At 45.1% G+C, this 219700-nt stretch overlaps 10 protein-coding genes and 1 long non-coding RNA gene across 25 annotated transcripts; 5 read left to right on the top strand and 6 right to left on the bottom strand.

Moving 5' to 3' along the window:
• Positions 1 to 10031: 10031 nt before the first annotated feature.
• Positions 10032 to 32360, top strand: xpo7 (exportin 7). Its single transcript, XM_069700989.1, has 28 exons — positions 10032 to 10094; positions 15385 to 15531; positions 16727 to 16820; positions 17096 to 17262; positions 17770 to 17835; positions 17960 to 18064; positions 18782 to 18947; positions 19795 to 19868; positions 19959 to 20078; positions 20185 to 20331; positions 20640 to 20812; positions 21291 to 21484; positions 21584 to 21689; positions 22015 to 22150; positions 23238 to 23311; positions 23653 to 23733; positions 24563 to 24626; positions 24869 to 24977; positions 25238 to 25344; positions 25504 to 25592; positions 25720 to 25827; positions 25923 to 26005; positions 26155 to 26369; positions 27787 to 27925; positions 28089 to 28246; positions 28359 to 28457; positions 28608 to 28735; positions 29477 to 32360. Exons 1-28 carry the CDS (start codon positions 10062 to 10064, stop codon positions 29568 to 29570), a joined length of 3276 nt encoding a protein of 1091 aa, XP_069557090.1. The 5' UTR covers positions 10032 to 10061; the 3' UTR covers positions 29571 to 32360.
• Positions 32361 to 33352: 992 nt separating this feature from the next.
• Positions 33353 to 37256, bottom strand: pbdc1 (polysaccharide biosynthesis domain containing 1). Its single transcript, XM_069701041.1, has 6 exons — positions 37157 to 37256; positions 36057 to 36122; positions 34929 to 34988; positions 34664 to 34804; positions 33880 to 33991; positions 33353 to 33783 (listed from the first exon to the last, which is right to left on the bottom strand). The coding sequence occupies exons 1-6, from the start codon at positions 37184 to 37186 to the stop codon at positions 33692 to 33694; spliced, it is 501 nt and encodes a 166-aa protein (XP_069557142.1). The 5' UTR covers positions 37187 to 37256; the 3' UTR covers positions 33353 to 33691.
• Positions 37257 to 39088: 1832 nt separating this feature from the next.
• dmtn (dematin actin binding protein) lies at positions 39089 to 55587 on the top strand. Of its 3 annotated transcripts, XM_069701035.1 has the most exons (16): positions 39089 to 39421; positions 44765 to 44813; positions 44985 to 45065; positions 45752 to 45895; positions 47077 to 47121; positions 49431 to 49539; positions 49734 to 49778; positions 49874 to 50008; positions 50089 to 50183; positions 50969 to 51074; positions 51151 to 51200; positions 51417 to 51462; positions 52368 to 52375; positions 53251 to 53316; positions 53973 to 54053; positions 54528 to 55587. In XM_069701035.1, the coding sequence occupies exons 2-16, from the start codon at positions 44805 to 44807 to the stop codon at positions 54639 to 54641; spliced, it is 1134 nt and encodes a 377-aa protein (XP_069557136.1). In that variant the 5' UTR covers positions 39089 to 39421; positions 44765 to 44804; the 3' UTR covers positions 54642 to 55587. The 3 variants fall into 3 exon arrangements, with proteins under 3 accessions (XP_069557136.1, XP_069557135.1, XP_069557134.1); XM_069701034.1 differs by lacking the exons at positions 52368 to 52375; positions 54528 to 55587 and having other exon boundaries at positions 39090 to 39421; XM_069701033.1 differs by lacking the exons at positions 39089 to 39421; positions 52368 to 52375; positions 53251 to 53316; positions 53973 to 54053; positions 54528 to 55587 and adding an exon at positions 39477 to 39897 and having other exon boundaries at positions 51417 to 51694.
• Positions 50479 to 57862, bottom strand: LOC138622324 (uncharacterized). Its single transcript, XR_011311003.1, has 2 exons — positions 57361 to 57862; positions 50479 to 55530 (listed from the first exon to the last, which is right to left on the bottom strand). It is a non-coding gene; the product is annotated as an uncharacterized lncRNA (long non-coding RNA).
• A 333-nt stretch (positions 57863 to 58195) lies between these two features.
• ppp3ccb (protein phosphatase 3, catalytic subunit, gamma isozyme, b) lies at positions 58196 to 80463 on the bottom strand. 4 transcript variants are annotated; one of them, XM_069700998.1, is made up of 14 exons: positions 79759 to 80463; positions 73865 to 74062; positions 73370 to 73494; positions 70977 to 71088; positions 70678 to 70823; positions 69925 to 70064; positions 68090 to 68167; positions 67624 to 67718; positions 67326 to 67451; positions 67041 to 67118; positions 64695 to 64779; positions 63024 to 63121; positions 61914 to 61940; positions 58196 to 60504 (listed from the first exon to the last, which is right to left on the bottom strand). In XM_069700998.1, the coding sequence occupies exons 1-14, from the start codon at positions 79808 to 79810 to the stop codon at positions 60320 to 60322; spliced, it is 1545 nt and encodes a 514-aa protein (XP_069557099.1). In that variant the 5' UTR covers positions 79811 to 80463; the 3' UTR covers positions 58196 to 60319. The 4 variants fall into 4 exon arrangements, with proteins under 4 accessions (XP_069557099.1, XP_069557101.1, XP_069557102.1 ...); XM_069701000.1 differs by having other exon boundaries at positions 58196 to 60495; XM_069701001.1 differs by having other exon boundaries at positions 64695 to 64767.
• A 2006-nt stretch (positions 80464 to 82469) lies between these two features.
• On the top strand, positions 82470 to 83750 carry LOC138622193 (myosin light chain 5-like). Its single transcript, XM_069700776.1, has 6 exons — positions 82470 to 82505; positions 82571 to 82644; positions 82746 to 82852; positions 83140 to 83218; positions 83299 to 83396; positions 83749 to 83750. Coding segments are annotated over exons 1-6 (396 nt in total).
• A 518-nt stretch (positions 83751 to 84268) lies between these two features.
• hpse (heparanase) lies at positions 84269 to 93756 on the bottom strand. 2 transcript variants are annotated; one of them, XM_069701011.1, is made up of 12 exons: positions 93383 to 93756; positions 92459 to 92586; positions 92139 to 92264; positions 91570 to 91743; positions 90993 to 91164; positions 90252 to 90299; positions 89293 to 89386; positions 89101 to 89207; positions 87613 to 87727; positions 86304 to 86428; positions 85393 to 85539; positions 84269 to 84960 (listed from the first exon to the last, which is right to left on the bottom strand). In XM_069701011.1, the coding sequence occupies exons 1-12, from the start codon at positions 93592 to 93594 to the stop codon at positions 84801 to 84803; spliced, it is 1608 nt and encodes a 535-aa protein (XP_069557112.1). In that variant the 5' UTR covers positions 93595 to 93756; the 3' UTR covers positions 84269 to 84800. The 2 variants fall into 2 exon arrangements, with proteins under 2 accessions (XP_069557112.1, XP_069557111.1); XM_069701010.1 differs by lacking the exon at positions 84269 to 84960 and having other exon boundaries at positions 85461 to 85539; positions 86226 to 86428; positions 93383 to 93616.
• A 643-nt stretch (positions 93757 to 94399) lies between these two features.
• Positions 94400 to 103409, bottom strand: helq (helicase, POLQ like). 2 transcript variants are annotated; one of them, XM_069700990.1, is made up of 18 exons: positions 102603 to 103409; positions 101194 to 101860; positions 100454 to 100632; positions 99518 to 99718; positions 99340 to 99412; positions 99158 to 99255; positions 98771 to 98869; positions 98537 to 98682; positions 98186 to 98425; positions 97815 to 97956; positions 97111 to 97215; positions 96358 to 96565; positions 96105 to 96262; positions 95810 to 95908; positions 95455 to 95628; positions 95060 to 95173; positions 94825 to 94959; positions 94400 to 94547 (listed from the first exon to the last, which is right to left on the bottom strand). In XM_069700990.1, exons 1-18 carry the CDS (start codon positions 102774 to 102776, stop codon positions 94464 to 94466), a joined length of 3096 nt encoding a protein of 1031 aa, XP_069557091.1. In that variant the 5' UTR covers positions 102777 to 103409; the 3' UTR covers positions 94400 to 94463. The 2 variants fall into 2 exon arrangements, with proteins under 2 accessions (XP_069557091.1, XP_069557092.1); XM_069700991.1 differs by lacking the exons at positions 94400 to 94547; positions 94825 to 94959 and having other exon boundaries at positions 95085 to 95173; positions 95455 to 95683.
• Positions 103410 to 103787: 378 nt separating this feature from the next.
• mrps18c (mitochondrial ribosomal protein S18C) lies at positions 103788 to 106340 on the top strand. Of its 2 annotated transcripts, none has more exons than XM_069700974.1 (6): positions 103788 to 103892; positions 104067 to 104131; positions 104298 to 104381; positions 105207 to 105264; positions 105379 to 105438; positions 106121 to 106340. In XM_069700974.1, exons 1-6 carry the CDS (start codon positions 103832 to 103834, stop codon positions 106195 to 106197), a joined length of 405 nt encoding a protein of 134 aa, XP_069557075.1. In that variant the 5' UTR covers positions 103788 to 103831; the 3' UTR covers positions 106198 to 106340. The 2 variants fall into 2 exon arrangements, with proteins under 2 accessions (XP_069557075.1, XP_069557076.1); XM_069700975.1 differs by having other exon boundaries at positions 103789 to 103892; positions 104067 to 104119.
• On the bottom strand, positions 106207 to 110791 carry abraxas1 (abraxas 1, BRCA1 A complex subunit). Of its 7 annotated transcripts, XR_011310999.1 has the most exons (10): positions 110698 to 110791; positions 109589 to 109727; positions 109339 to 109375; positions 109107 to 109215; positions 108838 to 109034; positions 108126 to 108245; positions 107947 to 108031; positions 107728 to 107839; positions 107172 to 107256; positions 106632 to 106719 (listed from the first exon to the last, which is right to left on the bottom strand). XR_011310999.1 is itself a non-coding variant. In XM_069700967.1 (9 exons), the coding sequence occupies exons 1-9, from the start codon at positions 110776 to 110778 to the stop codon at positions 106475 to 106477; spliced, it is 1317 nt and encodes a 438-aa protein (XP_069557068.1). In that variant the 5' UTR covers positions 110779 to 110791; the 3' UTR covers positions 106207 to 106474. The 7 variants fall into 7 exon arrangements, 6 of the variants coding, with proteins under 6 accessions (XP_069557068.1, XP_069557072.1, XP_069557069.1 ...); XM_069700967.1 differs by having other exon boundaries at positions 106207 to 106719; positions 107728 to 108031; XM_069700971.1 differs by lacking the exon at positions 107172 to 107256 and having other exon boundaries at positions 106207 to 106719.
• Positions 110792 to 110994: 203 nt separating this feature from the next.
• Positions 110995 to 122610, top strand: gpat3 (glycerol-3-phosphate acyltransferase 3). Its single transcript, XM_069700966.1, has 13 exons — positions 110995 to 111077; positions 112962 to 113151; positions 113307 to 113373; positions 116462 to 116750; positions 117889 to 117963; positions 118066 to 118155; positions 118251 to 118344; positions 118483 to 118598; positions 119774 to 119829; positions 119906 to 119991; positions 120084 to 120212; positions 121233 to 121312; positions 122369 to 122610. The coding sequence occupies exons 2-13, from the start codon at positions 113008 to 113010 to the stop codon at positions 122502 to 122504; spliced, it is 1362 nt and encodes a 453-aa protein (XP_069557067.1). The 5' UTR covers positions 110995 to 111077; positions 112962 to 113007; the 3' UTR covers positions 122505 to 122610.
• The last annotated feature ends 97090 nt before the right edge of the window (positions 122611 to 219700 follow it).

The raw sequence follows: 219700 nt of genomic DNA, 5'->3' as shown, positions 1-219700 counted from the left end.
CGTTAGCGGGCAAACAGGGTCCCCACAAGGACACAAACACTCATGCTGTTCACCAGTGTGCTTTTTTGCGGGTCTTTATCTTCATTTTTTTTTTCTTCTTCTTTTTTTTATTTTTTTTTATTTTATTTTTTTTGTCGACATTCTGTACAAACTTCATTTAATGTGCAAAAAATGTAAAAAAAAAAAAAAAAAAAGGTCGTCCCGGTGGACGAGTGTATATTTCACATGCGTCAGTGTGTAGTTGCGTGAGCGCGGGTGCGAGCGCGTGTCGTCTGCATGGGAGTCTGTGGCCGAAAGTGGACGTTATCTGTGTTGGAAGCGAACGAAGGAGGGAACTTTTATATCGTTGGAATCGGCCGCGCAAACAAAACCGGCGAAACGTAATCACGCTTCTCGAACTTCCCGAACCCCCCCCCCCTCCCCCCCGCCACCCCCCACCGACGTCGATCTGTCGCGGAAATTTAAAGAGATAATAAATACTCGGAAACTGAGAAACGAATCGAAATATCGCGATAACAGTTTTAAAGTCTGTTTGTCGAATTTGTCGCAATCTCTGCGATATTTGCAGGAGCGTGCCAATTTTCCTACCCCCCCCCCCCCCCCCCCCCTCACGCGCGAGTCCAATATTTCCGGGATCTAAATTCACGCCGTGTTTACGTTTCACGGTTGTGTGTTTCGGTTGTATTTAACCCCCTTGAAATAATTGCACCCTTTTTTGTTTCGCTTCCATAAATGTGTTCAACGTATGTGCGCGCGAGTGTGTGTGTGTGTGTGTGTGTGTGTGTGTGTGTGTGTGTGTGTGTGTGTGTGTGTGTGTGTGTGTGTGTGTGTGTGTGTGTGTTTCTCAGTGTGTACTTTACCTCTGGCCACTCTGTGGGGTATTTTTTTTTTTTTTATATGTTTCATAGAAGCTGCCAGGATGTGGAACATGAACCTGTTGTGCTGTAAGATGGCCACCAGGTCGGTCTGGAGCTGGTCGTCACCTCCTGCCCTCCCTCAGCTGGAAGACAAAGAGAGATCAGTTTCTGTGATTACGGCGTGGCCTTACTTTGCTGTTCTTTCTCACGAGCTCGAAAGAGAAGGAGTGATTATTACCGCCTCGCTGGCGGTCAAGGGAGACGGCCTTCGGGTGTCCCGACACTTTTGCCCAAAACACGATTGTCCAAAGTGATCAGACACGCTGTTCAATTTGGTCCAAATATTGGTGATCCCCAGAGGATGAATCCTAATTGTTTTTGTTGGAAGCAATATCGGGGCACATTTTCCTCCGAACCAATTTTCATGGCAGGAAACCTTTAAAGTCGATCAATTCATGGTCCCCAGAAGAGAGGTTGAAACATTTGTAGGTGACCCCGAGGTTTCTCGGGTGCCACGGTCATGCCGAAATGTTCCCGAAAAAAAAACGTGAACATGTCCAACATAGTGAACGTGATTGTCCCAGCTAGCCACACCTGCTTTTACATTTTGGTACGAGTATTCATGATCGCCACAGGATGAATTTATAATATTATGTGGATCCCCTGAGCGCTTAATTAGCACCAATATCAGGGCAAATTTTCCTTTTAACCGGCAACATTTTCACGGCTGGTAAGCTTAAAGTCGATCAATTCATGGTCCCCAGAACAGAAGTTAAAACATTTATGGTGACTCTGAGGTTGCTCTCGTGCCACGATCATGGTATAAAATGGTCAGGAAACGGTAATGAATATATCCAACCCTTCGGTCTAAACAAGCGAGACCTGCTTTTAAATTCGGTATAAATATTCATGATCCCTGGAGGATGAGTCGTGATAATTTTGTGGATCCCTCGAGCCCTGAATTAGCACCAATACCAGGGCAAATTTTCCTTTCAACCAACAAAACTTTCAGGGCAGGAAAACTTCAAAGTCAATTAATTCATTAAAAAATTTAATATTCAGGTCATCGTCAGGCAAACATCAGAAACATCTACGTGTAATAGTTTACAATCATTTATTTGAAAATACCACGAAAGCGTATATATTCAAAAATTACACGTTAGTTTAAAAAGTGTCGGCATTTATAAAATTCTGAATTTGCCTCCAAAATATGAGTTTATTTAAAAAGGAGCAAGACGGTGTCATCAGCGAAAAGTAATAAACAAACGAAGATGCGCAGACGAGAAATATAAAAAAGCTCCAACAACGGGTCCCTGGGGAACACCACCAGCACTCTTAGATTCACATCAACAGCGTCTGATTATCTAAACGACTGGATTACTATTCATGAATCCCAAGCCATAACGGGACGATTTAATAAGCCAAAGCAAAAATCACAAAACAAATCTTATCTGAATCTCTAGCGCCACCCTCAGGACAAACTTTTACAGTTTCTACCCCGACTACTGTCGGTGTGGGGGGGCTCCGAGGAAAAAAAATCCCCCCAATCCCCCCGAAAAATCCTCCGAATAACGACCGCGTGCCGGAGACGACGACGTGAAGGCGGTCGCGTCGTCGAGGTCGCGACGAGTGGGAACGGAGTGACGAGCGGAGGACGAAGGTGACATCGAGGTTGTCAATGTGTGCCGATCTATTTGTAAACTTTTAACAGCGCTACAGCAGTGTAACTGAAATATGTGTCTGGAGATCTAAATAAAAGTAACATCTGTAACAACAGCTGCTGACTTTTTCTCCTTCTTTTGCTTTTTTTTAGCCTCTCGGGGCTTGTCGTGTCGAGTCGGTCTCCACGACTTAGATCACGGCCTCGTCTTCTCCCCCTCGGTGCCTTTTGTATCTCCCCCCCCCCACCGAATCGTTCGCCCCGGGCGGGCTTCTGGACGGACGCCGCGGGCCGTGTTTACGTTTCGCGGTTGCGTGTTCCGGTCGTATTTAACCCCCTGAAATAATTGCACCTTTTTTCTTTTCTTTCCCAGTTCAGCTGAATCACGCCGCTTTGTTTAGCTCTCGGGCGTAAAGCGATCCCCGTCCTTCCCTTAATGCGCTCTGAAGAGGCTTTTTAAAATCCGACCTCTGACCTGACTTTTTTTTTTTCTTTTTTCTTTTTCTTTTTCCCGCCGCCTGTATTTTTAACCGAGCGTCAGCAGAAAGCTGCTTTGACGACGGCGGCGATTAAAACGTCCCCCCCCCCCCTCTCCCCATCACCCTCCGCCCCCTCCGCCCCGACTCGCGCTCAGATTAGCGCGGAGACGTGCGGCGCGGCATGTGTTGACAGGTTGGGACTGTTTCCTGCAATCTGGCAGCAAAGAAGAAAAAAAAAAAGAAGACGAGCGAATGAAAAGGAATAAAAGAATCCGCTGACCGTACACGTGTGTGGGCGATGCGTCTTCATTTCACAGCTCTTATCTCTGCCTTTCACACAGCTCTGTCACACTGTCACTCCTCTACATCTACTTCCTCTCCCCGCTTTCTGTTGTGCCGCCGCCTAATCCCCCGGCGCCGATTTCTCCCTCGGTTTTGATTGGGACGACGCCGACGGCAGGGTTTGCGCGAAGCCGTCCCTCCGGCCGCCCCGTCTCCGTTCCCTCCGTCACGTCGGCTCCGTCTCCCTTTCTACGTCTACCGTCTCTCCGATCCGTCTCTCCGCCGCTCACTTTGTTTCGAAGCCTCCTTCATCCGTCTCTCGAACCGGGAGTTAAAGGTGGCGTCGGCCGGCGCCGATCGTATGTTTCGTCGTCGCGCGTAGCTCCACGCGTGGAAATCTTCTGGAGGGTTTGATTCCGAAACGTCCCAGAAGACGCTCTGACCCGCCGACCGGGCGGCGGCCGGCGGCGACGTCACCCCGCCGGTTTGTAAACGGTTCATGTTTTGGCCGTCGCCATCGTTGCTCGTTCGGCGCTCGGAAGTGACCGTATTTGGGCGGGCTGGGGAAACTTGACTCGATCCGATTGGAAACGCGACGATACTACGTCCCGCCCACCGATAGCTGTAAGGCCTGTCAATCAAACAAGACACACCCCCCCCCAACAAACCCCTGTGTATTAACACAGAGCTTTTTTTAGACGGCATTATTTTCAAGATTGACGGCCAGAAAACTAATAAGAAGGGGCGATTTTAGCTGACAAGACCAAAAATAACTAGTGGAAAAAAATGTATTAACTTTTTGGAGCCAACCTCTAGTGGCACTCAGTGGTACTGCAGTATAAGGCGCAATTTATGTGACCCGGAAACGACACCCAGTTTTATGTTCAGTCTGCGGTCGGGTCTGAGACGCAATCTGATTGGAGTCACGTTTCAAAACCGGTCCAGATGTGGTTTGGATACGATTTTATTTAACGTTTTATTTTTTTATATATATATTTTTTTTATTTGTCCAGATTTCAGACAAACTCTCGATCTTGTTTGCGCGCTGGCGTAAAAACACAGTTTGCAAACACACACACACTGACAGAGAAGAGCAGCGGTCCGAGATGAAACGCCACAAAACCCCCGTGAGGTTATTTCACCTCGAGCGGACGTTCGAACGGCCGTTTGTGTTTGACTTAACCGCCCGCGTGGTACGACCCGTGGACTGCGTTTGTGTGGATTGTGTGGCGTGACTGAAAAAAAAAAAAAAAAAAAAGAATCAAATGAGATTAAGAATCACAAAAAAAGAAAAGAAATGCAGCCAAAGATGCGTGGGAGAGTTCCGATTTATTCAATAGCCTGTTTTTCTTTTCTTTTCTTTTTTCATTTCACAAACTCTGCCATAAATATAAGCGTGTTCCAGGTCTTTGCCCACACACACCTTCATCTGTCAGCGCTGTGTGTTAGATTATCTTAGATGAATATTTATTTAATTACGGTATCTTTCAGTGATTCGTTAGGTAACAGGCTCATCTCTTTTTCTTTCTTTTTTTTTTTTTTTTTTTACAGCCGTGACACTTATTTATCAGATTTACTTTCATTGTATGAGCCTTATAGAGCCTTCGGGTCCTTTTGTGTTTTCTAATTACACCCAGAGTGAAAACGAAAAAAAAAAAAAAACTCCTACGATCCACGTTCTCTGGAACCCGACCTGCCTTTTTAATCTGGTCTTTAATTAAATGTTACTTATTTTATGCATTTATTCATTTTTTTGTCTATTTATACAATTTACCTGGTTTTTACGTCTTATATTCTATTAAATTTTTAAGTGAATTGTATTTATTTTATATAGTTGTGAGCTCTAATAAAAAAAAAAAAAATTAAAGTTTTTACTTTTAAGTAAATTTCATTGATTTTTTTTAATTTTTTTTTCGCTATTTGTAAGTTTTCGTTGGTTTTAGTAGCTGGCATAATTTGCTGCGTTCAAACAGAACCCGTGAGCTCGTGGTTGCAACGCGGGCGGTCGTGTGCGTTCAAGCGGTTAAGTCGTAAATACACCGTTGCCAGGCAACGGCAACCAGGACGAGCGTCTAGAAGCCGCAGAAGCAAACAACTTAGCTAACAGGCAGGTAACGTAATGCGGGAAAAGATGAGGCCGTCAGCCTTTTTCTCAGACGCAGGTTATTTATCTAAGTTATGAAGACGACACGCTACGTGACTAAAATTACAACGTATCAGCCGAACGCCCAACCAAACATGAACTTCCGATGTTTCTGTAAACGTCAGCAAACGCGTCACAACTCGTGAACTCGAGCCCCGAAGAAAACTCGGAGCGCCGACATCGTGAGCACCACAAGAGGGCGCCGTTCCCGCGGACCCTTCACGCGCGCACGGTGAATACGACCCCCGTTTGAACGCAGCGAGCGTCACGTGTTATTGGTGCTTTTCTACTTCGTGCGGCGTGAAAAAAAAAAAAAGGATCAACATGTCACATTATGGAAGCAGGAAGCTGGACGTGTTTTAAAGAAAGGACTAAATCCATCGAGTAAACGGAGCGACGTGCCGAGCCGTGCAGTCGAGTCCTCGGCTCCTCTCCGGCGGCACGGGGCGGGTCGGCGAGCGAGGTAAGAGGCTAACTGGGTCGGACATTTACTGTAATGATTAATGTCAGCCGGGCTCGGAGCAACGGTGTCGCTGCTCCACCTCGTCTCCGTCAGGACGCGGCGGCCGGAGAGGGGACCGGGGAGGGAGCCGTAATCAGCCACCAGATGAGGTCAGGTGAGCGCGGGGGCGAGGCCGCAGGGACCGAGTCCGGGCCGGCGGTTAACGAGAGCTGACGCGCCCGCCGAGCGGCCCCGCCCCCGAACAGAATAATCGAGTTTAAATCGGTGTGAAAAGGGAGTGAAGATCTCTGAGCCTGACTCATGCGGTGACGATCCGGGCCCTGCAGCCCGGCTCGGAGCCGCTTGGCTTTTTACACATTTAATCATGTTTATTTGTGTCTCTGTGTGTGTGTGTGTGTGTGTGTGTGTGTGTGTGTGTGTGTGTGTGTGTGTGTGTGTGTGTGTGTGTGGAGTGGAGACACCGAGCTGAAAGCGAGGAGTCGAGTGTTTCCCGTGAAACATCAAAGAGCAGATTTAGATGCGGCTTTGGCTCAAACGGCCTCTTTTTTTTTTTTTTTTTTTCTGATGATGAAATGCTGAACGCAGCGGAGCAACGCGGCGCATCGGGAGGGCGTCAGCAGACGGTCGGCCTGGAGGACAAAAGGGCAGATATGTAAGGAATCAGGTGGACTGAGCCTTCGACACGAAAGCCGTGATGTGTGTGTGTGTGGGGGGGGGGGGACTCTGCTCGTGAAGCGGCTGATTAAAAAAAGTCCGAGCCGAGTAGACTTCGGCCGGATTCTGCAGAAGAAAACAACCAACAACAACCCTGCAATTCACGAAACCGTCCAAACCTGCCGCCACACGTCCGTCAGACAAGAAAGAGACACGAAACCACCACAAAGAGACACAAAAAGACGCAAAACAATCACAAAGACACACAACGAGACACGAAATAGCTATAAAGAGACTCAAAACAACCAAAAAGAGACACAAGAATGCTGATAAAAAAAAAAATAAAAAAAAAACACAACATGACCTCTAACAGGTTTAGGGTCAAATTTATGATTGATTTAAACATAAATGTCTAATTCCTAATTTTTACTTTTTATGAATCCCAGATATTGAATCCAGATGTTTACAACCAAAACTCTTTATTTATACTTTTATTTGACTCGCAGTGAAGCATTTTTCTACCGCGGTGTTCCTATTTTACTTCAGTAAAAAAAATAGCTTCTTCCTGTTCCCAGCATTGATGTCATGACTGCTGTCTGCTCTGTTTTATTTTGAAAGTCCTTACCGGAAAGTGTTGACACTTCTCAGACTCGTTAGGGCTTGCTGCCCTCCAGTGGCCACAGCAGGAACTACATCGCAGTTCAAGCTCCTGCAGATGTTTCCGAACCCTTATAATAATTTGTTTCTCTTTCAAACTTTATTAAAAGCACGATCATAAATATTTACAGTATCAATAAGACTGTGAAAAAAACCTTAAAGGCACCACACAATAAATAACAATAGAAAGGTAAATCATGTAAATGAATAAATAGATTAGCAAAAAACTATATTTTGGCATTGCAAAACGTAAGATGCTTTCATTTCTGAATCGTGCATTAAAAAAGGAGAATTGATTAAATAAAGAAAAAAAAATGAAGAAATGTTAACAATGTTTGTTTTGTCCAACCTCAATTATTTAAAGAAAATAGAAAAAAAATATTATAATTTTTAAAAGAAAAAGCTGGAAATCTTCATCTTTGAGAAGTTTTCATCAATTATACGCTAATATATTCTAACAAAATGTGCATGTCAGGGCATCCGTTTTTCCGAGGACACCGGAACGCATCACGGCACACAAACCGCTCAGAGTTTAAAATCAAGTGTTTATTTTTCTTCATTTTTACTTAAATTATTATAAGATATTTCACTGTTTGTCCACAGAAACAAACAAGGGCGTTGAAGAGTTTTTACTTCTGCGTCTGGGTTCTGCTCCGAGACGTTTAGTTTGAATGGGAATTTCCTGGTTATCCGCTTTCACTTTTTCTCTTCTTCTGCTTTGAGAAACGCTGTTAGCCGCTGTTGCGTGAAGACCCGCCGTCGCCCTCTGGTGGTCGGTCCCGTCAACTACATTGTCATGGAGTAAAACAAACAAAAATATTTGCTTCAGTATCAGTATAATTTGGTCTTATTGATATTTTAGGTAAAGGTGCAGCAGTGATTCGCAGACACATTTGTACCTAAAGGGGGACTTCAGCAGTGTGAAGGTACATGAAAACATCCAGTTTGATTAAAACAAAATGTGGAGGCCGCCTGAACTTCGTGATCGGGAGCGCACGAAAGGTGACCAAGTGAAGCGAACGGTTAGCCAATAGTTTAAATTGAAATAGACAAACAAATTGTTGGATAAGTGGTTGGGATAAAGTAAAAAATGCTCCTCACGCAAAAAGTTAATAAATCAAAATACAGAGACGAAATCTATAAATGGTTGAAACGGCTCGCAAAATGTAATATTTAAGAACAGTTGAATTAGTTCGATAAAGGTAACGCTGTGAAATGGTGAGTCGGAGCTAAAATGGATAAACAGTTAAAAGTGTTGTAGCCGCTAAACGTGAATAGGTGGCTAACTTTAAAATTAAAGTACGAAAGTGGAAAGTGGCTCTAAATCTGTTGTTTTGTTCAATTGTTGTGTTATTTTAGTTGTGTTGTGCTTTATGTTTTATGTTTTATGTTAGTTATATTGTTGTATGAATGAGGAGCAGCAGTTTAGCAGCTGCCACTGGGGGGCGCTGCTGTTTAGTTGTGTTTTTTTATTATTGTGTTGTATTATTGTATTGTGCTGTGTTATTGAGTTGTGTTGTGTTATTGTGTTGTTTTGTATTGGTTGTGTTGTATTATTGTGTTGTGTAATTGTGTTGTTTCGTATTGGTTGTGATGTATTATTGTGTCGTGTTGTACTATTGTGTTGTTTTGTATTGGTTGTGTTGTATTATTGTGTTGTGTTATTGTGTTGTTTCGTATTGGTTGTGTTGTGTTATTGTGTTGTGTTATTGTGTTGTTTCGTATTGGTTGTGATGTATTATTGTGTCGTGTTGTACTATTGTGTTGTTTTGTATTGGTTGTGTTGTATTATTGTGTTGTGTTATTGTGTTGTTTCGTATTGGTTGTGTTGTGTTATTGTGTTGTTTCGTATTGGTTGTGTTGTATTATTGCGTTGTGTTATTGTGTTGTTTTGTATTGGTTGTGTTGTATTATTGTGTTGTGTTGTACTATTATGTTGTTTTGTATTGGTTGTGTTGTGTTATTGTGTTGTATTATTGTGTTGTTTCGTATTGGTTGTGTTGTGTTATTGTGTTGTTTCGTATTGGTTGTGTTGTATTATTGCGTTGTGTTATTGGGTTGTTTTGTATTGGTTGTGTTGTATTATTGTGTCGTGTTGTACTATTATGTTGTTTTGTATTGGTTGTGTTGTGTTATTGTGTTGTTTCGTATTGGTTGTGTTGTATTATTGCGTTGTGTTATTGGGTTGTTTTGTATTGGTTGTGTTGCATTATTGTGTTGTGTTATTGTGTTGTTTCGTATTGGTTGTGTTGTGTTATTGTGTTGTGTTATTGGGTTGTTTCGTATTGGTTGTGTTGTATTATTGCGTTGTGTTATTGGGTTGTTTTGTATTGGTTGTGTTGTATTATTGTGTCGTGTTGTACTATTGTGTTGTTTTGTATTGGTTGTGTTGTATTATTGTGTCGTGTTGTACTATTGTGTTGTGTTATTGGTTGTGTTGTATTATTGTGTTCTGCTGTGTTATTGTGTTGTGTTACTGTGTTGTGTTATTAGTTGTGTTGTATCATTGTGTTGTTTCGTATTGGTTGTGTTGTATTATTGTGTTGTTTCGTATTGGTTGTGTTGTATTATTGTGTTGTATTATTGTGTTCTGCTGTGTTACTGTGTCGTGTTACTGTGTCGTGTTATTAGTTGTGTTGTGTTGGTTGTGCTGCGTTATGAAAAAGCAGCAGCGGTCAGCTGCCGCTTGGGCCTCTACGTTGTGTTTTGGTCGTGTAGTGCGAGTTGTGTGGTTTTAGGTTCGTCGTATTACAGCGTTGTGTTTTTTTTGTTTTGTTGTGCTATGAATGAGCAGCAGCGTGGAGCAGCTGCCACCGGGGGCGCTGTTGTCCCTCTCCATAGCCATAAGCGGGGGAGTGAGAGGTGCATGAAATGGAGAAAAATGGCGGATCATGTGCAGGTGAGCAGAGGTTTCATGTTTTTGTGACCGATAATTTCTCCCGGAGCGTTGGCGGCGAGGCTGAAGGCGGATCGGGGAGCGGCGTTCGCGGCGCGGAAGCCGGCGTGCGAGCCCCCGGCCCGCGGGCCGGGCGAGCGTCGCGGCTGTCGGCGGTTAAAGAAAGGATGTGGCCGCCTGTGTTGACTTGTGGCCTGCTGTCACTGCTCCCCTTGGCTCGGTGCTCTCTGTTAGCTCCCGTTAGCCGCGACCCCGAGGTTTCGGGCTCCGGAGCGAAAACAGAAGCCGGCGAGGCTCGGGATGCCGCGCCGGGGCGGTCCCGGTGTCGGTGCCGGTCGGGTGCGCGTCGCCGCCGGGACGGCGGCCGGTTCCTTCGACGTGTTTTTAGCGAAGTAAACAATAAAACAAAACGGCTGTGGCCGCGGACGGATAGCCGCGGAGCTAACGCGGACTGCGAGCTGTCATTTGGCGCCAGCGTGCTCCGCGTTCAGGGGGTCGGGAGGAGACGGGCGGACTCCCCCGCCGCCGCCGCGCTTGTTCGTTTGGGCTTTTCGTTTTGTTTATTTATTATTTTTATTTCGCGGTCTCGTTGCGCCGAAGAGACACAGCCGACCCTGTGGCGGGAGGGGGGGGGGGGGGCTAGGCTAGCGTTAGCTTCAGCCGAGACGTCAACTTCTCCCGCCCGAGAGCCCGTTTGAAAACATGACCGGTTGGTGTTTAACTGTTTTGACGGTGAACCGGGCTCCGTGCCCTGCTGCTGCCGGGGGGGGGTGAGGGTTGGGGTAGTGGGGGTGGGGTGGGGGGGACGACATTGTAGTGAGGACACCGGGGGGTGGGAGAGGGGGAGAGAGGGAGGTTTTGCAAACCGGTGCTGCCCGTGTTGGATGTGCGCAGCCCGGCAAGCGAGCGCTGTTTGTGTTTTAGCCTTCCGTGAGCTAGCTCCGGGCTCCGCTCCGCGGTGTCAGGTGTGGACACATGTTCGGTGGAGAGCCGCCGCTCTCGCTCTCTCTCTCTCCGGTTCTGGTGCTTTCGGGTTGTTGTTTTTTTGTTGTTGTTGTTGTTGTTTTTGTTTTGTTTTGTTTTTTTGTCTCCGCTGGTCCACCGTAACGCACCGCGGTTTGTTTTGAAGCTCGCCCGGAGAAGGTCCCGATCAACTCGGGGGATCGCGAGCCGCCGCTCGGCTGTGCAGCGCGCGGAGGAAGGAGCCGCCGCCGCGGCACCGACCCGAGTGTTTTTGAGGCTGATCCGAGCGGGGCTCGCGTCGTCCCGGGGGGTCACATGTTCTCCACGGAAAAGCGCCGTGATCTGATTGGGAGATTTCGTGCTTGAAATAAGGTCACGGTTTGGATGACTTTCAGGTTTCAGAGAGAAAAAACAACAACAACAACAAAATCAACAAAACATCTTTTAAGAAGCCGGAACCGAGTTGTGTTCATTCCTTCTGCCTGAAAAGTGAATTATCAAAGTTTTTAGAGTTAATAAACGAACCGACTGTGCTTTCACTTTGATCCCATGAAGCATCTCTGTAACTGTTCTGTAATGTTTACGCCTGCATCTCCTGATCCTATTTGACCTTTTTATTGCGCTACTTATTCTCTCTATCAATTGACTGAGTGTTTGGTTTATAAAATATGCTTTTATTTTGTTTACAATCATACCTCAGAGGTTTTCTGTTGGGTTTTTTTTGGTGATAAACGGCAGAATGAAATCTTCGAATCAGCACGTTTTTTTGCTTGAAAAATAACGTAATTTGCAATAACAAATAATTGTAGTTTGTTGCAGCCCCGTTGGTCGTACTTTCATGCTTTGGACTGGTTTTAAATAACATTGACTCTGGTGATAAAAAAGGGGATTTAATTCCATTCAGAGAAGTTGTCCATCTTATATTGCACGTGATATGTTTGCATCAGAATCGATTGACCAACTAAATTGACTAAACTTTTCATCTCGGCTTTTCTTTCAAAATACTGAATTTCCGTCGTAGGATGACACAAACTGTCCCGTCATGTTTACGGCTCCAACTAACAGTTCTTTTTTTTTGTTTTTTTTATAATCGATTAATCCTCCATTGATTTTCTCTGTCAGTTTATTGATCCTTTGGTCTTTAAACTGTCAGAACTTAACAGACACGTCTGCTTTTTTTTTTTTTTTTTTTTTTTTAGCCAGCCAACTTTCCAAAGTGACATTTAAGTCCCCCGTTTCGTGCACGTCAGCGTTCATTCACCGAGTCTGTTTTCTTTTCGATTTTATCCAACTTTTACACTCAATTTAAAACATAGAAAATGTTTTATTACAACTCTAGGTTTCCAGTCAGTTTATTGCTGAAGCTCATTCCTGCCTTTTTAAAAGTAGAAATAAAGTTCAGGATAAGTTCAAACTTTGACGCGTGAAATCCAAAATCATGAATTAAAACGTGTTTTCTGAGCTGCAGGCGAAACAATCGATAAACTGTGACATCATTCTGCTGCGAATCGATCAGCTGCCTTTAATTTAACACTTTCAAAATAAATAAAAAAAGCAGCGTTGACGTCTTGAGTTTGACCGTAAGCGGATGAAACGTGAACGTTTACAGGTTGTTGTTTTTTAGCTGCACGCGGCGACCACGTATGCTGTCGAGACGTGATGTGCACACAGCTGTATCCGGGCTGCGGCTGCCGTCAACATCTGGCTGTAAATACTTCGTCCGTTACAGTCCATAACCGTCTGCAGCGTTCGGGGCTTCGTTAATAAATTAGTCAGTGACTCGATTGAAAGAAAATGTATCATCTGTTTTCATTAGTTGTTTCAGTTTATCTAAAAAAAAAATTTTTTTAAAAAGTGCAGCTTCTTTGATGCCGCAGATTCACAAACACTATAAATGTTAGTTTTTGTTGTTGTTGTTTTTTTACAGTTTTAATCAGAAAAAAAAATCGACATGTTTTGCTTTCAGAAACTTTTTACATCCCCACAAACTCTCAGATCTTTCCTCGTACGGATCGCCTGCTGTTTTCACCCGATTATAAAACCGAGTAGCTTCACCGGACTTCTATCACGTCAACAACTTAGTCATGAACGGATGAACTAATAACCGGACCGACGGTGATGGTGGATCCCGTCCAGGGTTGTGTTCACGCTGCGTGAGCCGACTCCGCCCTGATGCTTGCGTCCCGATTGTACTTCTCCGCCGGCCGACGGACGCTTCCGGCTTTTCTGAACTTTAAATCGAATTTTCTATTTGTATTTAGCAGCGTGTGCAGGTGTGTTCTGCTTTCTGGGTTTTAATTGCTCGCTTTTGATTTTGCAGGAAATACACTCGGCCATTAACCACTCGGGCGGTGAAGTCGGCAAATTCACCGATTCTAAATCGGCGACGCTCAATGTAGCGCCGACTCTTTTCGTTGTTGTTATTATTGGCCGTTATAAGCAAGAGATATAAAGTATTGTCGTTGTCGTGATCAGCTGTGTAAATGATCCATCTTCAATCGACTTAATTGCTGTTGAAAATTGAATCCATTAAAGACATATTTAATAAATAAGGCGAGGGTTGTGCGGTCATGAAATATAGATTGCGGTCCGAGTGCAGCAGTCGTGTCGAGGAACTGACGCAGCATGAAGTCTGTCCAGTTAAACTTACTGTCTGACGCTAAACCAGCATCGTGTTGAGCGCAGGCGGGTGAGCTGAGTGTCGATGATGTTCGGGAGCAGCTTTTCTGAAAAGCAAAAAACCAGTCTAACTGTACCGAGTCGTCTCCACGACGACCGGTCAATCGTTCGGTCTGTAAACCGTCAAAAGTCTGAAGCGACGTCTTTGAACGTTTTACCTGAAGAAGCAGAAGAGTTCGGTTTACAGAAAAGCTCTAAAAACCAGCGGGACGTCTTTCAAGCGTCTCATTTAACCCGACCGACGGTCCAAAAGCCGACGAAGCGGCAAATCGATCGACTGGCCGATGGATCCTTCTTCGTTCGAGCTCTGACTTTCCTCCGAACTGAGTTTGGCCCGAACTTTGGATACGCCGTGGTTTTAACAATAATGTCTGCAAATAATAAAATTACTATGAAGTAGATTAAAGAGTTTTAATCATTCCGACATTTTTATTTCCGCTTCGGAATGTTAATTGTCTGTAAAGTATATTTCATTTTTCTTTGAATGTAATTTCACATAACAAAAAAATATTCATTTTTCATAGGAAATAATTTGGGCCCCTCTGATCTGAACACCGAATAAACAACCAAAGACGTCACTTTCTTTGCATAATCTTTGTTATTGTCGATTATTATTATTTATTTTTTTAATTATTTGTTTGTTATTTGATCGAAAAACTTCCCGTAGTTCACCGTGACGTCTCCAAACGTTTTTGCCGACTGATCAAAAATGAGGTGAAACGGTAAAAAAGAAGAATTGGTTTACGTCGTCGTCGTGGTAACCTCTTCCATCCGGCAGATCAGTTTGAGCTTCAGGACGAAGCTGCCGCCTGCTCCCCGACGGGAAGTGGTTTTGGATCACCGAACGGCTCGGGGTCAACAACGCACAATATTACCCCCCCCCCCCCCACGCGTACTGATATGCGAGTTGACGAGTGTAAATGAACGGTGGGAGTTGATGCGGTGCGGCGGGCTTCGGTGCTGAAGCTCGATGACGCACGATGCGACGCGACCCTCCGTTCGCGACCTGCCCGCTCGCCTCGAGAGAGAGAGAATAAAACAACAACGTCCTTACACAGGAGGAGGCCCGCGAACGCACCGCCGAGTCCCGACAAACCTCCTCCCCCCCTCCCTCTCCCCCTCCCCTCAAGCTTTTATCAGCGACAGGCATCTCGCTGTGACTGTGCGTGACTCGGCACTTTTCCCGCCTGCCACATGACTGCAACTCGATACGATTCGAGCGTACGGGGAGTCCTGCGAGGTCAGGCAGGCGTCGGGACCCACCTGCTGCCAAAAGTGCGCGCGTTTGTCCCCGGTGATGGGCAACCTTTTTAATCCGTCTCCTTCACTTCGCAGTCAGGACTCCTCCAAAAGTCGAGCAAGAAACTCGTGTGTGTGTGTGTGTGTGTGTGTGTGTGTGTGTGTGTGTGTGTGTGTGTGTGTGTGTGTGTGCGTGTGTGCGCGCGCACGATTCTGATTGGCTGATCGGGCCTGACTGTAGTACTGTGTTGTGTTGTGTGTTTTGAGTTGAGAACACGGACGCTCTCTCTGTTCTCGTCGCGGAAAAAAAAAATCGTCGGGACGTGTCTGCAGGTTGCTGATAAGCCCCCGCCCCTCCCGTCCCCCACCCCCCGTGTCCCTCTTTTGTCTCTGTGTCCGTCTCCGTGTCCAGGGCCTTGCCCAGCTGGAGATCCTGTGTAAGCAGCTGTACGAGACCACCGACACCGCCGTCCGACACCAGGCAGAGAAAGCTCTGGTGGAGTTCACCAACAGCCCCGACTGTCTCAGCAAATGTCAGCTGCTGCTGGAGCGAGGCAGCGTGAGTAGAAAACACCCACCACCCTCTGGACGATGCACGCACACACCTCTCATTCAAGTTAACCCTGCACAGCCCGGTCAGTTCGTGTCCACGGATACGGTAGAGCCGAATTCCCCGAAAAAAGTCACGAAGCCACGACCCTGTTTCCACAAAATAAAAAATAAAAAGTTCAGCCACTGTGTTAAATGTAAAATACACTTTTTTTTTTTCAAAACACGTAAACCCAATTTTAATTGAAAATAGACCAAGGACAACATACTAAATGTTAAGTCCGAGAAATGTTTTTGCTTCGTGAAAAAGAAATGCTCATTTTGAATTTGATGGCAGTAACATGTTAAAAAAAAAAAAAAAAAAAAAAATGTCAACAAAAGACTTAAAAAGCTGTGAAACGCTAAAAGAAAAATACATTGCGAAACATCTCGCAACTAATTAGGTTAGCTGGCAACGGATCAGTAACATGATCGGGTATACAAAGTCTTTCCGCAGTGAACACTCGGGGACAAACTGTTGGGGAAAATAGTGCAACAATCTTAAGAATAATGACCCTCGACGTAAAATTGCAAAGAATTTGTGGATTTCAAAATCTGCGGTTCATAATATCATGAAATAAAGAGAATCTGTCAAAATATCTGTACGCAAGGGACAAGGCTAAAAAAAACAAAAAACATAATTGGATGGTCGTGCTCTTCGAGCCCTCAGACGGGACTGCATTAAAAAAAAAAAAACAGACGAATGTGTAGTGGAAATCACTGCATGGGCTCAGGAACTATTGTCTTGCATATTATAACTATTGTTTATTTCCCAAATGGGTGGGTGGAGCTAGAGGCGGGGCCTATTTGCACAGTTCATAGTTGCACAGGAACAAACTACGGTAAAGGTGTCGAGTTTTACATCCGAGCCGCTTTAAAGCATCAGTGGATTTTTTTTTTTTTTTTTTTCTTGGAATAAATATCTAATTCTGTAATTTTAATGAAAAGACTGAAGTTTGTTTCATTCCATAACGGGAGACGAACTTTAATCATCAGTCGACACCTCCTGCTGCTGAATACGCAACACTTAAAACACACAGAGCCTCTTCGGCGCCAACATTTCTTTGAGGATGAAGTTTTTAGTTTTGAATTTTTCAGGGAAAAACAAATGACCCCCGCTGAAGATGATAATCCTGCTAACTTCCTGTTTTCTGCTCCCGTCACAGTCTTCGTACTCGCAGCTGCTCGCCGCTACGTGTTTATCTAAACTGGTGTCTCGGACCAGCAACCCTCTGCCTCTCGAGCAACGCATCGACATCCGTGAGTCTCTCAGAAGTTCAAACGGCAAACGCAGAGTTCGGGAAAAAGTCTTCGTCTCGTCACCAGCAAGCTCGAGTGACGACTCGAACATCTTTTCGGCATTTGTTTCTGTTTGGTTTTTCATCAACGGCAACTTTTTTTTCCAGCTCCAAAAAAAAATTAAAAAAAAAAAAAATGCACAAACAATATCGGATTATCTCATTTTACAACCGCAGACGTGTTTTCTTACGGCGTCTGTTCGAGTCTCACGACGTCATTTCTTCTTTTGCCTTTAGGGAACTATGTGCTGAATTATCTGGCAACGCGGCCGAAGTTAGCGGCGTTTGTGACGCAGGCTCTGATCCAGCTGTACGCCAGGATCACCAAGCTGGGCTGGTTCGACTGTCAGAAAGACGACTACGTCTTCAGGAACGTCATCGCCGACGTGACGCGCTTCCTCCAGGTCGGTGTCCCGGCCCGTCTTTTAAAGGACAATTTCGCCAAGTTAAAACCCAAAGTCTGGAGTTCTGGAACATTTTAAAATGACTTTAATGCACTTTCAGAAACGTTTGATTAGACAGAAGCTCACAGTGTGTTCAGCACATTCACTGGCGACAGTGTGGAGACATTATGAAACTCCAACAACATAAGAGCGGGAACACAAATAAGTATATATCCTCATTATTCCGTTGCCCCGATGTATGCTGGGAAGGCAGCGATCAGGTTTAATCGTGGTTAAATTAAACCCAGAGTCATCAGGATTATTTAATCCTGGTTAAATTAGACCTGGAGTCATCACGATTATTTAATCCTGGTTAAATTAAACCTGGAGTCATCACGATTATTTAATCCTGGTTAAATTAAACCTGGAATCATCAGGATTATGTAATCCTGGATCAGTTAAACCAGGTTTGTGTCTGAACATTTTGTCCCCGAGCTGCCGCTGATGCTTTAACCGTCGCGTTTGCAGGACAGCGTTGAACACTGCATTATAGGGGTCACCATTCTGTCCCAGCTGACCAATGAGATCAATCAGGTAAGACGTCCCCCTCACCTCCACCTTTACCTGCACCTCCCTACCTGTCAGAAATCTAACCTGCCATGAAAACTCTCCTAAATATGTTCTTCTTCTTCTTCTTCTTCTTCTTCTTCTTCGTCAGGCGGACACGACGCATCCTCTGACCAAACATAGGAAGATCGCTTCATCGTTCAGAGACTCCTCGCTCTTCGACATCTTCACGCTCTCCTGCAACCTCCTCAAACAGGTTCGTTTCACCGAAGTTTCGGAAGGCGTCGTCAGCGTAGGCTCCGCCCACTGCGGCCGACTCAACGCGCGGGGGGAGGAGTTTTTGACTCGCAACCAAAGAGGTCAAAACTTTTTGTGACGCGGTAAAGAGGCTTCATGAGTCTGGGATGTCCGGGACGATTTGTTCGCAGTCCACATGACATTATTCTGAGTTCACGTGTTTTTACTTACAAACTCGATTTCTGATTGCAGTGCGAGAAATTTGCTCTCGAAGCGGATTACTACGCTGCAAAAAAAAAAAAAGACACAAAATCACCTTCGCGGTAAACATGTCTATTTCTGCCAGAGTCATTTAAATAGTCAATAAAATCGGTCAGCGTACATACGACTATACTTCTTTCTCATTTCCCATATTATTATTTTTTTTTACCGCCGCCTGGTTGTAATGACTTACTCCCGCCAGAAGGCGGCGGTCATTCGCCCCGAAAGCTGTCTGCCAGCCGCCGTCAAGCACCGCGAGCCAGCCGATTAACGGCTGCTGTGACGTTGGGCGCTCGAGTGGAGATTCAACGAAACTGCGGGTTTCAGAGTCCCAACTAAAGAAGAAGGACTCGGTCTCGACGTCCGTTTTAACGACCTCCCTCACACCGACCGACTGATCACGTGACCCGCCGATCAACCTGAGCTGCTTTTAGTTTTCGCTTTTTAAACGTGCGTGCGTTTGCTTTGCTTTCAGGCGTCGGGGAAGAACCTGAACCTGAACGATGAGTCGCAGCACGGCCTCCTGATGCAGCTCCTCAAACTCAGCTACAATTGCCTCAACTACGACTTTATAGGAACTTCCACAGACGAGTCGTCGGACGACCTCTGCACCGTACAGATCCCCACGTCATGGAGATCAGGTAGGCAGCGGGGCGTCTTGTCTTCTTCTTCGGATCGATACCTTGATTCTTATTTTGAGGCTTCTTTTTATCTTTTTTTTTTTTCCTCGTAAATTTTTTTTTAAAAGTTAATAAACCGTTGGTGCGACGAAACGAGACGTTTGACAGCTGCAGCTTCAGTATTTATTTCAGTATACAAGACCGAACAGCGAGACGATTAATCGAGAAAAGAATTGACGGGTTAATCGATCGTAACAACAATCATTAGCTGCAGTTGTCGTGGGGGAAAAAAACTATTAGCGGATTTCAAACGGGAAACGCCTCAGGACTCCCAAGAACAAAACGGCTACCGTGGTTGTCCAAAAAGGATATATATACACACGCATACATGTTGATCTGCGTAATACGGAGAGCTTTCTACAAACAACTCGGGTTAACGGCCGAAAGACGCCTGCTTACGAAAAGGTTAGTCATTGGTCAGTTCTGCATAGTCGGCATATCTGCGGCGGTAACTTGTTGTTTCGTCACGGCTTGCAGGTCTCGCTCTGCTCTTTTAGAAAATCCGAACCGATGTTGTTGCCAACCTTTGACCCCTCACCATCCCAGTCGATCGTCTTTCACACTTTTCCAACATCGTGCAAGTTGTGTGCCCCCCCCACACCCGTTTTGCATCGGCAGCGTCGCCTGCTGCTGCCGCCTGATTGGCCGGTTGAGCAAAAAAAAACCCAAAAAAACCAAAACAGATTCATGTTTCCTAAATCACTCATTGAATTTCTGTCTTACTTAAGATTGTTTCTTTGAAGTGAACATTGACCCACGAGACTCGTTGCGACTGTTTGATCTCTCTCTCTCTCTCTCTCTCCTGCAGCGTTTCTCGATTCCTCCACCCTGCAGCTGTTTTTCAATTTATATCATTCCATCCCGCCGTCCCTCTCCCCGTTGGTAAGTGTTTTCGAGCGTCGCGCGATCGAAGCGTCCGGAGCGGAGCCGAGCTGGAGTCTTGACGTGCGTTTTTTTTGTGCGTGTGTGCAGGTGTTGTCATGTCTAGTTCAGATCGCCTCCGTCAGGAGGTCTCTCTTCAACAACGCCGAGCGAGCAAAGTTCCTGTCCCACCTGGTGGACGGGGTGAAGAGGATACTGGCGAACCCTCAGGTAAACGGCCCTCGCCCGCCCTCTCTCGCCTCACCTTCCTCCACTTCCGGTTTCCGTCCTCGAGCCCGAGACGTTTCTGTTTTTGTGTTGTTGTTGTACCGTGCAGTGTTTGCCGGATCCCAACAACTACCACGAGTTCTGCCGGCTGCTGGCGCGGCTGAAGAGTAACTACCAGCTGGGCGAGCTGGTCAAAGTAGAAAACTACCCGGAGGTCATTCGACTCATCGCCAACTTCACCGTCACCAGTCTGCAGGTGGGTGTTTGGAATGAAATGCTGTGCTCGGGCAGATCACTTCACTGGTGATATCTTCTATCTTATCTCCTGAAATTCACTTGTTTGTTTGTTAGTTTTTGTTTTTTGTTTTTTTTGGCAGTGTAACCTGAGTTTCTGTGTTGCGGATCAGGTATAATTCCTGAACCGGAAAGCCTTAAATATTAGTTTTTCTCAGGACTCGGGAAAATAAAATAAAAAAAAATAGTCCCGTAGATCCTCAGGAGGTCAGAAAATAAATAAATGGAAATAAATAAACACGCCGACCTGTTTCCCCTCCCGTGTTTCAGCACTGGGAGTTCGCCCCCAACAGCGTCCACTACCTGCTGAGTCTATGGCAGCGCCTGGCGGCGTCGGTGCCTTACGTCAAAGCCACCGAGCCTCACCTGCTGGAGACCTACACTCCCGAGGTCACCAAGGCTTACATCACGTCACGGCTGGAGTCGGTCCACGTCATCCTCCGGTGAGTCCTGCTGGAGCGTCACGTTAACGCTGCCGGTTAAAACGATGTTCGGATATGTGCTCGCCCAAGTTCTTTTTTTTTTTTTTTATTACTATTATATATATATATATATATAACCGGACTGAAGAATCTCAAATTTTGTTCCGAGTAAAAATCTGCCCTCCGGTCCTGTGCTGTCTCCCGGCGGGATCAGATTACATGATATATTTGCCGCGTCATCGACCTGCTCGCAGATATCTAGCATATATTTCGTCAAGGCTCCGTGGTTTCCTCCCACAGCCGCTCACTGTCGATTTAATTTATTTATTTTTTTGTTTACATCCGCTGGGACTATTTTCAGCGGCGTATACGTGACCGTGTCTGTCCACGGCGATTTACTCGGGTCTTTACCGAGCACGCGGGGAAATAAATAAATGTCAGCAAAAAAGGGGGGAAGGTTTCAAGTGATCGGAAACCCGAGCGTCTCCGGCTTCCGCAGGGACGGGCTGGAGGACCCTCTGGACGACGCCGGCCTCGTCCAGCAGCAGCTCGACCAGCTGTCCACCATCGGCAGGTGCGAGTACGAGAAGACGTGCGCTCTGCTCGTGCAGCTCTTCGACCAGGCGGCGCAGTCCTACCAGGAGCTGCTGCAGTCCACCAACTCGAGCGCCGCCGACATCACGGTGCAGGAGGGTACGTTCCCCTTTTTTGTTTTTGTTGTTGTTGTTGTTTGTTTTTTTTAATCGGCTGGCGTCGGGAAAGGTCTTAACGGCTCCCTCTGTTTCCGTGCAGGTCGGCTGACGTGGCTGGTTTACATCATCGGGGCGGTGATCGGAGGACGGGTGTCGTTCGCGAGTACGGACGAGCAGGACGCCATGGACGGAGAGTTAGTCTGTCGGTAAGGACCCATCAGACACCCGGAGAGCGAAACCCTCGGATCGGTTTTCGCCGTCGTATCCGGACGGCGTCCGTGATGACGCAAGGATCCGATCCGAGAAACGGAATTCTGACACGCTTGCGAGTTTCAACGGAGCCCCGAGCCGGTTTGGTTTATTGAACATTTTGTGTATGGTTTGTTTTTGTTTTTTTGTTTTTTTATTGGACGAAAACTGAAGAAAAAAAACAAAAAAAAACAAACACGCGATTCTACGCGTCTGGAAGTTGCGCCGCGATTGAAGCCTGACTCCTGCGCTCTGCTGTCGTTGTCTGTGTTGTTGCCTCAGGGTGCTCCAGCTGATGAATCTGACCGACTCCCGGCTCGCTCAGGCCGGGAACGAGCGGCTGGAGCTGGCCATGCTCAGCTTCTTCGAGCAGTTCAGGAAGATCTACATCGGCGACCAGGTGCAGAAATCGTCGAAGGTGAGCGCCGCCGTCACACTTGACGATGCTCGCGGGTGCCGTGACCCCCCGACCCCACCCTCACCCCTCCACCCCCGGCCTCACCCGTTCGCAGCTCTTTTTGTCCTGCTGCTGCCGCCGCTGTTTGTACTGCGCTGCTCCTCTGCATGCTCACTGATGTGTGTTCTCTTTGTCCGGGGCAGAAACTGCAAAATGTGAACGTCGCAGATAAGTGGCGCAAAGTAGAGTCTGTGTTGTTGGTGTTAGACCCCCCCCCCCCCACCACACACACACACACCTCCCACCCCCCGACCCCAGTTCCCCCCCGCCCCGCCGTCCGTCCTCCAGAGTGTCAGTCAAGTGTGTGACTGCAGCACGTGTTGGTTTGTAGAAGTAGAATCAAATCAACATCCCCGTTAACGAGGTTCCGTTTGTCGACCATGTCCTAAAACACACCTGATAATATTACATTAAAAAAAAAAAAAGTTATTGGGGGGGGGGGATCTCCGGAGGCTTCAGCGAACCACAATGAGGAGCTTTAGCGGAGTTAACGTCGGACACGTTTCACTGCGAAGTTGGTTTCACGTCGGGCGTCGGGGACGGGGGCCCCCCACTTCCTGCCAGATTAACCCTTTGTTCCCCTCCCAAGAGCGCGAGGCCTTCCCCCCACCCTCTCCCCGAGCTCGTTATCAGCACAGATCCGTCTCCTCCCTGCGGGGGCCCCCTCAACCGAATGAACACATGAATGAATGAAGTTTCTGTCACGTTGAACCTCACACATTCACAAAACACGAGCCGAAAGTTTTATGGAACCACAACAGAGCTTCAGGTCGATGCCAGCGGCTCATTTACAAACTGACACCAACTTCTGAGGAAGTTGTTTTGAACCGTTTATCTTTATTTAGTTGGAAAAGATATGTAGTTACGTCTTGAATGATGAAGACATGAACACACAATCATTCTCCGAGATGTGAGACTTGCTCCAGAACTGACAAACTGATGGACAGCTGATCAGACAGCCTGTTTGTTAGTCTACAGAGTCATGTGACCCTTCGTGTGTTTTTTACCTGTGTGTGTGTGTGTGTGTGTGTGTGTGTGTGTGTTTCAGCTTTATCGACGACTATCAGAAGTTCTGGGGTTGAATGACGAGACGATGGTCCTCAGTGTCTTTATAGGGAAAATGTGAGTAAATAAAAATAACTTCTGACCTGTCTCCCATCACATGAAATTTTGTTTTATAAATATTTTATTTTTTTATAAATAACAGCTTCAAACAGAAAAATACAGACGCTCATTAGAGTCCAAACTAAACTGGAAAATGTACTTTTATTTACTATTAAGAAAACTTTAAAATGTCACATTGATATTCTGAAATGAAAGTTGATTTGAAATCTTGACAGAGAAAAACGTCTTTTATTACCACGTGTAGATGGATGAGATTTCTTTGTAATATAATAACGTTCTTATTGCTGCATGAGAGCGCCCCCGTGTGTCGTCTTCATGAATGTGTTTTTCTGTTTCAGCATCACAAACTTGAAGTACTGGGGTCAGTGTGAGCCCATCACATCCAAGACACTCCAGCTGCTCAACGACCTCTCCTTAGGATATCCTTGACGTGTGTGTGTGTGTGTAGGTGTGTAGGTGTGTGTGTGTGTGTGCGTGCGTGTGGGTGTGTGTGTGTGTATGTATTTGGTGTTCAGAGTACACATCTGTGTTCGTTTTGGCTCCTTTTGGTCTGAAAATATGTTTTAGTCAAAAATATTTCAGTTGATTTTCCCTGTTACAACCTGAGCTGCCTCCATTTCTGTGTACATTTACCATGGTTACAGCTGGCTCTATCCTTGTGTACCGTTACCATGGTTACAGCTGTCTCCATCTTTGTGTACGGTTACCATGTTGACAGGTGGCTTCATCCTTGTGTATTGGTTACCATGGTTACAGCTGACTCCATCATTGTGTACCGTTACCATGGTTACAGTTGTCTCCATCCTTTGTATTGTTACCATGGCATCAGCTGTCTCCATCTTTGTGTATGGTTACCACGGTGACAGCTGGCTCCATCCTTGTGTACTGTTACCATGGTTACCACTGTCTCCATCTCTGTGTATTGTTACCCAGGTTACAGCTATCTCCATAGCTGTGTACGGTTGCCATGGTCACAGCAGTCTCCATCTTTGTCGTCTCTGCTCACCCGGCATTAGCATTAGCAGCTAGCAGCAGCTCCTTCAGAAGATGATTAAAGTCCTGTTTCCTGTCGGGTTACCGTGGAGAACACAGTTTCAATGTCGCTGATGAAAACCAGACCAGAAGACTTTAATTTTAATAAAATAACGAACCGGGCTGCAGAACGACACGGTTTCAGGTCTGACAGTGAACGTGGTCTCAAATCAGGTCCTGGATCAGTGCGTGTTCTCCTTGACTTCCTCTATCCACGTACAGCAGTGTGAGGAAACTGGTGAAGCTCAGCGCTGTGCAGTTCATGTTGAACAACCACACAGTGAGTTTTATTTTTATTAATTATTTCAACGAAACAGGAAGTGCACGAGATCAAATGTTAATAAAACCCTTTGAGGCTGAAACTAACAAACATTTTCATCATCAATTCATCACCTGGTTATTTTTATTTTTTTTTAAATTTGGGGCTTTTTGCTGTTGTTGTTGTTTACTTTTGTTATCTTTATATTTTGTGTCCTGTGAAACGTTCTGAACGTGCTTCCTGTTGTTCTTCTTCTGTGGTAGAGCGAACACTTCTCCTTCCTGGGAGTGAACAACCAGTCCAACCTGAGCGACATGAGATGTCGGACCACCTTCTACACGGCTCTGGGACGCCTGCTGATGGTGGATCTAGGTGAACACACACACACACACACACACACACACACACACACACACACGCTGGCTAAAGTCTGACCTTTCAGTTTATGGTTTTTCAAAATAAAATCATGCAGCAGCTTTGTTTGCTGATCATATTTTTTGTGCTATTGTTTTGTGTGTGTGTGTGTGTGTGTGTGTGTGTGTGTGTGTGTGTGTGTGTGTGTGTGTGTGTGTGTGTGTGTGTGTGTGTGTGTGTGTGTGTGTGTGTGTGTGTGTCCGCCCGTCCGCCCGCAGGAGAGGACGAGGACCAGTTCGAACAGTTCATGTTGCCTTTGACGGCTGCCTTTGAAACGGTCGCTCAGATGTTGAGTACAAACACCTTCAACGAGCAGGAAGCCAAGGTGACACACACACACACACACACACACACACACACACACACGCACGTTTTTTTCTGTCGTTCTGAAGGCACTTATTAACACAATGCATCCCCCTGCTCTTTACCGTAACCTTAATAACAACCTCGGTGCTCACGCTCCTCCTCCTGTGGTTTCCTGCAGAGGACTCTGGTGGGTTTGGTCCGAGACCTGCGAGGCATCGCGTTCGCCTTCAACGCCAAGACGAGCTTCATGATGCTGTTCGACTGGATGTATCCTCGGAGCCGAGCGGGTTCGACCCGCCGATCGTTGAAACTCAGCCGAGAGAACTTTTTTTGTTTTGTTTGTTTGTTTTTTGAATTTGTATTCATCGTTTACGATCCTTAACGCGCTCCGCAGATATCCGGCCTACATGCCCATCTTACAGCGAGCCATCGAGCTCTGGTACCACGACCCAGCATGCACCACGCCCGTCCTCAAGCTCATGGCGGAGCTCGTTCACAACAGGTGAACGTCGGCCCAAAGAAGAAACGGTTTCTGTTTCCGTGGCGACTTCATGATGATATTTAACCTCCCTGTTGTTGTTGTTTTTTTTCTGTCAGATCCCAGCGGCTTCAGTTCGACGTGTCGTCGCCCAACGGCATCCTGCTGTTCAGAGAAACCAGCAAGATGATCACGACTTACGGTACTCGGACCAGAAACCTCCCGACGCCTCCTTTTTAAAGCGCTCGAGGCGTCCCGATTGACGAGCAGAAATAGTCTGTAGTCCAGTAGAATCGGTGGGAGTCCCGGTCGGGCTGTGACCGCTGAAGCTCCGCCCTCTTCTGCTTTCAGGGAATCGCATCCTGACGCTGGGCGAGGTCCCGAAGGACCAGGTGTACGGCGTGAAGCTGAAGGGCGTCAGCGTCTGCTTCGCCATGCTGAAGGCGGTGCTCAGCGGCAACTACGTCAACTTCGGCGTCTTCCGTCTCTACGGCGACGACGCCCTGGACAACGCCCTGCAGACCTTCATCAAACTGCTGCTGTCCATCCCTCACAGCGACCTGCTGGTACGTTCAGACGCTGCTTCACTTCCTGCCGCTGCTGCAGCTCGAGACGCCGAGTCACGTTTTCATCGAAGACTTATTTAAGGGTCTGCAGGCTGCGGGGGGGGGGGCTTTTCAAAAGTTTAGTTCAGTTTCAGACTCTTGTCACTATTGTTGTTGTGAAGGGTTACCATGGTTACAGCTGCTCCCTTGCTTTATCATCGTGAGAGTTGTTTATTGATCTGTCTGAAACCAGCTGCTCAAAAACATCACAAGTGTCAGATTTTACTCTTTTTACATGTGACCTTGTTGCCCCCCCCCATCTCCCCCTCTTCTTTTTCTTCTTCTGTGGTTAAATGCCACACGAGTGGATCATTGTCGCCACCTACTGTTTAATTTCTATTATTTCACCGACTGCATTTCAATGAGCCCCTGATGGAAAGCCAAACAGCCAATCAGGGACTCCTCTTCTTCATAAGGTGTTTTATTGAACCATGATTAGAATAGATAAATAATAACAATTAATCAAACATTATTTATATATCACTTTTCGTACATGTTAGTGCAATTTAAAAAATTAAAAAAAATTAAAAAAAACTTTAAAAAGGCCAAAAAGAAGACGGACAGGCGTCGACTTTAAAAAAAATAATTAATTAATTAAAACAGATGCAAGAAGATGGAGATGATGGAAATGTAAAAGATATAACAGCTAAAATAATAGTAAGAGTAGTGAAATGGCAAGTGAAGACAGTGAAATGATAAAAACTAATAATAAAAATGAATAACAATCTTAATAGGAGTTAGGATAAAAGATTAGATAGAATAAATAAGAGGAATAGTTGGGAGTTGGTAAGTTATTAAAAGAAAGGTAGAATAAGATTCAAATGTGAATGGAATAAATAGAAAAAAATAATTCAAAACATTTTCCAAACTTCCTCCGTCTTACACGGATTATCTACATGCTTCTGCAGTTCTGAGCGTGCTCAGAAGCGTCCTTCTCAGCAGATTCTGGCCTGTAGATTCTGCTCCAAAATAATTAATACGACTGTTTTACATGTTGCGGATGTTACTGGGTCAAATGCCACAGCAGATACATAAGCATTAGCATTAGTCTGTGAAGCCCTGTTTATGTTGAGAAGAGGAGCTGATTGGTTGATTGACGTTCCTGATCTTAATCGGAACTTATTAAAACGTATTACAACGACTTCACATATTTGTTTGGACGCACGCTTTGGTTCTTGAGCAACTGGAAGCTGTCCAAACAGCAGGGGGCGCTGCTGCACAGGGAGGTCGTGTTTCACCACAGGTGTTTAAAAAACAAAGAAAAGAAAAAAAGTTGTTACTTCATATCTCGTCCTGTGTCCGTGACTCCCGTTCGGTTCCCGGTTTTCCTCATGCTGCCGTGTTGAGGACGAGCCTCTGATGTTCTGGTTCCCCGCAGGACTACCCGAAGCTCAGCCAGTCCTTCTATTCGCTGCTGGAGGTGCTGACTCAGGACCACATGAACTTCATCGCCAGCCTGGAGCCGCACGTCGTCATGTACATCCTGTCCTCCATATCGGAGGGGCTCACGGCGCTCGGTAAGACTCCGCCCCCAACGGCTTAGAATCTCAGGCGTGTGCGTATTGTGTCGCAGTGGTTGCTACACGCGTGTGTGTGTGTGTGTGTGTGTGTGTGTGTGTGTGTGTGTGTGTGTGTGTGTGTGTGTGTGTGTGTGTGTGTGTGTGTGTGTGTGTGTTGCAGATACGATGGTGTGCACCGGCTGCTGCTCCAGTCTGGACCACATTGTGACCTACCTGTTCAAGCAGCTGTCGCGCTCCACTAAGAAACGCCCGACGCCCATGGCAACGGACGACCGCTTCCTGCACATCATGCAGCAGCACCCGGAGATGATCCAGCAGGTCAGAGGTCACACACAAACACACACACACACACACACACACCTGAGACATGTTGTCTCTCTCACACACACATACACACCGTCGAGAGCTGACAGCTGTGCTTGTCGTGCAGATGTTGTCCACCGTTCTGAACATCATCATCTTCGAGGACTGCAGGAACCAGTGGTCGATGTCGCGGCCGCTGCTCGGCCTCATCCTGCTCAACGAGAAGGTAAAAGGTCACGTGGTCACACCTCGCCTCGGACACATACGTGTGTGTGTGTGTGTGTGTGTGTGTGTGTGTGTGTGTGTGTGTGTGTGTGTGTGTGTGTGTGTGTGTGTGTGTGTGTGTGTGTATTAACGTGTGCGTGCTGTCCTGCAGTATTTCGCCGACCTGAGGAACAGCATCGTCAACAGTCAGCCTCCGGAGAAGCAGCAGGCCATGCACTTATGTTTCGAGAACCTGATGGAGGGAATCGAGAGAAATCTACTAACGAAGAACCGCGACAGGTGGGTCACGCTTTTATTTGTTGACTTACTTATTCGGTTTTATTTTCAGCGAGCGAAAAGTCCGACTTCAACTGCCGTCAGATCGACATGAAGGCGACCGCTCCTCCGAGGAGTCTGATGTTCAAGACTCGCTTATCTGTGGTTACCGTGGCAACCTCCGGTTTTTAACTCCAGGTTTTTTTCAGGACCGCGGAGCGGGTCCACCTCTTACCGGGACGAGTCGCCGCGGAGCTAACCTGCTTGACACAGCCGAACGCCGCGACTTTTTCAAATCAAAAGCGCTCCAGTTTCACACAGCGTCCGGACACGGACCGAGTCTTTTACACGCGTGTCCCTTTTTTTTTTTTTTGAAGGAGCGGCAGACGGGTCCCAGTCGAAGGCGAAACACTGGATTTTATTCTCGGTGAACTGCGTCGACACACGTTGGTCGCACGTCGGGCCACAGCCGCCCTGCGCGAGTAAATAGTTTGACGTCAAATTTCTTTTTGTCGAATACGTCGTTCTTTTTTGCCAGCGCACTTGTCCAATGTTTGTGATTTGGTCAGACGCTGCAAGCCCCCCCCCCCCCCCCTTTTTTTTTCTTTTTCGGTTGAATGAAGCCGGATTGAGAAACCCCGAGTTGTGAAGCGGCTTCCGTGCGACTGCTTCGCGCTCGTTAGGTTTAGTCAATCCAGTTAAACGGAGATATCTTGATGAAGTTTCTCTCTCTCTCTCTCTCTCTCTCTCTCTCTCTGTGTGCAGGTTCACTCAGAACTTGTCAGTGTTCCGGCGGGAGGTCAACGACAGCATGAAGAACTCGACGTACGGCGTCAACAGCAACGACATGATGAGCTGACATTCCACTCGGCAGAGTCTCGCCCGGCTGCAGACGGAGCCCCCCCGCCCCCCGCCCGGCCCCGCCCTCACTCCTCCACGGCCCTCCCCGCCTCCCCCCTCCGCCGCCCCTCTCTGCATCCGCCTCCCCCCTCCCCCCCCCGGGCCCGGATGCCTGGGGGATCGTCTCCTCCTCCTCCGCCTCCTCCTCCCCGACACGACGCTGGTTCAGCTCCCCTCCTCCTTTTTGATATAAGCATATATAAATATATACAGATCTATTTTAAAAAGCCGGTCTGCGTTGGTCCGGTTGCTCTAACAGAGGAGGGGGGAGGAGGTAATAGGGGAGGTGGAAGGGGGAGGGGGGGGGTCGCATGTCCTAAGCACTCCGAATCAGTGACGGAGGGAGGAGGGAGTGCAGCGGCCGAAACAGTAGGTCGGGGTTGGGGTGGGGGGGGCGTGAACGTAGTTATCCGCTTCTGCCTGCCTTGTATAGAAAAACCACACAGAAAACCAAGTGTACATTTCTTTTCGTAACATTTTGAACAATGTTTATAACGATGATCGAATTTAAAAAAAAAAAAAAAAAAAAAAAACACAGATGGTGAGTTGAGGAAAAAACAAACAAACGAGGAAAATGAAAAAAAAAAAAAAACAAACACGTGTGATTGAGCTTTTTACAGTGTAGTGAGTTAGTGCAACTGTCTGTCTGCGTGGGGGGGAGGGGGGAGGGATGGATTGGTTGGGGGGGGGGGGGAGCACTCCGGCTGCAGAGCTGTGCACAGGAAGCAGAGGCTAACACGCACACATACACTAAACAGGAAGTCGGAGCGTCCACGTTTGTACATTTTGTCTCGGCCTCTGCTCGACGTGATGTAAATAGTCCTGCAGGCCGCCGCCGCCTTTTAAAGGGACAGTTCGCGCGGTTTCGCTTTTATTCTGAAGAAAAAGCTTTTATTTTGAAGAGATTCGGACGACGTCTAAACACTCGTCGTCGGTGTGAAGAAGCGGGAGCCTCCTGAAGCTTTCCATGTTGTGATGATAATAACAACAACAACCAGAAATAATAATAAATAGAGATCGTCTGGCATTTTATGCAGTTTTAGGCAAAAATGTATTATTTCCTGTTTCCAGGGCCTCCGATTTCTTTGTCAAATAATAAACTCAATCTTTTTTTTATTGATCAAACCGAATTATAAATTGCATTTTCAGATTTCTGCTATTGTTGTTGACAAAACAAAAAGTTAAGATAACAATCTTACAGATTAATCAAAAGAAGTCTCAGTTTATTATTATCAGAGCTGCAGCAGTTAGTTAATTATTAATCAAATGCACAAATTCAAATCGAATCTGGAGAAAATGTATCAATTAAAATATCATTCACTTTAATTTAGTTAATTCACAGAACGATGGAAACGTATAATCCTTCCTTTCCTCTCCGATCGTTTTTGCCGTCAATCATTTATTCACAGTCTGTTTCCATCTATTTCACTTATGAATGACGGTGAAATTATTTTTGCAGTATTGCAAGATTATTTTTTTTCTTCTTCGCTCAGTTAAAAAAGGAATGAAGGAACGGCTCCCCCTCCTGGCGAAGCTGCTGTATTTGCTGAATTTTTTTTGCAGCTGATTTGAGCGAAGTCAAAAGCTTCCTGTAGAAACTTCCGGAGGCTCGCGCGGTTTCGTCCCGCTGACCCGACAAGTCGGAAACCGACTCCCCGTCGTTTAACAAAAAAAATTTAAAAAAAGCCTCGAAACCCCGCCGAACATCCCTTTTTTAAAAGCGCCGCGTCCGGTCTTGCCTCCGGCTCCGCCTTTTTTTTTTTTTTTTTTTTTTTTTTTCTCCACGAAGCGAAGCGACACGCCTGCTGCTTGTTGACGTGGAAGCGACATGGTCACGGCTCCGCCCCCCCCCCCCCTCTGGTAGGCTGGGTGCAGTTTCCACCATTTTGTTTACACTCGGGATCCCTCGGACCAGGTTTCGGGGCTGCCCCCCCCCGACCCCCCACCCCCTCCACCGCCCCTGCCCCCCTTTTAGGTCCTGCAGCGGAAGTCCTTTCGGTGTGTGTGTGTGCGCGTGCGCATGTGTGTGTGCGCATGTGTGTGTGTGTGTGTGTGTGTGTGTGTGTGTGCGCGTGTGTGTGTGTTTGCGTGGAGTGGCTCTCTTGTCGCCTTGGTGCGTACGTGGCGTCTCTTGGTGCTGCGACGGCTCGAACCTTTCCCCACGCGACGGAGCTCGAAACAGCCGAGGTCTGCGACCCCACCCTCCCCCGCCCGCCCGCCCCCTCCCACCCCACCCGTTTGTCGTCCCCCCCCCCCCCGAATACCGAATCATGACGCCGAGAGGAGACCGGCGTGGATCGCGGCTGTCGAGACACCAGAGCTCCTTTGGGGTTTTTTTTTGTTTTTGTTTTTGTTTTTTTCGAAGGAATCCAGTTTAGTTTTAAATATCTGAAGAAGGAGACGAATGAACCGTGGTAGAGTCAGAACAGTGTAAAAAAAAGAAAAGAAAAAAGAGGAGCAGGAGTGGAGTCTATTAGCAACTTGTGTTACTCTCTACGATGTTGCTGCTAACTGTTTGTGACAACTAGCTCATCTCTAACCATGTCAGCACTCACGGATGTTTATTGAGTTCCTAATTATTATTTTTTTTGTATTATTATTTTTTTTTTCTTTTTTTTCTTTTTTTTTTGGTTTGTGTCCCTGATGTGAATGTGTTGGGTCCATAGAGTGAATAGCTGTTTGAGTTGTTTGGATGTCTGCTACATATAGTGTAAGCATTGTGACTGCAAATAAACCTCATTGATTTTTACGGCGCCGCTTCACGCTCTCCCGTTTTGTTTATTTCGGGATCTGCGGGTCCTTTTTAAAAAAGTCCTTCCAACGGAAAAGTCTGGACGTTTCAGAGGAACTGAAATTAAAGCAGAGAAACGTCGAGAGAGCCGGGCGAGGTGTTCTGAGATGTTCGACGTTTCAAGAGGAGGCGGAGCTTCACCGTCCAAGACCTAAGGAGACGCGTCGGGTCGGGAGACACCGGGTGGGTTTTCTTTGACGCCGGTGGTGGTTGTGTCACCGTGGATTCGTGTGTCCCCCCCCCAGGGTCAGACTGTCAACACCGGGTTCCACCGGGACCTTCTGAGGCGTCTGTTCTGGTTCGGACTTCTTTTCTGCTTCGTAGTCTTCAGGTCAGTCTGGGTTTTGTGCGTTTTGACCTCTTGTGTCTTGTTTCTCTTCCTGTCCTTTCGTATGATTGTTGGCCCCCGCCCCCTGATTAGTTTCACCTGTCCTTCGTTGTCCTTCCCTCCCTGCTGTGTCTGTGCTCTTCATCTTCCCTCTTTGTCAGTTTGTTTCAGTTTCCGGTCCGTTACTGCGTCTTTTGAAACCCAGAGAACATTAAAAAAAAAAAAAAAAAAAAAAAAAAACACCTGAACCGTGGCGCCATGGCAACAGGATTCTCCGAAGCCGAAGGGGAGCCAGCATCAACGGGACATCCAGGGAGCTTTCCGAGTGGTGCATCACTCCACAAGGAAACGACGTTGAAGTGGATTTGAGGGTCAGATTTTAATCGGGTACGAGTTGTTCTTTTGGTTGTTATAGACTCAGTCTTGGAACTTTCTGATTGCACCTCGTCAAATGCTAAAAAAAAAAAAATAATAATACCCCAGTACACAACCACTGGACAAGGTACGGCGATACGACCTTCTTAACTTGTTAGGGTGTTTAACTCAAAAGATTTTAGTCTCGGGTGGGGGGGGGGGGGGGGGAGTTTGCTGCTTCAGTCGAACACGCTCAAATGCAGCTGACTTTTTATTTTTTTAATTCGTTTCCTCGTTACAGACAAACAAGTGAAACTTCGCAGATGTTACAAAACAAAGAACCGTTGATGATTGGCACGATTAAAACTTTACAGCGAATACAAAAATATTGAGAAGGCTTCGTAGAGTCCGGAGACGGTTCTGGGACCAGAATCTAATAACGGAGACGGGAAATGAACACGGATGGAGGCTTCCGGGGGGTGGGACGACGACGAACGTGAGCGTTTCACGGACGATGAAGAGCGATTCCTCGGGAGACGCGGCGGTCCAAAGTTTGGTCTGCGGACTCCGCCGGCGACGGAGAGAGTCTTCCCGGTTTCACGACCGGTTAACTCTTCGACGATTTGGACGTGAACACGGCGTCGTTGTGGCCTTCTCTGTTGCGGGCGATCTCGACGGCGAAGAACTGGACCCTGGTGGCTGAAAACGGAGAAGAGATTCATCACTTCTGTCTCGTGGTTGTTGTTGTTGTTGTTTTTTGATTCATAATGATGTGTCTTCTAGTATGAAACTCACCAAATATGGTGTTCTCCTCCGTGTAGTCCTTCTCGCAGTCCAGACGCAGCAGAGTGCCGTAGTTGAAGTCCTCGATGAGTCCATCGAACTGGTTGCAATACGGACGCCACCTCTGCACACGGAGTCGACAGCGTCACTAAAACACCGAGGACCTCCCTTTGTCCCGCTCGTTTAACTCAAAAAGACCAGCTGGAGCTACACGAGAGTCAACGACCGCCGTACGGGTTTCCGATTCTCTCGACCAAAAAACAAAAAAAAGTGAAATTTTGTTACGGAGTTACCTTCGACCCCCAAGAAACGTCCGATCGCGGAGCCTGAACTCGGGTCCCGGGACTCGCTGACGCCGGCGTTCGAGACAGGAGAAACCATCTGAACCGCGAAACGTTCCCCGGGACTCGGCTCGCTTTGCCGGCGTTTATCTTCCCGTTTGTCGGATTTTTGACGTCGCAAACGTCGTTAAAAAAAAAAAAAAGACGAGTTTCTCGCAGTGAGAAACGTCGCGGAACGCGTCGACTCGGGACATTTCCGACTCGACTCGTACCTCGGGATAATACGACGGCGTTGGGACATCGTTATTTTAAATCCCGGGTCCGTTCTGACCGGATTCAGATGCTGTAACGATGCGTTTTTTCTTTAAAGAATTTTCTGTTCTGATGTGACCGTCTGATTGGTTCTGACCGGTCGGGTTATCCGGGAGAGTTCAGAGTTCGCCGACATCGAGGAAAACGGTTAGATGGGAATACAGAACAAGAGCGGGGAGGTGGGGGATGGGGGGGGAACGAACCTCTTTGGACTCGTCGGATTTCAGGTCGTCGGGTTTCAGCAGCTTTATGTCGAGCTCTTTGAAGGTTTCCCTGAAGGTCGCGTAGATGTCGTCGTCCAGCTTCGTCAGCTTCAGGAACTTCGGGTCGACGGACGAGATGAGCTAAAGACGGAACACCGGGTTCAGCGCTCACGAGTTCACACTTTCACCAATACGTCTCGACGTGTCAAATGTGCAGATGATGTTCGCGCGCGATTGCGAATGACTCGAAACGACGACGTCTTACGTTGAAGTAAACCTCGGCGTGGTTGTAGGCCTTCATCGCCCACATGACTTCAAGTCGGGGCTGAAAGAGCACAAAGGTTACGATTTATTCATCAAAACGAATCAACACATTTACACGGGGGAAGAAAAAAAAAAAATCAGACCGTCGGCAACAAAAACTTTCTGCGGGAATATTCTGACTTTTTAAGGGACGCTTTCAATTCTTTACTTCGGGGATGCGAGGAAGTTTGAATTCGAATGTCTCTCCGCGAAATGAATATGAAGGCGGGACACTCGTCCATAAAGACGATGCAGAGTGAACATAAATAGGTCGAAATATAAAAGACACACACACACAAGGATGTTAAAAATGTTTTTAAAATAAGACATTAATTTAAGAAGATCTGTTTTTCTTCAATTCAAAACCTCAAAAAGTTCAGTTGAGCTTTTAAACTACAAAATAATAAATAATAAGCTCAAAGTAATTAATGGCTAATAGTAATGGAATCAATGATTCGATCAAATTAAATAGTAAGTTAGAAGCACCAAATAGCTGAAAATGGTTGTTATAAATAGCTAAAGAAAAAAATGGTTCGCTGAAAGTAATTATTGGTTAATTGTAATTGAATCAATGGTTATAATAGTTAAAGCAAAAAAACAAACAAAAAAAAAATTGCTAAAAACAATATCTTACATGAGTAAATGTTTATCTAATAATGACAAACAGCTGAAAGTTATGCAATGCATTTTTGAAATCTTATTTACATTTGACAAATGGTGATAGCTGGAAAAATAAAGTTATGGAACAATACTTTTAATAAATATAAAATTAGACAATATCTAAAAAAAAAATAGTTTAAATATTTTGGTTTATTGGGACGTGAATCTGAAAAAAACAACCAAAAAACGATTCTGCTTCTAAACGTCGGCAAAACAAAAGTAAACGTCACCGAACTGAAAAACTTATTTTTAATATTTATATAATAACAAAAAATTACAATAATTTTTAATTTGCATTTTAATTTTTTTATTTTTATGAGGCTGTTTTTTTGTTTTCTCTTTATGTTTAATGAGTGGTTTAAAAACTCGATGAGCACACGGTGAACTGACTGATGAAGATGATGATGATGATGACGACAGGAGAACTTACGTCGTTTCCGTAAGCGTCGGCCGGCAGCGACAGAGCGCGTGCAGCCGCTGAGGCTCCCTCCACGCCCTGGGAACCAAACACACTTTTTAAAACACACTTCCGCGGATCCATCGCACATCTACACCGTCGCCGTAGAAACCAACTTTAAATAAAAAATATGGATCGTCGATTCGGCCCGTCGCGAAGTATGACGTCGTCGCTCGATTGCGACGTCATCTTGTTTTTTGCTCCCTTCTTCTGTGGTTTTAACGGCACATGAGCGGTGGAATTGGCGTCTTTTAACGTCTAACATTTGACTGAAAGCATTTCAACGAGCATCTGTTGACATTGTTATTATTATTTAGTTTTGAAACTGAATACTGCAGCTGACGAACGGATCCACGGTTTTAATCGGGTGTATTATTCAACAATAATTAGATTCATACAGTATCAGTGGCATAAAACGATCGAGAAGAAACATTTGAATCTTTAATAGCAATTATTTACATGACAATTAATCGTCAAGGTAAAAGTTACGTGATCGTGGACCTGAGTGACGAAGAACAAACCAATTTAAACCCGGATTTACTAATTTGTTCATTTCAGGTTCCGACGACGTCACTGGGCCGATGACCTTCCTGGTCAGTTGACCGCCGATGACGTCACGTCGTCGGCCTCCAGCTGCGGGGAAACATTTTGCGTCAAGACTCGAAATAAAAACGACTCCGACCACGTGACCGAACGCGCTGGCGAGACGCCGACAAGGCGCGTGTTCGATCGCGGCAATCGTGTCCCGACATCGTGACGTCACACGATATGCCACGTGCCACCAGTACAAACGCGGCGACATGTCGGGAGTTTTTTTTGTTGTTGTTTTTTTTTAAATTTTATTTTTATTTTTTTTCCGACACCGCTCGTTTCCGCACGTGTTTCCATCCTTGGCTAGCTAGCGTTAGCTCTGTTTTGCTAACTGTCACGCGGGCCTCCGGTTGATTTGGTCAGTTTCGGGTTTGCTCGTGTCTCGAGACTCGTTTCGGACTTTCTCTTCTGACGCAGATGACGAACAGAAGAAGCCCGACAAGCAGCGCGCGTAAACGCGCTGGTTCGGTTTCAAATCCTACCAGAGCGGCCAGTCCATCATCCGACGCCATGTCCCCCAAACAAAGATCGTCTCCGTGTGGAGATGTGCCACTGCGAGGGAGGAGGGAGAAGGGGGGGGGGCTGCAACTGTACGCATGCGCGCTTGTCGCCCCCGTTTTATCTGCCAAAGACGTAAGTAATAAATTATTACCGATACATTAATCTTGTTGATATGAGGTGAAGATATTGTACCAATCTGCGTCATTTCTTCTGCAGGATTAACTGACACAAATTCGTTGTGGTCTTTTAAAACTGTAAAGTTGAGGAAACACAGTACAAATATGAACACAGCTCATGTTTGACAGAAAAACGACTAATATTAGTGTGTAAAAACATGTGTAAACCTCTTAAATTTAAAAAAATTAAAAAAACAAAACCTATTTTAGTCATGGGCGTAACCACTGGCCTCAACCTGGACTCTGGAAAAAAAAAAAAAAAAAAAAAACTCCAGTGATTCATTGTATTCAATAAAACAGATATTTTTTTTCATTATTAATGAAATTAATTAATTAATTAAAACGAATATTATGAATTATTAACAGTCTGTGTCTGTTTTTTGGGGTTTTTTTTTTTTTTTGGTTTCTCCTCTCTTCAAACAACATATTATGATATTTTGATATTATTGAACAAGCTGGCCAGAAGCGTAAGCTCCGTCCTGGATCCATAGAGGAGGTGGGTGAGAGGAGGTGGGTGAGAGGAGGTGGGTGAGAGGAGGTGGGTGAGAGGAGGATGCTGGCATCAATCATGGACAACACCTTTCACCCGCCCCTAGAGGACGCTGTCGGAGCTTTAAGCAGCTCCTTTAGCGGAAGACTGACGGTGCAGGAAGGAGCGCTACAGACTGTTTAACACCACTTATACACTTATACACTTATGTCATAGAACCTCACTTTTTTTTTCACCCCAAGGTGTATTTAGTTATTTTTCTATGTACACTATGGAACTTTTTATTCGACTTTTTTGTCACATATTACGCGACATGCTATAATATGACTTTTTTTTAAATCATATTTCAGACGACATAATATAGTATGACTTTTTTTATGATATTTTGGGCGACATGCTATAGTATGACTTTTTTTATCATCACAAGGACAGATACAGGAGATCATTCCTGCCGACCGCAATAAGACTACAATAACTCACCTCTGGAAAAATCCATCACAACAATAACACTGTTGTCTGTGTTCTTGGTTGTTGTATATAATATATATATAGATATATACTGTACTGTATATACTGTGCATTTTATATTTTTACTGCTATTTTACTGCTATTTTATTGCTTTCTATTATTCTATTATTATCTATTGCTTCCTGTATGCTGCTGTAGCGGAAGAAAAAAAAATTCTCTGATTCTCTGAAGCTCTCTGATTGGTCCAGTCTAACCCGCTCTCTGATTGGACTATTCTATCAGCTTTTTTTTTAATTCTACACCATTTCTACTAAACTGACTACAACAACTGATCTTGTTGCCTTTCATTTTCACTTATTTGCATTAATATTATTATAATTCTAACATATATAGCCGCAGATATCAAATGGCCAGTACTTGTATCGCCTTTTATCACCTTGGCGGTGTCAAAGCTTTTACTGTTGTCAATTCATCCACTCATCATGTGTTTTCACCCGGGCCGGTCCACCCCTGTAATCCATCTTTCCTAATTTATTGAAACCACGTCTCAAATTGATGTAGACACGACATAGATTTAGAGGCAGCGCATATAGACAAGGGAAATATAAAATCAAAACAAAGCTTGATTTATATGCCTATAAATGCTTTGTTTTGCATAGTCGTATCCAATTGCTGACTTATGGTTAATAAATATTTTTTTTCCCCACATTAAAAGACCCAGCGATGTCAGAAACCACCGGGAGCAGCAGCCTCCATCGGCCGGAGGTGTGTTCGGTTTTGGCTCCAGCGGCAGGAGGACGCAGTTCCCGCCTCCTTGGAAGACGTGACGCAGCGTCATAACAGCGCAGCGCAGACTGTTTTTGCGCCCCTCCGCGCATCAGAGTGGAGCGGTCCGCTGGAGCAACAGGGAAACAGCTTCCTCCTCCTCCTCCTCCTCCTCCTCCTGGGGTCACAGCAGCCCCCAGCCCGGGCTTTAATATCAGGCAGCGGCCGCCCTCCTCCTCATCTTCCTCCTACTCCTCCTCCTCCTCCTCGGCGCGGTGAGGAAGGAGCGCCCCCCGGCTGATGCGTTCACCCTGAGCTGCGTCTGGTGCATCCCGCGAGGTCTGGAGGTAAGAACGAGCTCCTTTTTCCTCCCGCTGAACCTCCCCGGTGAGCGTCGCGCGCGGTGTTCTGCCCTGTTGTTGTTGTTTTTTGTTGTTGTTGTTTTTTTGTTTTTTGTTTTTTTTAATCGTGTCGCCGCAGGACGCACTTGTCTCCTCGTCCTCCTCATCCTCCTCTTCCTCCGCGTACTGAAGCGCGGATCCTGTAGGCCACATGACCCGCAGCGGCGCCTCCGGATGCTGCCGGAGCGTCGAAGGGACCTGCTCTCCATCCTCTTCATCGTCCTCATCATCAGATCACAATAAGCCCAGCAGACCGCTGCTGCTTTCACAGGACGACCAGTTTTACTGTGAAGGCGCGAACAGATCGGACGCTCTTCATCAAAGAGCCGCTTTCATTCCGGAGACACTTTACTGATCGATTGTTTGATCTTTTGATGAGAGAAAAATCGTGAAAATGTCCGTTACGGTTCCCGGAAGTCAGGGTGAGGTCCTTCATCTTTTATTCATATATTTATTTATTTTATTTTGGTGGACCAAATCCAAAAACATAATGAAAGATTAGCTGCAAGTGGTGTTGTGGTTGTTTTTTTTTAACGGCTGCAACTTAGTTATTTTTTTTATTATTGATTAAATCCATAAAATATTAGAAAATAATGAAAAATAACATTAAAATTTTATTTTATTTTTTTATAAACCAACACTCAAGAACTAAATTATATTCAGTTTAATCATAACTTTACTAAATAACCATGAGATATTCACATTTCAGAAGGTGAAAGCATCAAATATTTCATATTTTAAAGGCTGGAGTCATTTTCATGCTGATTACTTTCTCATTAAGCGGTTTGTTGGTTGATCGGACTCATGTTTCCATGGAAACAGTGAAAACCGTCTGTCACAGTTGGACTTCCTGGGCGACGAACATTTTAAAAACACAAAAATATCCAGTCCGGATGTTAAAATGGAGAGAAAACAGCTAATCTTCATCTTTCAGACGGTTTAACGAGCTCACGTTTGGTATCTTAGAGCCGACAGTTCTTCTTACGATCCGTAATTAATCTGATTAATCTGATTAATCTGCTGAATATTTTTTCGATCTTTGTGATCAATCCGCCGAGAACCTTTGACCCGCTAACAGTCTGAAAAACCTAAAGGTACTCAGACACTGTCCGAACTGAGAGAAAGAATAAAACCGCGTCGACTTTTTAGTTAAATTTGAATATTTTTGCTTAAAGAAACAAAGTAATCAATCTTAAATTACCATAAAAAAGCTGCAGTAGCCAAATCTATTCCCACATCACCTTCAAAATCTTCCTTTCTAAAGATTTAATCACGTGAAATACGTTAATAATCCTTCATATTTACCTATTGACAGGTCTCCCAGGGTTTATCTTCAGAACAACTGCATTACTTAATAGTTTTATTCTCTCTTTTTTTTTTTTTTTAAACAGTAATGATGAATATTTTCTGTTTCCAGCTCCTTCGTGTGAACATTTGATGCTTTTTCTCTCAGATGAGACAGAAAACGGAACATTTTTGTCGTTTTGCAACTTTTGCTTTCGAACAAAACGAGACGCGTAAAGACGTCACACCGGTGGACGTGGTGAATCATAAACAGCACTCGACACCAACGGCAGCCGAAGCAACATGTCGGTGCTCGGTTTTGATGAATCGATGAGTTATCCGAGTTATTTCTCAGTAAAAATACAAAAAAACAACAACAACAAAAAAACACGAGCTGGTTGGAGCCTCTGAAACGTGAAACTGAATCTTTCTGGGGTTTTTTTTTTGGACAAAACAAGTCGTCACATTTCAGATTTTCTGGGGGATTTTGTGACATTTTATAGAACAGCGGTTAAACCATTAATGTAAATAATGTACAGATTCATGATTAATAAATATAATTGTTTGTTGCAGCTCTAAAAATTTACTGGTTCGGATATTATCGGTTGTTGGAGGAAAACAGGCCTTCTGTCTGACATTCAGCCGATCTCTCTCACACACACACACACACACACACACACACACACACACACACACACACACACACACACACACACACACACACACACACACACACACACACACACACACACACAGAGCTCCGTCGATGGCTGTCTGGCAGCTAAAAGCTCTCCGAGATAAGACTATCGGACACGCAGCACTCAGTCTGCAGCCGCTCAGATGGACGATCGCTGTCAGTCCTCGGAGACTCGCACAGCCTGAACGCAAAAGTGACTTTTACGCGCTAGCCGTTCCCCTTCGTTTACAGTCTTTATGCTAAGCTAAGCTAACCAATCTGCTGGCTGTAGCTTCACATTTACAACCCTGTTTTCCCCCCCAAAAAAAATTCACGTAGAATGTAAATACAAAACAGAACGTGGGGATTTACACATCATGTAAACCCATATTTCATTGAAGATAGACCAAAGACAACATATCAAATGTTGACTCAAATATGACAAATATTGGGGAGAGGGTCAACAAAAGACTGGAAAAGTTGTGTAACACTAAAAAAAAAACACCTATCTCAACTAATTTGGTTACCTGGCAACAGATCAGTAAAATGATTGAGTATAAAAAAGATCATTTCAGAGAGGCAGAGTCTCTCAGCACTGAAAATAAGGAGAGGGTCATCACTCTGTGAAAGACCGAGTGGGAAAATAATGCAACAATCTAAAAAGAACATTTCTCAACAGAAAATTACAAAGAATTTGTGGATTTCATCATCTACGGTTCATAACATCATTAAAAGATTCAGAGCATCTGGAGAAATCTTTGTACGCAAGGGACGATGACCAAAACCCGGATCGGATGGTCGTGCTCTTCGGGCCCTCAGGCGGCACTGCATTAAAAACAGACACAAATCTGTAGTGGAAATCACTGCACGGGCTCAGGAACACTTCTGGAAATTGTCGTCTGCGAACACGGTTCATGGCTGCATCCACAAACGCAGGTTAAAACTCTCCAAAGAAGAAACCAGATATAAACGTGATCCAGAAACGCCGCCGCCTTCTCTGGACCCGAGCTCATTCGAGACGGACTGAGGCGAAGTGGAAAACTGTCCTGTGGTCTGACGAATCACGATCTGAGATTCTTTTGGGAAATCATGGACGCAGCATCCTCCGGGTTAAAGAGGAAAGGGACCGTCCAGCTCGTTATCAGCACTCGGTTCAAAAACCGGCGTCCGTGATGGTACGAGGGTCCATTGGTGCCCATTGGCTTGCACATCTGGGAAGGAACCATTAAAGCTGAACGGTACTTACAGGTTTTGGAGCAACATACGCCGCCAGCCGGACGACGTCTCTCTCACCGAAGGCCTCGCTTATTTCAGCAGAACGAAGCCAAACCACGTTCTGCACGGATTACAAGAGCATGGCAGCGGTAGACTACCTGCAGTGCAGACCTGTGACCCACTTACAACATTTGGAGCATCACGAAACAAAAAAATACGACAAAAGAGACCACGGAGCGCGGAGCGGCTTTCAACGTTCGACGTGTTGTCTTTGGTCTATTTTCTGTTTCTATTTACATTTTGCACAACGTCCCGACTTTTCTTTTTCGGAAACGGGGGTGGCACGTTCAGAGGAGCGGACGCGTCGCAGTGTGGAATTATTCCTTTGCCGAGTGGTTTGAAATGCCGGGGCTCGAAATTCATAATGTTAATTGAACAGGAAGCAATTTTCTGATGACGGCAGTCAGATGCAGTTCGTCTTCAGGACGGGCGGCACTCAGGTCCCGTCTCGCTGTTCTGGAGTCGGTGTGTTTGAGCTGGAAGTGATGGAGGGAGGAGGACGGGGGGGAGGGGGAGGGGGAGGGCGGGGAGGAGGAGGCGAGGCTGCGTTCATCTGATTCTCTGGAGGGAGGAGTGTAACCACAGCAATAACTGCTGAGAGCCGGCTGGGCGTTGGCCTGGCTGGGCGAGCTGATAAACAGCAGAGTAGGGGAGGAGGGAAGGGGGGTAGCGCGGGGGGGGGGGGGTGATGGAGGGAGGGAGGGAGGGGGGGGCACAGGAAGTTTCAGTGGAGGATATCCTCTCAGCAGTGTTAGCTCTCATGCTGTTTAGGAACACGGCGTGCTTCCTGTTAGGACTACAGTCGCCCCCACTCTCCGGGTTGTTTTACCTCCAGCCTCCAACACCTGAGGGACGAGCGAGCGCCCGTGTCTGAAACAGGATCGTTTGTTTCCGAAAGCAGCTGAGAATCATAAAGAAGCGTTTAGAAAGCTGCGATTATCACATCTATCAAAATTAATGTACTCTTTCTTTTTTTTTTTAAATGTAAGCGTTTCGGAGTTACTGTAATCTGTCAAATATTTGTCCGCGCGAGAGAGCCAATTAAAACAAATGGAACGGTCAAAGCTGCCGTATCGGTATCCAAGGCGATCGATTCACGACGTCAACTCAGGAGCTTCGTTTTGATCCGCTTCCGTTTTCTCCCCTTAAAGGACGAACGCGGTTCGTAAACCAACAGGAAGTCGAAACAATCACTCCCGATTCAATTCCGTTTTTATTTTTATAGCTCCAAATTCCCGACTTGTGCACCAAACAGAGAATTTAATATCCGTAAAGCACGTTTTTGATTGGATCTCGTTATTGTCTTCCACAGACGGGGTTAGCGCTCGCAGCGCTCGCTCACTACAGCTACACAAAGCTCAAAAAAAGGTCGTCGACACTAAAACGGTTTTTTTTTATCAAAATCCAAGACGGGACGGATTCGCGAATTTGCGACGAAAACCGAGGTCACTTCCCGGAGGTCCTCGCAGGATGCGACTGACAGTTTATCGGACCGATGGAAAATAAAGGGGAAACCTGAAACATTCGTCCATTCACTTTACGATCAAAAAAGTTGAAAGGTGCAAAGGAAAAGAAATGGGAATCGGAAACAAACATTTGAAAGACCCTTAAAATATATATATATATATATATATAAGCTAAAAATAAGAAATGGAAACCACAGAAAAAGAAAAACTACCTAAACACTTTTATCACAATAAAAAAAAAAAAAAAAAAAAAAAAAAAAGCAAATTAATTGCAAACTTAAAAACAGCAATAAAAAAAAAAAAATTGTCTTTCAGCTTTCTGAGCTTTTCCTGCTGTGGAAAAGTCAAAAGTACAAGTTTGTATTTAATCAACCGTCAAATATGGATTAATCACCAAAAATAGTCCCCAACGAATGTACCGATCCTGCGGTGATCTCATCTTTCTTTCTTTTTTTTTTTTTAATCGCCCAGCAGGAATCAGATTTCCCTCGTCTGCTTTTTCCTCAGACTCCAGATGAGTCATCCTCCAACTCACTCGCAGTAAAATCTCCGAGATGCATTAACTGATCGACTCTCTCTTCTCTGCAGCTGGTTGAACACCCGACAGGAGTACGGTTTCTCTCCAGACATGCAAAAGGTAATCAATCACTGTTTGAGCTTCATGGATGACAGTTGGAGGAAAATCTTTTAAATTATACATCTCCCCCTCCTCCCCCCTCCAAAAAAAAAAAATAGCTACGGAGCTAACTTCAGCTTGTCATAAATAAACTAGAAAGATTTCACCTTCCTAATGTTTTGGGTGTTTCAGGTGGAGGGACGGGTAACCCCGATCAACCTGCCTTCTTCCAGGGTCCCCAGCACCCCGGGGTCTCCTGCCACCGGCATCACGGTAAACCCGCACTGCCGTTGCCGTTATTGTACTTTTACTTCACCGACAATTTACTTCCATTTTTAACTTCACCGCATTTTTCTGACCGCTTTTCGGAAACCAAAAACATACGAAGGGCAGCAGTTAATAAACGTAGAGGCTGAAATGATCAGTCGGTTAACTGACTAACAAACGATGAACTATTTTATAATTATTCAAGTCGAGATACAGAAATATTTCGTGATTCTAACTTTTCAAATATGATGTGTTTTTTTTTTTACTTTCCCCTTTAAATATTTTAACGATTTATCTTAATTTCAATACGTTTTCGACTAATTGTAGCACAAAACAAACACTGTCGGGGTGTCGCGTTGAGCTCCAGCCAGTCTTTACAAACCAAATAAATCAATCGATTAAACCCCCCCCAAAAAAAAAAATTACAGTTCTATAGCAAAAATTGAACTTGCACCAAACACTCAAGTCCTGCTTCCATTTTAATACTCGAGGAATAATATTTAATAGATCACGATATCCGAGAGGGAGAATTTTTGTATCGACTATTTAAAAATTCTTAAAGTACAATTTTCATGGCTTTTACTTCCATACTGTGCAGTAATATTTCAAGGCAGGAGTATTTTTTTTTTACAGTACTTTTACTTAAGTAAAGGATACTTTCTGAGGCGTCGTGTACGTGTGGTGGTCCTCAGGCCCGAGTGAACGACCAGGTGGTGGGCTACAGAGACCTGGCGGCGCTGCCGAAAGACAAAGCCATCCTGCAGGTGGAGAGACCCGACCTGATGACCTACCAACCCCACTTGACCTTCTCCCCGCTCGACCTGCCGCGCAGAGAGGTACACCAACGCACTACGACCTTCGGGTGTCATAAATACACCACGCCCGATCACCGTACATATTTACATATTTATGCAAAAAAAGGGACCAAAAAAAAAAAGGTGGAACAGGAATTTTTGGGGCTGGTGATGTATTGAAAAATAAATCAGGCAGGCTACTCGTTAGTTGAGTGTTGACCAGAATACCCACAAATCAATAAAACATCACAATTTGTTTTAATGTACAAATGAAGCACAGTTACGAATAAATAAATATTATTTCAACCCTCCATATATGCTGAAATAATTGCGTCGCTGTAGAAAAATAAGCCAAAAGTTGCTGGTCAAGAGAATGTTCCTCTGAATATTTATGTCTTAAAAACGATCGCATTTTAGAGACATTACTTTTTTTTTTCCCCCAACATGTTCTTTAAGAACTTATACTGTCCACAGACAGTTTACGCAAGCCAGTGAAGCGGCTACGGCTAGCTTCAGTTACGCCAAGTCTAGATTTACTCGTTGATTTTTTTTTTTCCCCCAGCTGTTGTTTATAATTAGAAATATGATTCAATATCTGTAATTTTCTTTTTAATTTCAGGTATTGACTTGCTTCTTGTTATTGGGGACTCCCTCTCTTACGTAGATGCGTTTTCTTATTTGTTGCTGACCTTTTGTGTTTTTTCCAATTTTTAAGGAACCAACGTCTTTGTAATTTAGTTTTCACACGACTAACTTAAGTATGATCTAAATCTAGTTATGACGGCGAAAAACAAAAACAAAACAGCTAAACTGGCGCTGCTGACAGCTAACGTAACCAGTGTAGCATCAGCAGTTAGCACAATGGACTTGGTGGGATTTAATAAGGTTACGTCTAACTCGTGTAACGTATTAAATTGTAGATTAATTTAGACAGCAAAATGGAGATTATATTACTACATATGCAAATTAAACTGTGTACTGTGAATGATCAAAATAAAGTTCACTTTCTCAACCAAACTACCTAAAAAAAAAGACCAACAAAACTGAATTGATTACACAACTTTAGAGTGCACCATCTGTATTTTTATGCTGGCGAAACAGATAATGAATAAATGGTCATATAATAAGCCTAAATGATCTAAAGTTACAGCATCACAGCCTCTTTTTTTTTTTACTGCAGACTAATTTCATGATTTTGAGTTAATAACAGTGTTTCTCTGCAGCGCTCGTTGTCTCCTCCCTCCACATCTCCCACCATGTCTCCTGAGGTAAGACCTTCAAAATTACAAATTACAAACTGCTTCACTTATTCTGTACAACAATTAACAATTAAGGAGTAAAAAAATGAAAATATTTGTTATAATGTTAGCATTTTTTTTTTTTTAATCTTTTTGCTCCTATTCATTTGGCGGTTCTTAATTTTTTCACATATTTTTTTTTTTGGTAAACGACTGTTTCCCTCACAACCAACTCTGAGGGTCTTTTTATTTACACGTTTTATTACAACAGTTATTATTGGGCCACTGTTAGCAATAAGTGATTTAATTTTTTAAGAACGTGATTGCAGTGTTGTCAAATTAAACTTGTATTTTCTAGAATGAATGCAGAGGATTACAAGAAAAAAAAATAATGATGTAAAAAAAAATTATAATTTGGAAAATGATATAAAAAAAAAATTCCTGCAAAAAAATGTCAAAATTTGCTAGCTTTATTTTTCAGTTCCGGCTTCAGTTTTTAATGTTTGTCGGTATTATTTGTCGTCTACATAGTAAATTAAATATCTTTGGTATTTAAGACTGTAATGGAAACTATTTATTATTTTCTGAATCTTTTATAGCAAAAAGATTGAAAAATAATCAGCGTGATGAAAATAATAAGCTGCGTCCCTAATTTAATTAGTGTGAAGATTCACACAGTGCAACGCAAACTAAGTTTTGTCTTCTATGAATTGAAATTCATTCTCAAAAATCTCACATTTTTCTTCCAGTGGTTTAAATTGTGCTTTTACAAATTGTATTTAACTGAATATATATATATATTTATATATTCATTATACATAATCCTGATGAATTGACAGTAAAAGGAACGTTTAAATCAGTGGTCAGTTCCCCCACAGCACATGAACCACCGCTGACCCGTCAAGACATCTTCCACGCGTCTCCGGCGGGTCACGACTTCAACATTTTGAAAAAAACATCGGTTTGACTGATGTCTTTATATTCTCGTGTAGTTCTTCGGCTTCAATCGCTGCTTTGTTCCCCACAGTGTTCAACATGTGGCATTTGATGGCTGATGTTCGCCTGCAGCCTCGGCGAAACAGAGAGAGTCTCTGTGGAGTTGACCGAAAGAGTTTCGCATCAGTGCAGCGTGTACTTCACTTCACTGCTGTGGTGGCTGAAATGTACAAGACAGGAAGATGCTAAAACACCAGTTTAAGTTTTATCAAAAGAACATCTGCAGCGGGGGCGAAGTCAGCTGTGAATATTTAATTTCATTTGATATGTTATTTATTAAAAAGTTGTTATAAATTAAAAAAAATTTAAAAAAAAAATGCAGTTACAGGTACAGTAAACTTTACGAATAAGTGTAAATCCCGCTGATATCCCGGATCTCATCTCTGACCTGCCAAACAAGAGTCCAGAAGTTAAAAACACAATGCAGAGTTTCCAGTTGTTTTCTTTTGAATTAATGCTGCAGACCTGAACGCGTGCACAGAACTCATATCGTAACCAGCAGCGATAATCTGAGCTACGAAGGAAGTGAGCGAAAGACAGATCTGTAAACGTACAACTCATAACGATGAGGCCAAATCATACAGGAAACGGAGGGCTGAATAAACATACCCACCTGTCACTAAAAGAAGCCCCGCCCCCTAATTCTACAGAACTTTAAAGCTTAACATAATTTGAACGGAGACTTCTCCAAAAATTTGTACAGTTGTCGTTAACAGGGAAATTTAGCTACAGAAGGTTTTTTTTTTTTCACCAGGCTGTAAACGTGTTTATTTTTGCTGTAAACATGTTTATTTCTACAGTAAACTTGTTTATTGCTGCTATAAAATTTTAACATGTGGGGACCGACTCACTGCTGGTGCCTCTAGGGGCCACTGGAGGAACTGCAGCTTCTAGCTTCGTGTTACAGTTCACACATTGATATAATGATATTCAATAATGATAATAATAATAATAATAATGATGTTATCCTCGACCTTAAATCAAGTCTAAAATTGAATGATCATACACAAGTGTCGTCAGCCATGCTATCAGCTCTGTGACCCCTTCAGCTAAATGCTAACACTGCTATTAAGTAAGTACGTATGTTTAGCGGGCTAACATTAGCGAAGCAGTGGCAACCACATTATTCAGCTGTGGGAACAGTCAGAGGATCACCAGAGGGATTACAGCGCATCCTTAGAGGAACATGAAAGTCTGAAACATATTTGAGTCTCAGGAGTGGTCAGATATTTCAGTCTTGACCAAAGTGATGGATCAGCTGACCAATAAAGACCTCACAGTCTGTTTTTGGACCTATCCAGTCAGGTCACCGCAGGTTAACGGGTTAACGTGACTCTCTGCAGGTGAAGGCCCGCAGAGCAGAGAGTGAGAGTGGCTCCCCCGGAGGATCCACGCTGCAACTGCAGGCTGAGCGCAAGATCAGCACCAGCCTGCAGCACTTCCACCGGCCAGGTAAGACAGACAGACAGACAGACACACACACACACACACACACACACACACACACACACACACACACACACACACACACACACACACACACACACACACACCATACTGAAAACAGGTAGCTGAAACTTCTTCTCTGAAGTTAGACGTGAATAAAAGCGAAAATGAACAAACATCAACTGTATTTTTTTTTCCAGACAACGGCACCAACATCTACAGCAAGCCTCCCATCTACAAACAGGGTGAGCTGTCGTTCTGTCGCCGCCGTTTCTCCGTGTTTTTTTTTTTTCCCCCCTCCGAAAGCAGCTTCGCGCTCTGACGCTCGCTGTCTCTCCAGATGTGAACAAACACGTGGAGGGAAGAGGAGTCGTTGAGTCGGCAAAGTTTCCCGCAGCTCAGCCGCCGGACCCCAACCAGCCCTCCAAGATCGAGACCGAGTACTGGCCCTGCCCCCCCTCGCTGGCCAGCATGGGTAACACTAACACACACACACACACACACACACACGAAACGCACATTAAACACACTAACTGCGGGTCTGAACTCTGGCAGAAATCGAGTGGAATAAGAAGAAGCTGCAGGAGGAAGACGAGTTTGAAGACCTGACGGAGGAAGCGAAGACGCTGCAGGAGCAGGAGCTGGAGAAGGTTCGTGACTAAAGAGGGGCGGGGCCAAACTGCTGAGGGGGCGGGGGGGCACAAAAATGTGTCGTGGACCCCCCCCCCCGTTATAGACGTGTCGTTATTTCCGCCGGCTCCGAGGAACCGACGCTAGAAGTGAAACCGATAAAGTGATTAGTTTGTTAATTGATTTATAATTTGTGGAGCAAAAATGTACTTAATCCAGCCTCATCCAAAAAAAAAATTACGATAGTACTGTTGGTCCGACAAAACCAGACATTAGAACACCTTTAACATCCACTTCTTTTTTTTCCCCTTTAGATTCAGGTAATCGACCATGACATTTTAAACACTGCACGGAATAAATTGATCTTTAAATATCTGTCAGACGGAGCTGCAGGAAGGGGAAAAAAAAAATCAACAGCAGATTTTAAGAGCCAATAACGGAGAAAGATAAAAGACTTTCAATGACCGACTGCTGGAAGTTACATTAAATAGATCTCGGACACTTAAAGAGTTCAGTTTAGCTCACGCCGAGGTTCAGACTACGTGATATCAGGACGTCCCGGTCAGAATGTTTTACTCTCTCTCTCTCTCTCTCGGAGACTGTATCCACGACGACGGTGAAGACGGGCTGAACGACAGTCCTCTCGGTGCGACACTTCCAGCAGAGGACAGACGGCGTCCTGTCAGCGTTCATGTCGCGGTCCGTCGGGTTCACCCGGGTCCAAACAGCGGCACCACCAGCAGCTCTGAGGTTCCTGCTTGTTTGTTTGTTTGTTTGTTCATTTGTTTGTTTGTCGTCGCTGCAGATCAAGTCCAACCTGGGCCGTCTGATCCTGAAGGAGGAGAAGGAGAAGGCCGTTCAATTCCGGAGGAAGACGCAGTCGCTGCCCGACAGAACGCACATGCACGGCAGTAAGACACGAGTCCGAGTGTCGTCTCCGCTTTCGGGTCGAGTCTCTTCCTCATGCAGCTTTCCCTCTTTTCTCAGGTTTGTCAGCGAGCGCGTCCAAGTCTCCGTCCCGCTCGGGCCTGACCAGAGTAAGTCGTGAACAACTCCGACGTCTCGTCAGCTGTTCTGTTCACGTGGACTCGCGTTTGTTGTCTCTTTTATCTGCAGCAGAAACTCTTATGAATAAAAAAACAAAAACAAAAAAACCACCATCTTTAACAGTCAAAAATTAAAACGGTTAAATCTGGATTTTAGTACAAAAAAAAAAAAAACTAACCTTGAAATGATGTGTTGTTGTGTTTCAGATGCAGTCAGCTGAGTTCTCCACAGATGTAGATAAAGGACAACCAGGTACGAGTCTTTTCTTTACAAAGAAAAAAACATGGCCGACTTCCTGTGGCTTTCCACTGTGTTTATCTGCAGTTGAAATGTGTTCAAGGCCAAACCCCCTTTGAATGTCACTCAGCCCACCTGCCAGCTTGCTCTGGTGACGTCGTCATTTACAACCAGAGCGTGCGCGGTAGTGACAGTGGGAGGAGCTTCATATAGATACCCCGCCCACATACGAGGCCACACCCCCTTTAACTTCACATAGCATCAAAAAAACTGATCAATAACAAACTGATCACAAACATGAGGAGACATCAGCGTGATCAGAAGAACTTCAAAAAAAAAAAAAGATTAAGGTTAACTTTGATCGCATGAAGGGGCGGGGCTTATAACCTGTACTGCATAAAGCCACCAGGGGGCAATGGAGACGTTTGGGCTTCACTTCATGTTTATAAACAGTCTCTCTGCTGCGCCCTCCTGGACGCAGGAGGGCTTACTGCAGGCGAATTCAGCTCCTCTCATGAAGAGCTCCAAGTTTGATTTTGTTTTATCTCTGTGAAGGTGATCGACTCATAACTTTAGCAAGAAATGTGGTGGATACTGTAGATTTTAATAAATTAATGTGCTTTTTTATTTTTTCTGCCTTTAAATTCTGCCAGGCAGAAAAACAATTTGAAATTTAATTCTCAGCAGAAAAAAACTGCACAATAATCACAATAACTTCTGCTGTTGAAAATGATATATTTTTTTTTCATTCAAAGGTAAGTAAATTATTTGTAATATTTATTATTTATGGATTATTTACACTCAGATTAACACGGTGTACTGTCACTACATTTGAACCAGACGTGTACTGACCTGTTTTCTCTGACGTTAACTCGCCTCCTCTGAACTGAACTTCTCCGCCTGATCTTCCCCTCGTGCAGCAGCTCAGGTGAGTCGGCGACCACTTTAACCTGCCGTCTGACCGGCTGCACTGACTTTTCCTGTGAATCGCTTATCGAAACCTTTTTTTCCCACACGCTTCGTTCAAGAGACGGAGATTCGTGACTTTTTAATGCAAAAACCACGAAACAGTTTGAAGAGTAAATTTCTGGCCCTGAAATCAAAAATCGAATTTGTAAGTAAAAACATTTGGAACTGACAATAAAATAACGTGGATTACAAACAAAATTTTACTTAAATGTTTTGTTGGTTTAAAGTTTTGCTCACGAAGCCTCTTTAACGCGTCACAGAAACTTTTTAATTGTCAATCAGAACTCTTTGGTTGCGAGTTGAACAGAAAGAGTTTCTTCTTTTATTTGTTTTTTTGCATTAAAAGGACACAAAAATAACTCCGCAAAAGTGCTGAAGATTGAACTATATATTCTTCTAATCTCGTCAATAACACATTTAGCGCTTTAAACCGTGAATTAATGGTGGGAGACCAATCAGCAGGCAGCACGCTGTGTTTGCGCGCATGTTCATGTCATCATTTCCAATAAGAGATTCACAGGCTGCAGAGATTAAAGGGTCATTCTGGTGTATTCCCCAAACCGGCGGATGAACAATGAAGAATCCTCTGATTTAGATCGATAACAGTCAGTAAAATGTCTCATTTCTGTGTTGGAAACGCAGCCGGAGGGAATAAAAGCGGAATGATCCTTTAAGGACTCTGAAGTCAGTAATTCTGCATCTTCACAGCTTCATAAATCACCTTCGGTGCCTCGGCTTCGTGCTCGGCGTGTTTTCGATGTGTTTGCGTGGAACAGAGTGTGTATTTAAATGTGTTTTAGCAGAACAAAATTCGTTTTCAATGTGCTTGCGTAGAACGGAGAGGCTCGGAGGGACCGCATGGACCGAGGGAACTCTCTGCCGAGTATCCTGGAGCAGAAGGTGAGACTCGTTCAACCAACTCGAACTTCAGCTTGAACTCTTCCTCTCCGTGCAGGAGGAGGAGGCTCAGATCAGTTTCATGTGGGTTCAGACTTTAGGTCCAAACTGAAAGCTGTTTGAGATCCACGGGTTTTAGTTACCGCGTCAAAACTTTCTGCATAAAAACAAATACCAAGTTCTCAGAATTGGAGAACTTATTGATCACTCCTGTCTAACACTGATACTAATGATCTTAGTTAAACTCCACAGGACGTAGAAGAACTGACAGAAAATCATTTACAAACTATGTTGTTGCAAAAATACGGAATATTTTGCATCACCAGCTCCTCAAATGTGAGGATTTGTTGCTTTTCCCTCTTAATTATATGAATCGATTGTTTCAGTTTGATTTAAAACAAAAAATAAATAAAAAAAATAACCATTGCGTCACTTTGGGTAACCGTGACGACAACAATCAGCCATTTGATCAAGAAATTAATAATCCGATTGATGCATGACATCATCGGAAATATGAATTAAATAATAATAAAAAATATACTAATGTGCATACTCGGATACTTTTGACACTTGTATCCGAGTACTTGTCCTGTGCGGTTTCAGTACTTTTACTGCAGTGAACCGAGTTAGTTACTGACGTGTCCTGTTTGTGTCCTCAGGTCTTTCCGTATGAAGCGCTGATTGTGACCCACAGAGGGCGCAGTAAGCTGCCTCCAGGAGTCGACCGCACTCGGCTGGAGGTGAGTGTCACAGGAAGTGAAGCCGTGTCGGATCGCGTCGAAACGGGCCGGTGAAGTGAAGCGGGAGACGGAACATTTTGAGAAAATGACTCCTGTGAGTCCGAGCTGATGTTTCAGAGGAATCCAGACCCGAGAGACAATCTGCAGGAAGGAGGAACCCCGTGTCACAGAAACCTTACGTTGATGTCAATCAAATGTTTATCAATGGCACTGGTGGCATTTATTGATATTTACCGTATTGGCCCTAAATTAAACCTAAATTATGTTAGTCACAGTGTAACTTTCTCCTTTGGACCGGTTTAGTCCCAGTTTGGACTAGTTTTAGTCCCAGTTTATCTTTCTCTGAGGTGGAACTGGTTTTAATCCCAGTTTGGACTCATTTCAGTCCCAGGTTGGATCGGTTTGAGTCCCAGCTAAACACGTTTGATAAATAACTGATCTGGATCTTCGTCTTCTTCCTCTTCTTCCTCACAGAGGCATTTGTCCCCGGAGGTGTTCGAGCAGATCTTCGGTATGCCGATAGCCGAGTTCGACCGCATGTCGCTGTGGAGACGAAATGAACTGAAGAAGAAGGCCTCACTTTTCTAACAGGAAGTGACCTCATCCTGCCCTCCCCCTCCCCCTCTCCCTCCCCCAGACCCACCCAAATAATACTTGATGAAGCACCTCCTTTGAAAGGAAAGGAGAAATAAAACGGGCCATAACATCCGATATCCAATCAGGAAAACACTCAAGAGCGATTCAACTCGGTAGTCGAACGTGCCGTCCGCCTAACTAACCAATCACGTTGCAGGATACGCGGCGCCCAGCCACCCACCACCCACCCACCACCCACCCACCCACCTCCCCCCGTGGATCAGACTAGAGAGTTTAATGACGGCTGGTCCTGTTAACCTTTTACTCTGACTAACCTTAACAGATGCATCGACACTCATGCATTAAAAACCTGTGCTGCACTTATAATCACTACTGCTTGCAATTCAGCGTCACGTGTCCACTCATCATCATCATCATCATCGTCGTCACCACCACGTGACTTTTAGTTTCACAGAGTTGAACACCAGTCGTCAGGATGAAGATGGACTCTTCTCTTCCTGGTTCGGTTCTCCGACGCGTTTCGACTCTTAACTTGAATGACAGCTGTCAGTCATAGCTGATTGTAATATTTATTAAGTGGAGCTTTATATTTATTGGATGATCGTGTTCTTGCTGCACTCGTTTGCTTCTGTGAAATGTTTCATTTGGAAATCATTTGTTGTATTTTTTTATTTTTTTTATTTACGAGCACCCATGACGATTCTTCCTCGCTTTAACTCGCCGTCACCGCTCTCAGAGTTTCGACCACATACCTGAAGTTTTCAATAGATGCAGTTCGTACTGATCACCATGGTAGCACCTGTACTGGACGTGGGGTAGAAGCTGTCTGCGCTGTCTGTCCCATCTTCATGCCGTCCTCTGTCTCACCCTCCCAGTGTTTCTATTGTACGATGTAAAGGAGGCAAATAAATGGCAGAAAAAACGCCCCGTCGTCTGTTGCATCATTTAACATGTCAAATACATGTATGGATCCCGCAGAGGACACGGAGTCAGACTTCATACGGAGAGCTGAAGCATTCACGGTCATGATGGCCGAGGAGCCAGAGAGGACGATCGGAGACATGAAAACAAGCGCAAAAAGACGCAAAGCAAAACAAGCGCAAAAGGACACAAAGCAAAACAAGCGCAAAAAGACACAAAGCAAAACAAGCGCAAAAGGACACAAAGCAAAACAAGCGCAAAAGGACACAAAACAAAACAAGCGCAAAAAGACACAAAGCAAAACAAGCGCAAAAAGACAAAACAAAACAAGCGCAAAAGGACACAAAACAAAACAAGCGCAAAAGGACACAAAGCAAAACAAGCGCAAAAGGACACAAAGCAAAACAAGCGCAAAAGGACACAAAGCAAAACAAGCGCAAAAAGACACAAAGCAAAACAAGCAAAACAAAACAAAACAAGAAAAGCGCAAAAAAAGGACACAAAGCAAAACAAGCGCAAAAGGACACAAAACAAAACAAGCGCAAAAAGACACAAAGCAAAACAAGGACACAAAACAAAACAAGCGCAAAAGGACACAAAGCAAAACGAGCGCAAAAGGACACAAAGCAAAACCAGCGCAAAAGGACAAAGCAAAACAAACGCAAAAGGACACAAAGCAAAACAAGCGCAAAAGGACACAAAGCAAAACAAGCGCAAAAAGACAAAGCAAAACAAGCGCAAAAGGACACAAAACAAAACAAGCGCAAAAAGACACAAAGCAAAACAAGCGCAAAAAGACACAAAGCAAAACAAGCGCAAAAAGACACAAAGCAAAACAAGCGCAAAAGGACACAAAACAAAACAAGCGCAAAAGGACACAAAACAAAACAAGCGCAAAAGGACACAAAACAAAACAAGCGCAAAAGGACACAAAACAAAACAAGCGCAAAAGGACACAAAACAAAACAAGCGCAAAAAGACACAAAGCAAAACAAGCGCAAAAAGACACAAAGCAAAACAAGCGCAAAAGGACACAAAGCAAAACAAGCGCAAAAGGACACAAAGCAAAACAAGCGCAAAAGGACACAAAGCAAAACAAGCGCAAAAGGACACAAAACAAAACAAGCGCAAAAAGGACACAAAGCAAAACAAGCGCAAAAAGACACAAAGCAAAACAAGCGCAAAAAGACACAAAGCAAAACAAGCGCAAAAAGACACAAAGCAAAACAAGCGCAAAAAGACACAAAGCAAAACAAGCGCAAAAAGACACAAAGCAAAACAAAAAAAGACAAAAGCAAAACAAAGCAAAAAGACAAAAGCAAAACAAGCGCAAAAAGACACAAAGCAAAACAAGCGCAAAAAGACACAAAGCAAAACAAGCGCAAAAAGACACAAAGCAAAACAAGCGCAAAAAGACACAAAACAAAACAAGCGCAAAAAGACACAAAAAAGCAAAACAAGCGCAAAAAGGACACAAAACAAAACAAGCGCAAAAAGACACAAAACAAAACAAGCGCAAAAAGACACAAAACAAAACAAGCGCAAAAAGACACAAAACAAAACAAGCGCAAAAAGACACAAAGCAAAACAAGCGCAAAAAGACACAAAGCAAAACAAGCACAAAAAGACACAAGCGTAAAGACACAAAACCAAACAAGCGCAGACATGAAACCAAACAACTGCAAAAACACAAAACAACTGTAAAGATCTTCTTTACTCTCTTTTGTTGTCATTTTTACTCCCAGTCTCCAACTTTTTTTTTTTCTTAAGTCAATCATGATATCGTTACCTTGTTTATTAATTTTTTTTCCAGTGTTTTACTGCCACCCGTTTCTCTTCTCCATCTCCATGGCTACATCTCCATCCTCCTCCATCTCTTTCCGTTTGTCTGCCTCCAATCGACTTCTCTCCATCGTTGCCTTCATCCGTTTCATTCTTTCTCGTCTCTCTCCTGCTGTATCCTGACGCAGCTTCTCCTTTTCTACCCCTTTATAGCTCCATCTCATCTTTATCCTCTTCGTTATCTCTCTTTGAATCTCATTCAGTCGTCTTTGACTGAAACAAACACTTTTCAAAACGGCTTTTAGTTTCCCTTCCCTCTGAAATCTGATATAACCTCGAGATCAAACTCGTCTGATAAGAGATATTAGGATATCGATTGAGCGACAGACTGCCCAACTCTCAGCCAATCAGAGAGCTTGATTTCTTAGGTTTTTAATTTATTTATTTTTTTTCCTGAAGAGCTCTGCAGAGGAAACTCTTCAGATGTCGAAAGAAGACGTGGAACTCTCGGCTCACCGCGAGTCGCTCCGGCTCGTCTCGTCGCCTCCGTGCCGATTGTTTTCCGCTCGCTTTGCGTTCGAACGCCCTCGCAAGCTCCACATTTCTTTTTAATCATCGTTGACCTTTTCTGCGTGGAGACGCGGAGCTACTTCATCCCGAGTGAGCCGCAGGTAATAATGCGGAGGGCTCCGTTGCTAGGAGACGCCGCGGGCCTCCGCATTGAAAAGCGACGTTTCAATGCCGCTCGCACAAAAGCGGCGGCTCCCACGCCGGCCTCTGATTGGCAGCCGCTCGGCGTCCTTGAAAAGCAGCAGCATTCAAACAGACACACAAGGCAGCCGATCTTTTCTGTTTTTTATTTGAATGGAGTGAAACATCTACATAAATGAGAGGCCTCGCAATACATGAACTCCACAAAAGTTGTATTTCTTTTTTTTCTTTTTTTTTTTTTTCAAATTCAGCTGTAAAGAAGAAAAAAAAAAAAGGTTTCGATTTTTTTCTCTTTTAAACCTTCTCTGTACATTCTGAGATATGTTCTGAGAAATGAGGCCCAAGCGCACTCCACCCGCCCCCCCACCGAAATAAATCAACAGACCAGCAAATCAAACCCACCCAGGTCCTCATCACACCTGAAACACACCCGAAACACACCTGCTCTCCCGCCACACGTCACATACATATTTTTTTATATATATATTAAAGGATTATTCCACTTTATTTTAACTTTGGTTTCAGTTCCGTTGGTTTTTAATCAGCGACGCTAATAAGACGTCGACTGCCGGTTCCCAACGTGCAGGTCGAGGCCCCCCGCGAGAGGTCGTGTGATCATTTTAATGCGGTCGCTGATTTTACCCGTGAAATAATTAAAGCTGAAACGAGCTCCTACTTTTTCTCCGGCAGCTTCAAACTGTCGCAGCCTCGTCCTCTAACTTTTAAAGTGAATTTTCCTTCTTAAGCTTTCAATCAACTGCTATGTAAATATAATTTATTTGATAAATTTACCAGCGATTTTTAACAAATTTTATTTGAACATTTAATTTAGGATTTTCTTCAGATATTTTTCAGGCATATTTTTGGACACTTCATTTACACGTTTTGACATCTTTTGCTGCTCATCTTATTTTCAGGTTGGAGCTGCAGGGTTGTAATAAACATTTATTTGACTAAAAAAAAAAAAAAAAACGGCGCATCTGAACTAATTCACCACTTCTAATTACTAACAAATATTAAGATTTATTAAACTAATATTATGACTTTCTCTGAATAGTATTATATTTATTAAATATATTCGGGGGAAGAGACTCACACTTTGCGACACGCCGGCCGTCGAGAATCTTTAACTGAAACTCTGCGAACAAAAACCCGCCGCCGTCGCGTGACCGTCGGGGTGCAGATGTTTGTCGGTTTGTTTCCAGTCTCGACTCGCCGTTTTTGCCCTATTGAACCGATAAAGAAAACAATTTGGTGAGAAGAAGATTCATAATAAAATCTTGATTTAAAAGCGCCACTTAATGGGACTTTTCAGGAGCTTTCAACCACCGAGTTGCTGAACGTAGAGAGAAAAAGAAAACACGCAAGTGGACCTTGAGTTATGGTTTTTTTTTGTTTGTTTTTTTTGTATTTTTTCATTTTTAAATGATAACTATAATAATGTTCCGCGTCAAAGATTTGAAGCTGAATAAAGCAGAATAACCCTTTAATGTTCCTGTCTCTGCAGCCCCACCCACCACCCCCACCCCAGATACTTAAGCCTAAAGTCTATGTGTTGTAAAAAAACGGAAACAAAAAAAACCAAAAACCAAAATAAACATCACATTGAAAAGAGGGAACAATTAAAATATACATATATAATATAAATGTCAATACTCGCTCCGCGGAGCTCACTCACACTATCGTTGGCATAAGAAAGGATGGATGTCTTGATTTCTCTCTCTGTGTGTGTGTGTGTGTGTGTGTGTGTGTGTGTGTGTGTGTGTGTGTGTGTGTGTGTGTGTGTGTGTGTGTGTGTGCGTGTGTTGGGGCATGTGTGTGCGAGTGTGCGTGTGTGTGTGTGCGTGTGTGTGTGTGTGTGGGCACGAACACAGCGTTTGAATGAGCGTCACTTCCTCCCGCGACCAAAACAATAAGAAAAAACAAACAAACAAACAAACAAAAAAGAAATAACGCTGACACAACGGTGTGGTCTCGAGTACCGGCAGCCTCCTCTCTTGGGAAAAAACAAACAAACAAAAAAAACAAACGAAAAAAAAAAAAGAAAAAAAAAAACCCCGACTTGACTCGACTCGTCAGCCGAGTCAGAGTCGCGGGTCGCGTGAGATTTTCTCCCGTTCAGTCTGAAACTATGATATTTAATAGATGATAAAATAAATTAAGCGCGGTGAGAGTCGCTCGGACTGAACTGCCTCGACCTCCTGCTCTTAAAAGGAGGACTAAGGGGGGAGGGAGAGGGAAGGGAGGGGGGTTGTCTAGGCCTGAGCGTTGGTGCCGTTCTTGTCGGGCGGTCCGGTGCTGGCTGGCAGGTTGTTGAGGGAGGGGGCGGCCTCCTGCTGCTTGCTGTCGCGGCGGGGGGGCATCCTCTCGTTGATGCGGTCCAGACCTCGCGCCTCCTCGAAGCTCTGGATCTTGTGCTGCGGGTTGAAGCCTTGAATGGCTGCGGGAGGGGCGTAGGGGGAGAGGGGGGGGGAGAGACAGAGTGTTACAGAGCAGAAGAAAAAACAACAACAACAACAACAACAACAACAAGAAAAAAAGATCACCCGAGAGAACACCTGAAACACCTGAGAGACCTGAAACACCTGAGAGAGCTGAAACACCTGAGACAGCTGAAACACCTGAAACATCTGAAACACTGAAACACCTGAAACATCTGAAACACCTGAGAGAGCTGAAACACCTGAAACACCTGAAACACCTGAGACCTGAAACACCCGAGAGAGCTGAAACACCTGAAACATCTGAAACACCTGAGACCTGAAACACCTGAGAGACCTGAAACACCGGAGACCTGAAACACCCGAGAGAGCTGAAACACCTGAAACATCTGAAACACCTGAGAGACCTGAAACACCTGAGAGAGCTGAAACACCTGAAACATCTGAAACACCTGAAACATCTGAAACACCTGAAACATCTGAAACACCTGAAACACCTGAGAGACCTGACAGATACAGTTCTATGAACAGGTGCTTCTCGACGGGACTTTGATCTACAGGATCAGGCGGTTTTGATATTTCCTGCTCTGCTCTGGTTCCTAATCCAGAAATAATCACCGTCACAACAAACCGTGTCTATTTTACACCGGACTTAAAGAACTGCTCCTGAACCTTAAACTCCTGTCTGATCTTATTTCTGATGTATTCCTTAAAGTTTAAGGCACAAACATAAAAAAAAAAAAAAAAAAAAAAGTAAAGTTCTGATCCCGTTAAAGACAGAAATCAGCAGGAGGAGAACTTGGGAGAGAAAACTTACTTGCAAACAGGACAAGGACGGCATGAAGACAAGGAAACAGACTTTCATTAAAGGGGCATTTCACTGTTATCACTGTCAAACATTTTTTTTTTTTTTAAATATTACAAACATAAAAAGCGATGCAGACAGACGGGCAGCGGTACTCTGTGCAGCTCTTAACCGCTCTGCTGGACTTTACCATGTCCGAGAGTTTTTAACCGACAGGAAGCAGAATTCTAAACATGAATTTTTTTTTTTTTTTTTTTTTCAAAATAAAAGACCAAAACAAATGTTTAATGCACATCTTTGGCCGACTGTGCTGCACTGAAGACGAACCGACCGTAACTGTTGCACCCCAGACTAGAAATACAAAACATAACATGGGAATGATGGAAATATTGATATGAAAAAAAATAAAAAATAAAAATAATTATTCAGACTCTGGAGGACCTGAAACTGTCCTTTAACCATCACGGCCTCAGTTTCAACGTGCACAGAGAAGCTTCCAGACACACACACACACACACGCGCACGCACACACACAGAGACAGACAGACAGACAGACAGACAGACAGACGGACAGACGGAGATGAGATAGGAACGGTTGCGTACCTCGTGCCTCTTCTGCCTCTACGGTGGCTGTGTAAGCGTGAGTAGAAGTGCCATGCCCAAAACCAATGGAGAGAGAGTGGGAACGTTATATATCAACGCATTCAGTCAGTCACGTTATCTCTGCAATCAGTCAGTCCTGTTAACATGAAGGCAATCATCATACAACACCCCCCCCCCACCCCACCCTCCCACATACATTCCCCTCCCACCCTCCACCCTGACATCAGAGTCCGAGGTCACAGCTATAATCGTCATCGGGAATAACGAGGGGCCGTCGAGAGCAACTCAAAACAGGAGAGCGGCGGCGACGGGAACTCCCGCAAGAGCTCTGGGAGGATTTTTTTTTTTTGTTGTTGTTTTTTTTTTGTTGCAGGAACTCTCACAAAAATTCCGGTAAAAACAACCGTAGGAATTCCCGCAAAAATTCCCGCAAGGACTCGTTTGAAATTTCTGCAGGAACTCCCACGCGAACTCCTGCAGGAACTCCTGAAAGAAGTCTGGTAGGAATTCCTGCGAGTACTCCAAGAGGAACTCCCGCAGGAACTGCCACAAAGGCTCCCGCAGGAAGTGCAGCATAAAGACTGGAAGCAGAAAAATATACACCAACCAACGGTTTTAAAACGCTCGCTCATTAACGACCCGACCCGGTTTTACTCAAAACACGCTTGAAACCTGGAAGGACTTTGTTCGCAGGAAAATAGCTCGCGGCACAAATTTACAAAAAATAAAAAAAATAAAATAAAAAATCCAGATGTGTTTATTGGGAGATTGGAAATTATTGCAAAACTCGCTTTCCGATTCGGTTTTCCGTTTCGGAATTTACCGTAGCGCCATAAATAAAAATGCGTTCCGTTACGAGTCTTTCCTCCAACTTCCACCAAAAAAAAAAACCCAAAAAAACAATAAGAATCTGTCCCGTAAACGGCGGACATGAAAGCTGTTGTGACAGCGTCGGTGAGGTCTGGAGAAAGTATTTCAGCACGTACGGTAAGATCCCGGGAATGGGTCCAGATTTGAGTGGAACGGTTAGTGTGTGTGTGTGTGTGTGTTGGTTTTTTTCCCGTTTTTTTTTTAGCTGGACTCTGGTGGATTGGGATTTTACACACTCACCGCTTTGCAGAGTTCGCCGACCTCCGGACAAAACTCCCACGGGCAGCGTCCCGGTCGGGGTCAGACCCTTCAGCTGCAGCACGCTCTCGTTCTCCTCTCTGTCAACACACACACACACACACACACACACACACACACACACACACACACACACACACACACACACACAACCAATCAGAGGGATTTAAAAAAAAAAAAAAGTTTGGAAATTCACCAGATGGAACAAATAACACTTTTCCTGAAGAATCCAACAAAAAGAAATATTTAATAAAAGATGGAGCCCTGCCACTTTTATACAAACACAACGGAGATGTGTGAATTATTCCCGCATCACTGTCTTCTGAACTCTCACACTCGGGAGGGGATGGAGTGATGGGGGGGGGGGGGGGGTCATATTTCCCCTCTTTTGTTTTGTTGTTGTTTGTTTTACATTTGGATTCTCGTTTGTAATCGTTCTCCGAGTTTGATCTTTTTTCTATTCCAAGTACCAATATTGAAGGCGGAGAGAAATTTCGTTTTCCGTTTGCTTTAATTATATTTTGTTGAATTGTCTATGAATATATCTAGACAGCTGTAAAAATTGAAGAAAAAAGAAAGAAGAAAAAACGGTTGGAAATTTTTTTTTTTGAATTTGACTGTATAAGTTGCAGGAAAAAGAAAAGAAAAAAAAAGAACATGTTTATGTATGTAAAAAAAACAACAACAACACCGTTTTCTCTCGGTTTTTTAGCCGTCGGTCCGGATTCAAATTAAAAGAGAGCTTTTCGAAAAAGACCTCGAGACAGTTTCAAACCTAAAAATGTTGTCTCGGCGTGGGACCTGTGCTGCGTTTAATCGTTTCCTAGAACTAAATCTGCAGGAAGAAGAAGAAACGACGAAAAGAAAACGCCGCTTCCCTTGTGGTGATGTAATAAGCAGGTGTACTCCGGTTACAGGTGTTGAGACCACACCCCCAACAACGGAGGACAAAAGGGGAAAAAACCCACTGCTGGTGTTCCTTAAAAAAAAAAAAAAAAAAAAGAAGAAGAAGCGGGAGGCGTATATGGCTTTTAATTTGAAAGTCACGGTTGGAGAACTTTTTTTTTTTTTTTTTTAAATCTCTTAAGAAAAACATTTCTGATGTTTGACTGAAGCCGATTCTAAAAACACGCGCGTGTCGTCAGGCTGATAATTAGATCCTGAACGCACGTCTGTGTTTTTTGTTTTATCTTTGATCCTGGATGTGCGCTGCTGCTGCTTCCCCCCCATTTCAGACTAGGATCGCCCTTCAAAATAAAAGCTATAAAGGTGAAAGAAGCGACGCGTTTGTGAAGGTGTAAATGACTGCGGATTAACGTGATGCTTTTCTGGGCCTTAAAAGTAACTCAAAGACGGTTTTGTGAAAGGGAACATTCAGCATTTTGGGACAAATTCTTCTGACACACTTCCACACGATTAAAAGGAGGACATGTAAATCAAGACAAAAAAAAAAAAGTCATTAGCCTTAAACCAAAGTGGAGCAAAGGCTGGAAAAAAAAAAAAAAAGGATGGAAGCGTCTGAAACACGCCGATAACCTCGTTTATTCGACGCGTGTTTTAGTACGATTATGAATCGTTCCGCAAACCTGAAGGAACCAAACGGTTTAAAACCAGAGCGTCGGGAGACATAAAAAAAAAAAAAAGAAAACCCACCTGAGCACGGAGAAGACGCGCGCCATCTTTCCAATGGCTCGGATCTTATTCCGGATCACCTCCTTTCTGACAGCTGGAGTTCCACCTCAGGAGCAAAAACAAAAAGACGGGAAGTGAAGAACAGCTGTTCGGTTCATCGACGTCAGCGGAGGCTCTCGCTCCGTTTCACACATCTGAAGTTACAAAACAAATAACCTCTGGATGCCATTTAGCTACGCGTGCATTACAAATGAGCACGTCTGGTACATTTCATCCTAATTTCCACGTATAAATGGGACATTGGAGCTCAGGAAATGATCAACTTTTGCAAACAAATTCATGTTTTGTGTGTAAAAAATGTCTTCATTGTGGGACACGAATCAATAATGTGCACAAATGAGTAACAAGCAGACAAATAGAAAGAGAAATTGTGGATCTAAATGAATAAATCTGCACAAACAAATGGAGTAAAACATCAATAAATGCCAACATGTCAGTGATTTGTGCCTAAGAATGAAATTATTAAAAAAAAATGAACAGGACAGATGTGATTAATTTGTGTTTTAGTAATTTGGGACACAAATGCAATTTCCAACTCTAATCTGGAAATATAATTTTAAACTTCATTTTTGAGAGCAAAAATTGTTTTTTTTATATTTTTGTCTTAATGTGGCCCCGATACGTTATAGCGGTCTTTTACGCCCAGTGTGATGTCATCAGGTGGGAGGAGCCAAGGTCGACCTCCAGAAACAAAAACTTAAACAAAACAACCTCGTCTGATATCGTCTGTCAAAACACACAGAGACGGCGGTCGCACCGAGAGGACAGCCAGGGGTCGTCTTGTCCTGTAGCTTAGTTTTGCCGTCGCCACGGTTACAGTACCTGCCCTCCCCTTGGCCAATATCACAAACATGTTGTGGCAGTCTTTGACGCGCTTTCAAAACGGACGTTAAAAAGGTCCGTCGGCGCACGAGTGCAGATTATTGTCCGAATTAAATCCGCTAGCTCGGCAGAATCACGAGCTGGACGGCTCAAAACAAATCAGTTGTGTGTTTGAGTCTCCGATCTGAGAGCTTCAGAGGTGTTTTCACCCGACCGCCTCCGAATCATTGAACCGATCATCTGCTTCAATTTAACGACCAGAACGAACAGCAGGTGAGAAGGCGTTTTCGTGAGGCTGTTACTAACACACACACACAGTGTTGAACACCCACTGCAGGTCACCATGGCAACACGTCATTCTTCGTTTGTGGTTTTTCCTTTTTTTTTCTTTGACTGAGTGACGGAGGTATTTGGACGAACATCTGTCCAGAAACACATCTTTCTGGGACGTGTGATGGAGACTACAGCGAGCGGCTGGTTTATTCAGAATAAAACGACATAACTGAGACACAGATTTAACTTTTAAAAGTGTCGTCTTCACTTCTTAAAGTCAAAGATTATGCCAACATGATGTGTTTAAAACATTTTTTTTTTTGTATTATTGAAAGGACATAAGGCATGTCGATCTGTGTTTGACAGCAAGTGTGTGTGTGTGGGGGGGGTCTATCTGTTTGACAGCAGCTAGGGGGCGTGTCTACCTGTGTTTGACTGACAGTTGTTTTGGGGGTGTGTCTGTGTTTGACTCACAGCAGTTAGGGGGTGTGTCTGTGTGTTTGACTGACAGCAGCTAGAAGGGCGTTTCTATCCATGTCTGACAGCGAGTGGGCAGGGTAGGAAGGAGGGGGAGGGAGGGGGTGTCTATCTGTGTTTGACCGATAGTAGTTTGGGGGGTGTCTATCTGTGTTTGACTGATAGTAGTTTGGGGGCGTGTCTATGTGTTTGACTGATAGTAGTTTGGGGGCGTGTCTATCTGTGTTTGATAGTAGTTTGGGGGCTGACTGATAGTAGTTTGGGGGCGTGTCTATCTGTGTTTGACTGATAGTAGTTTGGGGGCGTGTCTATCTGTGTTTGACTGATAGGAGTTTGGGGGCGTGTCTATCTGTGTTTGACTGATAGGAGTTTGGGGGCGTGTCTATCTGTGTTTGACAGGAGTTTGGGGGCGTGTCTATCTGTGTTTGACAGATAGTAGTTTGGGGGCGTGTCTATCTGTGTTTGACTGATAGTAGTTTGGGGGCGTGTCTATCTGTTTGACAGGAGTTTGGGGTGTGCGCGTCTGTGTTTGACTGACAGCAGTTAGGGGGCGTGTCTATCCGGAGGATTGATTTCCATTCATTTCATTACAGAAGGATTATCACTATCAGCAGGGGGGGGGGGGCCGGTCTCTGAAACTCTCGGCGATGTGTTCAGGAACAGTCTGACATTTAGAGTGAGAGTTGCGAACGCACCCGCGAACGAAAATGAGGTAGTAATGAGAGACCCTCCTACCCTCACACGTGTCGTCCCCTTCGGACATCAGCTCGTCGTCGGAGCAGATGTTCAACACGTTCACCAGCATCTCCGTCACTATGGAAACACGTGTGCAGAGCAGCGGGTATCGGGTCATGTGACACAAACTCAAGACACGCGACTTTAGCAGTAAACTCGGATCCGGCGGCTCTGGTCGTGCAGCAGTTACATTATTTTGACAATTACATGCTGTAAGCTCCAGTAGAGGCGTGTTTGTACGCGCACACACACACACACACACACACACACACACACACGTCTGACCTTTCTCTCCAACGAAGGGCAGCGACCAGGTGAAGACGTCCATGAAGTTGGGCAGCCAGTAGGGGTGAGGGGAGCAGTTAAACTGCCGGATGTTCATCACGTTATTCTCATATTTCAGCACCGCGGCTGAGGACGAGAGAGAGAGAGAGAGAGAGAGAGAGAGAGACACACACACACACACACACAATCAACATCTGTACTTCGTGAAGCGCTTTTTTTTTTTTTGTCTCCTGTTGCCAAGGACTCAAGGCTTCCAACCTGTTGCCATGGTTTCCACCCTTGCCTTCCCTTCTCTTACCTTTGTTATTGTACACGTCCAGGTAGTTGGGAGCAGAGAAGATGGTGATTAAAGAAGGGAAGCCCGTCGTCTGACTTTTCCTGTACATTCGATACCTGACGGGCAGAAAGGAGGGAAGAGTCGGACACGTATCTCTCCCGTACGGGAACGCGGTCGAAACGTCGGCCGTTTAAAACGAACGAGCAACGTTTCCTTTAACTGGCAGCGTTTGAACGCAGCGTGAAAGTTTTGCGAATCCTTGAAAAGTTTCCAATATTTCTGCGTGAAATGCGACCAAAAAAAACCATCATCAGTAGATAAAGAGAAACTTAATTACAGAAATTAGACGATAATATTCCACTTGGCTGTTAATTTATCGACGAAGCGGTAAAATATAACATAATACAATATCATATTTTCATGGAAATGCTGGAAGCGCGAGCGTCTCTCGGAGCCGCTGGGAGAGAATCGGATCGACGTGACTCACCCTGCATCCTGGGCTTCGTGTGCTCGTATTACAGACAACAGGTTATTGTTCATCAGGAAGTCGCACACCGCCGGGTAGCTGAAAAAGAACCAACAACAACAAAAAAATACAAACACGTGCGTTAGCGCCGAAAGGATCGGGACGACGGTTTGGTGAACAAACACAGACGAGCAGTCGGCGTTGACGCTCCTTCGCAGCGGTTGCCATGACAGTTAAGAAGGCCACTTAAAGTCGAAAATGACAAAAGATGCTAATGGTGCTAAAATTAGGGATTAATTAAGGTCGGGTCTTTAAGGCGGGAGGTGTGTGTGTGTGTGTGTGTGTGTGGGGCTGCTTTCTCTTCCTCGCAGAAAATGCCAACTCACTTCAGATTTTTTTTCTTTTTAATAAACAATAGAAAACAAGAGCAGCAGCGACTCGCAGCCGCAAACACGGGCAGGACAAAAAAAACAACCTCATTTGAAATTAAAAAAAACTGCCAAAGATTTATTGTTCTCTCTCTCTCTTTTTTTTTTTTCCTTTGTCCCACATGGCGGTAAAGGGAATCTGCGGACCGCGGTTCAGATGGTCTGTGGGATATTGCAGCAGATTTGTGTAATTGTTTATTCATTTCTTTTTTTTTTTTTTATATCGAAGAAGAAACAATTCATCCAAAAAAACAAAAACAAACATCTGAGTAATCACTTGGAAAAATAAATTGTTGAATAAACTGGACTGTTTTTGGTTGGGGTTTTTTTTTTGCATCTGAAGAGGCTTTATTGGCTTCTGATTTTTTTTTTGAGCAGCGCAAACCTGAAACCGCTCCGGAGTCTTTTCATTTGAAAGTACACCCAGGTTTCTTTCTCAAACAGTTATCCAAAGACTTTCAGGGTTTCCGGAGGATGAATCCCGGGAGGAGTTCAAAATCTATATGTGAATTCGCTTCCTGTCAAAAGAGTCTCAGAAGGAACTGAAACTCTGCAGGACGGTTTTCAGTCAAAGCACCAGCTGCTGTTTCTTAGCTGCAGCGTCCCGGCCTGTTAGCGTGTTAGCCTTTAAAGCTGTGGCCTCGTGCGTTGTCGTTGTTGTTGTCGTTTGCCCGACGGATCGACAAAAGGTTATTCAAAGCAGACGGAAACACAGAATTTTGTCTTCAATTAAAACCTTAAGACTTTTTTTTTTTTCCCCCTCCAGCGCCACCGTGAGGTCAGGTGTTGCAACATTTTCTTCAGATGGCGGCGGACCATCGACCGTAAATGTCTTTTGGTCAAACGGGGCCGGGCATTCGTTTCCTGTCACGTTCTCTGCTGCTGAAAATAATCTGTAATCTAATCTCTGGAGACCTGAGAAGTAGAAGCTACGCGGACGACCTCCCGTTGCCGCTGCAGACTCGGAAACGAGTTCGAATAAAACGACAGCAGCTGCTTTGTAACGAGCAGCACATCTGACCAATTTAAAAACATGAAAAACAAACCGACGGCAGATTAAAAAAAACAAACAAAAAAAAAGCGGCTTTGGAGCCGCTGCAGCTTTTTTTTTTCTTTTTTTTCTGACCTCCATGTGGCGTCAACACGGCGAGTTCAGTTCAAATATTAAGACGGAGGCAGAGAACACTAATATTTATTTTGACTTGTGTGTGTGTGTGTGTGTGTGTGTGTGTGTGTGTGTGTGTGTGTGCGCGCGCGCGCGCGCGCGAAAGCGGATTTAAACCGGCGGTCACTTATCCAGAGATAAGCCATTGTTTAGAAAAGCTTTAATCAGCTCAGATTAACAGACCCGCCTGCTTTTTGTCTTTTTTTTTTTTCTTCTTTTTTTGTATTTTTAAAATAGTATAAACAGTTCCCGCTGCAGCGTACCTGTAGAAGTACGAGCAGCCTCTGACGCTGTTGTGGGAGAAGTGTTCCTGGGTGTTCTCGGAGCCGTAGTCCTCCCCCGGGTCCGACCACAGCAGGTCGCACATCGGCCCGAACGCTGGCGGCTCCTTAAACCGGTCCAGCTGCGCACACACACGCACAACACACACGCACGACACACACACAACACAGTTTAAAACACTATATAATTTTTTTTTTTAAACTCAAACAGTTTAAACTCGCACTTTTGTTTTCATTCTGAAAAAGAAACATTCCGCGAGGTCAGTCATTTAAGAGACCAACATGAAACCGGCTTCGTGTTTTTCACGCAACTTCGAAGGTTTGGAAACAGTTTTGTATTTTTAGAAGCTGATAATCAGACGACCTCATCACATGTTGTTGTTATTGTTTTGCCCGTCGGCAACTTTTTTTTTTTTTTTGATCCGGGAGTGCCCATAATTGGACGAGCCGGGGGAGGAGCCAGCGGTGGATCCGACTCGATCGGATTGGAAACCCGACGGTACTACGTCCCGCCTACCGATAGTCGTAACCCGACTGCACCACAGGGCTGTCAATCAAACAGACACTTTGTATTTCATGAGACCAGTTGAATGGGGAGTCTACGGAGGCTTTTTGGAGCCGACCTGTAAGTGGCTCTCGCAGCTCATAGCGCTTCGGCCTCATTTTTCAGACACTGAAGCGACGTCCACTTCCATTGACAGCCGGTGCTTTGGACTCTGGATTCTGCACTCTCACCTTCCGGATGTCGTCCAGGCAGGTGATTTCAGGGCTCAGGCCTCCGTGGACACACAGGAACTGCTGGTTGAGGAGAGCAGCCAGAGGCAGGCAGTCGAACGCCTCCATGCAGGCGTCGTATACACGCTCGGAGTACTTTATTTTACCTGGAGGGCACGCACGCACACACACACACACACAGACAGACACACACAGACACACACCAAGGTCATTTCACTGCACACTTTAAACACTCTGCTGAGCGCCCCCCCCCCGTAGTAAACAGTGATAAGCAGTTGGTCTTCGGCGGCGGCACTTACACTCCTGCTTGAAGGTGAAGTACTCTGTGAGATGTCTGCACTCGTGGTTGCCTCTGAGGAGGAACAGGGTGTTGGGGTGGTTGATCTTCAGAGCCCACAGGTACAGCACGCACTGCCAAGAGACACACACACACACACACACACACACACACACACACACACACACACACACACACACACACACACACACACACACACACACACACACACACACACACACACACACACACACACACACACACACGAGGAGAGAGTGTCAATCCTGCAGCGACAACAAGCACACACATCGAATCCCTCCTCCAGTCTTGTTTTTTGCTCCATTTTTGGTCTCCACCACGTCTCTTCAGCTTCACTTTGTTTAACAGCTGGACGTTTCCACTGCAGGAACTTCAACCTGTCGTTGCTTCATCAGTCGCAATGACCCGATAACACAGTTCAGATCTCGCAGACGTTTTCTGAATGAAAACATTCACAGATACTTTCAGTTTTTTCCTCGACCAGGTGGAAATTTATCGACATTTTTTTTTTTTTTTTTTTTTTTGAAGGTGCTTGAAGATCCGATCACCTCTAAAAGTGTACGTCACGCAACGGATCCAATACAAAGTTGTAATATCGACATTTTAAAGTGGATTAAATGCCGTCGACTCAAAGCCCTCGTTTTGATCCGCTCCCGTTTGCCCCGCTAAAAGACTCTGCATCACAAACTCCCGCGCTTTCTGAACCGTTTCAAATTAAAAGTCCTCCAGCAGCATTTTCAGCTGACAGAGACCCCTTCGTTTCTCAACAGGGCTTTTATTGTGAAAAATTTGCAGTAAACATTTGCGTAGTTGCTATTCATTTACCATATACTAGATTAGGCTGCATTATTGACCGTCGTCGACTGGTCGCACTACAGTACTTCCTGGTTAGAGGTGTGCTGATGTGTTGCTTCATACGTGTGAGACATGAAGGGGACAGTGGGACATTTGTGCGATGGTGAGGCGCGTGAAAGGAAAAATACGGCAGTGCAATAAGCGCAAACCAGGAAGTGTTACAGATGCAAATTTTACAGCCTTACAGACTCGACTCAGGGCGAACCGCACGGACTACTGTGTCTGTTTTCAGGTCAGGGCTGGCAGAAGAATTATTAATTGTGCAGCGATATAATTGACGGGATCATCGATCGGTGACCGGGGCCTGCAGCCGGTCCTCTTCCGTCAGGAGAGCCTCTCTCTCCTTCAACATCGTCGCGTTCACCGTGGACCACTTCAGGATTTAACCGTAGGTAACTGCGAAGGTGACCAGAAGAGCCGACAGATAATGAGGTTTAAAAAAAAAATTAAAAAAAAAATGTGCCAGAACGACAGAATCCGAGCGACGTCCCACTTTAAAACCCACCGTTCAGCTGTCGCGTCCGACCACCTGCTTCACTCGGCGACAACGAGCCAGATCTGACGGACGAGCTGTTCGAGGAGCGGCTCGGCCAATCGCAGACAAGGAGGCGGACGACGAGCGAGAAGGTTTCTGTCGCGCAACGACTTTTCAAAATTCTGTTTAAGACTTTAACATCTTCATGGCCTTTTTTTTTTAAACAAAAATTATTTAAGAAAGTGAAGATTTATAACTCGTCAGAGGCCATGAAGAGTCTTCATCCGACTTATTCGGTCTGTTCCAACTGTCTGAAATGCAGATATTCACTTTACAGCCACATTCAGCAGCATTTTTCTTTGTTATAAACGTTTGAGAAGCTCGAATCGGAGACTTTTTCGGGCATTTTTACTTGAAAAAACCAACTAATAATGAATTAGCTGATAGTTTAAGCCGAGAGTCCGCGGGTCGTCCGAGATGTCTGGAAACCGTCTCTCATCTGAAGATAAATGACCTCCACAGGAGTCGAGCTCGCTGCTGCTGCTTCACACGCTGCCCGACCCGGATCGTGACTTGATAAAACTGGACAAACATCCCCGCGACGCCCAGTCGGAGACGCAAGGGCGGAGCTCCAGGATGCCCGCTAATCCTCGACAGGGAGGCGTGATGGCAGAATGATAAAAAGGTCGCGCGGCCAGGAAACACTGTGTGTGCGTCAGGAGGTGAACAGTACGCCTTTCATTCAATTTGACTATTTAAAGCTGCTCTGTTGACGCCGCGCAGCCGCAGCTCTGGACGTTACGTGAATTCCATTTAAAGAATCTTTAAAAAAAATTCTGTCTGAAAGTCACAGCTCCGTCTAAATTGATCGATTATCAACAAGTGCGTTTTACTGACTCTGGTTTATCGTCAAACGATAAAAAAAAAAAACAAAAAAAACCACCAGTAGAAACAAGAGTCGTCCTGCTGACACCGAGAGTCTTCTGCTGTTCCAGCACACTCCACCTGCCTCGTTACTAACGGCAACAGACGAGCGCCCCGCCTACCTCGATGCTGAAGTAGCCTCGGTCCACGTAGTCTCCCAGGAACAGGTAGCGGGTGCTGCTGGGGGACCCGCCCACCTCGAAGAGCTTCATCAGGTCAAAGAACTGGCCGTGGACGTCTCCGCACACTGAGAACACACAGAGACACACAAAAGAGACACACAGAGGGGTTGTTGGGGTTCAACACAACATGAATACAAAACTGAAACTCAAAGGATTGGAGTCAGAATCTGATCAGGAGGTTGGAGGATGGAAGATAGGAGGGCGGGAAGATGGAGCAGGACAGGAAGATGGAGGAGGACAGGAAGATGGAGGAGGAAGGACAGGAGGGTGGAGGGGGAAGGACAGGAGGGTGGAGGAGGAAGGACAGGAGGGTGGAGGAGGAAGATAGGAGGGTGGGAAGATGGAGCAGGACAGGAAGATGGAGGAGGAAGGACAGGAGGGTGGAGGAGGAAGTACAGGAGGGTGGTGGCGGGTGGAGGGTTATGGGTGTTTTACCTGTGATGGGGGCCTCCACCTCCAGCATGCACTTCTCCTGGCGGAGGATGGCGGCGCCCTCATTGATGATCCGCAGCGCCGTCTCCTCCTCCAGCCGACCCTCCTTCACCAGATGGGCCTTCAGCACCTCCACGCTGGGCCTCCCGTCCACGTACAAGTCTTTGACCGACAGGCGAGTGCCGGGAGGATACGGCACCGCTGCAGACAGGAGGAGACGGGAGGAGGGGTGAGACGGGCAGCGACAGACACACGGATAAGACCCGAGAGGAGCGGCTCCTGATTGGACGCCGAGGCCGTCAGTCAAACTGTGGAGTTTCAGGCCGGTTATCAGAAAACCTCAGAAACATCCACTGCTCGGTATCTGAAGGATCTAAAGCCCGCAGAGGAAAAGAGCAGCTCAACGAAACATGTTTCGGCCTGAACAAGCAGGAGCAGGTTTCACATAATAATCGCAAACTAAAAAAAAAAAAAAAACACACCAACGTCTGATTTAAAGATGAGTTCTGTTACGTTAGCATCAGTGTCGACAGGTTCGACTTCCTCTGTGGCGTCATATTTTCAAACGCGAAAACCTAACGGCTGATCCTGGTTCGGCGTCTGCAGGCCGACGGGTACTCAAGATACTGCAGTAAAAATACCACACGGGGAAAATACTGCAAGTATCACCTCCATAATACTGAATCAGAAGTATCAGAGCTGTGACGTGACTTTTTGAGGGGTCTCAGAGGGACAGGAGTGATTTAACAGTGCTGAATAATCCGAGTTGTATTTGTTTTGGAGCCAGAAGTGAGCATATTTGGGGGGCACTAAGCCCCACCCACCTACAGTAGAAAAATCCGACTGCACCACAGGCCTGTCAATCACACAACACCTTTTCTCCCCCAACTGTACATGTGTTACCAGGGCAACCAAGTCAGTCACACTGAGTCATTTTCCAGTGAAAGACCTGCTTTTTTTTTTTTTCTTTTAACTCTGCAGCCACACGACTAACAGAAACTCTTCTTCAACGACCAGGACGACGTGTCTGGGCCAGACCAGAAGACAAAAGGGGGAGGGAGGGAGAGAGAGAGAGAGAGAGAGAGAGAGAGAGAGAGAGAGAGAGAGAGAGGCTTGGCAGGACAAGGAGGAAATACCAACCAGATTCATTCCTGGAAAAAAACACGAATGTTTTCATGGAGACGTGGAGGATTCGGAGGGCGACGCTGCTCCTTCAGATTCACCCCTCACAAAGATAGTTTAGCAACACGAGACGCACCACTTCTGCACCAGATGTCATGTTTAAGAGAATAAGGAGATGACAATGAATCTTCGTGAAACTTTTTCTGACCCCCTACAGGGTAATTTAACTCCCACTACCTGCAGGCATCACATCCGAACCGATGCTTATTTTGTATTTTTGCCCACCTGTAATTTACATGAATATGAGATATTAGCCGTGACTCCACCCACGAACATCCAACCTCCTCCGTCTGGTGACAGAGCCGATGTCACTCGTGATCGGAGAGTATTTCTGTACGGCACGCTCGCCCCGGCCCGATGGTCTAGTTTACGACTCTGAAACCGAACCAGGTCGCACACGCTCAGCCAATCACGCCAGCTCCTGAACTGGTTCAGCAGCAGCAGGAGGAGGAAGAGGAAGAGGAGGAGGAGGAGGAGGAGGAGGAAGAGCGGCCGGGCTCCAGACACATGTGAGGTTATCTGCTCTACAACTCGGACGCCAGAGTCGAGGAGGAAGTGATGAAGCTGTGGTGTCGCAGAGACGCGAGAGGAAGTGGTGTTTAGATAATCAGAGAAAGGACGCAGCGGAGACACTTCAGGTGTCAAGCTTACGCCCATCCAGTCAACAGTCCAACGATAACACTTAACTGTAACACAAGTTGCCCAAGTTGCGAGACAAAGATCTGGTTCTAGAACCTCTTTTTTTTTTTTGGGTGCCATCTTGAAAAACGACCTGCATTTCCGCCAATCTGCAGCAGAACCGTTGCGTCACCATGACAACAAACTTGTTTGGCTTGGCGAGAAAAACGAGGTTCTGGAACCAGACCTGACCCGGTTCTGGACTGGTGGAATTGCTCAAAGACAGGGCCCAGGACAGAGCTCCATTCGGGGGCCCACAGCAGCACTCAGGACAGAGCTCCATCCTGGGGCCTAAAGCAGGACACTGAATCGGCTCCATCAATCATGAATGAGGACAGAATCATTACACATGCCCAGCAACGCAAACGGCCGGACTGATTCGATTACCATCGGTAACTAAGCCAAAAGGCCGAAGCAGCCAGAGCAGATCCATCGTTGTGTACACACACACACACACACACACACACACACACACACACACACACACACACACACACACACACACACACACACACACACACAGCCCATTGAGCGTCTCCAACAGGAGCTGCAGTCAGTGATAAAAGGGCAGCGATGTTAAGCTGCAGCATCAGACCGAGTTTACACTGAAATAATTATCAGCTGAGCGGATTCAGAGGCGGCAACAGTGAACTATTTCCCCACAATGCAACTCCATGTTTTAGTTGGTTTTTTTTGTCTGTACAACAGTCCAAAACCAAAAGAAAATAAATGTAACCTCAGAAATCAAAATGTTTTTATCTCTTTGATTAAAACGACGAAATTAATAATCTCGTTAGTTCCCGTTTAGGATTTCACTGATGATGTATCAGGTTGATGGGCTCTGTTGTCATCTAATCGCCTGTCAAATTAGAAGCTTTCCTGCGTCTCGTGGCTCACGCGGACACTTCATCGATCAATCTGTTTACGTAACAGATATCAGGGAGATGAAATCGATCGGCCGCAGCTCGACTGAATCACATCAGACAACACGAACTCCAGCAGTTTAATTACACTTCTGCCGTGTCGGAAGCAGGTTTGTCGAGTTTGGGTCGCAGTGTTAGCAGACAGAAGGAGTGAAAGGCCCACGAGGAGAGCCCGGTCGCAGCTCAACCACACAGACCGGGCGCGTTTTCCCACTTCCTGTCGGACCCACAGCCGCGAGAAGGCAGCTTTAACGACGCGGCGCTCTCCTGCATCTTAAGCCTCGCTTAACCCCGCTGAGCCAATCAGACGCGACCGCCACGGATATCCCACCCGAGAGACCGAAACTTCTGACGGAAATCAATTTTATTGACACACAGATATCTTCACAACAGATTCATCTGCAGATTTTTCAATTATTGTGTAATAATCAGTGTAATTATTTTGTCTGTGAGAAGTCAGAAAACTGAAAAATGCTGATTGTGATGTCAGAAATGTTTCACCGAACCGCAACAATATTTAACATTGGGCTTTTATTGAAATAATCATTTTCATTACAAATGAATCTGCAGATGTTTTTTCATCATTAGTTAATTAATTAATGGTCTGCAAAGAGGCAGAAAATGGTCAGAAAATCTGCCGCAGTGTGAAGTGACGTATTTGATTAAATCGTCCGTCTGAGATGCTGCAACAGTTTGGCAGTTTTAGCTCCAAAAAAAATTGGCTATAAATACTTGCCGATTAATTTCCCATCAATCAACGTGTTGACTAAACGTCTGATCGTTGAAGCCGACAACCTGACGAATCAGCATTTCAGCTGGAAATGGTTTTATCATGCACTTTATTTTGGCGGGTTCAGAAACTTAGCTCGCTACGATTGGTCGGATTCAGAACAAAGAATTAAACCGTCAGTGTGAGCCGGTGTCGACCTGCGATCAACAGCCGCATTATCGATTAATCGTCACTAAAATCCACCAAACATTCATTGGTTGTATTTGACACATTAAACTGAATGTGTTTGAACTGTTCGGTCTGTTTTATTTTCCCTCTGCAGGTTGACACACATTTGATTTCGGATGTTTTAGGAACAAATTTGACTAAATTTACGACCGAACATTAACAAAACAAAACAAAAAAAAAAAGAAGAAGTTAGAGGACGTTGGTGGCCTCACACAGTTTAACACCAAGAGATTTAAAGCAGCTCCACCGTCATCCGTTTTTAATTGGACTGATATTAGGAAGTAAAACAAACTGATTCTGATGTGACAGGAGGAAGATATTTCACAGTTTAACATCAGAAACAGTAGACATCACGAAGAATGTAATAATCATTAGGAATGACTATGAAACCGAAACACAAAAAGATCAACATCTTTCTCTGTGAAGAAACAGTTTTAACACAGAAAAAAAACTTGAACTTTGGTTCCAACTGTGACGTTAGTTTGTGGAGCTGAAGTGACAGAAAAAGGGAGTTTTTTTTTTTCTCCCCGTTTTCACAGTCTGTTTAAAGTGCCTGCAGCCAGATCCTCCTTTTATTTGCAAAGAGCTTTTAATTTTGCATCTTTTGCAAACAGAAATCCGTCTGAGTCGTGACTGAAGAGTCAGAAACGCTGCACGCACTTTAAATTCAGTGTTTTTCTCGATTTCCTGATAATAAACCTACATAAATTCAGTTCTGACTGCATAGTCTTCATGTTTTCAGCTCTCCATCATCAGCGATCGATCCGATCAGCTTCATCGGGAACAGGAGCTGCCGACAGACGCTTTAAGCTCCTGTTAAATGATGACAGTCTGACAGATCGGTGAACAATTAAAGGTTGGAAGAAAAAAAAATCCTCCTCCTCGGAGACAAAAGAATCACTTCATCCAAACGGCACAGTCAATATTTACTGGTAAGGATTGTTCAACCAACACAACGTGAAGCGATTCTTTTATTTGAGCGATTTTTTTTTTTTTCCCCCCAAGGAAAACTGAGAAACATTCAGACCGCAGCCGCAGAGCCGAGATCTGTTATTGATCACTGAACATTCAGATTGTAATAAATATGTCAAAATGGATTGAACCCAGCTTCTTAAAAATTTGATCATTTTGTTTTATCTGATGTTTGGGATTTTGGACAACATCTAACAGGCATTGAGAGACATTTTATCTGAGGTTTATTTTTGTGAGACTTTTTTTGGACACCGGATGATCAATTAAACACCTTTTTAAATGATTCCACAATCAATAATAAGACCTGAGTTTATATAAGAGCAGGAATTTATTAACGTTTCTTACCAGTCTGTGTCTGAAATGAAACTACTTAGAGATGTAATTCATCAACTGGTGGATTACACAATGAAAAATAGGGTTTAAAAAAAAAATTATTCTGCATAACAAATATTAAAAGACGTCTGAGATTAAAGCTTTTAGAAAAACAAACAACAACAACAAAAATGTTCTTATGTTTTCAGTCAGATTTAAACCTGCAAGTCTCAGTGGACTGATGAAGAGTTCCTCATCTTCAAAAAGTCATTTTAGACAAACAGCTGTTTGATGGGGGGCGGGGGGGGGCAATATTATTCAGGCCAATTCACTCTCATATACACACACACACACACACACACACACACACACTGCAGCACTCTCACATCCACAACATTTAAAATGTTTTCGTGCCTCCACGTCAGCGGCCACTCGAGGCCACGTCCCGCGGGGCACGGGGCGGTTTTGGTCCGGAAACAGGAGCCCGGTGTCCGGCCGCTCCGGGAACCTGAGCCCCGGACGAGCTGACATCTGGCACTCCTGACAGCTAAGCTAAAACGGCTAGCTGATTAGCCGCCGCCGCCGGATTGATTGATTAACTTGCCGATCGATTAGCCCCGGTTGGCTGATCGGTGAGAGGCGGTAAGCGGCGAGCACGGGCGGCCGGGCTGGACGCACTCACGAGCCCCGGGAGGGGGTGGTGGTGGTGGGGGGGGGAGACAATGAGCCGCGAGCGGGTGCTGCGTGACATCCAGCCGCCCCGCTCACGGTTAGCAGCCAGGCTAGCCCCCCCCCCCCTCCCACCCCGACACCAGCAACGGTCACTTCCTGCCCCGGGAACAAGAGCATTTAGAGAGGGAAACGAGTCGTACCTTTGATGGGTCGTTCCGTGGTGGACATTTTGGTCTGGTCCTTGGCCGACATCCTCCCTCCCTGCGGACTGCGGCCGGAAACGGAAGAGAAATCCCGAACGAAACCGGACAAATTCCGGACCAGCTAGCTAGCTAGCTGCGGCGAGCTAGCAGCGCTAGCTAGTGGAGGAGGGGAAGGGGGGGGAGGAGGAGGAGGAGGAGGAGGAGGGTGGTGGTGATGGTGGTGGCGGGAGCAGCTGCAGGAACAGGGCGACCGAGCCGAGCGGAGCCGGGCTGGAGTCTCACAGCTGATCCGGGGTGGCGGCGGTGGTGGTGGTGGTGGTGGGGGGGGGGGGAGAGGAGAAGGAGGAGGAGGAGGAGGAGGGAAGGGAGCAGGGAGGGAGGGGGTCTCTTGAACCGAGCGGTTTGAGCTTCTCCTTCAGGTGCCCGGCTCCGCGGTGCAGAGGGACGCCGAGCAGCCGTCGCCGTGTGTCCAGGAAGCGGCCCGGGCGGCGCCGATTTCTGCTGCAGCAGCACCGAGCGGCGTCAGATCATAACCCTACTTTATCCCTTTATATTCTCGGACGAGCTGCATCTGTTCCAGGCCGCTGCGCTTTGCTTTTTTTTTTTTTTTTTTTTTTCTCTTCCTGTCGTGATCCGATGTGTCGTCCAGACCCCTTCTGTCGGATTACAATAATCCGCCGCAAGAGGATTTCCTACAACACGGCTCGGCGCGGGGGGTTCTGGGTAATGTAGTTCCGACGGGAACATGAAGGCGGAGCCCCGAGACAAACCGTGTTCAAACCTGTTCGGACCTTTTACACTCGAACCACTTCGTATCTTAAACCCATTAAAAAATATATATATATATATAAAAAAAACTCTTGAGTTTGAACATTGTTGTTTATCAGTTCTGCGTTATTCTGAAGGATTAAACTACAAAAATTCAGAATTTTATTATCAAAAATTCTACAACATGTAAATGCTGCTGACATACATCAGTTCTATCGATTCATCAACTACTGGCAACTATTTTGAAGATTTAGTCACTTGATTCAAATATCTTCTAACTATTTTTTTGGAGTTTGGCACCAGGCTGGTCACAGGATGGGTAGCTCCGTTTACGGATGTTTGAAATGAAACATTAACGCCCCAAACATCCAACCGATAAACGTCGTTAAGCGCCAAACGTGCTGTATTTCTGTGGTGCCCGAACACGGCACGAAGAGCTGAAGAGAAAGTCGACAGCGCCGTCATGTGGACGCTGATCAAACTGCAGGGGGCCTTTGTTTGCGTGTGTCTCAGAAAACCAGGTTTCTCAGAAAACCAGGTTGCTCAGACTTTATCCATCATGCAGACATCCGTCCACCTTCTCTGAGTCTGACAAAGACAAAATGTCCCATCAGACCACAATCCAATGGTCCAATGTGTCCAATGGTCTTGTGTCCACTTGCAAATCATTGCATTCTGTTTTGATTTACATACTTCACAACATCCCAAATGTTTTGGAAACCGGGTTTTAAAAGAACGATGAAAAATCAAAGTAAACCTGCTTTTCCACATTAATTACGCTCAATAAAAGAATAGAAAGAGATGAAGGAGTGTGAGTCTGAGTCTCTGATGTTGGACTGGAAATAGAAACTCTTTAAAAGGGTTTAATCTGCAGCAGCAGTTGTGGTTGGTGCCTCCGGAGAACCCGGACATGCTGCCCACGTAAGGGGACTTTTACAGGACTGGGGTGGTCCCGCTTCGGTCCCCCGTGGGACCCCCGAGGCCCTGCGCTCCATTCGGGCTATCATCAGCTGCCGTGTGCACCCCGGACAGCTGCAGTATTTAAGGTGTCTGCTGCCAAACCTCAGAGCGACGGCGGCGCATCACCGAGAGGAGCAGAGATGGTACGTCTTTGTGTTTTATTTCTCAGATCTGAAAGCTTTAATTCATGTTTTTCTAGTGGAGGAAAGTAACTGAGTACATTTACTCAAGTTCTGTATACAAGTACAATTTAGAGGTAATTTAGTTGAGTAATATAAGCTTTAGTTACTGGTGAGATCAATATTTTATACCTAAAATACACAATCAGTTTCTACACATCCATTAATAGACAATGATTAGAAGCTTTAACAGTATATAGTCTAAAAAAAAGTTGGGACGCTGTGTAAAATGTAACTTAAAACAGTATCTAATGGTTTTCAAATCATTTAAAACACATATCTAAATGGAAATAGACCAAAGACAACATATCAAATGTTGAAACTGAGAAATTCTGTTGTTTTATGAAAAATATATGCTAATTTTAGATTTGATGGTAGCAACACGTTTCTAAAAAAAAAGTTGTGAGAGGGGCATATTTACCACTGTGTTGCATCACTAATTCTTTTTACAACACTGTAAACATTTGGGAACTCAGGAGACCGGTCGCTGGAGTTTTGAAAGTGAACTGTTGTCCCATTCTTGCCTGACCGGTTTGGAATGCAGCGATGAACTGTGTTAACAGACAATAGTTTTCAGAAGTGTTCCTGAGCCCATGCAGCGATTTCCACTGCTGAATTGTTTTCAACGCACTGAGGGCCCGAAGATCATAGGGTTAAAATCATAGATACAACAAAGCGTTCTCTGTCTTTGACCTTACAATTATATAACGTCAGTTTTCACTTCATCAGGACAGCAGGAAGACAAAGAAGAAGGAAGGAGGCGCCAAAAGAGCTCAGAGAGCTTCGTCCAACGTTTTCTTCATGTTCAAACAAACCCAGATCCAAGAGATCAAAGTAGCTTACGAGACTCATCCGCAGCCGTTTCATCTCGTAGTTTCACGCCTCTAACCTTTCTAATGCAGGCTTTCACACTAATCGACCAAAACCGGAACGGATTCATCGACAAAGAGGATCTGAAGGACACGTACGTTGCGATCACACACACACACACACGCACGCACGCACGCACGAGCAGATTTTTCTCCCGTCGGACGCCACGAGGACCTGGCGCGAACACGATGCGTGTCTCCTGCGTTCAGGTAAACTCAACGTGAAGGACAGCGAGCTGGAGGACATGCTGAAGGAAGCCGGCGGCCTCATCAACTTCGCCATGTTCCTCAACCTGTTTGGAGAGAAGCTCCACGGTGAGGCCTTTTAAAGGGTAACGCCACCGGTTTGACACGCGCAGGTCAAAGTTTGGTCACCAGGGGAGAAACGTTTGACGATTTGACACATTTTTTTAACTTCCCTTTCTCCCCCCGACATCGAGTACATGCACCAACGTCTTCCACCAACTTTGAAAAAACACTGAAACTTACATTGATCTTAAATTAAGATTTAACATGAGTTCCAGAGAAACATTTGTCTCAAACTGGCATTTTCTCAGGAACATGAATAATAAAGGGAGCAGCTAAAACTGTTTATTGAACAGGCACAGACCCTGAAGATACCATCCTGAACGCTTTCAAACTGTTCGACCCCGACGACAAAGGCTCCGTTCACAAAGACGAGTGAGTCATTACTGCTCGGAAACGTCGTTTCGTTTCAGCTGTGAAGAGACGTGAAATAAATCCGTCTCCTGTTTCCACAGGTTACAGAAAGTTGTGATGACACAATCAGACAAGTTCACGCCTGAGGGGTATAAAAAAAAAAATCAGCGACTTCAAGTGGCCAAAAATCTGCCAGCATGTCGAGATCATTCGGTTCAGATCAGATTGTTTAGAGAGTTTTATAGAGTCCAGGATTGTTCTTGAATGCAGCTTTCTACCTTTTTCTTATTTAAGAATAGTTCAAATAAGTTGATTTGAATTTTAAACATGACGAAATCGACTTTTAGAAAACCAGTAACTCATAAATCATTCTCAATTAAAACTTCTTTCTTGTAGCGATCATCCTGAAATCATAGAACTGTGGTTCCATTCGTAACTCTTGATTTTTTTTTTTTTTTTCCATATGTGCTTGATTAAAACCACCGGATTGATGTTAATCTGTCCGACCGCAGGTGAAGCAATGTTCCAATCGTCGAACAACGACGCTGCAGGAAACTTGGATTACAAATCACTGTTACATCATCACACACGGGGAGGAGCAGGAAGAAAAAACTCAGTCTCTGAACTGAAAACAGATTCGATTCTGCAGTCGGTGTGTTCACTGTTAGACGTGAAATAAAAGAAGTGATAGAAAATGTGACTTTTGAATCTGATTCCTCACAGCGTCTAATGCTTTTGATTAGATCTGAGGATATGAATCAAAGAAAGACAAACGATCACCTAAATGTAGAATACAACATATAATCCCCTCTGAATGCGTCGGTTTTCTAATTGTTTTATCTGAAAGAAAAAGACACGATTTTTACTGAACAGAATATATTCAGATCCCCAACGTTTTCAACCGTAACTGGAATTTAACTAGATATTTTTCTCACTAACTGTAACAGATTAAAGTTACCGTTATTTGATCTAACTCTGTCACACCAACTTTGTTGAAGACTTAGGTGCGTGTATTTGGTAAATATAAAATCTAATTTTAAGTTTTCTTTAATAAAAAAAAGAAATTTCACATCATTTTTGATAATTTATTACAACACCTGTGAACATTTTTCCAAAACATCTGGAAAAGTCAGAGCAGATAATAAATAAACATCCAAAAACCTTCATGACTAAACTAAAGTTTAGTGCTTATAGTTTCTGGGGAGGAACTCCAGCCATCAGATCAAGAAAAGTCAAGTTTAAAATATTTTTTTTTTTATGTGCATCACGATGATTCATTCAGCTCAGGTGGAGCCTCAAACGTCCTGCACCTAAACATTACAATGGTGGGAAAACTCCCGACATGTACCGGACTCCCCAACATTTTTTTTAGACAGACAGGAAGAGTTTTAATATAGACCTTTATAAATAAGTGCATGACCGTAGTTTAGGTACAGAATTTAGAGTCCCCACCTGAGTCGACTGGAAAAACCCTTTTCATTATAAACAGCAGTATAACTCGGACGCAGCACTGCAGCTCCTTCAGTCTGTCTCAGGTCAGCTCGTGTTGGCGTGACGAGCAGCTGACGATCATAGAACGCCTCCGAGGAGTCCCCCACGGGCGTCAGCCGCAGGCCGCCGCCCGGGCGTCCACGAGGACGAAGAAGGCCAGAGAGAAGGCGGGAAGCTGCAGGTGTTCGGACGGAGGCAGGCGGAGTCCTCCGAGGGCCGGAAGAGTTTTATCGTCCACCATCTTCAACGCGTCTCCGTTCAGCTTCACGGACCTGCAGAGGACACGGAGTGAGGTCATCAACACAGGGTTAGAGACTCACAGTGAAACAACCAATCACAGCGGACACTGAGGTGGGGCTGGACTCTGATTGGCTCTGCAGCTCAGGTTAACAGTAACGTGAAACTGACGTTTCAAACGACGCCTCTTTTTCTGTCATTTATTACCGGACTGAGAAAAAGAACGAGTTCCCACTTCGGTGTTTTGGCTCCACGTTGCAGGAAATCTCTGGTCGAAATCATCTCGAAGGGATAACAACACGGTGAAAACTACGCGAGCGTCCGTCCTTTCACAATAAGAGCGCGTTGGGGCGCAGCGGTTTAAGATGCACGTCAGGTGCTAAAAACGTAACTCTTCCCGTGACACCACTCGTGCACATTTCACAGATAAATGGGCTCATTGAGGAGGGCGAGGGGGTCAACGGCACCTGGAGTACAGCCCCTCCTCCCCCGGCCGATCCGACTGCAGGACAAAGGCCTCCACTGTGCTGCCGGAGACGAGAGCGGGAACCGAGATCCTCGCCGGCTTCTTGCTCAGGTTCATGGAGATCAGAACGACGGCTCCGCCGCTGTAGCTGCAGACACACGCACACCAACGTGATTAAACAGAGAGCAGAGTCTTTAACGAGTTTTTTTTTTTTTTTTTTAGCTCGTTTTAATGTTCTTTTGATCTTTTCTGCGGCGGCTGGATTTTTTTTATCGGTTTTGTTTCAGCTTGAAATTCGTGAATTTTCCTGGTTAACAAAACATTCTTGTTTCTTATTCCAACACGAAGCAGCTGATGTGAAACGGAGAGTTTTTGTTTTGTGGTTTACAACCATTAGAATATGTCAGTAATCGTTTGAATAGTGTGATTAAGGTTCCGTCAAAGTTTAAATACACTCATAAGGGACCATAAACCATTTATTTATTTATGTATTTATCTTACTTCTCTGAGTTCTGGAAATAATGGTAAAGTAAAAGTCTCGCTAAAACCAGATTAAAAATTTTGAAATGAAGTATTGAGAATTGAAGGTAATTAAAAACGTGACCCAAGAAGTTTGATTTCAGCGGTTTAGGAATGAAAAACAGAAATTCTTCAAACGTTCAGTTTCATACGAGCTGCTTCCTGTTAAAATAAGACGTAAACATTGAAAACAATGCAGATTAAAGCTAAAAAGAAATCGGCCACAACAACAAAACACTCAGACTTTAAAACCAGTTTACAGATCGTTTTCTGTCATGAACAGTAAATAAAACCATTAAAGTATTAATTTCTGACCCCGTTTTTGACTGAAATTAGTTACTGTCTCCAGATCACAGGTTCTGTTGTGTTGTCCGTGTTGTAGTTGCAGCGTACCTCCTCTTGTTGGCGCAGTGCAGATACAGCCTCACTCTTTTACTCCGGCCAAAATCGGAAAACGCTTCAACCTTCAGAACCTCCGGTCCGACGAGTCTCTTGTAGAGAACGGACAACCAGTAATCCTGAAAGAAGATCCAGGACAGGCAGGGTGTTCACTTAAAGCTGCGTTAAGCGATTGTTTGTCCACTTGGGGGCAGAAGAGCGAGCTGGAAAAAAAACCCATCTTGCATACAATTAGCTTAGGGACAAATCTAACATCAAGCAGTCACAGATCAAAAATCAAAATGACGATTTGTTTGGAGTCGTGTTTTTTTTTCCGCCTGATGAACATCAGTCTGATATTTACTCTCTTTTAGCTCCGTTTTTGGTCTCCACCAGCTCCTGAAGGAAAATATATTTTGTAAGGCTAAATTGAAAGCCCCCCCAAATATGTTTCTTTTCTTTTAAGCTAACGATGTTAAATGATAATTTTCATATTTGGATGAGCTGGGAATGATGAGCGAGGGGTTGATCTGACTGGCTATGCCCCGCCCACTTATATTGGAACTCTGACTGCACCTCAGCCATGTCAATCAATGCAGATACTTTTTACCAGACTTTGTATTTGAAGAGAGAAGTTGATGCTTTTTGAATGGGAGTCTTTTGGAGCCAGCCCCTAGTGGCCCTCAGTGGCATTGCATATTTAAGGCACTTCTGCATATACAGTCTATATTCAGCATTAAATATGTCAGTTTTTGATTTTCGATAAATCCGCTGCCCCCATGTGGCCAAAAATGAAATAAAATCAAATTATTTTTTTTAGCCCCTCTGTGCAGCAGCGCCCCCTACTGTGGGGTTCTACAGTTTGTTTCCACGTGAAAGAAGTTGGACCAAAACTAAACTGTGTCAAACAAATGTGGCTCTCAGAATTGTTGATGACCAATCAGCAGCAAATATGTGAAGTTAGACATTTATAAGAGCTGCTGCTGTTTTTGTAATCGACAAAAATGTCTTCCAAATCCTTTTCTGTTTTAAAGGACATTTAAAACGGAACAACAAAGGCGTGTGAAGCAATTTATGTTTGAGGAAATGTCTTCTATGAAAGTCATGAACCCTGGAGCTGTGATGTTATTAAGTCATGAACAGAGGAATGTAAAATCAGTCCTGAAACAGCTGCACATCTCAGAATTAAATCACAACGTTACCATCACGTGTAGTTTAACCTCCTGTTAAACGTCTGACGTGTGACAGAAGACGAATATTGCAGTAATATTCAAAGACAAAATCAAGACATAGTGAGCCAATGAAATGAGCGACGCGGTCTCACAGGAAGAGGGTCCAGGTTGTCGTCCACCAGGTGGTAACTCCCAGAGCCGACCAGCACCTGCCTCATCACCACGTCCAGGCCGAGTCGGGCTGCCAGGCCTAATTTATCCAGCCACCTGCACACAGCACAGAGTCGCCACAGTGTTTAACATCCAGTCTGTGGTCCTGACCTGAATCCCGGAGAGCCTCTGCGGGGATCGATGCTCTGCTGTGGGTCGACTGAAAGCTGTAACAGAAGCTGGTTGATTCGACGAATGCTCACGGTAGCAAACTGAATACTTAACAATAGGGGAGCCACAATTAAAACGTTCTCTTTTTTACAATTAAAAACCCAAACAAACTTCTTCTAATGGCTGTTTGGCTTTTAACATATTGCTTTAAATTTGCGCTGACGTCTTTTTATATCGTGAGCTGAAATTCAAACATTCCTGAGAACGTTTTGGAGCCGCTGTGTGTTACTTTTAATGTGAATCGCACAGATGAGCCTTGGTTTGATTAGTTTAGTTTAAGGTTTGTCATGAGACCGCGGGGCTGCTGGGTAATCAGTAAACTCAATCAGCCTCCCGTGTATATTCCTGAGAAACCACAACCCCCGTTGATAATGAGAGTTACAGCCGCTCTGGCTCATTTCCTCATTGCCGTTAATTTTCACTTCTTTCACAGTAAACACACACAGAGGATTTGAGTTCGTCTTTCTCCACATGTTGAAGCACAAAAGATTCAACACAAAAACTAAAAAGAAGGTCTGTCTTCGGTTTTTGCAACTGAAAACACAAAAGCAAAAAAAGTGCACTAAGCTGCCAACGTTAGCATGTCCAGATAACCGACCAGCCAATCTCACACTGAAGGCAAAGTACATGAAGGCTGGAAGAAAAAAACAGAAGCCCTCCTCAATTACATCATGGAGAATGAACACATCACAAAACCACAGTCGAACTTCCTGTCATGTCCGGTGAAATAGTGTCCCAATCCTGCCAGATATAGGATTTGGCTTTTCAACTATGTGCTGATAAGAAGCTGGATGGTCCCGCTCTTCTTTAGCCCAGAGGATGCAGTGTCCATAATTTCCCAAAAGAATTTTGGAAATTTTTTATTTGAACGAGCTCGGGCCCAGAGAAGGCGGCGGTATTTCTGGGTCATGTTTATATTTGGTTCCTTCTTTGTAGAGTTTTAACCTACGTTCACAGAAAATGATTTTCAGAAGTGTTCCTGAGCCCATGCAGTGATTTCCACTACAGAATTGTGTTTATTTCTAACGCAGGGCCGCCTGAAGATCACGGCCATCCAGTATTGGGTTTTCCTCCTTGTCTTTTGCAAACAAGAGATTTCTCCAGATTCTCAGACTCTTTTAACGATACTATGAACCGTAGATGATGAAATCTATTTCCAATTACATCACGTTTCCGTTTTTATATTTCCATCTTACACAGCGTACCAACTTTTTTGGAAACAGGGTTGTTAACTCCGATTTGATCTCGACTCGACTCACATGAATCCTGCGACGAAGGTGTCGGACAGCCCAACAGCTCCTCCTCCGTAGGCCGAGCTCGTCTCTCCGAGCCACACCGGCTTCTCCGGAGACACGAGCTTCACTTTCTAAAACAGAGGACAAAACACAGACCAGCTGTTAACATCTGGACATCACAATCGATCAGTCACTGAGAGTACAGAGTGTCATCACCTCCAGGACTTCATTGGTCTTTAAGGCCAGAGTGTCCAGAACTTCAGGGTCGAGAAAATCCTCCAGGGATGTGTCTCTGCCGTTCACATAATAACTAGGAAACAGGAGAGCGTGCAGTTTACGATCATTAACGTAAGTGTGCACAGCGTTACTATAATAATATAAAGGTTTCCTGCAGATTGTTTTCTCTCTAGAAACAAACTGAGCTGCCCTTAAAACTACTTCAGGTGTACCACAGGGCGCAACTTTAGGCCCATCGTTGTACTTAAATTATATAAAGTACTATTATATAAATTTCTAAAGGTTAATAAAGGTAATAAGCCACTCTATTTGGATTCCTTTGAGTTATTATAGATTATAAATGAAAACTGGAAAGCACATATTTAAATGATTTCCTATTAAAAAAAAAATATATATATATATACAGGCTTTATTTCAGCACAACATCATGCCTTTATCAATCCAATATTTACCAACTTGGGTAAGAGTTTGATCAACTACAGGAAAGATTTCACTTCTATTTTGTAGGATACAGGAAGCACACGAGGCCGAGTGTTTTCCAAGTTAATAAACAGTTTATTGATTTTTTTTTTTTTTTTTAATCCCGCTGGAGTTTAATTCAGCCACGACTTTAACGAAGCTCTGCTTCAGTCCATCACCATTACTTCAGTTTATTCAGCTCCATTTTTACTCATTTTAAACGTCTGATTTCGAGTTTCCTAAAAGGAGAAGTGCACTCTGGAATTTTGTTTACACCTCAAATGATTTAAAAAACAAACAAAAATATATATATATATATATATATATCATCACTGTCAGCTTGTAATACTTCTGTGTCCAGAAAAATCGTGTGGTTTGAACACATCACGAGATAAAGTCTGATTCCCGTTTGACTCCGCAGCTCGTCTCTTATGACTGCATGAATATCCCTGGAGTGACTGGAGAGAAAGGGGACTCACTGGTGCCAGGTGTAGGCGTCGACGGCGTCCGCTCCGCTCTGCAGGAAGCTGCGGCAGCGACACAGAAATGAGCAGCGTTAGCTCTGCAATTCAGTCTGCATGCGTAAACGCACAAACGGCACACATGCCGAGTTAAAACGATCCACGTGTGACTCTGTAACTCAGTTAAGAGAAAGAAGCAGAGCTCAGTCCAGCTTCACCTTCAAGCGCAGATTTAAACTGATGAACACAGTAAAGGAAAAAAAAAAAAAAAAGATGTAAACATCTGCAGTAAAACATCTTCTTTATTTCTAACAGTTTATACTTTTATAATTCATTATATTGTTATAATTTTAACTTTTCTGTTGGTTTCATGTATGAATGTGAGGAAGGTCGCAGTTTCCTTGTTGCCACACACAGTTGACGTCGTATTTTATTTTGTGTTTTCACTGCAGTTCACTTGAGTTTTTTTTTTTATGTACAAATAGAACATGTTAGTTATATTTTTAAGGTGGGAAATACGTACTAAATAAAATGATGGAAGGAGGAAGGAGAGACCGATACAGTATGGATAACCCTCCAAAATAAATCACTGATTCAAACATGCTGAAAGTTATTCATTCCAGGGTTCATTCAGATTTTGACCGTTTTTCAGATCAGATGGAGGAAATGCAGTTTAACTGATTAGTTTCATTATTCAATTAGAGTTTGTTTAAGTGTTTAATTTTCTCAGGCTCTATCAGGGTCACCGTGACCTCTCACCCCTGCAGGATGTCCGTCCGGTGGTCCTTTGGCTGCCCGACGTCCGGCCCGTACAGGCCGGCGCCGCGGTACAGCTTGGACTGCGACATCATCTTTCTGAGGTGGGTGAAGTCCAGTCCGAGCTGATATCCGTCCACTCGGACCCCGGCCTTCTTCTCGTAGCTGTTCGGTTCTAGAGGAGACACAGGCGACACGTTTGGGATCACTTCTTTTTAAAGAAAAGCAACACTTCCTGTTTCTGTGTGAGAGAAAAAGGGAAGCGGAAGCCATAACATGAGATAACTTCTTGTGTGCATGAAAACAGGGAAAATGAAAGTGAAGCATCAGATAAGAGACCACAGAGTTGAAATATTACTTAAACTTCCCTGTGATGATAAACTAAAGGAGAAGAAGAAATAACTTTAATGCAGACCTCCTCGTGATCAGCTGGAACTTATCAGGTTGAAAAGTCTGATTTAGTTTTTATAGTTTTATGCAGTCCATAGAGTTAAAAGCTAATAGACTTGTACAAACAACCCCAACAGAAAAAATAAACAGAAGTTCGGACGAGAATATGAAATAGAAAATGGAGACGTACCGTTGCCGAGCTCCCAGGACATCTGGTACCGTCTGGATTCGCAGTACTTCAGCAGCGAGCCGGCGTTGCTGCTGTTCCAGCTGTTGTCAGCGGTTCTGAGGAGAGCGTTCAGGCCGAAGATCAAATCGAAGCCGGAGCAGTTGGCGAAGGAGTGAAGCAGGTCGATGGTGAGCTCTGAGACAGAGGATGACATCTAGATCTACCTGTAAATACACCGGACACACATCCGGATCTACCTGTAAACACACCTGACACACATCTGGATCTACCTGTAAACATACCCGAGAGACATCTACCTGTAAACACACCTGACACACATCTAGATCTACCTGTAAATACACCTGAATGACATCCGGATCTACATGTAAACACATCGGACACACATCTACCTATAAACACACCTGACACACATCTGGATCTACCTGTAAACACACCTGAGATCTTACTGTAAACACACCTGAGAGACATCTACCTGTAAACACACCTTAGACATCAGAATCTACCTGTAAACACACCTGACACATACCTGGATGTACCTGTAAACACACCAGACAGACACCCAAACCTACCTGTGAACTGGATTCTCCTGAATTTCCTGTGCAGCTCCTCCCTCATCAGGATCTCCTGCTGCTGCGTCCAGTTCTTCTTCAGTCGCTCCTCCAGCCACCAGGGCAGCTCCACTTTATCACAGGACTCTGACATCAGAACACATGATCCAACATAACATGACATTTACATGCATGTAAGATTCACGCTTTCAAAACATGTAAATGTCACGCTTTAGTCAGGCCAAAGCGTGGCTACTTCACGCTTCAGGGACAAAAAAATGTCTGCGTTTTCTTCTCTGCGCTGAAGCTGCTTTGATCGACACAAGAACATCTGGATTTACCTGCTGGGAGTCCTGAATCCAGCTGCCGGGTCTTCTGAGGGTTGAACACCATGAAGTCCTGTCTGGTCCCCCCAAATCTTAAAAAGGCCGGACTCAAAGCTTTCGCCAAAGTCCTCATCTTCGGAGAGCTGCAGAGGACAGAAACTCAGATTTCTTCTGTCGCTGCAGAGCTCTAGACTTTCACGAGGTCAATGGTTCATTTAATAAATAATAAACTGACCCGGGATCAGATTATGAAGCCAAACAAGAATCAATCAGCACATTCATGTTCTCTGAGCTCAGATAAATCTATTTTGATATTTTTTTGTATCTTGTATCTTTTACCTAATTTTTACTTCTTTTTTTTAAATCTGAATTTTAACTAAATAAATAATAAAATAAAAAAATGTTGCTCCTTTTTTTCTTTCTAGAATTGTGACCTGCTAACTTTTATTTTGTACCCAAGTCCAAATTGGGAGTTTATGTCCTGAGAATTTTTTTTTTTAAATCAAAACTTTGAGTTTAATAAGTTAAAATATACTTTTTGTCACATTTGGAGATCTTTACTCTAAATTTCAACTTTTTCACCTACAATTAACATTTGTTTTTATTACTATTGTTATTTGGAGTTACACATGTGACTTTAACACTCAGATTTCTGATTAAAAAAGTAAAACGTGTAACTTTCAGCTCCTATTTTAGTTGTTTTTCTGGCTTCTTTTGACTTGTTACCTGCTGATTCATGACATTTCTGACAGGAAATGGAGCTGAAAACTGTCCTTGCTCTTTTAGACGTTCACCTCGTCGTGTTAATTGTTAACGTAAACGGACTCTGGATCCGATTTTAAAGCCTGGATTGATCCGGTTCTGCGCGGTACCGTGGCAGCACGACACGGACCGGAGAAGTTCGCGGCTGATCATCTGCGGCAACAACAAGACACCCACCTCAGCAGGGACATGAACTTCTCCTTCGAGGCCAGGCTCGCATCGACGGTGACGGACAGAAAGCGTGGGTCCACCCGCCGGAACACCGCCGACAGGCCCAGGTGCAGGTGCAGGTCCGGAGAGCTTCCATTGGAGCAGTAGTCCAATTTGATCTGGAATCCGTCGCTCCGATGGGAGAGGACGGTGAGGAGCAGCAGCAGGACGAGCTTCATGACGGCACACTGAACACATGAGGAAGACACTTCCTGCACCGCTTCCTCCTCTTCACACCGGGGGCAGGAGCTGGAACTATGACCAGGAACCAGGTCCCGCACCGACACGCTTGCAGACGGACTGACGGTCAGGACCAGAGCTGGAACATCAACCAAACTGGACCCCCTCCAAATACCCTAAGTCGCGACCGGATTCACCTCCCGGGAGCCCCCTATTGCCCGCCCCCCCCCGAACATGTCGGTTTTTATCACCGTGATCAATCCATCAGCTGATTTCTGAACATTTAAGAGCATAAAAACTGCCTGAGAAATATTAAAATCCCCTCCCCCCCAAAGAACAATAAATAGCCCCAAAATATCAAATAATCGTTAAAAATAAATACAAATGAAAATGTTTATAGAAGTCCCAACATGTCAACAAAATGAATCAAATTTAAAGAAACTCAAAAAATGCCCCCCTCCAAAAAGAAATAATCCCTAAATCCTGCCAAAATACATAAAAAAGGACTAATACAAAAAAATTACGACTGATTTGTTTTATGACTCTTATGCATTTGTTTGTCATAATTACAGTCCGTCAGGAGAACAGCAGGAACAGTTGTGAAGAAAACGTAAAGAGCAGAAAACATGCATAACCGGAGCAGAAACAGTCGGCAGTGACATCATCATCAGTGACATCATCAGTGACATCCTCCCCTCCAAGCTGTCACAAGCAGACCTCTCTCGGCGTGTGACTACAGACTGCGCCCTTTAAACACGAGTCAGCAGGAAGTTTTCAAAAAATAAAAACTTTTCACAGACAGACTGGAGCTCTTTGTTATTTTAATAAGAATGTGTCGACAGAATTAAAAGCAGATTCGACCGCGCGTTTAAAGCTGCGGCAGGTCGGCGGGCGGCAGCAGCAGCTCGTCCACCTCCTCCTGCAAAGCTGCAGCCTTCTCGTTCACAAGCATCTGGAACACAAGACACAGACGTCAGCTGATGGACACAAACGGGTCGATCGTCACGTGAACACGAGTGACCCGGTTATGTCCTGGCGAACGCTTGAGAAGGTGAATTTAATAAATTCCTCCCGTCTCCGTGTGCGTCACTGTGAACTTGACTGTGGAATCTTAAATCGGCACATTTCCGAATGGAGTTTGGTACTTCGAAGCGCCGAGCTTCATGTGCGGTGGCAGCAGGACTTCCGGGACACTCGGGTCCGTCTGGAGGACCAACAGGAAAACTCACTTTAGCGGAGGCCACGATCAGGTTGGCCTGTTTCCTGTAGAGGTTCTCGATGGTCTTGGAGAGAACGGCGGGGTCGGCGTTGGCCAGGTGAGTCAGCGTCTTGTAGCCGGCGTTGAACAGCTGCTTCGCTCTCGACTGGACAAGACAGACAGAAACCGTTTTACCCGAAATTAACACCAGAACTGAAAAGAGAGAGTGATTCATTTATTGACGTCCACGTGCAGCTGGCTCTGACCTCCATCACTCCGGCCACCTCCATCAGAGGGATAAGCTCCGCCTTCACGCAGTAGCTCAGCCGCCGGGTCATCTCGGTCAGCAGAGCTCTTAACGGCCAGAATTCCTCCAGCTCCTGAACACAGACCAAGACCTCATCACAGAGCAGCCAGCGGTACCATCCTCAACAGAGCTGAGAGCAGCTGCACAGACCAGGACCACCAGAGACCCAGAGACCAGGACCACTGTAGACCAGTCTAACTTGTCTTTATGAGACTCGAGTCCTGGTCTGACACTGTGCACCGGGTCCTGGACTAACATGTCTCGGTCAAAGCTGGTCCTGGTCTGACACGTCTTTGTGGTGCAGGTCCCGGTCTAACACTGTGGACCCGGTCCTGGTCCGGGTTGGAGGGGTACCTCAGTGAAGTGCAGCACACAGGAGCAGAAGGCTGCGGAGGAGCTGAGCAGCGTCTGAACGAAGCCCCGACTCAGCTGGAAACGATCGGCGACGCTCCAGATGTTGGTTTCCTTCAGCAGAGAGATCAGAACCAGAGCCAGGTACATCCTCCGGACCACTTGCAGGTTCACAGTCTGGGACACAGAACACCGAGTCAGAACAGGAACCTCGTTTTAATCCAGCTCCGGCCTGCAGTGCATCATGGGAGTACAGACGACTGTGATACTGAAGGAAAAAAACCAACTTGAAAACAGACAGATTCTCAGGGGACTTCTGAACTGTCCCGTTTCTCTCCGTGTCTGAGCAGATTTTTACCTTCTTCACCGTCTGTCCTGCTGCCTTTCTCGCTACGAAACTCTCCGGCACGCCGACGGCTGCGGACATCTTCTGCTCGGCTGCCGACAGCAGGGTGAACTGGAACAGACCGAGTACACGACCAGGGTTCAACAGAGCTGTGAGCGAGTGACTCTGATGTCTGAGTGTAACTCTGTAACGTCCGACTGTGACTCTGAAGTCCGACTGTGTCTACGTAACGTCCGACTGTGACTCCGTAACCTCTGACTGTGACTCCGTAACCTCTGACTGTGACTCTGTGGCGACTCTGTGCTACCTGTCTGTAGTAGATCATCCAGTCGGGCTGGCTCTGAGGAACCATGTCGTACGGGGTGACCAGGTAGACCAGGTGCAGGCAGCTGTTGAGCAGCAGACCCTCCAGACCTTTGGAGAGGTCTTTGTAGAGAAGGTCGCTGTAGGTCAGATCCACCGATCCTGAAGGACGACACATCACAGAAACCTTCCATTTACTTCACACCCCTCCGAGGCGCGTCCGTTGAACGTTGCGGAGGAGGAACGTTGTTGTCTACCTTTGTAGGTGGCCCGTCCCAGCTGGGTGACCCGCAGAGTCGGGCCGCGACAGTCGTCCGCCGCCGTGACGAGCTGCTTCTCCTTCAGCAGCTCCACGCTCTGGTGCACCGCCTCCTGCAGACTCCTCCGCACGCACAGCTGCTGCTGCTGCACGGACAGCAGCGTGCCGCGCAGGAAGTCCTGCACCTGGTCCAGAGACGAGGTCATCTGCAGCCACGCAGCAGCGTCACAAAGATTTCAAGCAACTATTTGACGACGGCCAGCATCTATTCTGATAATGAAATGACTCTTTGTGGCAAAAAAATAAATAAAATACTGGAAAAACAAAAAGAAAGCTGAATATTTGAATTTTTTTTTTTTTTTTTTTTTGTCCAGTCTCGTTGTGATAAGTGATTGTAAACGAAATATTTTTTGGGGACATTTGAAGACAAAACTTACAGCTCAAATAATATTTGTGGTATTTTTTAAAAATGTTTTACAGACCAAAATCAAATCAAAAATACGTAACTGTCAGATTCCCTGATGGTTAAAATAATGGTTTCATTGTCACACTGATGGCTCCATAAAGCAGGTAATTTGTCTCATTTGTAAACCAGCTGTCACAAAAAAAAAAAAGAAGGGACAATAAAGGATAAAGGACAAAGAGATAAATAAATAATGAATAAAACGGCATCAGATTAACGCCAGCAGCTGCTCGTCAGCTTCAGACTTTAATGGGTTCAGATTTGAAATCTAAATAAAAAGGGATTTACGTTTAATCCAATGAGCGACAGGATGAGACTCAAGAGGCCTTTTCCATCGTCGAGCAGCAGGTTGCTGTAACAGTTCTCCATCGGGGCAGAAACAAGAGTCTGAGCCTGAAATCAAACAAGAACAGATCCAATAAGAGCTGCGACGATTATTGATCAGACATTTTGACAGAAAATTCACCAGTAAAATTGTTTAAAAATGTTCTAATTTCACCGCAAATATGAAGACTTGATGCTTTTTTGTTTCTAAATCATTTGTATATATATTTCCCAATAAGTGTGTCTATATTTATATTTTTAGACTCTTTTTTTTTTAACGATTTATGTCTTTGATGTTAAGCTGCTGTTTTTATTTATTTGATCAAATTAGATTTTACTTTTTTTTTTTTTTGGGCGAACTTTTAGTTTTTAGTCCTTTAACTTTTTGTCCGATTAAACCTCAGAATTACAGGCCGTCTTCCTCCTTTAGTGTCTTTTTGTTTTTTATTATCTGCAAAATTAAACTAAAACTCTGATTAACGACCTGCAGCTCTGTTTAAACTCAAACTTCATCTCTGCTCAGAAATAGTCCCGGAATCCTCAGAAAAAAAACGGACGACACGATTTTCACGCTGCAGCAGAGGCCTTCAGTTTTTTTTTTTTTTAGGTCTCCCAAGATTTTTTGTACCTCTGACTCTTCAATTTGAGATATTTTTCTGTGGACTCACCAGCGTCCTGTCCTTGTCCTGCAGGATGAGGATGCTCTCTCCCACTGAGTCGATCCCGGCTCGACCGGCCCGGCCCACCATCTGCTTGTACTGGCTCCTCTTCAGGAAGTCCGTGGCCAGGTACGGCGAGCGCAGGATTACTCTGCGAAAAAACAAACAGACAGGAAGTGGAGGGAGGGAACGCCGTGTTCGGGGTCAGTTTTAGATGCTGTACCTAATAAACTGACACCGGAGTGTATGTTCTGGGTGGAGGCGAAGATGGATGACTCTTCGGTGACTTCTCTGTTTCTGACTTCTTCTCTTTTGCAGCCGTAAGAATAACCCAGAAAAGGGGCCTTTCAAAATAAAAGCGGGTAACGGGCCCATCTCACCTGCGGGCAGGTAGGTTGATCCCTGCAGCCAGGGTGGAGGTGCAGGCGAGGAGGCAGAGGACCCCGCTGGAGTACGCCTCCTCCACCAGCTTCCTCTCCTCGGTGGTCAGCCCGCTGTGGTGGTAGGCCAGCCCGAACGGGACGGTCCTCCGGAGCACTGGACACACCGAGCCGCTGCCGCTGTCCCTCAGGTCTCGGAGGAGGGCGGCCTTCTCGGCCTCCCGGTGCTGCAGGAAGTCCCTGCGAGAGAGCGGAGAGGAGACGGTCAGTGGAGGAGGGAGGAAGAGAAGGAGGAGGAGGGCGGAACAACGGGTGGAGGAGGAGGAGGAGGAGGAGGAGAAGTCAACTCACTCCTTCAGGTATTTGCAGATCATCCCCGCGACGTTCTCGCAGTTCTTCTTGGTGGGACAGAAGACGAGACACGAGTGAGTCGGGATGACCTCGGTCACCAGGGCGATGATGTGGTCCGGGTCGATCTTCTGCATGGCGCTGGAGTACTGCAGGAGGAATGAGGGAGAGACCGCTGTCCAGTTTCGTCAAAGCTCTTAAGGCCGAAGACCTCCAGCGTGTAAATGTCGTACTCACTTTATAGTTAAGAAGACGCGAGAATCTGAAACAGTCCTCTTCCTTGGGGTTCACCTCGTAGATCGTGTCCTTGAGTTTCACGTATTCTTTCAGCTCAACCTGGAAAATAACAAAACAATTCACAACACGTCACTAAAAAAATAAACCGTTGAGCATTTTAAAGGTTCAAAATCGTGATACGACCGACAGAGGAAAGTTATGAAAACTACTTTCACTGATAAAAAGTTACATTTCATGACCTCTAATTTAAAAGGTCGGAGGGGGGCGGAGTCTCCGCCAAGCAAGCCGCAGTTCCAGAGGGCATCGCAGCAGATTATTTCGAGCGAGCCGTTTTTCAAAGGGCACCGAACCCGATTTATTAACTATAAAGTAGGTCGAGTCACTTACGGGCCGGAAGTCGTTGGTGTAATTTTCCGCCCTCAGAAACGTCTGCAGGTCCTTGATGTTTCCCAGGGTGGCGCTCATTCCGATAATCTGAGTCGTTTCTGAACAAAAGGATCAGGATCAGGAATCACTCGTTCAACTCGCGGCGGTTCGCAGGGTTAAAGAAGAGCGTACGAGACACTCACCGCTCACGTACTGAACTTTGGCCAGCGTCATTTCGATAACAGCCCCTCTGCTGCCGTCGCCCAGCATGTGAAGCTGCGGAGGGAAACCGGAACCTCCGTTAAAAAAAAAAAAAAAAAAAAAACAAAAATCTTTACTTTCCGCGCCTTTTCGTGCAACACGGGACGGGTCGTTTCGTACCTCGTCGACCACCAGCAGCCCCAGGTCGCCCAGCCGGCCGATCTCGATCAGAGAGTTGACGAGGCCGTGGGCCTTCTCTATCGTGGCGACGTAAAGGGACCTCTTGTTACTTCTCTTCACGGGAGGAAACCTGCCCTTGCTGCCGGCGTACTCCTCCACCATGAAGTCCAGCTCCAGGCCGAAGCTCGCCAACCCACGCACCTGCAAGAACGAGCGGGCAAGTCAGTCGTTTCTGGTCTTTCAAAATGGAGAGCGCTGAAGTTTGGAAAAGGCGTCCCACAGGGCTCCATCGCTGGTCCTCAGCTATTCCTTGAATGAATCGTGAATATCATCATGTACTGTACATTTTAACATGCTTCTCTATTAGCGCGGCACCTCAAGACCGTGCGATGATAATCTCCGTCTAATCAAGTCCTGGTTTCAGACAGTTTTTCGACGGTTTTGATGAAAGACTGTAGAAATCTACGACACGCCCGCAGAGACGTCGTAATCAGCGTCCAACGCTCTCGTGTTTGAAAATGTCGATTTTCTTCATATTTTGCAGGAAATTAATCATTTGAATAAAACAGAAAACTGTAAAAAGAAAAAGTAACATTAAAAAACAATATTCAATTATTGAAATATGTAAAGTTAACTAAGATTTCTAAAAATGTAAGACCTTTCACGATTAAAATCACAACTTCAAATTTCAAATCTGATAAAATACTCTTTATCTCAGAACTTTTCCATCATGTTATTCATCACACTTTCAAACTAAGCAGGAAAAACTGGTTTTAAACATCAGCAACCTAAACGTCACTTGTTATCCGTTTTCCTGTGTGTACGAGCTGTTGTGAATTCCTCTCTGTTTATAATTTAACTTCAGGTCCCTGATTTTTGTAGCTTTCTTGTTCTGTTAGGGAAAAAAAACAAACAGCCGCTGCAATTTCCTTTTACCTTCTCCTGCACCAGCGATATGTACGGTAGGACGAACAGACAGTCCTTCCTCCTGCACAGCATCTCTCTGAGGATGAGGATCTCTGCGACCAGAGTTTTCCCGCCGCTGGTGGGCAGCGAGTAGATCAGGTTCCTCCTCTGCTGGACGCAGTCCAGGTTCAGACACGTCTCCTGCCAATCTGAAGAGGCGACAGCAATAACAAAAATAAAAAAAACTCTTCTCTATCGGATATTAGGTTCGCCGCGAAGGAACAGGGAAACACGCTTGACTGCTTTGTTGATGGGAGTCAGACATGAAGCTATATTAGCAGCTTAGCTTAGCATTAACGAATGAAAATTCACCTTAGTTTTCTTTGATAATTCAGTCCACGACCAGAAAACCAGCAGCAAGTATTTGATAATCGATGAAGTCGTGGATGAAATGATGGATGGATAAAAAAAATATGAAGACATCAGTTTGGATTTTGAGAAACAAGGAAGGTATTTATTACATTTTATAGACAGAATTAGGGCTGCAGTTACTAAATTCTGACAATTACTGTCATTGTTGATTAATTTCTTTATCGTTTTGTCTGTAAATATTTGAACATTCAGAAAAATACCCGCAATAGCTTCTAAAATTCCGAAATGACATCTTCAGATGTCTCGTTTCGACCGACCGGCAGTCCAAAACTAACGGTAAGAAGACGAACTGCGTATTGACGGGGATTTTTTTGGTGTGGGACAAACAGACGCCTCACCATATAAGCTGTTGATCCCTCTCAGTTTGTACATCAGGTCCTTCACTCTGGAGGGAAGTCCGAAGAAAGGCCCGAGGTCGGGGGTCACGGCGGACACGGTTTCCATGGCCCGCACGGCGACGCTGATCTCCTCGGAAACCACGGCTTCCTTCATGACCGCCGTCCGAGAGACGGCGGGAGGAGCGGCCGCGTTCCCGAGCATCGTCCTCTTCAGCTGTTCGGCAACGCTCCTCCTCGCTCGGCTCTTGGGTTCATCCTCCGGGTTCGGTTCCGGTCCGGATTCAGAGGTCCCGCGAGGGCTTCGGAAAGGGGTCGAGGTTTTATCTCCTGCCTGCAGTCGGCTCCTCTTCACCTTTCCCTCAACTTCTTCTTGAAACTGCAGCTGGCTGGCCGGCAACTCCTCGAAGGGTTTGTCCGCGAGGGCGTCCAGGATGGAGTCGGTGAGGACGGAGTCGGTGAGGATGGAGTCGGTGAGGACGTCCTCGCCGGGTCGTCGGTCCGGACCTTTCGGCGGCCGCAGAGCCGTGAAGTCCCGCTCGTCCGCTGCGTCTCCGCGAGCCGCCCACCGCCTTTCGTCTTGCTCCGCATCGTCCAGCTTCGCCAGGACGGAGCTGTCCTCCAGGATGCTGTCATAGTCGCCAAATAAATCCTCGCTGTCGCTGCAGTACTGAAAAACACAAGACGGTTAGCGGTGCGGCCGACGATCCTATCGCGGTAAAAAAACGGTCGCATCAGTCGGAATCGATAATCATCACGATGATTAATCTCTTTGGAGTTTAAAAGGCGGATTTTATCTTAAGTTAAAGAAACCTGATTGTGACGTTCAACTTTTATTTTTTAGTCTGAACAGGATCTGAGAAGTTTCATTAGCAAGTCATCTGCGGATTCATTTCTAGATTATTTTGTCCAAGAGATGACATCATAAAATGATTTTTTTCAATTTGAAAAACCTTCAAATATTCAGTTTCATATCAACATGAGACAAAGAAAAGCATCAAATCAGCACATTTTTGATATGTTTGCTTTAAAAACAAAAAAGTGACTAAAACAATTATTCGGTTATTAAAATAGTGAATTTTCCTTTGATCAACTCGTTGATTAATTGACTAATCCTTGTAGTTTTAATAAAACTGCAAATTATTTGAAGCTTTCGGCTGCTCACATCTGTGGATTTCTTTGATCATTTCTTTCTTTTAACTTTGATAATAAAACACGTAAAATGAGTTCGAGTTCGTCTGCAAGAGGGGGCCCAAAGTAGACCCCTGGGGGGCCCAAAGTAGACCCCTTGGGGGCCCAAAGTAGACCCCTGGGGGCCCCCGCAAGAAAGCAGAGCACACTCGATTAATCACATTAGCTGCCGAATTTTCTGTTGATCGATTAATCGTCTGCAGGTTCAGACAGTGACGTACCACCGTGGGAGTATCAGCCATGATGCTGCTGGTCCTCCTGCCGGCGGGACATGGCGGGGTACCGACGCCTCCTCTCCTCTTTGGGACAGGTGTCAGCCGAGTCTTCAGGCCGTCTCTCGACCTCTTCCTCGAACAAACTCGTTTTATTTTGACGTCAAGTCGACCGACATTCATCCCTGTCCGGAGCCGAGGCTACATGTCAAACTGCTGGTCGACTAACCGACTGCCGCGCACCGGACTAGTTACACTTCAGTAACTGTGTGGATATAAACCATTAATAGCCTCGTTAAAATAGTTAAGTGTTCAGATAAGGAGCCTCAAACCAAGCTTCAGGGTTCAGTTAGTCGTTAGCTGACTGAGTTTGTGTCTTCCGGCAGCTAACGAGCCATGAAACTCCACAAAATGAATCACATACTGCACGAAAGTCTGTCACCGAAAATGATAAAACAAGAAAACGGCTGTCACACTTAAAAATGTGACGATATGGGAACTGCACATCAGCTCAGCGCCCTCATTTAAAAAATGATGAGCAGCAGCGTTTGAACGGGAGAGAAATCCCTCCGTCACTTCCGGTTTCGGTTTACCGGTTAGCTAAGCTAAACGACCAGTTAACTGCTGATAAATCACCCCAAATAAACCCCAAATTTCCTCGATAACACACTTAACTTCATAAACTGGCGTCATTTTCTGCCAGTTCGTAGTTTTATCTTGCTTCAGTTTCTCTTCCTCTCGTTTCACCGAGCTAACCATCGCTTTTTCTTAACGTAATCTAACCTGAAATATTTTAAAACTAAAAACGGTTGTTTAAAACACTCAAAACTGTTCTGACACATGTGACGACACTGACGTGAGTCCTTGTAAACGCTTTTAATATTTTAATTTGCTAACCTACGTAAAGGCAGGGAGATGAACGGCTACTTCACTGATTCGGGGGGGGTGATAACTATCTTGTTCTTGTTACATCTTTGAAGGGAGTCGCATTTATTATTTTCCGGTAAAAACATCAATTGTAAAACCATTCAATTTGATTAATGTCAGAAATGTAAAATATGTGAAGTTAAAAAAATAATAATTCCACGCTGAATATTGATGTGAAATTTAGAAAAGGACCGTATTTGATCCAAATAACAAACAGTAACCGTCAAAGTGGTCGGAACTATTAGAAAACCCAGCGAGGCGCCGGAAGTCTTCCGTTCCGGCTCCACTTCCGGTCCTGTGTCGGGTCAAAAATGTTGTGCGTGAGGGGTTTCCAGAGGCTAAAGCCTGTATTTCTTCTCCATGCAAACACAGGTGAGTGCTGACTGACGTCGGGTCGGTGTGAACGAGCTTCGGAGTAAAAAAAAACAAAAAAAACAAAACCGGTCGCTGCTCGTCTGAAATGTTAAACGTGATCCTTCCGGCTCTTATACAGCAGTACTGTGATGCTAATGCTAACGTTAGCCGTGTGTCCCCCCCCCCCCGCAGGTGTGAGAAGTCTCACCTCCACCTCAGCTGCTGTCCCGCAGAAAGATGACGCGGTGGGTTGTCGTGTCAGTATGATGTCATCATGTTGGTGATCACAGCGAAACGTCATCAATAACTCTATTCTATCTTTAACTCTATTTGTGTTTAATTCTTTGCATTTTATCTGTTCCTTATGCATCTAATTTCTGACGTCATGTTTTAAAATTTTTTTTTTTTATTATCCTCTTTAAGTTCGTGAAAATGGAAAATCCGTACAAACAGGAACAGAAAGGCTGCATGCTCTGCAACGTCACAGTGAATTACAAAAACATTCAGGTGAGTGATGGGAAAAACTCTCATTTACGATATATATGTGTGTATATATATATATATATAAAATATATATATAATATATGTAAAACCTTTATGAGGAAGTTTGATTGATTTTGCACAAATTAAAAACAAGATTTTATAAAATGAAATAAAAAATCAGTGCCGTGCTGGGAGAGGCAAAAAACAACAACCCGGTGGGCTTATTTGAAGCCTCCACCCGATAATGTGAAACGTTTACCGTTATAGAAAGTTTACATGCACAAGCAATATCGCTACATAAAAATAATGTGAACAAATGACAACAAAACATAGGCTGCAACAATCGCAGCAAAAACAATGAAGTCAATATAAAAGCAAAAAGATACGAGCACGGTGATGGAGGAGAGCGCATGTGCGTGTATGTTGCAGTTACGAAACAGCGGTTACATTTTTTTAACAGCTTTTTGTCAGATGGGAGAGGCCACCCCATAATTTAGTACCCCGATGTCGAAATTGATCACCGACCTCTGCGGGTGACGAATTCAGGGTGAAGACGCGAGACCCGAGTCGACCCGTGTCCCGGGTGTCGTCTCTTGCTCGACGTCGGCAGCGGACGTCTGGAGCGGAGAAACGTCCGATTTTGCAAACCCGATGTTCGAGACCGTAGCCGCAACTCGAGCACGGCGGCAATCACCCGTTAAAAGAAGTAGAAACTAAGGAGTATAAACAAAACAAAAATGACCCGCAAGTTCTTTGACACGTGTACAAATTTGATTCCCCCTCGCAAATCGCGGCGATGAACAAATGTGACGGTGTAGTAACGCCTCTCTGGCCTGTCGTCCCACGCAGCTGCTGTCTCAGTTCGTCTCGCCGTACACCGGCAGGATTTACGGCCGACACATCACAGGTGAGCGGTCGCGTCGCCCGGCGGGTTCGCAGCGGATTTAAAGAACAACAACAACAACAAAAAACGGCAGAAACATTCACGTTTTTGTGTCTCTTTTCCGGGTTTTTTTTCCAGGTTTATGTGGGAGAAAACAAAAGGAAGTGTCTAAAGCCATAAAGAAAGCTCACTCCATGGGTACGTCCACCGCACACAAAACAAACTCTCAGAACATTTTGAATTTATCTCAAATTTTAAACCTTTTTTTTTTTTTTTTAAATATCATAATTGAATTTTCCCTAATCTTGACTTCATAATCATGATTTAAAATGTAATTTTTTTTAATCAAAATTTTTTATCTCAAAATTCTGACATTTTAGTCTTAAATTCTCTTTTTAAAAATTGTATATCTTAAACTTATTTCTTGCTCTTTGACATTTTATATTAAGCTTTTTTTCCCAATCATAACAAGTTGTAACTTTTAATTTAAAAAAATCTTAGTTTTTTTTTTAATCTCATTTTTAAAATATAATAGTTTTGACTTTTTTAAATTAAAATTTTCTTTTATCCTTAATCTTGATTAAAAAAAAAATTAAAAAAAATCATAATCTAAACTTTTATATGATATGGTTTTTTTTTAAATCCGAAAATGCAGACTGAAGATTTAAACTAGTTTACGATGATTTAAGAATTCAAATGTTTCAACTTTAACTTTGAAATTCAGATTATTTTTTTTTACCACGTAAATTTGAATTTGAAAATCTGTATTTGTTTGTTTGTTATTAGTGGACTTCTGTACGTGTGATTTACTTCACAACAAACTGACATTACAAAGTTCTTCACAAACTCTGACCGTTAATAAAACTCTTTCTACGTCCAGGTTTCATGTCGGTGACCCACAAACATCCAAACTTCATGAAGGACCCTAACATCTGCAGCATCAAACATCTGGATTAGTGGATGTGTGTGTATGAACTGTCTCCTTTGTTTAATGTATTCATTAAAGTTTCTCTGCTGAACTTCACGTCTGAAAACATCTGGATTACGGGGCACAGCTGCTCGACAACAATAATCACTGCAACTTTTTTTTTTTTTTTTTTTTTTTAAACAAAACCTTTATCTATTAACAGTTTTCTAACAGTCCTCGGCGTTCTCCGGTCATCGGTGCGGTTTGCTGTCGTGGCAACGAGCTGAATGTCAATCAAATCACGAACAGGAAGTGACCGGACTCCCATCAGCACCTGCTTCTCCTGCGCTTCCTCTCCCTCCCCGGCGGCGCCTCTCGCAGCCTCTTCCGGCAGTTCGTCGAGCTGCTCGCGTCAGAGCTCGCCTGCGTCGTCGCGGAAATGTCTCGGCCGGGAACGGGGAGCGCCTGCAGGGTTAACGTCTGCGTGCAGAGCAGAGGCGAGCGGCCGAACAGAGTTCTGAGGGCTTCGTGCAGCAGCAGGTTGTTCGTCTGCTCCGGAGCGCTGACGGCTTCTGCTCGAACGCGAAACACAAGGTTCAGAGGCAGATAAATTCAAATCAGGCAAACGAGGACACCACGGATTTATCTGGAGTTTAACAAAACAAATCCGGAGGGGAACATGAATCAGAGCCTCGTCTGCATAAAAACTGACTTTTACCTTCATTCATGCAGGAAGTAAGTTAAAAACAAACAAACAGGACCTCATACAGAGCCCTGCGGTACACCTCCATTTAGAAACAAAGACTGACTCATAGAACAGAGAGGAATCTGAATGTCTTCTTCATGCTCTGGTTCCGCTTTTAATTAATCTGATTAATGAACAGCCCAGGAACTCCTCCTCAGGCTCATATTTATCTTCAACTGCAGATCTGTTGTCATAGCAAATAAGATGCTGTTCTGGAGTAATGATTACATCACCTACATGTGGCTTTAATGTCTTTACATAAAAACAAGTAGTTGTTACCGTTATCTAAAGTACTGACGACCAGTCCAGGCGTACCCCGCCTTAGCTTAAAGTCAGCCGGGATAGGCTCCACCCCCCAGTGACCCTGTACAGGACAAAGTGGGTATAGATAAATCCCGACGATAATACGTCCCGCCCACGGATAGCCGTAACGTGACTGCACTACAGGCCTGTCAGTCAAACAGACCCCCCCCCCCCCAAAAAAAAACAAAAAAACAGCTTCTTGAGGCTTATTTTCTAATTAATTATTTTCAGCTGGACCGCCAGAAAACGAATAAGAAGGAGCGACTTTAGCCAACAACACCGAGATAACCGGTAGAGAAACTGTCTTGGCTGAGAATTGTACGAGACCAGTTGAATGGGAGTCCGCGGAGGCTTTCTGGAGGCGACCTCTAGTGGCAGTCGGTGGTTATCGCAACTTAAGGCGCTTCCGCATCGGCTTCATTTTTCAGACCCCGAAGCGACGTCCACTTTTAAATGCAGCCCGCGGCGGTCAGACGCGACCCCGCTGGTCCTCCTCACGCTGTTGTTACGTCAGATTGAATTCCGTTCGTACCTTTTCCTGCCTCGCCCCGCCGCTTCTCACCGAGTCGGCTCCTGAGCGCCGAAACGTCGGCCCGCAGCGTCTCCACCCGACGCTCGCTCTCCTCCACGTCTCTGCACGCTTTCTGTGCGCAAAAAAAACAACAACAACAACAAAAAAAAGGCGGGTGAAGCGGGATGGGGAGCGAAGGCGGCGGGATGTCACGGAGCGCCCGGGCGACGCCTCTCTCACCTGCAGCTCCGCCTGCAGCGAGTCGTTCATCAGGTTCACCTCGGTCACCTCCCGCTGCAGCCCGTCGGCGGAGAAGAACCGGGACCTGAAAACGAGAAAAATGGACAGCTGCACCACCGGCGGGAAACAACGGGACGCGGTGCGAGTTGGGAGGCGCGTGTGCGTGCGGTGGACGGTACCCGTGCTTCTTCATGGTGAGGCCGTAGCCGGCCGCAGAGCACGGAGCCGACACCTTCCAGTAGGCCTGCTGCTCCAGGAGACCCAGGTTGTTGACCAGCACGGGGATGTTGACGAAGCGCCTGCACGGAGACAGCGAACACAAGTCGGTTACGCATGAAGAAGAGGAGCTGTTCAACACCACAGAAGAAGAACAACTCAGCCATGGGTACCAGATTTAGACCCTGTGAAGACAACAACCTTTCTTTTAAAATTTCACCATCTATCAGCCAGAAACTAAAAAAAAAAAGAAGAAATTATTTCCCGGTTGTCAAATTTCCGACGGTCCTTGAACTATAAAAATAAAAAGAGCCAAATCTGATATTAAAGCCTTTAATATCCATTTGTTCTCCATGTGTCATCTGATGTGTCCACATGGAGTAAAGAAGATGAATTTATTTTCAGTTTTTCCAAAATAAACGATGATTTCTGGCGCTCCAACTGTCTTCTGCTGCACACACAAACACGTGATGCTGCTGTTTCCATGGAGACCTGCCGCCGCCGCAATCAATGAGGCGGCATGGAAACATGGAACAGTCTGATCACTGGGTAAAGTTATCCATGCAACGCGCAGCAAGAGGCTCCCCCCGGTGGCACGACGCGGTACTACAGAAACGCCCACAACACATTTTCTGAGGCGCACTGGACGCCACTCTTCTTCTGCACCAGGCTCACCTGCTGCGGGAGATGAAGGCGGCGTACTCCGTCCTGTGGGTGGAGCCCGGCGGCGTCAGGGTGCTGGGCGTCAGCAGGATGAAGATCACGTGAGGGTTGGACAGAGCGCTCTTCAGGCTCTCGTGCACCGTCTTCTCCCTGAAGGTCATCTGCTGCTCCGTGTTCCTGCGCTGCCGGTACCAGCCGATCACGCTGCCCTGCAACACACGCCCAGCGCGTCACGCCCAGCTAGCCCCGCCCACCAAACACACCTGACGCCTGACGCTCACCTGCTTACTGTCCGCCAGCATCTTCTGGACTGCCTCCATGTTCACCTGTCCGCCACTGCTGTACAGTCTGAAACGCACGCAACGCAATACACGACACCTGAAGTACACACTGAAACACACACACGGGCAACACTTAAAATACACACACACACACACACACACACACACACACACACACACACACACACACACACACACACACACACGTTACTGGGTGATTGACAGGACTCACCTGTTCAGTCGGTGGCAGGCGACGTGCTTCTGGACGTCTGCCAGAGAAACATGCAGTTAGTACAAGTACTCGCAGACTGCAGTACAAAACAGGAGTAATACTGCAGTGCAACCAACAGTAATACTGCAGTACTACCAGGAGTAATACCGCAGTACCACCGGGAGCAATACCGCAGTACCACCGGGAGTATTACCGCAGTACCACCGGGAGTATTACCGCAGTACCACCGGGAGTATTACTGCAGTATTACCATTACAGTACTTGTGTAGAAGTACTTGAGGAGGGTAGATGTACTGACGGTAGATTTCCTCGATGTGGATGTGATCCGGCTGCGAGTCGCTGATGGTCACCTGCTCCTCGAACCTGCTCTCTCCGAGGACCAGTCCCTCCTGACAGACACACAAAAGCATCATCACCTGGACGTGGACACTCAGTGTCACTGTGGGCTACATCACCACCACCATCATCATCACCACCACCACCACCATCATCATCATCACCACCATCATCATCATCACCACCATCATCATCATCATCACGGTCTAAAGACTTTTTCCCAACATGACCAACTACATCTGGAAGCTTTGAGACCTTTTACGGAACGAGATTTTTAGGTGTGAAGTTTAAAGCAACAAGTGTTTTGCATAAAATATGAAAAGACATTAAAACTAGACAACTTGTCATCTTGTTGGGAGCCCTGACCTCGGTACCTATGATGTCCTGACCGCGGCTTGTGAACTCCATTTACAATTCTGTGGTTTATTCCAGTGGGTTCGCGTCGACACACTGCCGGGCGGTAACTGGGAAACACTCCTTTAAACTCAAATTGGACTCCTGTGAGGTTTATTTGTTGGATTATACACGAGCCGAATTGTCCATCGGGACCGTATGACACGTTGCAACGTGTTTTATTATCTTTCAAAACGCGCGTTTCCCCGTCAGTAATTGCGTTAACTGTAAACTTATGACATTTTCTGATGGAGTCTGGTGTGTTTGTGCGTACCGATAACCGTTAGCCTGGATATATAAAAAAAGAAAAAAAAAAAAAAAGTTGCACAAACAGCATGGCGGGAGTTTGAATTTCACTCAAACGACACAAACCTCTCCACGGCACCAAACCACGCGCAGAAATCTTTAAAACAATCAATACCGTTCAAATAAAATTTAAACAATTACAAAGTTTGCAAATAACGCGGGGGGGGGGGGGGGGACACTACTTCTTTGCTCCGTTTGCTAGCTTTTCCTCCTTCGCACCAAAACATTTCACCAAAAACCGCCCACCGGGCCCCGTTGGAAAAAAACTAAACTAAACTAAACAAAAAACATCAACTTTAAGGAGGTACGGAAAGCGCTTCTCACCACGTCCGAATCGCTGTTCACATGCTGGAACATTAGAGAAGCCAAAACAATGCCAGACATCCGGACGGTCGGCTCGGTCATCCTTCTTGTTGACGACCGGGTTTTCGGAGCCATCAGAAGCGTCAGTGAACCGCAACGGAACCGCAGTAAAAAAAAATAAAAAAAATAAAAAAAATCCTGCGTTTCTTCCCGCGCAGTTTCGTCCTCGTGAAGCAAGCGGGAAAAAAAAACAACAAAAAAAAAAACAAGAAAGAAAAAAAAAAAGGGGGGGCGGGGCTTCACGAGACCGTCCGCGGACTCGGCTTCACAACCCGGTAACTAACGAGAGGTCCGGTTCGCCTGTCGCAGCCGGACGTTTGAGAGCGTTTCGCCGCTGGCAGGTAATTCACACGTCACACGTACAGGTGTGTGTTTGCTCCGTCTCACCGTCCCTCCGGTTACCGGCCCCGGTTTAATTTAGTTGAGCTGAGATAGCGATCGGTAAACTGGACTAACGGTACAGCTGAAGCTCTCCTCCTTTAACCTGCGTTTCAGTAACGTTACTTTAACGCAACTGAAAATGTAAAAAAAAAAAAAAAAACTTTCAAAGTCCCGCTTTCAGATGTGTATTTTACTCGCGTGTGTTCAATTATGACATAGCCTGTTTATGTTATTACATAATAATATTACATTATTAGGTAATTATTACTTCTTTAATTAACAAACTTGGCTGAGATCGTTTCAACTGCTTTTTTTTCTTCCCAGTCTGGTAATAAATTCATCATATTGTATTCGATTATTGTGCATTTTGTACTAAAAATTTTTTTTTCATTTACACGTAAAAAGTACAAACTTTGTTCTTTTTGATTGATTTGTTATTTTTAAGAGTTCAACAGTGTTATTTCCTCCGTAAGACACTGTTTTATTGAGTTTAATATATTCAATTATGAGTTTTAAGACTTCTTCTATGCATACTAAACTACACTACAAATCGATGATTTGATTTCTCTGGATTGATTAATCAACTGATTGCTGCTGCTCATGTTAAATAAAGCCTTTTGTATATGTTTAAAAGTAAATAGTATGGCTTGATATGTAAATATATTCAGTTTTTATGTTAAAAACAAGCTGAAACAGTCATGAATTACAGAAAAATAATAGTAAACAATTAAAACATTGAACATTTACACCACATACACGTACTGTAAACACACATAAATTACAAAACAGATTAAAATGTAAAAAATGAAATAAATAAGTTTCTACTGTACTTCCTTGTAATGGAGTAGTAATATAAAGTAGAAAAAGGAAAATACTGATTTACAACTACATTAAAATTTCAGTATTGTATTTTTTAATACATTTATTTGATAGCTATTGTTCCTCATTCATTTTAATTCAGAGTTTACTTTAAAAAATACATGTAATAATTTAAAAAATAATAAGATTGAACTACAGCTGGATTTACAGGGCCGTGACTAATTCTCATTATCGACTGGTTGTGCTAATTATTGTCTCGTTTAGTTGATCAATTGTTTCAGTACAGCTGCAGAAAAATAAACGTCATTACGTCTGCAGAAATTTGGTCACAACCAGGTAGCATAAAACATGAAAACTTAAAACACGCAGTTCCTCAAATGTCCACTAGAGGCTCCAGCAGCGGGCCAGGTCCCACAGACCTCGGTGTTAAAACGTTATAACAGATGTATACATGTTTACAGTAGAAATAAGCATGTTTACAGCCCGGTACAAAAAAAAAAGTTTTGGTCTTTGTTGTTAATTTCCGTGCTCACGACAACTGTACGAATTTTTATAGAACTCACCGTTTAAATTGTATTAAGGCCTAAAGTTCTGCAAAATAATGGGGGCGGGGCTGATTTGAGTGACAGGTGGGTGGAGTCACAGCTGCAGAGCTGCAACCAGGCTTTATTTGGACCGCCTCGGGCTGCACCCGCGCACCACCTCTTTTGACCATTTTCAGATCAGCCAGGAGTACGACGGTTAGAGACACTTGGAACTGAGATTTAAAACGCTCTGCAGGAAACCCGAAGGTGACATCACCGAGGCTACTTCCTGTTTTTATATACAGCCTCTAGTCATTAACCAAAGTGACCTGATGATGGCCTAAGGGAAAAAAAAAGAGTCCTTGCGGTTCGTCATGAGGGGAACACGAACTGTTAGCACAACCCGTCCAACAGCTGTCGAGATATTTCAGCGTCGGCCCAGTCGCTCTGTTAAATCGCCAGAAACATGCATTGACCCCAGTGCTGCTTTGCTGTTGGCAGATGATGAGGTGACCTCGGAGCAGCAGACTGACCTTGGCCGTTGGCGATGGAGGACCTGTGGTGTGTGGCTGCGGGCGTTTTCCAGGCGTGGATGTTCGTGGTGGTGTTCTTCATCATGCTGCCTGCCATGTTCGGCCTCTCTCTGGGGGTCTCCGGGGTCTACATCCAGATCCTGGTCAAAATCCTCGAGGTAACCCAGCCGCATGCAGACGGCCTGTCCTCAGGGGAACTTCTGTTTGTGGTTTTTTTACTCAACATGTGTGCGCAGTTAGGAAATGAGCAGCAGCAGCAGCAGCAGTGTGGTGTCAGGCATCAGAGGTCATCTGAAAATAACTGTCTCTGCAGTGGGCCACGTTACGGATCCAGAGAGAACGGCGGGAGCAGCCCAGCATGCCCGTCCCTCTGCCCAGCGGTGAGTCTGTCCACGTCAGCACAAAACAACAACAACAACAACAACAACTACATACTACTACTACTAACAGGGCATCATGATAATAGAACGAAATACACAATCAAAGATCTTTTATTGACACTGAAAACAATGTGAGAAAAACTGGCCTGATGATCAATAATCAATAACATAAAATTATCAAAAAGAAAATACGCTACAGCAGCAACAGAGGAAATGAATGAATAAAAAAAAGGATTTCAAAATGAAATATAAAAAGAAAATTTGAAAAAAATCAACAAACATTTGAAAATAAACAATAGCATTAAAAAAAGACAATCAATAGTAATATGAAAATAACATCATCAATAGAATATACAAAATATGCTGAAGGAAAGCCCATAAAATTTTATATTGTGTAAATTAATAAATATAATAATTAAACAAAAATAAAAATGTACAATAATAACAGGAAAATTAGGAAATAGAATCCAACATGAAATAAGATTAGATAAAAAAATAATTAACAAGCATTTAAAAATAAAAGTTAAATTAAAAAAAAGTACATAAAAAAAAAAAGAACCAGAAACAATCAATACAATAACAATCAAAACATATACTACATATGCTGGAGCAACAATCACAAAAAATATTTGATAACGTAAATAAATACATAAGATAAAGGGTAAAGGAAAAAAAGAACATAATATGTTAAAATATAAACAATAGCATATAATTGGAAAAAATAAAATAAAAAAATCATAGTTAAAAAAATAAGACAAATAAAATTATTGTTATTTGATAATATAAAATCTCTGTTTAAAAGTAAAAAAAAAAATTAAGATCTTTATTTTGAGATTTGAGTTTGAATTCAGTGTTTTTAGCAAACTGCCTCTAAAACGGGTCTGCCTGCGTTTTAGATGTGTGAATTGTTGAAACATTGTGGAGAAGACGGGTCATGTGACAGGCAGACCTTTCTCAGCACATGGTGTCCTGCTCTATGACATATTTGTTTCAGCTCGGGTCATGTGACGTCGTGTCGGTGCTCCCCCATTGGTCAGCTGCAGCGTCTGATATCGGGGTGTCGCTCTGTGGGAGGAAACACACTGCTCGTCTCAGGGTGATGATGCAACAAAGGGTTGCATAACGTTAGTCAAACAGCGGGCTCGAGTCCAGACGCACACACAGACGCACACAGGAACACACAAGAACACACAGGAACACACAGACCCACACAGGAACACAGGAACATACACAGGAACAATCAAACACTCGGAAATACACAGGGACACACAGACGCACACAATAACACACAGACACACACAGAGGAATATTCAGACACACACAGACGCACACACACCCATACACACACCCATACACACACTGGCTCTGCGTGCTGCCGTGTGTCAAAGCTACACGTTTAACCCTTTACAGGCCCGAACTTGAAAACAAATGGAGTGATACGAAACATAAAGAAATCACATAAAAGGGAAGCAAAACAACACAACGACACCACAGACCGAACAAAACGACTAAACAACCACAACAGCGTGCACAGTGTGAATGATTTAAAAGTCCGTCAGCTGCAGGTCACGACTGAGTCACCAGCGAAGACAGTAACAAACCAGGAAACAAACTAAAGGCGAGGAAACGCACGCAGACGAACCAGAAAGAGTTCCAAAAAAATGAACGCAAACAGACTCAAAACGACGACAAGACAACATGGGGAGCTGGAGCATGAGTAAAAAAAGAAAAAAGAAAATTAAACAAAGATATAAAATGGCTGAAAAGAAACCATACAAACACAGTGAGATGAGATACGACTACAAAGAGACACAGAACTACGCAACGCAAAAAGATGCAAAGTGCCCACAAAAAAAAAAAAAAAAAATCGACCACGGAGACACAACACGTGAGTTAGAGTGACTCCCCGCGGTCCTGCTTTCTTTCGACTGTACCCAGTGTCCATGAAGAGGTTAAACACCAGAGGTCAGCGCCCTCATGATCCTCAGACTGCTGGTGCTGAAACATAACACACACTGTTCCTCCGCTGGACCGCTCTAATCTCATTTCAAGGTTTCAGCTTCCCATCAGCTATCCACACAATCAATATTCAGAGCGATTAAAACCGCCAACCAGCAGCTGATTATCATCATCATCATCATCATCATCATCATCACTATTATGCTGAGTCAGAACCGGATCGTTATAAAGCAGAACGGGTGTGGTTCTGTAGTCTGGGGTTACATAAGTGAGTACACAGAGGTGTCCACTATCACCTGACCCTGATCTGTTTATCACCTGACCCTGATCTGTTTATCACCTGACCCGATCTGTTTATCACGTGACCGACGGGTCTCGAACCTGCAGCCTTCGACCCGGTTCTGAGTACATTGCGGAGGTTTCGAACAATATGCAGTGTTGCCCACACATAGTATATTTGGTGATCCATTTCACCGTTTTTTAAATTAATGATTTTTTTTTTTTAAACTTTGCTCCCTCCACTTGTGTCAGTGGAGCAGAGGTTAGTGAGACACGCAGAGATCAGAGGACACAAACACAGCAGAGACTCTCACACTGAGCCGTAAAGAAACGGGTGCTCGTAAATGAGGTAAATAACATAAATACAATATTTCCGGCGGGACCGCAACAGCGGGGGCGGAGCTACCAGGAGATTTTGCCGCAACTTTTCAAATTAAAAGCACTCCAGTTTCACACAGGGTCCAGGTTTTGCCTTAAAGATGTGTATCTTTCGGGAGGGGGTCCCAATCGAAGGGGAAAACACTGGATTATATTTGAACGACTTATTTCAAACTTTTTAAACCAGTTTTTGCCACACAAGAGCCGAGCGCACTGCAGTCGGCATTCATCCAAATCATCCACACGCTGTTGAATTTATGTGTTTGCTGAGTATCAGATTGTTATTGTTCACATAAAAGAAGCTGACTCAGCGTGTTTGGGCGGAGCTCAGCTATGTGAGTAAATGAGTAAACATGAGTAGGTTCTCACACTCTTATTTTGAAAAAGGAGCGCTCAGAGTAAAAAAAAAAAAGAAAAAGGGTTGGAGACCTCCGGCAGGATAAACTGAGCGCTGCCGCTGACTGTGTTCCAGGGATCATAGAGCGAGCGGGGGGCTCCATGGAGGAGGAGATGGGGCAGCTGCGGCGCCCCGGGCCCCCGGAAGGGGCGGAGTTCTGCCTGAGCGACTCCCTGTATTTCTACAAGAAGGGTCTGGAGAGCATCGTGGACGACCAGGTGACCCAGCGCTTCTCCTCCGAGGAGCTGGCCTCCTGGAACCTCCTGACCCGCACCAACCAGAACTTCCGCTACATCAGCCTCCGCCTCACCGTCATCTGGGGCCTCGGCGTCTTCGTGCGATACTGCATCCTCTTCCCTCTCAGGTCAGTCTGAGGCAACTCGACCTCTCGCCTCCTCGGGGAGACGGTGATGGAGTAAGAATCCAGTTTTCAGCGTCTTCGGCCTTCGCAAGAGGCACCTTTTTTCTTTTTTTTTTTTTTAACATTTAATAACGGAAATATTTGAAGTACTTGTATTTTACTCGAGTATTTCCGGGATGTAGCAAAAAGTAATAAATAGTAAAAGTAACAGTCTAAATTTGGAGTTCGCTAAAAGTATTGGTTTAAATGGTTATTTTAAGTGATAAACAAATAGCTTTAAGTAATAAATGCTAAAAGTAATGGATTAAAAAGACACCTTAAAGTAGTAAATCGTCAGCTAACAGGTTTTTTTTTTAAGGTTTGCTAAAAGACATGCATAGGTAAAAAATTATAAACAGTTAAAAGTATTAAAGTCAATGGTTAGGTAAAAATAATAAATAAAATGGATAGCTCGAAGTTAGTTTAAAATAAAGGTTTAAATGATTAAAAGACATAATTGGCCAAAGGGAAAAGAGTTAGGTAAAAGTAAAAAAAAACAGCTAGAAATAATGGTTTAAAAAGTTAGTTAAAATGCATAATTAGCCAAAAGTAATAATCAGTTAGCTAAAAGTAATGAAGTACTTTTAAGTAGTAAATAGTTAGCTAAAAGTAATAGTTTAACTGCTTCGTAAAAATGCATAATTAGCTAAAAGTAATAAACACTTAGCCAAGTGTTCAAATAGATACTTTAAAGTAGCAAATAGTGAACTAAAAGTAAAGACTAAAATGATTAGTTAAGTAATAGATAGTCTAACTCAAACTAACAAATAGTTATCTAAAAGTGATGGTTTAAATAGCTAAAAGACGTAAATAGCTTAAAGTAACGGCTGTATGCTAAAAAAAAAAAAAATTTTTTTTTTTAAAAGTAACATTTGGATCATGGATCATGGATCAATGGATCGATGGATCAATGAATCATGGCTAAAAAGTAGAAATAGATGACGCTGGATCATTTGTGGCAGTAGCTATAGGTGACGGAAAAATAGCTGAAGCCGTCGTCTCAGTTTAGCTGATGACGCTACAAACAAAAGACTGACGCCGTACGAAATTTCAATTGAACCGTCGACGTCCGTCACAGAAGAGACTTGTTGTGTCGCTGCAGGATCACTCTGGCCACCATCGGCCTCTCGTGGCTCGTGATAGGAACGACTCTGGTTGGATTCCTGCCCGACAGCAGGTACGGCTCCTCGCCGAACGCACCACACGTCCGACGATGTTTGCGACTCCTGACGCACGGATTTTCTCAGACGAAGCTGTTTGTACATTTGCCGTGTTTCAGTGTGAAGAACTGGCTGAGCGAGCTGGTCCACCTGACCTGCTACAGGATCTGTGCCAGAGGACTGTCGGCGACCATCCACTACTACAACAAGTCAGTCGCCCTTTGGCCTCCTTTTTCCTTTCACTCGTCGCCGGCGTTACTCTTCATCCTCCTCTTCTTCATGCGTCTCCCTCGTATCTGTGCAGAGAGAACAGACCTCAGAAAGGAGGCATCTGCGTCGCCAATCACACCACGCCGATCGACGTGGTGATTCTGGCCAACGACGGCTGCTACGCGATGGTGAGTATCATCATCATCAGCATCATCATCATCATCACCGTCATCGTCATCGTCGTCGTCGTCATCAGCGACAGCAGGTGTGTCTGTCGCAGGACGGGTTTTTATTTTTTTTTAACTTCTTTTGGATGTCATCCTCAGGTGGGGCAGATTCACAGAGGCCTGCTGGGGGTCCTTCAGAGGTCCATGGTGAGGTCCTGCCCCCACGTGTGGTTCGAGAGGTCCGAGATGAAGGACCGCCACGCTGTGGCCAGCAGGTGACGCTTCAATTTATAACGACTGCCCACAATGTGCCGTTCGGACCGCTTGCTCTGATCTGCTAAAACGAGTGAGTGTGTGTATGAGTAAAAAAATCAGCTCATTTAACTCAAGTAGTTTGATTTTAACATCTAAAGACCCAAAAAGACAATTAGAGAAGTTTAGTAGTGCTACTAAGGGACGTCTCCTTGTGGCTGTTTTGTGTCTCTTTGTTGTTGTTTTGTGTCTCGTGGTTGTTTTATGAGGCTTTATTGTTGTTTTGTGAGTCTCTGTGGTTGTTTTGTGTCTCTTTGTTGCTGTTTTGAGTCTTTGTGGTTGTTTTGTGTCTCTTTGTTGTTGTTTTGTGAGTCTTTGTGGTTGTTTTGTGTCTCTTTATTTTTGTTTTGTGTCTCTTTGTGGTTGTTTTGTGAGTCTTTGTTGTTGTTTTGTGAGTCTTTGTTGTTGTTTTGTGAGTCTTTGTGGTTGTTTTGTGTCTCTTTGTTGTTGTTTGTGTCTCTTTATTTTTGTTTTGTGTCCCTTTTAGCCATTTCAGTATTTGCCATCTTTGAACTGCTCTTTATACAATCATGTTACACAGCAGATTTGACCCACGGTGCCTCCTGACCCATGCGAGTAATCAATTTCTAATAATCAATATGTGTGTCCAGGTCACATTAATTGATTAGATGTATTACAAACAGTTATTGTTACATACAGCTGGGATATAAATATGAATAATTTCATGTACTGTCCTCCTCATTGTTTGCTCTCTGGCGTCTGAACTGTGAAAAAGGAACTTCAATCAGCGAAGTTTTACAAATTCAGTCCGAGCTGTTCCCTTAAACTCTTCGCTGACCGCAGACTCGAGCTCGGGTGTGCGCGGCTCACACTGCTGCTGCGTGACCGTGTTACAGGAAACATGTGGCACGCACGTTAACTGGGAACTCCCCATTGACATAAAGGTCAGGAGCACTGAGCCTGAGGTTTCAGCCAAAAGAGCGAGCCTGAAGTGAAGCAAACAGCCGAGAAATCAAACTGAAAGAGGAGATCCAGAGTCACCATCGGAGGCCCCGATCACCGCCATGGACGGACGCTCGACGAATGATGCCTTTAAATTTAGAAGCGATAAAACTCGCTGCTCTGCTTTGCGACGACTCGGTGAAGTCGGTCTGAAAATGTCTTCTTCTCTCTGCAGGCTGAGAGCTCACGTTGCAGCGAAGACCAAACTTCCCATCATGATATTTCCTGAAGGTCGGTGCCCGCTGCGGCTCGTCATGTGACGACGACGACGATGATGGTTGGATAACTGTGTCTCTGTTTCTAACAGGAACCTGCATCAACAACACTTCAGTCATGATGTTCAAGAAGGGAAGCTTTGAAATCGGAGGGACGATATACCCGGTGGCCATCAAGGTATAAAAGCTCCAGACAGAACAAACGTCCGAACACAGTTTGTCTCAAACCGGACCCGAACTCACCTTCGGTGTTTTTCCTCCGTGTCTCAGTACGACCCTCGGTTCGGCGACGCTTTCTGGAACAGCGGCAAATACAACATGGTCAGCTACCTGCTGCGCATGATGACCAGCTGGGCCATCGTCGTCAACGTGTGGTACCTCCCTCCCATGACCTTACAGGTACGCCCGAGGTGACTCCGCCTCCGAGACCGGCAGCATCACACCTGCCGGGAGAAACACTTTTGATTACGCGCAGCGGGTATCGACTCCGTCAGTCGAACCTGCGTCCGTGTGCAGTTCGTGTTCTTTATCTGATCTCGAACAGGCAGCATATTATCATCTATCATGGCTGATGAGACCACGTAAACATCCCACCTGCCTCTTTACACATTCTATTGCTGAATTCTTTAATTAATTTAACTGAACTGTCGGCTTCCTGCTATTTAAACTGTTGGGTCTCAAACAGTGTTCTGCTGTTTAAAGGTCTAAACTGTTTTCTAATGGTTTTTTTTTTTTTTTATCGAAAGAGGGTACAGAGTCGCCGGAGCACCGAGGTCTGTAACAACATAAATTGTTTTTATGAACAGTTTCCTGGATTAAAATTATAGACGGTAGAAGCTTTAATTCACAGTCTGGCCTGATGGTGGCAGCGCTGTCTCACTGTTCTGATGAGTAAACTAAGACACAACGATACAGAAGTGTGTCCGTTTGGTTCTGCAGCAGCTGGGCGACAGGTTTACTGCAGAACAAGCCTTTTTTTTTAATATATATCAGGAGGGTTTCCTTGACAACCGCTCAGCAGATAAAGATGAAGCCGAAGCTGATGATGATGAGGAGGAATTACTTTCTGGTCAGCTTATTTAAAAGCAGAACCACAGCATGAAGAAGAGAAAGACTTTCAGATTGCTCTCTGTTTCATATTCTTTGTTTCTAAATGGAGGTGTACCACAGGGCTCTGTATGAGGTCCTCTGTTTTTAGTTTTTTTTTTAACTTGCATGAATGAAGGTAAAAGTCAGTTTATATGCAGATGAGACTTTGATTCATGTCCCCCTCCTGTCAGCTGACCCTGATTATCCACCCAAACTATAAACTCCAGGCGAGTCGTACATCCACACAGCGCCGCTCCAACGCACACTGTGAACGCGCAGCCTCGTGTGATGCTAACACTCTCGTCTGTTCTGTGTTTACGCTGCGAGCAGGACGGCGAGGACGCAGCTGGGTTCGCCAACAGAGTCAAATCTGTCATCGCTCATCAGGGAGGACTGCTGGACCTGGCATGGTGAGGACGGTCCTCCGCCAAACAGACCTTCGAACAGTTCACCCATCCTCAGAGGTGGAGAAGCACTAAATGCTCAAGTACGGTGCTGAGGTATTTGTAGAGCGCCTTTCACACAGGTGAGAGCACGTCACTGTGGTTTACAGGTGAGTGACGGCAGATTTGAAACATCGACTGAGCCACAGAGACAGCAGGTGGCGCTAATGCTCTGCCCATAAAAGGAAGAAGAAGAAGAAAAAGAAGAAGAAGAAGAACAGGCATCCAAAGGAAGCGTACTTTTTCCAAAACGCATCCTTTTTCGTTTGACTTCAAATGTCACACTACAAATCACGACGTACACGACCAAAAGGTCAAAGGTCAAGGTGCAGTTTTAAGATGAAGAAGTGTGTCCCTGTTGTACACATACTACATGCGACGGTATATACTTTTTAGAGGAAGCTGCAGTATGTAGTAAAAATACAAATAAGTAGGGTGCAATTCAAAACTTTCTAACACAGCTGCAGTTACAGCTTATCACCACAGGTGTCGCCAAAGAGAGCGAAACGGAGATGTTAATGTCAGTAAAGGTTAAATAAACTTTTCTTTTAAAAAGCCCAAAAAATTGTGTAATTTCAAAAACAAGGTGAAAATCACCACTTTGCAGGATCCAAAGAGATGATTCCAAATGTTTTGTTATACAAATAACCCGAAACTCAAAGAGAGTCAGTTTGTTTTCATAAAAAATAAGCTGGAATCAAAAACTGAATCTTTTTTCAATCATTTTTTTTTTCTCGAAAAATAAAAAAAAAAACACTTCCACTTGTATCGGAGTAAAATTTCGACTAAAATATTCAGAAATGTGAAGCATGTCTGTTTTGTGAAACAAATATTACAAAGGCTCAAAGAGAATCGGTTGGTTTTCATAAATAAGAAGCTGGATGCAAAGACTGAAGTTTAGCTTTAAAAGTTTGGCTTAAAAAATAAGTTTGATTATTGTGTTTCAGCCTTTTTTTGAAACCTCCTTTCATTACTTCCACTTGAAGTTATTTAACGCACGTCTTTGTGTTTTGCATCTGTCAGGGACGGCGGGCTGAAGAGAGCGAAGGTGAAGGACTCGTTGAAAGAGGAGCAGCAGAAGATGTACAGCAGCATCATCTTGGGAGAGAACGGCATCGACTCCCCGCAGACGTGCAGCGACGACTCGGACGATGAATAAACCCGACAATCATCCTCTCAAACACAAACTGTCCTCATCTCCTGTTTGACCTTTGAACTCTGAAAACTTTTATTTGACAAGTTTTTATATCTTTTTGTTCCCCCCCCCCCAAAAAAAGATCCAATCATGTCTTTTTTTTAAAACTTCTTTCCTGATGAGGCTGTCGGAGTGCGTTTCCACCAGCAGGAGGCAGTGTGTGACAACACATTCATCCTCATCCTATTCGTCAAACACTCTTCATCAGAGCTTTTATGTGTGATGGTGTTCTTTATTATTGTCTGCATCTGTTTGAAATGTGTGTAAATATATATTTTCAAACTGAACGTTCGCGTGTTTCTGTCAAAGTCCATTTACGGGAAAAACAAATCAGATTCCTTCATTCCTCAACATTTGTTTTATAATTTCTTTTTCTCCCAGCAGCAGCCAGAAAAATCCCACAAATCACTGCAACTGTCAGGACGTTGGTTCATTTTAATTTTAAACTACATCTGGACATAGATTCTCCCGATTTCAATTTCGTTATTTTATGATATTTCTAACAAAGATTTGATCTTAACTTTAGTTATGGATTACATACTGGATCAGCGGCCGACAAGTAAAGACAAACAGCTGGTGAAGAGTGATGTTGTTAACATTATAACTAATAGTTAAAATAGGTAGTTAAAAGTAACCCGTTCAAAGGTTTGTTAAAGTGACAGTTTATTCAAATTAATGGGTAAAAAGTTTCCGTCACTTTTATTAATCCAGATGTTGACAAATGTTTTGAATAATGTAAAAAAAAAAAAAATCTGCTCTTATGAACCTATGTGTTTGAAAAACTGCAGTTTAAAATCAGCCTGACTGATGTGATGATGTCGGCAGATGAGTGACGTCCTGGATAACAAGAAGAGATGAGTCGTGCAACGTTCTCGTAAGTCGTCGGAATAAAACTGTCAGTCTGTTGTGTGTTGGAGAGTAAAGAGGAAGAGAAGGAGCCGAGTGGTGAAGATGAAATATTTTCATCATTCTTAAATTTGAGGTGGAAACATTATTTCTACTTATTGTGTTTTAATAGAAACGCCTCGTGAGGCACACTTTTGATCGGATAACACGTCTGCAGAAAATTGTCACGTTATCGTCAGTCAAAGCAAAATGTTATAAAAAAAATAAATTTAAAAAACGGTGGACAGAAGCTCAAAGAAAAACAGCAATACTGAGGAAAGTTAAATAGAAAAATAAACAAACATGTCTAAAAAAAAGGCAAGAAGACAAGAAGAGTAAAGGGAAAGAGGCGAAAAAAAAACGAAAAAAACCCACTTTTTTTTAATGTCAACAAAGGGAAAAAGAATAAATCAAAAAAAGGCTAAAAATTTAAAGTAGAGGAAACACGGTAAAAATAAAAAGATAATTCTTCTTAAAATGTGTTGAACTTTCTCCTCCTACTAGTTTTCTTATTTTCCAAATGTGAGATATGATCTGAAGCAGTGGTTCCCAACCTCTGGGTGGGGAGCCCACACAGGGTCGGAGGTTTAACTCTGAAGGGTCGATACTTAGAAATATCCGCGACACGAATACCATTTCGATTTTCAGATGTTCTACAGACTTTTATTTTGTGAATTTTCAGGATTTTTCTACCACAAAGAAAACAAATCAAACTAAATTTATAACCACCGACGTTCACGACATCAGGAATAAAATCAGGATGATAAAATTAAAGGATCTTTTGGTTGTGGCCTGAATTATCAATAATAATGCACTCAGCCTGTAAAATATCCAAAACATCAAGTTGACCTGCTGTTGTGCTGCTTTTATGGTTTTAAATACCTATACAGTACATGCAAAAAACAAATAATAAAAAAATATAAAACAATAAATAATAGACAGCTAAAATATCAGGTATCGTTTTCTCTGCATGTTTTTTACCCGATTTTGAAACATGAAACAGATGCAGACGATCGTGCCAAAATAAAACAGTAGATCCCACATCTTTAAATTTGGTCTGTCAAATTAAAGTAAGAAATAATCCGGAGCCTTTTCTGACATTTAAACACAAAAACACTGAAGTCTTCAACCATTTAAAAATTGTTCTGTAATTACACGGATTCCTTTACTCTGCGACTCTTTGATATTTTACAGTCGATTAATCGGTAAAAAAAAACAACAAAAAAAAACATCCGGTCTAATGAAACAACCCCCCCGACCCCACCACGACGACTGCGAGCCCTTCAGAATAAAAGCCTTCGGTGAGGGAGGCGCTGGATGAGACGGGGGCAGAGCGGCAGACATGTTTACTGTGACGCTGCTTTAATAAAGAAAGCAGACACTGTGAAATAGCATGGAGTTATTCTTCCACACACAGCCGGGCTTACACCTCACGGCCCGCCTTGCTCGCCCGCCTGCACCGAGGCCGCCGCCGCCGCATCCAGCCTGCAGGAACAATCCCACGACTCAAATTGCTTGAACAGAAATGTTTGTTCTCCCCTAACAAGATTGTGAATTATTAATAGGATCTAAAGCCGATTCTATAACCCGATTGTTGAGGTGGGATTCTTGGCGAGCGATGCTCCGCCACACCATTTACTGTGATGTATGTGTCTGCACATCTTTATATCCAATTTAATGTGATTCAGATAGATTTCAGGGGGACATCATAAAAGGCATTGGAGTGACCCTCTCCTTCTCCCCCCCCCACCCCACCACCACCCGCCCCCCGGCTGTGGACTCCATACAACCGCCCCCCCCCCCCCTTCCACCGCACCCCCCCGTTATGTCCCAATATGTTGATTCGATTTGCTTCAATTTTACTTTTACCCCCCGCTGATCCATACAAATGCGATGCAGGTATACGCTAAGTAAATATGAATACATTTCCAAATTGAATCCAAGTGAGTGTATTTTCTGCGGAGGACATCATTTCGAATGATGCTGGGAACTGAAGCGGGCCGACCACTCACGAGGCTAAATGACTCGAGGCTGCCTTTCGAGACTCGCCATTAGTCGGGAGCGTAATGCCTTTAAATACATTGTTCCGCCATCTATTCTGCGCTGCCGGTGTAATGCATGCGATGGTGGTGGTGGTGGTGGGAGGGGGGGGTGGGGGGACTCACGACGGGAGCGCGGAGGGAGGGAGGTGAGGGGGGCGGTCGATGCGGTCGGACTCTCGACATCGGAGGGGGGGGGGTGGGGAGAGCCCGACGCGCAGCGGCAGCGAGCGTCACACGAGTTGTTTTCCATCTCATTCACGTCTGCAGCGACACGTTTCACAGAGAAAACGCACGCAGCCGGAGACACGAACGGCCGCACGGACTCGTGGGTTCTGCAGACGTTTTACAAACACGCGAAGAAGTGCGAAAAATAGGGACGCTCCGGTGCCAAAGCGACGTCAACAGGTTCGAAGCAAAGGGCGGACGTCTAAGCCGCGCCGAGCCCGAACGGCGTTTGGGTTTAACGATCGGAGGCGTTCGAAGGCTACCGTGCGGAGCGGCCGAAGTGCATCGACGCAAATGAAATCAAGAACAATCTCGACGTAACTTGAATGTTTCAGTTTTACACATCTACTTCTACTTTTCTTTTTTTTTTTTTTTTTTTTAAATACGTCGAACGTAACAGCTGGAACCGACCGCGTATATATAGTTGAAAGAACCGACGGTTTGGTTTGTTACGTTCTTTGAAATCAGAAAACGCATGATAGAAACACGGAAAATATGATTCTCTGTTACCGAAACGATATCGACTGTCGTCATCTTAAAGGGCCCCCTTTCAAAACAAGGAAGAAAAGATTCAGGAGTGTCGCGCTCGAACAGTGTCGAGTTTAATAATCGGAGTTGTTGGAGGCTACCGCGAGGAGCGGTGGAGCGTAACCACGCACATTTCATCAAGGACAATCTTAACGTGCTTAATTATTTCCATTTTATACTTCTACTCCGCCACCTGTCAGGTAAACATGGAGCTTTAATTATTGTTATTTGTGAGGCCGCTTTCAAAGCGAAGGACAAGTGTCGAGCTCTAACCGTGTGTAGTTTAATAATAGTTCTTCGAGGCTACGGCGTCGCCGCATGTCAGTAAAACACGGTTCTTTTTAAAATAAATTTAATTTGACTCATTACATTTCATATATTTTATTTTGGAAGCTGCCACAGTTTGCTTTGTTACCGTCTTTAATCATAAAATGTTTCCCATCTTGTTTCTCCGATTTGTTATGAATCCTAAAAAAAAAAAAAAAAACCGTTTCATTTTAATATCAGCTCACATGATTCAACGTGTCATTAAAATAAAAATCAGATTACAGATTAGTCGCTTTTTTTTCTATCCCAGTAATCATCTCACGACCCCTCTGATTTATTTGGAGACCCTTTGGAGGGGCTCGACCCCTGGTTTGGGAAACGCCGGATTAAAATACCTTGGAGATGGAGATATGAAGAAAATGTCTCGTGTTATCAGATGGATGTCTTGACCTCTTACGGGAGAGTGAATGAGGAGCGTTTTTGGAGCTCCGTCATCATTTGAAGTGATTTCTGATCGTTTTACCGGCGAACAGTTTGATATTCGTTTTGTTTTTAACTGAAACAGTTTGAAGGAAGTCGTCTCGTCTGGAGCTGCGACATGAAAGTTGATGAAAAAAAAAAGTGAAAGTGACGAAGCGGCGGATGGTTCCAGACCTCAGATTCACACAACAATAATCTCCCTCAACGCCACAGGAAGTCTAACAAACGTTATTCCTTTTAGATTTAAATCCTGTTTCGGTAAAAAAAAAATTATATATATATTTATATATATATTTTTTTTTACATCCAGCTGCCTGTCGGAGGACGAAGCTGCCGATCTGCTGAGAGCAGCTTTAAATCAGATCTTAAAATATGGCTGTTAAATAATTTGTAGTTGTACACAAATATTTTATGTTTTCGTCTGTTTGGTTTTGTCTCTCTCGATTGACACTTTCTTCAACAATCTGCCATCTCGTACTGGAATAGACGACCACAGAGGGAAATAAGCCGCACGGCTTTTGTGTGTTTTTATCCTCGATAATATTTAAATATTTTATGTGAAGTCTGTCATTTCTGATGAGTCAAATAAATTTACCTCTGTTTATTCTGCCTCATGTGGCTGTGCTTTAATCATTTAATGTCGTTTTAATAGTTTATTTTGGGTGATCGATTGATTTTCAATGTTTGTTTTTCTTTATGAAGCACTTTGTGACTTTGTTTTGAAAGATTCTACAAAAATAAAGTTTGCTATTATTATTTTTTTTTCACATTTTTTTTTTGTTCATGTTTTGATTGAAAAGAACAATAATGTGCAGTCAAATATCGGGTATTTCCCTCTGAAATGTGGCTCAGCAGACGTATGAAGTCATAGCTTACTAAAAACAAAAGTGACTCCAAGTCCAACTGATGAACTCGTTCCCGCAGCAGGTCTGCAGGTCTGAGACCAGGACAAACTGACCACAGACCAGCTGCCTGAGGGAGTCCCAGAGTCCGACAGAGCAGACGGGGGAAGGGGGGGGGGGGGAGTGGGGCGGAGGGCAGAGGGGAGGGGGGGGGGGGAATACAAGACCTCTGATTTGCATTCGCTAATGAAAACAGGGTTTAATTGGTCAGAATTGATTTTTTTTTTCCTGCTCTGATTGAGCTTCAATTGAGTCTGAAGTTCTTCAAGAGGAGGGCTGATTGATTTGTGGGTTAAATTCCAGTTTATTTAGTTTGGAAAATAATTATGTAGCCGCGCCGCGATTGGACGGCTGAGGAGGGCCGCTGACCCCCTCGTCCAATCCCTCTGCGGCGCCGCCCGCCCACCCGCCTCCTGTTTGTTATCGGAGGAATCATCTACAATCTGGCCCGAGCCGTCGGCTGGGTTTTACTGAGTGAGAAGGTGGAGTCACATGAAAAATGTCCTCCGGCGAGGTACATGAAGGTGTGAAATTGCAGACTCCTCTTTGCCCTCGGCCCCGTGCCTCAAACGGTATTTCTTCTTTTATTGACAGCGCGGCTGAATTCGAGGCTGATGGCGGCTGCCGCTGCCGCCGACATCCCCCCTCCGAGCCTTGATTGCTTTTGTTTCCAGGTCACCTCCTATCTATTGCTGCAACTTTTCCAATTTCTCAGGGCTTGTTGTATGAAGACAGAAGGCGCCGCCGTCAGCGGCTCTCTGGGAAATGTACATAAACCTCCGCAGAGAGACGACACAAAGGAAACACAAGAGGATCCGCTCTCTTTCATGCGACACGGATTCCTGTCAACGCAGACGCAACTTCATCAAACCGATAATCAAATAAATGTCTCGGTTCATTAATATGAAATTATCTTAGCATGAAGATTAATTGCATTAAACTTATGAAGGAGTGTTTGGTACGGATGGAGGCTGCGGAAATGATGGATGATGAGAGAGGCGTGATGAATGGAGAAAGCAGCGGAACTAAATTGAAAGTGTACTCATCCGTTCTCCCTCACAACTAATGATAAATTGAGCGTGTCACGTCAAACAATACATGTTGAGGTTTAAACGCGGCCTCCTGAGGCGGAGCGAGCGCCGCCGGCAGGTAGCTGCCTCTGACGGGAGGACGGACGACCGGCCCGCCGTCCGGAGCTGCAGTTCAGTCTTGGTTCAATCTGAGTCTTTAGTTTAATCAGAGCCGAGTGTCCGTGTCCTCAGAGAGACGACCGAGACACCCGCTCGGGGTTGTTTGTGTTTGTTTGTTTGCTTATATTTAGTGTTTGTTAGTTTTTTGTATTTGATTTTTTTTTGGTGTGTGTTTGTTTGCTTTCATTTTGTTTATGTTTGTTTTAGTTTGTGTTTGTTTGCAGTTGTTTGTTTTAGTTTTTGTTTGTTTGTATTTGTTTGTTTGTGGTTCTTGTGTTTGCTTGTTTGTTTTCTGTTTTGTTTGTTTTGTGTTGATTTTTTGTTTGCAGTTTTTCTGTGTTTCTTTGCATTTGTGCTTGTTTGTTTGTGGTTTTGTGTTTGCTTGCTTGTTTTAAGTTTACTTGTTTTGTGTTTGGTTTTTGTTTGCAGTTGTTTTAGTTTTTAATTTGATTTGTTTGTGTTTGCTCGCAGTTACCCTGTGTTTGTTTGCTTTTGTGTTTGTTTGTTTTTGTGTTTGTTTGTTTCTTGTGTTTGCGTGTTTGTTTTGTGTTTGTTTGTTGTTTGCGGTTGTTTGTTTTTGTTTTTAGCTGTCAGAGAGCCGCGATTGGTCGATTGACAACCGATCCAGGGTAAATTTTCTGTACAACATTATTGATATGCTATTTTCACCGGATCAAAACTATCTCACATTATCTTTAGAATTTTCGATGGTACAAAGATACCTTCAGCTCTGCGGCGCCCTCCGGTGTAGGCTTTTATCTTCCCGCTGAACGTCCATTATCTCGTATTTTAACGACTGAACAGGTTCACGAATGTTTCAGGATCTTTCTGAAAACTCAGAGTCTGTGTTCACCGCGGCCCGACTGTCTCCATCGTGTCCTCCGATGATCGATAACTTGAATCATTTTTAAGCAGCTGTCAGGATTGATTACCAGAATATTTCTTGATTTGTTTAAAAACCAAAACAAGTGACAGGCAGCCAAAGTTACAGATGATCAAACTCCTATTAAGACAGCGCCTGGCCCGGCTCCAGCTGACAGCCTCTATTGTAAATGATATTGCCATCTGTGAGATTACAACAGCTGGGGAATGAAGAAGAGGATCTCTATCAATCCGCACTCGGGCCGCTCGTATCACGATACGACGTACGCGAGTCGAGCGGAGCAGCAGGAGCCGCGCTCGGCGTCGTTATCGACGTCTTCTGAAAAGTTTACGGCATCGATAATCGGGTCTGCTTCATGGTGTCATCTTCAGACGACTCCACGTTAGCGGGGATGACGCTGCAGTTGATGCTGCAGGTGATGCGACAAGCAAAGGTGCATGCGAAGGTGCAGATCGTCTTACTCAGCACGCACGATCGGCTTAAACATATTCAGATGTAGCTGTAAACAGATAAAATAACTTGTTGTGCCACAAAGTTTTAGCGAACAGCGGTTGTCGTGTGATAAATAAATACTACTTCCTGTAGCTGTTTCACAATAAAAGCCTCCTTGTGATTCACAGATAGGACGTTTTTAATGTGTGAACAACTGCAGGAAGTGACAGCTGCGAATTTGTATCGTCCTTCATCAAAAGCAACAATCAGACAATGCGTTTATGTTCCAGTGGCAGCGCCCCCCAGTGGCCGAAGGGATTACGACGGGATTGCTATACGATTCTTGTTTCTGCATCTTCTTAAGAAAACAAAGAAAACACAGATGGTATTTTTCGTTTTCTTGTTTGTGTCCAGATGGTCACATATAAACAAAATTATAAATTAAAAGATGTATTTTTATTTAAAAAAAATTTAAATAAAAAAAAAGACTCTTCTTACCGCGGATTAATAAAACGGTTAAAACGTGGAAGTAACAAAAAGTGACGTGAAAAATAAACTGAGAGGCAAAAAAGAAAATCGACGACACGCAAACCAAAGACAAACCTAACGTAAACAAAATTCAAAAATGAAAAAACGAAAAAAACAAAACAGAAACAAATACAAAATGCAAATAAAAATGAGAACAAATACAAAAAAACATAAACACGCTTCAAAAATTAAAAACAAACAAACAAAAGCCCCCCCTCTCCTCCCATGTGTTAAACGTAAACTCCGATTCGTGTGCTCGTGCCGTCTAAACAGATTCCGTTTCTTCTGAGACATCGAAACATCTCCCGGAGAAAGCGACGCGGCTGGGTTTTTATACAGAGTTCATATTTGGCGAGTCCTCGCCCGCCTGTCATCCATCACGGCCTGCACTTCCTCATCACCGTCTCCGGGGGCCGAGCGTCATCTCCCCTCTTCCGCCAACCAGAGCAAAAAGCGGCGGCGGTGTCGGTGTCGGCGGCAACGCTTTGCGTCTCCAATCTCATTCTCAGCAGCGATGCAGAAAAAGCAAAAAAATCAGCTGAGCGGAGCAGCACGCTCTGCAACTCCTCTTGCAAAATGAATACTTTTTAATTTGCCTGCCTGGGATGGCCCCGGAGCCCCCCGGACAATGTTGATGGATGATGTTTTAATGCTGCTGAATGTTATTTTTACTGAACGGGGAAAACTATAAATTTGGACTTCATTGGCGGTGATCGCGGCCCCATGCAGATGAATAATCGCCGCCTGCAGCAGATGTTACTTTGCAGAAACCAATTCCTCGGATAAGATTTGCAGAAGATTAATTGTCTGCAGCTGTTTCATGGCCCGCTGCAATCTTAATACATTTATGATAAGTTTAAGAGCTCGCTGGAGGCAGCCCCCCACCCCACCACACACACACACACACACACACACACACACGACTGAGGCTGCTTTATTCTTACACGTGGATTCATATCCTCCGTCGGACTCGTCATTAGCCTTTATGCGGGACGACGAGGAGGCCGGCCGTCATTAGCGCGCCGCGCGCAACAGCGCCGGCCTCCTCTTTCTTTCTTCCTCCTTCTCTTCAGCCCATCTTTTCATTTCTCTTTTTTTTTTTTTTTTTTTTTTTTTTTTTTTTGACTGACTGAATTATTCAGATATGTGCAAATGACTTGTTTTCATTTTTCTCTGCTGGAAGTGGAAATTGAAAGTGACCCAGCGTGACCTCCATCTATTACTCAAGCTAAATTGCAGCGAGTGAGCCGAGCGGCGATCATTGTAACCACGCGGGGGGCTTTGTTAACCGCCGAGCTGTGACCCCGCCCCTCCCTCCCCTACCCCCCCCCCCCCCCCGCCCGCCTGCTGCGCGGCATCTGTACCAGTTACGACCCCACACTCGACGCCTTTATAAAGCCCCATTTAAATATTCTCCGCAGAACAAAAGCAATCATGTCGGGAGCGCGGGGCCGGGTCAGGGGGCCGGCGCTCCGATGGGGGGGGGGTGAGGCCACTAGTTGAAGGTGTTTCAGGGGGACGTGAATGCCGGGAGGTATTTTTTTTTTTTTTTTTCATTTGCTGAGCATTTAACCCTCCTCCTCCACCTCGCTCAGATCATTTAGCCGTGCGGTGCTGCTGTCTCTCTGCAGACTGAAGCCGCTGCGGTGGATCCTCCATTATTTATCGTGGCTAAAACACTCACAGTTTACCTCCTTATTCAGCCTTTTACTGAGAGATCGATACACACATGGAGTGAAGACGTTTTATTATTGCGCATTAACCAACACTCCTACGTGAACACATGATGGATATTATGTTTTATTGTCATCATGTGTTCCCACAGGAGGAGTTAAACATCTGTTATTAAAGCAACTGATCAGGAATATGTATAGTATTTGAGTTCATGTTGCGTGTTAACTGCATCATTTTCTGATGTTTTAGATTTAAACTAACAAACTGAATAATTTAACAACGCGAAACTTGTTTCATAAAAAGATGGAAAATATGTCATCCTGATATTTAAATAGTTTTACTTTGGCGAGAACAAATTTAAAAGCTGCATTCAGAAAATGCTCTGAATTCTGAATTTGTCCAACAAAGGAGGAGGAGGAAGAAGAAAAAAAAAGTAGAAAAAGAAGAAGAGAAGAAAAGAAAGAAGAAGAAGAAGAAGAGGAAAAGGAGGAAAAGGAGAAGACTTAGTAGAAGAAGAAGGTTTTGCATTGAAATAAACATCTACATTTTGTTGTTATTGACAGCAGCAGGAAATAAATTAATAAAAGTAAAATCCTGTGACACTAAAGTCCTGGAAAAGTCCGATTTTTCTTTAACTGTAGCTGAAAGTGATTCATTTTAATATCATGAATTAGACCTGCGGCTCTGTTATTTTCATGACTCACTCTGTTTTATTCACTTCGTTTATCTGATGATTGTTTTTGTCCTGAAAGAGTGAAAACTGTCTTCGTAGCATCTGGTTTCAAAAAAAACCTTCGTCACAAGTTTCTAATCCGGCAGCAGCAAACACAGATGATCCCCATCGTCACGGCGAGGACGGGGAGGAGTCATCCATATCCCCATCACCGCAGCTGTGTTTCACCTGACAGGAAGTGGCTCATAAATAACCCGGCCTTTCCCGCCTACGCCTCGACACCTCCCACATCGAACATGACATAACGCGCCACCATAAAACAAAAAGCTGCACTTCATAAATTCCCCTGATTTATCTGCAGGCTGCGGTCATGAATATGCAAACAAGCTTTTCATTTGTTCTCCCGCGACTGTATTCCTAATTGGTTTCCCTGCAGCTCGGCGCTCGTTAGCAGGCTTGCGTTAATGAACTGAACGCCTACCTTTTTATTCTGTGTTTTAATTCAGAGTCTGCAGTGCATCGAAGGCGCATTTCCAGCAGGCGCTGTTTAAAGTCGGGGGTCGAAAAAACACTGGACCGATGATCGGAGTCCTCTCACGTCACGCCGTCCCCGCCCGCCTACTCACACACCTCCCGCTCTGTACAAACAGATACCTGTCACCTGTGAAGAATAGGAGCGCTCCTTCACCCATTATTTACTTTTAATGGGCGGGAGGGGGGACGAGAAAAGCACTTAATATGTGCTCACACGAGGTGTGATGTATGGGGTCAATCGGAGCCCCGGCGGCTCCGCCCCCAGCTGCTCGCTGCAAATAAATCTACAGGAGGCTGCTTCAGCCGGAGTCGCCGTGACGACCGGCTTTCATCTGCAGGCGCCGGAAGAGCCGCCGCCGGGTTTATTTAAGACGCAAAGAAAAGAGAGGAAGAATCTGGAAAATAACGCGATCAAAAACTGAAGAGGAAACTGCTGAAGCTTAAAGCAGCTGCTGCACAAAACACACATTATTATAAAATCTATTCGTGCTGCTCAGTCGCCTGCAGCCTCTGCTTCAAACTACACACTGTACTTCCTTGTTTTGTTTTTTTATTGTCTCTGCCAACACAACTTCTCCTTTTCCCCTGGAGGTGGGGTGGGGGGAGGGTGGGTGTGTGTGTGTGTGGATCTAACTCATCGATGCTACGTCCCGCCCACCGACAGCCGTCAATTAAGCAGACAACGCCCCCCAAAAAGATTTTGGAACTGATGACGGGATTATTTTCAGACGGACCGCCAGAAAACTCAGACAAAACGATGTTCTCAGCATCAAACAGCTGACAGACACCCGCTGGTGATCGGAGTGCAACATTTAGCTGCTACGAGCTGGTGGAGACCAAAACCAGAGGTAAAAGGGAGGCCCTCTTTTAGCCGTTAGCGACGCGGCTCTGAAACAGCTGGATGTGGAAATAAAAGGCTGTCTGATCTGACGTCCAACGTGATGAGAAGTTGTCGTGTTCACTTCTGTTTTCTGCTAAAAAGAAACAGACTACAATGGGTTTTTTTAAGCATGTCCTCCCCCCGTCCTTATAGTAAATTATGGCCTTGCTTATTTGACAGCTGCGGTGGATGAAATATGTCGCCTCTCTGGGCGCTAGCACCTCCACGACAAGATGTATACGGAGCATTTAAACGGCGCCATTTATTGGCCATTTGCTGTTATTAATATTCATGATCAATCATCGGCGACGAGGCACCAAAGAGCCACAGGTTCTATGTTTTATGATGGTTATTAATGACGACCTGGGCGCTTCCTTCTCCCACTCACACAGCTCTGAACTCTTAATGATCAAAAGTATTAATTCCCACAGTATTCCATTATTAATATCCTGGATGGAGATAAAAAGTAATATTAATGTAAGGCCAACATAAAGACAGAGTCATTATTTAAGTCCTGTCATCGTTTGTCTTATTTAAATACCGTGGTGATAAGGCTTTATTTTAATTTAAATAAAGACATTAATTTCTTTAATGCTGAGTAATCAAAGCAATATTTTGCAGTTTAACTGAAAAGCTTGTTAAATCGGTCGTAAATCTTTTCTGGGAATAACCGGTTATGGATCATCCGTGATTACAGTCACATGCTGTGTCTTTACTTTGTGTTGTCAGAGCAGAAAAATGGAGCGCAGTGAATAAAGACCTGATGCAGTGCGTTTAAAACGAGCAGCGAGTGTGAGGGCAGGTTTCAGATCGAACGGATTATTATTTAGTACCAGGACGTCGGTCTGTCTTCGTCTGACACGGTGGAGGATGTTTGTATGTTCATTGGATCTATTAAAAGGTGTAAATTATCATTCTATATTTATATTTCTAAAAGAAATGGTCTGAATTGAACTGGAATCTCCTTAAAATTACTCTTTAAATTGTTGCGTTTGATTAAAAAATAATTGTGTCGTCAGCCATAAACATTCTAACATGAAAAATCTTTTCATTAAAGTTACAGGCAGCAGAGAGTCTGTATTGTCATTATAACAACATATTGTATTAACACAAGCTTCCTTGTTCACTCACTGTTAACCTGAACCCTTTTTATTACAACAAATAAGCTTACAAACACCCGAGCAACGTCCTTGAAGTCGGACCGACAACAAGATCCACGAAAAACAGGATAAAAACCGGAATCACCTCCTCCAACAGTCAGCTGTCAGTTTAAAGACTTTGAAGGAATTTGTCCAATAAATCTGATTCCGACAGAACACGATCGCCATGACAACAGACGATGCTTCACACGCGTGTTCAACCCGACAGCACAGAAGAGCTATACAATCAGCACAGTTTCAAGGTGGACACCCGAGATTAGTGTCACACATTCAGGGTCACAGTCTGTCTTCACAAGAATGGGCGGGACGTGAGTTCAGACTGACCTTTGACCACAAAAATCGAATCACTTCATCCTTGAGTCCGAGTGAACGTTTGTGCCAAATTTCCTCGGGGGGGTTCCTGAAATATCGATTTCACGAGAACAGGACGAACGACCAGAAAACTGTTTTCCGCCGACATAAAAAAAAAGAAAGAAGAAACTTCTGAAGCTTCTTATTTCAGCCAGGAGTGACCATATTTGGACGAACTGGGCGAGGAGCGAGGACACTATGCCCCGCCCACCTATACCGGAAAACCTGACTGCACCCCGGGCCTGTCAATCAAACAGACCCGCTCCCCAACATAGCTGTGTTTGAGTCCTAATATCTAATGAATGCTGGAATTATTTCCAGAAGGAACCACCAGAACACTGATCAGAAGGAGGGAATTTATCTAATGACACCGTAAAGACTTGTGGAAAACATTTACAGGCTTTGTATTTCAGGAGAGAAGTTAATGCTTTTTGAATGGGAGTCAATTGGAGCCAGCCCCTAGCGGCCCCTCTGTGGTATTACAGTTTAAGGCTTCATTTTTCAGACCCGGGAGCTACTTCCACTTTTAGAAACAGTCTGTGGATCCAACAGATGATATATTTAAATTTTCCCTGAGCAATTCTTAGAGCTCTTTGTTAGTTTCAGGGCTGCAGGATTTTATTGTTATTTCTATGTCACATTATCCAGACAGTAATCTGCAGCTACACAGGCGGGCGAACTCCACTCTGCTTGTTCCACACAAAGCGACACGCACGCATGCAAAAGATTAAGAAGATTACAATTATTGCGAGCATCAATCAGCACTCGCGCAGATCCGCTTGCTGCTGACGAGACGTCTTTAAATCCACCGAGGTGCAGCTCACCTGGCTGTGAGAGCGAGAGGACGCTCTGATTGGTTTATTTCATGTTAAACACACCTGTGATAGAACAATCACTTTAAACCATCAGTTCACTGTCAGATTATCTGCTGTTAGACTGAACGTAGATCCGAACACACGTCGGGTCATTAAGCTATTTTCTGGTGGTAAGAAGTCGTCGTATTGTTTCACAAAATGATCTTGTTAAGAGGTTATTTTCTTATTTGCTGTTTTATTATAATGTCCTGTTTGCATCAATTATTCTCTATATTTAATAATTCATTTGATCGTTTTTGTGTGATTTTTGAATAATAATATTTTGGACATGAGGATTCATTGGCGTCTGATCTGCTGTTTGTATTTACATATTCAACATCCTGCCGTCTCTTCTAAATACTCTCGAATCAGTTCGTCGATGTCTCGTGCGTTTGCGGTTCGACTCTTCTGATTGGCTGTCGCCGCCCGCAGTGTCCACGCCTCGCGTTGTGAATTTAAAGACGTAAGGACAAAACAAATACAAAAATAAAAGACCAGCTCACCTTCGTTGTCTTTACGTGTTCACCTGTTGTGTCACCTCGTTCCAGGTCCAGAGAGATGAAACCTGTGGCTGCAGCCTTTCATCAGAGAGCAGGAGGGAGGGAGGGAGGCGGGGGTGACGTGGGGGAGGGGTGCACTCTGAAAATGAGCTGATGACCCTTACCTCCCCCCACCCCCACCACTCCCCACCGATCATCCTTTTAATAAGCTGCGATGTCGCGCTGCAGGACTCTGATGGATGAGACGACCAAAACATCTAAACATACAAATTATTAAAAAAGGCGGGGTCACCCTCTGCACCCCGGGACCAATGCGGATCACCCTTTTCGTTAAGATGATACCGCTTTTTTTTCCCCCCAGGTGCAATTTGTAGTCTATTGACTGGAGAAAGTGTCTCCTCAGATCTGCGGAAATTGTCTTACATTGCAGATGAGATCTGCTGCTTGACACCGGATTCGGGGGCCGGGGCCACAGCAAATATCACATTAGCTGCCCGCGAGCTGCACAGATGATATCGCGCCCAAACACACACACGCACACACACACACACACACACACACACACACACACACACACACACACACACACACACACACACACACACACACACACACTATCGTCCCATCTGCGAAACAAGCGGCTACACCTCGGCACAGGAGGCACGCAGCACACCCGCGCACGTCTGTCCACACTGGAGGATCCTGCAGCAGTCGACCAGCAAAGGAGGAGGAGGAGGAGGATGTCGGGGTGGAGGACGGGTGATGTCGCACGTCTGACTTTCAGGAACGCAGAGTCACAAATCGGCTATTGATTTGAACCTTTTTATAAACTAGAACAACCCTGAACGGTACGAGCGGCCTGAGCCTGAAGGCTGGATTCTGGATCCGGTTCCGACTCGCGATCATTCGGGACGATGTTTGCTCCCACCAGAAGAACCGCAGCGTGTTTTCAGCAGCATCCCAGAAGCAGCGATATCGAATGCTAAGTAAAGCTGCGCAGCGATCAATTGAGCAGGAAGTCAGAGAAGAATTTGGCCTATTTTCAAAATACAACCGCCAGTGCAGACTCCCGATCGTTTATCGCATCAATGTCTTTCAAGTTGGACAAGAGCCAGGTCTGTGTGGCGCTGCCGTTGGGGAACGAAGCCAAAAACCAGGTGACGAACTTTCTGATAAGAAGTCTGATAAGACGACACACTGCAGCTCGTTCTCTTTGGACAAGTTGTTTACAAGTTGTTCGTCCACGTTACCGATCTGAGTGTTACCAGACCCAAACTCACCGGGTGGATATCTGGTTCTGTTCACGCTGCATTGAGCAGCCAATCATTACATCCTGCTGGGCGTCGACCTCGGGTTTAATTTGAAACTACTTAAGCAGCTTTAACCAATCGGCATCCATCCTCATGTGAGCTGAAACTCCGACTTCAATGTCATCGCACTGAAACACAGACGCCGGTCTCTGATTGGTCCATTAATGCAAACAGGGTTTCCAGACAACTGACACTGTGGGCAGTAAGTGGGTGGAGCCAGACTACACATTACCATCTTGTTCAAGATCCTGTTGCACAAATTGATATCTCGCATGTATAAAACATCCGATCTGAACTCAGGTGTTTATCTTGTTTGCAAAAGTTATTTTCTTGTTTAAAGTCTGTAACAAACACGATTAATTTTTGTTCAAAATCTTGATTTTGTTTGTCAGATGTTTTCTTGTCTAAATTTTTTTATTTCAGATCATATTTTAACTGCAGAAGTTCTGCATCCTACATGAAAAAGTCGTGAACAGATATTATAGAATTATAAATCATATTTTGTCGGAAGCTTCGGTGACTGAAACCAGAAAATAACCTGTTTGCACCAGAGATTGATCTTCGTTGTATAAATCTGTTACTAATCTTTAAATAAAGGTTTTCTAAAACATGTTTCATTAAAATTATTATTTTGTTTGAGCAAGATATTATTTCATTTGTCTTGTTCAAGATCTCCATCCTGTTCAAACACGACTGCTTTTTATATTTATGGAACACGTTTGTTCGTCACCGATTTTTATCTTGTTCCTGCAAAATATTTGTATTTTAATCTACAAGATATGTATAAATAATTTTTTTTTCTTTCTTTTTTTTAATCCAAATCTAGTGTGAACAAATCAAATAAAACACGGATCCTGTTTGCACACGTAAAACTGCTTGATCTGATATTGCTAATGGTCTGTATTTAATTTGACGTCTAGCTTTTTCAAGGTATCTAGTGCAACCGCGCGCACACACACACACACACACGCACGCACACACACACACACACACACACACACACACACACACACACACACACACACACACACACACACACACACACACACACACACACACACACTAAACACACACACACGCACACCTCTCCACAGTCAGCTGATCCCGATGATTGGAGGGGAGAAAGCCGAGGCTCTTTGTTGGACAGTTGACACTCAGCTGGCGTTTCTCATTACCTCCCGGCCGCAGATGTTTTGACAGCGAGGATCCTTCACTTGCCACTCAAGTCTATCAGTGTCAGCGGCGGGCTCGGCCACACACCCATATGTTTGGATTAAACAGTCAGAGTCATTACAGCCGGCGTTATTGACCTTTTAAGATACAACTTTAACAGCCTGCCTCTCGGCCCCCGCCGTCTGTCACGCTGCTGAACGTGAGCGGCTGCCGGCCTGATGAAGTCCCCCCTCAGGGTTTGCCTGGAATTGGAATCAAATACTTTAGATCCCCTCTTCCTCTGCAGGTAATGCCGCCGGCTTTGTGCCGGAGAAAGGAGAAATTAAAGGAAAAGCACACAATGAGAATGAGGAGCAGGCGAGCGGGATTACCAAGACAGGACACTCATTTTCCAGCGGCCAGCCAAGCTAGACGAAGCCGGAGAGACGTAGAGCCGTGACAGCAGGGAGCGGCTCTGCAGTCACAATACTTAAACACTCGCTCAGCGCCGATACAGGAGCGCACGCACCTCTTTAAAGGAGGTGGTACAAGGGGAGAATTATTCAGTCGCTTATTAAAACGCATTTTTGTTCTGTGAGAAATAAATCGTTTTAAAACGTTTTAAATCTGAAGGAAGTTGGACTAAATGATGCCGAATGTTTGTTCACATTTTAACGCAGACACAAACACAAGATTTATTTTAAACCTGAGTAAATCTGATATTTTTCTGCCACATTGGAAAAACATCTGGGGTTCAACTTTTATGTTTTTAATTTGACAAATAAACAACAATTAACATGACAAAGGAAGCTCCGCCTTCATCACTTCTAACTCCTCCTTCAACCCGGCCAACTCCGCCTTCAAGACTTTTAGCTCCGCCTTCACCGCTGACAGCTTCTTCAAAATAAAATGCTGATTAAAATGAGCTCCACTGAGTGTACTTATTATCAAATAAGTTGTTTAAAAAGCCTCTTAATATAGTCATTGATCAGCGTAAGCTAAAGTTGAGTTTATCTAGTGAGACTATGATCTTCTGGCTCCGCCCACATCTCACTCACAGCTTCAGATTTATGTGATAAAAAAAAAAATTATCATAGAAAACTTTGCTGTCATTAACCTTTTTTTAGCCACAGACGACAAGGCTGCAGTGGGAACGTATGGAAATAAACATTTCTGTAACAAGATACAAATTAATTCTAATAAAGTCCCAAGAAAATTATAAAAAAAAATATTTTTTTAATTTTCTTAATTTTTTTTTACCTTTGTTGATGTGTTTTGTAAAATGATTATGAATTGTGAGTTTATATATCTTAATGTTTAAATAATGATCCAGATGGGCCTGAAACTATCTTCTTTTTACCAGATTAAAAAAAAGGTCAATTCTATTTTATTAATTAGCATATAAATGAGAAAAATACAGAAATAGAATCTCTTGACATTTGCGAGTTGTATTCTCTTCATCCAGACAGTATTGTAACATTTCCTCCGTCTGTGTTTGATGTTGCTGCGGGTGGACGGACGAGGAGGCAGCAGCGGATCCTCTTGTGTTGGTCTGCAGGTAGTGTTCGCGCGCGGGGCGGCGAGGTTAATATCCTGCTCTGTCTCGGCTCCTATTTATCATCTCAGGTGTGTTTTAAGTGCCGCGGCGCGTGATGGAGGACGACTCGCACGCATCGACGGCGGGCCGTTTGTAAATCGGAGCAGTCGCGGCTCTCACTTTATAGAAGAGGAAGATAATGCGATAGAACTTTTTCTAAACCCGTGATCTTTTATCGCCGGCGGCCCTCCTCGCTCTCTCACCTGTCCACATCGCTCTTATTGTTTTCGTGCTCGTACCTGCAGCGGCAGCGGCAGACGAAGAAGAAGGAGCAGCAGCAGCAGCAGCAGAAGCAGCCATGTCGTGTTATTCACTGTCTGCAGCCATCAGCCTTTTCCAATCTCACCATCAGGGAAGTCACAGCTCTTTGTACAAGTGCCTTCAGTAATTGAATTTGCTGCAGAAATAGCGGCCTGGAAAATTTCATTTTCGCTCCCGGTGGATGCGTCTGTGCGTGTGTGTGTGTGTGTGTGTGTGTGTGTGTGTGTGTGTGTGTGTGTGTGTGTGTGTGTGTGTGTGTGTGTGTGTGTGAGAGAGAGAGAGAGAGAGAGAGAGAGAGCCCCATCCCTTCCTTCCGACCTGATCTATTCTCTCTTCCATTTCCAGTCTCTCCCACAGACAGACGTCCCACTCCATGTTTGACTCCACCGTCCCACCGATGCTTTCAGCCCCTGCGGCCTCTCAGCTGACCACATCAGCACAAAGGACACTTCGATGTTTTACAATCCGGGAGCTGCTGTGTGTCTAAAGCACGAGATTCGTTTTAGTAGCTCGTCGAGTGTTCACACCAGTGACCGTGTATAAAAGTGGACGTAGCTTTCGGAAAAGCTGAAAAATGAGGCCGATTGCGGAAGTGCCTTTAAGCTGCAATACCACCATGTGCCACTAGAGGTTGGCTCCTTTGCCCCCCCCCACCGGGTGGTCCAAATATGGTCACTTCCTGCTCCAAACCGCTGCGAACTAGCAAGATGGCGACGGGCAAAATCTGAACTCGAGGCTTCACAAACCGAGGGATCACTGTTTGGGTTAAAGTAAGTACGTTACTTACGTAAGTTACATTACGTGCATGAGGTAACCTCTGTTACATACGTGACACAAGTTCAAAAACGTCACGTACGCTAATTTACATACCAAAATTAAGTGGCGTTCGTTTTCACACGGGACACGAAAAGCAAAGTTCAATTCCTCTGACTGATCCATCCATCCGCCCCGACCTCCTCCCTCAGACTCCATTACCTGACTTCCCTCCTTTGCTCTCGTCATAATTACGACGGCCACAAGAGGTCACTTTTGTAAAACATCAGTAGTTTTAACGTTAAACAGTCAGACAGTTGTTGTTTTGTGGTTGAGCTGGTTGTCGATGTTCATACAGCAGCTTTAAATGTAAATTAAAATAATATCAGTCCAAATTCTGAAAGTAGAAATTAAGATTATGAATACAAAATGTAGGATTGTTTTGTAAAATGTGACATTATTGTTGATCAAAATAGACAAACAGTATTTGCTGCATCGAACAGCTGCGACAATAAAATGTACTCCCTGTTTTCTTCTGGGAATTTAATTCATCTTATTTAATTTGAAACTTTCTGAGTTTTGTTACAAAATAAAAATACAGTTTACATACAAACAAGATAGAACTTTTTTTTTACATATTTTGCTCATCCAGTAAACCTGTCTGTTTGTTCTTTTTTAATATTTATTTTAAAGTGTTGCTGCTCAGAGCTGCAAATTCTGACATTAGAGAATAAGATTTTAGATTAAAAAAAATATATAATAAAATTACTGATTAAACTTGCAAAGAGGCTCTACATAAAAACAGCTACAGCATTAAAATACTGCTCAGAGTTTAATGCATCAATACTTAGAGATCAATAATGCAAAAAAGAGGCCTCACTCTGCATAATCGATCAAACATGTGCTGTATTTTTACTGCATGTTTCCACCTACAGACTTAACGCTAATGGCTTCACGGATGGAGACACTTCAATAATTGCATAAATATAAATTATTTCATTTATTAATCAGCAGGAAAATGTGGTACATCAAATATATTTAATGGAAAATAAATCTAAAAGCGTGTTACTGTTTAAAGAAATGTTTTATTTATAAATGTCCTCTAACGTCAGCCTGATTCTCTTAGCTGCGATAAAAATAATTGAAGGGCTGGACGATATTTTTATTGATTACCAATTAAACAGCCGCAGCTTTTGTAAACGTATAATTCCACATATTTGTAGCTGATTAGTCGCTAAATAGTTCTGAGAGCTGCGTTTGTCTGAAACACGCTTTAGTTTACTGATTGTTTTTTAATGGCAACAAAGCGTAGACGGCGGCGTCCTTGCAGCAGGGGGCGCTGCAGGCGGGGTAGCAGTTGCTTTTTACTCATAACAGAGTATTTCTACCGAGTCTGAATACTTTCTGCTGCCTCCTGACCACCGGTGATGTCTGTCAGCTGGCGGTGTGGGGGGGAGGTAAGGTGTGTGTGTGTGTGTGTGTGTGTGTGTGTGTGTGTGTGTGTGTGTGTGTGTGTGTGTGTGTGTGTGTGTGTGTGTGTGTGTGTGTGTGTGTGTGTGAGGCTCCAGGGGGTTTTGTCACGGTGGCAATTTTCTCCTAAATACCTTCCACAAATAATGGTTTTCAGAATGAGCATTAACAGGGTTGATTACACGAAATGGCCCTTTTAATTTACAGCGGGCTCCTATTGATCACAGGAGTGCAGATTAAAGCGTTCAATGAAGCCGGTGATGAGGTATTAACCAGCTGGAGGCCCCCGGGGGCCTCGAGGGGATCGGGGGTGGCGGAGGGGAGGCTGTCCGGGGGGCTCTGCCTGTGTACAGTTGTTCCCCTGTAATGAAGTGCCTCTATGCAGCGGCATGGAGCCCCGGCAGGAAAAATAGATTGAAGATGATGAGCTCTTCAAAGTCATTTCTTGCTCTCTCATTCCACCTCATGCCCGGCGCCTCCTGCCCCCTGCCGCTCCCCACCTCCTCCCCCCACCACCGAAAATGCCTAGGATTTACTTAGCTGGGCCGGACCGATGCAATTTTTATGACCTTATTGCTTTTTTACCATGGTAATAGTTTTGAATCAATTTATCAATCTGCAGGAGCCATCAGGCATGTTGCCCTCAAAGATCAAGTCCAGGTCATTCCATCATTGCACTCCGGAGCACTGAGATGGAAAGACAGCAGGAAAAAAAAATGTAGCTCCCCCCCCCCTCCTCCTCTCCCCCACTGCTGCCAGCAGCCATATGAGAATGCTCCTCAAACAGCTTAGCAAACATGCTCTCACCAGTTTAACCCCTCATCCAGCACCCCCCTCCCCCCGCCCCCCACACCCTCCCACCGGCAGCACAGAGCAGGGATTTCTTATTATCTATCGCCTCGTGATGGAGACTTGGAGAGGGGGGATCGAGAGGCCCCGCCACAATAAGAGCCTCTCCACTCTCACAAGTGCGTGTGTGTGTTGTGTGTGTGTGTGTGTGTGTGTGTGTGTATGTGTGTGTGTGTTGTGTGTGTGTGCGTGTGTGTGCCAAAGCAGCAGCTCTCCTAATTCTGACATGAATCAAAAGGGTTTAAATAAATTCACATAAACGTGGAGGAGCGCTCGTCCCAGCTCCCTTTTATTATTTTCTGGATTGATTCAACTCAGTTTTCAGATCAATAACGGATCGGAGAGGACAATTTATTCCGGGGGATTAATATGTTTAAATGAGCGTTACGGCTCTACTGTCCTTTGTTGGGCTTCGGCAAATGTCAATTAATGTTCCATATCCTGGGTGAGATCAGGCCTGAGAGCTTTCATTCGATTAGGCTGAATTATGTGAGCCTCTGTCCGCCGCCCGCCACATAGCGCTGCATCACTGATGTGATGATGGCAGCGGCTCGGTGTCACATCGCTGCACATCTGCCACATGTCACACACCGCATTCTTAAATCATCATTTTTCGATGTTTTTTGTATTTCAAACGTTTCGCGTCTGTACCTCAGAAAACTGACGTCTGAAACACACGGCAGCCGGCGTCACGTCGAAGTGTGTAAACCACCCGTCAAAACACAGACCGAATATAAAAGTGGACGTAGCTTCCGGCTCTGAAAAATTAGGCCGATGCAACAGTGCCTTAAACTGCAATACCACCGAGTGCCACTAGAGGTCGGCTCCCATTCAACTTCCCTCACGAAATTCTAAGTCAATAAATGTTTCCCACTTGTTATTTCGGTGTTGTCAGCTAAAGTCGCTCCTTCTTGTTAGTTTTCTAGCGTTCCATCTGAAAACAATCCTGTCATTAATTAGAAAATAAGCTTAAACTTCAAAAAGCTGTCTTTTTGGGGAGGTGTGTCTGTTTGATATGAAACAACAAATATGGTCACTTCTGGCTCCAAAACGCTCCAAACCAGCAAGATGGCGCCGGCCAAAATCCGAAGTCGAGGCTTCGTTACGTTCACAAACCAACGGGTGATGTCGTTGTTGGTTTCCACTTGGTCGGGTCACAGACTTATAAAAGGGGACGTAGCTTCCAGTTCTGAAAAGTGAAGCCTTAAACTGCAATACCACTGATGGCCACTAGGGGCAGGCTCCAAAAAGACTTGGCTACAAAGTCAGAATTTTTTTTCCAGGCATTATGGTGTCATTACATAAACTCACTCCTTCTGATGAGTGTTCTGGTGGTTCTTCTGGAAATAATTACAGCACTGATTAGTTATTAGGACTCAAACATAGCTTTGTTGGGGGGCGGGGCTGGTTCCGGTGTCAGGTTTCTGATATAGGTGGGCGGGGCATAGTGTCCTCGCTTCTACCCAGCTCGTCCAAATATGGTAAATTCTGGCTGCAAAAACCAAGATGGCGACGGCTGAACTCGAGGCTTCAGAACTGAAACAACACGGTGGGTCATCAAACCAGCACGCTCCAAGTCCAGCCTCCTGACTCAAGTCCCCACAGTCCGTCCTCTGTCTCAAAACGCCTTAAAATTAATGTTTCAACTTTTGTTTTGGTGTTAATCCAGACCGAACACCGTTCTCCATGTTTCACTCGGCTGGTTCTGCAGCCGCCTGCAGGCAGTTTGACTCCACCGTCCCGTCTCCTTCACATGAACTGTCTGTCTGATGTGTCCTGCAGGACGTCTCGTCCTGTGGCTTTATTTAGTCTGGAATATTTCCACTCAGGGCCTGATGGTCCCACATGGATCCTGGTCCTGTAGGGGTTGGGGGAGGAGAGAGGGGGGGTGGGGGTGCTGCTGCAGTAACGGAGGCGGGTGGGGTGGTAGCCTGCAGCCAGGGGGCGCTGATTCAATTACTGTGAAGCTTTATGTCATGATCAATAACAATGTGTTTATGTGGCTGTCTAGTGTTATTCATTAGAGAGGCAGGGAGGCTTGTTAGAGGGAGACGTCAATCAGATCGGTCCTCTCTGTGTCCCAGCAGAGAGACAGACCTGCTCTGTCTGTGTCCCAGCAGAGAGACAGATCTGTCCTCTCTGTGTTCCAGCAGAGAGACAGGAAGGCAGAAGGCTCTCACAGGAAGTTAAATATAGCTCCTCCTGGGTGGTGCGCGGCCCCCCCACCACTTCAGAGGGATAAATGCTAACACAAACACACACTTACACATAGGAGTGTTCACAGTGTGGCCGCACCGATGCGGTCCAGACTCAAACATCTGCTGGACGGTTAGCATGCTAATATTAGCATGTAGCTCAGAGCAGCAGCCCGGCCTCTCAGAGCTACTGGCACGCTTGGGCTAATTATTCACTCCTGATGCTACTGGATTATTATAGAATATAATTATTATCATACAATATAATTATTACTATGGAATATAAACCACAAAAATTCCTCTTCTTCCTCCCTGCAGCAGGGGGCGCTGGTAACAGTCTGTTTCCACAGAAACAACAGATCATTAAAACTAAAGTGTGTATCAAACAAACGCAGCTCTCCGAATTTTTTACAACTCATTGGCGTCCAATATTTAAAAGTTAGAAGTTTATAAAGGCTGCTGTTGTTTCTTCTGTTTCTATTCCAGCTGAAAGAAGTTCAGAATACAATGTTTCATTAAACATAAAAACGTTTTTTTTTTTTTAATTTATATTTGTTTAAAAACAATAACTGTTTTTTTTTTTAATGTCTGATGTTTTGATACAAATAAATAAACTCATTTTAATGTTACACCTGGTCCATGTTCAGGTCCGTATTTGAGACAGCAGGAAATGTCTGAATAAGCACAACCGTCCCTTTAATGCAGTGGATCAGGTCAGGAATTTAAAATGCAATGCAACATTTCCTCTACTAGTTTAAAAAAGCTCCAAACAAGACGCTGCTTCTTTTTTTTTTTTTTTTTTTTAAAGGGTCACAAACTAAAAGGTTGTGAAGCGACGGTCCGGCTCTAACGGAGGTCCCTTTAATCGAATGCCGCGGCAGTAAATAGTGAGTAATGAAAGGATGAGGTCTCTGGGATTACAAGAGCCAATCAGGAGCGAGTGTCCGGAGTCCTCGGGCTGCCCTGACCTCCAGCATTCCCAGAAAGAGGCTCCGTATTCGGGGGGACTAATCCTCCCTCCATCTCCCTGCTGCTGGAGGTCAGCCTTAAAAAAAGCATTAAGCAAACAGCTAATGGAATTAAGGCTATAATAATATAGGGATATAGTGAGACAATTCTATTAACAAGATATAAATCATGTTGAGTGTGAGGTAAGTGTTTTTTAATTGATTGATGGAAACAGCGATCCATAGGTTTTCTGGAGACTAACAGCCATTTACCGTCTCCTGCAGAGCAAAAGAGGCAAAAAAAAAAAAAAGGGAGAGATAAGAAAATTACGCCGGCTGAGGAATAAATTATTCACAAAAGATAATCATTTTGTGCTGACATTACTAATGTGAAGAAGCATTTAATCTCGCTCCTGTGGGACGGGGGGACTCGGGTGAAGCTTTTTATAAAGATTAAAACTGCAGCCAGAACGCCGCGCCACTATTACCCACCACTGTCCTCTAATCAAGGAGAGGGAGGTGCTGCAAGGGATTCTGGGAGAATTCGCCCGCAAACCGAAGCATAAATGCACGTTATCATACATAGATGCACACGCAGCAGCAGCATCGTCGTGTTTCTAAAAAGTGTCCCTGCAGGTCGGCCGCTTCGCGATCATTTCATCTCGTTTATTTATTCATTCGAACGAGCTAAAAAAAATTAAAAAAAATAAATAAATATTCGCAGAGGATTCATAAAAACCAGCTCGTCTTCTGATGTTCGTACGTTCGATTAACGAGCTGCAGCTTCAGTAAAAAAAAAAAAACGTCAGGATTGATTTGATAAACATTAACTGGTGGTTTTTATGTTTTAAAACTGCTGACTGATGGATAAATAAACAACTTAACTGTCTTTGTGTCATAATTAAGAAATAAAATGGTGAGTATAAAAAAAAAAAAAAAAAGGAAAAAGGCAAAGACGAACACATTTTATGACGTTTTCCTGTCGCAGGAGGAGCTCGGGGTGGATGGAGGGTGGATGAGGCACAGCGGCGACATCAACATGGTCTTTGTTCAGACAGCACGTATTCGTTTCTCAGATTAGATCTTCAGGACAGACTGTCCGCACTGTTTCGGATTCGGTGTGTCCGGACATCACCTACCTATCTGCGTGGGTTGCCGTGGTAACAGCGTAGCTACACTCAACGCGCAAGCAAAGTTTATTTGTGCGTCTGTCCACAGACTGTTGTCCTCGTTGTCTTCCACAGAGACAAAACCGCCGCCCTCCGATAGCTCTGCTGGCGGTAGCAGAGATTCTGAGAGAGAGAGAGAGAGAGAGAGAGAGAGAGAGAGAGAGAGAGAGAGAGAGAGAGAGAGAGAGAGAGAGAGAGAGAGAGAGAGAGAGAGAGAGAGAGAGAGAGAGAGAGAGAGAGAGAGAGAGAGAGAGAGAGAGAGAGAGAGAGAGAGAGAGAGAGAGAGAGAGAGAGAGAGAGAGAGAGAGAGAGAGAGAGAGAGAGAGAGAGAGAGAGAGAGAGAGAGAGAGAGAGAGAGAGAGAGAGAGAGAGAGAGAGAGAGAGAGAGAGAGAGAGAGAGAGAGAGAGAGAGAGAGAGAGAGAGAGAGAGAGAGAGAGAGAGAGAGAGAGAGAGAGAGAGAGAGAGAGAGAGAGAGAGAGAGAGAGAGAGAGAGAGAGAGAGAGAGAGAGAGAGAGAGAGAGAGAGAGAGAGAGAGAGAGAGAGAGAGAGAGAGAGAGAGACTCACTCTGTCGCTCTGAAAATGATGTCATCATCGTGCGTCGCATTTCAAGAAAATACAAAACTGAAGTGTGTTACAATAAAGAATTTCGGATTCAGTGTATAAGTACAATAAGTAAAAGTATAGTAAGAGCCGAACTTCACCTGCCTTCCTTTAGTTTAAAGCTGATTTTGAGGTAAATTCTGAGGACAGTTCGCAGTACAAAGAGGACGTAGTGACGATAACGTACTCGTCTTCACTCGCCTCCAGACGTCCGGAAGTGTTCCCGCAAGCGTCGAAACGTCTGCGTATGAATTAATGGTTTAATAGAAAAAAAAAAAAAAAAGTGTGGGGGTGGTGGGGGGGGGGGGACGGAAAGATAAAGAGACAAGAAGCGCCGCTCGGAGCAGCCCGGCGCGACAAATTATGAGCGTTAGGGACGGGGGGAGGGAGGAGGAGGAGGGGGGGGAGGGGATGACAAACGGGCGGTTGAGCAGGAAGTTAACAGGAGCGCTGGTGGGCGAGCAGGCGGCCGCTGTTATCTCCCCTCATGTTTATTACAGCCGGCCTCTTGTTGGTGGCGGGCCGCGCTGACAGTGATGGACAGCTCCTATTAAGACCCTCTCTGCCCGGCAGCTGGCAGCGGCAGATACATTAAATACAACTGTTATTACTTTTCATTGGCTCAGCCGTAAAATATGGCCACTAAATAGTTGCTGCCATCAGATGCAGTTTGATACAAGATTTTAATTTGAGGGACGGCTCCGTAACACGGCAGCTATTGACGGCGGGCTTTGTGTGTGTGTGTGTGTGTGTGTGCGTGTGTGTGTGTGTGTGTGTGTGCGTGCGTGCGTGTGCGGGGCGGGGGGCAGTAATGATGGTGTACATGTGCTGTATTGATGCTCTGTCCCCGCAGGGCTTTGTTTGCCTGTTATATATGACTCTGCTTGTCAGGGATGTTATCAGACCTGCTCTTCTTCTTCTTCTTCCCTCCACCTCCTCCTCCTCCTCCTCCCCCTCCCTCATTCACACAGCACGTCTGCTTATCGCCGCACGTCTCAATGTGCACCGACAGCGTTTAACCCCTTCAGCGCGCATCGCACCCTCTCGTGCTTTACATTCAACGAGGCACTCGGCTCCGTCGTCATCCTCTAACCACCTGTCTGGAACAATGCCGCGGTGGGTCGGCGGAGCCGAGGACCGAACTTTAAAGTGTTCGCGGAAACGGGCCTCGTTTTTTGGCGCCTGATTTTTAATAACTTCCGTTACATTTACACAGGAGTGAATCTGGCAATATCCGGTCTGTCCTCGCTCCATGGGAAATGGTTTCCGGCCGCTACCACCGCTTCAGCCACACTCACGCGCAAACGCTCTACTTCAGCGGCATCGTACGTACGCACCGACGTACGTGGCCGCAGGTGGGCGGAGCCAGGCTAGTAAATACGATACGTAGCCCCGACTTCAATGTCGATAACATCGAATCGGTTTCATCCTTTCGGTAAGTGTTTCATTAGAGAAATATATTCTCATTTTGAATCTGATGCCAGCAACACGTTTCAAAAAAGTTGGTGCAGGGACAACAAAAGATCGAAAAAAATGTGTCGCTCAAAAAAAAAACAAATAACACGACGATTTCAGAGGCAGAGTCTCTCAGCAGAGAAGATGGGGAGAGGTTTACCACTCTGTGAAAGACTGTGAGGGAAAATCATGCAACAACCCTCAGAATAATGTTCCTCATTGTAAAACTGCAACTTCATCCACGGTTCATAATATCATTAAAAGATTCAGAGAATCCTGAAAAATCTCTGTACACGAGGGACAAGGCTGAAAACCCAGATTGGATGGTCGTGCTCTTCGGGCCGTCAGGCGGCACTGCATTAAAAAACAGACACAATTCTGTAGTGGAAATCACTGCATGGGCTCAGGAACACTTCTGGAAATCGTCGTCTGTGAACACAGTTCATCGCTGCATCCACAAATGCAGGTTAAAACTCTCCAAAGAAGAAACCAGATATAAACGTGATCCAGAAACACGCCAACGCCTTCTTAAAATGGACTTGTATCAAATTCAAAATGAGCATTTATCCACAAAACCAACAATCTCTCAGTTTTCAACATTGGATTATGTTGCGTTTGCTCTATTTCCAATCAATATGGGTTTACGTAATTTGTAAATCCTCACGTTCTGTTTTTATTTACATTTTACACAGCGCCCCAACGTCTTTGGCGACGGGGGTTGTAGCACAAATAGCTTTACTAAAATAATAAAGAAAAGGTGAATTTGATGTTTTCCCCGTCTCCTTAACGTTCCAGCGTCGCGCGGCCGCTTCGTTGGTGACGTTTTGCGTCCCGCGAGGGAGGTGATCCGGCAGCCATTATTATTATTATTATTATCAGCGGGATGAGTCAGCTGCGATGCATCACGGCGAACCGAAACATCAATGTGAAGGCAGACAGTGGGGGCCGGCTCGGCCTCGCATCCACTCTGAGCTGTCGCAGAATTAGATCAGGAGGAAAGTGTATGTGACAAGAGCTAATTAAGTCACACCGTGCTGCTAAACCTGCGGGAGGGGGGGAAAGAGGGAGGGTGTGTGTGTGTGTGTGTGTGTGTGTGTGTGTGTGTGTGTGTGTGTGTGTGTGTGTGTGTGTGTGTGTGGTGGGGTGGGGTGGGGAGGGGTGGGCTGAGGTAATTGCATTTACTTCATCTTGTAATGTGGGCCATCATAACTGCTAATTCAATTGTACAATCATTCTGCCAACTCCTGGCCATTAAGCGCACATTTAATTGCTTCCATAAAGCTTTTAATATGCAGCACACAGAGCAGGGAGGTGGGGGGCGGGGGGGTGAGGGGGACGTGACACTGACCCCCGCCACCGGCCAACATGCAGATGTCCAGCCCGTCACCACGGAGACGCACAGGCGTGGGCGTCGCGTTATTGGACCGTCCTGTTTCCAATAGATCATCGTTAGATGAGTGTTCAGGGCCCGTTTAGTGGGTGGACAGATATCAGCTGTGATCTGTTGTTGCAGCTACACACACGCACACACATGCATGCACGCACGCACACACACACACGCGCACACACACACACACGCACGCACGCACACACGCACGCACACGCACACTCGGTGCCTAAAACACAAGTTTATCGGAGCATCAACCCGGCAGATCAGAGTGCTCTACACGACACGCAAACAGACGTAAAGAAACAGCAGTGAGAATAAAGACAGCCGCATGATGACGGCTCGCAGTGTGACATGCTAGCAGCTCTGTGAGGCTGAAGTGGACACAGCCGTGCGATGAGCTAAATGCTAAGTGGCATCCTCGTGTTTAGCAGGTTTACCATGTCCACTGACGCAGGCGAGCGCGTTAGCACGCTAACCCCAGCCGACTGGCAGTAAACACAAAGCCGGAGGATCACCACAGTTCAACCGGCGGGGAACATGAGCGTCTGACCCCGAATTCATCGCAATCCGTCCAGAGAGAATTCAGTCAGGACCGCAATCTGTTCATAAAAATGTTTGTATTCTCCGGATGTGAAAAGTGAAGCCAATGCAGAAGAGCCTTAAAGTGCAATACCACCGAGGGCCACAAGGGGCTGGCTCTAAAAAAAACAAAACAACTTTGGCTCCAATAGACTTCAAAAAGCATCAAGTTCTCTCCTGAAATACAAAGTCAGTAAATGTTTTCCACGAGTCATCACGGTGTCATCAGATAAATTCCCTCCTTCTGATCAGCGGTGGTTCCTTCAGGAAATAATTCCAGCACTGATCACATATGAGGACTCAAACACTGCTGTGTTTGGGGGCGGGGCTTGTTTGATTGACAGGCCTGTGGTGCCGCCAGGTTTCCGGTATAGGTAGGCGGGGCTTCGTGTCCTCGCTCCTGCCCCAGCTCGTCCAAACATGGCCACTTCCGGCTCTAAAAACCAAGATGGCGTCAGGCCGGAGGCTTCACACGCCGACGGCTGACGTCACGGCCCGCTGACACTCCGCATCCACGTCATCGTCTCGTGCGGGAGGTCGCGGCAGGTTCGTCCCCGGAGTCTCCCTCCCTCTGCCGGGCGGTGAGAGACGTGGTATTATCAACACCGAGCTAAATCTGAAGAGGAGCCGCCCGCTGAGGATTCAAACGGCGGTTCATGAATCATACTCGATGTTGTCTCGGGTCTCTGCGGAGCCCCCCTGCTCTCCCCTCCTCTCCCACAGAAGCCATTGATTAGCTCTTAGGCATGCTCATTTGCCAGTGACAGAGGCTCAGCCAGTGTGAATGTGGTGTCCTTGCAGATTTAGTGGTCACTTCTCTCAACTTTGCCCATTAACCTGAGTGCAGCAGGCAGTTTGGCCCCCCCCTCCTCCGAGCACCGCGGGAACATTTATTACCCAGGGACACTCTAATGGATCCCAGTTAAGGTGTGTTAACAATTTTTCTATTGATTAATTGGAAGAGAATCATAGCCAGACTAACTTAGCCCAGAAGATTTAGTGGCTTTTAAGGTAGTAGCGATGAATATAATGCTTTAGAAAGAGCTTCTGTACATTATATATATGACACCTGCTACATTAAGCTACATTAAGCTTTAATATGTCTTCATTACTGGCACTCTGCCCAACCCCTTCAAGGTTGAAATAGAGATCCACCTTTCATTATACCACCCATCACGGGCTCTATGGAGAGATATCAAATAATAATGGAACTGTTGAAACAGTTCTGCCTCAGTTGTTAATGTTAATCGATGTATTAAATATTAAAGATTTCCATAACAGGACTTTGAACCGCTGCCACGCTTCTCCCATCAGGACCGCTCGCACCGCCGCCTCAACTCTCAGCTCCCCGTCATTAGGCAAAGTAGAGGATGATGACGACCCCGTGACCTCTGACCTGCTGACGCCCGCACTACTGCGGAAACAAGGGGAACTCAAAGACACGTTTCAACAGGTCATCCAGCAGGGAGGAGGAGGAGGAGGAGGAGGAACTCGGAGACCAATCAGCTACTGCTGAAACAGCGGCTCTCAGCTGGTCCGACCTCAAGAGACACAGTTTAGGAAATTTCTGAGCCCGTAAAATTGTTTCCATAACAAACAGTGCAATTACACACACTGCTTTCATGCACTGTCGACAACATTAAACATGTTTGTTGTCTCTTCATGCAGTTCCCTTCGCTGGCGTAGCTTTGTGCTTGTTTTTGTTGCAGGTATCTCTGGCCCTCGAGCTGCATGACTCCGGTCTGTGGTTTCTGGCCCCACCAACAGTTTATTGTCCTGGTTCTGTCGGAGGTTTTATTGTTGTTAAAGGGGATTTTTTTTTTTTTTTTCCTTTCAGCTTTTAGAGTTTTTCTTCCTATTAAAAGGGAGTTTTTCCTTTCAGCTTTTAGAGGTTTTCTTCCTGTAAAAAGGGAGTTTTTCCCTTTCAGCTTTTACAGGTTTTCTTCCTGTTAAAATGGAGTTTTCCCTTCCCACTGTTGCTGATGTTGAATTTTTGGGCACCTTTCTGGGATGTTCTAAGGTTCTGTTATATGAACTTTACTAGGTTAAAAGCCCTGAAATAACTTCTGTTGTGATTTGGTGCTAAATAAGTCAAATTAAATTGAATTGAAATTAAATAAACCAAAAAACGAGCAGCAAAAGTGCAATGAGGGACAAAAAACTAAGAAATAAAAAGTCAGACTTCTCTCATGTTGAACAGGTTCACAAACGATCGTTAACCCATGGCGTCGCCATGGCAATACTGCTAATGCACGCACGCTGCATCATGAGAAACCTGTGTCCTTCAAAATAATATCACAGCAGCAGAAGTTCTGCACACTTCAAAATAAAAGTTTGACTATTTTTACCTTGCACTTCCATTAACGACTATTAAAAGGCCAACGACAAGAACTCAAACAGTTCAGAGGGTTCAGGACTTTATCAATAAAAATGATTTATAATAGTAATTAGCTGCGGCATGTGTTGTGATGTTAGTTAAAGCAACTGATCAGCTGACGTTACAGAGAGCTGAGTTCAAACCAAAGAAGTCAATTAAAGAAGTTTTTTTTACTGAAAATACCTCGCGTGCATTTTGTTGATCATATTTCTTTACTTTTATTGATTTCAAGTGCATTAAGTGCATTAATGCAAAGCTTTTACTCTGTAGTCAACATTTAAACACAACAGAATTCCATCAAAGTACTGCACTTAATCAAACAGAATTAAAACAATCAAACACACTTGATCATCAGAAGAAATAAACAATAAAAAAAAGAATGAAGATCAAAAGCCAGCGAGAAGCACGCGAGAACGTAGGAGCAGTAAATCCAAAATAAAATGGTGGTTAAAGTGGAAATGACTTTTGTTCATGTTTCTGTGAATTTGCTCTGATGTTTTTTTGAGTTTGATCCACAGCTGATCTGCAGACTCCAGGAGAGAAACTCTCTCTCAGCTCGGGTCGGACAATACTCCGGATGAAAGAGATATTAGGGCTGCCGCACACGACGCAGCAAAAATAAACGTCTCGCAGCGAGCTGACGTCAGACTGGCGAGGAGAGGAGGCGTGCTCGGTGCCCGGTGTGTGGAGAGAAAACAGCCTCCTCCGCGGGACGCCCCGCCGCCCACATCTCCAGCCCCCAAAAAACCTCTGTTTCTTTTTCCTGCCCGGCATCCAGAGCCTGACTCATGTTTGGTTTGCAAACCTTTTGATGACAGCGAGTGCCGGTGCTCGCCAAAGTCAGCATATGATTCCTTCATAATGTCCCATCATAGAAATATAAGTCAGGTCGTTTTCTTCCCCTGAACCACATTCCTCTTTACTTCTTCAAAAAAAAACAACTACAGTTTAACTTTTCCTCTGTTTCTGTGTCGGCACAAATGAGGCTACAAAACGCCACAATTTTTACACAACCGGTGTCTTCCAGGAATATTTACGCAAAAAAAAGAAACAGTTTTCCCAATGAAGCGTTCAGAGAAATGACCTGAAACCGACGGCCCGCTCAGCAGATTCTCTATAAACCACATGTATCTGGTCACTCTTTAGATTTAACATGTTTGAGCCACAACAGAAGAACTCGTCACCAAAGTTATAAACGGTTAAAAAAAATTATAGATCATTTTTAAATGTGAACTAGTTCCAGTGTGTTTCACTTCGGCCTGCAGGGGGGAGCTGCAGCAGCCGCTCGCTTTGATGGCTGCAATATTAAATTCACTGTCGCACTTTAACCTGAGGACATAAAACTGTTCGTAATCTCCGGGTCTGAAAAATGACACCTTAAAGTGCAGTGTAAGCTACGCTAAACTAAGCTAAGCTATGCTAAGCGTCTGTAGCTTCTAGGGGTGGGTATTTCAAGCAAAATTACTATTAAAAATTTGCTGTGAACTATTCAATTTGTATTTTCACCTCCTAGCAACATGTTATTCTTCTCCAAATGCCAATTAATGCCAGCTGGCAGGCAGCTTTTAGGCGGTTTTACCGACACCTTCTGATGGGAGTACGGCATGACAACCAGGCGGCGGTAAAAACAGGGGAAATAAGGAAGAACAATATATATGCTACGCATACGCATATACTAATCGATTTTGTACATTATAACGACTTTTGGAATATTCGAAAATCGTGCCACGTCCCTAGTAGCTTCATATTTGCTGTCTGAACGACTGTACCTCCCAAACTGTTGCACTTTCAAGTTAAAACTCTGGTGATAAACTCTGCTGGTCTCTGCAGTGGAAACAGTTCGTGGTTTCACAGATACTGTATATAAAAAACAGAAGCCGAGCCGTGCAGCTGCCGACTCTGACGGCTTGAAGAAATGACTGAAGGAAGAGCGCTCCGTCCATTTATTGTTTAATGCCACATTAGCAATCTGCAGCGCGGCGAACCCGCTGCCAGCCGAGGCAGCTCCGGGCAGATGGGCCGCTCTGTAAGATAGATCCGCTGCCACATAAATTCCCCGCCGCCATCAAAAGCCAAAGGAGAAACAAGCACTAACGGCGTGTTATGGCGGGTCCGAGGCTGCTGCCAAAAGCAGCAGTTCATGCTTTTTCCCTGTTCAGACATTTGAGGGATGGACTCAGATGTTACCTCTCATTAGTATTACTGGACAGCAGAAACAAACAGAAAGCACTTAGTGCCAGGGAGGAGACGGGCGCTCGGAAAACACATCATTAGACTGCAGATGTGCTGACTTTCCTTTTCTTTGTGTCTGAACAGTGATTTGGCTTAATGACGCGAATGAATCGGCGGCGGCCGTCTCGGAGGATCAAACAGCTGCTGGCTGCAGTTTCGCAGACGTAAATACTTTGTGTCGTGTGGACGGTGGACGTCTCTGCAGCGGCTTCAGGTGGAGGACGCACGTCGAGTCCCGCAGCACCGGCCGGAGCAAACTGTCCGCAGGAACACGGACGAACATCTGTGGCTCAAAGAAAATTACCTGAATTTACGTTGATAATTACTCATTTATTCATTCTCCAATGGGACCGGGACTGTCACGATCAAGAACATTTTGTTGCAGATTAATTGTCAGACAAATTATTACGATTAACGATTTAATTATGTTTTTCCATTCATTTTATGGAGCTAATATATTGCAAGCCTGAGCATAGTTTAATTATCCCTCTTACAAAATGAAGTGCTGTTTATTGGCATCGAACATTAGAACATATCAATAAAAAATTGGTTTCTGATGTCTTTCAGGTTTTGTAAACAGACACTGAGCAGCACAGACATAACGAAGAAATTAGTGAGAATGACAGGAACCAATAATGAAAACAAACGCTGTTCTGTGGTGGCGCTAATTCTCCACTCATGATCATTAAACCACAGAAGAAGAAGAAGAAGAAGAAGAAGAAGAAGAAGAAGAAGAAGGAGCCACGAGATGACATCGTTAAAAGAGTCCCGAACCACGTAAATTTCCCTTAAGCACGTCACACTGCTACGCTTCCCTCTAGTGGACGACGGGGTGTATGACGCTTTGTCGTGATACCAGGTTGAATGATTATTCAAAATTATCGCGATCAGCTCAAATAATCGTAATCATATATCATGTAAAGTTTGGAAGCATTTTGTGAAGTCGGTGCTCCTATAGATGAGAGAGGGCATCAGACTGCAGTTCGGCTGCGCTGTTGGTGTTTTTAAATGCTTTCAATGTGAGAATTCACTGCTTCTCCTGGCTTCACATTAACGTGAATATCTGCTGGTCAGACATTTGACGAGGCCTCCTCGTGCCCGGGGACATTGTGACGGATATTTTCCTTCACAAAAGACAGATGTACAAATTAAACCACAAATCAGCTGATGATGTAAAAAAAACACTGGCAGCTCCACTTGGCACCGACACGACCTATCGGATGCCTCTAATTCGAAAACCAGAGAACCTGAAAGTCCAACACATTTAAAGGTTCGTAATATGATAGAAACAGGTCTTTCAGACTTCCTGACTCCACCACTCAAAGCTCTTTACATTTGTTTTTCTTTACGTTTCAATATTTTTTTCACAATGCTTCATTTAACGTTTTTTTTTTTTCAAAATCATCAATCATTTAATTTCCTTTAACTAATCGATCTGATGATCCGGGAGGTCTCCAGAACAGCAGATATATTGTCTATCATTGATCCGAAATGAAACTGACCTGTTGGGTTTTTCCCTCGAGTGACGTCCGGTTTCTGAGCGCGACCCTTTAAAGCAGTAAAGGGTCGCTGAGTAAACGGCCTCCGACCCGGCGGGACGAAGCGTTATCTGGCCGGCAGGCAGCGGAACAACAGTATCTGCGGCTGCAGACGTTCGTTGCAGCCGCCGCTTCATTCTGTCGCCACAATTGACTTGTCATGTATTTTCCAGCTAATTAGGCCTTTTAAATCAGAGGTTATGTAAGGCGGGCATTGATAAGAACACAGCGGTAAATTGACCGTGTAAACGCCGCCATTCATTCGGAGGGACAATGACCCCCCGCGGCGATAATGGGGATTAATTGCAGGCCGTTGGGGGGAGGGGGGGGGCTGGAGGCGTGCCGGCGCAGATAGCACGGCTCCCTCGTCGGGGGGTTAACCAGCGAGGGGGGGGGGGGGGGAGACGCGGCACTGACAGGAGGGGGGCTGCGTTCAAGAACAAAGGTCTCGGGGAGCCTCGGACGGTTCAGCACACACACAAGTGACAGGAAGTGAGGCCGGCACTCAGAAACACGGTCAAGGAAAGAGAAGATTACATGTTGTGCATGAAAAACTAGAAATACCAACGATGAAAGTTACATTCCTGAGAAAATAAACGACTTTATGTTTTTATCACATAATATTTCCTCTCCGTCACAGGAGCTTCTATGAATGTTCTCGTGTTATTATAAGTGTGGTTATTTGAATTATTACTGTATTATTAGGAATAAAATAAGTTGTATTTTGAAAGGCGACTTTAGGTCGCGATACCTTCAGCAGAGCTTCTGTTCACGATGTTTTTTGAGGGCAAAAATTGCAGGAATTTTGCTAAATTACGAGCTGCAGCAAATATTGTGGAGATTGCTCGAATTTGCGTGAATTATTGTGATCTTAAAGTCGACTGATAATTTCGAGCGTTTCTTACTTTTTACCGCAAAAAACACGACCCCTCCACTGTGACCTTATTTTAAAATCACAAGTCACCCTGATCGAGAGCCTGAAACTTGAGATGACGTCGTGAGGACAACTGTGATTGGCGGAGGACCAGATTTGGCCCATGTGCCGCTACTTGCCCACCACTGACGCATAAATTGTGATCCTATTCAGCTTCGTCGTCTCTGCAGCTTCTTCTCCATGGTCTCTGCTGTCCCAGGTTGACTTCGGGGGTCCTGCAAGACGCCCCCGCTCTCCCCCCGTCTTCTGTCAGCCGTGTCCATGCCTCCTTGACGACTGCCGCTCCGCTGGTTTCTCGCTCCGCAGACGGCAGCTCGCTGACGACGATGGGACGGGATGCGGTTCTCTCTCCGGGGACCTGCAGGCTCTCCTCTCCTGCGAGCACACAAACCACTTGTCTCTGCTAGTTTGTGGGGGTGGGAGGTGGGCGGGGGGTGGGGGGGGTCGCTGTGACAGGTAATAGGGGATGTGGGGGGGGGGGGTCGATCGGGCCCTGCCTCTCGTCACACTGTCTATACAGGCTGGCGGCTTAATTCGGCGCCCATTAGCCGGGAGATTTGTTATTGCTCACTTCTCAGAGGCTCTGACAGGAGGGCCTCTCAGCTGCAGGACGGCTCCTCCGCCGGGAATCACAATGAAGGAGGGCTGCTCTCTTCACCTGAATCCTTTCCCGGGCTCCAGTGTTTTGAAGCCGCGGCGTCCTCGACTCATCTCCTCAAACCACCGGCATCTCCCGTTCTCCTTCACAGATCGCCGCGTGTCACGTCTGCAGAGGATCAACTGTTGGGTGGAGGAAAGGGGGGCTGGAAAATTGGCTGAGGGCATTCCCAGTCATGGAGCTCCTGATTTGTCAATCACTTTTCAATTAGCAAATGAGCTCCAGCGGCGAGGTGGCCCCCTGGTCAGAATGAGCTGAGGTAGGACGAAGGAGAGCTGAGCCAGCAGGAATTATCCACTCCTTCACACACAGCAATGAAATTAACCGAATATAATATAATTACCATTATGCTATTGATCAAATGCACTGATTCTTTAAAGCAGGGGGCCACCGAGAGGCCAAGTACTGACTTCATCCCGACGGGGAGGAGGGAAGAGAAACACGACGCTCAGGACTAAAACATCGTTTGATAAAAAAAAAAAAAAAACGAGACAACAGTCTAGAGTTCTGCCACGGCTTTTAAAACAAACGGAAAAAATAACCTCAGAAACACGAACAGTACGGCTCCTCTGACAAGCTGCCGTCACAATTTCACTTCGCTTACATCCAGTTATACTAAGAAATCTTTCAGGAGAGTCGAAATTATCGTCATCAAATGAAATGAAAGTGAAAAATATCCTCTAAACCACAACCGCTTCTTAAAAAAGAATCACCAAAACTGTTAATAAACCCGGAAACCATCATCAACAAGCCTTTACCTCATTTAATCTTCCACTACGGCCCAATGAGACGGCCGACAGCCAACAATGAGCAGCAATATCAGATTTTCGGTCAAAACTCTGGAAGTCGTGAACAGAGGCCGTGAACTCGGGTCTCGAAGAAAATTTGGGGTTACGACGTCGTGGATACCACAAGGGGGCGCCGTTCATACGGACTCTTCTCGCGTACGCGGTAAATACGACCCCACTTGAAAGAGGCATGTGATAGTTGGCCCCGCCCTCATTGGTTTCACCTGTCCCTCGTTGTCCTTCCCCTCCCTTGTCAGTTTGTTTCAGTTATGTGTCTGTGGTAAAACTTTGGCTCTATAAATAAACCTGTTTCTGTGAACCCCCCCCCCCCCACCCCCTCCATCACTGCACCTCCTAAAACAGAGCTCATCGACTATCGGCAATCTGGTTGATGTAGCGGTGCGACTTTGATCGACGCTCGCTCGGACTCTCCTCCATCACGGGGACGGATGTTTGATCTCCTCCTCAGGTACCAATGATCTGTTTTTTTCCCTCCTCCCTCCTTTCTGTCAGCAGCTCTGACCTTCTCTCTCTCTCTCTCTCTCTCTCTCTCTCTCTCTCTCTCTCTCTCTCTCTCTCTCTCTCTCTCCCCCCGTGTGTGTGTGACAGAAGCCGCTGAAGGACGTCCGGATCGGCTGACGCTGCACTTCCTGCCCGCCGTCAGCGGCGCCGATCGCTGCCAAAAGGTGTGAGAGGTCCGGCCGCGGCGTGGACACTTGATGAAGCAGAGGAATCGATGGAGCGAAGAATGATGAAGAAATGAGAGGCGGAGACGGACAGGATGCAGAAATGAGTGTGGCACATTTTGTGTGTGTGTGTGTGTGTGTGTGTGCGCGCGCGTGTGCGCGTGTGTGTGTGTGTGTGTGAGAAAGTCCAAAATGCAAAGAGAGGAAGAGGAGGAGGTGATCAATACGACGAAACAATGTGTGGCTTCATTATTCTCACGTGCAGAATGAATGGAGTTGTGCAGGGAGTTCTGCTGAAGACGAAGGAGCTTCACCTGATGAAGACTGTTATTCTTCCTCTGATCAGACAGAACAACAACAAGCAGACGGGTGATTGATGAACGCGCGGGGATCTCCGGGTCGGCTGCCAGACGTTCCCGGGTTTATTTGTCTTTCGCGTCGGGCCCGAGCGGGCGTGTTTGCGTCTGGGTCTCCGGAGGAACGCGCGTCCTGAGAAAACGAGGAGCGCAAACACCGACCCCGCTGCTCCGAGACGCCGCCCCTCGTCCGACTGGATGTCGTAACAGCGGGCCCGTGTGTGTGCGTTGTGTGGGCCTGCTGACAGACGGAGCTGCTACACGTTAGCTTAGCACAGGTGGGACTATTTGGGGGGGGGGGGAGGTTTCCTCTCAAAGAGGAAGTGAGCGTGAGTGACTTCCTGCGTTCTTTGTCTGATGATATTCTCGCTTTGAACGGTGAGTCTGCATCTTGCCGACCTCACCCGGGCCGTGCAGGAAGTGACGTCAACACCTGTGTCCACCGAAGTGTTTTTTTCGTGAGCGCAAAATACTTTTTGGGGGAAATTGTTTTTAGCAGCGTGACGAGCCGCTGGGCTGAGTGCAGGTTTATTTTCCTTTTTTTTTTCTTTCTGGTCGCTGAGAGTTGAAAAATGTTCATTTTCGAGATGAAACTCGTCACTGTCTCTTTTAACTCAGCCGTGCTCCAAAAATCACGTTTCACGTGTGTGTATAGCATGTGATCACATGACTTTTTGCACAATCATGTGGTTCTTCTGTAAGAGTGATGATGCCATGAATATAAATACAGATTTTTTTTTTTCAGCGCCATGTTGCATTTATGAGCTGCAATGACATCACTCGTTCACAATCAAATATGATAAATATAAAATTAATCATATAAAACAGGTCTGTATCAAACAGAATCAGAATCTCAGAATTATTGATGACTTATAAACAACAAATATGTGAAACTAGAAGAGCAGCTGTTGTTTTGTGATCAATAAAAATATATTGTTTTTATCACAGCTAAGAGTTTCATGTGGACGTTAGATTACATTTGTAAATGTTTTATTTCACCACCAAAATATAAAAAAAAACATTTTTACTCTGTACTACTTTGTTTTTAATTTCCCCCCAAACAATGTTTTCAGTGTTTTATTTTTTCCTGCAGATAAATAAATTAAAGTTAATTATGTTTATAAATTCAATGCTACATTTCCTTCAGTTGACGCCTTTATTGGTGCTGTGATGTTACAAAGTATTTAAATGTCAAAATTCTTTCACTGTTCTGTGCTTTGTGACTCCGCCTCCTTTTTTTCTGATCAAAATGACGGACATGACCTCGTTTGGATTAACCAATAAAAACTCAGGAAGGTTTTATGAAGTTTATCATCAATTTAAAGGAAGAAAGTTGTTTTCCTTAATAATAAAAATAAACCTTTTTCGTTTATTTTATTTCCTTTCTTTGTAATTTATCATTTTGAGTCTTATTTTAAGGTTTGATGATGTCACTTCGATCGCCTCCTATCTGCTCTGTTCACCGTGTGTTCGATCAGTGAGATGAATAACTTGACGGGAGACCAGTGAGGAAGTCGGTCGGCCTCCGTCGTGACTCTCCGCAGGTGAAGGTCTGGAATCCCGCGGCCGTCCCACCGTTTTCCAGGCGAATTGATTTATTTCACATTATTAATGAACTTTGCTGCACTTCCACTTGTCAGCCTTGGGCCCCGCGGGGGTCAATAACGGGAGGAAACTTGATGTTAGTGGATCGGGCTTAAGTGATTCTGTCGCGCTAACGATTCAATATATCAGGACAAATGTCAGCTGCTTGTAATATGTTGATTCCGCAGGTCTGATCTGCATAAGCTCTGCGTCCGGCGGGCGAGGGATGGGGGGGTGGAGGGGTGGAGGTTGGCGGCGATGGCTCCACATTCCTCTAAATATTTCATGCGGAGGTGAAGCGGCCGCGCTCGCTGAATAAACCAACAGTGGAGGGCCTCCGAGTGCTGGATCTATAAAGGAGGAATTTTAAATGTGTCACAAATAAATCAGTCCAGCTGTGGGCTGTTTAATGTGGGAACCAGCTGACAGCGGCATTTGCAGGCTTTGTGTGAGCTGTGGTGGAGGGGGGAGGCGGGGTGGTGGTGGTGGTGCGGGTGGTGGTGGTGGTGGTGGGAGGGGGGGCGGGGGGGGAGGCGTGTAAACACTTAAGGTGACTAAACTGCTGGCTCGAGTTTTCTGGCCGGCGGCAGAAATCAGTGCGATGGATCGGCCGGCAGAGATTTAGTTGCAGGTGGCAGAGGTCGGTGGATTGTGTATTCTGTGCAGTCAATAATAAAGTTAGGACTTATGCCCGCGGAAAGTTAATGAGCAATCACAAGGACCTTGGAAAGTCATTTGCATCTGGGCACGAGCTCCTCACTTTGGCCGGGAGAGGCCCCCCGGGGAGCCGCAGAGGAATACTGCAGAGCAGCACAGGCCGAGGAGGATGAGGAGGAGGAGGATGAGGAGGAGGAGGAGGAGGAGCCTCGAACAACACAACGTCCATCGACACACAACGTCAGAGCCTCGGACAACACGACACACAACGTCAGAGCCTCGGACAGCAAGACACACAACGTCAGAGCCTCGGACAGCAAGACGCACAAACGTGGGAGCCTCGAGCAATACAACAAAACATGTGTGTTCACCGACACGCAGCATCAGAGCCTCGGAACACAAAGACCCAAACGTGTGTGTTGGGCCGCAGCTCTGACGGACAGACAGATCTATTTTACGACGCCGCGCTGCCCACGTAATCCCCTCGTCTGCTTTCACGTCCACAACTGTGTGAGGCTCTAATCTGTCCAGGACTGTGTGAGGCAGGAGGCGCCCCCTCTCCCCCTCCTCCCCCCGGAGGCCCCTGCTGGCCTGTGTGGACCCTGCTGGCCTCCGGACAGACCTCGAGATCTTCATTCAGACCACAGCCCTTCCACATGGAAATAACCTGTCACGTGACACGAGAGCCGATCGCCTCATCTCACCCACGGCGCCGCCCAACCGCTCAGAACGGGTTCACCAGCTGGAACCAACACCTCATTTACACAAGAACAACCTGCTGGCGCCAGCTTTGTGGAAAATCCTCCTGCTGTCGGACCACTTATTTTCTGACCTGCCGATTAACACTCACACAGCAGAACTGAAGGACTGTAGATGATATTACTGATCATTTATTAACATTTACATCTGCAGGTGACTGACCAACATCTTCTGGAAACTCAGGAGCTGAACAGGCCTGATGACATCATCATCATCACCTGCCGTTGTCACTGAATTATTACCTGAAACGTTGAAAACAGGATGAACAGAGAAAGGAGAGTCTTCGCTCATCTCTCCACATTCGTTCGGACTTCCTGTTTACGTTCCTAAACATCTGCGACCTGATGAGTCCCGGAAGATAAAACAATTAAAGTCCTGACATGAAGGAGGATTTTACACAATTTGGCAACTCAAAAAGTCTTCTTATTTATGGCTCATTAGACATCTATGAAGAGTTAGTAACACATCTATTAATAAAGTCATTATAAACACAGCTGCATACAATTCAAATACTTGTAAAAAATAATATCTTTACTTTGACACCACTTCCTGTTCGAAAGTTCCTCATGCAGTTTAGAGGGCGTTACATTTTACAGATGTCCATGAATGCATCATGTGCAGGTTGTTATCAGTTAATATATGTTAATAAAGGATCTGAGAGCTGCAGCTAGTGTTGACATTTTTAGACATATTTTCATATTATATTTCCTTTTTTTCTTTCTTTCCTTCTTCTATTCACACTTTCACACATTCCATCGTCCTTTTAATTACTTCCACATACTTTTATTGCTCTTATCTATCTAATCTTTTGTCCCAGCTCCTATTTAAATGCAACTTATTATTTGCTTTTTATTATTACAGCTTTTATCGTTTTAATGCATTTCACTGTCTTCATTTTTATTGTTTTTTTTTTTTTAGTTCTTATTTGAGTCTATTCTACCACTCTCATCGTTAGTCAATCTATCTTCTACATTTCTATTGTCATCTATCGTCTTGTACATTATTTGTCTCAGTGTTTTTTAAATCGTCTTTTTTCCTTTGAATTTGTTTTTAATTTTGTCCTGTATCTATAAAAAAAAAAATTCTGGTCTGTCTACACCCCGGCAATCATCTGTCCTGCACTACATAAATAAAGTTTGATTGATCGATTAGCAGCGCTGATGTCAGAGTCACAGATGTTTGAAAGGTCACGTCAGATGAAAATCTGAGGAAGATGAGTGAGAGACGAGTTGAAAGTTGCTGTTGTATTCCAATAAAAACCTCTGCAGCTCAGGGGGAGGAGTTTTTTTTATTCTTTATTATTTAACCCCTGCAGCCCCGCGCGTCTACAGTCTTCAGGTCACAGGTGGATTGACTGCTGCTTCCTCATAATAAATGCTGATCAATCTGCGGCTGTGATCGCCGTGCGAGGCGCCCCGCCGGCTGCTGGCTGCCTCCGCTGCCCCGCGCGCTGCTTCACAGATGAAGCATGTAGTCGGAGCGGGCGGAGGGGAAAAACAAATTTCATTACCGTGCTGTGTGGCGGTTTTTCCCCGTCATTACAGAGCAGTAATGGGCGATCACAGGAGAAACAGATTGCCGCGCCGCTCGCCTCCAACAGGCCTCATTTTAATGTGCCACCATTACACGACTCGCTGCTTTGTTACAGTCGGAGCGCCGCCTCCTCCTTCTCCTCCTCCTCCGCCCGCCTCCACAGGTCTGTACAAGAGACAGTAGACGCTACTCGGATCTGACACCAGACAAATGTTTCATTCAAATGTTGCTTTCGCATATTGTGGAGGATGTAATGAATTCCTGCACGGCGGCGACACGGCGACACGGCGGCACGGCGGCAGGCACAGCTCGGTGTGTCGAGCCCGAGCGCGCTGCAGGCGCAGCTCCACAGCAGCAAAATTAAATTTAATGTTCCATTCGCTGCGGGAAAGGTGCATAAATCAAAGCTTTTGATTTGCATGGACTGTGGAGAGCAACCTCATCCCATGCAAAAATAAGCCAGCACACAATATGATGTCACGGAAAAACAATGTAATCTCAGAGCGCCTAATAAAAAGCAGCAACAGGCGGGGCCGTTTAATTCAGACCGCTGCTCCCGTGTCAAGTATATTATTAAAAACATGGCTCCTCCTGCCCTCCACTTTCATCTGCACAAGGGAAACTTTAATATTGTTGCTCCGAAGGGAAGAAAAATGAAAGTTTCAACCTTAAAATCAACAGAAAGCAGCAGAAGGACGCGATGAAAGAATTGCAGTCACCTCTGACGGTCTGCTGTCAGCCTCCATCCGGACTCATATCGCATATGTAGAGAAGACGCCAATAAATCTGATTCTGACAGAACACAGAGTTGTTGCCATGACAGCAGACGATGCTTCACACACATGTTCAAGCCGACAAGCAGAGGATCTATGCAATCAGCACAGTTTCAAGATTAGTGTCACACACTCAGGACCTGACCTCACGTGGAATACGGTCACAGTCTCAGTTGCAGTTATGATGCTGAATGATGGACAGAAAATACGACATCATTTTATCCTGTTAAATATTTGTGTGAAATTGTGTCATAATCAGCCTATAAATTCTGGAGCTGTGTGAGTTCACGGTGACCTTTGACCCCTAAAGTCTATTCAGTTCATCCTTAAGACCAACTGCATTTTGTGCCAAATTTGAAGAAGGTCTTTGAAGGCTTTCTTAAGATGTCGCATTCACAAGAATGGAAAAAAAAAAAAAAGGTAAGGCCATTGTGACCTTTGACCCCCAAACTGTAACTAGTTCATAGACCCATAGATTGTGTGTAAAAGTGGACGAAGATTGCTGAAGTGCCCCTGGCTGCAGTACCACCGAGGGCCACTAGAGGTCGGCTCCAAAAAGCCTCCGGTTCCATAGACTCCCATTCAACTTCTCTCTTAAAATTCTCAGTCAATAAATGTTTTCCACGAGTTATTTCGGTGTTGTTAGCTAAAGTCGCTCCTTCTTATTAGTTTTCTGCTGTTGTCCACGTACATAAACAGAGTCAGGCCACGTGACGGGGGTCATGTGACAAACATCCCTCACCGGAGGTAAAGAGAAAAGGAGTGGCTTGATGACGCAAGTCACGGATTTTCATTGGGGAGGACGAGGTTCGTGTTCGGAAGGCGGGTTTCCACGCGGTTTTGTTTTCCTAAAGCACATGACACTGGTACGCCTCCCCCTAGCGGACGGGCGGGTGTGTGACGGACTTTGCCGTGATAACGGGTTATTTTTTCTCGAGATATCACATTCACGAAAAAAAAAAAAAAAAAAAAAAGGACAGGCGGGAGACCTAAAGTCAGCTGCAGGTATCGGCGTCGCAGACGGATAATAAAACCCAGCAGGGGGTCCAGATGCAGGTATGAACGGAATCCACCTTCAGAAATGTTTTTTTATTTCTATTAATAAAGCAGCTCTTTTAGCGCCTCAAGACTGGCGTAGCAACTATTGATTATTTTGAGAATGAGACGCTCTTACCTCAACGTGGTCCCACGGGCTCCGCCTCCAGGTTCAGGTGAGTCCGTCAGCTGCTCACGTGGAGTGGATGCATCCTCACCTGTAAACAAACAAACAAACAATAAAAAAAAACGCCGACAGAAACCCGACACTCAAGTACGCGTTGTCACAGTCAGACTGAAACAACAGTGAGGTTATTTGCTTCTGTCCTTTTTTTTTTTTAACCGTGCAAACGTGAGGCGGCAGCAGCTGATCAGGTCGATCGACTGACCTCCAAATGAGCCGATTGAATGTAAATACTTCATCGCAGTCGCATCAGAGCAGATTCAGTAGAAGACGACGACCGTGTTAATGAGTCTGAAAGGTAATAAAAAGCTGCGACTGTCAGCTGTGTTCGACAAAGTTCAACAAATTTAACTGAACTTTTCAAACTCAAAAACATTGGAGTTTATTTAAACAATAATAACCTTAAATATCCGATTATTTCTGTCGCTTTCTGCTGCAGTTTGAACAGGATATAATCAAATAATGGAACAGCATCTCTATCAGTACACGCGCACACACACACACACACACACACACACACACACACACACACACACACACACACACACACACACACACACACACACACACACACACACACACACTCTAAAATGATTAAAGTACAGTGATTATCAGGCTTATCTTTGACATTTCCATTCCTGTAAACTAATGCTAAACAGGTCTCTGCATTCCCTCCAGAAATTACACACACACACACACACACACACACACACACACACACACACACACACACACACACACACACACACACACACACACACACACACACACACACACACACACACACACACACACACACACACACACACACACACACGTCTGAGGCCCCATTAGGAATCAGCCTTGATCAATAGCCAGTGAATTAGAGTGCTGCTGATCTGATTAACTCCCCATTATTCTCTACCGGCCCTCATTCAGGATGCATGATGAGAAAATATCCCACTTTCTTCTTCTCTAAATGAAACACACGCCGCGTCCCGCTCTGACTGTGTTTGATTCATCTTCATCTGATGAAGAGGAGAACTGTCGGCCTCGATCAGGACAACCACTGGGACCAGAAACTGGAGCAGAGAAACATCCAATTTTGCAGTCAAAACTCTGGAAATGGTGACGAGCCGGACGAGTTGTTCTGAGAGACGTTCAACGTTTCAAGAGGAGGCGGAGCTTCACCGTCCAAAACCGAAGAAGGCGAGAGTTTCTCTTCCCCAATAATTTTACCCCAAATCTAATCTTAAAGTTTACTGCGTTCTATAAATAAACCTTTTTCTGTGAACAGTTTTCCTTCGAGCTCTGTTCCAGGAAGCTGGAAGAACCTGCACCGCCATGACTGTAGCTTCTCCCTGCAGGATTTTGTCGTCGTAGTTTAAAGCGCCGACGTTTCAGTTCGATGGTGAATGGTGTCTATGAAGGTTAAGTGTCTGTTAGGAACACGCTGCAGAGAGAGACTGCACCGAGGTGACGACAGGGCAGGAAGTGATGTCATGACAGATTTGGTAGAAAAGCAGCTCCTTTTTTTTTTTTAACTGAATTCGCAGGTTTGCAGAATGGTCCGTTGCCCCTGCAGTTTCCTGCTGACGGCGATGGGCAGACATACTCACTGTGGATGCGCGAAACCTGCAGTCAGAACTCGGGGTAAAAAAAAACAAAAAAAACGCCCTTCTGAGTTGCTGAGCACAGCGAGTCCGATCCTGAATCCTGAACTCTGCTCCTCCGAGAGGACGGCGGTGGGCAGATGCAGGTTATTGAAATGAAATGGATCTACTTCTAAATCTGCTTTCCCCTCCCGACCCCCGCCTCACCCCCCCCACCACCCCTCTCCCCCCGCCGCCGCTCTAATAGCGCCGAGGAAGACGAGGCGAGGAAGAACCGGAGGAGAGGGAAGAAGCCAAGTCCTCCCGAGAGCATGATGGGATTAGATGCAGGGGGCTATAGAGCGATTGCGGCGGCCCTGGATGGAGAGGTTCAGGTGTAGCGGCTCACCCCTGAAGTTAAAGAGATTATCAACAATGAAGATAATCTCGAGAAAAGTTCCTGCACTCCGCACACATGCCCCCAAACTCCGCACAAATTCCCCGAAAAAGCTTTTTATTGTATAAGTGTTGCGCGGGCGGGCGGGCAGTACAGGTGGCCGTGTGCTCACCCTGTGATCTCCGGCAGCTCCACTCGCCTCCACAAACCTAATAACACACAGCGGAGGGATGACAGGCTTTTATATTAAAAGCCATATATTCTGATTAATTCCTCTTCTTCGAGGATCCCACGCTTTAAGAAGAATAGTCTCCTCTGCTCTCCGAGAGCCGGAGCGGCACGTTTACCTTCACTCCAGGTAATAGAAACTATTCTGCAAACGCGTGCGGGCACTTCGACTGTTTCTACTCATCTCTGTACGGGAAGATCATCCGACATCAATCCAGAGACCTTTTTAAACTGTACTAGTAGTGACCACCCAGTTTGACGCGTTAAAAAACTTTTTAAATAAAGCTTAAACTCCATTTTGTTACAACTCCAAAAAAGTCGCAACGCTGTGTAAAATCAAAAAAAATATATACCGAAGACAACATATCAAATGTTTAAACTGCGAATTTTGTATTGGTTTATGACAAATATATGCTCATTTTGAATTTGATAGCAGCAACACGTCCCGTTTCCCACTGTGTTGCATCACCTCTCAGACGATGGTTTTCAGAAGCGTTCCTGAGCCCACGCGGTGATCTCCTACTTCGAAACCCCCAAAATACTCACTTCATGAGCTAAAAGCATAAAATATTATCTCAATAGAAGAGCAGGAAACAAACCGATCGTTTGGTATTGTTGTTTAAAAACTAATAATTAATCACGATAGACCAATTGATCGACGCAGCTCTAGATTCTAGAAGGATGAAGTCACACTGCAGTTTTATTTAACGTACGTTTTAAAAGTTAAGTTTGATGCAAGTTTTAGTTGTACGTGAGGCTCGGGACTGCAGAGACGGGAGGGGGGAAGAGGACGAGGAGGCGGACGAGGACGAGGACGAGGAGGAGGAGGAGGAGGGGGGCGAGGGGGGTCAAGCAGTGGAGGGCTGTGAGAAAAACACACAAGCTCATACAGCAGCGATTCAAATCAATTTCAAAGCAGAGCCGGGAGAAAATTTCTGTACCAATGAGCCCAGGGGTCCTCGTTTGGAGAAGAACAAGTACACAGAAGTGGAGAACGGGCGGGGGGTGAGGGGGTGGAGGGTGGGGGGGAAATGAGCAGCCACACAGGAGAAAAAAAAACTTCTCCAGATTCCAACTTGCAAATAAAAAAGCAAAGCAATCAATCATGTCGGAGAGCCCTCATTCCTGGCCGCTCCTTCCAGGCAGCGGCAGAATGAAATCGGACAAGACTAGAATATGCAAACATATTCGCTCTTTCTGGACGGCTGGGGGAGGGGGAAGAGGGGGTAGGAAGAGGAGAAGGGAGGAAAAGGTGGTGGTGGTGGTGGTGGTGGGGGCCCCGGAAAGATAAATGGGCATTCCAGGGGACGACACGGGGGCCTGTTAAAAGTTTACTGTCACAAACACTAATTAATCACCGCAGCAGCGGCTATTAATCATATATTAATGAGATGGTCTCTTTACTTTGGCCCGTCCGGGCCTCCTGTCGGCCCCCGTGGCCCCTGGAAGCCTCGCTGAGCAGAAAGCATCCGGGACTCAATTAATCTTCTCGCACCTCCGCCCGCCGCAGACAGACACTTCGGTGAAAGCAGGCAAACAAGCGAGGACATTTAAAGTGTCTATATTTCAGCCGTGTGGGGGGGAGGGAGTTGCAGATTCGTCTGTCTGGTTCAGGCAGCAGGAAAAAAAATATCCCGCCGACAGATATTCTGTCTTCATCTCGACGTCAATCCCGTCTCCTCTAAAAGAAAAAAAACGGAGTGACGCAGATTAAACGGGCAGCGGATCGTTCGGAGACGTGACGCTTCGGCTGCCGGGAGTTTTAAAAGCTTGTGAAACGCATTCGATGATGTCACGGGAAAAAACGCTCACGCCGTGGTCCTCCTCGCCGCTCACACTGCATTCTGGGTATCGGCCAGGCTGCTTCTTTTTTAAAATTTTTTTATCACGTTTATCGGCCATGTTACAGGTCCATCGGTCACGTTACACGCTTCCCCTTCACGTTACATGTTCATCTGTCGTTTTACATGTTTACAAGTCATGTTACACGGTTGTCTGTGACGTTACAGCATTGTCAGTCCGTTACACGTTTATCCTTCATATTACATGTTCATCCATCACCTCACACGCCTATCAGTCACGTTAAGCATTTATCGGTCACGTTACACGATTATTAGTCACGTTACACGTTTGTGAGTCACGTGCCATGTTACATGTGTATTAGGGATGCACATGTTTATCGGCCTCGTCACACGTTTATCGCACGTTACACGTTCAGCAGTGGCGTTACATGTTTATCAGCCACGCCGATGTTCATCAGCCATCATCAGGTCAACATTTTTAACGTGTCCATCAGCATGTTACCATGGCGATGGAGGCATTTAGCTCAAAGCTTGCGTTTTCCCAAATTATATGTGTTTTAATATTTCCTGCATGGACGTTTTCAACGTTTGGCGCTTTCACTCGGGAACGCTCTTCGTCCGTCAGGGGGTCACCGAACCAAACACCTGTACTTTAAACACGTCACCCACGATGCAACGCAACCGGACCTCCTGCAGATCATGACGCCGTTGGCTACGGCTGAAGCAGAATCGGCGGAGGTGACCTTCAACCGGCAGACGCGAGGCCGACGTCTCCCTCTCGGACACAAACACAAGGAGAAGAGCGCCGATCTCCACGCCGGCAGCCCTCCCCGCCTCCCCGTCCTTTCGTGACGAGTCGGGGTTTCCCCTTTGGCCCGTGTGACCCGCGAGCTCCTTCTGCAGAAATGTTTATCACACGGAGGGCATTAATAAACTGGAGGAGTGCATTAAACAGCGCGGGTGTCAGTGCATGCTGATGGAGAGAGCTGCATTATTGTCCTGCGGTATGCAGATCAGCCTGAGGGTCAGGCAGCCGGCCACACTCTGAACTACTGCGCCCACATACTAATGTACGCACGCACGCGCGCGCACACACACACACACACACACACACACACACACACACACACACACACACACACACACACACACACACACACACACACACAGCTACAGTATGAAAGTGCAAAAACTCCCCCTGACAAGAGATCAGCAGGCCGACTTGTCCACGGGTCGATAAATCGTTCAGGTTTGAGTCGAGCTGCGATGATAAAAAGTTCCCGGCTCGGTCCGAAAGCTGGCGCAGCAGAGAAACAAGAGAAATACGTAAAATAACGTTTTAGTCGTTCAGATAAAAAAGTTCCGATTTTCTAGAGAGGAAAATTGAAAATAATCGATAATTGAAATATTCGTTGCAGATATTCTTTATCTGAGTAAAAAGTTCAGTTGAAGTTCGAACAATAAGATGTAATGTGTTGCAATGGTCCTTTAATATTCACGTTAATCTGAGTCCTTCCACCCTGTAACTTTTCCTTTCCTGAATCTTTGAGGTTTGAAGTCAGTAAGTCGCGTCTTGCAGCTGTCCTTCTGGAAACGAATTTTATACGATTAAGAATTGAAAACAACAGAAACAGCGAGCGGTGCTTCATGATGAGGTGAAGTGGGTCACAGTGTGTTTGCTGTGTTCGTACCAGCGGCTCTGCGGCCGCCGCCTCATTAAGTGAATGTGGCTAAATGAAGCGTGGCTCCACTTTACACCTGCGGGATGTGCGGCTCGGGAGAATGAAGCAAACGGAGCGTGAAGTTAGAGAGCGCCGACGCCACAGCTTTAACACACAGGCTGACAGACTGCTGCACCGGCGAGTACCGACTAATGAGGCCCGAAGGAGCTCAATGATTTTACATCCAGAGTTTAAAAAAAAAAAAGCCCCGTCACACTTTCCCCTACAACAATGCAAACAGCTCCGTCCCTTTCCGTTTCCTCCAGAGAGGCGAAGAATTCACAAAACTTCGGTTTCTAGTCGGACTCCCTGCAGTTTGGAAATGGGCTGAAACCCTCGGCCCCCCTGGAGGTGGTGCCCCGCCGTTTGATCACGTTTTAAATGTGGTCCTCACGAGTACATAAATCAGACGCTAGGAGCTGTGAAAGGTGGGAGTCATACGTCGCTGCAGCTAGGGGGCGCCATACCACGAAACAACAGGAGAAAGCTGACGTCTTTGATTTCGGTTTCACTTCTGCTGAAAAGAGTCACGCATACCAGTTTAAAAACAACCTGAAACAACTAAAGTCCTGGTTTCACTAGCCTGAACATACGTTATTATGTACAGAAGCCGGGTACCAACTGTGATGTCACCGTGATGTCACCCATCCAGTCTGACATTTCAGCCGTCACCGTCTTGTTTTGTTTTTTTGGAGCCAGAAGTGACTATTTCTGGATAAGCTGGGAGAGGAGCGAGGACACTATGCCCCGTCCACCTATACAGCAAACCTGACTGCACCACAGGCCTGTCAATCAAAAAGCCACGCCCCCCCCCACCACCTCCCAAACACAGCTGTGTTTGAGTCCTAATATCTAATGAGTGCTGGAGATATTTCCAGAAGAACCACCAGAACACTGATCAGAAGGACGGAATTTATCAAATGATGCTGTAAAGACTTGTGGAAAACAGACTTTGTATTTCAGGAGAGAAGTAGATGATTTTTTTTTTTTTTGAGCCAGCCCCTAGTGGCCCTGAGTGGTATTGTAGTTTAAGGCACTTTTCAGCTGTGGAGACTACGAACAGCTTTACAAACCTTCGAATACAAACAGTATTTTTTTAAACTGCTCAATTATTTCCTATCAACATTTTGACCTCACGGATGTGTTAGCATGGCATCATCAGGACATCTGATTGGTTATTCACAAAAAGATCCCACTATGATAATATAAAAATTGTATTAAATAAAATTGATGAAAACATTTTTTTTATGTATTATAATTTAATGAATGATAGATGAATTAAAACAAATCAAATGATTATAAATTATATTTAATAAGTATAATATTTCCTACAGTCTCAAACAAAATCAATCAAAAGGGGTCACAGAAATTAGTGTTATATTATATTAAAATTATGAAACAGGAAGTCATAACTGTGAAAATTAATTCTTACATCTTGCAGCCTGGAAATAGTCCGACACTTAAAACTGTTCGTCAGTGAGCTGCTGGTAGGCGGAGCTTCTGACCTTTGGACAGAGCCAGGCTAGTCGTTTCCTACAGCTTACGGTTTTTATGCTAAGCAAAGCTAACCAGCTCCATATTTACTGGATGTAAAACTTCTCTTTCAGAGCTGTGACTGGATCACAGTTAACGATAAAACGATAACAGAGGATTTCCAGCAGTCCGGCAGTAAAGAATTTCGCTGACGTGTCTGAGGATTAAAGTCCTGATAACTTTTCAAACATTACCCCGCTGGTGTTTTTTTTTTAAGGCGAGTTTGTCCTTCAGTCAGACCTCTGGCTGCTCTGCACCTCCAGTCAACACATCAGAAATGTAAAGACGTCCTCCAGCTCCCATCTATCAGAGCCCGTCTCATTAGGAGTGTAAGTAAACCAGCCCCCTCGCCCCCCCCCCCCATCTTTGAACGCTCCCTGCAGGACGTTCACTAATACCCTTTTAAATGGAGAAGTTATGGACGGGGAATCAAAGCCCAATCGGAGACAGATGATCATAATTAAGCACTCAGGCAGCCATCAGAATAATCGGGGCATGTAAAACCGCAGGCCAAAACAGAATCCCATTTCCACCGGCGACCTCCAGACTGTGACACTTATCTGTAATAACGGCCCCCCCGAGCGGAGGGATGACATAATAAACATGCGACCCCGTGGCCAGGTTTGTCACGGAGATGTCCTTTAACTGCACAGACACTCTCTAATTGGTTTGCCTCCCTCACGGTGAGAGCAGCCCTCCCTGTAATTACCCCACCAAAAGTAGGCGCGGAGTGTGCGGGGCGCGGGGCGCGAGGCGCGTAGGGTCCGGGAGCTTGATGGCTGCACTCGCTGTCCTTCAGTACATTACCCAGAGATCACCTGGGGAGGGTGACACAGATAGATCTCCCTCATGTGCCCCATGGGGGGGGGGGAGTGTGGGGGGTGATGGCTTAAAAGCATGGTGGCCACGGGAGACCCATTGACCTGAGGACAGGAGATGGAGGGAGGGGTGTAGAGGACGCGGGAGTAGAGGGGGTGGGGAGGGTGAGGACAAGCTCTCTGAGCTCTGCTGTCAGTGGGTCTCTGTGCAGTCTGTCACTGCTGCTTTAATCAAGGACAAACTGCTGCAGGACTTCCTTCCAGCCGGCCGGCCGACGAGCTGCTCTACCGAGGAAGGAGAAGCTGAAGGAGAAGCTGCCGTCGTCTGAAACCTGACGCGGAAACCTGACCGAGAGATCCCGCAGAGCCCTGAAAGCACGGTGGCTGAATCACTGTGGAAAAATAAAATGTTTAATCCAAAGAGTTGTTGGAAACCCGTCAGTCAGACCACTGAGCACAGAGGCTCCTGAACTCCTGAAATTTTAAGGCAAACTGAATGTGAACTTAAAAATCCGTCGGACAGGTCTAAAGAACTACGACTCACCAGCAGGGCGCGCTGAAGCACCGCTGCAGCTCAACACTTCCAAATCCATAAATTACCACCAATCAGTCAATCTGTGAGTTTATCAGCAAAAATATTAGCTCCCAGGTTGGTCGTATGTTTTCTTGGCTGTGGGCTCTCAGGTCGGTCGGTATGTTTTCTTGGCTGTGGGCTCTCAGGTTAGTCTGTATGTTTTCTTGGCTGTGGGCTCTCAGGTCGGTCGGTATCTTTTACTCGGTTGTGGGCTCTCAGGTTAGTCTGTATGTTTTCTTGGCTGTGGGCTCTCAGGTCAGTCGGTATCTTTTACTCGGTTGTGGGCTCTCAGGTTAGTCTGTATGTTTTCTTGGCTGTGGGCTCTCAGGTTAGTCGGTATGTTTTCTTGGCTGTGGGCTCTCAGGTCAGTCGGTATCTTTTACTCGGTTGTGGGCTCTCAGGTTAGTCTGTATGTTTTCTTGGCTGTGGGCTCTCAGGTCGGTCGGTATCTTTTACTCGGTTGTGGGCTCTCAGGTTAGTCTGTATGTTTTCTTTGTGGGCTCTCACTCTGTATGTTTTCTTGGCTGGTTGTGGGCTCTCAGGTTAGTTGGTATGTTTTCTTGGCTGTGGGCTCTTAGGTCGGTTAGTCGGTATGTTTTCTTGCCTGTGGCCTCTCAGGTCGGTCAGTATCTTTTACTCGGTTGTGGGCTCTCAGGTCTGTCGGTATGTTTTCTCGGCTGTGAGGTCTAAGTTCTGTCGATATGTTTTCTCGGCTGTGGGCTCTCGTCGTGTCCTGGACTGGACGATCAGTTCGGGTCAGTGTCTGTGAGGTAATGTTAATGTTATGATTGGTTGGGCAGGGGGCCTTTGATGACACGCTTAATGAGAGGTCTGAGGGAGCAGCTCAGCAGGGTGGGGGGGGAGACCTCCCACATCAAACAGCGACCCCCGAGTCCCCCCGACTCCCCCCTCTGCTCTCCCTCCATGTTAACTGTGAGTCTGAGAACAGCTGAAAGCAGCTTCAACACAAGAGCTTTGCTCTTATTTTGGTAGTTTGGTCTGAATCAGGAATAAAAACATCAACAATTAACATAAAACACATTCTCATAATGATATGACACCAAGTTTTAAATGTACATCTTAAATGCATTTCTAATCTGCTTTATTTATTCATTTATTTTTGTAAATTTTCTTTTTCTGTTTTTATCTGTGAACCACATAATGCAAAACAAAAACCTTTGTGTATGATAAAAGTTTTTAACTCCAATAATAAAGTCAGTTTTGTTCGGGAATACTACTTTCAGCAGAGCTTCTGTTGACGACAAATCTTGGGAATTTTTGCATTCCTTGAATGTGCGTTAATTATTGCGATTGCAAGATGAAGATTCGCCCGGCGGGACTTCACGATAATGATTATAAGATGCCGTCTCAGTGAATTGCTGGGTTTTAACCTCAGGTGCTTTCAGGTATTCACACAAACAGAATGTCTTCGGGCCTGGGAGCTAACCATACAGCTGTGTGTGTGTGTGTGTGTGTGTGTGTGTGTGTGTGTGCGTGCGTGCGTGCGTGCGTGCGTGTGCGTGTGCGCTTTACCGCTGCAGAGAAAGGAGGAAGGATTGAACCAAAAATGCTACGCTCAGTTCAAACTTCGAACTTCAAACCTACCGTCTTTCAGTCTTTGTAAATCAACAACCTGCAGACCCACAGCGTAACGTGTCAGACGGAATGATGGATGTGCGTCCGAGTCAAATAAACTGTCAGTGCACCGTGTTACCGCGCAAAGTCCAAAAACACGAGCGCCTCACGTGTGTGCAGACGAGGGTGTCCCTCTATCTCTCTCTCTCTCTCTCTCTCTCTCTCACAAGTTTACTCAGCTTTGGCGGTCAGATCTCACAGATGCCGGCTTTAAGCGAGGGGATCGGGCTAATGTCACCGGGGGAAAATATTATCGCAGCGCTGACCTCTGTTTGAAAGAGAGCGTTCTCTGGGAGTCCTGTCGGCCCGACGTCGCAGGACACCAGCGAGCCTCATCGGAGACTCGACCCCCACCCCCTCCCCGCCCCCACCTAGCATCACGTCTGAGCAGAGGGACACGAAACACGTGACGATGACGGAGGGAGAGCGAGAGAGAGAGAGAGAGAGAGAGAGAGAGAGAGGCTTGCGCGCACACACCTCAATTGTTTCAATCGAAAACACGAGTGTTTCTCTCCGAGGTCAGAAGCTGTCTGTTCGAGGACACGTCGGACCTTTTTCGGCGTGTTTTCTCAAAGAGCCGCCGCGGTGTTGACTTTAGACCTCGCTCCAGCGCGTCGCAGCCCCTCCGCACGTTAACATCAAAGTGTGTCCGCTCGGGGGAGATGGGGGGGAGGCTCGGGAAGTATATTTTAAGACTCAGTGTGACTTCACTCTCCCGCCATCAGCTGCGAGGGAGGAGGCCGAGGGAGTAGGCCGAGGGAGGAGGCCGAGTTTCTCACCGGTCATCCGCCGCTTCGCAGCGTCGACGCGAATCTGTGAGAGTTTTGTTTGGGGGGTGGAGGGGGTGGGGGGGGGTGGGGGGGGGGGGCTCGATTATTTTCGGACACACACACACACACACACACGGAGCGATGCTATCTCCACACAGTCGAGGGTCAAATTCACCGAGGAGGGCGGAAATAATCGTCACATGATGCAAGACTTAACGGCGGCGGCCACAGGTTGATCAGCGGGGGAGGAGGATTCAGGCTCCCACCAGGACTAAACAAAGACCGGTTTCACCAGAGTGACCTCTGCAGCTCGTCGCGGCCACCAGCTGGGAAAAGTTCACTTTCACTTTCTCACCCACAAGCAGACGTGTCCAAAACGGCTCACAATCGATTCTCTGAACCCGTTAGAGACACGTCACAGTCATACAAGGTCAACACCTCGAGGTTTCCCGGGCGGCAAGGCAAGCGGGAATACAAGCCGCAGGGCAGCAGCAGGGTCGACAGTATCTCGTGCCGACACACCTGGGGAACACAGCTGCTGATCTGCGGAGGACGAACAACTGTTTCGCATCGCGTTACATCGAGAAGAAACATCGCAGAAACATCGAGGTTTGATTAAACTGAGCCGAGCAGGACGTGAGTGGCAGCAGCCCGAAGTTGCGACCCCAAAAGGTTGGGACGCTGTGTAAAATGTAAATCAAAACAGCATCTCGTGATTTTCAAATCATGTAAACCCATATTTAATTGAAAATAGTCCAAAGACAACATATCGAGTGTTGAAGCTGAGAAATGTTTTTGTTTATTGAAATCTCTGGAAACAAGGGACAAGGCCAAAAAGCAATATTGGATGGTCTTCAGGCGGCACTGCATCAAAAACAGACAAAATTCTGTGGTGGAAATCACTGCATGGTCTCATGAACACTTCTGAAAACCATTGTCTGTGAACACAGTTCATCGCTCCATCCACAAAGTCCTGACCTGTCACCCAATTAAAACATTTGGCGCATCGTGAAGTAAAAATTACGACATAGGAGACCCTGAACTGTTACGCAGCTGAAATCCTATTTCAGACAAGAATCGGACAACAGTTCACTTTCAAAACTCCAGTATCTGGCCTCCTCAGTTCCCAAACGTTAACAGAGTGTTGTAAAAAGAAGAGGTGATGCAACACAGTGGTAAACATGCCCCTATCCCACGTTTTTGAAACGTGTTGCTGCCATCAAATTCAAAATAATCAAATATTTTTTGTAAAACAATAAAATCTCAGTTTTAACATTTGATATGCTGTCTTTAGTCTGTTTTCAATTAAATATGGGTTTACATGATTTAATAAACATTACATTCTGTTTTTATTGACATTTTACACAACAGGGTTGTTTTCACTTCTATGTCAAACTGAGACTTTCATATTTAAAACATTTCATCAAGCTGATGTTAGAAATGGTAGATCATTTTGTTAAAGTCGACCTATTTGTATGGTTTAAAACTCAACATCTGAACCGGGAAATATTAAAGTAAACAGTGTTTTTAAAAAAAAAATATATATATATATATTTTTTTTTTTATTAGAGCGGTGGTGACCCACAACAAACAGAGTTCACTGCTCCTCAGAAGGTTGCCGTCTGAGGGTTCACACACCCTGAGATGGCACATTAAACATGTCACGTCATCGTCCCATGACTTTATGGATATAAGGATCAGAACCATGGAGACCTGTTGTGTAACCTTGTCTCCAGCAGAGAGCCAATGGGAGCGGCCGGCGGGGTGGTTGGGGTGGGGTGGAGGGGGGGGGGTGTGTGTGCGTGGTGCCGAGCGGCTCATCCACCGTGAACCCCATCAGACGGAGGCTCGTTATGAAGGACGGGCTTTGTTACAGGCGTGCGTTTCTTGGGAAAATAAAGGGACAGTGCCGAGATATACGAGCGGGACTAAAGGTTTACGGGAGCTTATGTGTAAAGACATGACCGAGGTCAGAGGAGCTGCCTGTGAACTCGCCCTCACACTGATTCACTATTCAGGGTGAAACTTCTGCTCTCCCTTTTTTAATTCCTCTAATTCTATACACACTCTTATCAAAACAACACACTCTTAACAATAATTCAGAATGAGCACATTTTCCAGGTTTCCATAAAACACTGTATTGACTCAAACTCTGATATTATTGATGGGGATTGATGCTTTGACGTTTCCTCTCAAACAGACCATGAGAAAATAAATTGACTTCAAACACTCCCAGTCAGACTGTAGTTCACAGATCCATCCACAGGGGGCGCTATTTCACTCCCCAGCAGTCGTATGACAGTAAACACGGTGCTGATGGAAGTTCGAGCATCTTCAGTCACACTGACATCGTTCAGACGGTCGTCTGACCCCGATCAACCAATCAGAGGGTTGGTTGAAGTCCAGTAGGAGACTGGGGGAAGTCTAGTTTGAGTCCGGTCCAGTTATAGTTTGCTTAAATCCGATTAGGGTCCAGTTAGATTCCGGTTGGAGGGCTTTATCACAGTAAAGTGAAAGTGACAATTTCCTGTGTTTAGTGTTTTCCATACACATCAGTTATGTCGATATAAACACGCGTGTTTAGACACTCTCAGGGTTTTAGTGATGTTTGATCTTCCCGATCGGGAAATATAAATCCATTTGCCTCAGCAGGTCTCTCACACTCCTCCGGGCTCCTGGTTGATCAGCTGATCATCAGAACTCGGAGGTTTGATCAGAAACTGCGGCCGCTTGTTTGAACAGTGGGTGTATCATCTGTTTGCTGCGATCTGTTCAACAGTTTAACTAATGGTATTAACGTCGATGCATTAAGCAGGATGGAGGGTCTGTGTGTGTGTGTGTGTGTGTGTGTGTGTGTGTGTGTGTGTGTGTGTGTGTGTGTGTGTGTGTGTGTGTGTGTGTGTGTGTGTGGTTTTTTGGGAGGGGGGGGCAGCAGCTGGTCAACCGTGGATTGACTTAACCTCTGTCACTTTGATGGCTTTTGTGTTTTACACTGAGCCAAAAACAGGGGCAGATGTCCCTGAACCCCCCCGACACACACACACACACACACACACACACACACACACACACACACACACACACACACACGACTGTGACAAACACGCAGTCAAATTAACCTCATGACACACACACACACACACACACACACACACACACACACACACACACACACACACACACACACACACACACACACACACACACACACACACACACACACACACACACACACACACACACACACACACAGTGGTTAACAGAGTGGTGCAGCGAGGAGGCAGTGTGGCTTTGTGCAGTCATGAATGGGTAATTTTATTTGGGACCTCCAGCGGTTTCCCGCCTCAGCAGGTGTTTCCAGGTGTTTCCAGGTGTTGGGGAGTCGCACACTGTGAAACCGGTCGCATTCAGCCTGCAGTGTGACCAGAGAGAGCTGACCGGAGTCTAAAAATCCGCCGCTCGACGATGAAGACGGAGCAACCACATGGCAGTAGGGGGCGCTGCATCGTGTTCTGGTGACGTCGTTTACAACCTGAACTTGTGCGGCAACGACCGGAGGTGCGAAAACGGAAAGTTCTGTTACCGTCTTGGGAGATGATTTCTATTTCGTTTTTACTGAATATTTGAAGGCAAACTATTACAAACTTACAGTTTCACACTGTTGCAAACTGCTGCAAACTTAGTGAGACACCGTTACAAACTGTTGCAAGCTGCTGTAAATTGCTGTAAACTGTTACAAACTGTTACATTCAGGCCGACATATAAAACTATCATGTTTATTTTCTTTGCGACCGTTTGTAGTGATAAAATATTTTTTGCATATCATCATCATCCAGAATATTGTTTTTTCAGGAATACCAAAAATATTATGTCTCCCGATCAAATCTCCCACAGAATGTTCAGAAGTCAAGGTATATTATGGGTGATGGAGGCACCAGGTTGAGAATAAGTGGCAGCAAAATATGCATCGATATGGATCGATGTTTATGAAGTCGAAGTTTAAAAAGGATTTTGCACAGAGACTTCTCCTGTACTCTCTGCACCGTGATAAATATAATAAGTATTGACGGATATGAAAACATTGCGACGATAAAAAAAAAAAATGTTGGAACGCGGCCCGGCCCCGACTGGACGCTAAGATTTGAAAATTCATTGCACCAATAAAATGCAGTCGTAGGCGCTCAGAAAAACAAACAATAAAACAATAAAAGAGACGATAAACAGAACAAAGTACATCCAAAGCAGAAACAAATGAAATTATATTTACAAGGACGGATAACGCGCACACACGAAACCAAGCATTTTCTGTGTAAATGTAAAAGTTACGGTCCAGAAAACTTTATCCAAATGAGGACTTCAGAATCAGATTGAGATTAAAATTCATTCTCCCTACGGCCTCATTGAGTGAAAGGGTGGGGAGGGAGGAAGGGGGTGAGGGGTGGGGGGGGGGGTTCACCCCGATGAATGTTAACCAGTCGGAGGGCCTCAGGCTGCCCCGTTGTTGGGACCCAGTCAGGCAGATCAGCATTTGACTGAGAACTTTTTAATAGCTCTCTGGAGTTGCTCCATAAATAGCTTGGCTGCGGCCATTATTTGTCCCCGTTTCCCTTTTTCTTTTGAGAGGGAGCGGCCATTGTGCGCCGCGCCACCAAGCCAAGGCAATCATTTCCACTGCTTTGGGAGCATGAACGCTCCCGATTTATCATCTGGTCTCTATTAAAATCCACGGCTCAGATTACGGCATCAAATCGCCTTCGTTCGCCCATTACTCACTCGGTTATGAGTTGCAAACAACGTGGGATCCAAAAGTCAAACCAGCTCCGGGAAACAAATCTTTTTTTTTTTTTTTTTTTAATTCAAACTTCACACCTCGATCACCTCTGTCTTCTTCTCACGCTCTTTTTTTCTGTCCAATACATTTCCTGATTACCTGTCTAACGAAGGGTTTTTGATTCTCACACTTTTTTAAAGAACTTTATTCCAGGTTGAGGAAAAAAAAAAAATCGATTTGTACGGAGCTGAATATTATGGGATGTAACAGACACTGCCGGAAATGCTGTGGAACACACGACCTGCAGATATTGGGAAGATACCTCAGAAAATGCTTTTTAATAGGAAGCTTCAAACAGATCTCTTTATTTTAACCTTTTAAACGGCTACACGCACCCCTGCGCCTTTAAAATGTTTTTTGATGTATTCAATATTTGAACAGTTTTATTTAATTAACGTGATGTTTTGTGATTAATTTGATCCGTTCTTATGCATTTTATTTTTAAACTTAAATTACATTTTAACGTTTTTATGTTCCTTTATATTTGTTTTTATGGAAAACACTTTGAGCTGCATTTCTTGAATGAAAGGTGCTCAAAAATAAACTTTATAATAATAATAATTATTATTATTATTATTATTATTAGAATCGCTATTGTTATATTTAATATTTGGCTCTGCTTTATGATAGATCTATCTTTATTCTTTATGGATTATGTTTTCCTGTTTCTTTATTACATGTTCTGTATTCCACATGTATTATTGTCTGTTTGTTTTATTTTTTTGTTTGTTATTGTTCGAGTCTGGTATTGTTAATTAGCGTGCCGTAAATTTTATGTGTTGGTTTGTGTTTGTGTATTTTTATATGTTAAGGACCCTCTTGAAAATTCAATAGTACAAATCAAGGGGTCATTCCTAATAAAGAATTTCCTTGGAATTATTATTATGAGGAGATTTTATTAACTTGTTTTCACTTGTCGTGATTGTATTTCCTCCGTTGCGGCGAAACAGAAACTCCACTTTTACTGCTGACTGACTCATTATCAACACACTGACAACACTCGTTAAGGGCTACAAATAACCCAGAATGCAACACTGCCTTTCCAGTCAGAATAGTGCTCAAACTGAACCCGGGGAGATGATACAAAATACAAATAACAGTTAACATTTTACAGCGTGAGTTACGTCATCTCGCTGACTCCACATGAAATCCGTCAGCCTGAACGTGTTTACACGAGCAGTTGCACACCAACGGGCTGCAGGATGTTTCACTACCGTGTTGCCGTAAACAGAGCGCAAACACCGATCCGTATTTACATGGAAACCCGTCGTCCGACACCCTTCTGACATCATGGCCCCGTGATGTCACATATCCCAGCTGTATCCCCGCGAGGCGACCTGAACTTCCTGTGAACTCCTCAGACAAGTGACGGTGTACCTGCTGCTGGACGCCCCCCCCCCTCCCCATCCTCCTCCTCCTCCCGCACCGTCATCTGGGTGGGTGGTCGCTGCATTCGCGGGCCGCGGGGTGGAAGGGGGGGGGGGATTGCTGCAGCCATTGTTGCAGACAAAGAGGAGGGCCGAAGCAATTCATTAAGCAAATTAGCCGAACAAGGCTTCTTTATGCGTTTCACTCCACGACTGATTCTCCCCGCAGCGACCACACTGAGCCGCTGTGCTCCGTCAGAAGGGCCCGGCAGGTGGTAGAGGAAACCCCCTTCCGACCAAATCTTTCTGACATCCCGCTCGCTTTGTGATTGGGTCCAGCTGACGGGGGACACAGGAAGCTTCCCCGTGACGAGTTTCCTCCGTATTTAATCCACTTCAGATCACTTCAGACCGTTCACGCCGACGACAAACACGTCACACTTCTGACGTGGTCGAACAGCTCGTCTTCAAAGCTCCTCCTGACAGACCGTGAATGTGTAAACAGAGTAGACGGAGGTGTTGTTCCACAGATGACCCGTGAATTTTACGACGAAAGCGCAGAGAAGACCGGAGAATAAAGGAAGATAACGAAACAAAAGCAGCTTTGTAAAATGTGTTCCCATCATCAAACGATGGTCATTCAAACGACGGCGTCTTTGGGCAGCAGGTGGAAAAGAGGAACGATTTCTACGTAGAAATCCAAGTTTTGCTCTCAACCTTTTGATTGAGGTACGGTGAGAAGAGGACAAAGCCGCGGTACTTATAAACCGTAATCTCCTCAAAAACGGTTCCGAGGTGGAAGAGGACACGCTGCCCGTCCGAACACTTAACTTTAGTCCCGGCAAAGTTTCAGGATAAACTTTGGTTAAAACCTTGGAGAAAACTCTGCTGCCACGACCGGAGGCACTCAAGAGTGCGTCATCAGCAAATAAACAACATGAGGAATATCATTCATGAAGATAAAAAGAAGAGTGTGGAGACCAAGTATTGAGCCCCGGGGGACGCCGAAAGACATATGTAGGGTTTGAGAAAGATGGAGGTCTCTATTACTACACAGTATCCAGACACAGAAGCAGTTAATCGGTCCCTCCAGGAAAACACGATAATTAACGCAAATAAAGACACTCCAAACGAGATTAGCGGCAGCTAGCATATTAGCAGAAATTACAGGAGATAAACGAAAAGACAAAAACTAAAACCAGAGGAGGCTTTGGTGAAATAAAAGCCTCATGTAGCAGCTTCTGTTTTAAATCCCTAAAAAGCTTTTTTGTAGTGCGAGTTTGCAGTAAAAAAAAATCTCCGGCGTTGTCGACAGAATCATTCAGAAGAGTTTATTCTGGGAACAAAAAATAAAAATAAGAGTAGCAGACAGAGATCTTCCGTGAAAGATTGAATGTAGGGGAAATTTTTTTTTTTTTAAATATTTTTTATTCCTTATTGACAGGACGTCAGCTGAAGAGGCGGTCTTCCAACGTGACCCAGGACGGTTTGAGGACGCTTCATGTTTCCACTGCAAAGACAAACGCGCCCTCAGACCACCTCCGAACGTGGCCCGGATCTCAATGCGTCCTGTCTGCGTTCACACCTGAACCTCTGCTGAGCACTTGTGATCCGATCACACCGGGTGGAAAACGTGGTATTAAGAGACAGACGTCCTACCGTGACGCGCGTTAAATCCGGCCTCAGAGCTCCTGGAGGCCCGACACGAAGAAAAAGCAAAAAGTGAGACTCCCCTCGCTGTGACCCGCTCAGGGAACGTTTCCCCGCGGCCGAGTCTCAGCACGCGAGGACTTTTTAATAAGAGCCCGCGCAGCTGCTCGGGGAGACGTTCAGGAGTTACTGCAAGCTGTAAAGGATTTGATGAATTCACAGCACCGTTACAGCAGTCAAATAAAAGCTTACTATGAAAACATGGTGTAAAACTGCCCGTTTTTATTGGAACAAGTGTTACCATTATGTTGTGGGACAATATTACGGCCTGTGAAAAATGGATGTGGCTGATGTGCAGACGGCCTCCGCGCCGCTCTCTCCATCACACACACACCAGCCCCTGCTTTATTATTACATGTTGGTAATTACAAACAGAAGCCGTTAACCGTGCAACTGTTTGTTCAGCGTCACCGTTTTATAAAGAGAGCAGGTTTTTCTGGTTTGATCACGTGGAAGATATTTTATATCTTAACTGCGAAGAGGAAACTGATGAGTAAGGAATCATCTACAGACCTGTGAGTACCGGCAGCGAAGAGTCGGGAACATTTTAGAAAATCCTCACGATGCAAATAAATTCGACGGCGAAAGTGAATAAATTAATTAAAAGTGTCGTTTTCTGTCCATTGAGATAACAATTTAAAAGAATACAGAAGCTGCAAATAGAAAATAAAAACTAACCAATTCATAATTACACTAATTAACTCGTTAATTGCACCGTATTTATTCCCCTTTCAGACAGCATTAACGTGATGGTGTGCGATAAATATCAACTCTTCTTTCCGGACGGGTTCTTAAAACTTCAAAAAGTGACATTCAGGTAGGAAAAAAAAAAAAAAAAAAAAAAAGCTGATAGTCCACCAAAAATCTGCTCAGAAATGATAGGGGAAAAAAAAGGTTGTTGAGAAGCTGCCTGAGAATCGTCACATTTTTAAGATTTATCAGTGTCACAGCGATTTGGTGACAGTTGTCCGTAAATGTCACGATTCTCTGCAAAACAAGAGCTGCAAATAGACAATTCGAGGTGCTTTTAATGGCACCAATTTGACAAAGTGTGAAAGAACCTCAGTCACTCTCCAGAGCTGACATTACAACAGACCGTGATTGAGCTTGCAGGGCGTAGATTCCAAAATTAACTCCAAAACATGAGGACGAGGCTCCAGACTGGATTTCAATTACAAGAAATATGAAAATACCACCAGGGTCTCTTATTTGTAGGTCAAAAGAAATGTGATGAATAAATCTTATTCTTCGGTTTGTGAGTAGAGGTTGGATTAAATTCCAGTGTTAACCTATCAGTTTGATAAATAGGTCCCCTGGTTATTAAGGGCCCTTCAGTTACTGGGTCACTTAAAGTGAGTGACAGTGGCCCCTGAGAAATTGCTGCTTCATTTAATTGCATTAATTAAAGTGCTGATGTGTTTGTGCCTTTTATAGGAGCAGCGGTTCACCAGTATCGACACAGCAGGCCGGCAAAGACAAATTACATGGCTGCCATGTTTGATTAATAGCTGCTTTAACATACATGTTAGCCGTGAAACATTTCAAATGTAATAATAAAAGAGCACATCATTCACTGCTCAAACAGCCGCTCCCATAAACTCAAGATGTGAATGAATCATTGTGAGAAAGCTTTTTCAGACCTGACATCATCACAACAAACACTCTGACAGCAAACAGCAGCATCTCACGTAGGGACTGAACACGACTCCAACAAATCCTCATATTCACTGAAGAGTCGCCCGTTTCGACAGCTACAGACCTTTATTACAGCTACAGACCTTTATTACAGCTACGGACCTTTATTACAGCTACAGACCTTTATTACAGCTACGGACCTTTATTACAGCTACAGACCTTTATTACAGCTACGGACCTTTATTACAGCTACGGACCTTTATTACAGCTACGGACCTTTATTACAGCTACGGACCTTTATTACAGCTACAGACCTTTATTACAGCTACAGATGTTGCTGCAGTCGTTTACTACAACGAGAGACGTTTACTACAAGAGACGTTTACTACAACTACAGACATTTACTTAATCTACTGATGTTTACTTAATCTACAGATGTTTACTACAGCTGCAGATGTTTACTACAGCTACAGACATTTACTTAATCTACAGATGTTTACTTTATCTGCAGATGTTTACTACAGCTGCAGATGTTTACTACAGCTACAGACATTTACTTAATCTACAGATGTTTACTTTATCTGCAGATGTTTACTTAAGCTACAGATGTTTACCACAACGACAGATGTTTAATAAAGCTACAGATGTTTACTACAGCTACAGATGTGTACTTCAGCTGCAGATGTTTACTACAGCTACAGTTTACTACAGCTACAGATGTTCATTAAAGCTACAGATGTTTACTACAACGACAAATGCTTATTACAGCTACAGATGTTTACTACAACGACAAATGCTTATTACAGCTACAGATGTTTACTAGAGCCGCAAACAAAGACCAGCGTAGAGCTGCAGATACCAGACAAACAACATGACGTCTGTTTACAACAGCCTGAAGAGGCCTGTCAGACAGCAGAGCCAAACATCACAACTGTTCTCCCACTACAACAGAACCCCAGCTGGAACAAACCAACAAGACCCAGACTGGACCAGATCATCTGACCCTGTTCCGTCTTGGTCCCGTCAGTTGTCGCCCTCGATCACATTAATCGTCGGCTCCACAGTCGCGATGCGTGTCCTGGTCTTTATGGAGGCGATCTGAGCTCCACGGCTGCTGCGTGAACATTTGGCTTCGCAGGCGTAACTGCTCTCAGCTGTTCTGATCCAACTAAAGCGCCAGTTTTTAAAGATTCTTGGGCAGATCGACAGTTAAAGCTGAACTTCCTCCACACACCAGATGTCAATGAGGAGCGAAGTGAATCGGACCGGTTTTGTCGCCCGGTTTCAATAGCAACAAGAACATACATATACATATCAATAAAGCAGTAGGGTGCTCTCCGGATATCAGGCGAGATACTGCAACTCAGTAATCACACATTGCACCTAATCTGACAACACTGCCCGCTAATGACCTGCCATTAAAGTGGAGATGAATCAGAAGCCCCCTCGTGTAGGGACCCCTGTCCTCCCACCTCCTCTCTAATCAGCCACACATTCCTGTCTGTAATAAAAACACTGAGAGGAGGATTTTCTGTGCGGTGTCACCGTTATCGTGGCGGGCTGGAGGGCTGAGCGCTGCGACACCTCGTTAAAATACCAGCTGCAGCCGCGGCCGTAAACCACACAGCTTGTGTTAGCTGATACGCCTCGGTAGACTTTAATGGCTGCATTTACCCAGTCAGACTAATATTATTGTTAGACATGACACGGCGATGTGACAGGCGGCTCATGTCGGAGAACAACTCCTCACCCCGGTGGTGCTCGCATTAACGGCAGATTATAGAGAGAAGATGCAAAGCTGCTTTAAAGCTTTAAAGGCATACAGTATGGAACTCAAAACTTCTCATATCAGCATAATGAGCTTACTAACAGTCGATCGGTGTTCGCTACTGAGTGCTGTATACAGGTATGTTACAAATCTAATCGGAGTCAATGGGCCCTTAATAATGCAGAATTAAATAATACACAATGTCATGTGTGCAATACTGAGCATTTTGAATATGGAGTTTGTACTGTACAGCAGATTCTCAACCTACGAACACAATGCGTTCCGAACAGCTGTTCGTAAGCTGAATTGTTCGTAAGTCGTTATATATTAAATTAGCATTTAGCATTAGCATTTAGCATTTAGCACTAGCATTTACTTTCTTAGGCATGATAAAAAATTTCCCCTCGGGGATTAATAAAGTGTATAAAATCAAATAAAAAAAAAATAAATAAACACGTGCGAAACGGGTGATAAACATATGAGAAACGGTAAAGTATCCAAGATGGTACGAACTAAGATGAACACAACAACGAAGTGAGTGTTGGAGCAACGAACGAAGTGTTGGAGATGAGCCAGTGCTGCTCGGCGTGGGTTGCAGCAGAAAGGGGAATCAGTCGGATGTGGCGCGCTGTACAAAATACGAACTTGCGAACGCAGTACGGCATTTTACGAACATTTATGGACATCCGTCAGCGGTTGTTCGTATCTACGAATGTTCGTAACTCGAATGTAACTCGAACCCTCTGTATACAGAAAGTGAGATAAAAAATACAGCAGGATTCTGTGGGGAGTAGATTTGCATCTATTTAGCCTGGCTCCGCCCACCTACCGCTCACAGCTTCAGTCTTTGCTGTGATTAGTCTGGAAACTTTCATTGAGGTTCGCTCAGGCGTTCTGAAGGGTGAACCAATCAGAGACCAGTGGGCGTGACTAAGTGTGATGACGTTGAAGTCAAAAGTTGATTTGATTTTGATTTTATACACTTTATTAATCCCCGAGGGGAAATTTCTTCACTACAGCAGGGGGCCTCTCAGTTAATTTAGCTCTAAAGATGGCGGCGGTGGTCGGGCTCGATGACGCGACACAAACAGTTGTAGCAACGCCAGCAAAGATCAAAAAGCGCTGTGGTCATTCACCAACACAATGTTGTTGTTCTCTGCTCACACTAACAGAGGGTTTCTTAAGTTTACAACACAGCCAGTTTTGGCAATAGACTGCATATAAAAGTGGACACAACTTCCGGGTCAGAAAAATTAAAGCCAATGCAGAAGTGCCTTAAAGTATAATACCACTGAGGGCCACTAGGGGCTGGCTCCAAAAGAAAAACTCTGGCCCCAATAGACTTCCATTCAAAAAGCATCAACTTCCCACCTGAAATACAAATTCAGTAACCGTTTTCCACAAATCATTATGGTGTTATTAGATAAATTCCCTCCTTCTGATCGGTGTTCTGGTGATCCTTCTGAAAATAATTCCATTATTGATTAGATATTAACACTCAAAGATGGCTATGTTTGGGGGCGGGTCTGTTTGATTGACAGGCCTGTGGTAAAATCAGGTTTCCGGTATAGGTGGGCGGGGGCATAGTGTCCTCAGCACTTCCGAAAATGGTCACTTCTGGTTCCAAAGTCGATTTGTTATTGTTCACCTAAAAGAAGCTGAGTCAGCTGGTTTGTGTGGAGCTCAGGTACGTGAATAAATGTCACTGAACACGAGTAGATCTCGGAGGAGAAAAGGTCGGAGACCCCCGGATTAGAACTTGAGGAACAGTCGTAACCTTCCAGAATAACTCGCACGCTGGTGAAAGCAGATTTTCTGAAACCGCACGAAGCTCCACGCGCACCGACGTCGGCGTCCACGTCACACGTGCGCATAAAAAGATCTGCGGAGGAGATTAATAAGGCGACGTATGCAAGACGTCGCGTGTGCCGCTGCACTAATTACAGCCTCGAGTCATGAATTCATAATCCCACGGCGAGTCGGGAGCAAGAATTCATTTCTCCAAGTTCCACAAAACAGAACGTGTTCGTACCGAGAGCGGCGCCTCGGAGGAGGTGTAATCATCTGCTCCTCAGCGCCCCGTGATTGAGAGAGCGAGAGAGAGAGAAAAAAAAAGGGACCTGTTGAAAAAGAGGCTGTTTAATTAAGTAGCTAACAAAATACAAATCTCAATAACTTGGGAAATAATTGTGCAACCCTCATTAAGCATTCCATCTGGGCAATTACCTTCTTTTTTTTTTTTTGCCTCGGGGAGTTCTTAATGACTGGCCGGTAATTGAAGCTAGCAGTCAGCGGGAGCCCGAGATGAACTGAATTACACAATGTCATTAAAATAAATACATCAAATAATTATCCGATGGAAAATAAATGGACTGAACGCGTGTAATTGCTCTGTCGAATTAGTTCCCCCACCACTCCGCTCGCAGCAGGAGGAGGAGGAGGGTTCCTTCTGCCGGCGTCCTGCCCGAGCGGCGGTAAACACCTCGCTGCTGCCGCCGACAGCGTTTTAGCGCTTGCGTGATTATTTTGTTGTTGTTGTTTTTTTTACAAAAGCGCTTCGTCGGCCGCGTCGTCCTAGCATCACGTGGCGGCGGCGGCCGCAGGTGCCGCCGCCTCATGGAGCGAACGAGCCTCTTCTTACGGGCCGCTCCGTTTGGGAGATTTAAGCGCCACACAACTGAAGAAAAAAAAAAAAAAAAAAAGCTCATTTCTGGTTCCGCATACGGAGCCCGTCCCCCTCGCCGCCACCATTGTAAGATGCGTCTTTTGTCCTCGCTGACAGATTACTTTCTTGATTCGGTAAAAGAAGGGGGATTCCTTCTCTTTTTTACCTTGAACCCCGCGGAGGAGCAGCCCCGCTTGAAACATTTCCAGCCGAATTGATAACGACCTGATTTATGGGCCTTATTGCGCCGTATAATTAATTTTATGCATATGACTTCCTTTACAATTACCATGCCGGCCGATTGGAGAAGTTCACTGCTTATATGAAGCCATCAATAATTGCGAATTCATTGGTGGGCGTGTGCCGAGCGCGCGCGGCGAGGAGAGATTGTCTCCTGGAAGTGAGGTGTTCTGGAGAAAGGGCAAACGTTTCAGGTCGACTGAACACATCCAGAGGACATTGAGAGACTCGGTGGGACGTCTTCCACCGAGTCCCCAACGGTCACAATTATACGTATCTTGTTATTTTATTCACTCTGCTGATACAGACTCTCTCTTTCACTGTGATGTATTTCAGCTTTTAAACACCAACGGATCCCGACATCGGAGTCGAGACTCTAGGCAGGAAAACACGAGGAGGAAACATATTCACGCTACACAGAAGCAGCTCGTTATTCAACGTGTTGCATCTGAATAGTGACGTCGCCCGTCGGTTTGTAAACGGCCGTCGCGCAGCCTCGACGTCGTGATTTTTGTCCCGTCGCCATCTTGCTGGTCCGGAGCGATTTTGGAGCAGGAAGTGACCATATTTGGGCGAGGTGGCGAAACACTGTTTCCTGTTTGGAAACCCGGCGATACTACGTCCCGTCCACCGATGGTCGTAACCCGACTGCACCACAGGCCTGTCAATCAAACAGACACGCCCCTCCAAAAACACGCATATTTTCTAATTAATGACGGGATTATTTTCAGATGGACGGACGGACGGATGAGCGGCAGGATTGACCTATCTAATCTCCATTCATGTCAGCATAGAAAGCCAAACCCGCTCGGCTTTACTGAGCATGCTCGGCCCGCGTTAACATTTCACACCAGGTTTCTCTGACCAGGTCTCAACATCAGCGTGCGAACTCGTCCGGTTCGAATTAAAGGTTTCCCCCGTTGAAGCAGGTTCACCTGGTCGGACAGGTGGACAGGTGGACAGGAGGACACGTCTCTCGAGTCCCTGACAGCTGAGAGCACAGGGAGACAGACGGGAGGCTCAGAGAGCAGAGCAGCACTCCGCGACAGGTGAGACTGATGTGGGAGAGCGTTTCCTCTCAGGTGTCACTCAGGTGCAGCGCGGCCTCTGATTGGACGTGAAGGCCGTCGGCTCTGCCGGTGTTCAGCCCGGGTCAGAACCAATCAGACGCTTGTTTTACTAAGAGAGTGACGACCACGGAGAGGTCAGGAATAATGAAGAGAGCCAGTCAGCACACACACACACCGAGAGACACACAGAGACACAGAGAGAGTGACACACACACACACACACACACACACACACACACACACACACACACACACACACACACACACACACACACACACACACACACACACACACACACGTACATACATACACACACACTGCTCTATTTCTATCTAATTCACCTGAAGGTGATGACCAACAAAATAAAATTAAATATATTTTCTATAAAATCTTTTTTTTACATTATTTTCTAGATTTCATTTTCTGTTGCAGTAAATCATAAATTTTAATTTTCCTATAATAAGTTACTATAAACAAATTATTTGAAAAATAGTTTTCATGCAAATTTATATTGAGAAAAAAAACTATGTTGTTTTTTTTTCATTTTTGAGGCAGACTGACCAGACCGGGGTTTTTTTTTGTGATTGTTGTGATACGAATTTTTGATTTTGCAGCAGCTTTTCTCTAAAACTTAGATCTAATTTGTGGAGTTTTAACTGGTTTTTTTTTTTTTTTGCCCAAAAAAATAGCGATTTTGTTTTTAACTACCTGATCAAGACTCATTTTTTAGCTCAGATTTTTTTATTTTTATTTTTTTTTTTTAATGTTTTGAACAATGGGGCTGTGATGTAAATTTCAAACTCCTGTAAATTTTGCGGCGATTGCTTCGATTTCACGTCCATTATTGTGAAGGATATCGTAGCGTTCCCAAACGAGGCTCCGCCTTTTCACAATCTGCTTTTTTTTCCTTCTACTTCCGCATATTCTCCGTAAAGCTAAAAGATGTTTTAGCTTTTATACAACTCAACTTTTCAGCATTAGTTTTCAGTCGACAACCTGTTTTTTTTTTTATACATTTCGGCCGCAATATTTTGGTATCTGTTTTTTGTCTGACTGTCTGTCAGTCCCGTGTCTAGCAGGACGTAAATCTGATACAAAGCATCTTTCCTCTTTTTGAGGTGAATGTATTTTTGCTCGCACTCCCTGCTGTAAATAAATCTAATAAACGATAAATAAATCAGAAACAGTTGGCTGCTCAGATCTGAATAAACCACATGGAAGCCTCCCCGTACCGTACTGACTGTACAATGAGCCTCTCCGCGCGGCGTGACTCCCGCTCTGACACCTGACATCGGCGTGTTTAGTCGTCGTAATTGAAAACTCTTTCTACGCACTGAACGACACGTCGGCGGGTGAATCCGCAGAACAATGACAAACAGAGCGCGGCCGCGTATTAGCGTTAAACAGCGGCGGCTTCCTCTCGCACGTCTTTATTAAAATGAAATGAATGCAGAGGGAGCAGCCTGTTGGATGTGTGACCCGCGGCAGGAAACACACTCATCTGGATCACATGAATAATTTAGCTGACACTAAAGGAGGTAATATAAATGCACACATATATTCTAATCTTTTTCTGCGGACGCTGCGTCCGGCCTGTGTTTTCCCGCCCGCCTCCGTCTCTCAGGTGGAAAAGCAGCAGATGCCCTCAGTGCCGCGGAATTAATCCAGAAATGTATCTGCGCCTTTAGAATTATTCACATACAGATGCATGATAATGATTCCCAGATTAATCGGTGACAGGGAGCCGCTGCCGAGCGCCGAGGGGAACTTTTCTCCCCGCTGACCTTTAGCTCGACAGCGGCCTCGTTTCACAGCTAATACCCTGACGCACCTGACACCCCGAGCGGCAGCCTGTCACCCAGCAGAGGGCCTGCGAGGCAGCGCGCTGGGGAACACAATGCCCTCCGCTCGTTCCCGATCTCTGCACCGCCTTTCAGGATTAAAACATAAAAACTGAAGCTGTGCTGTAACTGAGGCCTCAGAGGATGCATCGCCTGCGCAGCTGTGAGGTCACATGACCCAATAAATACAGCACATATGCTTTGCTTTATTTTCCAGCAGAAAAAAAAACCCAGTTCAAGGTCAGTGAAGTCCAGTAGTTGTTAGTTGGACACATTTAGACGTGATGATGACGCTGTTAGAGGATCACCTCAGTTCATCTTGAAGGGAATATGAGTCCTGAAATCACTGGAGGAAAAAATAACCAATCAGAGACGCTGCTGACTGAATCTGATTGGAAACCAGAGGACACTATGCGCCACCCACTGGCTGCACCCCGTGCCTGTCAATCAAACAGCCACGCCCCTCAAACATAGCTGTGTTTGAGTCCTGATATCTAATCAGTGCCGGAGTTATTTCCAGTATGACCACCAGAACACTGGGACTTTATCTAATGACACCATAATGACTTTGTATTTCAGGAGAGAAGATTTTAGAATGGGAGCCCTAGTGGCCCTCAGTGGTATTACACTTTAAGACACTTCTGCATTGGCTTCGCTTTTCAGACGGGAAGTTACGTCCACTTTTATATACGGTCTGTGGACACACCACATTGTTGCTGCAGGAAGTCGTTCCCTTGCTCCTCCTTTCCCGATGACATCACTCAGGCTGTGATAGATGGCGAGCTACGATTGGTCGTGCGTCTCTCAATCGAGTCACAGCAAGAGTTTTCTTCTCGGACCGCCTGCAGCCACTAACGGCTCACTGGTCGCGACAGATATTGAACCTCATGGCGGGGCTGCAGGAAAACACGGTCGGATGAATCCTCTGGGGAACATGAACGTCTGACACCAAATTTCACACAAGTCCACCCGGCAGCTGTGGAGACATTTGAGTCTGGATGGTGGCAGCGGAGGAACAGGTGATCAGCCAGGTAACATTTCAGAACAGAGAGGATGAAGAGGGGCCCAGCGGATCACTGTCACCCAGGTGCCTCCTCCGACGTTAACCCGGCCGTGTCCAACGGGGGCCCGAAGCGGTCGCTGTGACTCGCTGCTGGACCAGAGGTCACATTCCCGAGGACTCACCTGGACGCCGAGGACGCTCGTTGAGAATCGTTGCCGAGGAGACGGGGAGGGGGGGGGCTGGTGCTCTGCCAGCCGTCGTGTCGTCGGGAGTCTCCGAAGGCGAGCGCACCAACAGATGGCCCGAGGAAAAAGCAGCTCGTTTGGACCCCAACAAAGAGCCTCCGGTGATTTAATGATCGTTTCTCATTCAGCCATTACTTATACGGGCGTATAATCAACTGACACAATGTTTCATCTGCAGGGGATGGGATGGGGAAGGGGAGGGGGGGGGGCTCCGGTGTCGGCAGCAGGCGGCGGCGCTGAGGCTCGTGCGGCGGCGAGGAGGAGGACGCTGCCTCCGTTCGGTCACGCTGCTGATTATAAGCTGCGTCTTTTTTCTTTTTTTTTTTACGACACACCTCTTTCAATTAGAGCTCATAATGAGGGCGTCCCCCCGACAGGTGTTTGTGTTGTCGGCGCTCTCATTTACATGCCACACTAATTTGGATGAGAGGCGGATATAAAGAAGGTCACCCCCTCCTCCTCTGCGCGGTGAGTGTGCTCCATGTAAAGCACAACAGCAGGCAGGTGAAGGGCCGCCGGTGGGAGGGGAGGAGGACGGGGTGGGGGGTGGGGGGGCTGGAGGGGCTGTGGGGGGTTACAAGTTCTGCAGGTAGAAGGTAGAGCGGCGGTGAGGGGTGGAGCCGCAGCCGACCTGAGGTTCAGGTTAATTAATGAAGTGATCGGGGCTCGAGGAGCGGGGCGGGGGGCAGGAGAGGGGGGTGGAGAGGGGAGGTGGTCCAGTGGGCTCCCTCTTCCCCCCCCCCTTCCGCCGAGCAGCAGGTCACACACTGACAGATGCCCTATTACGATGTTAATGATCGCAGGGCCCGGGTCAGATAATCATATTCAAAGCTTTTTCTACCAGATAACAATCACACGCCGCGCACATGCCACCGATGGCTTCCCTGACGAGGAGCTGTGTCGGAGCATATGTGGCACGAGGACCCCACCACCCCCACCACGCACACATACACACACACACACACACACACACACACACACACACACGCGCGCACACCTCCACCGTTGCCGCCACTGCTGCTGCTGCAGTTTAAAGTGAATGGTTGAGTCACCGAGGCCCCTCCAGGCCCCGAACGACTGATCAATGTGATCAAGACCCGATTAGATCTGCTCTGCTCGGCAGCACGCGCCGACCACACTCAGCGGGGACTCATCAGAGGGCGCACACGCACAAAAACACACACACACAGAAATATAATTATTTCACACGAGAGCAGCGACGCACGTTGCAGCTGAATCCGTCTTAATTCAAATAATTTGTTCATAAATAAACTGTCGCTTTTTTCAAATGTGAATATTTCTGTTTATTTCACCGCGAAATGAATATTTTTGTTTTCACTTTTATTTTTCCTGTTTTGTGGCCCAGACAATTAAAGGAGCGGTCTGTAAGACCGAAGCCTCGTCTTGTAATGCCACCGTTGAGAAGCGGGACGTGTCGAGGCTTAGCTGGTTAGCATGCTAACTTCCGTAGACATCTTTGATTTAACCTCAAAACTGCTTTGTCATCACCTTCTGTGGAACATATATTTTGGAATTTTTTTTTTTTTTTTAATCAAACTAAATATTTGACATGTTTTACCTTTAATTAATTCAAAGGACATAATAAAAATAGAATGGAGTTGTAAACACATTAAAACGGATGTTGTTGGGTTTTTTTGCCTGTAAAGAAGAAGTATCCGGATACTTTTTGCGCAACTAAACCACTAATGAGTCCCTCCAGGAAATCGCAATAATTAACACAAATTCAAGCAATCCCTGCAATATTTGCAGGAGCTTTTAATTTTGCAAAATTTGAGAAAAGCTGCCACAAAATTCAAAAATATTTGTGTCGTAACAATCGCAAAAAAAACTCCGTGGAGCAACTGCACGGGGAGGTTGCACAGGTCCGAACTGGTGTTAGCCTGGAGCTGTTTTATACTGTGTCAAACTCTCACATTAAAAGCAGCAGAACTGGGTGTGAGCAGCCCCCGTCTGCAGTGCATCACGGGAGTTCGGACGACTGTCACCGAATCACCGCGACACCGAAGGAAGCTAAAAACAGACAGATTCTCAGGCAGCTTCTGAACTGTGCTTCTTCTCTGATTTCTCAGCAGATCTTTGGAGGTTTTCTCGCTCTGGAACCGGGCCTCTGAACCGGACCCGTGTTTACACTTTGTTAACCTGCATGCAGCGTGATGGAGCTCCGTGTTTCCTCTGCGAATGCTGCACGCAGACAATATTGATTTATGGACGTTTACCCTCCAGAAGGCTGGAATATTCTCCACTGATGTGTTTCACAGCTGTAAAGTCTGAAATAACTCATCACGCGGTGGCGTCGCAGAGGGCGGGGCGACCAGCGGCCCGTGATGTGGAAAAAATGGAGAGAGCAGAAAAGAGGCCAAGAGGCAAATTTATTTTTCAACCTCTGTCAGGAAGGTGCATTAATCTGAGAACATGGTTGCGATTCCTCCATCAGCGGCCACTCCCCTGCTCTCTCATCCCAAACATTAAATATCACCTGCCGTGATTAATCCCAACTTAATTAAATCCATCAGCCAGACAATGGCCAGCCAATGAGCTATGTAATCATTCACATAGTAAATTAAAAGAAGGAGAGGCTCCTCTGTGTTCTCCTCTGACAGAGATGGAGAGGATGGAGCAGGGGGTCCCCGAAACTCTGCTGCACAGACGCAAGCACACACACACACACACACACACACACACACACACACACACACACACACACACACACACACACACACACACACACACACACACACACAGATCAATTAGAGCTGCGAGCATTAGTCACGGAAAATTAATTCAAAACTATATTTTGACGATCGAATCATTGTTTTGTTTTTTTTAAACGTTTTTATTAACCTGTTTTTTAACATTTGCAGCTTCAGGTTTCTCAGACGAGACGATCTGATGCTTTATCTTTGTCGCGTGACAGAAAGCTCAACACAGTTTACTGTATTTACAACATTTATACAGAATCTATCACTTCTGATCGAACACATTTCAAACGAGTGTAATTGAGGATCCAGGAGCTGTTTTTGTGATTGTGTCGTTAAAAATGTTTGGATTTTGCGGCGGCTTGTCTTAAAAAATTCTGGTGCAATTTGTGGTGTTTTAAGTGAGATTTTTGTTGGGGTTTTTTTTCGGTAAAATGTTTGAAATCACAAGAAAAAAATGTACAGTCCAAAGAAAAAAAAAATGTTTGCCGTAAAATTGCAGGAATTAGGAATTAGGTCTTGTTTTTTTTACCACCTCCTTTTGATTAATACGTATTGACTTCTTGTGATAATAATCCTACTGCACATCACAGAAATATTTGACTTGTAATGTTTTTATTTCTGTTTTGAATTTAGAGAACCACGGGGCTCAAAGTGAACGCAAAGGCTACATGTCCTGTCAAAATAAGAGCTTCAAATGCTTTTTAAGGCTCATTCATTCAACACAAAAACAAAGTGCAGACTCCTACAGCTGGAAGTGTGGAGAAAAATGATTTTAACATATTCCTCATTCCCACGATGAGACCACATTTCCCACAAACCTCGTCACTTCCTGTTGTTGCTGTTAGCTAGCAGCAGTTTGTGTTGATGGCGAGAGGAGGGGAGGGGGGAGGGGGCGGAGCCTCGCTGATTGGAAATGACCAGTTATTTTTGGTGATAAAGACAGTTTTATTTTGAAAAGCGACTTCTGTTCACGATATTTTTTTATGGCGAAAGAAATCGCGTGAATTTTGCTAATACGCAAGCAGCAGCTGATAAATTCATTATCACGATTGCAAGCTCGCGATTTCCTGGAGGGACTGATCAATAAATCCTCTGTTTAAAAAGGCCAGGTTATTAGAAAGTAGTGCAGTTTGTTTTCTACTTTCCGCTTAAATATTCAGTGCGGTAAAACCTGCAGAGAAATTGTGCGAATTTTGTAAAACTACAAACTGCTGCAGACGTTACAGACCGGTTGAAGCTGCTATTCATGATCGAGGTGACTAAACTCAAACAGAATTCAGCAGGTTGGAGAACTAACAGGGTCTTTACGGCGATCATTTAGTCTATCAGATCATATTTTTACAATAATTCCTAATAGTTTCATTGATTAATGACGGAATATGAAGTTTGATAACCAACAGAAAATAAAGAATTTGTTGTTGTTTTTGGGCGGGGGATTTTATGTGGCCTCAAAGATCTCCGAATTAATCCGGAGAACCTTCTGCAGATGAATCTGTAATCAAAGTAAATGTTAGCCACAACTGTCTGTCTGTTAGTGCTTTTATTTTTGAACTAATGTGATTTATTAATTAGCATACTTTCTGATTTGATCATTATTTTTCAAACACTTTTATTTCTCGTGTGTTTGTCAAAATACATTTAAAGTGTTTTGTAATCAACTGTCCTGCACACGCACGCACGCACACACACACACACACACACACACACACACACACACACACACACACACACACACACACACACACACACACACACACAGTGTCCCTGGTCAAACAGCCACAGCTGATGTTAATGGCAGCAAACAGGATTATGTGAGAGAGGATTTCTCTGCTGAGCGTTTCCTCTTAATTAGATTCTCCGTCTGACGGATGAGTCGAGCTGTTAGCTCCTCATAACTGAATTAAAGCCGTAATTAGTGATACAATTACATTAGCACAGGCTCCTTTGTATTTGTGGGAGTGAAGGAGATGGAGATGGGGGGGGGGGCGGGAAGGGGGCGGGGCTGAAATGTTACATGAGGGAAGCTGCAGCCACAGACAGGAAGCTACGTCAAAAAAAAAAAAAAAAAAAAAAAAGACGGCGAGGGCTGAAATGTCAAGAGTTCCTCCTCACACAGCTGATGGACAGTTACAGTATTTATTCTCTCGAGTCTGTTTCCGTGTTGTTTTCATTAACACAATTTCTACACTGAAACACAAAGTCAGAAAATGTTTTCCACGAGTCATTATGATGTCATGAGATAAATTCCCCTCCTTCTGGAAATAATTCAGGTCTGTGGAGATGGTTTCAGAGCTGCGACGTCACACGAGTGTAAAAAAAAAAAAAAAAAAGGGGCCTTTCAGATTTTTTTCAGTTTTCCCAAAAAATTAAAATACATAGAAACAGATGGACGGATCAGATGTGTCTCAGAGGAGAGGACACCCTGCAGACAGATGTGTCTCAGAGGACGGGATGCCTTGCAGACAGATGTGTCTCAGAGGACAGGACACCTCGCAAACAGATGTGTCTCAGAGGAAAGGACAACCGGCAGACAGATGCGTCTCAGAGGACAGGACAGACCGATGTGTCTGAGGACAGGACACCTTGCAGACAGATGTGTCTCAGAGGACGGGACAACCTGCAGACAGATGTGTCTCGGAGGAAAGGACACATTTGAATGTCCGCGGTGCGGCTCACATTAACCCCTGACGTCGACACTCGTCCTCAGTCCCTGTCCCTGTCCATTCATCATCGGTGCTCGTCTGCCGCTCACACCCCGAACATGAAGCGCTCACTCCTGTCCTGTCCTGTCCTGTCCCCTCCTGTCCCCTCCCTCCTCCTTCCCCCCCGCCGAGCGTCCCCGATCCATTCATCACTGGCCGCCCGCTGACAGTGACGGATGGGTCAGCCCGCCACTGGCACTCTCCCAGCCGGAGACTCATACGGCCGCAGCAGCGGACTGACAGCTGGAGCAACATGTCAAGTGGTGGAGAGACCGCGGCCATTAATAACCTCCGTCACATGACCGGCGCGGCGTGGGGCACACACACGCCTGGCGTCGGGGGGGGGAGGGAGGTGTGGGGGCGCCGGGAGGGAGATGTCACGGCGACAGTCATGGACGCCTGATCTTTAATCAAGTGCACGGGGGACGATGGGTAATGAATATATCGCTCACAAATTGGAAGGTGTGTGACGGGCGGGAGGTGCGGGAGGGAGGGGGTGAGAGGGATCCAATGACCCGTCTTCGTTGACCCCGGGGGAGGCGTCCTCTTAAACACGAGCACGGCGCTCTCCACATCTGAGCACATGTAACGTGTCATTCATTCAGTGAGAGGTGGTAATCATCTGAGGGCAGCTCCAGGAGGCTTAAGGGGGGGAGGAGCCTGGAGGCCCAACACCTCTCGGGTGGTTTTATTGTTCTGGGATTCTTCAGGGTTCGTCTGCAGCGCCTTTTAAACCGTACACCGATGACATCACGTGCGCGTCGCCCCGGGAGACGGAGCGGTAAATAAACCAAGTGGACTCAAACCTCTTTCAGGAGAAACGGAAACGAGCTGCTGGTCGGCCTCCGTGTTTGTTTTGGTGCCAGGACACGTGAGGACCGGCGTCCTTTCGGCCCGTCTACCTCAGAGAACGTCAAGTCGTCACCGAGGTCACACTTAAATTGTTTTATTGGGGCGTTAAAATTAGAAAGTTTGTCCTCACACCTGCTTCTCTGGGTGCGTCTACCGTTAGCCTGTGAGGCGTTTAAGGGACGTCTGTAAATTGTAGCTACTGAAAATAACATGGGTCACACGCTCCCCCTCTAAACTGCACGAGTCCCTGTAGACACATTGGTCACGAACACAAGTTTTTGATTCTCAAACAAAAGTCTTTGATTCGCAAACAAAATGTCTAGTTTCATTTGCAAAATTCAGAATTCTGTGACCAAAACTAACAGAACTGTAAGAGCAAATTTGTTTGCAATGCAAATAATCTTATCCTCAGTTTATATATTTTTACTAACAAACTTAATTTGATTGCGGTGCGAGTAATTTGCTGGGTTTTTTTTGTTTGATTTTTATTTTATTTTTTTATTTTTTTTGCTTGCATATCAAAAGACACAAAAATACCTCCATATTCCACCGGGTGATTTTCCACCAGTGAAACTCTTGAGATCTCTCAGTTCCTGACACGAGAATTTATCATTGAAGTCGTCCAGACCTTTGACCTACAAACAGAAACCGGTTTTTACTTCGGTTATGTCAGAACATGACGCCCCCCCCCCCCACACACACACACACACACACACACACACTTTTCTTCCCGTTTACTCAACGAAACCTGAAGAAGTTTAGAGCTGAAACTGGAAAGGAAACAAAGATCCGGACTAACGTCTCCAAACCGACTGGACGAGGCCTGAAAGGAGACGACCTCTCTCTCTCTCTCTCTCTCTCTCTCTCTCTCTCTCTCTCTCTCTCTCTCTCTCTCTCTCTCTCTCTCTCTCTGTGTGTGTAAATTAGAGCCTCGATGCAAAAGCTGCCCTCCCTGTTTAATTGACTTTCACCTCCCCTTGTGCGCGATGCTGATGTATGCAAGAGCCGAGGGGGGGGGGGGGGGGGAGGAGGCAACAGTTGCAACCGTCGGCGCAGCCAAACACAGCGTAAGCCGTTTAAACTTCCTGCAGTCTTTAAGAGCGAGATGATCCCTTAATCCAATTCTACGCCGCAATCAAAGATCCATGAATCAGGCCCATTATGAGACGGCCGCGCCTGGGTCCCGCCGCACGGCATTATTACAAAGCTGCTTTTAATGAGATTCCGCAAAGCTGCGCGTCGGGCCGTCCCACCATGCATCCCGGCTAATTCACTTCCAAATCATTCATTTTCCCAAAGACAATCGCCCGCTGAGCGGCGAGGAGAGAGAAAGGCCCTCGTTCCCTCCCGATCGCAACCTTCACAGCCGGCGGGGCCCTCGTCCCGATGAAGAAATATCATTATCCGTGTGGGGGGGGGAGGAAGAGGAGGGAGGGGGGGTGGGGATTGTGTGTGATTAACTCAAAACGTCCTCGGTGTCCCCCGGACTCACAAATGCAGATCTGGCAGCAAGCAGCAGCAGCGGAGGGGGATGCGAGTCATGCAAAGCTAATAATGGTCAGATAATGCGGGGCTAATGCTAGCAGCGCTCGCTGCTTTACGAACAGGAGGACGAATACGATATTCAATTACCGCTTGGGCGCGGAGACGCGCGGGACGAGTCCATCTCCCGAGCGACCGGTAAATGTAATTTTACGTTTTGGGTTTTTGAAGCTGTAAACCGAATCTTTCGGGAGGAAAATGGAAAACAAACGGAAGACAAACTGCACCGCTACGTCTAATAATCTGCCCTTTATGAATAAATACTAACTATCGGCTTCATTAATTAATAATAGACGACTTATCGATGCTTAATAGATCGTTTAATGGCCATGATTAACAACAGCCTTTGGGCTGTTGTTCATCGAACGCTGACGACAAGAAAGGGAACCCGACGGATCAATAAGTTCTTTATTAATAAAAAAAAAAAAACGTAAACTCCGCAGACAAAACTTGTTCTTATTAATAAGATAGTCTTTGAGACTTTCTTTAAGAGGACGATGTGAGTTTCAGAGGAAAGTTTAAACCATCAGTAGATTTGATGCTGTTCTTCATCGCAGATGATGATGAGGAAGAAACTGAAAGGCTCTGAAGGTCAAACTAAATACGAACATTTGAAGGTTTATTTAAAGGCTGATTTATGCGCTGAATCAACGCTGGGAAACCGGTTGAAATATATGTTGAATTAAACTCATTTTGGATCCTTTTTTTTTTTTTTTTTTTTTTTTTTAATGTTACGTGGGCGTGGAGGTTTCATGCCAGAAAAAGTCTGAAAACCGCAGCAATAAACTGGTCGTTTCGATCTGTATGATCAGATGTTTGCGATCACGACAATTAACGCAAATTCAAGTAATCTCCTCGATATTTGCAGCAGCTCGTAATTTTGCAAAAGTCCTGCGATTTTTCTGCAAAAACTGTCGTGAACGGAAGCTCGGCTGAAAGTATAACAGCATGAAGTCGCCTTTCTAATAAATAAATAAATAATAAATAAATAAAACTGACTTTATGACCAAAAAGAACTCAATTTCCAATCAGGGAGGCTCCGCCCCCGCCGCCTCTCCTCTCACCATCAAAACAAACTGCTGCTAGCTAACCGCAACAACAGGAAGTGACAGGGTTTGTGGGACATGTGTTCTCATCATGGGAATGAGGAATATGTTAAATTAGTTTTCTCCACACTTTCAGCTTTAAGAGTCCGCACTTTGTTTTTGTGTTGAATGAATGCAATTTAAAGAGCATTTAAAGCTCTTATTTTGACAGCACATGTAGCCTTTGTTTCTTAAATTACAGTCACAGACTGTCTGTTCTGTAACGCTACTTCACTTTTAGACAGTTTTTGTCATTTTAAAGTTCAAAGTTAAAAAAAAAAGATTTTAAAGGTGATTCTAAGTAAAATATTCCTTGAATGTTTTTTTTTTTTTTTTTTTTTTCTTGACTTGCAATTTTTGCCAATTCCTGCAATTTAGAAAACTCAATGAAAAGTCCACAAATGACATTTTTAAGAAAATCCGCCACAAAATCAAACATTTTCTTTTAATCAAAACAATAAAAAAATAAATATAAAAAAAAAGGTTGTGAAATCTCGGCGCGACTGACAAATAGTTCTTTATTAATGACTTTTAAATGATTTATAAAGTATTAGTAGATGATTATTAACTGTTAATAAAGTCAATGAGGCCATATGAAGCTTTGATTGATCACGGTGGTTCTAATGTTCTCTCGGTGTTATCAATCAACACGGCGGGACCACCGACCGGGTGGGCCGGGGGGGGGAGGGGGCCCGAAAAGCAAGAGGTTCACTGCGTTTATTAAAAGTGTTGAGCTGACGTCATTCTGAAGTTTAATTTAAGTGAAAGACATACAAGTTAAATCTGATCGAATTATTAAATTAAAACAACAGAAATAATGTCAGACTGGAAATAAAGCTAAGAATAAGTCGGACTCGATAATCAACATTAAAAAAATTAAATTCCAAAAGTGGTGAAAGATACGGTCACTAAGGTGAACGTGTTCTGATGTTTGTTTCTGCGGACGTGTCGACTTTACGATCACAGAAACATATTCAGTTATTAGAAAGCTGCGCCTGAATCTGATGTTTTTAAAACGACTCTAATAATTCAAAAATCAATACGTGAATTCAGTCGTTGTTGTTGTTGTTGTTGTTTTTTTTAGAGGATTGATGAATTCGCTTTTTAGAGCGCCGTGTCTTCACGAAGGCCACAGAAGCGGGTCAATGAGGGCCCCGACAGGAAGGAGGGACGGACTTGGAAACGGGGACAGTGGAGCGGCTCGGACACGCCTCCTCCCCCTCCCCCGTGAAAACGCTCGGACAAAGTGCGACACGGTATGAAGAAAGCCGGAGGTGATCGGATCAGACCACCTGTCAGAGCCGCAGCTCCTTTAACTCAACTCTCCCATCTGTTGAGCCGCCCTCTTTTGTCTGTTCAGTAATGCAGCTGCAGAGCTCCGCCCCCTTCCCCCGCCTCCTCTTATTCAAATACTGTTACTACCCACTGATTTATTCATTGCCTCCAGCCTGTGCCTCCTTTCACCGCTCCACACGTCTCAGCCTCCACTGTATGTCCGTCAAAACTCGGACCTCCCAGCGTCCAGCTGTCAAGACGGGCTCATCGGAACCGGGACGCCGCAAAAACCGACCGACTGATCTTCAAAAAATATCGAGGGGGGGGGCGGGAAAAAAAAACCCCGCTTGAAAACTTCACAGCAGGCGAACGCCGGAGGTTAAAAACAGAACTGGCAGAAGTTAGCAGAACTCATTTGTGACGCTTCAACGGCTGAAGAACGTCGCGTAAATAACGGCGAGCGTAGCTTAGCCTTTCGACCGCTGTGGGTAAATCTAACGCGTACACGAGCGTAGTTAAAGATTCGTTTCTGAAGCTGCTCACGAGTTCAAACGGGAAAAAGAAAACTAATCCGTTATCGGAAAACTTTGCCTACGGTGATCGACTCTTTCTTTCTTCTGCTTTTAGATGGAAATCTTAAAAATGTGCCGTGCGATTCTCAAGAGTCTGACGCTTTTAGAAATAAATGTAAAAACGGAGCGTGTTCGGATTGATCTCGGAGATCTGCGTCAGGCCGATCGAATTCATCGGCCTGTTCTGATGCCCCCCTCCCTCCCCCTTCCTCCCCTCGTCCCCCTCCCCGCGACAGATCCCACCACTTAACGCCGCCGCCGGGAAAACAAGGCCTCTTTTATGACTGAGTGTTTAAGTGATGAGTTCACGTCGTCGCCCGCAGCCACGGTGGGAATCACGGTCGGAGAGGGCGGGGCCGAGCGGGTGGGATGGGGAGGTGAGGGGGGGGGGGTTGGGGTGCAGCCCACCCACAGTCCTCTTGCGGGGCTTTAATCCGGGCAAAGCGGTTTTTACAAGCCCCCCTGCTGCGGCCGCATAAAGGCCTGCCGCCGCAGCAATAAAGAGGGCCATTCATCCTGCGCGCGGGGGGCCGTCAGCAGCCGGCCGTCCTCTCCGAAGGGGCCCCGCGGAGCCCCGGCCCGTCCAGCCGGAGCAGCTCTCAACAAGAGCTGCACTCGTGTGCGGCTTTCCCTGCCCTCCTTTGTGGCGGCCCCGAGATCATGAGGCAGACGAGTGGTCGCTCTTCACCGTCTGCTCGAGTGGAGGGTGAGGACACCCGCGTACACTCAAGTCAGGGACGATCTCGCACTCACAGAGGACGTGTCCTCCCGCGGACGGCCTCCCTCTCTCCGTGTTTTCCGTTTTTGACTCCTGCTCGCTGTTGCGTGTCGAGTTCATCTTCTTCCTTGTCAACCGTCGCGTGCAACAGTTTAACTTCAGGTCGAGCAGCAGCTCCGCTTCACAGTCTGCAGATTATTTCTCCGCCAAACGATCGACCGCTCTTTAAAACCGCGCCCTGAAATCTGAGCTGACTTCATCCAATCGGGCCCCTCGGGTTTGTTATGACGCCAGAACCAGGGAGAGCGGCACATTCTCACCTGTGACACACCTGTGATCAACGACTTTTAAAAGCACTTTTTTTTTTTCAAATTAAAAGCCCTCGTTGCTAATTGAAAGCATCTGTTTTCAAATTAAAAGTCCTGATTACTGATTAAAAGTCCTTGTTTCAAATTAAAATCCATCATTTTTAATTAAAAGCCTTAATTTCTAATTAAGAGCCTTCATTTCAAATTTAAATCCCTCTTTACTAATTAAAAGCAGTTTTTTTCAAATGAAAAGCCCTCGGTGCTAATTAAAAGCCCTTGTTACACATTGAAAGCTTTAGTTTCAAATAAAAAGCCCTTACTAATAATGAAGAGCCCTCGTTTCAAAACAAAAGTCTTTGTTGCTCATTAAAAGTCTTCGTTTCAAATTAAAAGCTTTTATTTCAAATTAAAATCTATATTGAAGTCTATCAATTGTAATTCGTAATTCGTTTCAAATTAAAAGCCCGGCAGTATTCCAGTAAACTCGGTTTTAACCTGTTCTTGTGTTTTAAATCCAAAAGTTTGATGTCGTCAGACATCAAATTATATTTATTGATTGTTTTTTTTCTTTTTGCTGTACTGAAAAATCATTGAAATTCGTAGCGACGACCAAACTTCTGTTACTGCGACTCCCTCGGTGTCAACACTGTAACTGACTCCAGTAAACTGCACTGCGACAGTATAACGTGGAGTTAAAGGACTGGTTCAGCAACCCGTCTGAACCAGTAGTAATCACGTCACCATGGTAACGAGCGCACGACTACAGCAAAAGTCCGCAGCAACTTTTCCCGGAGCGGGATCGTCTGCTGCGGTCGAAACCCTTGCGAGGACGCTCTTCGTTTCCTTAATTAGAAACTTTTAAGTCGGCGGAGGTAAATGTCTTTTTAATTCAATAGTAATATCTTTGTAATTAGTAACTATTAAGGCTCATCGGGCCGAGGACAACTTTCAGGTGGCTTATCAAAAGCAAATTAAACATCATCAACAGACTAATGTGGGTTTGATGGTGCCGCGTTCGGAGTCTTAACTAATGACGGCTGAGTGGCCCCATTAAATCAGCTGCCCGGCCTAATGTTCGGAGGTGTTAACAGATTGAACCGCTTAATCTGTTCAACTACATCAACAGTCAGCATGGGCTCGCTCTCTCTCTGTCTGTGTGTGTGTGTGTGTGTGTGTGTGTGTGTGTGTGTGTGTGTGTGTGTGTGTGTGTGTGTGTGTGTGTGTGTGTGTGTGTGTGTGTGTGTGTGTGTGTGTGTGTGTGTGTGTTAACCAATTTCACAGTCCATAGTCACGCACAGTTAAACTCTGCAGCAGTTTTGGGGCCCCCCTCCTCATGGGGCGGTGAGGGTGGGGCGGGGGGTGAAGATGGAGGAGGAGCTGGTGCCTCTGCTGCCCGGGCAGAATGGCTTCAATCTTCAAGTTCATTCAGCGTGATTAAACCGGAGCGGGGACTTTTTTCTTCCCGGCTAATTATGTGGAAATTACAGAGACAATAAAGCATCTGCTCGTCTTTTCTTTCCTTCCCTTCGCGTTCTCCCCAATATTGTGACAGGGCTGATGCATTGTGGGTCGAGCCGGGGGGCGCCCCTCCTCCTCCCCCGCCCCGCCGCTCCGAGCCGGCTGAGCGCCGAGGTCAGCGGGGAGCAAATAGATGAATTTATAACTTTGCCTTTTTCACGGCGGCAGAGCAGGGATCATTGTCCCTCGTCTGTCCACCCCCCCCCCCTCTCCCTCCTCCTTCTGCGGTTCCACCCCAGAGACCACCACTTATTCTGAGGACACCCATCCTGAGCCCCCCTCCCACCCACCCCCCATCTGTACGACACAAAGGGGAGAAAGAGTGCGACCCCCCCTCATCTCCTCCTCCTCCTCCTGGATTGGCAGGCCACCCTGGTAAAGGCGCCATGTTTTTTTTTTTTTCCTAATTCCTGCCTGTTTTCAGCACACAGGTCACAGCGGCGGCGCCCACAAAGAGCAGGAAGTCACGTCCGGCCGCCGCCTCCCCAACGCCACTCAGACAAAACTCCTCCAACACCACCTCCTCCTCCTCTTCATCCTCTTCATCCTCCTCCTCCTCCTCCTCAGACCTCAGCGATCACTAACCCCAAAAACACATCACGGTGTTTTACTGTGAAAATAAAGTCAGCTGTTCGGGCTGAAAGCTGCACAACAAGTGAGGAAAGTGGACGTTGAGTCTTTTTCCGAGCTACGACAGGAAATAAAACCTCCTGCTGCAGAATTTATCTCCTTTCATAGATTATTCTTTTTAAAAACTAACAGATCAGAGGGGTTTCTGTCAATTTTCACTCGAAAAGTTGAAACAGCTTCGTCCTATGAGTCGTTTCATAAGTTCAAACATCACAGTTTTATAACTGAAGGAGCCTCAGTTCAACGGAAAAATGTAATTAAAAAAAAAAAAGTAAAAAGTGACGTGCAGTATAAAGCTGTGGAAAAAAATCTGGTCAAAAGCCAAAGCGTTACTTTAAAAATGTAAAGTTAAAATGTGGTTCAGACAGACATTATGAGGTTTGCAATAAATTAAATTAAATTAGTTGTTTTTTTTATTCTAAAATTCTGTCAGTTTGTTGCTTCAACAAATTTTGATCTCTGATGTTTCAGTCACTATTTTATTGATTTGACCTTCTGATGTTCGATAAAAACAGTGTGACTCCTGTAAAAGTTTAAATCTTCGAGTTCGAGTGACGAGTCAAAGAAAAAAGATTTAATGAGTTTATGAGTTCCTCTTCTTAATATTATTTATTTATTATATTTATTATTATATATACAGGCTGGAACGAACGCTGTCGTGATCAGGACATTTTAGCTGAAGATAAATATCCTCAAAAATAATGCCAATTCATGATTTAATTGTTTTTTTTTCTGTTCATTTTACAGTACGAGCCTGACTAGAGATTTAATATTCCACCTTATGGAAAACAGAAGCCGTTTATCGACACTAAAACATTCAAATAAAAATCACGTTGCTGTTTGTCTGTGAAAAAATATGCCACGGAACAGATCTGCAAAATAAATATATACTAATTCTGTCAATGAAATATAAAGATAATATAGAGACACTGAAGGTAATCACGTTGAACAAAAAAAAGTGTACTATGGTGAAGCTAACGCTCCACTCGTGTGTCATCAAACCACAGAAGAAGAAAGGGGGAGGAGCAACGAGATGACATCATTGAAAGGGCTGGTGGAAAAAGATCAATTTCGATTTTTTTTATTTTTTTTTCAGGAAGTGGAAACAACATTTTTTTGAACAATTTCCAGTTTTCAGAAAGGGAAATAAATTTGACAACGATTGTTTAATAGGAGCACAAGTCCATCCAATGGGAGCATTTAGGGCGGGGCTAATCGATGTCGGAGCAAGATGAATATTTATAGAGTATATATTTATATTGTTAAAGGTTATGTAGGCCACACGTGATGAGGCCGGCGCGAGCAGCAGAACAAACCGGACTCTGAGCGGAGGAACCCGGCGGGTTTCTGGTTTTACGTTTTTGTTATTCCAACATTATGAAGAAAAACTAGCTTCTTTTATGGACGTTTGTCTTTCGGATTTCGCGTCCCGCTGTCCAACATGTCTCCCTCCACAGTTGTGCTGCGACCCGCCTTAATTAAATGTGCACTTCATTAATGTAAATTGGGGGCCTTTAATGCCCTTGTTGAAATTCTGAAGAAAGTGCAGTGGCCTCGCGAAATGCTCCAGCATCATTGCAAATTAGATTAGGGACCAAGAAAGGCAGTAAAATTAGAATGATAATGGTTGATATGGCTCCCTGACAGGCATGACTATTCAAGGATCAATGGGATGTTGAATGCTTTGGCGGAGCCCACTTCTCAAAGGCCGCGGGACCAAACGTCAGCCTACAGATGTGCCTTTTGGAAGCACTTGAAATTAGTTTAATTTGGTAAATGGTAGGGATTTAGAAGCTTTTAGCCCGACTGTAACAAGACAAGAATACATTGAAATGTTTTGCTCTCCGTTTATTAGCATAAAACAGGGGGCCGGGCCAATTTGCATTCCCAACAAGTCCATTTTTTTTTTTTTTCCTCCATCAGATGCTTCTTTTCCCCCTTTATGAGATTGGATTTGCATTCGCTCCTGCGCCTCTGCTCAGGATGAACACTGTTTTTTAACCCTCCATAATCCTTTTAAAGAGGAGGCGGGGGGGGGCTTGATTTTATTCCAACTAATCTAATCACACACACCAATTACAGGGTAATTTGGATTAAAGTCCAATAAGTCTAACGAGGATCAGAAGCCCCCTTCCCCCCCCCACTCCTCCTTCTAATAAGACCTGCGTTCGGTGAGCCCGTCAGCTTCGGGCAGAATTATCGTCAGGGACAAGTTCAGCAGCTAAAATATGGAAATGTCACCATCACCTACTTGAAAAAACCGGCTCCAAAACACTGTGGCCTTTTTTTACGTCAGCCTCCAGCCATCTGACATCACTGACCCCCACGGCTTTGTGGGTAAACAGACGGAAGGGGGACGGAGAGGGGGGCAGGAAGTGATCTGGGAAATCTTCAGATTGAAGCCAAACAGACGCGAGACAAAAGAAAACGCCTCCAACGTCTCAAGTGTTTCCTCGGAGTTAATGCGTATTAATCTCAAAGGTAAATTTACAACACATGAAATACTAGCAAATGGTTTTATTACTGCCCGAGCTGATCAGAATTTGATCGATAATCAATTTATTTGTAGAGATCATTGATAAATTTGTTCTTCAAAGTGAAGTCTGATGAAGAGCTTAAAATTTTTGCAGAATAAATTCTCACACTTTAACCGACAATCGTCACATTTTTTGCAATTTAAAAAAGTTGTAAAAAAAAAAATAAATAAAAATCATGAAAACAATTACTGATTTTTTGTTGTTGTTGTTGTTTTTTAAACCAGAGAAAATGCCAAATAATATAAATCTAATTGAATTTTGAATAAAGTTAAAAGACAAGAATAGAAGTTACAATTGTAATACATATAAAATGAATATAAACAGTATGATGATGGGGCCCAGTGAAATACAGAACAATAATAATCCAGATGTTACACAGGAGACACAAAACAGGTGGGAGGAGACAAACAGAAAGGGGAGGGGAAGAACACTGGGTAGGAGGAGCCAGAGAAACAGGTGGGAGGAGACAAACGGGTGCTTTTTACACATCACACACAAAGCACAAACTGTGACATATAAATCTAGTCATTAGTTACTGTTCGTGTCCCTGGATGGTGACTAATGACGCCCCTCTCAGACGAAGATCAGACCCAGTCACTGCGGTGTGATATTCACCTGATGCTCTTGTTTTCTAACCAGCTGAAAGCAGGAAGCAGGTCGTGGCAAAGTGGCACCTGGCAGCCCCATAATTAATCAGCTTCCACTGTAATTAAGGTGTCCATCAACCAGCCAGGCTACAGTGGTCACCCCTCCCCCCCCTCCCCCCCACCACCCTCCTCCTCCTACTCACCGGAGCCTCAGGAAATCAACCTGCAGGAATAATGAGTTCACCTTTAACTGGGTGAGGAACAGATAAACGCCACGTTAGAGGCTGAAGGCGGCTTTCATCTGATGGATCATCAGGTCCGCAGGGGGGAGTCATCTCCGAGGTTAAACTGAGACATTCAGCTTGGTCTCCTCGTCCGTCCTGAGAAGTCCTCCACCGGTTGAACCGCATGTTTGTGTCCCGACACCTTTAACTCTGGTTTGAAACTTACCAGTTGAACCCTGTTATCAGGCTTTTAGCAGCTCTGGCAGCGTGACTCAGGATGGTTCTACAGAATTTAAAGGTTTCCATGACAGGTGGATCGGTGCAGCGTCAGCAGTAAAGGAGGCCCTGTACCGGACGTGTTTCGGTAAAGAGGAGCTGAACCGGAAGGTGAAACTTTCCACGTACCAGTCGATCTACGGTCCGACCCTCACCGATGGTCATGAGCTTTGGGTAGTGACTGAAAGAATGACATCACACATACAAGAAATGGGTTTCCTCCGCAGGGTGGCCGGGCTCAGCCTTAGAGATAGAGTAAGGACCTCCGACGTCCGGAGGCAGCTCGGAGTGGAGCCGCTGCTCCTTCAGTCGAGGTGGTTCAGCATCTGATCAGGATGGTTTTCTGGACACGTCCAGCTGGTAGGAGACCCCGGGGGAGGGGGTGGGAGGGGGTCGACCCAGAACACACTGGAGGAATTATAGATCTCTTCTGGTCCGGGAACAGCCCGGGATCCTCCAGGAGGAGCTGGAACATGTTGCTGAGGAGAGGGAGGTCAGGACTCACCTGCTCCACCTGCTGGACAGATGGACAGATTGATGGATGGACAGATGGACGGATGGCCGGACAAATGGATGGATGGATGGATGCACGGACGGACGGACAGATGGATGGCTGGACGGATGGCCGGATGGCCGGATGGATGGATGGATGGATGGATGGATGGATGGATGGATGGATGGATGGATGGATGGATGGACGGATGGATGGACGGATGACCGGACGGACAGATTGATGGCTGGACGGACAGATCGATGAATTGATGGATGGACGCACGGAGTTCATGGTTTCCAGAGGATGACTCCCCCTTTGACTTGACCTCTCAGCAGCATCACGTTGCTGCAATAGAAATATGGAGGTATTTGGCAGAGATACGAGTTTCTGCGATGGTTTGACTTCTACACATCCTGCCGATCGACATCATTTCATGTTCCGACAACGTCTCTTTTTAAATCCAGTCTGGTTTTAATAAAGTTCTCTGGAGTTTAAATGCCTCCTGCCACAGTGCCGTTGAGCAAGGACACTGTATCCCGACCAGCTGCCGTGTTTGGCAGTTCTGTGACCTTTGACCTCCCTCTTTTTGCCGATCGATAGCAATTTTGTTAGAATGCTGTTTGTGTCAGATGCTGTCGATTCACAGATATTTGATTTGCTCATTTTAAGGACAGGACCTCCAGTGCTCCGCCCCACAACCCCCCTGCACACGCACCGTGGCCCCGCCCTCCTCCCCGGGTTGCTCCGCCCCTCCTTTTTATTTCCGAGCTCCGTAACCTTGAGCGAACCTCCTGATAAATCCCGGCTGAGCCCAGCGAGTCGTCTCTAAATGCGGCCATTCTTCAGAGAGGACGGCGGGCCTCCCACAGCCGGGATCAATGTGCAAAAAGTGGAATTAGTCATTCTAAATCATGCAGCCGTGGTCGAAGAGAGCTCCTCCAAAAATCATTAAACAATCATGTATTCCCATTGATTTATTCTAAATACCTGAGCGGGGAGCAGATTAAAGCGGGAAGAGGCGGCTAATGCAGATGAAGCGGCTGAAGGATGGGGCGTCCTGGGGGAGCGCTTTTGTCCTAATCAGAAGGAAACAATACGGCCGCAATTACCGGCCTCAGCAGGTCTATTAAGGCTCCTTCACTTGACATATTTATGTATTCTGGATACCGCCGGCTACATTAAATGGAGTTTACTCAGCCACTTTTTTACATTTGTGCAGTAAACAGTGGACCCAGCCGTGGGGTGGGGGTGAACGAACCGTCCGCGCCGGCTCTTCTGTTTCTTGTGCCATTCGCAGGTATCGCATCAACATTACAACCGCAGACCAGAAGCTTCCGAACACAGAAAAAAAGGAAATCCTAAAAACTTTTCTTAAATAAGCTGTCCAGTACGTCACAACTGGAATAAAATATCAGAGAAAAGTTTCCTGTAAAACAAAATCACCTGCCGACCCGTCAGAGTCACCCCGCGACCCTCTAGGGGGGGTCTTGACCCTCAGGTTGAGAACCAGCGGGGCAGAGAATAATGTAACGGTTTTCAGAGTTGTTGTTTTTTTTTTCCCCAATAAACCACTGAAGATATTCACGACACGGCGTATATAGATGTGATTAATTGGCGCGCAGCAGCTGATTGTCAAAGACGACATGCAGATGAATGGGAAGTGTCCGTGTTGAGCGGCGGGGAAGACAAGCGATGAAACAACTTGTTCGCGATGAGAGTTTAAAGCCTGATAACTTATTCCCACCGAGTGGAAATATTCATCAGAGCAGATTAGGGCGCTCGGCACATTTGCTTAATGTCTCTCGAGGAGACGCGGCTTTTGAATCACACGTCTGTAACGAAGCTGCGGTCGCCGTCTCACGGCTTTACTCAAAATCCTCCGGTAGGAGTAATGAGCGAGGCGACGCGGGCCGCCAGAAAAGACGCAGCTCGCTCGGAGAGAGATTACGACGACGAGATTGGGAAGTTTTCCGGAGTGAAGCGCAGCTCCGACCGAAACGCGGCGAAGTTCACGCGGCGGACGGGAGCCGCGAGGCCGCGGACCATCACCTCCCCTTTCTCCCCGGGCTTGAGCAAAGACCGCCGCTGTTTGAACAGCTGCGACTCAAAACGCTAGACTCTTTATCGTAGTCCTCGCACATCTCCCTACGAGAACGACACACCGAGACGAACGGATGGAAGACAGTCCGGGCCGAGCGGCCGAACAGTTCGGAGCAGGAGGAGGCAACGGCCTTCGGGAGGACGTCTTCTGAGAGTGTCGTCTCTTGGTCAACATCAAGCACCCGGAGTTCTGCACGTTTTTGTTCGCGCTTTTTCAGCATTTTTGACCATTATTATTACCAAATATGTGTAATAACTAATATTTAGAAAAACTCGAGTAGATAAACAACCCAATGACAAAAGTAAAAAAAAAAATAATAATAATAATAAGGGGGGGGGATTCACCTCAGGGTGGCCCAGTAGCTGCACTTAAACCCATACTTAGTTGACTGATGATTTAGGCGGATATCTAGCGTCATACGATTATCTCTATCTTTTCTTGTATTATTGCATTGCCGATAAAAAAAAACGAATTCTCAGTCTCAGGTGTTGATAAATGTCCCGCCCACAGCTTTATCTGATTGGTTACACCTCACGAGTAATGGCCTATCAGAGTAATGGACTTTCAAAGCAGATATTGCAGAAGTTAAAAACACCGTCGATTACATCGATAACACCAAAGATTACAGAACAACTTTCATATTTGACCTGCCACTGAACATTTACGAGTTATGCATGAAACAATCTGCTGGCGCATCAATGAAGGATTTCTCTGTCGTTATTGGCGCGAAGATTTTCATTTTTACGACAAACTTATATCAGTTATCGTTCTCCTGCATTATCAA

This window comes from Brachyistius frenatus, unplaced genomic scaffold (genome assembly GCF_029030835.1).
Source record: "Brachyistius frenatus isolate BFR_SWC_R1_liver_20210118 unplaced genomic scaffold, ASM2903083v1 Contig_35, whole genome shotgun sequence".
NCBI lineage: Eukaryota > Metazoa > Chordata > Actinopteri > Embiotocidae > Brachyistius > Brachyistius frenatus.
This window is presented reverse-complemented; position numbering and strand designations above follow the sequence as displayed.

Bases quoted from the DNA above. Each gene is read 5' to 3' on its own strand.
- hpse (XM_069701011.1), bottom strand. From the start codon at position 93,594: ATGAAGCTCGTCCTGCTGCTGCTCCTCACCGTCCTCTCCCATCGGAGC. The intron at 89,387-90,251 runs GTGAGTCCCCTT...CCTGTTTCCTAG, and splicing joins GACGCCTACACCTGGCACCA to TTATTATGTGAACGGCAGAG. The intron at 87,728-89,100 runs GTGAGTCGAGTC...TGCTGTGTGCAG, and splicing joins ACCTTCGTCGCAGGATTCAT to GTGGCTGGATAAATTAGGCC.
- dmtn (XM_069701035.1), top strand. The intron at 50,009-50,088 runs GTAACACTAACA...GAACTCTGGCAG, and splicing joins CCCCTCGCTGGCCAGCATGG to AAATCGAGTGGAATAAGAAG. The intron at 54,054-54,527 runs GTGAGTGTCACA...TCTTCCTCACAG, and splicing joins TCGACCGCACTCGGCTGGAG to AGGCATTTGTCCCCGGAGGT.
- pbdc1 (XM_069701041.1), bottom strand. From the start codon at position 37,186: ATGGCGTCGGATGATGGACTGGCCGCTCTG. The intron at 36,123-37,156 runs GTAGGATTTGAA...TTTGGTTCCCAG, and splicing joins ATGATGGACTGGCCGCTCTG to GGCGTGGAGGGAGCCTCAGC. The intron at 33,784-33,879 runs GTGAGTTTCATA...CTCCGTTTTCAG, and splicing joins GGAGGAGAACACCATATTTG to CCACCAGGGTCCAGTTCTTC.
- helq (XM_069700990.1), bottom strand. From the start codon at position 102,776: ATGAATGTCGGTCGACTTGACGTCAAAATAAAACGAGTTTGTTCGAGG. The intron at 95,909-96,104 runs GTAGCACAGAGT...GGTCTGTTCCAG, and splicing joins GGATGATCTACTACAGACAG to TTCACCCTGCTGTCGGCAGC. The intron at 94,548-94,824 runs GTGAGTTTTCCT...CTTGTGTTCCAG, and splicing joins TGATCGTGGCCTCCGCTAAA to ATGCTTGTGAACGAGAAGGC.
- xpo7 (XM_069700989.1), top strand. From the start codon at position 10,062: ATGAAATGGAGAAAAATGGCGGATCATGTGCAG. The intron at 17,263-17,769 runs GTCGGTGTCCCG...TCGCGTTTGCAG, and splicing joins ACGTGACGCGCTTCCTCCAG to GACAGCGTTGAACACTGCAT. The intron at 18,948-19,794 runs GTAGGCAGCGGG...TCTCTCCTGCAG, and splicing joins CCCCACGTCATGGAGATCAG to CGTTTCTCGATTCCTCCACC.
- abraxas1 (XM_069700967.1), bottom strand. From the start codon at position 110,778: ATGACCGAGCCGACCGTCCGGATGTCTGGCATTGTTTTGGCTTCTCTA. The intron at 108,246-108,837 runs GTGAGCCTGGTG...GTCTCCGTGCAG, and splicing joins GCCTTCATCTCCCGCAGCAG to GCGCTTCGTCAACATCCCCG. The intron at 108,032-108,125 runs GTACCGTCCACC...TCTCGTTTTCAG, and splicing joins CTCACCATGAAGAAGCACGG to GTCCCGGTTCTTCTCCGCCG.
- ppp3ccb (XM_069700998.1), bottom strand. From the start codon at position 79,810: ATGTCGGCCAAGGACCAGACCAAAATGTCCACCACGGAACGACCCATC. The intron at 73,495-73,864 runs GTAAAACACCCA...GTGTGTTCTCAG, and splicing joins GGTGGAGGCCCCCATCACAG to TGTGCGGAGACGTCCACGGC. The intron at 63,122-64,694 runs GTGGGTTTTCTT...GTGTGTTGACAG, and splicing joins CGCGTCTTCTCCGTGCTCAG to AGAGGAGAACGAGAGCGTGC.
- LOC138622193 (XM_069700776.1), top strand. From the start codon at position 82,470: ATGTTCAAACAAACCCAGATCCAAGAGATCAAAGTA. The intron at 82,645-82,745 runs CACACACACACA...TCTCCTGCGTTC, and splicing joins AAGGACACGTACGTTGCGAT to AGGTAAACTCAACGTGAAGG. The intron at 82,853-83,139 runs GTGAGGCCTTTT...TTTATTGAACAG, and splicing joins GTTTGGAGAGAAGCTCCACG to GCACAGACCCTGAAGATACC.
- mrps18c (XM_069700974.1), top strand. From the start codon at position 103,832: ATGTTGTGCGTGAGGGGTTTCCAGAGGCTAAAGCCTGTATTTCTTCTC. The intron at 104,132-104,297 runs GTCAGTATGATG...ATCCTCTTTAAG, and splicing joins ATGACGCGGTGGGTTGTCGT to TTCGTGAAAATGGAAAATCC. The intron at 105,265-105,378 runs GTGAGCGGTCGC...TTTTTTTTCCAG, and splicing joins TTACGGCCGACACATCACAG to GTTTATGTGGGAGAAAACAA.
- gpat3 (XM_069700966.1), top strand. From the start codon at position 113,008: ATGGAGGACCTGTGGTGTGTGGCTGCGGGCGTTTTCCAGGCGTGGATG. The intron at 113,152-113,306 runs GTAACCCAGCCG...CTGTCTCTGCAG, and splicing joins TCCTGGTCAAAATCCTCGAG to TGGGCCACGTTACGGATCCA. The intron at 118,156-118,250 runs GTCAGTCGCCCT...GTATCTGTGCAG, and splicing joins ACCATCCACTACTACAACAA to AGAGAACAGACCTCAGAAAG.